The following is a 277,272-nucleotide window of genomic DNA, read 5'->3' as shown; positions in this document are numbered from 1 at the left end:
AAAACCGTGTACCGTACTCTGGCTAATATACTAACTGCTGAACCATAGATCAGTCAATTGGTCAAACAATTATTATTGAACTATACTCTAAGGGTAGAATATAAATACATAATTATATATAAAAAAAAAGTAGTACTAAACATCAACCACAACAGTACTACTAGCCTTCTATGGCTATATGGTGTAGGTATGTATACTAATGCTATATTATAAATATCAGCGCGGCCGCTATAACAATATTTAGAATTCACTCCGGTTGCGCAAAGCCTGCTTATTTCTTCTGCTTAGGGGCGCAAAGTCTTCAGGTTACATGTAGGCATGATGGTGGGCTAAGAACTTTTCGTATTATGGTGAATTTTGGGGCTTTGGGTATTTAACGGCCAATGCGTCCATTCGCATACGCGTACGTAGATAGATACCAGATTTTCGATCCAAGTTATCAATCATGCCCTTAGAGGAGAACTCTTTTCTAATATCGATAATGTATAATATGTAGGTACTATATATATAGCTAGTACTCTCGATCTCTTCCTACACCGCATAAAAATTAGCCGCTGAATTTTACATGTGAATTTAGCTATAGCTGGTACATACGTCCGTCTTGTAGGCCTAGGGAGATCACTGAGTAGAGAGTATATTGATAATATACTCAAGCCACGTGCTAGTTTACATGTAGCTAGATAGAACACTCCATGTCTCCCGGCCACAGAGCCTCAATTTTGTACTCGCCCTTCAGTATATCACATCATATATACACAGTAATGTACAGTACGATGCCAGTCGTGAGCGTCAGGCGCGGCGTCGCAACGCCGCGCGCGCAACCAGATTTCCACAACCTTTTCACGGCGGGTTGGTACACAAGATATTAAATGTCAACTTATTGTTATTTATCTACTATTCAACAACTACACAAAAATTCAGCTCTCCAAAGGATCAATTGTGGTTGCTGTGCTGGTACCCGTGATGGTTTGGGGAGCGTTGCGACGCCGCGCCTGACGCTCACGACTGGCATCGTACTGTACATATATAATTTTTCATTCGAAACGCCCGCGGCGGGGTGACACATTTATCCATAAGAACTCAGTTTAAAAATATGCAAAGGCCTGCTCTAGACTGGCCTCAGGAATTGAAAGATGCGCTTCTAGACAAGTCCTCGGGCCGGCCGTAGATTAAGTTTGAAACTAAATGTATCTTCATGTATGTACATGTAATTACATGTAATTGTGTCTTTAGGAGCTGGAAGTACATGTATATACGTGTACCCTATGAGGAAGCTAGATATAATATCGGCGCTGTTCCGATACGACGCGTAGCGAGGTGCATGTTTCTGCCTACTCTACTATATGTATCTGCTGGCAGTACTACAGAGCCTCATCAGACGTCAATCAGGCGCACACTAGCTATAGTACTGCAAGTGACCCTTGACTTAGGGGACTTCGCCGAGCTCATGTGCTATTACTCTGCAGTGCTCTATGAAACCTATAATCACAACAAAGAGCTCGAGACTCTTATCATGTCATTCCTTGTGATAGTGATACTTGCTGCATTTGTAGCTAGCTACATGTAGCCTTGTATAGCTGGCGGCCATCGATTATCGTATTGTTAAAGGCATGAAAGATTCGCAAATTGGGTACACACAGTGCATCCCCCTGGTCGAGCTCGCTTCTTTACTCCATCTATAGGCCGTAACGCTCCTCTTTGTGGTGCGCCGGAGCACATGTTCTTTATAGGCTAAGAGCTGGATTTTGCGATATTCCAAGGGTGGATGAGTTTTACCTACAGATATTCTTGACAGCTCCCCACTGTTAAACATTACCCCGAAGCTTAGGTTTCATGTGCCGGTACATGAGTGTTGAAATGAGTTCTTAGTGGAAGAGTCTTATACTACACATATGTACATAGATGTAGTACATTTATGAACCTAAAGTATATATAATGTCAGGGACTGTTGGTTTACCTTGCCGCCGCCGCGCGTGTAAATAAAACACAAGCGAAACATGTTGCTGCATTTAGTTAGCCGCTGGCGGTAAATCTTTATTTCATCAACGTATACCTACATGTAGGCTCGTACCCAGCCCTCTGTGAGCAGCTTGCTGCTAAGCACATGTAGGGGGTGGGTACGAGACTACATGTAGTATACACATACGTATATACCACAAGCTGATCATGTACATGACGTACCTACATGTAAGTTTCTCTCCAACAGATTAGTATGGGGCGGGGCAACAGCTGCAGCACATAAGGCATTTCCCTTATCCTTATTCTTCAAAACCCAATTATCATATCCACACCTATCAATTTCAGCATTTCAATGATCATTTATCTTGTGCCATTATTACCGCGGTCAATATACGATACGTGTAGTGCTTTATCCTTTGGGAAATCTGGATGTATCTTCCCAGACCTTTAAGCATGAGGGGCTTGAGAGAGGTGCAAGGATACATACATCATGTACATGTCGTTTGTCCCAGCTAGACAGGCATGGCACCTCTTCATTGGTGGGGGGAACCAAGCACTAAGACTGTTTCAGTCAAGATAAACCTCATACTCAGTGATAAGTGTCTAGCTAGCACGACATTTTATTCTCATAGATACTAAACCTTAGTTTCAACAAGCCATGAACGCTTCTCCGCTTTTTGTGCCTGTGAAGATAGGTCATTCCCGATATGACGACAAACTTTCCGATCACTGTTTTTTTTTTTTGGAATAACGAGGAGCGCTGCCATATGCACGCTACCCTGGAAATCTGGTTACATCTAGTTGAAGTCCGAATTTTATTACGAGAAGCTAATATCACTATATATTGAGATGTTGATCTCTCTAATTAAATGCATGCATGCTGTCGATATCTTTTGTACGACAACCCTAAATAACATGTGTAATGCTCGTTGGCTAAACACGCATACATATAGTGCTTAAGACATTACTAGTACATAAAGCTTATTTCAAGAGCTCGAGGTTATGGGTTTGGTTCTGCTGGGCCAATAGACCCGCAAATTTGTGAGATCGAGAGTACCTCTTCAACCCGGGTACACACGGTAGTACAATTTGACAGCAGTATGTACGACGGTTACACAGCACTTCAGAGTCAGAACTCTGACCTATCATATTACTAAATCCCGAGCGAGAAGCACAATGGGAGAAATTTAAATCTGGACTACTAATACACATATGTACTGGGAAAACACATATTGCATATAGAGGCACTAATTAAACTGAGACTATCATGAAGAGTTTATCTGTGCTTCTCAACTATAGTATACTATGGACTGAGAATATATACATACAGTCGCAACTCGATATACCGGATTACCAAGATTCGAAGGATTTCATATATACGGGATAGTAAAAAATCCGGGATAGCAAATTGATTTTGCAGCAAAAAAAACCAAAACCCCAGAGGATTTCGTACGGGATAACAAGGGATCCGGCGTATTGAGATCCGACATATCGAGTTGCGACTGTATCTGTTAGGCCTAGTATTTTAATTTGGTACTGCAGATCATCTATTGCAATTGACTAAGGCTCGATCGAGCAATTATTACATGTTTAACTACACGTATATCATGCCAATTACAAGAGGCCTTTATCAGCACCAATAATATACTTAGTGAATTATAAAGAGCCGAAGGATTCTAAGGTAAATAATATGATTGGCTACTATTACCCGAACTTTCTCTGCTGTAAATATAGAACGATATCGATTAGATTGTACATGTATTCCCAAGGCACAGATAACATAGACAAGATGTGGGATATATTGGAAGTATAAGATAGCACATTTAGGCGAGTGGCTAGAGAAAACCTAGAGGTAAAGAATAGTTTCTGTTCAATCTTCATACTTCCAATTATGTTTAGTCATGCCTTGCGATTTTTCGTAACCTATAAGCTCAAATAAACCAGTATTAGAAGTTTTTTTATTGATATATGTACTTAGTTAGATGCAAGACATCAGAGAATTAAGTCTATAGTTTTTCAACTATTCTAGTAAGTTATAGCACTGGCCCTGCAACACAAGATTAAGGAGATCTAGATCTAGAATAATACCTCTGAAACGAGTTATTATTAATTCCATACCCCTACATATGAAGTTCTGTTATTGCCGTGTACTAGAGTTCACAGGACAGTTCAAATCCCTAGTAGCCCTTGTTTATAGTATCTACGTCACATACAAAACCCCCAAATCGATCCTTTCATGATGCAGTATATACAGCGGTAGGTAATAAGTGATGGAACACCCTGAGATACAGTTATACTGTTTGTGGCATTTTACCCAAAACAGGTATCACTGTGTCTCAGGGCGTTCCATCACTCATTACCTACCGCTGTACATGCTCACAAAGATACAATATTCTATATAGCGATACGTATAAATTAATGTGACTTGTGTAATATAATTATTGGTGAACTTATTATAAAGGATTATGTTTCTGTTGACTCGTGGATGAGGTAGGTGATAGGTCACATCGGTCCTTCATCTGGACCTTTCACTCATTGGCTTCGATTAATAGAGTACACAGCCAATGGCCAAGCTTCCTTCGCAACGATCTCGCCTATCTGGCAGCTATGATCTAATCTCAATAACCCCTCTTAGGGCCTGTTCGGTTGACACAAAAATCCATGGACTGCATATTGGGCCTAATAAAATGATTACCTCTAGAGGTGTTTTTTTTTTAATTCAATCCATGGATTGCAACTAATATTGCATATTTCTAGTTAGATTTAGATACATGTTGTCAGTTCGGACTCTGGGTCAACAATACAATACTACTGCCCTGGGTATGTGACAGACTTCCGATGAAAGAAATTATAGCTCCCATCATACTCTATGGGATTCTATGTAAGGTTCTTAAGAACCTTACATATGTAGATCTGCGGCTTATTGGATACATGTATGTATTGATATACAAGTACCTGAGTGTAGCATCTCTTTGTGCTTCCTAACCATCCAACCATGTTCCTTTATATATGTGGCACCAGTCAAAAAGATTCTGTCTCCGCACGTTGCCATTGCCCACCGCGTAGCGCGCTTAGCCCTCGGCTAGAAATGAACATGAAGCCTCAATCGCAATTCATCACAGCTGTACAGAAGATTTCTAATCGAACTTTCATTTCCTTTTCCTTAAAATACCCACCAAGAAGTTCGAATCATGAGTAGATTGCTGATCTTGTGATCCTTAGTTCGATTTTTGTTGCTGTATGTACGTGTTCGAAACCTTTGGAAACATTATCAAGGAGTCAAGTATCATGTTCCGCCTCCTTACCGTATGAATATCTCAAGGCCTATGAGTATATCCAATGGGGAGATGAGGTATGACGTATGGTACATATATCCGAGAAGGTTGGGAGGAAAACTGGAAAGATCGATCCAGTAGCAAGTGCATTACATATGACGTGTTAGGTCTGATTAGCGGTTTCCGGGTATTACGACTTGCACCATTAACATAACGATTGGTTCTCTTAGTAGGGCTGTAACTGTACTTACAATAAAGAGAGATCGGATCTTGAAGGTTGTCCATATTGTTTGATATAAATTGATCTTCGCCAATGTATCATCCTACACACCTATTCTTATTTAAATCCACACTTAGAATTCAATTCCCCACTATGGATTGGGTTCTCCGTTGAAAATGTCCCAAATGTGTCCGAACTAGACGTAAGAACCTTCGTCCCTTGCTGCAAGCTTCCATCCCCAAACACCACAACGTCAAAGAGAATAGTACACGTTTTAATTCTCCCCTCTCAATATCTCTCTGGTTTGCTCCATATGCGTTCTCAGGATTTATGTTCCCCGTGCAAATGAGAATTCAATGATCACGGACAGAGATCGATATTACTTCTCCTACTCTAATAATGCCTTAAGTTACTGACACGGGTTGTACGAAGAGCTTCCTTTTTCTTCATTTCTGTAATATGCCGTCCAGACGTATATGTAATCTGAATCCTTCGGTAGAAACATAGTGTTTTCTAATATCATAGAGAACGGGAGTCATTAATTTGGACGAGTAGAGAAGAAGGATTTCGATTAACCGGAGATCCTAGTATAATATGGTTTGAGAACGAATTATATTGTATCGGAAGATGGAGGGAGATCGGAGTAGAATATCTTTTTTCCTTTGAAAGAAACCCCATAGAGAATAACGATCTGCAATAAAATCATATCACTGCACTCCATATAAGTTTATATGACTATCGTTTCCTCTAACGCATGACTAAAGTTGCTCAACCTTTTTTCTCATTAGCCAGTTTTAGTAATAAATTCGGGTTCATAAACGTGAGCCACGAACTATAGGAAGCATATTTCTCGCGCTGATTGTACCTAGTAGGGTGTAGTTATATGGGCGGATCTTATGATGGTTAGCTGGACCCCTTGTGTTGCGGTTTTGGGCGTTTGATACCGTCACATATGTTACATGTACGATGCAGTTTCTACTCACGCGTGCCTAGTCGTGATCTACGAAAAGAAATTGCTATGTACTCACATCGCACCCATGATCGAAACCTCTCGCGAGCTCTTCTAGGTTAAGCATCCCCTAGTCGATTCATTATCGCGGCAGAATCCTGACACCCGTGGTCGCCATCCGAGATCGAGACGCTGTCTGCGCTTTTGTACCCTGGCGGAGGCACAGCATTCTACCACAGTGTTGTATCCATAGGGCTAGATGATGTGGTCCGAATAACCACTAATGTGCATGGCTAGAAATGCATGCCAAGATATATTATTACTCGGTCAGCTCTCAAAATTAAAAGCTCACCGAGGGGGATTCAAGGCCTTATTGATGGGTCAAGGGTTTATCCCTTAGTCTGGCAATGCTGACCCCCCTATAATAGAGGAATTAAATTTGTATGGGAGATCTATTATTTGATAAGAGAGACAACAGGATCTGTTAGTAAAGCCACACAAAAGTTTGCTTTTTTGGGGGGGGTCAGCATTTTTTGCCAGACGAAGGGATAGAGGTGGCTTGAACTGAACGAGTACAGGTCGGGGGGGAGGAGGAAGGGGGGGGCGTGGCTGAGGAATGTGCTGAGTGGTTGCATTACAGTTCCGACTCGTAGTGAACACAGTGTGTTTAAGTGGCCAGTGCAAACTGTAGCAGGGGTTATCCACACACGAAACTTATAGGGTTAGGGTTACATTAGCTCAGCTTTGTCGTGCACAACATCTCAACCATACAAACACGTTCTCCTAGTATCGTACCAAATATCGTGGTTTGTTGAATATCACCGTGAATACTCTAGAGATAGATAAGGATCAATATACACTTAAATTGGAGATTAAATAACGACCAGCCAGGATGGCTATTGGTGTCGAAACTCGTTCCGCAGTGGGTGGCGCATACGACGAAAAAGATTGTCTCTTCGTACGTTATAACACCATCGATAAGTGCCTTTTAACTCTCACGGTGTATCATCGTAAAAGCTAATATCATACATTGCTACTATCTCTCATGATCACAGTTGTATCTGGTAGAAATCACCAGAAAGGGACCCACAGGCTAAAATTAACTTGGATTCAACGAGTACCACCAGAATAGAAGTCTATTACCGCAGGGTTGAAATAACATGATATATGGCTAAAAGAAACTCTGGAGAAAGAACTTGTTTACTTTTGGAGACCTGTCTCAGACTGTTGTGTTGTTGAAACTTGAGCGAGAACAAGTTCATCATCATCAACAATCACTCGATAATATCAGCGAAACTAATTTCTAATACCCTACCGCATGTCCATCACCTCTCAGATCACTCCCCGCACTCAATATTCTTTTACCATCAGGGCAATGTTTCACCCTTATAACCTGACCTCTCCCGAACACGCCTCTACTCCATCCTGTCACCACAACCACATTATGCCCCAGGTTCCTCAATTTTTCCACCGTCTCCTCACTAATCCCCTCCTCGATCTGTACCAGCGGATGACTTGGATCATATCCACCACCCACACAGATCCTAGGCGCATCTAAAGCCTGCTGCACCGACATACCCCACACACACGTATTGAGAAATACCTGCACGTGTCCTTGGGGCTGCATGTACCCGCCCATGACACCAAACGCTGTGTGGAGCTCTCCCGTCTTTGCATCCGTTATCAGCGCCGGTATAATGGTGTGATAAGGCCTCTTTGATGGTGCAAGTACGTTGGGATGGCCTGCAGAGAGAGAGAAGCCGGACCCGCGATTCTGGAGAGTGAACCCGCAGCCTTTTGGAATGATGGCACTACCAAAGCCGGCATAGTTGGAATTGATGAAGGAAGCCGCATTACCTTGCCCATCAACGACGGTGAAGTATACCGTGTCACTAGAGCGAAGTGCGGGGGAACCATGGGCCGGTGTTTTTGTGGCGACAGAGGGGTCGAAGAGTTTTGAGCGGGCGGCTAGGTACTCCTACGCCAGTTAGTAGCTGCGAGTGAGGGCTTGTGATGGGGGGATTACTTTATCCAGGAGGCCCTCTGTGGGGACTTTACTATGCGCAGGGTCGGCGATAAACCAGTGACCGTCTGCAAAGGCGATTTTCAAGCTCTCTATTATCGCATGAAGATACCTATCGGCTTATTAGTACTCACCTCCTGCCATTAACCACTCATGATAAAGTACTAACTCTGCAGAATTATGCGCATGGCTGCCCTCTTTCCCAATATCCGGGACCACACCTCTCTCCTGCAGGCTTTCTAGGATTCCCAACGCCATCAGGGCCACAATTCCCTGTCCATTCGGCGCATGCTCCCATAGCTTCAACCCTGTCCTTTCATACACCAACCCCACCGCCTCCGTCTCCTCGCTCCCTACCTCGCCCATTTTCTTCAGATCCTCCAGTTCCATTACTCCTCCCCGGGACTTGAGCACCTCAACCAGCGCCTCTGCAATCCAACCCTCATAGAAACCCTTCCTCCCCTTTTCTCCCAGCTCACGATAAACCTTCGCCAGGTTTGACAATCTGATAACCTCTCCCTCCCTCGGCGCCCGCCCATCAATTAGCATCTCCCCTGAATTTGGAGACGCACCAACCAATCGCTCAACTCCGAGCGCCCAGTTCGTCGCTGTTACCTCACTTACAGGGTAGCCGTCCTCTGCGAGCCGTATCGCATCCGCCAGCACCTCCCTCAGCGTAAATTTTCCAGACCCAAACCGCTCCACGGTATCGCACCAAGCCGAAGCTGCGCCAGGGACTGTGACCGAGTGTACGTGCGTCATTGGAATACGGTCCTGTGATCGCTCAGCGGCGGGGATGTCGGCGAGGGCTCTCTCGAGGGTCAATGCCGCCGGAGAGCGCCCAGAGGCGTTGAGCCCGTGAATCTTTTTGGTACTCGCGTTGTAGAAGAGACAAAAGGCATCGCCACCAATACCGGTAGAGGTGGGCTCGGTTACGTTAAGGCAGGAAGCTGCGTGGGTTAGCTGGAGAGCTGGAGAGGGAACTGGTGGTTTGCATTGGGGGGGTGCAGGCTAGATCCTCCGACCACCAGTATGCCATTCCCACTACAGAGACATAACTAACCTACAGCGATAACAGCATCAGCGGCATTACCGCCTGCTTGAAGAATTCTCAGACCAGCTTGCGCCGCGAGAGGCTGTGTACACGAGACAATGCCATTTGTACTGTGTACAACAGAGCGCCGCGAGGGGTAGGGCGCAAAGGCTCGGCCATGGAGACCTTTGTCTGATATGTCGGGGATGTGGTTATCCATTACGTTGGGAGTGATCTTTGGAATGGCGAAGTTGTATCTCACCTATCCTATCTATCTATGCTTCGGTATAATGTGGGGGAAGGCAGCACTAATATATATGCAAGTCGATCAATGGCGGGGGCGGGGATAGCCGAGAACGCAGATTCCAGATCGGCAATAGTACGTTTGGGCTTCTCTCAAACTCTACCCGCGGTCTCCCCCGATCTCCTTTTTACCGAGGCTTGATAACCTGTTTTAAGTATCATTGCGGGGGAAGTCCTCTACGGAGTCACTTGCTCTCTCTCTCTATCCATTGGGTAATGGTAACTGTTTGGGATCGATACTTGGGGATCCGGAGGAGGGAGCGAAGCATGCATACTTCCGCCCGTTCCCCGGAGGAGCGAGTGATGGTATATGTTTGCATGCTCTACTGGAAATGATCTGGGGGTAGGAAATTTTTGCGCGCCTAGATATCTAGCCTAGCTAGCCTGGTTGATTTGGTTGGCGGCGGCGGGTTTTTTCATTAACCCCCCACACTCCAAGACTACTAATAAGTGCTAATACTAATACTAGTACAGTGCCAATACTAACACTAGCCCGACTAATATATAAGTAACTAATTCCAACACCCGCAGTAATAATAAGAAGAAGGAGAAGAAGAAAAAGGTATCATTAAATTGCCATAAAAAATCATTACCATATCTATCGTGATACTTAATGATGCCCCCTCTGCCTTCCCCCCGCCTCAAGCCCTGCCTCCAGCCTCCTAAACACCATCTCCCCCACCGCCAGCCCGACAACAACAGCAAAGAAGTAAACCTACCACACATCAGCCCCCGTTCCCAAAAGCAAACGTACACAAAACACAAAAACGAAGGGGGAAAAAACTTACCACAACAAAACTCATAACGACCAACATAAGCCCATACCCCACCACCGCCGTTAGAAGCTCGAGAGCGCCACGCCCTCCATCACGAGTAATGGAGAACGGCTGCGCATACGTATGCCCATGCTCCTTGTTGGAAGCGGCCCAGACGGTGGCCTCGAGGCGTGCCTTGAGGAAGGTGAGCCCGCGATAGAGGATGGCCGTGCTGAAGATGAGGAGCCAGATGCCAAAGAGGGAGGCGGGCGTGGTGGGAAGGAGGTGCGGGAAGAGGAGGGGGTGGTGGGGAAGGTTGTGGTGAAGGTGGTCATGGACATGGACATGGACATGGAGGTTGATGTGGCCATGGACATTGTGGTTGAAGTTGAGGTGGCCATGTTCATGGCAGTGGTGGTGGCCGTGGCCATGACCATTGACATTGACATGTCCATATCCATTTTGGTGAAGTGGGATGAGGTGAGTGGGATGAGGTGAGTGGGATGAGGTGAGCGAGGTGATGTGGGAAGAAGAGAGATGAAGATAGATGTAAATAAAAGTAGGTATGGATTGCAGTTGTGGGTATCTTTCTATGTGTCCCCTACAGATATGCAAACTGCCCTGTCTTTTAGAGATACGATAAAGACGGCGGTGGTACTATGTCGGTATTATGTACACCCACCAGCTAACTACAACTTCCAAAAGGTCTCTGCATAAAAATATCTGCTCACACCCCCGAAAACATCCCTTAAAACCCTCTCTCGGTTCTCTCGATTCTAAACACCTACCTACTTACGCACCACCTCACAAATTGTAAAGAGAGAAGGGAAAAAAAAACTAGCTCAAATAAACTCAGACAAGGGTTTGTTCCAAAAGCGGTTTAGTAGTGACTTAGTAACCTGCTCAATTATCTACCTTAGTTGCATCTCCTCCAATCAAGAGGGGCGGATAGTCGGCATAGGAGAGGAATCCTTCTCGTTGCACACGCGTGTGATTGTATAAGCTTTTTAGTAGCAGTTAGTTAGTTGGTAGTTAATAACTAGATACTGTGCTTGATAGAGTCGTCTGAAATGAAATTCAAGCATCTCATAACGAACCAACCCGGGAAATTGGCACTGCGTTTGATATGTGTGTTAGTGAAGTAGATTAGTTATTATCCAGACCTGTCGTCTGTAGGTAGTGAAGAGGTAATGAGAGGCGATATATATATCACCGCCTCTTGGCTCCCAATATCAGTACTCAATACCCTCAATCCCAATATCTGCAAACTAATTTCCAAGACTTCTATATGAAGTCTACACTTTCCCGCCGAATGGACATGACAAATACCTCTTCGGCCGCCATTGAAGCCGCCCAAATCCTCGATCCATGGACCGGTCAATGGAAATATCCACGCGCCCTCATCATCTTCCTATGCGCAATCGTAGCCATTTTTATGCTTCTACACATATCCCAATTCCTCCGCGATCGCCGCCGTCTCTCTTCAAAATCTAGGAAAGCTACGCTTTCCCTCTATGACCGCACTGCCGCCGTTCTGCGTAGTCTGATATATAGACGTCCGTTGCACGGTGCTCCAGCACTCGGCCCGGTGATACTCATTGTGTCTCTTCTGGTATTTACATTGGTGTGGACGTTCGCTGTACAGCCTTACTACCGCCCGTTACGATCTGGGGGCTCGCCGCCGTTGTCGTTGCGGTCGGGATTGTTTGCGGTGGGGTTGACGCCAATGGTATATTTGTTGGCCTTTAAGGCTAACATTGTAACATATCTCACGGGTGTGTCACATGAGAAGCTGAATGTGCTGCATAGATGGGGAGCAAGGTTGATTCTGTTCCTGGGCGTGGTGCATACAATCCCATTTCTCGTGCAACCACTGCGGGAGGGTGGGTATGCGGAACTAAAGAGTGTATGGGCGGAGGATAACATGAACGTAACGGGATGTGCGGCATTGGCGGCGTTGGTGGTGTTGGTAGGCGGTAGTTGCGTCCCATTAAGGTATGTATTCTGAGTATTCTTTTGGGATTGTTAGTAGTAAGTGTACTGATAGTAAACTGTGCAGAAAATACTGCTATGAGCTGTTTGTGGGCACGCATATACTCTCGGCGTTCCTCTATCTGGCGTTCATTTTCTGGCACTGCGAGGATCTTCTCACGTCATGGACATATCTGTGGGCCACCGCTGCTCTCTGGCTCGCAAGTGTGCTCCTCCGCTTCATGAATACCACTTTCAATGCTGCACTTCCATGCACACTCCAGGTCCTCCCTGGCGGCGCCGTCATGGTCACGATACCAACTACACATATATGGACGCCCGCACAGCACGTATTCCTGCGTTTCCCGGGTCTATCGGTCTTTGATAACCACCCGTTCTCTGTATGCAGTGTTTCCGAGAACAGTGATGAGCTGAACACACTGGTAGTGGTTGTGAGGCCGCGCTCGGGATTTACGCGGCGGCTGTTTCTGGCTGCAGCAGAGGACGGGCCAGAGGCGGCGATGCGGGTGGTGGTGGACGGGCCGTATGGTGGTGTCCCGAGGGCGGTAGAATCGTTCCAAGGGATTGTGTTGGTCGCGGGGGGGAGTGGAGTCACGGCTGTAGTGGGAGTGTTGTCGTGGCTGGTGAGGTGTATGAGAAGGGGAGAGGGGTGCGTTGAGAAGATAAAGCTGGTGTGGGCGGTGAAGGATCGGCGGGTGTTGGCGTGGTTTGAGGGTCAGGTTGCAGAGGCGGTTGCGATGGCGGGAGTTGAGTGTCGTTTTTTTATTACCGGGCACGAGGAGGAGAGTGAGAAAATGGAGGCGGTTGATGGAGTGGAGATTGCAAAGGGAAGGCCAGATTGTGGACGAATGCTGGAGGAATGGGTTGGAGAGATGGGTGAGAGAGTCTGCGTAGTTGGTATGATACGTATACCCTGCTCTGTCTCGAGATTAAAGAACTATGCTAATAGGTCAATTGTCTTGGTGTAGCTTCGGGCCTCAAGGGTTGAGGAGCGATGTTGCGAACAGTGTTGCCGGGCTGCAGACGAAGGTCAATGATCGTGAGAGCGGGTTGCAGGAGCTGTATCTGCATACGGAGGCGTTTGATTGGTAGACTGGCTTATGTTTGCTCTTTAATTAGCATTATTATGATGAGATGGCTTGATTTAATATGAATTTTATCTAAAAACTGATGGTTAAAAAGAAATATTAGAAAGGAGGAACAAACGTACATGTATGTCTGGATGATCGATGGCCGGAAATTCGCCAAGATACTAGCAGGTCTATATCCCCTCCTAACCGTCAGCAATCCACAACAGCATCCATCAGGACTGCAGTATTGCTTGTGTTAGATCCTTCTCTCCAGCATGGCGGATAGGTGGACCGGCGAAAAGTGTTGTGATGTGATGGACGCAATCCAGCTAGCCGCTGATCTGGAAATTCCTACAACTAACGACAAATATTCTCTTGCCACCAGCAGAACTGCCTATGTGACATGATTTCTTCTATCTGTGCCAGGTCATTGCGGTCAATTGACCGTATTGTTGTCAACGTTTCATCATATAGTTTCTCTAAATTATATATAGATATAAAGAGGTACTTTCTCTCCGTCTTTCTGTGTTTTATCACCAGTTCTTACACAATAGACTCCATCCATGGGCTTTTTACTACTTCCAAGTACAGTATTGATTGTGGTCGGTCATTGCGGCCGTGGATGTTAACGATTGTATTGTTAAACGTTAATGTTTCATTATGTAATTTGGACACGGTCCCAAACTATCTGTAATTTTATATTAAAGGCAATTTGGCCTCTAAACTGTAAATATAAAGAGGGAGCTCTTGCTCGCCCCCCTTGTTTTCTACTCATCAGTTCACAATATATTTTCTACGTTCACTGTTTACTTTGCTTCAAGATCATCTCTGAAAACATAAAAATCACCTCAACAAACATTCTACGTATTGACAGAACATTCAGGTGCTTCCTTGTCATAACAGTTTTATGTCGTTTTCATCGTTAGTCAAGGATATAAGCAGTCAGCCGATGGAGTACATGAGTTACGCAGGTTTTCATACACAATCACTCGGTCAAAGTAACATCGGCTACTTACTGGAAACACGCTTAGTCATGAACTGAGCGTGGCTCCCGTTCTAGGCTCGACATATGAAAGAGCGCACACCGCATAAGACTCTCTCGCCCACAAGGGCAAAAACGCAACTCCAGCCTTCTAACCCCCGGTCCGTTTGCCCCGCAAAGTAAGATTTCTGTCCTCCCACCCTCGCATCATCTCCCCACAACGACCCTTCCAACCATCTAGTAAGTCCATGCATCGACAGTACCACAGAGCTATGTACAAACAAATACCACTTTAGGTCAGCGTCTATGAATGTCTGGGTCCTGTCTCGGTCCCGCGCATCACATCACCATGTATCACTCGGAACTCTAACAAAGCGTGGCACCGGTGACGCCCGAGACATCTTCTAATTCTTCAGCTCACCCGTAGACCAGGGTGATGCAGGCACAACACGATCTATACAACCCCGCCCCCCGTCATGTCAGCTTCAGCCCTAAGGCCTAACTTCGAGAGTGATTACTCAACATGATACCGGTGTGGGAGGAACGACTGAAACATATGATGTGTCCAGCCAGGTTGGGTGCATGCAGCCTTATCCTTATGAGTCGGTCCCAGCTAAAAATTGCAACGGGACGGAGAAGCACTTCTTTCTCGCAAAGGACAACCTGGTCAATACGGGTGCTGCTAACCGAAGTTCAAGACGGCATCTTCGTTGATCTGTGAGAAAGCCTCAGCGCGCATGATTTGAAGGTTTGTTAATTTGCACTTTTGAGGGCAGTGGTTGGGTGGAAGGAAGGAAGCGTTGGTTCCGGCAACGTCTGATTTCAGGTCCTATTGGCGATGTTAGCTGTTTGGAGGCGACCTGGAAGCTGCTATGCGGCTGCCGCCGCCGCTCAGTTAAGAGGTGTTAGTTTAAGTATATCACTACGTACGTTGGTGTCCCGAAACTCAAGTAAAGGCTGTGAGTGCTGAATTTAGGGTGAATGCGCGGGTGTAACTGAACGGATCTGCACCTAGAGTAGGCAGCCGTCGAGGGGCGAATAGATCTCTCCAGATCGACAACCTAACCTTAGGGTCAGAACACTAGCCACAAAATAATGTATGGACAAGTTCTAAAATACATTTAGGACTAGAATTTAAAAATCTGGTTTTAGGAAAATGCGAAAACCGGGCGGCTAAGCCCGCTGCAGGTGGCCCATGCCAAGACTTACGACTTTTTACCCTTTTCGGATGGTGTTTTGCTATGAAGTAAACCCCGGGGCAGAATGGTCTAGTAGTTCCCTGAATGGTTCAAATTCACTGAGTGCTGGTTCAAATTATCACGTTGAAGGGTTACTTCAAGCGCAAATAATTTTAGCATAGTCATAAACTTTGATAAACCTTGATATTCTCTGGATCTTCCTCATCTGCCATGACTATTTCTTGAGCGCCAGACCGCTTACCTATCCTTAGATGTGGATGTTATTCCGCGCAGAGCAAGAATCAAGTGGTCCAGAAAAACCCTATAGTTAATCACAGAATATCACTCGACAACCAAGCCTTCTTGGCAAACAGTGATTACTAGCGCTTTGGCGTAGTCAGCTGAACGTCTACCGAGCCCGCCTTTGTCATGTAGTACGAAAAGTGCTTGGCACAAGATGGTACATGTAGTTAGCTCATTGTTAGCTCAATATGGAACTTTCAACTTCTTCTGCGCGGGGTGCGCTGGGAGAAGAGTTGCGCTCTCGTAAGGTCTACTGTTAATTACAATTTGTAAAAGAGTTACGCTACTGTTACCTAGTAACATTCAGACCTAGGGATTAACGAATGCCTTCGGAGATCTAGCTATTCGCCACGGTGCGTGTTAGTTTTAAATGGCACCCCGATTTCCCTCTAGATAAGACAAGTTCTTTCGGGAGTGCTAACTGTTCACGTTCGTCCAGGCTCGTATGATTTTTATAAGGGCAGAGGATTGGAGGTCGCCGGTGGTTACCTCCATCACTATGTCGTACTAACTACAAACAAACCATTGGGGAAAGCTCCTCGGTATCAAGAGGGAAAAAACTAATTGCTTAAACATTGCAGAAGACACATATGTCGATACTAGATGCAAACTAATTATAACTCAAAATAAAACCCCCTCCATACCCCGCCTCCCCTCTTCTTCGGCCTTCTCTCCTTTTTGTTTTTATATCACTCCGTCAGTCATTACATTCCCCCAACAGACGAGATCCCTTTCCCCAAGAACCACATCTCACTATGCATTTCCTACTCCTCCCCGCCATCCTCCTCATCCCTACTGCTCTCGCCCAGCCAGCGATCCCCTACCCTCTCCCCTGGCAAGAAGTCCCAGCCCCTCCTCCCCAACAACAACAGCCTGTCGAACCCCCCTCCGCATACGACGTCCTCCTCCCCATCGTCAACGAAGCGCTCCAGAAGCCAAAAGGATGGGCCACCAATGACCCTGCAGCCGAGGGCGAAATCGACGTGAGTGCCGAGGACCTCGAGTTTTTGACCCCGAAATCAAACGTCAAGTTCAGCCAGGACGACAACATCAAGCAATGGTTCTCCCCGCTCGGCGGCAACTTTAAGAAATTCATGGACTCCATGAAGACCAGGAACGAGGAGGCCCGCGCGGCGCAGAAAGCAGCGGAAGCCGAAGAAGAAGAAGCTCAGAACCACCTGGAAAGGCGTGCAATCCCAAGCATGTTCAACAAGGGCAAAAAGACACAGCCCGAACCCGAGCCCACACCAGAGCCGGAGCCGGAGCCAGAGCCGACCCTAGAACAGCAGCAGGCAGAGGAGGAGCTTGACAATCTCGAGCTCAACGAGGTCAAGATCACCAACGAGGAGTTTGACCAGCTATTCAAGGACTACGCGTCGCGGTATGAGCGGGCCCAGACCTTCCAGGGCCTCCAGGGCCACCTCGACACCATCCTCCTACCGGGAAACGTGGCCTACAACCCTGAGGACAAGCCGTGGAAGCAGCGGCCCGGGCGCGGGCGGCGGCAGCAGCTGGCGAGACGGAATGGGGGCGGCGGCGGCGGATCATCGGGTACCACCCCCAGCTATCTGTGGACCCCCGAGTCGGAGAAGATTGGCGTGAGGCCCGTGAGCTCGATTAACCCGGAGATCTTCAATCGCATTGCGGCCGAGTATAGGTTCGGACAGGACCCGACCAGCATCAACCACGAGGAGAACATCGGCAAGGGCGCTGCCTTTGCGGGGAAGACACAGTCACAGCAGCAGCAGCAGCAGGGAGGAAAGGGCGCCACCGCCGGCGGAAAGGGAAAGTAGGTTTGTGTGCAAGTCGGTGATTGTGCTCCTGTTGGTTGCGTTTGTGTTTTGGGGCAGGGAGAGGATTGTGTCGATGGGGTGTCTGGTTTATTGTTTTTTTTATGTGGTGGCGGTCATTACCGTGAGATAGAGAGGGTAGAAAAAAAGTCGGGGGAAATGAATTTGTAACATATTAGATATAGAATGCAATGATTTTTGGTTTTGCCGTGTTTATTGGGGAAGTTTGGTTCTGCTACACTCTCACTGTTGAGAGTAGGCTAGCACCATTCTAGAGTATACAAAATACTCTCTGTAGGCCCTCCGCCGGCAGCCGACATATTCAGTCCTCCCCCGCGAGTCTTCTATAAAGGGAAAATCCTAGCCCACTTGAAGCAAGAGCAGTATCACCGTGCCAATAACCACACCACATCCAGCCCGTAACCCAAAACATCCACCCCAAACCAACCCCCCCAAACTTCTCCGAGTGATACCTCATGATTCATTATCTACATAACCCCTATCTCAGCGGGAAAATAAAAACACACACAATCCCCAAGATGCAACACTAAGCCTCTTCCATCTCATCCAACAGTCTCCTCGCGCTCTCGGGCAGCCTCATGAACCCCTCTTCCTCGCCCCCGCCAACAATCCGACCAAACACCCCCCGCGCCTCCTCCACGGCGCCGTCATCGAACACAACGCCTGGCTCCTCGGGGGCTAGATACACCACCCCCTCTGCATCCTCACCTGTGTTTGTAGGCGAAAAGTGAGTCTGGGTGTAGAACAGCGAGAGCAACACCCCCGGCGGCACCTCCTGGCTCTGTAGCAGCCGCGACACGGCAGTGCTGATGGCGGCGTAGCTGTGGGTTGTTGATGCGTAGAGGAGCGCTATAAACAAGTGTTAGTAACTACTACAGTGGTAACGGGGGGGGTAAGACGTACTATGCCCACGCGGGCACTCGCCCGTCACCCACGAGCGCGCAAGGATATACACCGGCACCGCGGCACCACCCTCCTCCGCCACAGGGACCATGAGCACTGCGGCGGCGGGCGTGATGGCCTCGTCGGCGTACTTCTTCTGGAAGAGCGTGGGCAGGTCGGCGGTGAGGATGTAGGCTGCTCTGTATAACGCTGTTGGTTGTTCTGTGGCGGTGGTGGTGGGTTGCGGGGCGGAGGAAGGCGGAGTAGGAGTGGAAGGGAGGTCCGAGGGACTGCCAATGATCCAGTCCACGCCTATCTCCTCGCCGTTGTCCAGCGCCACTTTATACCTCCTCCTCCGCTGCTTCCCCCCCGCTTCCTCTTCCCCCTGCTCCTGCTCCTTCTCCGCGGGCCTAACCGCACTGACACCGCGGCCGAGCACATTGACGCCCCCCGCGACAGCAGCAGCGCGCGAAAAGACCTGACACAGCTCCGCGGAGCCGCCGTAGGCGACCGTGAGTGCGGCGGCGGAGCGGACGTCGGGGATGTTTCCGAGGGAGCGGAAGTGGCGTGCGAGTGCCGGGAGGGCGGTGGACAGCGGGGTGGTGGCGGGGGGCGTGGGGAGGAGCGAGAGGGAGGAGAGGGAGGTTGTTGCAGAGGGGGGAGGGGGAAGAGGGTTGTGAGGAGGGTTGTGAGCGGTTTGGTTTTGTATTCTGTGGGGGGTTAGAAGGGGGTGGACTAGAGGGGGGGAGGGAGGGAGGGGAGGTACCTGTGAAGATGTCGCGGTGCTTCTGGTCGGCGGGGTCGGGGGAGTCGTGTTTCATGACGAAGCGGAGGAACTCGCCCAGGTAGCCGCGGTCCCGGTCTGAGAGATCTTTACTCCACGCCACGTCCTCGAACGTGCAAGCCACCTCCCTAAACCCGCCCATCTTTCTCAGCGTCGTCGTCGCGCCCTCCTCCTGCAGCGGCGGCGGCGGATCTGCCACCGCAGCTCCCTCACCCTCACCCACAGTCTCCTCCTCCGCCGCCGCCGTCTTCTTCCTCCCCTTATTCCACCTCTTCTTCCCCGCCGCCACCGCCTTCGCCGCCTTGACCCCCGCATCCATCAACAACGCCCCGCCCCCACCACCCGCAGCAGCAGCAGCAGCAGCAGCAGCAGGCACAGCAACCTCCTCATCCGTCAACCACACCCACCAGCTCCCCACGGCCTGCCACGAAAACGACTCCGCCATGTCCGCCGCGCGCAGCATCCGCAGCAGCGCGCTGTCCCAGTACACCAAGTCCGGCGCCAGCGACAGGGTGAACCCGCGCCCGAGCACGCCGCCGACCAGCTCGGCGTGGGAGAAGCCGGCTTCGTGCCCGGCGTTGACGCGGGCGGTCCAGGTGGTGATGTCGGAGTGGGTGTAGAAGGCCGTGCTGGAGCCGCCGTAGTAGGCGTTGTGGTCGATTTGGAGGACGGTTCGGCCGGCGCGGGATAGTGCTCTGCGGGGGGGGGTTAGCTAGGTGGTGGTGGAGGGGGTGGGGGGGGGATGTACACGGCGAGGAGGGATTGCTTGATCCCGCTGCCGGTGATGAGGATGTCCCAGTCGGTCGAGGGGAGAGGCGGGTTATCGGTGAACGACATTGTGCGGGTTTGGTCGGGAGGTTTGTCTTTAGAGTGGAGGCTTGAGATGTGGTGGCGTGACGGGATTGTGCTCAGAGTGGGGTGTCACGTGGTGATAGGAGAGTCTTGGCGGGGGACCATGTTGTCACGCTTAAAGATAGAGTAGACGATGATAGAGGAGAGGAAGAGGCCTCTTACTACGAAGGTATACCAGCCTGTCTGATCCATCTGCTCTGCTCACAGTGTCGAGTGTTCTCTCTTCTACAATTCTCTCCAGCCGTGAATACACAGGGACATCCAACCCTTGTGGGCAGTCTCGCACCCGCGCCGACATCGCTTTGTGTGGGGGCCTGCACTTGGTTACTCGGGCCCTGTTACGGCTGACACCTTATCGTCGTGTCTACAGGTCGTATAACCCCAGAGCGAGGATGTCCTCCATGGTCCTTCAAGTATGATTCGCAGCCTGGGCTGTCGCATTCTGATCGAAGGGCTGTATTGTGTTTCCCCCAACCCTCCTCTGCAGTGAAACGAAATTCATCTACGCACACATACTGATACTTGTCTGTATGGCAGTGCGTACGTAGCGGCTACAGTGCTACTTACGGTGTTCGGAACACTTGCCTGCAGCTTCAATCCCCCACATCTCCATCCCCTCAACGTCCCTCGTTATTATCCACAGCTTCTTGATATCCGCAGCTTGATATCCGCAGCTTCTTGAAGATGACAGGCACAAACACGAAGGTGGCTACCGGTGGTGGAAGGGAAAGGGGCGGGGACTACTCTCCGCTGGACTCTAAAGAGCCTGTGAAAACAATGAGACCTAAAGGTATCTATCTATATATACTTACTACCTTTCTCACCCCCCCCAATATCTGCCCGACTGACTGGCAGCTCTAGATACCGCCTGGCTTCAACAACGGATAAAGGCATGGAGGTAATCTCACCATTAACTCAAACCCTCATTGTGCTTGCTTCCCCGCTAACCTTAATTCCAGCCCTCTAATCACCGCTCCCTGGACGATCCCCATCTTCTTCATCCTCGCGGTCATCTTCGCCCCCATCGGCGGCCTCCTCCTCTACACCTCCGCCCAGGTCCAGGAGCTCACAATCGACTACACCCACTGCCTGACCAGCGCCAACGACACAATGTCTCCCATCCCGCGCAGCTCCTTCAGCACCTACTTCCACACGCCGCTCACCCCCGCCGACCTCGACGCCTACCGCTGGCGCTCCAGCCCCGCCACCAAGACCTGCACCCTGCAGTTCACCATCCCCTCCAACTTCACCCCGCCAGTGCTCTTTCGCTACAAGCTCACAAACCTGCACACCAACCACCGCCGCTTCGTCATGTCCCTCGACCGCGCGCAGCTCATGGGCGAAGCCCGCACCCGCGACGAGCTCATGAGCCACTCGGACACCAACTTCCGCTGCAACCCGCTGTACGCCAACAGCGCCGGCATCCCCTACTACCCCTGCGGCGAGATTGCAAACTCCATGTTCAACGACACCTTCCACGCGCCCGTGCGCGCCGCCGACGGCCACGTCTACCCCATCACCTCGCGCGGCATCGCCTGGCCGCACGACCGCGCGCTCTACCGCCCCACCGCCTATAAACCCGCGGACGTCGTGCCGCCGCCGTTCTGGGAGGAGGCCTTCCCGCAGGGCTACAACAGCAGCAACATGCCGAACCTGCAGGACTGGGAGGAGTTTCATGTTTGGATGCGGCCCGCGGGGCTGGCGAGGTTTAGTCGCCTGGCGAAGCGTAATGATCACAATGTGCTGGGCGCGGGGGTGTGGCAGATGAATGTCACGTCGCGCTTCAGCACGCAAGGGTATAATGGGCGCAAGGCGCTCGTGCTGACGACGAGCAGTGCGATGGGCGGGAGGGGCACGGAGCTCGGGTGGGCGTATGTGGTTTCGGCGGTGGTGTGTGCCGTGCTGGGCGTGGGTATGACGGCGGGGGTGTTGGGGGTGCCGAGGTGAGTTTCTGCGTTCTGAGATGGAGAGGAGAACTGGTGGAGGTGAGGTGCTGACTTTTGATAGGCAATTGGGGGATCCGGCGGGTTTGTCGTGGAATAGGCCGGATTGCTATGTAGTCAGGGACGGGAGAGAGTGCGGGTCGCTGTGGGAGCGGTGGGTTAATTATTGTCACCGGAATGGGTTTCCTTGATCAATGTAGAGGTAGTGTGGTGGTAGGACTAAAACTTGCTGTCTGTCTGTTGCTTTTGAGTAGTGTAATATTATTAGCCTTTTTTTTTCTTCTTTCTTTTTTTTTTCTTTCTTTTTCTTCTTTTTGTGCGTGACTGGAGTTCTTGGGTGCTGTTGAAGGTGTTGGTTGTTGGTAGTAATGATTGTGGATTGTGGCCGACTGACCCCTAACCCTGGCCGTGCAGACCGAGTGATAGTTGGGTGAATGGGAGGTTTGGGCGAGATGAAAAAGCTAGAATTGATACAATATGATAGACACTCTGTCTCTGCCCTGTTCGTCCAACAAGCTGGTACCGGCGCTGCAACGAGAAACAGAAGCGGGGCCCTGAAAAATTGTAATAACGGGCACAAGACAAGACGAGACGAGACGAGACGAGACGAGACCAACCTGCTCATCTTGTCTTGCCTTCTCTCGTTCCATGATGAACCATAGTCTTCGAAGGGTCTCGAGATCTATTCATAGCTACTTTATAGGCCAGACTCAATTAATCGGGATTGGATTTGAGGTACTATGTACAGCGCCATGTCGTAAATGATCGCACGGCGTGAGGTCGCAACGCCGCAACGCCGCAACGCCTGACTGCAATGCCTGACCACAAATTTTTTCCACAACCACCGATGGCGCCCAGAGACAGTGTACCCCGTGCTCCTACAACTACTAAGTTTGTAAGGGTATACACCACAACCCTCACAACTCAGCGGTTGGAGGAGTGTGGGGTAGATGTTCTGGAGGACTGACTAGCTTGCCTGTTCCCCTGACTCAATAAATCGCCATTGAACATGTTTGAGTACATCTCAAGAAGCTTTACCATCAACACTATACTACCCCCATTTAGGAATATGATGCTAGATTACCTCAAGTATTGAAGCCCCGCGTGGAGGAAGGTCTAATTCATTGCTGGGAACTGTTATCTGATGGTACATGGTTTATTCTCTGGAGATTTGGTAGCTAGTATAGTTGAGAGCATGCCTAGGAGAATAGAGTTGTTATAAAGGCAAGGGGTTGGTATACAGGATATTAAATGTCCAATTATCTTTATTTAGCTACTATTGAACAACTATACAAAAAAACAGCTCTCCAAAGGGTCAATTGTGGTTGCTGGGTGGGTAGTCATGATGGGGCGTGAGGTGTCGAAACCCGTTGCTACGCCGCCCCATACGATGATTTACGACCCAGAACTATACATATCCGGCCATGCGTTTCAAGGGGTTGTAGATACATGTATACATGCAATACCTAAACCGGTACCCGTTATTGTAATAATGTTTTAAGAACGCACGGGGCACTGGGCCCGCGGGGGGGGGGGGGGGGGGCAGAGATTCTAGCTTGGTAGAGTTCGGGGCTACAACTTGAAGTAGGTTTAGGGTGCATATCCGATTTTCTTTTTTGGGGGGTTCAGAAGCTTACTTGTAACTACAAGTAGCTAGCTGAGGATATATATACCTATGAGGGGGCCTATGTACTAGATATAGCTGAACATTAGGATCGAAGCCTTGCGGGTTGTGTTGTAATTGCGTCATTTGGTATCACTCGATCGGACGTCTCGAGACATCTCGTCCCAGGGTCGTCTCGTCAGGTCTCGGGACATTGAGTAGCGTGCACATCATCAATCATCAATCTTTTATATGTGTTTATTAGCTACAGGACCTATATAAATAGCATACTAGTGGTGTCTAGAGTGACACTTAAAGTCCATTATCTATTAACAGTCTGTCGCACCTGGCCTATTCATGGGACGACCGGTCTATCAATGGAGGCGTGGGTGGGCCGCGTTTACTGTTCGACTAGAACAGCCGTCTCAGTTCATGCATGTCACAAAAAAGAACAAAAGTTTCTATTGAAGGAGTAGATAAATACAATAAAGGAATTCTTGTAGTCAATACATGTCAAGCAAATGCATATGCACAAAATCTCTCTCAGAGCGACGTCACCGACCTCCTCATTACAATTTCATCCCACATCCAATCGAGCAACATATCATCCGCCTCGCCCACCGTCGGCCTCTCCGCCAAAAAACCCTTCTCCATCCTCGGCGACGGATACATCCAGTGATACCCATCCATGCTCGTCTCGGGCCTCAGGTCCGTGATGCTGTACGCATCGATAAACGACACGCGGGTGCTGGCCGTCTCCTCAAGCTCCATATCATCCATCTTAGCCGCCCTCTCAGCCTTCATCCGCGCAGCCCACTCCTTGACAGCAGCGAGTGTCATATTACGCTTCCTCCATGAGTTAGCCCGCGTGTGGCCCTCCTCCTCGAAGCACTGCAGCGGCTGCACCACGCTAGCGGTCGACCGCACGAGCACATGAGCGCCCTTCCAGCGGCTGTCAAAGTAGTCGAAAGCCGTCTTGTGGTACGCGAGAAACTCGTCGTCGGACATGCTACTGGCAAAGTTGCCCACGTCGAACACCACAACCTGTGGTGTCTCCAGCTTGTCGAGGCGCTTCACGGCATCACGGAACTTCCCCCCCACAAACGCAAACGTGACGTCAACCTTGCGTCCCTGGGAGATGGAGTATGTCCGCGTGGCAGCCCGATTGCCGTGCTCGAGCAGCGACATTTCCGGGTGCTGCTCACACACACCCGTACTCTCGTCGCTCCCAAATAACTCTGGGAACGCCCGCGCGCACACATACCCACGAGCCACTGAGCCGCCGATGAACACCACATGGCGCAGCGCCGGCACCTCGTCCAGGACATCCGCAAAGCTCCTGTGCGGGATCTTGCACTCGTAGGGTGAGTACACGTACCGCGAGTGGTCGGGCAGGGAGTTCCCCGCTATCGAGACCTGCGAGGAGGGGCGGAATTCGCCGTACGAGTATGTGGACCGCATTCTGGCCTCGACAAGGTCGTGGTTGATCCACCGTCCATCCAGCACCTCTTCGTAGCTCTTACAAGCGCGGTGGACGTCGTGCTTGTCTCTACCGATTGGGAAGGGGCCTCTCTGGGCAATGAGCAGGTGTGGTGTTCCGCCAACAGACTGCTTGTAGAGCTTAGCGGCGTCGGGGTCGCCCTGCAGTTCGGTGCAGTTGGGGTAGTTTGGCCATGCGTAGACCTGGTATTCTCCCTCTTCGTGGAGCACCATCGCGGCTTCGACGGTGCGCGGGTTGATTTTTGTGAGGGCGGTGACGGGGACGGAGGCGGCGGTCGGGCCGTAGAGTTGGATGTTGTAGTTCGGGGGGCAGTACTCGGTGTCTCCATGGTTGCATTCGATGCGCAGACGGAAGGGCTGGTTGATGGCTACGATGCTGGGGAAGTGGGCGGTCCAGGGCCCGGGGGTGAGTGGGGTGGACTCTGAGAGAGGGTTGAAGCTGGATGGGAAGGGGGTTATATGGCTGGAAGTCTTGGTGAGTGGGTAGACTTTGTTTGTATCTGAATTCTAACATAAGCTCCCGTTCATATATAGCTCAATGCATTGATAGCTGAAGTGATTATACCAATTATACTCTCTTCGCCTCCCAATGGGTGCTTAAGCGGTTTGTACAGAGATAGTGAACCCGGGCCCCCGACTTTTGTGATAAATGTAAATACTCCCAGGAATCCTACACAATATAATAACGCTCGGATACTCCTTCGTGATAATCTTATCGGTATGCTCGCCCCTGCCCTACACTCCGTTTATCATTAAAATACAGCAAACATATAAATTTTGGCCATTGCTTACCTTGCGGGTGTGAAATGGGCTCCTTTCTTAAAACTCATAATTCTATCGTATCCGTGATGAGGTTTGTCGTTGTTGAGAGTTCACCGCAGAGGTTGAGAAGCTTCGGACTCAAGGCTGAAGTTGAAGTGACTTGTACAGTAGTGACATGTACAAAGAAGATAAGAGATCGATCTCTCTTTTTCTATTATTACCCCAATGGCTTGTTGACGCATATGAAACCTTTATTCCGATGCAAGAGCGGGCGGATGGAATTCGGGCGAGCCAATCAGACCTATGCTGTTGTCTGAGTGCGCAGGACGGGAGAAAATCTCGGAGAGTGACGCAGTGAGATCTGAGGTGGTGAGGGCCTTTAGGGCATAGTTTAGTTGTAGGCATTCCGAATTAACCAAGTGAGGTGCGATCTGCAATTTCTTTACGGCCCGCGGGTTCGGTGCGTTGTTGGGCGGGTTTCTTGGTGTTGAGGTTTACTAGGCTGGATTTACTTTAATAGGCCGCCAAGACATTGGAATGTCTTAGTTGAAGATAGATATCGTCTTAAGTAGAAATTGGGGGTATGAGAGATTCCGATGAAGTCTTGTTGTTTATTACTAGTAGTTCTGATGCGAGGATGCCTGAAAAAACTTTGTTAGACGGTCTATATAGTATCTCCTAAAGTTTACTGAGTTAAACACCAATGGCAAGGCATACATACAAATAGATGTAGTAATCCTAAAATCTGGATCAGATCAAGCTCCGTGTATGAGTGCCATTGGGCTTGACTAACTTACCTACATGTAGTCTCTCAGCCGTGTATTTGGATGCGAATTACTCCAGTAGCAAAGAATGAATACCCTCTCGATTCATCACCACTGAATCACGATATGACTTTCCATAAGTGACAACGCTGTGAATCCCCATAAGTGATACAGAAGTGGCAAATTCAATGGACGTTTGTGTTATATTTCATTATCCACTATAATACCTGAAAGCTTGAGCTAGCCTGATGATGGGTGAAGTTTTTTCTATATACCGGATTTGATTTTTCTAAAAATCAATTCTTATCACATGAGGTATTCCCACTGCTACAAGCTAATAGTCGTGGTGATGGTATGTAAGAACCTACGCACAACCAATCAAACGATGTTTTTAGTGATGAGCCTACCCCAGATGAACATAGTGGGGAAACTTACATTGCAGAACGGGCGATATGGATGTTGAGATGACAAGTTTGTGGCCTCATGTACGTACATCTTGTTGATGTGCCACGAATTTATGAGACTGAAGAGAATCAAGTTGTATGTATGATTGAACTGAAGAGAATCAAGCTGTATGTGTGATTGAACTAAAGAAGCAACGAGACCTAGGGAAGAAGAAAAGGCTCCTTTTATAACTAAAAAAGCCATGACATGACAAACGTTAACACGTATATATATATCATCAAGACAACCAAACTCGTTGTCTTGATCACACAGTACTGATAACAGATAGCAAAGACTGCAAAAACAACACATCTTATAATACCTATCATGATGAATTTGACAATTGTGCTAATGATATTTTTCGACACTGTAATGTTTGCTTTTGGGAGGCGTGGGGAGGAGGGGCGTGAGAGAGAGACATCGCCATAGCGCGGGAGTTGAAGACAAGGTCTCACAATACGTGGTAAAAGTTAAAACTTAGTATATAAAGACTAATAAAGACCCACGTGTTGTCAATTTAGCTCAGCGGCCCATAGACGGTTCCAAAATGGCGAAGCCTCCTCCGGAGTCAATAAAATGGTCCTCCCTGGGCCCTTTCAGCTACACGCAAATCCTTCGGCCCCTCATCGGGGTTGGAATATTGACTCAACGGTTTTTATGAAGCATATGTAGTTAATGTTTACCGCAGCTTGGCAAATTGGCCGTTAATTTGAATTTTGATATGTCGTTTTGACCAAGATTTATAATTTAGGCACTGAGGTATAAGTTTGGTGGATTTATATACTCTGAGCTAGATTTGTAGCATTTAATATGTAGCTCATGGGTGAGTTAACGGACAGTCCGGCGATAGCAGATGCTGGTTTCAAACTCACCACAGGAAAACCATTTGATTAATCCGCAGTTTATCCTAGGGCTGTCTACTCGGTCATCATAAGAGACACCTAACTACAGCTTTAAATTTATGTTGGAATATCTCCTCAGTTAAGTACTAACTTTGAAATAGTAGCGCGTTAGGAATCTGGTGAGCTTCAGTATGGTTTATAATTATGGTTTGCAGACTCTAGCTCTGTTATATCGGGTTCATGTTGGCGGATATATGTGTGAGTTGACCAATAGATCAGAGCTCTGTCCTTCCAGTCCCCTTCGCCATTGGCTGGACTGTACGTGACATAGAAGTGGCTGCCCTACGCCGATTCGATGCTCTTAGTTCCTATAGCTGGAGACATAATGCACTCTGGTGTTGGTTCAAAATGTTTTCCCAATATTACTATAGCCATTGATATAATCCATAGCCAATTAACGGGTGGTCCGGGAGCTCAGGCGGCGATGAACACCTCTGTGATGCCCAACGGCGGTATATAAAGCCGGTCCTTGCTTTCACATTCAGGCTTTGAAATGCACCTAGATAATAACGGTCCATCGCAGTGCAGTCATACCACGTTCATCATATATTCTGGTTACAAAATTCCAATTCTACTTTGGACAACATCTATTGGATTCTAAAAAGACTATACATGTCTATATATATATCCATAATATAACTACAACACCCAAGTCTATATCGCCATCTTAGCCACCTCTCTCAGGCCCCTCTCCAGATCATCCCTCAGATCCTCCCACCCTTCACACCCCACACTCACCCTCACGACCGTCTTCGCCACAAACTCATCCGTCATAGCCCTCCACTCCACCAGACTCTCCACGCCGCCCAAGCTCGTCGCATGATGGAACCACTTCAACCTACTCGGCAGCACCTTCGCCTGCTCCCCCCTCACCGTATGAATCGCAAACACCGGCCCAAACCCACCCGGCATCTGCTCCGCCAGCCAGGGCTCCTTCTCCTGCAAACTAGCATGCGACACCCTCTCCACCACGCCCCTAATCTCCTCATCCGCCGCCACCAACCCCGCCAGCCACCCCGCCAGCCTCGTCGCACTCTCCGACTGCCTCATCACCCTTAGCTCCAGCGTCCTCACACTCCTCAACCCCAGCCACCCCTCCAGCCCGCCCATCACCGCGCCCACATACATCCTCTCCCACCTCAACCTCCCCGCCTCCTCCTCCCCTTCACCGCCACCACCCCGCCCAGCAGGTCCGAATGCCCGCCAATATACTTCGTCGCCGAATGCAACACATAGTCTGCCCCCTGTGCAAACGGATCCTGTAGCGGCGGCGGCGCAAACGTACCATCCACACACAGCAGTGCCCCGCGCGAATGCGCCTTCTCCGCATACTCGCGTATGCTGGTCGCCGTGCCGTCAGGGTTGAGCGGCGTCTCGAGGTGGATGAGGTCCCCCGGGTGGAGGTCGTCGGGCGCGCAGTCGAGCGGCAGGACCTGCAGGCCCGTGAGGCGGGAGAAGATCTTTACGACGTTGTGGCAGCCGTGGTAGCAGTTCCCGATTGCGATGCGGCGCGGGTTGACGCGGACGAGGATGGCGTGGAAGGCGGCGAGGCCGCTGGCGTAGGTTGTGGTGGGGCCGTGGAGGAGGGTGCTGAGGACTTGCTCGAGGCGGGTGGTGGAGGGGGCGGCGAGGCGCGAGTAGATGTAGGGGAGGGAGGGCTGGGGGGGGGGGGGGATTAGTTGGTATGTTTCAATTGGGGTTTGGGGGAGGGGGGAGGGGAGTCCATGGGTGGGGTTTTTACCTTGTCGGAGGTGTTGTCGGCGGCGGCGGCGGCGGCGACGAGGTCGGAGAAAGGGATTAGGGCGTCGGGGTCACGGGGGTAGTGGAAGGTTGTGGAGACGTGGATGGGCGGGGCGACATCGTTCATGCGGCGGGTGGCATGGGCGTCGTCGGCGTGGATGGAGAGCGTGGAGATGGAGGGGGTGCGTTCTGCGGACATTGTGGACTGTGTAGGTGAGTGCTGCTTCAATCTCTATGTATATATACAGGTGGTAGAGTATATAGAGAACTCAGAGATAGTTGAGAGGAGGGGTGAAGGAGGAGGAGGAGGAGGAGGAGCAGGCCTCTTTACGGGTGTAAATACTCCATTCCCTCGGGAGTGCCGTAACTAACTAACTAGACGATCAACTAACCCCATAGCGATTGATAATGATTATTAGAGAAGTGACAGGGGCTATCACGTCAACTGTCTGTCTGTCTGTCTGTCTGTCTGTATGGGGCTAGGTACCTACCCGCCGTTGGAGATTGTTGATTTAGAGTAGCTGTGTAGAGCAGGTCGATATAGTGGGCCGGTGGGCAGTTGTCAGTGCTTCTCCATTCGTCCATTCATCCTAGAGATGCCTCTTTCAATCACTCGCAGCACAGTTGATCATTGACCCCGCCCCCGCTTCCCTTTCCGTTTTCCTTTCTCTCCCCAGACACAGACACAGACCCCTGTCGACATGGCTGTCATGTCACCTGCACCGCGATAACGATAACAGACCGCAGACAGCTCCGTGCTTACTTTACCTGGCTGCTGTCTGCTGCTGAATAATGCCGACGATAGCCAGTAGCTGGCCCGAGGTACATACGTGGGAGACGTCGCTTGTCCACAGCTTGTCTTGTCTTCTCCACAGCTTGTCCTCCTCTGCTTGTCCTCCTCTGCTTGTCCTCCTCTGCTTGTCCTCCTCTGCTTGTCCTCCTCTGCTTGTCCTCCTCTGCTTGTCTTCTCACTGAGCTCCATTTATTATCATTTATTATCCATCACATCATCATCCATCCTCTCATTCATCAACAGCCAACAGCTATTCGAGAATTGAGTGGATTGCCCCTCATCAGGCCATTAAAGTCTATCTGCAGCTAGCAATTGCTCTCTTACCACTCCGTCAAGATGCTCAGCTACCTCACCCACCGTAGAAATTGGTACCCCTCCTCAGACCCCACTGCTCTCTACGTCTACTATACATACACACATACAGCTCACACTAACACCCCTCTACAGCAAGGAAAAGCAGGCCTCCCGTGCATCTGCAATTGCCTCGCTCCCAGCAGTCTATCACGAACCCCTCACACTCCCTGACATTACAATCCTCACCACCCCCGTCTCCATCACCTCCTCCCTCGTCCGAAAAGGCGACTGGAAACCTATCGAGATCCTGCACGCCTACGGCAAGCGTACACTGCAAGCCCATGCCCAGACAAACTGCATAACGGAGGTCCTGATCCCCAAGGCGGAGGAGTGGCTAGCCCACTCCACAGCCAGTGGCAGGGATACTGACGCCGGCGTAAACCTCAGTGGCCCGCTCGCCGGTATTCCAGTCAGTCTTAAGGACACTGCAAACGTCGCGGGATACGATAGCTGTATTGGCTACAGCAAGTACACGAAACGTCCTGCGAGGGAGGACGCGCCGTTGATTAGGCTGCTGAGGGATGCGGGTGCGGTTCCGTTTGTGAAGACGAATATACCAATCACGCTGCTCTCGTTCGAGAGCACGAACCCCGTCTTTGGGCGTGCTTCAAACCCGCACAATGCACGCTACTCCCCCGGCGGTAGCACCGGTGGTGAAGCCGCCCTCCTCGCTTTCGGCGGAAGCCGCATCGGCGTCGGCACCGACGTCGCCGGGAGTGTCCGTGTGCCCGCCCACTACTGCGGGATCTACGCTCTGCGCTGCTCGACCGGCCGCTTCCCACGCTCGGGCTGCATGAGCGCCATGGCCGGCCAGGAGGGCGTCCCAGCCGTCTACTCGCCCATGGCAAAGACAATGCCCGACCTGAGCTACTTCCTCGGCGCCGTGATCGGCATGGAGCCGTGGAAGTACGACCACACCGTGCACCCGCTCCCCTGGCAACCCTTCCTCCCCGACCGCCCCATGCGCTGGGGCGTCATGCGCAGCGACGACGTCGTCCCGCCCTCCCCCGCCTGCGCGCGCGCCCTCGAAACCGCCATCGCAGCACTAAAATCCCAAGGCGAGCAAATCACCGAACTCGACAACGTACCCAACAACCTCACCTCCCTCCGCGTCGCCGCACACCTCCTCAACGCCGACGGCGGCACCACATACACCTCCCACTTCACCTCAGCCTTCGAAGCCAACGACCCGGGTGTCGCGCAGATGCGCTTCTACTTCCGCCTCCCGCGCCTCGTCAAGCGGCTCTACTGCGCATACGTGCGCTACATCCGGCGCGACGCAAAGTGGGCCGACTGCCTGAGCGGCTGGCACGCGCGCAGCGCCGAGGAGCAGTGGAAGCTGGTGATTGAGCGGGAGAACATCAAGAAGGCGTGGTTCGACTACTGGGAGGAGCAGGATCTGGACTTTGTACTCACTGTGCCGAATGCGCTGCCGGCGGTGCCGGAGGGCGGGATGAAGCGCGGGTTTGCGAGTTGTGGGTATACGTTTTTGTGGAATCTTGTTTGTGTCCCCCCTCTACACTTATATTCAGTATGTAAAATGCTAACAGGAGAAATGATGACAGGTCGACTACGCATCCGGCGTCCTCCCCGTGACGAAAGTCGACGCCGTCAAGGACGCCCTTCCAAGCGGGTTCTTGAAGAGCCTCGATAACCAGATTGCAAAGAACGCATTTGTAGACTACGACGCAACGGCCATGGCGGGGCTGCCGGTCGGGATACAGGTTGTGACTAAGCGGCTGGAGGAGGAGAAGTGTTTGTGGGGCATGCAGAGGGTTGTGGAGTGTCTGGGGATGGTGGGGGATGCGTATCAGGAGATTGAGGTTAAGGTAGGCTAGCTATGTAGGTAAGTGGGGTAATGATTGCCGGGGGTGGTTTTTTCGGGAGGTTGGTCGGTCGGTCATGGGGTGTCACTCACTCACTCTCCGAGTGCTGGTTGGCTGGCGGACTCGGTGATGGATGGACTTTTGTGATTATGAACTTGTTATGATTCCTTTCTGTAAATAATAATTTGATATGATGATATGAATTTTTGATGTTGCTAAATATAGTTTTCAACTAACCAGCTAATAGATGCTACAATTTTTACTCCCGCTAATAATAAAATACAATTTGATTCCATTCCCAATAAGAAACAACAGAAAAAGTTTCCACATAAAAAAAAAAACACAAGATGAAAACAAATGAATGTTCCCTCATTCCCATTAACCAACAACAATAACGCCGATCCCATCCCATATCAAACCCATAATCCATGCTTATCCGGCCAGCCAGCCCCCACCTACACCACACCGGCCCACTTGCCCCCCCTCCTCGCGCCGCCCTTCCTCCACAAACAGACCAAACACACCGCCGACGCCGCAAACAGCACCGTCACCACAATACCGACAGCCCACACCCCCTTCATCATCTCACACACGCCCACACTGCTCACGACCCACTGCGCATACTCCAGCGGCACCAAATACAGATCGCCCCTCTTCGCATGGAAGCCGACATTATTGCTCACGCTGACATACGCGCCGGCGCTATTCTCGGCGAAGATGCCGACAGCGCGGCACGACAGGAATGCGAGCGGCTTTCCGACAACGATGGTTGTGACGAGGAGGGCGAGGAGGAAGACTGCGTCTGTGGCGGCGGCGTAGTGCGCGGGCAGCTGGGCGTCGTAGTAGAGGGCGAGGGTGATGATGGCGTAGAGGAGGGTGAAGATGGAGATGCAGAGGGTGCCGATGAGCGCGGAGGAGGGCTGCTGCATTGCGTCGGCCATGGCGCCGATGAGGTGGGCGCTCAGGCCGAGGGTGGTGATGAGGCAGGCGAGTTGCAGGCAGCGGCTGGCGAGGAAGATGTAGCCGAGGGCGCCGTTGGCGTGGAGTGATGAGCGGGGCATGTTGATGGTGTTTGTGATGGTTGTGGTGGTTGGTATTTGGTAGTGGTAGGTTTTTTTAGTGGTTGGAAATGATCGTGAAGCCGGTAAGTAGTAGTGGCAGTGTAATAATAGTAGTAAAACGGGGGGGAAAAGGACTAGTAAAAAGGATAAGATGTTTAAACTGCGCTGCAGTGGAATCGTCAAGTCCTATCGAAGGAAAGTATCGATTCTAGAAGTGAACAAGAAAACCGAAAAAGGAAAATAGTGAACTGACTGTGATTGAGAGGAAGTCCGGTCATAGGGGGGGAACCACGCCTCCTTATGTATCTACGGTATGGTACGGTGGAGAATTTGCAAACACCCCCACCTCCCTCCTGTTTCTCCACCGAAAAAACATCTGCATCTCGAAACCCATCAAGGGGGCAGCAGTGCGTGCTCGCGAGCGCAGATCCTGTCAGAAGGCTAACTGACGGGTCCATACAGGGCCTGTTTCTCCCTCCGTGGTTGATCGTCCCAAGGGTCCGTTTTTCTGCATCTAGCCGGAAATAGTTTGCCGCTGTAGCAAACGGGGGAGGGTTAGGGGTTTCGCACCACTCAGGGGTTCCATCGAAGAGTGGCGATTTCTATTGGTTGGCCTGCGAGGGCGCTTATAATGTTTCCCCCCCACCCCCTGCTTCTCAGGTTGATTCGCTGCTGGCGACTCTTTTTGCAACTTGTGAAAAATTAAAAGCTGAAAATATCCAACAAACTAACCTCGATACTGCACCCTCATGGAGTCATAATTACCGCAAATTAGCTGCTTGAGGCTCTGATCGTCGCAGGAACGCGACCGATTCGGCGTTGTGTAAATAGACCCCCCCCAATCTGCTTCTGATTCTAGAGCAATTTGTGGAAGCAGCTTGAGATGAAGAATTTCGGCGGCTCGACTATTATTGGTGCTAAAGAACCTTCATTAACGCGGGACCAGGCAGGCATTCTTGGCGCTCGATAAAGTTAAAGTAGATAGGCCCCACGGATAGATAGATGCCTAGATCCTATTGATAGATTGATAGCATACTAAATTGCTTAGAGCCTAGCTTAACCAGAATTCCTCAGGGCATCCTTACCCATATTCTACCTATATCGCCAGTATGGAGAGATATATTCGGAGAAGAGTTTAATTTGGCTTTAGCTTCGTCTCCAGAATCCTAGAACTAGTTTTAACTTTCAGCTCAAGTATCACAATCAGGGGATGAGAGAGATCGATATTCAGTCGGTCGAGACCAGAGATGTTTCCTAACCTGGCGCGGTATCTTCCCGTGATTGACAAAAAGGACAGATCAATGGATTTCAAACGAGTCTATTTCCAGTTGATATTTGATACTGTATAGCCTTAGTGGCCTTAACGTTCTTCTTAAGCTCTGAGTTTGCACCGATTAGGCGTTTATATGCGTGTTCCACCTTGCAGGAACCCATGTAGTTCACCGCCGCGGAGATGGTCAATCCACTGCGATCTATTCCAAATAGGTTCGGAAACTGGTGGGGGCGAAAAGCCAGAAACTCCTTCGGTGCGCAGATTGGCGTTGTGAAAAGCAGGAGGACCCATGAAGAAACCAGCCTTGATCGAAGAGGCTGGATGGGACCAATTCAACAGAATCGACATCAATGGATCCGGAGTGAACGGACTCTAATTAAGGCTACGTACCTTTTTGATCTAGGCCACGTATACAGCAGTAGCACAATGGATAGATGGCATTCTGCTCTCGTGCCATATGTGGGCGGCAAGAACTTAATTGAGAGATAGACTACACGCACTCGATTGATCGATAGAACTGCTGGCCTCAAGTGATACGTAATATGTACATCTTTTTGCACTGCAGTTGCCGGAGGTAAAAGGGAACACCATCGAAGCATTCATCGTGGCCATGGATGATGTTCAAGTTTAGATATTTGCACTTCCATCTCGCATAACATTCATCAAGTACTTGCATCCTATAGACGTTCGATGTGTGTATAGTTGATCACGACGCGGAGAATTTAGCGTCTATATTTCTACCTATAATAAGAAGTACCGTACAATAGCAAGTCATGATAAGCACGTAGACCTCATCATCCTATACATATTCACCTACTCCATGAGATATCACTCGGAAAGGCAACCTTAGTCGCCGCACCTTTTTTTTTTTTTCGTTTAATTCATTAATTTTAGTCGTCACACCTGATTTTTTAATAATTCGTTAGTTGTATGTACAAGGCTCTGGGATTTAGTGAGTGAACGGATCCTCACCAGTCAACACCCCACTTAGTTCACTCACTTAATGCCAGAGCCTTGTACAGCGCGAGGTAAAAAGTGAAGGCTGGCAACCAAAAATACACCAAAATTAGCTTAAACAGAACGAAAACAAACATCCCAATTGCGATCGGGAATAAACAAGGCTTTATAGAGTAAGACTTTGGGTACCAAATTTAATATATCTAAAAGGACACTCTCTCAGGTCAGATATGAAAGAAAGTACATGAGCTAGAAGTACAATTTGGAGATTCGGCTACATCACATACAAATATGTGGTCTTGGCGTGTTTTTTGGCAACTCAACACAATAAAATCAACATAGCTCATGCTAGAGGAATAATAGTTTAATTTTGAGCTGATAAGTCAATTCTTGACATGCAAGAAATATACTTCTCCAATTCTCGGAGATTATTTATGATAATTGGTGGTCTAGGGCCACGTTGAAAAGTAGCATTTTTGGTGTAAAATGGGTTCCCAGCCTTCACTTTTTACCTCGCGCTGTACATAGCGCTCGTCATATTATTAAACATATGGTTGTTACTATAGCTATAGCTATGGATTCAAGGAGAGGATTAATTATCAATATCCAATCACTTTACAGCATTTCCAGACGTACGGTGTGAACAGATCGGACGCGTTTACATGTATCTACCCATCTTGTAAGATTTGAAAATGCTAATGAATAACTTTTATTAAATATCACTTATTTCTATCCCTTCATTTAATCACCAGCACATTCCACCCTCCTATACCACAAATCACCGCTTACTAACAAATTCCGCTGTTTGCTCTCCCCGCCGAATCCGGACAGCAGCATCACCACTCTTCCGGACGCGACCGATCACAAACAATCACTCGGTCGCCAACTGCAATAAGCTTTCTTTGATGTGTCAAATTCTTTGTTTGCCACCCACACAATTGCGTCACACTCTGATTCTAAAGTTCTATCAAACTCTATTCTAAGAGTCATTTAAGCTGACATCGAACTCGTTCTTCAGAACTGCAAGAACACCACAAAGCTCAGAACCGAACTCATCCCCCAGAACTGCTAAAAACACCACAATCAAACCGATTATCGCAGCAACAAGATCTAATTGATAGCGACATTTACGTCTTTATACCTACAACTTTACAAACGCCAGGAATTCGGATATAGCTTCTTGCGATGTCTACACTTACTCTGGGCTCTCCAAAGCCCACCGGGAGCTCTTCCAAGCCAGAAAGAAGTGCTTCAGAGCTTACTTCAAGCTCTTCAAGGGCCACCAAAAGCTCTCCAAAACCATCAAAAAGCACCCCCAAGCTCGCCCCAAACACCCAACCAACTGAACCCCCTTTCTCCTCACTCCCCAACAGCATCACAGAACTCACCGAGATCCTCACCCACCTCGGCCACCCCCGCACGCCACCCACCGCCTCCGCCACTCCGCACTCCGCACACCCCGCTCCCCCCGCGCCAGCACCCCATCCCTACCACTTCCCCACCACCCTCGGCCCGCACCTACACGAACAAACCTACATCCTCTCTGCCCTTACCGCACTCCTCCAGCTCCTCCATAACCAGCGGTGGACGCCCACCACGGCCGCCACCAACCTCGCCTCCCTGGAGCGGAAGCGCAGCACCGTGTCCACACTCACGATCCTGCCGGCGGAGCCAAAAGGCGGGCCTGGGGACGAGATGGCGACGCTGAAGTACGCGGCGCTGAAGCGGCAGAAGGAGGCGTGGGAGGCGATGACGGTCGCGCAGCGGGAGTGTGAGTATGAGGAGCTGCTGGGGCGGGTGGATGCGGCGAGGGCGAGGGTGGAGGAGGAAGGGAGGGCGGGGGCGGGGGTGGCGGAGGAGGTGTTGGGGGTGTTTGATGCGCAGTTTGATGAGGCTGTGGAGGTACTGGTGGAGAGGTGGGGGGTGTGGGGGACGAAGGGGCTCGGGGATGATTTGGTGATGCCGAGGTTGTATGGGGGGTTTTTGGATTGAGGGTGTACTGGGGATGGTATGGGTTTTTTGGGGAGTTGTGTTTGTTTGGTGCGCTTGCTGTTGGATGGGGTCATTGTTCCTGTTGTGTTTTTATATTATGTATTATTACTCAACAACTAATATCTCAACTTGTACTAATATGCTAGATAGTTATACTAGTAATCATTAGCCATATCCCAAAGAATTTCTCCGCAGTGTTTGCTTCTCTGTACTCATGTGTTTAAATCTGATAATAGTGACCCATTATGATCAATTCAATATAAATACCAACTCTATAATAATTAATTTAAAAAAAACAAAAAACAAAACTATACAATGTTATCACTCGAATCATAATATGTGATCCAGACACGTTCGGCATCGTGTGAGCACGCTGATCCGGCCACATACTAGACGCCTTCCCGTAAGCTATTGAACGTGTTCTATTGCAATAGAGGATGCTTTTCGAATAGACCAGGTTCCCATAAGCATACGGTGATTGATATAGATTCCTAAAAATCTAATCGGCGCCTACAACAAATTGGGTATCGTAAGGCCATTTTTTGGGACTATTTCTCGCGCTAGTAAGGTGTCCTCCCTATTGCAATGGATAGAAAATGGATAGAGTTCACGAATCAAATAGACCCCCCCCCCCCCAAGAGAGGGGGGGGTCTATAAGAAACACATAGACACACTGTTCTATTCGTTAGAACACCAAAATTTGATCTACCCGGCGATAGAACGCCCGCTATAGCTTACGGGAAGGCGTCCACTATCAAAGAAGACCGCATCATCACGGTCTAGTATTTAAATACTGTTGAATATGGGGTGTTTCGTCCAGATTCCAAGAGACGCCGGCGCCAAATACCAATCGTCCGGTTCTCATCGACATCCGGCACACGAATACAGTACTATCTCCTTATAAGGGTGCGTCGGGACCGAAATTTGGTACCCTTATAGAGCGGTTACCCTTATAGGAGGAGCAAATTTGTGCTGACGAGGCCCAATGAGGACCCAAATACCTACCCTTATAAGGCGAATACCCTTTATAACCCGAACCCTTAATATAAAGAGATTGTTCCCAGAAGTTTGCAATCTGAACCTAAATAGTAGGCTCATCTGGAAGATTAAACCTGACCGCCAAGGACATTCTGTACGTTTAACCATATGATCCAAAGATGAAATGATAGCCGTAGAGCCAGGCCCAGGTACCCACCAGGGCAGCTGCCAAGATCTCAGAATACTCTACCTATAACATACTCCATAACCTCCTCCCTCCACACACCAATCACATCACGGCATTGATCCCTCTCCGGATCTCCGAGTAGATTATTATATTACTGAGCCAACCCCGCCCCAGCCCCTAAATCAACATCAATCCCTAACCGGGGATTCATGGAGCTGTTATCGGGATATTAATCATATGTGGTCACGGAACTTCGGGCATGCATGTGGGGGTATGGTTGGATCAGTGTGTCGTAGTCCGTTGGTGTTGTGTTACTGTAGTCGTCACTGCCAATTCTCAAATTTGACTGTACATACGATCACTATTCCAAACCTCAAGCCCCCAAGAAGGCTCCCCAACTGGTACTCAACGGTAAACTCCCGTCGTGCGCACCCACCACTATCAACAACGGCAGCCCTCCCCATGCACATGTATATATCTACGGCGAAGCTTCGGCAAAATATTACTCATCACCTTCCCCACGCGCTACCTATCACGATGTATTCTCGCCTGACTGAGCCAGCCAGATAGGGTCAGCGACCACTCACTCAACTGTTTCATCCCACAGTCCAGTCGGGATACCCCCGTTGGACGGCGGCCGACATCGGGTGAATGGAGTTGCGGTAAAGTATGTATAAGCCGCTACAACCGTGAGGAAGAGGATTCGCGGATAACGCGGCCCTGGAGAGCACTGGTCGGTATTTTAGGTATATAGATGTAATATTGTTGGGCCAATGTTATCTGGAGATGGCGATCGAGGAGTGTAGTATGTACATGGTATTTTCCCACACTCTGTACCCCTGTAGGTGGACAAGATGTTTCCTCGTGTGGCCGGTCCTGTTCTTGTAGTTAGTGAAGTGCCGTATCAAGCCGGCCAAGGCTTTTTGATGAGATGCATTTCGGCCCTTCCCAACAGGGTCCCTCCCTCCCTCACGTTCCACTCACTCACATCTGTAGAATTAATCTGTTATGAATCTCATTGTAGGTGCTCCAGCAGAGAAAGACACGGGTCGGAATGATGGCACCTATTTCGCTGCCGGTGAATTCTCCGAGAGGCGTTAATTGTTCGTTCTCTTTTTTTTGCCCGATGTCCGTTTCTTTGATCAAGAGAGAAATGTATCGGACCATGAGTGTAGTGATCGACCACTAGTTAATGGGGGGACCGGACAGCCGGTCGATGCGCCGTCCACGTTCTAACATGGCGCACGGACTGTCTTGAGGCTCAACATTTGGGTGTCCCCGGTACAAGCTATACCCTGGCTGCGCAGTGGAGTGGAGTGCAGGTACTCAGCTACGACTCGACATGGCGCCGCCAATTAGAGTGCACGTGGGCTCTAAGAATATTACAAGTCCCTGCAAGCCCATCATCAGGTGGCTTCCGCTGCTACCCTGGGGGATTGTAATAGATTTGCGTTTTGCAATTTGCGCTGTTCATCTTATTCTCATATTGTATGTCTGTTGGAAATGAGCAACCGTAATACTTCACGGGCCTATGCTGACGTTGTGCTGTGATTAATGCGAGTGAGATCCAGTGATCAGTTATGCTAATGCCCAAACAAATCTTAGAACGCGTGGTGGTCGGCTCAAATCCTCTAGATGTCCTCTTCTCTTCAGCATACGTATTTCCACTGCGCCCACCTCATCTCTTTCTCATGGTATAATCCCCTCTTTATACTGCTAATGCTCACTACATCCCGTTCCATACATCAGGCTACAAATTTCAGAAACAATTACCTAATGTAATCGGCTGGGAATCTATGTCTCACCACAAGTACGCACCGTAAGACCACTCTCATGTTTCGGCACGTTTCTCGGAGCGGAAGATTAGTAATGTGGTTACATAGCTGGGCTCGCTCGGAAGGCGTATCGAATGCTTTTTCCACCACTCGGCGATCGGCCCACCCCACTTCGCAGTGAATAGCGGAGAAACCGAGTGTGGTACTGATCCCTTTCTTCGGCTATCTCTGTCAAACCCCGATTTGATGACAGCATCGACAGCTCCGAGACACTGTGTCTATGAAACCCCTGTCCTTCCCCAGAACAAGATGTGCGAAGCCAGAAACAATAAAGATGTTTTCTCCGTATATGCGGGACACATACCTGCTGGGGGAATGGTAATCCGGAGGTTGAAATTCTGCAGGGCAGAGTTAAACTGATTGGATGTTGCATCGGTCACTAGCCAAAAATGTCAACTTAAATGTCAACTTGCGGAACAACAGCTAGTAGGTACTAGCGGTTGAAACACAATGGAGTAGCGGTTCTGGAAACACCAGCAGCTGGCCGATTGATTCACTGAACTCTGAATGAGAGGTGGCTAGGGGAGAGGCTAACTCTTGAACGTTTATGATCATTACGCTTGACAGGTCTAAGCAGTCGAGTCGCAGTTCGCCTCATCTATTCATCAATCCACTATGTTCTACTTTTGTGCTTATAATAAGCCAACACAGTCTCAAGGTTGAATACCTGTTGTCTCATTTATCTTCTCTATTGAATGAGGGTTTTTCTTCCACCCGTTTATACCGGAAGGTAAATCATGAATCATGATCATCAAGAGCTAGCTCGATACTTTCACTGGAGTCGTCTGGATGAGTTCGCTCAGGTGCGTCCTAATTCTTCACATGCTGTGTTCTCATTGAATATGTATTATCCAAGTGCTCAGGCCTCAAAGACTACGCATTAATTACACGGAAGCTTCCATCCTTTGGTGCCTTCTACGCTTCCATCTCAGGAGAAATGAAACGCGCTATCGCTGTACATACGTAAACCTGGAGGACTTTCAAAACGGGGAAGGCTTTAGTTCGGTCTCGATCTTGGTCTGCAAATGAAACTAATCTGAGCTAGTTGATGAATAGCGGAACTTGCCTAAGACCCGGGATGCATCTGAAAAGGATCTCGCCGCGCCTCCCTCTTAAACGTATGTACGTACCTAGGGACCGAGTGACAGGTTATGATTATTCGTCCGGTTCCAGATATATCCAGTCAACCAGCTTTAGAAGGCTGAGCTATTATCTTTACCTTTGGGTCTGTGTTGATTCTAATCTATCTATTCTTGACACCTATGGTTTGTTGTAAATGGTTTTCTGTAAGTGCCCTAACTAATTACCTTTAGTTTGCTTTTTTTTCAGCCACTTGCGTGCGAAGTGGAGTGAACATCACCCAATACTAATAGACACAAAGAATTGTTTTATCTCCACAGGATGTCCTCCATGCTCGCTAGTTATGCCTACTTACATAACAATCTCTCAGCAGAAAAATAGATAGCTACATGGCCTACAATCCCCGATGGCTGATAAGCCACAAAAAAACAACAGAGTTTCTTGAAGGGTTGCCGGGTTAACACCCAAGACCGGCACCCGCCGAAAAGTGGAGATGAAGAAGAAAAAAAAATTCGGATGAAACCAGCGTCCGAAACCATGGCGCTATCGCTTCCGGTAACGGTAACGGAGGCGGGGGTAACGTTTCATAGGTATATACCGCAAAGGTTGGAGCGTTGCACCCGAGTGTTAAATAAGATCCTGGTAAGTTTCTCTCACCAAAAACTGAAGGATTCGCCACAGTTCGAGCAATAATTGGTGCTTTTTTACATACCAGGATCTTCTCTAACGCCCGGGCTTTACGCTCCAAATCTTGCGGTAGGCAAGGCACACATCGTCATTTGCACGTGGCTAACAAACACACCCCTGCTGGAGTAGAGTAGGTTAAGGTATTTGGGTAGAGTACCACAAGAAATATTTGGCATGAAGTACTGGGAGGGGAGAATACAGATCGCTTTTCCAAATAAAATCCCTAGTATCAACTAGCTAGTTAGAAGGTGGCCAGTTTTTGGATTCTGATTCTGATTCACAATAGGAGAGATAAGCCTCCGTCAATTGATGTCAGGGGAACCCAGCAACTGAGGAGTCTGATAGGTAAACCGTACTACACAAAAGACATTACTAACTAAGATATTGGTCATCGGTCAATTTTCTTTGCAGATCTTTTTCAAATAGGGCGGCGCGGTATAAATTGTTCCTACTCCATGTAGGCCAAACGCGGGAACGATGTACTCACCAAATTGATTCCCAGGTTTCAAGGTTTCCATGTGGTGCAGGTTCCATTTTTGCATGCTCATGACCAGGAATAGGCCGAGCATTCGGATATTCATTCCGAGAGGAGTGCTATCTTTTAAAAACGTCAGTTGTCTAGCCCTGAGAGGGGTCTACAAAAGCCATATGCTAACCTCATAAGAATCCCGTGCCGATAAAGGTAATAGTTTATCTTCTTGCGATGGCGCACGACGGACGGTGCCCAAAGCGCAGCCTGAATTTCGCGGCGGGTGGTTAATTGGATGTATGTGGTACGACTACGACCTGCCACTACTGTATTCTACACACGTGCCAATTCCAACCACATATGGATGTTCATGTAGGTACACCACGGAAAATATAGGTTAAAAATGTTTCTATTGGTATACAGTTAAAACTGAATACTTCAATCGATATCAGCAAATATATAGTAGGCAAGCCCATGGCAAGAAGAAAAAAGGGTATCATGTGGGACAATTAAGACCTTGCTATAGCGAGAGCTAACAGCCTCTAGCTGGAGTAATTTAAGCTCATCTAAACTTATATTTCTGGCTTGAGATTTACTCTATAATTCAGAGGTTATAAGATATTCAATTGAAACATTGCCTTCCACATGCATGATTTTAGTTTTGGAATACATACGTGCGCAATTGATCCACATGAGAAGGCCTACATATCTTTTCTACATATGTATCACCTCGCATGGAACGATGGCCGGTTAGACTAATGTGGTGATCGAGTCTCGCTAGAGCATCCCTTTCCCTAGATGCATAGTTAGGCCCCATTTTCATCCCTGTTTCTCTCCTTGCGTTTAGCATTATCCAAGTCTTTCTCCTGACCTTTATAATTAGCGAAATTCTGTCTGGTACGTGGTTGGAATAAAGCTGCAACAAGACCCCACAGTTTTCCTGCCCTCTAAAACCAGCCAACAGCATCAATATCAACCTTCTGGATTTACCGAACGTTTGATATGATCAGATCGCCCGGCAATATAATAGCCTAAAAAACATGACAGGATTTCTCGTCAGCCCGAACTACAAGCCACTTGAGCTTGAGCAACGAGATCACGAGATCTCGCTTATTGCGTGGGGGTTTACGCTGGGGTTTGGGTATCTGGTGGCATGGAAAGGATATAAACAGACGTCGCGGATACCTAGGAGGAAACGCTTTAAGTCGATGTACTTTTGGCTGATCTGGGGGGAGATTATCGCAGTGTTTGGATATGGATGTTTAACGTGGCTACACGTTTCTGAATACGCTGGGCCTAGGTCAGTAGTACTTCCCTCGCCCCCGAACTCCATGAATTAATTCTGGAAGAGAATCGTTTTGGCTGATGTTATGGACGTGTAGCCTTTGGTTGTTTTTGGGGATCTGTTAGTAGGATCAAATCTGCCTGCGTGCGACCTCCGGCCTTTTTTTCTAACACAATTGATCGATATATAGGGGTCTTCTGGATGGTCCAGACCAACACTCAGTCTCAAATCATCATAAACCGCATAGCAGTTATTATAGTCGACAAGCGGCAGATCAAGCTCGTTCGGCGCTGGGTGTTTGCAATTATAACGGTCCTGTGTTTCATCTCCGCTTTCACATGGATAGGTGCTTCGCTGCAGATAAATTCAAGGTATGTGATGTAGTCGATATTGAAGAACTATATATATATATATCGATATAGCTGTGCGCGGTTATATTCTTAATTCACTCGCTAATATATATATACCAGGTTTATCCGTGGCGAAGAGGTGCATACCCGGCTCGAAGGAGTCATATTCATCATCATCGACATCTTCCTCAACGTTTATTTCATCAAGAGCGTCAAGAAACATCTTCTCGAGGCAGGGCTGGAGAAGTATAGGCCTCTGACAAATTTCGTTATCGGTATCATCTGCATATCTATTGGGATTGATGTAGGTTTTTTCCGAGTCCCAGCAAGACACAAGTGGGATCGATGTTTGGGAAATCAATAGGCTGATATCAATTTTAGATGCTTGTAGTAGGGATGATGAGCTACCATAACCCAAGAATGTGAGCACTACCAATCCACCCTTATAATTGAAGTCCAATCTTCCTTTAAATCAATGACGTACTAACAAGAGTCAAAAATAGATGGCTCCAATTCCACCCTCTCGGCTTCATCGTCAAACTCAATATCGAGCTCAGTATGGCCGACCTAATCCGCAAGATTGCGCGCAAAAACGACCTGGGAATGATCAACAAGCCCTTTGAGCTGTCGCAGAACAATGCATTTTCAGACTTCAACTTTGAGATGCAGCGCGACACTACAAACAGCACCATCTCGAAGCCACCAGAGGTCTTGCTCGACATCGACTCCCTTAGGAGTAGAAACATCTCCACTACTGGCTCTTCCAGCGATCAGGCAACTAGTAGCACTGCGGCTGCAGCTACATACCCTGGTACTGGAGCAGGTGATGATAGGTTGCCAGAGGAGAGGGACTGGGAGAAGATGCAGAAGCGGCGGCATAGCTATATGTCGTGTTTGAGATAGAGCGTTGGCCACCTACATGTTTTGGAAAGTGGCGATATGAAAATGATTTTGGAGTTGGTGGGGATGGGCGTTATTTGGGGCTTTTTCTCTTTCTTTTTCTTTTTTCCTTTTACGAAATCAATAGTGTTAATTGGGGAGGCAATACCTGCACTCTTCCACGCACAAATGCATTGGACCGATCTTATTAGAAACTTTACGGCCTCCTCATTCTCCCTCTCAACAGCAACAAATTCGACCCGCTACCTACCCTGCGGGGTCTAGTTCCTGTTATAAATTGATTGGGGGATTTCTTCTTTCCTTTCTGGACCTGGATTCATTCGGACGGCGCTGCCGCTTAAATATGCGATAAATGTATGTACATAATGAATAAACACTGAGCTTGAAGTTGCGGGGGCCGTTTGTTTATGAACTGGAGTGGAGGTCTATTAACTAGCACAAGGATCCATGAGGAGAGCTAGAGGGGCGAATGGGGGAATCGACGTAAGCAAAATTGACAACTCAAGCCCTTGAAATACGTCCAACATACAGCTCGCAGTGGAGAGAGGTCTGCTGACATTTTGACAGCTTGGAATGTCATCTGGCTACTTAGGTAAATACATGCTGTAGTGCCCTTGTCCAGGGCTCTCCTCATTATTCAGAGAGTGCCACATGTCGATAACGATCGGTACCGGAAAATCGAAATGCCTAAAATGTTATCCGTTACATACTCTAGCTCCTCCCCCTCCTGGAACCTTCACAATTACTAGCTGGTTTTGGTGGCCAAGAAAGGGCGGCTAGCTACTTAGAGTAGAGGTGTCAAGAAAATCATTGGCAGCGAGACTAGATCGTGTGTCTACCGGCACGGCGCGGTGGCGGCCTCACGATCACGTTGACCCCAAGACACAGAGGGGATCTTTGCACTGCATAGAGACATGATTAAATGTATCTTTGGGTTTATCGAAGCCACCCTTATAATATGGTGGTGGTGGTGGTAGTGGTGGTGGTGGGAGATAAGAGCTTCATGATTCAGCCCCAGGCTCGGCAAAACACGCAATAGTTACACAAATTATTACACACAGACACTACTCAAACTAGAGAACATGCTCAACACTAACTTAGACGACTTGAATTGTTGTTCATTCCTGCGATCGAACCACTCACAGAAGTGGTGTTTTTAATATGGGAGTGTAAGTTGACTGAGCTCTTGCCCGTATCAAGTTGGTTTGAGACGTTCCGCCGCATGCAGCCCAGGCAGCCATACAGCCCAGGCAGCCATGCAGCCATGCAGCCATGTTTGGTATGTACGCCCCATAGGGCTTGCGTTCGCTAACAAAGGGGTGCGCGGCATGTCACTATCAAACCTTATATCTAAGGTGTAGGCCGCCTTGGGGGAAATTTTTAATTGTTGTTGCACTTTATATTCACGGAGACCGTCTTTTGCACTTCGATCACTTGGCCGTGCGGACGTTTTTTCTTACTTTTCTTCTCCAGTGGTTGGGGAATTGCTATATCGATTGAGAAAAATGGCTGTTACTGTTGCGGGACCGACGAAGAAGTGGGCGGATGGGCCGTTTCCATTGATTAAGACCCCTTTTGTGGACGGTGATGTGAGTTGAAGCCTTTTTTGAAGTTTTTCAGCCCGGTAACCCAATCAATCATGATGATTCACTCGATCACAATGCGTGCCTACTCTACCCAATTACAATCCCTTCCTCAATAACACACAACTAACCACCCTCCCCTACAGCGCAAAGACGACTACGTCCTCGCCGCAACCCAAATGTCCCTCGTCCACAACGTCATAATCCGCGGCCTCAACGCAATCTACCTACAAGCACCGCACGTCCTCCCCGCCGACACCGCCGACTTCATCGGCTACGCCCACGCCTGGTCCGACTTCCTGCACATCCACCACGCCGGCGAAGAAGCCGCGTTCTTTCCCACGATCGAGCAACTTACCGGCGTACCGGGCATCATGGACGGCAACATCCAGCAGCACGAAGCCTTCAGCGCCGGCCTCAAGGCCTACGACGAATACATGGGCACAGCCACACCCGAGTCCTTCTCGGGCGCGCGCCTCGTCGAGATCATTGACAGCTTCGGCCAGGTTCTTGGGCAGCACCTGGACGACGAGATCCCGACCATCCTGGCGCTCGCGCAGCATCGCGATAAGATGGACATCTCGAAGGTGCTGGAGGACGAGGCGAAGCATAGTATGAGTAAGTTGGGCTTCAAGACGACCGTTCCGTATTTAATCACGGCATTGGATGTCACGTTTGAGGAGGGTTTGCATAGGGATTTTCCGCCGGCGCCTGGCTTGATAAAGGCTGTGGCGAGGGCGTTGGCGCCGAGGTTTAATAAGGGCTATTGGAGGTTTGCGCCGTGCGCGAAGGATGGGTCGCCGAAGGATATGTTGGCGGCACCGGAGAAGTAAGAGATTGTTATTTGGGTTTAATGTTTGTAATTTCGGGACTCCCGTTGAGTAGTGTAATTAATTAATGGATTATAATTATTATATGCTTGTAGTTAATTGTTAGGTCTCCGAGTAGCGGTGCTACCAATTTTGTCCCCTCTAACTACATGTACAGCCGCATTCGAAAAGTATTGGCACCCTACTATATTGAGTCGTTCATGAATTATGGCCCACCAAAAACCATGGCACTCGCGCATACTCAACTTATTGATAGGTATGACCGCAATAGAGACATTGCAGCTCTCTCTGGCAATTGTCTCGAATATGAGAATTGAAAAGCAGAAAGGACTGCCTCGTGAGTTTGGCTTGGAGGTGCCAATACTTTTCAAATGCGGCTGTACAGTCCAAGTTACCTGGGACGTATGTGGTCCGAGAGATTAAAACAAGCAGGTGTATCATTGGCATCACCAGATCCGGGATTCAGCGCCTGTCCGCGCTCACGGATATATTCAGACATAGCCGAGCCAAGATATAAACACATACGCGGTTCCAAACCATTAAGACACAGTCACTAGCGATCGACTGCGACCGCCAGGTATAAAATCTTAGAGACAGAACATGGCTCATCAACATAAAAAGAAAACTGCTTTTCACCAGTACAAAATTCGAACACAATTAGGGGGATTTGCCGGAAAGCATAGAGGACGGGAACCAAAACGCACCGGAATAGGTACAAGGATATTTCCTTTAGGGGCTGGTGCGAGGAGAAAGGGCGTTAAATACCGCCACAGCCCTCGGTGTATATACAAAAACAGAGTCACATTTAAAAGCCGGTTTGTCAACCCGAGTGACAATCCATGACGAACCCACTCCCGCACTTCCCTCATCACGGATCATCACTCGTGAGCCAAGATGGGTAAAAGATGGAAACGCCCAGCCCTAACAAGTTACCTATGAGCACTTTTACCTGTTGGCGAAAATATTATTGACATCGGGCCTTGGCGCTGTTTTTGGTCGCTATATAAGCCCATCATCTTTCATTCTCTCTCATAATTCTTCCTTTTCTCAACAAGGAGAATGAGGGAGCTAGGAGGAAATCTGGGGAGGGTTTCTCTTGTGCAACTGGTGGGTGGTTCGCCGCTATGACTATACCCTCCGTCCTCCCTGTAGGCCTCCGCTCTGTTTTTTACCCTCTCCCCCGCTCCCTCTTCCCCCGCTCCCTCTTCCCCCGCTCCTATCACCGCTCCTCTCCTTTTATCACCGCTCCTCTCCTTTTATCACCGCTCCTCTCCTTCCTTCCCCGGCCCGGCCTCGAGCTGCTCTCTCTCTCTATATAGAGAGAGCACAGACCGCTTTTAACCTCTGGGCGCTGTCCGAGGGATCAAAAGAGGTCTTTTCCGTCCCTCTGTCCCCTTCGTCACTGGCTGGGCTTTATTAGGCCACATGAATTATTTTAGGTGGGGGTCTAACTTTCGATACCAATCTTTTTCCTTTCTTTTTTCTTTTTTTTTTGGAGAGGGGAGTCTTTTGTAAATAACTAGCTGCGTTACTAAGTTTCCCTCCTTCTAGGTACGTTCATGATATATAGTCCATCTGCACATCCCGTTATAGGTTTTTAGATGGGTAAGGGTTCTAGATAGATTCATGCATTAAATACGGTAAATTAAATCATTTCCCGCGAAGATTTAAAGTTAGTCACATATTTAACCCTATATACAGGTACTACTGTTACACGCCGCCGCCTTGCTCTAATAATATTGTATACCGGCTACCATTTACCGGGTGGGTCTGTGCCACAATCTCCTTACTACATACATGCATTTAAGCTCCGGTAAGTGGGGCTCCGAAACACGATCGATCGATTGAATGAATATACTATCCATTTGTGTATTCTTTTGTTGTGGCTCTAGTATGAAGTAGCTTCTAAATCTACAACGTGAACCAATGATAGAAATGACTCTTTTTTTGATATCTCTAATGCGCACCACGAACCCGAAAAGAAAAAAATATAATAGAAAAACACCTGTGTACGCAGCGACCAGCTAAAAATTGCCAGCTTATCCACACAAAAGGAAACCCAAAAAGAGAAAGAAAGAAAAAAGAAATGCCATGTAACTAATGAGATTACCAACGTACTCTAAAACGGGAGCGCGCCCCCACTAAGCACCGGCACCTGCAGGAGATCCATTTCTCCCAGACACGGTACCGCCAACTTATGCCCCCGGCACGCCAGACCTACTGCGAGACGACGCGGAGCTCGAAGACTCACTTCCGCTTCCATCCGGGCCGCCACCAGACTTGCTGCGAGACGAGGACGAGCTCATAGCGTCACTCCCATCCGCACCCGCGCCTGCAGAGCTGCTACTGCTACTGCTGCTACCCGCTCCCGGTCCGCCAGGCCCGCCAGGCCCGCCAGCGCTGGCACCTGATGAAGCTCCGGGTCTTGATGAGGCACCAGGGCCGCCTGCTCCCGCTTCAGCACCGGAGCCGCTTGATGCTCCGGCGCCATCAGCTCCTGCCTTGCTGCTGGATGAAGACTCAGATGAAGCGCCAGTACCTGCGCCGGGTGGCTTGCCACTGCCGCCGGAAGAGTGGCTGCTGGAGTAGGAGGAGGATGAGGCGGATGAGGATGACGAAGAAGACGATGAGGATGAATAAGAGGTTCCTGTGGTACCTGACCCAGGTCCACCAGCGCCTGCAGAAGCTTCCGGTGAAGCATCGGAAGCTTCGCCTCCTGGACCTCCTGGACCTCCCTTAGGAGGGCGTCCAGCGGAGGAAGACGCCTCAGCAGAAGAAGAAGCTCCACTTGAGGCACCTGGACCTCCCCTAGGAGGACCACCTGCAGCACCTGAGGAGGCAGAAGCGCCTGAAGAGGCGGAAGCATCTGCGGAATTATTCGCGGAGGCACCGGGAGGACCGCCCTTAGGGCCCCTAGGAGGGCCACCAGCAGAGGCTCCCGAAGAAGCGGAGGCATCAGCAGAGTCATCCGCAGAGGCACCGGGAGGACCCCCCTTAGGGCCCCTAGGAGGGCCACCGGCAACGGTGGAAGCATCTGCAGAAGCAAAGGCACCGCTAGAGGCTCCTGAAGGCGGACTGCCCGATGGAGGTCCACCTGAAGAAGCTGATACACCGGCGGAAGCCCCAGCACCTCCTAGAGGACCGCTACCTGGAGGACCACCTGCGGAAGCACCCGAAGAGGCACCGGCAGAAGCTCCAGAAGAACTTCCTGGAGGACCACCGCCTGGAGGACCGCCTGCAGAGGAAGAGGCATCAGCAGAAGCGGAAGCTCCGCTAGAGGCACCTGGGCCACCCGCCGGGGGGCCACCTGCGGCATCTGCAGAAGCGGAGGCGCCTGCAGAAGCCCTAGAAGAACCTCCTGGGGGCCACCACCTGGAGGACCACCTGGAGGACCACCTGGAGGACCACCTGCAGAAGCACCGGCAGAGGCATCGGCAAAGGTGCCGGCAGAGGCACCGGCAGAGGCACTAGGAGGAGGGCCGCCGGGACCTCCGGGACCACCTGAAGGGGCGCCTGAAGAAGCTTTCGAAGATGCAGAGGCATCTGACGAGCTCGAGCTATCTGACTGAGAGGATGCACTTGATGAGGACGATGCACTGTTAGAGGCTCCCGAAGAAGCTCCCGAAGAGGCATCTCCAGAATCTTCTCCTCCTTCTCCTCCTTGCTCAATAGCTCTCAGTCTAAACTCCTCAAAGCTCTTTTCCTCAGTAGGATTGATGGCAAAGACCCTATTTCACAACATGTCAGTATCAAATTGCCATAAGAAGAAAAATATGGGTAGATTATGCATACATTCCCCTACCGCAGTGCTTCTTGTGCGCACAGTGGAAGAAATGCGGCTTCTCATCTGTCACAACATGTTTAAACTTCGGCCCTGGATCTGCCCTCTCGGGGTTCGCCAAAATTGAGGAATCAACACCACCATCAAGCCTCTTACAAGGTGATCCAAATGTAGACTCAGTAAGCGAATGAGTTCCTGCCCTGAATTCAAACACAATGACATCCCCAACGTCCGCCACGACGACTTGGGGGTCGTAGAAAAGGCCTCGGGCGCCGACATGAACTCTGTGGGTTTTCCCACGACCACTTGGGGGGCCGCCTGATCCTCGGGACGAGGAAGAAGCAGATGCGGAAGCTTCGCTGTGAAAATAGTTAGTAAATGTGATAACTGTTTATAGGAGCAAGAAAACGTACCTATCGGCAGAAATAGGCAAAGCAGCAGCTGATACTACCGCCAGCATAAAGCATGTAAATTTGATAATTCTCGTCATCGCTGCAAAAGAGTGTAAAGATATATAAATATATCAAATAAATAAATGAATGAATGTAGATGATAAAAGAAAGTCGTTTTAGAGAGAATCCGGCTCTTGATTAATTTGCAGCACAGCTGCTTTTTTTTTAAAGGTACTAAAAGAGTGTAGCGAACTGAAAAGTTGGCAGGAACAGACCAAGCGGGAGAAAAGAGTATTTATTAACCATATTTTTGAAAGGATATCACTTGGTACATGTTGTTACCAGTGAGGCGTTGGGGACCGCAGACCGGGTCCGGAGTCGGAGGCTAAAAGTGAAGCCTTGGCACCATGGCTAGCCACTTTTGGTCCCGGTGGCCTCACAGAAACTCGACATCCTTAGAAGGCGTTTGCTTTCGGTCTGCACAAATTACTACTTCTTACCTGGTTGTCTAATGCCAAGATCCGAAATAGGCGGCGCAGGATCCCGGGGTCTTTGTTCTACTGATTGTTGAGCGACAGGAAGATTGCGAATTCAGTTCATGTTTCCTCATTATAAGATACCCCGGTACGGGTTCATACGTACTTTTAGTTATAAGTGACAAGATCTCCATTCCATCTCATTGCATTGCCCTGTTATTAAATATGGTTAGGCATGCTGATGAATCTCGGTATCCCGTCATGCCCACAGCCGTGCCACTTCTCGAAACGAAGATATTCCCCGGTGACTTAGCCGAAACCATAGGTGCCGTACAATATATCTAACAAGTCACTCGAAGTGATTGATTGACAAGCAATCTTATGGGGATCACTGCCTCGTTCGTCTCCGGCATCCGGCCACCTACTAAGACACTTTTCTGTAATCTTTCCGCACTCCCAAATTCTGAATATATCCAATATCAGCGTGTTCGTATAATTATCTGATACTGATGTAGATCATTTGTAAGAGCTATTGCGTATCCAATGTATGTACCGAGCCTTGGGTCCCATATCCCAATACCGAATAAATATTATACTAACCTATGGATATCTATTGTTAGCAACATTTTCACTTGCGTTATTAGCATTGAATCTATTCGGCTGCGGCTGTTAGCACTAATAAAACTTACAATATTCGTCCTCTTTCATTTTGGTTTTTGTATGTTTGATAAATTATAAACTACATCTTGTAGATTCCTGGAGTGTTACTAGTATGTATTTGCCAGAAGTCTCGGTGGTAGCCGGAGAGATGTAAACTGGAAATTGGGGGCGTATTTCGTACTCCAATAGAATCATCCGTAGTTATATCTCTGTGAGTTCCCCTAATCTTATAACTCCCGTTCATTGGCGGTAGTAATTCGACCAGTAGTGGTGATTTGGGACTCATCTCATTCAAAGCCCTGGTGGAATAGAAGATTAGATGTCATGCGATGAAGCTGATGCTCTTGTTCTACCCAGCGAGCGCCATACGCATCGAGTGTTGGGTGTCACACCACAGAAAGGTTGGTCATCAGGTGTGCGCCTAAGGAATATTTATGATTTAACTGAATGCTACACTCGGTGTGTAGAGTAGGGCAGGGACGACGGTGGTAGGTTTCTGTGAGATGACACCTCCGGAATTCACGTGGCATATGCAAGTTTACCGTTATGTGTTCTGGTAATCTCATTAGCCGATAGCTGCGAGTCATCGCTTAGGGCTTAAGCTTATTAGAAAGCTTAGCATGGTAATTTTCTAATAGTAACTAATAACTGACTCGTCACCTGGAGGGAACAACTCCCATGAGATTCATAGGAGTCCGCTTTAAAGACTTTACTGGCTACATATAAGTACCCAACCGGACAAAAAAGCAAAGACAAGTGGGCTTTCAAGTCACGTAATCCTTCAAAGGCTGCTCTGTTTCCAATGAGGTACCTGGGCAAAAAAAAGAATCATGAAAGGAGGGGGATTCGAACCCCCGCGGGCTAGGCCCATGAGAAACCTCGCTTTTTTAGAAGCAAGAAAGCAGTAATCGCTTGAGTCACACACCTTAACCACTCGGTCATCCTTCCTTGACACTAAAGACCGCATTGTGGAAGCTTTTGCTGACTTGGCATTAGTAGAGGCTTGTTCTCTCGTTGTCATGGTCTAAAATCATTAGGTCCTCTTGGGCTAGTAGTAATGAAAACGAGTGATTCGGCGTGGATCAAAAGCTTTATTTAAACTTCGGTGTATCATAAACCTACCGCGCAATGACTCGATCGAGACTAGTATGGAAAAAAGGTTTGCCCTTCCCTTAACCTATCGCACTAGCGTTTGTGATATGGCATGGACTCTTCCTTTCCTTGCGCGGCTCTCCCCTCTTCTCGACATCAAACAAAAAACAGCATTACAAGCTTCATAATCTGGATTCTGGACCGGAGTTATCTCCAGCTGGCGGAAAGGCTGCTTATCTCTACTGCGGCCCGAACCACTGCCTCATAATTCATTATTACCTATGAGGATAGCAGCCCGAAATACAGGAAATCAACTGTGGCTGCAACCCCGATAGACAGAGGGATAAGAATGGTCACATTGTTCACATGTTGCTAGCGAGCTAAGAAGCGTCAGCATAAGCACAAACAGCATGTTCAGGTCCTCCTCTCACCTTGCTGTACATACAGGGAACGAATGCGTGACATCGTGGGGGGTCATGGCGTGACCACACCTCAAAATTTCCCCACGCTAAAGCAACCAGCAAAATCTGCGTACCTTAGATCGGTGGAACACCATCATAGTGCTAAATTGGAAAGACAGATTTGATGGTTAACTGCGTGTTTTATCATTATCGGAATTTAATATCCCTCCAATTACGTGGATATGCACTTTCTTTCTTCCTTCCCTCCGGTTCCTCAGCTCCGGTTCCCTAATGAGGTGAGACTTGGAAGTTGGGAATAAAACATTAAAAACTACCGAGCCAATATGACATTTCCAGAAAAGATAGACACATACTGGATGCTGCAAATTAATGGACGCCTATTGTATAATTAAGCTTTCCCTAACTGGACGTCCCCGGTTCCTACAGGTCAGTGATGTTATCCGGGAGAAAGGCCTAGGAACGAAGAGTAGAAAAATCGCAAAATTTACCGGCAAAGATCATGATGGACCAATTGAATCTTTTTAGCGTGGCAGGTGAATCTTGATTGCCATCTAGACTGATCATCATGCTCGGCCGATGAAACTGAAGAAACCTGGTAGAGCATACATACTTTGAGCACTAAGATCTTGGCTGATGTCTTTTTATCTGACTTCGTGCAGCTTTCCTAATGGTCATCTACTCCCCCCCACATAAACGTGGGGGTTCTATGACGGCTCTCTGTGATGTTGACTTGTAACGTGGCCATGGCCTGCCAATTATCGTGAATAGAGGAACTTGATATACGTCTTCCCTCGCATCGACTTTACAGTGGAAATCAACAGTCGAGGAGACCCGATACAGATGAAGTGTTAACTCCTCTTCCGATACCGAAAAAAAGCTAGAGTAGCTTCACATTCCGATAGGTTCCTATCACACCTTTAAATATCATACGACTAATTACTCAAAGATCGAAACAATAGCCATAGTTATAGCCGATTTGAGACTTATCACAATCCCAATGTCTTTGTTGAGAACGGTTGTGAATACCTATTTACATATGCCTTTTGAGGATATCCTCAAAGAGAAAAACTTGCAGTGCTGTGATTCGTGCGGTTGACGCGCGTATCACACCAGGGCTAGGGATCTACAAGCTGAGATTATGCACACCGATATACTCTAGTCACCGTTCTGAGGCGTCTCATATATGCATATAAATCACTAGATCTTTCATATATAGACTGATTGTATACTGCTCGCATACTGCAACACCGGCCTGGCGATAATCTCCATGTGATAGTGTTAGGTTAGTATTTTTGGAAAGACTTCAATTATATGGATTTTTAATGAGATCTTAGGTACCATGAAACCGGCAGCTTGATGGGTGAAGTACGCACTGCGAGTATTTGAGAGATTTGATCGGAGTGGCGATCTACTAAAGTACAGACCGGATTTTAGCTATTGGCCGAACTGGTATATTCAGAGCATGAGCTCCTCCAACCCAGCTATCTATAACTTTTTAATGAATTAAATGATGAAAAGGCTTGATTACTGATATAATTAGAGTTGGTATATTGGCTGTGCCTTCGGAGCAGAAGCTAAATTGATGAACTTCAAACTGGAGACGAGGTAGCCTGAAAGACAATTTGGAATCGCAGATTTAACCACATATTTTGGCCACTACATCCATACATACATCTCTAGCCACCCCTCATTTCTGCCAGGATCTGCGTGCATGTGTTGATCAATTACGCGCATGTATGTACATGTGTGTAAAGTACCTGCCACAGGTATATGACAGCGTGTTATTGTTACGGGAACTACGGAGCACTGTTCTAAGAGACTTAGGACAATGAGGAATACAAGTGACGGGTTGTGATGCAAGGACGGTCGGGTAACGAAAGGACAAGCATAGGAAGGTATCGGGTAGTGTGGGAGCACGCGGTGTTACTACACTAGTGTTATACTATTATGACGGCACGCTTACTATTGGGTGCCTCACCCGGAATAGGATAGGAAGCGGGGCTTACGGCTGTAGGCTGTTCTACTTAGGGAAGTAGGTCTAGGATAATGGTATGGTACAGCCCGATGACTGGCAATTGCAAGGTTCATGGTTACGTGTCGGAATTAGAATGGAGGACGGAACTATGCGGGGGCGCTTTTCTATCTGGGTTATCTTCGGGAGCATTATCTTATTCTATTATCGTTGTGTCAGTTAGTATTAGAAAGCGGGCCTTGGTATAGGTTCCAACATGTATAAATAGGGCTTGATTCTCCGAAGACTTGAGGGTATCATCAACCATCAAGTCAGGAATCCGAAAGGAATAGGGGACTACAGAACAGCGACTCGCTAAGACCTGTAGAGACCGCCGATTTCTGAGTAACATCCGTTTGATGAGTTGCAAGTTGGACCTGGCGGGTTTCTTAGCGAGGTATTTACTACCTACTCTACGCTATTGGAAACACTAGAGATCCTTGAAATACTTGAAGAGCAAAGCCAGATTTTATTTCTTAAGTACGCTTTACATAGTTACTGTTGTAATCGGCGGTAATTTTTTCAAATGTATGGCTTATAGGAATTTAACACTATATTGTACCTTATCCCTAACTTTTACCCTTTATCTATTATATAAACTACCAAAGTCTCGATAAGACAACTACTCGCTTAAACCAATACTCTGAGTATTTTGCTTAGTGGCGGATAGTCACCGTGCTCTCAGTAGAAGAATAAGCGCTTAGTCTATTAGAAAGACCAAGGTACTATATGCACCCCCGAGTGGCAACAGCAGCCATCAACAACTACCTTTGCGCTACATCCTTCATCGTACGAAGAGGAAGCGCCGAACATCTATACTGCGGATACCTCCATTATACAGGTTTCTTTACAGAAGCAGGAACCACCGCTACCTTCGAGGAACACGACCCCGAAATCCTCAACTACCCAGAACTCTTCCCAATCAAGATCACTCTCTCGCAGCGGTCTTTCGAACTTGCCCACCCAGTCCCCTGGTTCGTTGCTCAACCCTGGTGCAGAAGACAACCACAGCTCAAACTCGAGCAGCTTAGCAATGTCAAGGGCTCATCAGCAACGATCGGAGGAAGACTACAACATGGAGAGCTCAATCGCCTTGAGAGATCGAGGTATATTGGAAACCCAGGCGAAGAGGCGCCACAGGAAAGAGAGAGATGTGCCGATAGGCTCCCTCTTCGTATCGACGAGGCAGGAAGAATCATATGGGCAGGCGAGGAGGCGGCAGGCAGACCATCGGGAGTTCTCCCCATACGTCACCCCCATCAGAGAGAGATCCTCTACTCAGAGGCCCTCGGTGCCTCGGGTAATGGACGACGACGAGGACACCAATATGGACGTAGAGGAACGGCGGGTGGAGAACCCTTTCGGCGACCTTATTGGGCAAGAAGTCCAGCGACAAGGGGCCCCCGTGGTACAACAGCTCAGCCGCGGGATCGAGGAACTCAGCATGCACGTACGGGATATTCCTATCCTCAGGGAACTCACCCGTCAGCAGCAGGAGTATACCAACAAGATCGTCGAGGACCTCCACGCCAAGTTCGCTAGCGACAGAGCCGAACGCGACAATCAGCTCAACCAGGTCATGGCTCAGCTACGAGCGGAATCCTCCGCCGCTACCAGCAACCTCGGCCAAGTCCTTGGGCAAATCGTGGAAGCCACTAGAGCGCATCAGGAAAGGCAGGAGCGACAGGATCAGCACATAAATGCGCTGACCAGCTTCGTTCAGCAACTCCCGAAAGATGGCCCTGTGCAGATACCCGCGGAAGTTATGGCTGCCCTCGAGAGGATGGAACGGGATAGACAAGCTGCGATGGAAGACCAGTTCGCAGGTACAAAGAAGAACCTGGAGGAGATTATTGAGCAGATGCGGGTAGCAGCCAATAGAATGGCAGCGGCCCCCGAAGGCTCAGGAGGCGAAGGCGTAGTACCCCCCCAACCCCCTCAGAACCCCCCTAGCAATTCCGGAGAGAGACCGGAAGGATCAGGGAGCCAACCCCCCGTACCCCCTCGCTCCGAGGCAAGAAGCCAGCAAAGTGAACAAGGAGGCAGGGGAGGCAATGGCAATAACGGCAACGGCGGAACCCGCGCAAGACCACGAGACCCATCCCCCTCAGACTCATCCAGCTCCTCCGATTCAGAGGACGATCGTCGCGCACGCGAACGAAGGCAGAGAAGACGGGAGGAGCGGAGGCGCCGTAATAGGCAGCAAGAGGTAGAGCTCATGCACCCCCCTCGCGCCACCCTGGGTGATACGCCAAAACAGGCAAAGATCCCCTTCTCCGGGAAAGCCGACGAAGACGTACGACACTGGATCGACCAAATGGAAGTCTTAATTGAACTTCAGAGGAAGGTCAGGTGGGACGACCAGACCAAGATCCTATGGGCATCCCTGGAACTTACCGGAAGCGCGGCAAAATTCTGGCGAAACTTCGTGGAGCGACTATCGGTTGACCCCAGCATCGGGACATGGGAGAATTTCAAAAACGAATTACGGATTCAATACGGCAATCGGACCAGTCAGGAACAGGCCAAGCAGAAGATGGATAAGCTCCGTCAAACTGGCATGATTGATGACTACATCAACGAGATGCAGAATCTGGAATGGGACGCGAAAGTCGGACCCATCGTAATGAAATCCATGATCCTAACAGGAATAAACTCCTCGCTGGAACAACGCCTCTCGAATGCGATCGAGGAACCAGAAGATTTCGCGGAATGGCTAGCCTGGGTTAGGAAGGTCGGACGAAAGGATCACGAGGTAAAAACCCGGAAAGAAATCTTACGTGGCAAAGATGTCGTGAAACCTCGTGAGGAGAAGTCGGAACGGCGAAAATCGCGCAACCCCGCACCTCGGAAAACTTTCTCCGCGTCAACACACAACTCCAAGGCCTCGGATGACTTAGGTGTCACCAAGGACGAAAAAGAGAAGTGGCAAAAGGAAGGAAAGTGTTTCCGTTGTGGTAGAGATAACCACTTCGCGAAAGATTGCGTGGCGACGAGTAAGGTCAGGTTAACCGACCTGAAGAGGAAACGGTATCCTTCCGGAGGAAAGGACCACGGAAGGGAGGGTGAAAAGAAGCGGAAATTGGGCCCCCAGAATGAGGCTTTTAGGGCAAGGATTACAACTTTGGAGGATCAAAATTGATTGGGTATTTCTATTTTTCGGTGTTTTATACTGCGTTACGGTTTCTTTCTTTTGGTTATTTGAAACAAGATTTTTATGTATTACGGTTATTCTTATCGGTTAGCTACGGGATTTTTCTATGTTTGTTTTGCTACACGCGCGGAAATTCAATTCTCTTTACACACACTCTGAGGATGAGGTTACACCCCGAAACGCCTGGTGCGTAAGTGTTGTACCATGATCTTCATCAAACACTCGAACTCTCTATATAAACCCCCTCACCCCGCGCTCAACGAAGAAAAAATCATCGAAACTCATACCCAAAACCAATACAAACCTTTTACCAAACCAACATACAAACATGTCTTCCAACACACAAGAAACCCGCCTCGAGATCGAGATCTCTTGGGATCACCCCGCAACTAGTACCAAACATGTCGCAACAGTCAACGCACTCTTGGACAGTGGCACAGAAGACTGGATCATGTCTTGGGACTGTATCCACTATGCGAAAATACCCACTCAACCTCGACCAAAGCCTCTCATCATCAGACAGGCCGATGGTACCCCTATGCCCAATTCCGGCACTCACATCACTCAACCTCTTACCCTCCGCATCGGCAATCATCTAGACAGGGCTATCACCTGTGAGGTTGGCTCGTTTGCAGGAGAGGACCTCGTCATACCACATCGATGGCTCAGGGAGCATCAACCAACCATCCATTGGGGACGCAACAGTGTTAGCTTCCATAGCAACAACTGTATAGTCAATAGATGCTTCGTATCAGTCGAGGACATATACGATCAAGACCCAGAAGAGCTGATCATCAGGCTGTTGAGGGCGTCACCCAAGAAGCAGATGGCGATCGAGCAACACCCCTTCTGGGCAAGAGCATCGGTAAACGAGGCTCTCGTTAGTGCTATACCGGTGGAGTTTCAGGGATATGCCGACGTGTTCTCCAAGGAAGGAGCCGCTCGACTACCTGACCACTCTGAATGGGATCATACCATTCCTCTTATGGAAGGAAAGCAGCCGCCGTGGGGACCGATCTATTCGCTCTCCCCACCTGAAGACAAGGCACTCCGGGAATATTTGGACGAAAATCTGCCCTCTGGCAAAGTAGTCCCCTCCACCAGCCCAGCAGCGGCACCCGTCCTGTTCGTTCCGAAAGCTAATGGTAAGCTTCGGTTATGTGTCGACTTTCGTGGTTTGAATGGAATCACAATCAAAAACCGTTATCCACTGCCGCTCATGAACGAGCTGGCCGACGCAACGAAAGGAGCACTCTACTTCACGAAGATAGACCTGAAAAATGGCTATAATCTGATTAGGATTGCTAAGGGCGAAGAATGGAAAACCGCTTTCCGAACGAAATACGGCCTTTTCGAATATAGGGTAATGCCTTTCGGCTTGACCAATGCTCCTGCGTCGTTTCAGGTCATGGTCAATACCATATTCAAGGACCTCCTAGATCAAGGCGTAGTAGTCTACCTGGATGACATCTTAATGTATTCAAAGACTAGAGAGGAGCATACGACTCTTGTACGAGAAGTTTTGGAGCGACTGCGACGACACCATCTATACGGAAACCTCGAGAAAACGGAATGGTATCAACAGGAGGTAGAATTCCTGGGATTCGAACTATCAGGAAAAGGGAACCGAGTATCACCCAAGAAGGTTCAGGCGATCGAAGGCTGGTTAGCCCCAACCAAAGTCAAGGAACTTCAGTGTTTCCTCGGATTCGCCAATTTCCTAAGACGGTTCATCCACCGATACTCTGAGGTTTGCAGACCCATGACCGATCTCCTGAAGAAAGGTTCCGTATGGAAATGGGGCAGGGAACAGCAAGATGCGTTCGACGAGCTCAAGAGGAGATTTACGTCTGCTCCAATACTCCGACACTATGACGAACACCGCGAAGCAATCGTGGAAACTGATGCGAGTGACTGGGCTGAGGCCGCAGTACTCTCTCAGATGTTCGAGGACGGTATCCTACATCCGGTAGCTTACCACTCTCGCAAGTTCAACGAGGCAGAGGTTAACTATGAGATCTACGACAAGGAGATGCTCGCAATAGTTTCTGCTCTCTTGACTTGGAGACATTGGCTGGAAGGGACGGACATCCCTATCCAGATACATTCGGATCACCAAAACCTGCAGTATTTCACAACGACCAAGAAGTTGTCGAGAAGACAAGCCAGATGGGCCGAGAAGATAGCACCTTTTCGCTTCAAGATCCATTACCGACCAGGCGAAAGGAACGGCAAGCCAGATGCACTTACAAGGCGTCCGGAGTTCGCAATGGAAGGGGAGTAATGCGTGAGCAGCCCGTAAAACAGCTACTCAGCGCAGAACAGTTTGTCAGAAAATCACGGACCAGCGTAGAAACTGGGTCCGAAGTGATTGGCAACCCCGAAGAGGAATGGAATCAGTTGGATCAGTGGTACAACATACCGAGCGTAGAGCTGCCTCAGCCACTACAGGGTTGGTATGAACAGGAAAGACGATGGGTTCGGAGGATGGTTCCGGATGAACACCTCCCTGACTCAAACCTTGAGATCTTCGGACCACCGGAGGCCGCTATCGTAAAGGTAGAGCCTGCCGCTGAATGGAGTCCCGATTCGAATGACCCCACCCACGATGGTCGATGGGTAGTACCGGGCTACGCGGTCAAGCAGGTCATGGAGGAACATCATGATCGACCCGTAGCGGGGCATCTAGGAAGGGATAAAACCCTTGAGTTGATTGATAGGAACTACTGGTGGCCAGGAATGTCCACGGATGTAGCCAACTTCGTCAAGACTTGCGATGTATGCCAGAGAGCCAAGCAACGTCGGAGACACTTGTCACTCCCTCAACCCCTAGAGTTAGCCACCACACCTTGGACTGATATCTCGATGGATTTCGTAGTAGAAATGCCTAAGGAGAAATCAGGATTCCGCAACGTATTGGTAGTCGTGGACCGTTTTACGAAGATGGCTCACTTCATTCCAATGACGGGAATCAACGCGGAACAAACCGCCAACGCATTCGTCAAAGACATCTGGCGTTTCCACGGACTTCCTAGGAGCATCGTCTCAGACAGAGGAACGCAGTTCGTGTCAGCATTCTGGGCGGCAATTACGGACAGACTGGGGATTCGTAGAAGACTCTCCACCTCATTCCACCCCCAAACCGACGGCCAAACAGAGCGGACCAACCAACACATGGAAGGTTATATTCGGGCATATACGGCAGGAACAGGCAAGAAATGGAAGGACCTGTTACCTATCTGTGAATACGCCTACAACAATGCGAAGCATACGTCGACGGGGCAATCGCCGTTCTACTGCAATTACGGCTTCCACCCTCGAACGGATTGGCCTACGGATGCGGAGATCGAACGATTAGACGCCAACGGGAACAACTACTTGGATGAGATCATTACGGCTCATGAGTTAGCGAGAGATACGCTACAGAAGACCTTCGACAGGATGGCGTCAAAGCCAGGACCGGCAGTACAGCGGTTCACTATAGGTCAGAAAGTCTTGCTGGACACTCGGAACCTAGGAGGATACTCCAAGTGGTCAGACAAGTTCACAGGGCCATTTACAGTTTCAGCAGTGGTGGGCAATCGGGCTTACCGTCTCGAACTTCCGGTAGAATGGAAGGTTCACGACGTTTTTCACGAGATGCTGCTGCGACCCTATCGTGAGGACCCGGATCCCACCAGAAAACAAAATACACGAAAGCGACTGGCAACACCCGAGCCACAGGAGGCATTGGCAGACGAGAATTTCCAGCCAACCTCGAACATACGACCCCATACGCGAAGTCGAGGCCCAGTGATCGATAATGACCGGGCTCATAAACGACAACGGAACAGGCGAGACTAAGCTCGATACCTTTCCCTACTCTATGACTTTTCCCACAGGGTTTTTTATCATAGAAGGGTTTTAACGGTCGAGGGCGACGTCTAGGAAGGGGGAGTAGTGTTACGGGAACTACGGAGCACTGTTCTAAGAGACTTAGGACAATGAGGAATACAAGTGACGGGTTGTGATGCAAGGACGGTCGGGTAACGAAAGGACAAGCATAGGAAGGTATCGGGTAGTGTGGGAGCACGCGGTGTTACTACACTAGTGTTATACTATTATGACGGCACGCTTACTATTGGGTGCCTCACCCGGAATAGGATAGGAAGCGGGGCTTACGGCTGTAGGCTGTTCTACTTAGGGAAGTAGGTCTAGGATAATGGTATGGTACAGCCCGATGACTGGCAATTGCAAGGTTCATGGTTACGTGTCGGAATTAGAATGGAGGACGGAACTATGCGGGGGCGCTTTTCTATCTGGGTTATCTTCGGGAGCATTATCTTATTCTATTATCGTTGTGTCAGTTAGTATTAGAAAGCGGGCCTTGGTATAGGTTCCAACATGTATAAATAGGGCTTGATTCTCCGAAGACTTGAGGGTATCATCAACCATCAAGTCAAGGGAATCCGGTTTTACAATATCATCAGTTTAAACGCTACAGAATTATCGCTTAGCACTAGCCATTTTCCTTAACAGTTATATACTCTAGGTATATGTTAAAGTGAGACATGCATCTATCTACTTACACTACGTAGTAGACCGTTGAAGTTTCTACTCTCTGATTCGACACGAACAAACTGGAACTTTAGACGAATCTCGGGGTTTCTGGTGTGGAACACGTTTAAATTTCAATCGGAGAAATTTAAAGCATCAGGTGAGCTAGAGTATGTACCTAGCTATGTGAGGATTTAGGAGGTTTTCAGTTGTACTAATTACCCAATGCAGAAAGCCCGACTATAAGACTACTTATGTAGGTTGACAGGTTGCTCTACTAAATGGCTGAAAGCAACTAACGGCTTCCGTTTTGAATTCGTATACTCCATGCATGGACATACTCAGCTGGTACTACGGATATTCCCAATTGCACTGTTGCACATGACCTTTAAAAAAAAAAAAAAAAAAAAAAAAAAGGCGTCCTTCACCAGGCCGGACACGGGAGTTACATGCTCCATCACTCGGTTATGTACCGGTTACCTGCATCATCAAAGAACATTCAGCCTGTCTTTGTTAGTTCCCGGAGGTCACAGACTACTCTAGCTTGAGAAACGTCTTTCAAGACCACAGTGTGAACCGTGTATCGCGCACTGACACTCAAGGATTATGATACCTGCTAGCTTGTTTTTAATTCCTAGCGGTAGTTATCACGACTAGCTTGAGTAAACATAAAAATCAACCAATTAACAATTACCACCAACCCAATCTCAGCCCTGTTACTCTGCCCCTCAATTTCAATTGAGTTCTCAGTAGACCGTATGCCCACCTGATGGATCACGACGTCAGTCTCAGCCTCAATTTCCCAATCCCATTCTTATCGAATATAAAAAAGCTAACTCACCATCAACGACGTAATCTGCACCCGTCACATATGAACTAGCCCCGCTAGCCAGAAACACATAGACACCCTTCAATTCCCATACCTTGCAAAGCCTCCCCGCAGGGCAGTCGTTCATCCATGTCTTTATTAGCTCTGGGTTCTTATTTACCAGTTCCGTGGTCCTGTTTCCATGGATTTAGAAGGAAAAAAAAAAGCTCGCATGGAGATACTGGATTGATAATTTAGGCGAGTAAAAAGCAGAGTGTGTACTTACATCTCGGTGTCTATGTAACCGGGACTCACGGCGTTGACTTGGATATTCCATTTTGCGAACTCGGCGGCGAGTGCGCGGGTTAAGTGACAGACGGCCCCTTTGGTTGCGCAGTACTATTACCTTACCGTCAATACTTTATTCAATCTAGAGCTTCGTTTGATACTCTACAGTATCCATGAGGGGTTCTGCGTACAATTGATTCGTACTGTGGGCGAAGGACCATGTGACCACTAATTTTTTTTTATATATCACGTGATTAACTCAGTTCACAAAACTTGGTGATAGGATTAAACTTAGGACCAGACCGGAATTTGGAAGCGAAAAGGAACAATGATTGGGAGAATACTTTATTGAGGCTGTCATGATGATCTTTCCACCCCCGTTGTCCTTGAAAATTCTGTAAGGGTCACATAAAACGTTAAACACCTCAGTCGATAAATAGCAGTAGCAACTGCCGAGCACCCCCTACTATCGCTCACTAAGTGGCCACTGCAAGTCCTCACCCCAAAGTAGCTACTAGAACAGAAGAGGGCATCACACATACCTAGCAGCCGCTTGCGCTGTGTACAAGGGCCCAAAATAATTGACGCCCGTAACAAATTGGGCCTCTTCGGGCTTCATATCCAACGCGGGGGTCTCCGTATAAACCCCCGCATTCGCGACCACTACATCTAGCCTGCCAAAGTCTGCAAACACCCTCCGCGTCACATCCTCAATCTCTTGCGCCTTGGACACGTCCGCTTGGTACACCCGTACCTCCGTGTGCGGGTACTTTGCGTGGATCTCGGCGGCACGTGTGGCGGCAAGGTCTGCTGTCGCCGCACAGGAGTGGATGATGGCAAGGCCGGCGGCCTGCGCCTCGGCGAAGCCAGTAGCGACAGCCAGGCCAATGCCTCTGTATATGGGAGTGCATTGGCATTATTCAGGGGAATTGTTTTTCTGGTTTGGGGCACTGTGGATTTTGACACTTACCTATTACCTCCAGTCACTAGGCAGACCTTGCCCGCCAGAGAGAAGAGCTGAGACAATGGCGTCGTTTCGCTGGGGGCGTGGAGTAAACTCATGATTTTCCTTTCCGTTCTCACTTGGTTGGCTCTTTTGGTCTGGTTTGGTTGGTTGGGATAAAACGCAGTATGTACTCTGCTGCAGTACGGTTAATTTTTTTTTAATTGTTTCTTGCCGTACCAAGACGTAGGGCGCGGTGATGATGAAACGAAATAGAAAAAAAAAGGAGCAGATGAGGTTTTGAAAAGAGGGGTACAGACAGACAAACACAGTAGGTAGAGGGGAGCTCGGGAGGGGTTCCAGTAGAACGTTTGAACTCGTCGATCTCAATGCTGGCGTTCTTTATTTTCCAAATGCAAAAGCTAGTAGAGCAGTGCACTACACAGAAAGTCCAGACAAATTGATACTCCCTTCCTCCACCGCTTCCAGCCAGCAAATGCCAATATATATGAGGGAACTCAATGTGCAAAAAAAAAAAAAAAAAAAAAAAAAAGGAGAGAGAGAGATAGAGAGATAGAGAGGGCTCGTTGCACAGTTGCGGGGCTCACCGCCCTGCATGAGGAGCTACCAACTATATCTTACCACCTGCCAGAGCTATGACGGTCACGGTTAATCAGATCATATATTGAAGTGGTAGGTCACTATCAAACTAGCGTGGGTAGGTATCAGTGTTCTATCGCTTGATTACCACTGCTCTGGGCTCTGGGCTCGGGTCATGGGTTCACGGCGGAGGGTGACGTCTTTGTGCATTGGACTGTTATGCAGTCTGTCCGACACATATCTTTTTTCTTTGCCCTCTTTTCCCTACCAAGGGCAGGTATCATATGTAGGTATGGATATGTGAGAGCGGCAGTATCAGAAGAGGGGTGATGATGATGCATTATGGTCTGAATGTTTGCACTTTAGGTATCGTGGTCATTGCATGATATGATGGCATAGCATGGCAACACGACTCGAAATCCCAACAGAACAGAGAGAGAGAGAAAGAAAGATGTTCCTGCTAAATCAACGATTGTTTCAGCAAATGTGTTGTATGTCTAAGTAGCGGGGTCGAGGTGTAGTCCACGACGACAACGACGAACAAAACCACCACCAACAGCCACCAACAACAACACTACCACCACCGCATACTCGGCGAATGACTAGAAACTATTCTATTTTATTTTCTTGGGAGGCCTGCTGTTTGCCCTACAGGATGATTTGTCGGCAATTGAGCGGCGGAAAGGAAGAGAGGGGCATGGCAACAGGATGCAGTGAATGGTTCGATGATGACACTCGACAGAGGTACCGAGCAGCACCAAGCATTGAGAAAAAGACGAAGCATGAGAATGGATTTCCAGGGTGTAGAAAAAAACGAAGAAGAAGCTAAAAACACATGGTTGGAAAAAAGAAAGGAAGAAAACGATAAAAATCAGACCCATGCCATCAAACACCAAAAACGACCGACAGCCCATCAAAATGGAGACCAAAACGAACAAGAGAAAAAAAAAAAGAAAAAAATAACCACAAAAATAACCATATGAGATGAAAACATTGCTAATATCTATATGGCCAAATGAAAACACTCAGATAAACAAGGGGAAAATAGGAAGAGAAGAAAAAAAAGACAGAAACACCAGATGAATCGCGATTGATCGTAGATATTGCATATTGCGTGCAGGAATATGCACGTAACATGCAGAACGCCCCACAGTCAAAAAGGGAACCCCGTGACCCCGCTTATTTTTCGACAGGAATTGGAACTTCGGCCATGGAAGCCAAACGGAACATGTGCCTGTCCTTATCTTGACTTGCATCGTAATCAAGCGTTGCAGTATCTAGCGGAAATCTTAGTATTTTGCAACTCATTCCGACCCGCAGCCTCCTCCTAGTTAAGCAATGCAGGAGGGCCGGGGAGGAGTAAAAGTGTAGAAGGGGAGAAACTTACGACATGTTGTGCGGTTGTCGAAAATGACCACCGTCTTTGGTCTCCACGAAAGCCTAACTTGGAAGTCATGCCCCTTCGTGATGTGATCAATCAAAAACTTCATGAGGACCTCAGATTCCGGGTCCTTCCACCCCTCGATCCCCTGAATGAACTCCCCATTGACAAAGATGGCCTTCTCTCCAGTGACGGGGTGGACTCTGATGATTGGGTGGGAGCTACGGACAGGGTCCTTTCGACAGAGCCCACCCGTGGCACGGGCAAAATTGCACATCTTCTCAGAAGAGTGGGTTGCTCTGAGTTCCTCTAGCATTGAGCGGAACGCTGGGGATAGCCGTCTGAGACATGTTAGTTAAAATGGCTCAATTGGGAATAGTAATAACGAGGCATCAACAATCACTCACCTGTATGCCTCAGTAGTATCGGCAAAGACAGTATCACCTCCGACCTCTGGCGCCTGCAGGATACAAAGCATAACATATCCCGGAGGCTGGCGCTCATAGCTCACATCTTGGTGCCACAGAGTTGACGTCAACTTGTGTTCGAAAAACTTGTCAATCTCGGCCTGGTTGCCGTCACGATATATGATGTGGAATCCCGGGAATCCCGGGACGGAGCCAGTAATTGGTTGGTAGTTTGGCTTTCCGAAGTGAGCCATGAACTCCTGCTGGTTCGCTGGGCCCCAATCGGCAAAGTTCTGGTCCCGGAGAACAACGCACTTGCGTTCGGATACCAGGAGTGCGAGATCATCCTTGGCGGCATCTGACATCTCTGACAATTGGACCCCAGTAAGTTCGGAGCCCATCTTCGGACTGATGTGTTTTAGTACGGCATCACCGTTGAGAAGGTTTCTCTTTGCCTTGTCTGCACGGAGGGCAGGGTCGATGAACTCGAATTCGGGGCATGGAGGGAAAAATACGGGCTCCCATGTTGGTAGGTATTGCGAATATTTCGATGTCTTACGGCTCTTGCGTAGCTCTTGTTGCTCACCAAGAGGCTTATATGGAAGATTGATATCGTATGATGCTGGCTCGTCTGAGGCGGGTTCTGAAGCGTGAGGGGCCATTTTTAACTCTGGCTGCGAATTGTGTTTTCTTAAAGTTCAGGTAGAGCTTTAAAAGAGTATAAACTGATGTTCTTTGAGAGCTTTGATGAGGTGTAGGAAACAGTTGCTGTGGTTTGTATTGATGTCGAAGTGAAAATAGTTGAGAGGCACGATGGGGTATTTATTCTCGAAACCACGAAGAGGAAGGGCGAGCTAGGAGCTCTAGCAATTGCCTGATCAATCGACGTTGTTTTCAAAATAACGTCATGACGAGGGGGAGAAGTTCTAACGATCCATCGGTCAAAGCCCCGTTTCCGGAAACCAGGAACACGGCACAATAATAGAGCATAGACAGTGCCTAGTGCTGAGAGGAGAGCCCCTCCTCCTCCTCCTCCTCCTCCTCCTCCTCCTGCGTCCTCCTCCTCCCCGTATCATTCCAGTCCAGCGACATATTGCCCAATTCAATCTCAATATCACTTTTTTCTTTTCTTTATATGTGCAGCGGGTCCAGCACTATGCAGGGTATCCGTTCAAATCGGTGATGATCGGCCAGGGTTTGTTTATTTATTGAGCTCAATTGACCAAACGATACTTGAATCACCGCGTGGCGTGGGTGGTCCTACCTTTGTGGTTTGTTCCTGAATACTAGGCCAGGGGGAGTGGGTGATACGAAGTACCTAGTGGGGTGACAAGAGTAACGTAGGTAGGGCAACAGTTGGGTTACTACATAAGTGCTCTACTTTTACAGCTTCCATCGGTGTTCTAATTGATATCGGATTCACGTGCAGTACTTACATGCTGCAGGTCTTTATCGTGCGTCCCAGGATATTGATGCGGGGTCTCTTCTACTGCTACGAGTCTAGGTTCGGTGAGCGGCGGATATGAGCCTCACTCGCACTCACGCCTAGGTAGGTTACCAGATCTGCAGACGGCTCTGATCTAGGAATATATGGAAAAAAAAATATATAATCCACTACGCACTTGAAAAGAAAAGAAAAGAAATATTTTTTTAAAAAAATGCGCCACGTTCCATAATTATGCAGTCTCATACTGTACCCGCCGGTACAGAGTACATTTCGTATTGTATCTCTCTTATGCATGCGAAACTCCAACACGCAATTAGGCCACGAAGGCCGACTGGTCAATCCTCCCTATCCCCAGTCCTTTCAATCAGTCAATCAATCAATTCAACACTAGTTGCGTGATCGAGATGCAAGTCATACTATCGGTATGATTTGTTCCTGAAAGCCTCAGGATATATCACAAGGTCACCAGACCATGGTTGAGCAGATTGAGCAGGAGTACGACTAGGAGGCTGAGGACGAGGACGACGGGGACGATAGAGATTCCTGTTGTCATAGTGGGGGCTATTGCTATACCCTACCCTTCCCACGAGGAATTAACACCCCTACCGAGGGAGCTCATGTAGCCCTGCTTATTTACATCAAGAGAGCAGGTATGTGTTATAATTACTACACAGTGTACATTCCCTCGAAAGCCTTACAATGCCTTCGCCGCAGCAATGATGTACTCTACATACCCACTGACATAATCCGCAACTGAGTAGGTACATACATACATAGTGACCGTTAACGTTGAGATATGCCTGGCGCAAAGACGACCCTTCGGATAGAGAGTCAATCAACTTCTGTACTCGTCCTCTACTCCGGGATCACGCCGACTGGACACATATGCAGTGTAGGTACTCTACAATAATCTATTCTTGAGTACCTCTATCCATCTGCATATGCACCGCATTCAATCAATAGAAAAGGATAGGCATAACATCGCTATCAGAACCACAGAAAGCACGTTGTCACCCACCACTACTGGACGGGGGCAAGTTCTGAACAGGCGGTGTTGTTGAGTGACGGTACCGCCGCACTGGAGACGGGGATATCGCGTGCCATTGTCACGCAACTAGCGTATGGACGGGTCCACACAACTGCACTAGGGAATATTGTGTACCACTCTTTATCATCACGCATAAATCCCCAGATTGATTGCTGGGTGGACAATGTACCTCCTGCCTACTCGAAGTGTAAGTACATATAGTTACATGATATTCATGTATACTACAGTACTCTATCCAGCGCGAACCACTTTCTGAGCTTATGGCGATCCATGGATCCAAAGAACGTACTTCATATCCGCGGCTGCCGCTAGTTACTTAGCCTTCACCGGGTTGAAAATCGATTGAGCAATCATCCATGATCACCAACCCTATTACAAAGATACAAGTACTACCTAAAAAAAAAAGTAAATACGCACATGTACTTTACCTGGAGCATGAGGTACATGAGTATGTAGTACATACTTCCCCAGATCATGAATTCACCCAGGTTGAAGAGACGAACAGCATGTACGGGGATACGGGTTCGGCATCACACAATAGTCACCACAGTTCGCTAACATGCCAAGATGTCTTACGGAATAAATGTCTTGTTCCATCCAAGGGATTAAAGATCCGAGTCTAAAAACAAAAAGATGGCGTTATATGCAGAGAGAAATAGTAAACCCCTCCAAAACGAGCTATTCACAGTAGCTAGTGCAATTGGTAAACGATTTGCAACTTCTCTTTAGAGCGCCGAGTGCTTTATCCCAACTTCCAAACTAAAGTAGAACGTTGCACCAACAGCCTCACAAATCTTGTTTGCACCAACTACAGTCGCTCACCTACTGACGGCGGATCCTGTCTGATGGTTCTGTTTGCAGTAATTTGCCCTTGGCGTCCAAAACCTAACTCTTTTATTGGCCTCAAATCCCTGGCCGCCATCAGACAGGATCCGCCTTCACCCCGTGAGTGACTGTACCACATGTATATACCCGTTGTTCCGAGCCCATGGCCAGCTAGTTAGGCGGGCAGCGAAAGATGGAACGGGCAAGCGTGGGTGCGGGCCGGCTGACATATCCGCACCTCTCTTCACTCTTCTTCCACTACTCAAGTAAGCTAGTGTGAAACAAACTCATTGAATTCAGCCTTAGGCCCGCCCACACAACAACCCTATCACATCCTTCCCACCCCTTCACCCAGACTTGACTTAAGCCCTATATACCCTACCTACATTATGTACACTGCACTGATGTGTTACATGCATTATTGTTGTGTGTGAGGGTGTGCAGACCCTTGATCTTCAAAGTACGATGCACTCACTCATGCTCACCTAAGCCCTAGACTGATGATGCTTGGTATGATTCAACGGCCTCAGGAATTTGGGCTGAGCTGGGTTTGAAACTGTGGAGAGCTAGAATCGTGTTCTTGGTTTATTATCATTATGCATGCATACAAGGATTGTTATGCGGGTAGACTTATGCCATGTATGTACCCGACCATGGCCGGCAGGATGATGATACTTGTATCCAGGCGTAATTATAATACGGGATGATTATAGAGACTTTCTCTCCCCCCCCGGCCAAAAAACATCTTGTGAATGATGGATGTTCCCAGAAAGAAAAAAAGAGAAGGGCTGGTGTGCGTGCAAGCTGCGTGTGTTGGTTTACGTACGTAGCTCAGTGAAATATGTGCGCAACGCAACGCAACGTATGTGTATGTACAGGTTTGATTTTGAATTTCTAGAATACGAACTTTTAATTAATAGCCCAGTCGAGCCCGAGCTCGCATGTTTGTTCCGAATTATGCACTGCGGACTGACTGCTTGGGCGTTTAGGCGTGCTACGGAGTTTCTTTCCCAGGTTTTCTCCAGTATGTGGGGAAAGATAACCGGGTGCTTCAATGACGCCACCAGTTGGAGATGGTCTACGGGGATATCTTTGTAAGGTGTGGATAATATACTCAGTGTAAAGAGATGATATGACTGTAACCGGCCGCCTGTTTGGCTGTCCGTGTTTGAAACTCGGTGGATTTTGTCACTAATCACAAAAGACAGCTACACATGTAATCCACATTCATGTCTACGCAATCCATTCCCAATGCCATGAGTTTTCAAGAAATTACCCTTCGACCGGTGATGAGATAGGCCTAGTGGGGATTGCTGCGAAACAATAACCACATATAGCTACAATAATAACTCACGATAGTGGTATGTTGTAGTTCTCTTTTATTCCATGCAAGCCCAAATTTCCATCTGAAATCTATTTCCCAGCATATCAATAGATTAGATTGAAGTGTAGTCACGGATAAAATTTCCAATACCGTTGCATAATCGGACAGGCTATTTTTGTGATTGGGCATCTAATTCGTCATGAACTATCACTCGAGATACCGTCGGTAAACCCTGTCGAATCAGATATTTATCCTTATCGCGAATCCACTACCCCGGGATGATCCAGATGGCGGGGCGTGCGCTACAGTAGCTGAACTTCATATAATACTAGAAGTGCATATTACCCCACGCCCCAATGAAGGCCCCCAATCTCCCCACATGATAATCTGCGGTTGACTCGGGAGACTTGATAGGATCTTACAACATGGTATTGGCAGGAATTCCTATCGAGCTTCCATATCGTAAAGTTTTTTCAAGCTACTCGAGATGTAGGTGAAAGATTGGTTGATCAACACTGTGTGAGTAAGCATCACCCTGAATCAAGTGATCGGGTATTTATGATAGAACTGCGGGGAATTTTTGTGCAGGTGAGACATAGGGTTCCTTACGACCGGGAATAATGATCCATGGGACATTCATTCCAATATAGTAGACGTAAAAGTAGAAAGGTTCCGGACGGCCTAAGGAGTCCATACAAGGTCAGATACCAGCAAAAAGGGGCTCGTTCAAGCGACCTGGTGCAATACGGCTTCGCGTATCGTACAATATCCCAGGGAAAAAGATGAACATACAGTGACGATTTCCATCAAGCCACGATGTTGCAAAGTACATGAGACATCCATAGATATGAGCTAAGCTCGCCAAGAGCTGGAGTGGGTGTCTATAATAACTTTCTTTTACGATAGCTCTTGAAGTCAGAAGACATAGAGGGCCCCATAGAATCTAAAAGTTTCCCTGCATTAGTCTCGAGCTCGCTCCAAAAATCCTGTTTCAAAGCAGTGATAATTTACGCGACGAATAGATCACGTACAATAGTTATGCTCTCGATAGCAAGAACAAACTTGTCGCCGGAGAGATAACGCGAGTCAGAAAGTGAATATTCCTTCCATAGCTGAGCGGGAAAGTCTGTTCGAGTCGATAGGGTCGCATGATGGACGAGAAAATAGCCTTTCCCAAATGAGTATTGGAATTGCAAGCTGGCCGGCGGAGCTCAAAAATACAGGCTCAATATTTACCCTCGAAGAAAACATGCAACAATCCACCTAACACACAATAAGTCTCATGATCAAACCACAGAATTCGGGATTCCATCACTAACAAACCAAAAACCAACTAGTTATTCCTTTATCTTTCGATGACAAATGTCCGCCCCATAACATTAGGTGGCTGCCAACAACGGCGGCCAAAACACTCCCAAAGGTCGCACACAATCTGATGGACGAGGCATCATTAGCGATAAAGTCAGGGAGAAAGAGTTCTGGAGGGTTGTAGGGATGCATTGAAGGGGTATAGCAGGCGAAGGTTCAATTGAATGTGTATATGATGGTTATAACTGCTAACTCTCCTAAAACCTTAGGACACATAAGCTTTTCGTGGGGCTGGTAGGGGGCCTGGATGAGGCTCAAAGGCTTGGTATTCCTTGGCTGGACCATAATAACCATTATATAAGGGATGTGAATACTAGATACATATTCCCAACCTTCCTATCGAAGACTGCCCATTGGTAAGATTCCGAACTAAGAAAGTTTTGCCTACGAATAGAACTGTCCCTGCCCAATTCATGAAGTTGAAAGCAGGCAACCGACCAGATGGCCTATTGAACTCTTCAGGAGCCCTTCGTCGAACCTCTGAGCTCAGCGGAAACGTGATCCTCACTGTTGCCTAAATCCAGCGGCAAGAAGTGCCTGAATCCCCAGGAAATGTATTCAGACCTTTCGGGACATCTAGCCGAAATATACATGCGGGGGAACATGTGGCCAAATCCTATGCGGATCTTAACCTCTGGCGGGGACCCGGAAAGACGCCAGAACACTATAACTACATAGAAGCAGTGTTCGTATTCAAACCTTCAGCTCGGTTTATGATACATGTGTTGTACTGGTAAAAAGGTATCGAGACAAATGGTCATGTGAGTCACGATGATCCAAAACTTATAACTCTTGACGTTACCTCACCCAAGTACTGCACTTAATAAATATCCTAGACGAAGAACCATTACAGTCGAAGGCATGGTTGAATCGAAAATATGTTGGAAGAGGTCACAAGGCGATTTTCTGTAGAGATTACATATGTAACCACTCAGTGATTGAGGACCGGATTTGGCAACAGTGGAACTTGAGTTTCTCATCAATTAGATATGTGCTAAATATCATCAACGTCTAAAGCATGCCCATGTGAGGAGTAGCTACTGGCCCTTTTCGTTTATTTTTTTTTATCTGTGCTGCGAAGGAGGGTTCCACTTTATATACGGATATCAACTTCCCGTTGCAATCCTAGCCTTCAATGAAATCAACTGTCAAGCTCCCGAAAGCCTGCAGATCATTGCCGATCTATTACCCTTAGGATGATTTAGGACACAAGGGTAAAAAAATCTCCCATTACCATTTCTTTATTTTTTGTATTTGAATTTTCCAGAAGAGGTTTAATAATCTTTTTGGCGTTAGGACTGAATAATTAGGAGTTACGCGGTGGCCTGTCGATCCACAAAACTTATAAACCAGAAACAATTCCTCAATAATCCCAGAATTTCCAGTACCGGCGTTGAAATTTCGGCAAGGCGAATAAACGCCTGATGTCCAAGCGCCGGGATTTCTTCTATCCACAATCAAAGTCTAGGATCCTTGTTTTCCTGTCTAGAATCTAGCATCGAAGCTTGCATGTCGATCAATTTATGCTTCTATCTGTAACCGTTACCACCTAGTGTGTAGCCGTGCGCCGGTCCTTTACTATACGTTTCACCTTATTACTATAGCTTCACATATTATAGACCAGACGAACCACCTCTCTCGGAAACCTCGGTGTTTGACGGCGGCTTCAAGGCCCTAGTCCCCGCCCGAGTTCCGCGCCTTTAACATCTGCTGATATTAAAGACTTTAGTAGTTGGCGTTCCAATTAATAGTATAAATGGCTTGCCGTTTCTCAAGATCTATCTCCCTAAATTCCTCAAAGTACCTGTAAGTCAGTAATATTCCATCATGCTCAAAGTCACTCTCCTTCTCACCGTTCTCGCTGGACTTGCCTCCGCCCACCAGAACTTTCACCAGCTCTGGGTAAACGGTGCCACCACTGGGTACGAAAAATGCATCCGTATGCCCCCTTCCAACAACCCCGTGACCGATGTCACAAGTAACGACATAACCTGCAACGTCAACGGGAATGCCACCCCGTTCACCTCAGTCGACGTATGTACTGCCAATGCTGGTGACGAGATCACAGTACTGTGGGATTTGTCGTCTCACCCGGGCCCGATCACACACATGCTTTACGGGCCGGTGTCAGACGCACAAAGTGCGACGGGTATTGGAAGCTGGACCAAGATTGAAGAGACGGACCAGGTTGATGGAGTGTGGGCGAATGTTATTATGGAGGGCAATGGTGGAATGCATACGTTCACCCTGCCAAGCAATTTGGCTAGCGGAGATTATCTGGTGCGTAAACTGAAAAACCTTAATTTCAATGAGTGAGTGCTAATGGAAACGTTGCAGTTGCGTTCTGAGATGGAGGCTTTACACTCATCCACAACTCTGGGAGGAACTCAGTTCTACATTGGTATGTTCCAACCCTCAACCTCCTTATGTTAAATCAATGCTAACAGATGGATTTCAGGCTGCGCTCAACTAAGAATCACTGGACCAGGAGGCAGCTGTTCTCCTACCATTACCCTTCCAGGCGATTACCAGGTAAATACCAAACCCCATAACTCTATCCAGCCCGCATATACTGACACATATACTAGGCTTCTGATGACAACATTTATATCTCCGACTTCTACTACGGCTTTGATGCAGCCACTTTCACGGCCCCTGGAGGCCCTGTAGCTACTTGTACATAGAGTGCTAATTCGGTGGGATATCTGATGACGTGAGTAGCTGGTGCAGGCGCGGGTACGCCAAGGGGCCGGTATAGTAATGTACATTGATCTCAGAATTCTTGTTTATATTGCAATTACTTTTAAAATATCTTCGTTCAATGGTTTTATCATACGTAGCTGGCGAGGAATCTCTACGTACTTTCCGTCGGACAGACCCTACCTACAAGTCATTCCAGGACGTATGCGTGATATGTAGAGATGTGTCCCGTGAGGTATCTATGCCGTTTAGAGGTCGTTCTTCGGTCTTGTCTAGCGAATGGAGGTAAGGAAGGTACATACTGTCAAGCTATGATATCGGTCTCGTGAGCCGTAATATCACTTAACACCGCCGATCAAGTCCCAAGGCGGTGTCGTACTAGTATGATATTGGAACTGTTGTCTGCTACATGCGAGTAAACTGGCTGTAGACACATATATATACTAGCTCCATTGGGTTGTAGTTAACACCTACTCCAAGCCCCTCAGACACATTCGCTACTACATAGTACTAGAAATTAACTTCTCATTGAGCACTGTAAGTCTGTCGTTCTTTCACTAGTCAGATCCTTCTTTTATCTTCTTTCCTACTAGCCTAGCCACCGACTTACAACGTCCAGGTAATGTGGATATTTGGTGAACCAACTGATATATGAACGTGCTCGGGTCATGATTGGTAAAAGAGGCGAGCCCCAGGTTTCGATAGTCTGGACTGATAGGGGCTTTTCTCGGACATGAAGATTGAAAACATACGGGTCCTGTGTATTTTAAGGGGGCTTTGTGACAAAGGAATTGATTGAGGTTAGGTTGGGTGTAGAAGCGCGTACAAGGACGCATTGCTAGAAGTAAAAGGTGACAGGGAAAGAAATGAGAGTACGTGCATGTATGAGAAGCCCCTTCTTTGCTTTTTTTACACTTTCCTGGCGCAATCGCAAGTCATAGTGCCAGTAATGTGGCTTCCGGGTACAACTCACAACAATCGTTATAAGGGCAAAGCCCCGAATCTTTTGGCATGCCTTATCAACCAGTATTTGTTTTGTTTCGGTGCATTTTATCGTGAGCGTTATATATATTGGACACCGGAGTCAGATAGATAGGCTTAGGTGTCAATGATTGAAACACGCCTTATTTCCGCCTCTTGGCAGTGATCTTATGTGATGGGAGGCGCTAGCATTTTATCTCCTACTAACCACCCCCACCTGGGATGTCAGATTGGTACGGTCCGGGAGTAAGCATATGTGTACTGGCATAATCCAAAGCAATATCGGTTAATGCGTCAGTGAAATGTGTAAACTCGCTTCGGTCAATATCACTATACACCTTTCCCTAGCTGATGCTTTACCCCGATGATTTCCGGGCCCACGAATATGCGGACGGGTGCATTTCTTGAAGGTTACATACCCGAGTTTTCCAACTCTTGCATACGTATGAGGTGTTTTTATGTACCGTTTTACAGATTTCATTTTTATTAAGGGCTCATTAATCTCAAGATCTTGAAATGTAGCTTTACGGAAAACTACCACCGAAGAATATTTGTATCAGGAAAGGAATCAGGATAACGTATATTCGTGGGAATGCATCAGGGAAATGCGAATAACACCAGGAAATGTGTAGATTGGAATCCACCCTGTACCAGTTTGTAGGCATACTGATTAAAACAACACCGCAAGCATTTCTAAAGTAGCCGGGGGGAAAAAAAACTTCAGACCATTGAAGATATTAAAATGTAATATATCATATTTTCAGGCTGGTGATTTTGGCAGACGTCTGCGACATCAGTTTCCGAGTGATGGGCTATGTCTGTATTAAATATGTCAACGTTTATTGCTCGGGAGTCACCAGATTAGTGGTACCAATCATAATGGGCCAAGATAGTTTCTCAATTTTCGCTTAATATAGAGAGAATAAGTCTTATGGGATATAGTTGCAGTGTGTTTACTGCACATAGATCGCACTGTGTATATAGGAAAGCCGATGTCACGGCTGGTATCGAAGTCTACCAACATATCGCAGCCAAAACGCTGGTAAAACACGCCACATAAGAAACGCCAAGCTCTGACCACTGTTCAAGTTTCACCCCCTCCCTTCGACTACTTTACGACATAGGAATTGAAAAAGTACGGTGCCTATCGATTGAAAAGCTATCCGCCTAGTAGCAATCCTCAAGAGGGTCCCTAATCCAGTTAATACACCCGTTGTACTGACATCTATTCACGACCACATTAGCATCCTTCACTCCTACTACCACGACTTAAACAGTTGAGCAGCCATGATTAACATACTCTTTCACGTCCGCAATATACTCTGGGGAGCACTCCTTGTAGTTTGTGTACGTATTGCACGCATTATCCGGGGCATCACATTTCGTGCAGTGTTCGAGCGGGTCCCGGAACCACTGGATGCAACCTGTTACTTGGCACCTATGTAGACGGAGACATTAGAATTGTACGAATGGGCTGGGCGGGCGGATCTGTAATTAGATAACGTACGCTTTCAGTGTCTTGACATAGTCCGGCGAGCAGTCTGGATAGTTATTGTAGGTGTTGCACGGATGCGCTGGGTCACTGCATTCCAGATCACGACGCTGGAGCGACGCGGCCATGGAGACAGGGAGGGCAATGGCGAGGATGGTAAGGAAGTTTGGGAGCTGCATTTTGAAGACTGGGGGATGTGGTGTGTAGTTGTGGATTTGGGAGGGGGAACTGGGGACCTTTTATACCATGAATATTGGAGATTGTTGTGCAGGCGGGTAGCTGTATACGTATATGATAGAGCAATGTTCAATAATCGTACCTGCGTCTAACATAAACGTATGGGTAACAGCCCATACGACGGATTGATAGCTGATATCATGATGACAGGCAGGCCTGGACCGTTACCCTGGGTGCGCAGCCGAGGACGGGGAAGTCGATGCACGATCATGGCAACACGAGGTTTATTGGCAGGCATTAAAGTATTTAGGTTTGGTCTGATATTGCATTCCGGTTCAGTGATGCGTATATATTTCCAGAAGTGGAATTGACAGGGTGCATACTTACCGGGTCATTTATTATAGCCAGATTTGATATATGAAAAGCAGTGTCGTACGAATTGAAAGCGGTACTTATTCGTATTGAAGCAGATACATATAGTAAGGAAAGATACGAGCTCAATCGAAACGCATCGTGAAAGCCCATTTACTATTACCACTTAGTACGTATTCAAGGAATATCATTATAGTGTTGTGTAATAATATCATAGTATCTCCATTAAAGACCGCTAAGGGTTGGGTTGGGAATATTGCATACATGTACATGCAATAACGAATACGAGATAAATTTGCCTCTTGGCTTTCCCCACACCAGTCAAACTGGCTTAAATGTAATACAGTATTACTTTCTCATTGATTACTGGCGGCCAGTTGGTCGATATGTTTGTAATAGTACGAGAGCAAACCAAATAATAGAGATACCGCCAATAAGATCACATTCCAATGTGTACTTTTCGTTACCATTTCCGGAAAGGATAGCTCTCTAGCTCTCTGGCCCATTGCACTTCTAAAAGTCATTCGGATAGGATAAGCACAATTAGATGGCAACCAACCACCCGGCCGGCCCGGAAATTGTAAATGTAACTACATTCTAATCACCCGAAGTAGGTTGTCCAGTCATTAAATATAAGCTGACGGGTATGATCGTCGAATTATACGGCAGTAGCCTAGTTAGCTTGTGGACATTCATTCCAAAGACTCATATTCAATCACTCGGCAGGACTAGGATACGCTTGTAAGACGTATGTACAACTATACCACAAGCTAACCAAAGCATCCGCAGCTAAGGAGCAGGTTTCCAGTCCCTTTAATTCAACCCCTTCAATCCCTTCAACCCCTAATCGATAACACTCTAGGTGGGGACCGGTTGATCAATCTCTAACTACCGATGCGTGTGTAACGGTGGCACAAAAGGGGCCGAGCTAAAATAGAAGTCCTCAAATCACAATGCCAAGGCCGAGTCTCACTGTGTTTTCGTATCCCCTGCCCAGTTATATTCGATGTTCCTACATACACTATTTCTTAAATCAAGGGTCCGGGAACTGTCAAAGACTGGATTCTTAGGGAGGTTACGTACGGCTGGGGGTTTTTAGTATGATTTTTGATGACGGGATTGAGCAGTGTACATACGTGTATGTAAACAGTTCATCCTAGGTTCGATTCCGATGAGGAGGTAGCTCTGTATATTAGCATTCGCTTAAGTTATGAAAGAATCGGTTAGCCAGATGTAAATGCCATCAGCTGTTATCTGCGGCGTTAAATTGAAGATAGGCTCGTATATGTATATCATAACCGGCAGTAATATTGCCGATTATGCCCGATCCGGTTTGTCGTTAATTGGGGCTATGTATGTCTTCATGATGCTTGAGAGACCAAGGAGTGCAGATTACATAGCGCGTCAGTTGAATGTTCACGGTCTAGCGGATCAAGCTTAAAGGCATATGAGCCGTACTCTCGCGATGGTCGAAGTTTATTTAGAGCACATGTGTCCGTCTTACCGTACCCCCCTGCGGCGTTTCCTTCCCCCCGACCCCGACGATTCCCGGTTGGTTGCTCTCCACTCGATTCCGAACGAGTTGATTCGATTAAAACTATCTCACACCCGTGGTTCTATATATCCCTACTAGCAAAAGGCATTTCCGTACCGGTTATTTTTAAGCATCATTGAGAGTTGCTACCAGCCATACAATAAAAAAAAATCTCTTCAGTTTTTAATTTTTAATTTCACCTATAATCTAGGTGACCGCAGTGTGGCTTAATTAAAAGCCTAGCTCAGATGACAGCGAGGTCCAGAGGATGTGCGTCATCGAGACGCTGTATCTTGTTCAATTTTGCGTATAATCTTCTAGACTCCTTTCTCTCAGCCTTATCAACTAATCAAGTTATTAGCATAAATTCAGTTCCTCCAATAGGATTTTTTGGCGGTAAGGGTCCGGAACAAGGGGAAAGTGAGTGACATTCCATGATCCGCCGAATACCGAGTCTATTTTTTTTTTTTGTTTAATTCATTAATTGAATACCGGGTCTATGTTCATACTACTCATCAACTTTAGTTGGCGTTTCCATCAGCTTTCCGTCACAAATTATCTATTTCCAATAGGTGTTGACGAGAAGAGTCTCTGATGCTGACAAGGAATTTGAATAGAATATATACAAATCCGTTGATCGAGCCAGTAGGATATCGCACCAAGAAACGGTCGTCATATGGGCAACTTCCTCAGTCAGAACTCTCAGCCACAATAGCGAACAACTATGATAAAGATATCCATATTATGAACCAGTCACTAAGATTTACTTTTGAAGCAAGTATACACAAATTGTCCCCTAAACCCCCAATAACAGTAATTACAACATCCCTCGTTCCGTCCTAATCTGCACTCACGTACTAACAAACTACTTATCTACAAGCACTGTGAGTAGTAGTCGTTGACCTTTGTGCAAGTAGAACCAGCCTAAAACACACCATGTGTCAGCACAACACCCTTCCGAATCCGAGGGGGAGAAAACTTACCGAGCAAGTGTCAGTACCAGTCCATCCATTGCCACCACACTGTCCGTACTTGGCAATGTTGCCTGCAGCTGCGGCGCTTGAGGTGGCAGCAGCGGCGGTGGTCGTTCCAGTAGCGCTGGCAGTGGCTGAGGCAGTAGCTCCTCCAACGGCTGTTTGATAAAAGTGTTAGTATCTGCTTGTAGCAGCGGCCAGCTCGAAGCTGCCTTGGACTTTTATGTGTGTTTGTGTGGGAATGATGGCATAAATGCTAATTTATACAGGTTTCTTTTCAGGGAAAGGGAAAAAGTTTGAAAATATTTACGAACCATAGACCTGGGTGGTTGTTAGTATGTGGTTATATACACGGAGAGAAATGGATAGAGAAGAACTTACGGCAGGGCCAGGAACTGTGTATGAGGTGTAGCTGGCGTACAAGTTGAAGAGAATACCAGGGTCAGAGGCAGAGTAAGCACCTGGAAACAGGACACCAGCAGGGTTCGCGCTTCCACCACCTGTGACACGGAGCTGGTAGCAGGACAGGTAGAATTGTGCACCACCAGTGCTGCCTACATATCATCACCCTATATCAGTACCGCCTCTAAAATCACCGTTATCTTGAGAGGAAAGCTTACTAGCTACATGCAAGGCAATGACCTCCGCCCTCAACAAGTAATCACCCGGGGCGATATCCGCCGGGATGGTAATCACCTGCTTCCCGCAGTTTGCGTTCAACACATCAGTACCCCAGTAATCGGTTGAAACCAATCCATTCTGGTAGATCTTGAACCAGCTGCTGCTGCCATCAGCTGTGGTGGCATCAGACACCTTGGAGAGATACGCAATGACAGGACCGTCGTGATTGCCGCCGATGGCTTCGGTGGTGCATGTTCGGTCACCGGGCTGCTGGTGCATCTCAATCGTGACCGTTCCACCTGCAGGAACAGTGCATACTCCTGCTACTCCGGCAGTGCCAGCGTTGCAGCGGATATCCTGTGAGGCGTTAGTACCGTTCTTTGTTTTATTTTTATTTTAGCTGAACAGCTTTAAGAGCACTTACGTTGGATGTGACGCTGGAGACTGGGCTGTTGGATACTGGAGTGCGGACACAAGTGCTGCCTTGGTCAACACCGTTAACCCATAGCTGCTGGAAGGTGGCGTGTGCGGAGACAGAGGCGGCGGCAGCCAAGAGGCCGAGGACGGAGGTGGTCTTCATCGTGATATTAGATATGTGGTTTTTGAAGGAAGGTGAGAGAGAGTGTGAGATCGAGTGAGTACTGCAGAAACAGTTACAGACGGGGAGTCGGGCAGTATTTAAAGAAGTCCCATGATGATATTTTTCTTCTTCTCCTCATTCTTCTTTAAAGGTATAGTATGGTATGATATTGATTGATTACACTGATTCGGATTACCACCTTCTTCAGGTAATACCATAAACTTTCGGAAAGAAAACAGACGCTTCCATAGCGCATATATGGCACAACCCCATGGAGCATCCGCTTTGGGCGGCTGGTAATATTAAGGGAGCGTTATAAGAGCAACAATAAATTGTATGTAAGTACATGTAAGTATACATCTAATTAGCACACCCTAGCTGAGGATCCGAAACCGAGGGGACGGGGTAGAGAGGAGGGGGAGGCACCAAAGTGAGTGCTAGTTAGCTGTCAATGGTCACAAAAACCACTTTCAAAAGGTCTATTACATAAACTCACTATAGGCGGAACCAGCAGTACTGCAATCCCGTAACTTCGGGCCCGCAAACCCGACAGCTGCCCATATACCCCGGACTTTGGTGCGTGGCCAGGAACCACACAGTTGTCAACCTAAAACCCAACGTTATGCTCAGGGATGTTCGGAATCAACGGCCTATATTGCCAATGCACATCCCTGGACGAAAGGGGGGACAGTATTAACCGCGCAGCCAAGCTCGTCTGTCCGACGGTCCGGCTGGGGAAAGGAACGTTGATATAGATGAATTTTCACAACCCACAACACGCAAATCCCACACCACAGCGCAATTGTGTGCCCTTTGTTGCTACACGAGAGTCCTGTGATGCTGCAGTGCCACGCGGGGGCCCGGGACCGGATCATGAAGAATTCGCGGGCCAACTGGGCGTCGGGGAAGAAAAGCAAAAGTGACGTCAAGAAAGAAGCTTCGAGGCTGAACATTGCTTATTGGAAATCTATGCAATCACCAGTCTAGATTAACTCCTCTCGAATGGTATGCATAATTATATGCGCACATGAGCACCCTTGCGACATGCTCCTCAAGAGTGCGTATATGCAGGTCACGTGAGGCTCCCTTGTAAGTAAATGCTAGCGCACAGACAGAAAAGAATTAAGGATAAGGATAAAATACTTGTCCCATGTGGTTTCATCTACACGCTGTCCAAGAGTGCTCTACTCTAGGTAAACCCAAGATTCCTAGGTCGCGCCATTTCAAAAAGCTAGGGCTGGGGGGCTGGTGATGTCGAGATTAACTACAACCTAGATACAACTAGTAGTAAAACGGTTGAAGTAAAAAACTCAGGAGAGAAAAGTCTGAGCGGCGGCGCGCGGTAAGGATTAGTAACTTGAGTACGTACTCTACTTTAAATACCGCTTTGGCATGGTCTAACATATGCATAAATTGATGAAGAGAAAGAGGCTAGTCTGGGTGGCTTATTGCTAGCTAAATACATGTAGTCCTTGTTTTATTTCGCGCTGCTGGGGAGAGGAAAGGTTAGTGCATACTTTAAATGTACCTCACATATTTAATTAGGGTGTGAGTTGTCGCTCGTGATCGATTGTCGGTGCGGACTGGAGACTTAATTACTTTCAAGTTGATCAACTTGTTGTATTTTCTCGAAGGAGAGAATTTTTTCTTCTTTTTCATTGAAAGGTCTTTAGGCTCTTTAATGATTAACTCCTCACGGGTTTGTTCTCCGCTGCGGTTTCTTCGATAAAGAGTTGTGTTTATTAAGTAGCGACCGTTCCTAAAAGTACGCTAGCAATGTATTCTCTAGGCACAGTCGGTATGGTATTCTCTAATTCTTGCACCACCGATCATTTCCGGCCACCAACCACAACCACGTTCATCCATCCATCCCTCTGTAGTCCTCCTCACACCTACGACTTGAAAAGTTCAACCGCGTCATAAATCTACAACAGACAAACCGTCAGTAAAATGGCTCATATAAATCCATCATCCGGGAAAGGAAAACTTACGAAGTTGGGACTCAAAAACATATCTCCCGAGCTCCCCGACACGGCATTGATCGTGATTGTGTTAGTTCCAGACACGATAGTTCCCGAAGGAATGGTATAGTCGTAACTTTCTCCGTATCCTCTATACGCGCCCCTTGTCAAACCTCTCGAATCAATCTTTGTCGGCGCCGCCGGCGTGCTGCTCGACCACCCATTGACCGTGATCGACGGGCGGGCACCGGCAAATGCAAGGGTTGTCCCGATCCTAAGTATAAAGGTTCCGCTTATACTGGTGGTCGAGAATTTGATCGTTGTTGGGTTGTTGACGGCCACGACCTGGGCCATCGGGAATGCGTCCGTGCCGCTGCTGCCAACAGTGTATGTAAGCGGGCCCCAGGATGCCATGCGGCTATCAGTGGGGTGCATGCGGAGCTGGTTATCGGCGTTGCGGAAGCCCGTGGGGCGGCCGTTAAACTCGCCGATACGCCAGACGGTGCTGCGGGTCCCTTCTGTCGAGGCAATGGTGCCGGAGGCGGTAGTGGAGCCTGCAGAGACGGTAACGGACTTTGTGGCAACTTTGAGCTCGTCCTTGTATAAGACCATGGTGTAGGTGCCAGGCTTCATTGGTGGGGAGGTGAAGGTTCCCGAGGACGAGGCATAGGTCCAGTACTGAGCGGCGCTGTTGTACCAGTGTAGGACCGTCTGGAAACCGCTGGGGATTCCGGTCGCGGTTCCGCTAACGTATCCACGGGAGGCGGTGGGCACGTAGCCGCTGATGCCGAGGGTGCTGAAGAAAGAGGTATCGAGAGAGCCTGAGGGCTCGCCGGAGCGTGAGAAGACAAGTGCGTACTAAGGGGTGTGGTTTGAAGCATTAGCAAGGGTGATGATTGGATTATGGGTTTAAGAGTGGGAAGCTTACGGGGCCGTGGAGACCAAGACGGGCGTCTTCGGTGCGCACATGGCCAGAGTTCATGTACCAGTAGAGCGCGTGGTAGTCGCCGCCATTGTTCTAGGGGGTTTGTTAGTCTGGCTTGGATGGCTATTGGGGGGGGGTGGTTTACGTAGTTGATGTCACGCATGAAGGGACCACCGGCGGAGGTCTCGTAGGCGGTTGGGTCGGGGATCACCATACAGGCCTTTGCGTCCGTTCCGTAGATGCCTGCGTGCATTATATTAGTCCAGATCACTTTCAGCTAATCAAGCATAAGTTTAAAATACTCACAGTGAACTTCATCGTCAATGAACCTCTCGCTCGAGTAGAATTTGCTTCGGGTCTGTCCATTGACGATAAACTGCATAAACACCCATATATCAGCCTATTGCCCTCTTTCTCACTAAAGTTACACCAGAGGGAGAAAACAAAAACATACCACATCACTTCCCTCAACCGTACTCGTCGAGCTCGACGTATCTGCGCCCAAGTACTCCGCTGACGGGAGATATGTGCTCTCGAGCCTAGCAATGAACCTCAACTCGCCAACTGACGGGTGTGCTGTGACATATGTCGCCATGAAAATGGTCGAGTCGCCATCACGCACAACATAGTACTGGGTAAGTCCGCTAGCCACAACGGTTATCTTTACATAGCTGCCAATGGTGCTTGCTGAGACAGTGGCAGTTCCGAGGCCAGAGTTGATGTGTGAGTAAGGACTCTGCTGCTGCAGCTGCACGCCGCGGTAGAGAATGGAGGTGATGTCGCCATTGGCCTTTGCAACCTTGAAGATGAGGGGATTAGCAGAATTAGCATCGACTGTGAAGTGCGTACTATCGGAGGTGTAGCCAAAGGCAGCGTGGGCGAGCGGGGCGAGGAAGCCGAGGAAGGCGAAAACAAGTTTGAGGAGCAGCATCTTGAAGCGCTGACGGGCTTGATGATCCAGGAGTAGTGGGCCATTTTGGAGAGGGGAAGAGAGCGTTTTATACCACTGAATGGGTTCTTGATACTCTTATTCATGAAGCTATATGAGGTGAGTGGTATAATCATTGGCGTTTTCATAAGTTCATGTTTCATTCTTGTACCCCAGACACCCACGCCGCGGGCCGGCACTCCAGGCGAGGCCGGAAGTATTTAAGCTTATTTCGGACATTTGTCTCCCCTGATGCGAGTATCTTCAGGGCCCTTGTGTAACACTGGCCGCAGGGGAATACAGAGGTGCGGCTTCCGGAGCACTTGGCAATACAGGGCTGACCTCTGAATAGTGAATACCAAGCGTTTTATGAGAGGCTTATTCGGACGTAGATAGACCGAGTGTTGTTGTTGCGGATTAGTTGCCTTATCGCTGGGGAGCTATTAATGCTCCTGCTCCTTCTTGTTGAGGTTTTTGCGTGCAGCCGCGTGATGTTCCGTGACGAGGGCTTAATAATTGGGCTAGATTTGGAAGAGGTAGAAGCGAGAATTGAAAGGAGGGAACACCGCTGTCAATAAGCATTACCAATACAGCGGATATTTAGAAGTGGGGATAGGCAGCGCAAGGTGGTGTATCACTTATTAGTTACATAGGATTTGGTTGGGGATTGGCACAGCTGGGGTTCGGTTGGGTTAACTATGCCCTAATTAACGAACAGTAGGAATATTCACAACGTACAACGTCGTCTAGGATTATCGAGTCGAGTCAGACCTCGGCCTCGAATATCATGCATACATGCTGATAACGAAAACCCACACAACTTCAGAGTTGGTCAGGAATACGGGAATGTATTTCCGAGCTGTGTATGAGACGGGGACTGGTATTATTAAAGCCGGTTCTGTCCAGTTAAGGGAGATAATTCGAAATTATTGCATGGTATAATGATTTGATTATGTACACAAGCTAGAGAGATGAAAGAGCATGTCCTTTAATGAGAAATTTAAAGGCAGAGAACACGCATTGTGTGCGTATAATGAGAGTTGTCCGATATTGTTCACAGAAAGGACAAAAGGACAAGTAGCAATGAATGCACACGACGTGAAGAATTAACCCATAATGCTGCATGTACCCTGCTGCTCGTCTCTACGGTGCAGATCTTACATGTAGTTGAGGGTGGTGATCAGCCGATCCGGTATCTGAATTGACTGGAATTTAATCTGTTCTATATACGGGTATATATATTGGGAAAGTAAGCGGGACCGTGAAGGCTTACTCAAATGAATAATACCAATAAATATTCCACTAATATATATGTATGATACTGATAAATATATACGTATAAACAAAAGCGGGTAGGTGGAGCTCTACCGATCCCTCAGAAAGTACAAGCGGAGATCCACACGGAGAGAAAAGAAGAAGAAAAAAAAGGGGGGGGGGGGGGCTCGGTGTAGTAGGATTAACTTTTAAGGGAGAGCGGGAAACTACCATACTTATATGTAGGAAATGTGAGCGGGATCCCCATTCGCAAACTGCACCGTTACCTTAATATCTCTGTGAGGATGTGAGACTGTAGGGGGATATTTGGTCCCTCCATATACATAGTGGCTACATGTTGGGAAGCATTCCAAGAGTGAATCCTATGGAGGGTTGGTAGCTGGCTGGGCATGAGAGATCTAGATGAAAGTGGTATACCGACAGCAATGTCCCCCCAGCTCTCCTTCTCATCATTGCCTCAGTCCTTCTACCCTCCATCTCCCCGCAATATAGCAAGATGAATTTACTTGGTAACAGTTTAAACTTGCCTCTAACTATGCATCCGTCGTGGCGCAGCTTTCTCGGTTAGGCATGTCAGAACACGAAGTCTTAAGGGTCACATAGCAGGTTAGAGGCCAAGACACATATGTCGAGCATATGTGGCTACGTAGCCTACGAGCTAATGTTACCGAGAAATATAACCAGCATCTCTCCCATCCTGGAGTGACGAGTCAGAACATAGAGAGACTGAAACGTTCAGTAAAATAGACTTACATCATCCCTCGCAGCAACAGAGAACTTCGGTGGGAGGGATAAATCCACCTCATCCTCTTCATATGTCTATGGGCAGTATTACAACCTGCCGGCAAAGAGATATATCCGAGCCCGAAGATGGAAAACAAGCTCAATTCGACGCAACACCTATCCGGATGCTGTGAACACGAGAGTTCATGAACTCAAAGAATGTGGATGATGGAATAGAAAACACGTAAGACGCTCACCCTATGGCTGGGAGGGTTGAGATATCTCTTCGCTGACTACATGTATCACACGAACCTGTGGGGACTCGAGGGGCTTTCCTCACCCGCTCGAGAACATCGAGTGAGCTACCATGAGCTAAGCTTTGGCGAAAAATCGATATATCCAAGGGGGACAGTCCTCCAATAGTTATGGTAATGACAATGGTACCTTCTATTTATATCTAGGTAGAATCTTATAACACATACGCATATGGATATTCTTTATGTTTACTTTGATATAAACAAAGAGACCTCCGAGAAATGCTACATGCACTGAGTGGCTTTACACCAGCTTCAAGGCCATGTAGATGGTTCATGGAGAGTATGAGATGATATTTATGGTTTCTAGTATAGTAGGATGCTTTACTACATCGACATCAGCCGAGAAATCAAACGAGTGATGTCTCGTGATGAGGACTTCACGTTTCGCTTCTTCTGCAGATAAGACTAGCAGGTGTTAGAGAGAGCCATAGTTTAGTTAGTGAGTAAAACTAGTCAAATATCTTGCTCTTTGAAATCTTCATTACTAACGAGTCTGCCATCATTACAACTATCACGATACCGTACTACTATAAATATTATAAACAGAACAAGCAAGAACCCCATTACGCTAATTAAAAGTACGCCAGAACACCCTCAAAAGAAAAACACCAAATCACTCACTACCGACTCGACTGTTGTATCCCGTCAAAGCCACACCAATCCTTCCCACCTATCTTTACATCCACAAACTCCTCGTTTAACCTCCCACTTCCATCCGCCGCCGGCGGGCTTTCCGGGGTTTCTCCCGGCCAGCTCCTTACACTCCCTCTCACCTCACCAAAATCATAGTCTCTCGTCGGCGAACCATGCCTCCAACAGCTCTCCGATATGCCCGATCCCTCCGGGATTCTTTCGTCTGGGCGGGTCCCCGTGAAATATCTATCCACCGCTCAAGTCAGTACTCACTGTTCACAGTACGATACACATGTTTGATAGTTGGGGAAACTCAAGGGGGGCGAAAACATACTCCTCCCACCACTTATAATTCTCATACCCGCTTTCCTGGCCCTCCCAGCGTTTATACGTATTCTGCGCCTTGTCTACTTGATCTAATATATGATGCCCCTCCGGCGGAATGCGTCGCTGACACTCCTCGGGCCCATGGCGCTGGTAGAACATATCAACGGCATGGCCCATCTCATGAATAAAAACCTCATCAAACTTTCTAAACCCCTCGTCCCCACCAGGCATCGGAATCCAGCAGTGCCCAAATCCAGTGTCGCCAAATACGTCCCCCTCGACCTGCCCCTCGCTGTATCCACACGCGGCTCTCACATTCCCGCCGAGCCACCTTCCATCCCCGTCATTGGCGGCCTGGTTTATGGTAACTACGCCGTCGTAGCGCTCGCCAGTAGATGCGGCAACCCGTGCGATGAACGGCGCGAGATCGGAGAGTTCAGGAAAATAACATATTCCAGGCCCGTCTGGGCAGTTGTGGGAGGCGTAGGTGAGTGGTGTATTAAAGGTAGCGAGCGTGGTGTGGAAAGTGGCCATGCCGGCGGAAGTGTTTGAGATTATTGAGGCGAGATTGCGGGAGAGGCGAGGAATAGTAGAAAGGGCGCTAGGGCTGATAGTACCCGTATGATAATATGGCTGCGGGCCGGAGACGGCGGTGGTGGTGTGTGGGAAGATGAGGAAGAGCCAATTCCAAACTGCGACGGCGCGTGTGTGCGGCAAGAGCGAAAGGGATAAGAAGAGTAGTAGGATATTCATTGTGGGTCGTTATGGGGCGAATTCAGTGTCGATATTTAGTTGCTTTGCTGAAAAGTCCCTCCTGCCATTGTGGAGTAGATGGTTGTATTTATGAGATACTCAAGCTGACATTTCCCTAGTGCTATGAAGAGCTGGCTGGTACCTTTTACAGAAGGCTGGCTAGTTCGTCCCAGATCTCCATTTTGGCGGCGGCACAAAATCGTAGATCTCGTAATTAATATATAACGGTGGCTGCGATACTGCCTGGGCCATCATCACTATCGAAACTAATAGTGGGCCATAGGGGTGGCATATATACCAATGGCTGGGCCACATCCAGGTACGAGAGACACAACAAAGGGGCAAAAATGCAGAGAATGCGCAGAAGAAATTGATTGCGGAATGTTGATGTCGATGCATATGTTGATCGATCAGCCCTCTGGTATGCATCCCACTCCTGGTAAAGAGTAAAGACACTAATAATTGTGGGGTTGGCTACTATACATCACGGAAAGCCACCGTGGAAAAAAGTCTCGTGGGCTATCGTGAGTCTTGGGTGTATATATCGAGACCATGGTATCTGTCGCGCCATGGTCGATAATATCGTCTCGAGAAGTACTATGTATCATTGACACTGCTAGCGCTCGTTATGTATGAGTACATAGCATCACTAATATTAATAATATGTACCCAGGGCTAGGGTTTGCCGATTATTACAACCGCCTAAAATAGCTAGCCCAACAGCAACCGGGGAACAGGAAAACCTCCCGCCGCCCCCAACTAGATCTACACGCATGGTCGTATTGAAAGAATACTTGTAACCCCGCAGGTGCTAATATATAAAATCTACCATTCAAGTCAAAACCTCACAAATCAGCAGAGTGTGTCTACAAAATATTTCAGCCAGCGCCGCAGTCAATGACCAAGAACCCCCCACCTCCCGCACCAACACCCCCAAAATGGAGTTTTTTGAAAGTACTCTCACAGACGGACATCTCGCCGCCTCCCCGCACAACCCCGAAACCTCCACCACCCTCCCCACCAATATTCATCTCGACCTCCCTATCCCCGACCCACACCTCGGCTTCAACGAGCGCACTACGCAGTGGGTACACGACAACACATGGGTTTATACTATAGCCTTCAACCGCACCGAGGCCCTTGATGCCAGAGTCTGTCTTGTGTTCGAGGGTCTCGACACGTTCGCTACCGTCTCACTGAACGGGACGCGCATTCTGGAATGCCAGAACATGTTTCGTAGTTACAGGGTCGATGTGACAGACATCGTTAGTATGGGGGAAAATAAGGTGGTGATGGAGTTTCGGAGCGCGCTGAAGGAGGGTGACCGAATTATGGCGCAGAACGGTGGTGAGAGGGTCACGTGGAATGGACATTATTCGAGGGTGTTTGTGAGGAAGGCTCAGTATCATTATGTGGGTATTGATTTTTTTGAATTGCTCATGATACTGATACACAATTAATCAATCCTTCTAATGATATTAATGATATGCATTATTAGTACTAACACAGCTTTACAAGAACTGGAGCTAATTGAATAATTCTAGGGCTGGGACTGGGGCCCTTCACTCATAACCTGCGGCCCCTGGAAACCTATTCGTCTCCAGATCTACACAGACCGCATCTCCAACACTAAGATCGAGCAAGCCCTCAGCGCCGACCTCAAAACCGCAATTCTGACCCTTATCGCCACCACTGAGACTATCTCGTCCCAGGGGGCTATACTCTCACCACTACGCTCCTCTCTCCCTCTGGGCAAGAAACTAGGCTAACCCTCACACCTGCCTCCACTGCAAATACCTGGGAAACTAAACATACCCTCACCTCCCCCGAGCTATGGTACCCGCACCAGCATGGCCCCCCAAATCTTTACACCATAACTTTCACGCTCAAAGCTAGTGGAAACGCCGCTTCCACCCCGGGGCCCCTCCATACCGCCCACAAACGCATAGGTATCCGCAGAATCCTCCTCATCCAGGATCCTCTTCCACAGCTCCCCGATACCCCTGTCTCCGGCGGCACAACATTCTACTTCAACATTAACAACACCCCCCTCTTCATAGGCGGCTCCAACTGGATCCCCGCACACTCCTTCCTCCCCGCCGTAAAGACACAAACCCTCCACAACCTTCTATGCCTACTCCGCGACCGCGGAAACCAGAACATGCTTCGCATTTGGGGCGGAGGCGTCTATGAGAGCGACGAGCTCTACACGCTCTGCGACGAGCTTGGCATCCTCGTGTGGCAGGACATCTGTCTTGCTTGCGGCGACTACCCTGCGCATCTAGACAGCTTTACCTCCGAGATCTGTGCGGAGGTGCGCGAGAACCTGGAGCGGCTGCGGTGCCATCCGTCTTTGGTGATTGTGGCGGGTAACAATGAGGACTACCAGGTAGCGGATGAAGAGCTAGGGTATGACGCAAAGCAGCCGGAGGGAGAATGGAGAAATAGTTCGTTCCCAAGTAGGTGGCTATACGAAAAGATCTTTCCGAATATTATAAGGGATGTTTGTAATGGAAATACGGGCGCGGAGATTGGGCAGGCGGGTATTGATGGGACGGGAGTGGTGTATTGGCCAGGAAGTCCATGGGGAGGTGAAGATAGTACAGATCGGACAGTGGGGGATATACATCAATGGAATAGTATGTTTTACCCTTCCTATTTAATGATTGGACTATTGGAGTGCCTACTGGATTTATTTCGGCATGGAGTAAGGCCGAGCGTACTCGGTGTGGCCGGGCGAGCACCAAGATTGGATGTAATTCAAATCGAGTCTTTATATTCACCCGGCCATACCGCTCTACTCCTTACCTCGCCCAAGTAATATTACTCCCAATTCTCGATATAAAGATACAGCCTAGAACAGGGGGTTGTACAAGTATTATGGGAGGCACCAGAAGGCCTTGCACATCCCAGCCTCCCAAAACCCTCCTTTCCAGGCACATCCTTATATCGAGAGCCCAATTTAAACACCTCTGACACATGCATACAGTTTGGGGCGGCCTTCAAGCACCCTACCAGCGCTATCCAGACCTCGGCGGCCGCTTTATCTCTGAGTTCGGCATGCCCTCTTACCCCAGTATATCAACCATTAAGAACGGTTTCCTCGACCCAGCCGTCCCCTTTGATGAAAATGACTGGAACCCTGAGGCCGAGATCATCGAGCACCACGTCAAGGCTCATAGCTTTCAGAAGCGCTTGCTTGGATATCTAGGCGAGAACTTTAGGGTTATATATGGAAACCTGCCGGTAGGTGGTTTCTTTTTTGGCCTTGGCAGTAAGGGTCAATAATTGATAAGCCTGTTGCTAAAACTTATGGTGTCAATGATTCTAGGAGCGTATATATTTAAGCCAGCTTCTGCAGAGTGAGGCAATGAACTATGCATACCGTGGTTGGAGGCGCAGGTGGGCGAGTCGTGACTGTGGTGGTGCGCTTGTGTGGCAGTTAAACGATGTCTGGTATGGCATATCTCCCTGGCTACTTTGCAGTATCCATAATAGAAATCTACAACTATATATATATATACTAACCAACCCCAGGCCCGTGACTTCCTGGTCCATAATCGACTTCCACCTGCACCCCAAACCGGCCTTTTACACCATCGCCCGCGCCCTCTCCCCGATAATCCCAATCATAACCCGCACCACCACCAACCCCAAACCCAACTCCCAGCTCGAAGCCCTCGTCCGCTCCAAAACTACCCGCGGCGCCGGCTCCCACCCCCTACACTCCACACCACACATCTACCCCCCAAACAAAGTACCATACATGTCAGCATCTCCTCCATTCACCCCCACACCCCCACACCCGTCACTGCCGAAGTCCGCACCATCAATATTGCTACAGGCGCCATCTCCCTTTTGCTTAAAACTGAGCTCACCATCCCGGCCAACGGCGCCGTCGACCTAGACTTCGGCGTCTCCATCGGCGACGCCGCAGTTCAGGTGCGGCTGTGGGGCAAAGACGGTGTGCTACTAGCACGCGAGACAGACTGGCCACAGCCGCTAAAGTACTGTGTGTTTACTGATCGGGATCGGGGGGTTGTGCTACGATGGAAGAGGGGGGGGAAGAGATACGCGTTAGTGTGGAGAAGCCAGTGAAGGGGCTTGTATTTAAGGAGGTTGAAGGGGTGGTGTGGAGCGATAATTGCTTGGATGTGATGCCGGGGGATACACAGGTTGTGAAGGTGAAAGGGTTACAGGGGAAGAGGATAACTTTGAGATGGTATGGGTCGAAAGAATTGGAAGAAGGCATTTCTATGTGATCTCGCACGATATAAGTATAAAGTCTAAGATGTCTTTTATTTTGTGCTATTATACAGTGTTTTATTCTTCCATAGCCACGTACTGTCCTCGGTCTATGACCAACTACACCATAGACCGAGTATACGGTACAACAAGACTATTGCTTAGTGATCAGTAAGCAATGCTGCACTTCACGCATTCGCGCAGCAGGCAAGATCGGGCTCCACGGAGAGATAGGAGCTTGATTGGGTGTATATAGGGAGCCTAGTATGTCTTGTGAAAGCATTGCCTTTATCTGTTGCTCTACGATGACCTGGTTTATCCACGGTTCTGCAATTCTTGTATAAGCCAGCCCGGGCCCGAAATCGACCTGGATTGACGCAAGCCCACGAAGCGGAACCTGAGACAGGGCTGGTCTATATATATGTGGCTTTTTCTTTAATTTATATGGGCCTAAGGAGAGCTATTTTATTATAAATTGTTGCTAAAATTTATTACTATATACTCCAAAACCTTTTTTTCAGAAAGTCCAATCACAGACCGATGGCCGAAATACACACTACGACCCTAGTACTGCCTACGGCTGAATTATCAATCGATCAATCGATCACCCTAGACTACTATCATCCCTCCCTACGTGCGTCAGATTCCTTAAAGAAACCCAACCCCTAACCAAAATCCAAACCCACCGCACTTCGAAAACTAACTAACCAAAATACCCCAGAGACGATCGGGTACCCAGCCCACTCTATGCAATTAATGAATTAAACAAAAAAACAAAACCCAGCCCACTCTGCAGACGGCCCAGACTTGGCATGTCACTGCCGAGTGATATTTCGTGATCCACTCTCGTCACCGCAGAGCACGATGGCATGTTAGTAAAAAAAAAAAAAAAAAGCGACCAGGAGTATTCAAACAAATCAGGCCCTCGCGGGCTACATCAATTAGGGACTTGCTTGCTCCCTTTGGGTAAAGCAAAAGAAAGGTTGGTTGTGTCCCCCACTAAGGTAAGGGATGAGAATAGGCTATTCTCGAAAACGAGAGGTGGGAGGAATTAAGACCTGATCACAGTAACAGCTTTGATAAGACCAGTGTTGCAGCAAATGAAGTTTAACTATCTTAGGGCTTGTCCATATTAGTACTTTTTTTGTTTTTAGCTAGGGCACGGGAAACCTTATTTCGTTGCCTGGTAACCGTTACGGTGTCAAGGCAACGACAGAGATGAGTCTGGAAGATAGGTTCTCACTCGTTTATTGTTGTCATTGTCTGTGGATTGTAGGATTTCTTCATGACGATTATTATTACACACTGTCATAGGTATTCAGAATTTATGGATGAGTATATCTAGAGAGGTATGGTGCGCCCACGCTTAAAGGTAGCGGATCGCGACGAAATGTCAATGTCCTAAGGCTTTGCGACCAAAAATCGTAAAAAAAAAGCGTAATGATAGAACTCTATTGCTAGTGATGAAGTTTAGTTCTATCATTGCAGAATTTTAATATCTGTCTGGGTTAAAAAGCCTTAGCAAGTTGGAATTGTGGATTTTTGTATGTAAAATGCGCTAAGACTGAACAAAGTGGAGCAGTATTATACCCATTTATACCCCAGAGAAGCAAATCTGACTGATCCGTGGCAGTAATGCCCTCTTATTGGCCTATGAGGCCCTATTGCAGCCACAATTGTTCCACTTCCGTATGCCACCATATCACCTTTAAGAGTGTGCGCACCATATGCTATTACTCGTCAGAAGACAACGGCGTCTCGACTCTCGAGGTGGTTGTATCTACTTCCCTCCGGATCTCTGTAAGAGCTTGTGTGCGTACTTAGCTACTTGTATCTATACATCCCTACCTACATTCTTCATCTGGTGATGGGTTGTATTGGGCTATACAGAGCCTACGCTCCCGAACCTCCAGTTTATAAAACTTAAAGGATCGAGGAGAAACCCTTCCGTTCCCTGACATTCCCAGAGATAACAGAGCGAATATAAATCCGCAAAATCTCCCCAGGCAGAGACAAGAGCTCAACAAAGACATCTACTCCGGTCCCCTAACGACAAAGTTAAAGGGAAGCGGAAGAGGCACGAAGATCTCACTCAACCCCTCGGACTTCGCCCAGAGGTTAATTGAGATCCGTACTCCCCCACGAGGAGAGAGCACAAGAACGGGGCAGGGACAGGCACACCTAACGCAAAAAAGGCCTCTCCCGATCTCTAAGCATAAAATGCCTAAAGACCAGAAGAGGCCAGCAAAGAAACGTCCCAACGTAACTCAGGCCCCTCCTGGCCCCTGACAAGAGCCAGGAACCAAGAGGGGCCGGAGCCACAAGGGAGGACCAACGTGACCCATGCCCCTCCCAGCACTCACTCGGGCGTGAGCCCAGGAGAGAGCCAGGAGAGGCTGGGCCACTGCCCCCTCCCTTCGAGAGGGGAAGGCAGAGGTTTGGTTGGTCTCTCTACCCCCTCCTCCTTAGAGGCAGGGGCAGAGGTCCAGTAACCTCTCCCCTCCCACCAATAGGGGGGGGGGGGCAAAAACTAGTCATTCTGTCCCTCCCACCAAGAGGGGAGGGACAGAAGTTGGGCTCCCCCCATTCCCTTCTTCCAGGGATGAGGGGGGGCAGACTGGCTACCATGACCCCTCCCACCAAGAGGGGAGGGGCCAGAGGTCGATCTCTCCCCTCCTCCTCAGAGAGCTAGGGGAGGGGGGGGAGGGGGGGGAGGGAGAGAGGGAGAGCAGCTCCCAGGACTGGGAGGAAGCTGCTCCCTGAGAAAAAAAGTCTTCCGAGGGGGGAAAGGGTGTCCTTATATACAAACGGGCGGTAGTGCCAAGCCCCGATTTTTTCGCCGACGACAGATTAGGGTATTGGGAGAGATAACAGTGTCAAGCCCTAGTTTTTTTTTTTAGCTGATGGCTCAGTTTGTGAGGTTTAGCTTTTCTGGGCTTGGCGGGGAGAGGTGGCCGGAGAGGTACTGCTCGTTGCTTGGATTAGGCGTGTAGCCATGGTTTGTGTGGGCTGGCTGTTTTCTGTTCGTTCGTTTTCTTTTTAAAGAAACCTATCACCGTGATGGATCAATATGAGAGCATGTATTTCGGTATAGATACATTAACGGTGATACAGAATATTTGAAAAATACTCGCAGACAGAAGTTCCTAAACCTGAAGACTCTTCACGTACGCCCGAACCCTCTACATAGAACACATATAAACGGCCTATATTAAAGTTTGCCTGCAAAAACATCGCGGAATAGATATCACCGATACTCACCAAACCACAATTAAGTTACCAAACCACATTCCGGAACCTTCCTCCTCCCAATTCCCGCCAACGTCCGAAAATAACACCGGCCCAGATTCAGTCACCAGATATCACTCGCACATATCTTCCCACTTCACGACCACCCATACTGCCCCTAAGAGCCCCATGTACGACTCCAGCTAAATATAACACCCACAGCAATGACATAGGGCAAGAGGACGGCAGGTGACTAACTCGCAAAAGAAGTCCCTTCTGCCAAAGATAACTTGTCAAACCGTCTTAACCCTGCCACCCCCGGCCGTCTGTATAACCGCTCTTACGATCATTGACCCCTTAACCAAACCAAACACATTTCAAAGTCGATCCACATCGTACATCCGCCAAAAAGAAAGGTGCACACATACAAAGAGATCCAAAAATATCTAGACGTAGTAGAGATGTTCTATTGCAGTCCAGCCAAACGGGGATGGGGGGATATGAATATACACGATGTATGTAGTCTACATAAAAGTACAAGCCACCACAAACAAAAAAAACAAAAAAGAAAACGCCAAAAACAAACAAAAAATGTTAAAATCTACAGTGTAAAAAGTATTTATACAGCAAGACAAGCAACTCAGATATCAAACCCCCCCCCCCACACTCCCCTTCCCCTCGCGCTCTAAAACTAAACCTTTTATCTATCCTCCCTCTCACCTCACCCCACATCCCCCACTCACAAAAACACATCATCCAACTCCCTCCTCTTAATAATCCTCCTATACTTAAACCACACCATCCTCTCCCCCGGCACCGCCACCATCGGCTCCACCTCCAACGTATCCCCCGCCCTCACGCCCATCTCCTGCGCCGAATTCTCATACGCAACCTTGCCCGCCATCCCCAGCTCCCACACCAGCCCAATACTCATACTCGGATGCGGCACCTTCTCCATGACCATAAACGTCAGCGTCTTCGGCAGCTGCGGGTCCTTCAGATCCATCAACCGCTTAATCGCCACCGCCGCCCAGAAGCGCTTACTCTCCTTCATTGTAAACGCCGAGAGGCGCTCCCCGCGCTCGAGCTCGAGCGCAAACGGCGTGATCTGCTTATGCGTGCGCGGCTCCTTGCCGAGCAGGAAGGACTCAATCTGCCAGTGCGTGATCATGTCCGAGTATCTGCGCAGCGGCGAGGTGGCGCGGATGTAGCCGTCGTCGAGGCCCATGAGTCTGTGCGGGCTGGGGGATGCGCTGATCCGCGTCTTGCCAATGAGCATCATGTACTGGATTCCGAGCTCTGGCTTGACGCTGCCGAGCTCGTTGCGCGCGGGGAGGATCTTGTTCTTGTATGAAGCGACGAGGTCGGCGCGGTCGTAGTCGTACTCCATGACGCGGAAAGGGACGGCGATGTTGTGCTTTCCACAGAACTTTGCGGTGATGCTGTTGGCCAGCTGCATCATCTCCGAGACGAGGAAGTGCGAGCCGTCATCGCTCGCCGTGGACGACTCGATGCTGAAGCGCATTGCCGGGTGGCCGCGGTAGAGGTACGGCATGGTGGAGGTCGTGGGGTGTACGAAGGGTTTGAGGCCTGTGTACACCTCGACATTGACGCGGGGCGTGATAACGTTGATGAGGTTGTTCCGCACGCGCTTCTTGCGGAAGGCCAGCGCAATGTCGTTGAGCGTCTTCAGGTCCTTGATCTGGCGCTCGTCCGGCTTCGCCGTGTCCTTCCTCGGGGGCTTTGGGAACTTTCCAATCTCAAAGCTCGTGTACTCAGACTGATGGTAGCCCAGCGCCGCCGAGACGGTATCATATGTGAAGCGCTTCACGTTCCTCACGAACCCAGACTGCAGGTTAAAGTCGAGCACCTCGCCCTCCATGTTAACCTTCGCACTCATCGTCATGACGCACCTGCCCGACGCCAGCCCGATCTTATCCGTCAGCGCCACCGGCAGCATGGGCAGCACCTGGTTCGGAAGATACAGCGACTGCTTCCTTCGGAACGCCAAGTCCGAGAGCCAATGATTGGGCGGCAGCCACGCCGTGGGGTTCGCAATATGGATATGCACCCAGTTCGTCTCCTTATCGATCCTCTCCAGCGAGATGCCATCGTCAATCTCGTGCGCCGTGATGTCGTCAATGGCAAATACCTCCATGCGGCCCCAGTCCTTGCGGATATCCTTCATCGCGTCGACGAGCTCCAGCTTCTCGACGCCCTTCGGCCCATTCACCACGTTCAGGCGCTTCTGGTCCTCGTCGGCCTGGCGCGACGTGCCCATTCCCGGGAACGCAATGTTCTTCTGACGCAGTGCAAGGTCCTCCCACTTATTCCAGGCGCCAATGTCGGCGATGAACTGGAAGGCGGTGATATTGTCCAGCTCGCCCTCATACCGATTCACCGCTCGAAGAATCACGGGCACCAGGCCGTCCATTGGCACCGACTGCGATCCGTACTGCAGCACGCCCGCCTTGATGTAGTCAATAAACTTGATATCGTTCTCGTCCCACTGCACCTCCTTCACCGGCACCCTCGTGACCGGGCCCTCCTTCGCACGCAAGTCCTTCTCCGTGTTCCTCCGACTAATATCGATCAAGTGCCTCGCCTTTCTCGCAAAGCTCTCCAGCAGCGGCACCTGCTCCTTCAACTTCTTAAACACAATCTTATCCGCCTCCTTCTCCGCACCCGTCCCCAGCCGGACCTGCTCCGTCACAAACTCAATCATCCTCACATCCCTCTTCGCCCTAACCTTGAACGTGCTCGTAGCCCTGTGCGCGCCCTTATCCGTCAGGTACCGCACGCCGTCCTCCATGAGCGCCAGATGCGTCGTATACAGCTGCTCATCACCATACGCCTGCCCAAAGATCTCCTCGGCCGCCTCAAACAGCGTGAGCTCCGTGTCCTCCCCCTCGAGCGCCATACGCTCATACAGCTTCACAAAGTTAGCCTTCTCGTCCGCATACAGCGCCCGCGACTTGTCCGAGAAGGTCCGCATCTTCTGGATCACGTCCGCCATCGTCGAGCGCGGCAGCACCAGCTCGCTGTGGCGCTGCGGAGGAAGGTCGGTGTTGGAGCGCATGATGTCTACCGTGTGGATGATCTCGGCCGCTTTCTTCTCGCTGATGAAGGACGGGATGGCGAATGATACTCGCGCGGCAGCGTACATGGCTCGCTCACCGCTTTCAAGGAGGAAGTCGGAGGTGGGTTGGCCGTTGGGGCTGGGGCGGAGGTAGATTGCGACACGGGCACCGCCGCTCATTCTGTTTGAGAGATGTTAGCTAGAGTGCTCATACCATAATATTTGCTATGGGAGATGAAATTTGTTTGTTTGGTTTGAGGGAGAGCGAAGGGGATATTGATTTTACTGAAAACCATGGGCGTCATGAGTAGATTGATATGAGGTTAACCACTAAAAATACAAGCCCTATCTTGTATCTTATTTTGACCCTCCTCCTCATGTTCTCTTCTCTTCTTGTGCTTTTAAAGGCTCTCCAAACCACAACCGCAGAAAGAAAGAAAAAATATAAAAAAATATAAAAAAACCGCCCAAGGCCAGGGTTAGGGTCATTGTCTCACCGAAGCTCACACAAATCGCCCTTCTTCAGCGGCGTCAGCCCGCTCTCATCATTAAGCCCGCCAAACTCGCCCGTGCCCTCCCAGGTGCTCACCCCACCGCCATCACCCTCCTTCATCATCACCTCCGCCACCGCGCCCGCGCCCGCGCCCGACCCGCCCAGCTGCGACGCGGCCATCAGACTATACCCCAGTCCCTGCATCGCCTCCAGCCTCTTCTGCTCCGCCAGCTGCAGCTTGTGCCTGATCGTGCCCTCCTTGACAACGATGGGCCCCTCCTTGGGCGGCGGTGCGTCCACAGGGATGATCCTGCCGAATGCGTTCCTGTTCTTGACGAAGTCCTTGCGCCGCATCTCGAGGCCGCGGAAGGTGATGTTTGCGGTTGAGTATTCCCTGCTGCCGCCGGGGATGGTGGTAGTTGTGACGGGTGCGGGTATGGAGGTGGTAATGCGGGTAGAGGAGACGCCACTGTCACAGTGGATGTTTCGTATGGGGGGGGCGCCCTCTGTCGGCAGCGGCGGCGAGCTCGACCTTACGAATTTTATAAGCCTAGTTTTTTCCTCTGCCTCCTGCTTCTGCGCCAGCACGGCCGCCGCCGCAGCTCGCGGGTAAGGGAGCGCATTTACATAGCGCACGACGACAGGGCGGGGTTTCGTGATGTTTCTAACCTCGTTCTCGATATTCTCCATATTATTCGCCATCTGTCTTAAGACCAGTTCCAGGGCGCTGACCGGGCGCATGGAGGACGGGCCTGTGAATCTTTCGACCACAACCCGGCCAGCTACTTCCGGCATGGCCTTGATCGCCTTAATGTTATCTATAATCCTTCTATTAAGGAGCTCCATCTCCGCAAAGTTGTCGAGCTCATCGAGTTCGTCCTTATCCTCTATGATCCCGTCGGACTCTCGTGACAGGGTGGAGTTCGTCACAATCTTTTTGAGCTTTCGCATTGCCTCTGCGGACTCCGCAAAGTAGAGCACGAGTGCGTCGTAGCGGGAGATGGTTTCTGGCTTACCGGCGACGGCCGAGGTGATTGATATGGGCTCGTCGATGGGGGTTTGCAATATAGCGTTTGCGTACTCTGTTGCCTGCGTGAGCTGGACGAGCATTGACCTATAGACCTTGCCCTCCCAAAACCCGCGCGCTTGGGAGTACTTCTTGACATAATTCTTGTCGAGATTGTGGGAGAGTCTGCTGATCTGGTTGGCGACAATACCGAGAGCGGTGGTGATGGGGTAGGCATGGAACTTTCCGTCCGTGACCTCCACCATGACATGTGTATTTGTCCCTGCCAGCTTGAGAGCCTTCATATTCTCCGCTATCCGCTGCGGGTAGAAGCTCGCCACCGGATTCATCAACTGCCCTGGCCGCGGCTTCCGCATACCAATCCCCAGATGCGCCACGTTATGATTGATAACTACATATTTACTCCTATCACTTTCCACATCCGCCACCTCCAACAGCTCCAAAACCGGTGACCTGCCTACAGCCGCCTCCCCCTCCTCCTGCGACCCTGGCCCTTCTCTTCCCGCCGCCACCCACCTCCGTTCCTCTGCAAGGTCGCTGTGCTTGATGTAATACGTCGTCTCCTTGAGCAAGCCCTTTCTCTCCAGGTTAACTTCCAGCTTTCTGATCATGATGTTATCATTGGGCACCACTGTGGGGTCTCTGCAGATTTCAAGCAGCCTCTCGAGCGTGATGATGCGGTAGCTGGCCTCTTCGCCAGAGCGGCGGATAAAAAATGCCGTGCGGGAAATTACTTCAGGATCTTGGAGAGTGGTGCGGACTCGGCGGATGGGCGCGCCAGATAGTGTTTTCCGCAGAGGGATTCCTTGTTGGCCCTGCCCTACAGTCTCGGGCTGTGTTTGTGTCTGGGATTCAGTCTGTGTTTGTGTATGGGTTTCAATTTGTGTTGGTGTCTGGGTCTCAGCCGGTGTCTGCGCCTGAGCCTGAGTAGTGGGGGTAGTGGGGATAGTAGCAGGAGCATTATCAGAGCTCTCCAATCCCGCCGCCACCGAAGAAGACGGTGACGGGACAGCAGGCTCCGAGGCCTCCGATCTCTCCGATCCCTCCGAGACAGTAGCAAAGAAGCATCGCAGAGGAGACGCGCCCGCTACGGTATGTGGTGTGTGGAGGCGAATTGAGCGCTGGAGAAGAGGGCGAGCGAGGTGCGTCCGTGAGCGGAGGACCTGAGGGAGTAGCATACTACTAGTTATCGTTGTTTGTCTCTGAGGTGGTGGGGGGAGGAGGAGGAATTGGAGGGGGTTCGAGTAGAGACGTAGAGTACTGTGAATGCTGCTTGCACAAGAAGCAGAAGGTGCTCGAAAATAATTGTCGAAAAATTCATGCCAAGGGATGGCGTGGGGCTACTAGGCCTTATCGCGAACCCTAGTCCTTAGTGCGATGCGATAAGCTGTCGGTCACGGCCTGTCACTCATCAGTCAATGTATGTAGTAAACCCTCCGCGCGTTACTGTACAGAGAATGCAGCTGTCCCCTTTAGACGCTCTCAACCTTTTGGTGATGGTGATGAAAGTCTCTCTGTCTGAGATCCGGCTGGATTGCTCTGGCTGGATTAATGCTCGTATGAAAAGGATGAGAAGATCAAATGAGAAGAATGACGACCGCATCCAGTGTACTCCCCCCCAAACGAACACATATGCTCAACTGCTTACAACCACGTAGCTATTATGCATGTATGTAGTCCCGACTGACCTGCCCCACAGCGGCCAAAGGGACAGGCTTCATCTACATGTACCGGGGGTTAAGGGTAAGTACTGAGAATCCCTTTTTGGGTAATTTTTAAAAGTGAGGGCTCTGATTGGGCTGATATACATATTTTTGACAATTGGCAGCCAAGCAGGTATTTGGTTAGCATGTCCTGCAGCTTTTGCAATGCAACCTCCTCAACCTCTTTTCTACTCCTGTTCTTTTCGAACTTCACCAAAACTTCTTTGATAACTTCAAATCGATACTCAGATGGAGCTGTGGGAAAGGGCTATTCACTGGTTATTTTTTTGTATTTTTAGGAAAATATTTATATTTTTAAGTGAACATAGATAAAACGTCTCGGTATTTTTTTCCTCCATACAAATTTCAGGGCCAAGACCAAAATTCATTGGCTACTTTTTGGTTGCTATGGGCGATTTCCATACAAAATTCAAGGCGTCTCGGTATTTAACGTGCACCCCCGGTACATGTAGTTATGCTAACATTCAGTGTATTTATATAAGCACTTAAGCACCCAGCAAACCACCACACTCACTTCAACTGTTCCTTCTCCTCTTTCAAGCGACGAGATCAGGCCGGCCAGGAGAGAATACAAATACATGTACATACATATACTAGACTAGCCTGAGTGATCGTGCGTACCCCATGCAACACACTACACGGTGCTGACAAGAAGGTGCCAATACGCAATTTGAAACAATCATCATAATTGAGATCTCAACCTTGCCTAATTACCAAACCAGGTATGAACAAGGCTGTATGTAACCTTATATATCCTTCAGCTCTCATGCATCGACCCCCCACAGTACCCCAATAATCACCAGTTCTCACTCGTAACGTCCCCATACCCATACCCAAATACAGTAATCTCTCACTATAAGGATACATACGATCCAGGCCAAAATTTTACATCCTTATACAGAATTATCGCTGAGCATTAGGTGCTCAGAGGGTTAACGGGGCCGGGCCATCCTATCCTTATAAGGAATATATCCTTATAGATAATACCTTTATAGCGAGCGATTGTTGTAATGGCATTGCACAGGTATCATTCAATATTGTCAACTCTATTATACATGGCTCCTCCTCTCATCCCACTCTCTAGTACGTCTCTAGGGCAGGTCAAAAGAAACAAATAAAAAAAGAACTCTATCTTATAATCAGCAATGCGCAGATATTTACCACACTGCAAGCAAGACAAGGACAACGAAAAAAAAAAATGGGAAGGTATGTAGCTAGGCTGTTTGTTCGAGTTAGTTAGTTCAGTATATGTTGTTCCTACCCGCCACCCCTCTCCTCGTACCCAGTTCCCCGCCCTCCCACCCACCTTCACACACCAACCAAGTCAACCAGCTAACCAGAAATATCAAAGGTATACAAAGTGTTAGTAAAAAAGTACAATAAAAAAATATAACGAAAAATATATAAAAAGTAAAAAAAAAGTAAAAAAAAAAAAAGATACGATTGCCCCTCAAAACACACCACTACTACCACTACCTCAGATCATCCACACTAATTCCCCCCGGCCTCCTCGACTCATCACTAATCTCCTCCACCGTCCTCACCAAGTCCTTCGTCTCCCTCGCCAGATCAAACGCCAGGGCCGCCAGCCCGCCCCTAAACTCCTTATCCGCCGGTCCATCCGCCGGCATGGGGCCGTTCGTTGCAGCCCTCATCTTACCCGCGCAGCCCGCCAGGTTCGACACGATCCAGTCACCCCTCTCACGGAGCTTCTCGTTCCCGCTCTGCTCCATCGCGTCCTCGGTGTTCTTGACGACCCTGTCGACCACGCTCGCAATCTGCTCGACGTGGCCCTGCAGCGTCGCCATGTCCTCACCGGCGCGGATTGAGGACAACAGGTGCTGGATGTTCTCGACGATGCCCTCGGTTTGCGTTTCGAGCGAGACCTGTAGAGGTGAGGGGTGTTTGGTCAGCGTGCGTTGAGTTTGAGGTGGGAGTGGGAATAGGGTCAGACTCACCCGTAGTTCTTCGACGTTGCTATTATCGGGGACGCGGAGCCCGTGGAATGGGGGTTGACGGGGCGGGCTGCCAACACCCGCGAGCGACGGTGCAATGTCGCCCCAGGCCCCGCCGGCACGGCCGCCGACGGAGCCGTTGCGGCCTTTGGCGTCTTGCGGAGGGAATTGGAGGTTGTCCTCGCCGTTGTGTGAAGAGCGTGGGGAGGTAAGGGGGCTGTAGACGCTCTCACCGCTGAGACGATTTTGCTGAATCTGTGGCGTCGCTTGTTGTTGTTGCTGCTGCTGCTGCTGCTGCTGCTGCTGCTGGGCATTTCCATTCACATTTCCATTCTGCATTGGTTGTTGATGCTGCTGTTGGTTCCGGTTCTCAGGATGTAGCTTGCCTCCAAACATGCCATTCATGTTTGGCGAGTCCGGGGACCTGATCTCGTCTTCACCATCGTCCTCTTCATCTATTTCACCCCCCACCGAAGTCCTAACCTTCACGACCTTGACCAGCTCTACCACACTTGCACACAAATGCGATGCAGCCGCATCTACCAAGGACACCGGCGACAGCCCCTGACTCAATGCATGATTCTTCGCTGCCGTCGTCAAGTTATTCGCTGTTGCCGATACCCTTGCCTTCAATTTCCCACGATCGTCATTCGGCGAGTCTTCTACGTTCTCCATGATCGCTCTAGTAGCCACCACCACACCCTTTACAAAATCAAGGGTCTGCGAACAATTGGCTCCTCGAGCGGTGCGCAAAAGCTCATCTATCGCGATCTGGAACTTGGTAATGTGAACATCCTTCACGAGTCCGTTGGGGTCTGAGAATCCGCTGGTCATGTTGGCGGGGGACGGAACAACGAGGCCAATTGATGATGTGCGGAGATTCCGGAGCGTAGCTTTGGTGCGGGCATAACGAGCTTTCCATTCTTTGACCTCATCTTGTAGCTTTTGATAGTCGGCATGCATGCGTTCTTCCTTTTCGTAAAAGTTGTCGGCACGCTCAGAGATAGATTTCATCTGGTTTAAGAACTCCATTGCTTCACGCCGGACTTCTTCTGTGACCTATTTCACCCATTGTCAGTTAATCTTGTACAACTCATAATCGGTAATCCTACTTCTTCCTGTTCCCGCAATTCCGCTTTCAATTGCTCATGCTCCTGTACAAGCTCGCTGTACTTCTTGTCCCCGCCACTGGCGTCTCCCCCTTAAGGCGAGAAATTTCCTCCTGTAAGCTTTTATTGAGATTCTGTGCCTCTGCCAGTTTTTCCTCGAGTTCGATATTCAGATTCTAAGTAATTCAGTCTAATTAGTCTATCAACCAGCTCCATAAAAGTTGAAAGGGGGGGCATACGCTTTCTCTCCGTCTCTCGCCCTTCTTAAATTCCGAGATTTCGCGGTTCCTGTCATCTAGCCTACCCTCGAGCGCTGCTATTTTATCCTGCAGGGTTTCAATTTTACTCTTATATTCGGAAACGATTCTCTACACCCGTAATTAGCTCGTACTCCTAGCGCAAGATCCCCTTCCAACCCACAACCAGCCAGTAAAGAAAGGAGGCGAAAAAAAGAAATTGAATCGCACCTCACTCCCAGCCCCAACCCCATTCCTCAAACTACTCATACTCCTATTACTATCTCGTTTCATCCCCGCCCTACCGTTCATGCTATTCATGCCATTTGACCTTCGGTCCTCGAGCCCAAAAGCGCCCTCATGATCCGAGTCATCTCCGAGCCCATCATCATCATCCTCCACCATAGTACTCTTATTCGGGATTAGATTTCCGGCCTGGTAGGTCTTTGGGAGCGGCCGCCCAAACGCCCCTTGCGGGGACATTGGCCCATTCCTCGGCGGCATTCCCGGAGATCCCATTCGCGGCGGCCCACCCCCGCCCCCATTATACGCCGCGTATCCACCTGGTGGCGGTCCATTCCGTGGCCCAGGGGATCCCACACGACCTGGCCCAGGGCTTCCAACCCGCCCTGGCTGCATCATTCCAGGCCCTGGACTCCCGGAACGCCCGGGACCCGGGCTCCCCACACGATTCGAGGGAAGTCCGTTCAAGCTCATTATTGCAGCAGTCGGGCTTCCGCTTCCGTCTCCAAATTGTGGGAATCGTCGCTCAAGCTCGTAGTATACGTCCGTCGCGAGATCCCTGAAGCGCTCCATTGCGAGCGTTGAGAGCTTCTGCCGCGCCTGGTTCCGCTTAGGGTGGAACTTGTCCTTGGGCTGGAGATGCGGTGGTTTATCAACGGCGCCCGGAAGCGCGTTCGCCTCGCGGCGTTGTAGTTCATCGTAGACGTCCGTCGACAGCTCCTGGAACTGAATCACGGATAACCGGAGCAGCTTGTCGCGCGCCTTATTCGGGCGCCCACTGAGCTGCTGCTGTGCAAGGTACGGCTGTAACAGCTTCTTCAGCGCAGAGTGGTGGACCGCGACTTCCTCCTCCTGAATGATACCCTTGAGAGACGACGTCTCGCTTTGTGCGTAGAGGCCTGCGCCATCAGAGGAGCGAGCTATTGATGCTGGCGGGGACACTGTACGCGGATTGCCGCCCCCTCCGTTTCCCCCATCACCGAGCATACCACTGTTTGAGTTGTTGCGCTGAGGGGCACCCCCGGGGCCGTAGAGGTCTGAGCCGGATTGGTATTTCGAGATTCCGGACCAGTCACTGCCGGCGACAGAGACGGGAGAGAGTGCTGTACGGGGGACGCTGACGTTGCTAGTCATCCTCACTTCCAGGTCAGTCCTAGAAGGGGGGTCTGGGGGAATTCCAAGCTCTGTCTAGTAGATCTTGTTATTCCTGCTTTTCAGATTCTGTTCTGCGACTGTATGTAGATATGCGTGTGGTCAGTAGGAGTAATTGAGTAGCAGTAATTGCAATGATCAATGCAGTGCAGCAGAAGTACGCCTGGCAGTAGTGGGCAGTAAAGTCAGGTGTGTAGTAGATATCCACAGTCTAGGCAAAGCTCCTCCCCTATAACCCTTATCCCCTTCCAGGTTCGCGTCGTACGGACCTCTTAATCTCCGGGAGTATTCCAGCTAGACTTTGTCTTCTCAATAGGGGGGGTGTGTGGTATGGGTATATAGGTAGGTGGTAGGTGTGGTGTAGCCTGTACAAGTTGTGTGAGGGGGAGGGGAGTGATCTGAGGGAGGGGGGATTGTGGGGGGGGGGGGGGGGTGGTTGAGAGGGAAGGAGTGAGAGACAGACAGAGTGAGAGACTGCGAGAGTCAGGGCAGGACAGGGCAGGACAGGCGCACAGAGACACACACACTGGACGTATGTACGTACGTATGTCAGTCTAAATTATTCCGTTAGAGTCGAAGAACGGATGCTGGGTTGCCGGTGCAGCAGAGGGTCGCTCAGGTTCGTAGAGTTCGGTGCTGAACGTAAATCGCAGAATAATGGAATCGGCCCGTAGAAAAGGGGAAATGGAAAGGGAAAGGGAAATGGAAATGGAACGGGTCTAAAGCCGCCCCGAGTCGTGGAGGGTACGTTAGCAACGTTAAAACAGTAGTAGCTAGCGCCAAAGGAAAGCTAAGTAAGCCAGCAGCCAGCCCTGTCTGTCAAGCCTGCCAGGTGCCTGCTCAGTACGGTTACTACGGATGCTACGATGTGCTAACAAGGTTCGCTTGAGTTGGGAGGGAAGGGGAAGAGAGAGATCTAGAGTAGAGAGAGAAAGAGAGTCTATGGAGTGTGTGAGTGTGCGTGTGTGTGTGTGTGTGTGTGTGTGTGTTCGAGAGCTGGAGTCTTCAGTGTCCAACAGCAGCTAGATACATGTATGCAATAGGTGCCTACTCTATTAACTCGTCAAGACGACTGTGAATCAAAATAGCGAAGGAGAAACAGCAAATAGCACCTATCTATCCACAGATCTCGGCCCCCAAAAAGCAACAAAAAAAGGCAGAAAGAAAGAAAGAAGAAAAAAAGTAAAATACAAAACAAAAATAAAACACTTGCTCCGGTCGTCGTGGGTAACGTAACGTAGGTACACGCTGTCTCTTTGCACGGCTTGTTGTGGTAGGGTGTATCATGTATGTAGTAGTTCAGGTAGGGTTTACTCACACGCACTCACTCCCTCTCTCTCTTTTCAAGATCTCCGACTTCCAACTGTAGAAATGTGAAAACGGCAGGTCGAAGACGTAGGACTTCTTCAGTTCTGACCTGCTGCGCCACCTCAATTAAGACCGCCCAAAATGGCTGGGATGAGCCACCACCACCCGGCCTCGAACTTGAAAGGGGGCAGGCATTCCTTCCAGGGGGTGGGTTGAAGAGCTGCCTGCCAAGCTAGGGTAGGCAGCACTGCATGTATGTGCTTGACCTCGTGAGTGGTGAAGAGAAATAGAGTCCGAATACTCTAAATATTTGACCTTTTGCATTCTCTTATTATTAGCTTAAGCGCCTTGTTGATACCGGTGGTTTTGAATCCCCTAATGCTACCCGTTTGTTTGGCTTGAGTACTATACTTAGCGCAAGTAAAATAATAAGCTTTACCTACACCGGGAAACCCTACTATTAGGTAACGAACAACAGCTACGGACACCTGGTCTGGGCTCTGCGCTGAGTGTATAAAATTCTCTGCAGGCAGCCGTGATGCTATTGAGTACTAAAGAAAAGAGCTATATTATTACTCGCTCCCGGTGGGAGAGCACAGAAGGGGGTAACGGACTAAGGACTTAACAAATCATGACCTCAATATCCAACTATTAGCCCCGTATCTCAAGTCATAGCATTGATCTAAGCTGGATGACCATCTGAGCTTAAGTTCTCAATATCGCCGAGTGACAATCTGTGACGAACAAAGTCACACACCATGTAATAGGAGAATAACATATCATTAAAAATCTATTATTGATCGCATCTTAAAACCGCGCACGAAGCTATGAATGTAAACAAAAAACATGAAACGACAAAAACAGTGGGCACAACAAAGTTAGATAGTGTAGAGTAGCGTTTTTTTCTTAAAAGTTATATAGATGTATTGATTTTTACTCGTTGAATCGTAAATTAATCATTGACGCCGATATTCCCACATCCATGTTGAATTTTGCCCCCAAATGCCTTCATTCCCGCAATCGAATGCCACCACAAAAAACAAAGAAATCTACCTTCACCTCTCTCCCGCATCCACAAATTCGTCGCTGTCGTCGTACTTAACCCCTCTGCCCTGCCCTCTGACCGAACCCGCAGAGCGAGCGCTCATAGTGCTCACATCGGACCCTGATCTAGAATGCCGCACTTCTTGTCCCGCTTCTGGTCTAGTTGAATGTCCTGCGGCCGTTGTTACACCCCTATTTGTTGGTATCAAACCAGGTCCAAACTCATCAGCCTCTCTAAAGTCCATTAATGCGGTTTCCGGGTCCAAGTCTCCATTGGTGATTTTACCATTTTGGGTACCCTCAGGAACAGTTTCTGTGTGAGGATGGTGGGGTGGGATATCGTATTTACTAGCCCGCCTTGCTCCTGTAATTATCGGCGCAATGTTCAATATTTGCTTAATCTGCTCTTCCGGGGTTGTGCCGTCGCTATTTTGGGTTAATATCTCCTGGGAATGGCACTTCTCCACAACTTTAACCCCGAAAACTCACATGTTGGTTGAGATGATCCAATCAAGCTGCTCGTCCTCACCTCTCGAGGGGTCAACAGCACGGAAGAATCTTGGCTTCCACTCTACACCGTCAGCTTCCCTCAACCTAGCTTCTTCTCTTTGCCTATCTTCGATTTTGAATTTGGCATCAGTAGCGCCTTCCTGATCCTTCGACTTCAATGCAGTAGTCACAGGTCCCCAGAGCTTCTGAGATTCACGCTCATCCTGCTCAGACAATGGTCTAACAATTGGTGACGTAGGTGCAGCATTAGTGGCATCAAAAAGCAAATCTCTCTTTCCAGTCTAATCACATTTGTAAGTTTCCTAGTTCTGGCAAACCGCTCACGAAAACATACCATGCAATCCTTAATAAACATCTCCCCACTCCAGCTACCTGTAATCTCATATAGAACCTCACCAGTACTCTCCCTCTTAATTTGCCCTCCGATAGCATTATAAGCGCCAGTGAAAAATCCCTTGACCTTAAAATCGATATCTGCCATCAGGTCTAACTCCGGGCACTTGATATACGAATGGTCGCCTAGTTCGTACTTCATCTTCCCAAACAGGATGCCGCGGACATACATGTTCGGTTGGGTCAAGATATACTTCTCCCCGCCATCCGGCTTTCCCGCAGTAGCTCCTCGGTTGAGTAGTCGGAGAACCACAACTGAGGTATTCATCATGGATGCTGCCGAGTTCCCTAGGAACCGAGATTGCGGTTTCAAGGTCCCATCTATCCGGATACCATGGTGGGGGGCCATATAAAAGTAAGATGATTTTGGGGGGTGATGAGACGTTTGCTCGGAGATGTAGAATGCCTGTGTTCCGGGTGTCTCATTGAAATCCCAATGACAGGTAAAGTATTCGCCAAGAATTGGGTTCAGAGGTTTCTTGACGCCGCTGTGGAATAGTTAGCAATAGACCCACAAGCTCCTAGGGAACGAGTACGCACGGAGGCTTGATATGCCAACCACTCAAATAAAACTTCACAACAGATATGAACCGTTGAGTTGGGTCATCAACAGCTGTCATTGGTAACAAGGTCTCGGGGTGTTGCATAAAGCTATGGTTGACCAAGATTCCATCAGCAAAGTCACACAGGGGATTATAATGAAACTGAAATCCTAAATTCTCGCAAATCACCAAAAATCACGTACTTTGTGATCCTCTCCAGCATGCTCTTTGGCTCAAGGATAAATGTCGGCAGGGTAATGCGGCTCAAATCAGCTCCGGGCCTCAATTGCGAGATTATCGACAACAACACTGTTACACCGTTAGCCATATTTTCACATCACAGCCTCTAGAACCAAGAGGCCCAGCTTGAGGGGTATTCTTTAGAAAGCATACTGTTCTTCTCCCCATCGTCAACAATAGTTTCCTCCTCCTCTCCAATAGGTTCGGCAGTTGATTTTCCTGCATCACCTTCGACATGAAAAGCATCAGCAATCACATCCATGCACAGAGTTCGGTTTTCCGAAAAAAAAACCTTTCCCTCCATTCGAGACCTTTCACCGCCACTACCACCATTACAAAACTCTCAACAACTTACTACCGGTACTCGAACTTCCAGCTGGTGGGGTAGAGTAGAAGAACATACTCGACAAGGATGAACTCCGTCGCTTGGATACGTGGCTAGTGATCGGGTTGTGACCAAACATGCTTTTTCTCACGTCCTCTTTATGCTTCGTAGTTTCTGGCTGCTAGCTCAGATTGATATTGTGTGGATTTGATCGAATTCTATAGAAATAGACAGGACTGGAGAAAAGCAGTCAGAAACCAGCAGTGGTGGTGGTGGTGGTGGTGGAAACTGGGGATGGGGAAGATGATAGAGGAGAGAGCACAGATACATGTAGGTATCATATCCCAACAACTATCACATGCACACTGGATTCTTCCGCCGCCGTTCTTGGCGAGCTGGAAAGGCCAGTACCAAGGGGGATAACTTATCAACTCACCGTGAATCAGCCGTGCCAGTCTCTATCAACGTTCTCCCCCTAGAGTTGCCGATTTCGGGTGCGGGCGGTGGTTGGAGTTTCTGTGCTGTCTAGGTCCAAGCGTGAACTGAACGACAGGTGAAAATAGAATATACGGCGTCAAGAAGTAGTTGAGCAGTAAAGGGGATCTTGGTAAGAACCTGTGGGCAGGGTCAAAGTAATGTAGGGCAGGGGCGGGTGGTAAAAATTGTTGAATGGGTGCCTGGCCCGCAAGTAAAGTAGAAGCAAGGCTGAACCTGAATCTGGGATTTTTCCCTGCGGAGTATCGGAGGGGGGCAAGAGAGTTGACAAGATACGATAGGCAGGATGACGACTACTACATGAGGGGAGTAACTCAACGAATGTAGAACAGCCATGGGCCCGTCCACACGTTGACCAACGCATGCTCCGGATTGCCAAAAGACCGAGAGAAAAAATTCCCATAGAGATACATTAACGGATTGAAGGCACCTTATGAAGGACTGTATCTCAGGATGTATCTGTTACGGTGTTTACATGACCCCACGGAATGCATTATATCCGATCCGTTGGTTCGCAAGGATCGCATATACATTAAACATCTACATGACCAGTTCGTCGATTGTACTCAATACCGTCATATGTGCGTACATGCGTGTGCAAGTAAGGCACGAGACAGGAATTCCCATGTCGTTCTCCATAGATACTTAATTTCAAAGGCTCATTGAGCACTCAGAAATAAATCAACAGTGGCTACCCACTCGTACATGTAGGTAATCAACAATATCTGAGGTGACCCGAAGATGCACGGGTAACGTTCCGGGGTAAGTACATGTAATATTGCCCGGCAAATAAACTTCCATAAAGCTAGGACCACCGAAACCTCGACTTAAAGGCTAAGAGAAGCTCTTATATGAGACATCACGACTCTAAAATACGAGTACAGAGCAACCTGTGCTTATATCTTAATGCATTCTTCGATGACATAGCTTCTTGTGTCATGAAGTTGAGTTTTAGTTCGCTACGCCCGGAATCAAATAATTCCGTGAATTGTAGAAATTCATAGTGTCGGTACTCTAGTCTAATCACCTCCGGTAAAGCACGCAATCATAAGTCATCTAATCAATATTAGATTGTTTTCATAAGTTGAGAAGACGTTAACATACATGTCTCTACTAGCTACATGTAGTTTCTCTACTAGTAGTGTGCAAAGACATGAGTGATAAGCGATGACTGCCATAAGACTTTGAAAAGTTGTAGGGTTAGGTTTCTCAGACAAATCGAACCATCCCAAAGCCCAAGACTCAGGGCCTCAAACTGCGGGGAAAGTTGACGGATCGGATCGTCAAAGTTTCTTTCAAGCTTTCGAGATAAAGCCGGAGTGTTGCAGGTACGATTATATCTAGCTACACCCCACAGTGAGGCTCTGTTATTATTTGTCTCGGCGGATAAGGCCAATCGGGGGAAAGCGAAAATAATCTACTACTAGAAGCATCACTCCACCACACATGTGAAGAGATTGATGGTATAAATGTTTTTAGATCTCTGGCCATGTAAAAATCGCATGTTATGGCATCTATTTATGCGGTGTTGATTTGTTTTTGTGTTTGACGAGTTCTTTGCCGTTGTGGGTGCCCCGCAGCAGGTGGATTCTAGAAAGCACTCGAAGATTCCTCCAAGCCCCGCGCTTCGTACTTAGGGACATCCGCTCGCTTTTCGCAATCTCCCAACATCCCATCAAGTTCACTACTCTTGCATACTAGCGATACTTCCATTTCGCTCTTACAAAACTCTCAAAGTTTTTCTGCAATACTGATATCATGGCTGATAAGGTATTCCTGGCATTTGAACCTTTAGACAGTCGGATAAGGACCCGCTGACAATGATATAGCTCAAAGCTGAGGGAAACGCTGCTTTCGCTGCGAAGGATTTCGATAAGGCTATGTAAGTTGCATATCATCCTCTTCGTAATCTTTGGTACCGTATGGCATTTGATTGACAGGTACAGTTCCTTATTCACTCAAGCTATCGAAGTGGACCCGTCGAACCACGTTCTCTACTCAAATCGCTCTGCTTGCTATGCTTCCCTGAAAGATTTTGCTGGTGCTCTACAAGATGCCACTAAGTGCACTGGTCAGTAGGCTCAACAGTTTCATCCTTCCCAGATGGAGAAAATTATTGCTAAGGTTCTCTTTGTTTCACAGAACTAAAGCCCGACTGGGCCAAGGGATTCACAAGAAAGGGTGCTGCTCTTCACGGAGAGGGTGATCTCAGTAAGTCATATCATGACAACAATTTTGATAAATAAATCATTCTAATTTCCGTATAGTTGCTGCGCTCGAGGCCTACGAAGAAGCGCTTAAACTGGACCCAAACAACGCTCAAGCCAAGTCTGGTGTCAAATCAGTCAATGAAGCCATTAGCCGTGAAGCTGCCGCTGATGGTCAGCCCGATATGGGACTTGGCCAGATCTTCCAAGATCCTAACTTCCTCCAAAAGCTTGCCTCCAACCCCAAGACCGCGCCGTACCTTGGAGACCCCCAATTCATGGAGAAACTAAACAGGATCAGGACCAATCCTAGTGCCATCCAGAACGAGATCAGTGATCCTAGAGTCATGCAGGTTATTGGTGCGCTTTTGGGTATCCAGATGGAGATGCCTAACTTCCCTGGCGCAGGTGGAAGTGCTTCCGGAGGTGATGGAGACGTTGAGATGCCAGATGCGAGGAGCTCAGCACCTCCGCCGAGAGCCGCCACACCTCCTCCTCCTGAACCCCAGGAGGATGATGAGGAAAAGGTAAAGAAGGAGGCAAAGGAGGCCGCTGATAAGGAGAAGGCTCTTGGTACAGAGAACTACAAGAAGCGTAACTTCGATGCCGCCATTGAGCACTACTCAAAGGCTTGGGAGCTTCACAAGGACATTACCTACCTTAACAATTTGGCAGCAGCCAGATTCGAGGCTGGTGACTATGATGGCTGTATTAAAGAGTGTGAGAAGGCTATTGAGGAAGGTCGTGAGATGCGTGCTGACTTCAAGTTGATTGCCAAGTACTTAACCTCTCTCCGATTCTTACTTGTGCCAAGAGACTAACCTAAATTACTTTCAGGGCATTCGGCCGTATTGGAACCGCGTACCAGAAGCAGGGTGACCTCGCAAAGGCCATTGAATACTACAATCGTGCTCTTACAGAGCACCGTACCCCTGATGTTCTCGGCAAGCTTCGTGCCGCCGAGAAGGCCAAGATCGACTTTGAGCGGGAGTCCTACATCGACCCTGAGAAGGCAGACCAGGCCCGTGAAGAAGGAAACACTTGTTTCAAGGCCGCGGACTGGGTTGGAGCTGTCAAGGCTTACTCCGAGATGATCAAGCGTGCCCCCGAGGACCCCCGTGGTTACTCTAACCGTGCTGCGGCGTTGATCAAACTGCTTTCTTTCCCGGAGGCGATCAAGGACTGCGACGAAGCCTTGAAAAGAGATAAGAAGTTCATGCGTGCACACATCCGGAAGGCACAGGTTTACTATGCCATGAAGGAGTACAACAAGTGTTTGGATGCTTGCAACCAGGCAACTGAGGCGGACACCGAAGGGAAGCACACCAGGGAGATTGAAGAGCAGACAAGGAAATGCATGGAGACCATGTACTCTACCAGAGAGGGTGAGACTGAAGAGCAGACAATGGAGAGGATCCAGAAGGACCCCGAAATCGTCAGCATTATCAGCGACCCTGTCATGCAGAGCATTTTGCAACAGGTATGGCCTTAACTCCACCCCATCACGACTATAAAGAAATAAGCTAACGAGATATTTACAGGCCAAATCAAATCCACAAGCCTTGAATGACCACATGAAGAGCCCTATGATCCGTCAAAAGATTCAGAAGTTGATGGCGGCGGGTATCATCCGGGTTGGTTAAGAAAACTGAATAAAATGACGCAAGGTGTAGTGGGAGGCCTAGTGAGTATTTCAAAAAGCGGTTTTGATTTTGAAGTGCTCGCGAGACTTGCCGGCGGAGCGTGTTTATGTCGTTTCTATTTTTCGGGTTTTCTTTTTCGGGGTTTTGATTTTTCTTTTGCTTTCTACCTAATTGATTTTGTTGGAACTGTGATACCACACCTTTAAACCTAGGTGGTGATTTCCAACTTTATTGAAATACATACTCTCGCACATAATACACCCGAACATGAGCGATGACGTCAATGTAACACCGAGTGATAGTTTGTGCAGAACATATTGCAACCTATCACCCGCCCACCAGCGCTTATCACTTCTCAACATGCCGCTGTTTCAATCTCGTCAAAATCCAGAAAGCTTTATTGTTTAATAGGAGATTTCTTATATAGATTAAGGACCTTGAGGGAAGACACTACGTACATTGTAGATCGTTTGAAAATTTGTAGTCTGGAAATAGATTTATGTACTCGAGGGCACACTTAAATGAATTTTGCTTTCTTCGATTATTTGCAGCATGCGTATTTCTAACAAGAGTTCTTACTATGTCACTAAGATTCATTAATACAAGTAGGAGGAGCAAGTTCCTAACACAATCTAGTTGAGGAAGCCAAAGTGAAACAAATAGCATCTCAATAACCGATTTGAGTAGTACATACATAGCAAGGGTATACAATGGACATTATACCCGAATATGCTAGGTTAATCATGCGGAAAGACGTATCAATCGAACCTACCCTTTCCTTTCTTGATAGAGGACCGTCACCATGTTCTTCATTGTAACAGGCTTCTCTTATTCGGATTCTGGGATACTTGCAAGTGTGAGTGCGCGCCTGAGGGTGTTAACCAACACCGGGTGATATCTCATGACCCAATTCGTTCCTCCAACCTTCGCGATCTTATGAGTGGTTTCTTATTATACAGCCATCGCTATAGCCTTATCCCTAAATCGATTATATAGAAATTGTTCTTGGAGATGGAGGTAGGATGAAATTTTTTCGGTAACTATAATTAGCCAGTTGCCAAGATGAGGATATCTATGGTATAAGAGGCCTAATAACGTCTAGGATCATAGAAGAAATGTAGGTATTGTAATTGATAATCGATAAAAGGCGGTTCCTTAGTCATATCGCATCCGCGGTTCCTGATTTAAGTACTGGAAAAACTGAAACCGCAACAAAGTGGCCACCTTATCCTAGCAAATCCAAAATCAAGACTAAACTACCGTGCCAAAGCTAGCGACAGTTCTGTGCTATGCGTTTTCTACGTTATCAATACTTCAGAGATGGATTCGAATATTTGATACGGTTACTGAAAGATCTTCATGTGTACATATACCGTGGAATGACCTTTAGGTTGCATACATGTAAGACTAAGGAAGATCCGGGTGAGCGTGTCATCCACCCGCAACAATATGTCAACTTTAGATGAGAGATGAATGCCGGGTACATGTATTCAGATATTTCAAGATTTTATCCCCTGGTATTATATGGATAGAAAAGTGGATTCTCGGGACCACACGTTCTTATCAAAGTGATATTAGGCAAATTAACTGCACAAATGACCTATCCGGACTAAGTCTCGGGGGGTGATCCTTTCAAGGTGGGTGTGCCAATCTCAAGAAAACTCAATGAGATACTATTCTAGGCCAACTGCAGCTGTTGACTTTTGATATACACTTATCTTCAGCAATGATCCTTACTGCATGAGCACGTTTTTCGGCAAGGTTGCGGTTTTGGTCGATCATACTCCTTTGACAGGGTTTAGAATATTCTATTGTAGCCGTTTCATATATATGTGTGGTCTGAGCCGGGAACATGTGGCCGCATGGCGTGACATTGATGAGGTTGATCGAATTAAATTCTCCGAGAAGATTGATGTACTTTAGTTTGGTAGCCTTTGCACTGTGAAAAATTTGATTTAGCCCGTTGCTTGTTTTTCTAGGTTTCGGCAGAAAGGGATTCGAATTAATTGCGCCATATGGGATGTGTGGGGAAGTAGCGACTGAGGCTGTTCGAACCGGAACTGTGTAACACAGATATATGCTTGTATTACCTTGGTTAAGACAGCCACGGCTGTCATTATCACTGCAGGTTAGCAGAGACAAGGGTATAGTTAGGGGCAAGAAGAGGAAGGGGAGAGACCTGTCTTGGAAGACGTTACATCCAATTACATGTGGTAAGGAGCTGGACGGACTCCGCTGCTATGCTCCACCTTGATGCATTAGTACCTGTTCTCTACCGATTGCTCTAGCTATATGTATTGGAATGGAATAAACCCAGATTCACTACATGTAGGTACTTATATATGTTCAATCTTCCATCCATCCATTCTCGTCCTGATCTCATATTTCCTTGCCCCTTTATCGAATCTCCAAACCTGTCACTATGTACCGTTACTTTCACCATCCCACTGCAGCATCTCATTAACCCTGCTGCATATTAACCCATCTCAAAGTTACATACCCAGTCGCACCAATGCTTGCTTGAAGGTCTCGGGTGGTCGAGCTTCCGTATATCCTTTTTTGTAAGAGACCTGATAATTTTATATCAAATATGTAGGTCACCTAATATACCCTCTAGCTATTGCAGCTAGGCCTTATAATTTTGAGCCCATTCCCGGTAGATATCTCGGATCTTGTGCCTGACATATGGAGCCATTTGCTGGAATACATATAGATAACTGATTAATTACTTTTGTTTTTTCCTCTCTTTTCACCGACTCCCCGACTCTCGGTGTCATTCTACTGGTTCTCCCTTACGCGCCCTCAGTCAACCCAAGACTGGCCCATCTCACCACCCAAACAACATCGGAGCGTGCAAGCCCGACCTTCCTCCACTGTACCAGTGTATACCATATCCTCAGCCAAGCGTATTTCGTACTTGTGCCGCCCTGCGCCTAAATATAATCGATAGATCGATCTTCGTTTTACCAACGGCCCCTTTACCTCCGGCTTATGGATATTGATCCCCGGTTGGCGGGCCCACGTGCGGGGTCGAGCTCTTCCTTTGCTGTTGGTAGCGTCGGTGTCGCGAGCTCGACAGCTATACCACCTGCACACCCGCATGGAGTCGACGGAGCTGGAGGTGGAAGTGGAAGACCACTCGGGTTCTTACCACCACCACCTCACCATCACACGCCGATCCAAAGTGCACCCCCGGTCTTTACCCCTACTACTGTAATTCCTAGTGGTAGTAGTTCCGCAGCAGCTGCATTAGCAGATCAGAAACGACCCCGAGCTTGCGAGTCATGTCGAGGCCTTAAGGTCCGTTGCGAACCGAACGAAGCAAACCCTTTTGCAACATGTAAACGTTGCGCCAAGGCGAACAGGGAGTGTATCTTCACAGCACCGTCACGGAAGCGGCAGAAGAAGAGTGACAGTAAGGTTGCAGAGCTCGAGAAGAAGATCGATGCATTAACAGCGAGTTTAAACGCAACACGTGCACGGCAGGCACGGGGTATAGATGAAGATGATGAGGAAGAATATGGGGAAGATGGGGATACTCCCAGTGCACTGGACGCTGAATTCTCGCCTATCTCCAGGCCGCCTAAAAGACTGAGACATGAAGATCCACATCAAATATTGGGAGATGGAAATTTCAAAGGGACTTCCTTGCCAGCGCTGAAGGGTGGGAAAATATCCACAACCTCTTATCTGCGACCCACGGATGAGGACATGGCTAAATATGTCTTTATTGACGTAGTCGACCGGGGGATATTAAGCATGGAGACAGCTACAAAGATCTTTAACCACTACGTCGAAGATATGATCCCAAACCTCCCAGCTGTTGTGTTCCCACCCGACACAACGGCTGAAGACATACGCCGGGAGAAGCCAACGTTATTTCTTGCCATCCTTGCTGCAGCTTCTGGAACGAGTGATCCTGCATTGCATAAAACGCTGTATAATGAGATATCTCGTGCATTTGCAGAAAGGGTCATGATAAATGGGGAGAAGAGCCTTGAGCTTGTACAATCTTTGACTATATGTAGCATGTGGTACTATACCCCAGATCATTATCAGGAGTTGAAGTTCTACATGTATATCCATCAGGCTGCGGTCATGGCCCTGGATATCGGGATTACGAAGAAGCGGAAAATTATTAAAGGAAGTGTGCGGGGATTGCCACCGTTCCCAACACAGAAAGCTTCAATACCGTCTTTAAGTGGGGGTGGAGCTGCACGTGGGGGGGCTGGTAATGAAAGAGGGGGGCAACAGAAACCTGATGGTGATACTGGTCCCCCAACACTCCATCCTCCGCCTGCGCCGGTACCTCCAGTGCCCCCACTACTCAGATCACCATTCCCTGATCCTGAAGCTATTGAGACTAGAAGAGCACTATTAGCATGCTACTGGTCATGCTGCAATGTATCCATGGCACTGAGGAGGCCTAACTTGCTTAGATTTACGGATTTTATGGATGAATGTATTGAGGTACTTGAGAGCTCCCCACAGGCAGCCGCGTCTGATAAGGCATTTTGTCAATGGGTCAAGTTACAAAAGATCGCAGATGAGATTGGAATTGGATTTGCGTTTGACGACCCAAATGCAAATGTTACGATTGACGACCAGAGAGTCCAGTTTTCACTAAAAGGGTTTGCAAAACAATTGGAGGATTGGAAGTCGAAATGCCCACAAGATATCTGGGAAGGTATGGTTCTCACTTGTATAGATTTATACCGTACCATCTTCAAGAAAACTAATAGTGTATCTAATCCAGGCGCAAAATCCCTCCAACTAACCTACAATCTAATCATGGTATATGCACATGAGATTGCGCTACACCGCGACCATAATGTTGATGACTTCCAACCGCCATACACTGAATCCATGATGCGTGAGCCGTCAATTAAACCCAACGAACTTCTCTCTTCCTTTCACCTCGACGCTATTTCCCGATGTCTCTCATCTTCTCACCGAGTCCTCGATACCTTCATGAGCATGACCATTCAAGCTATCCGCTCGGTCCCCGTGTTCACATTCGTTAGGACATCGTATGCATGTATAATTCTCATCAAGTTGTACTTTTCAGCTTCGCACCCACAGAGCGAACTAGGAAAGGTTATCGATAAAAACTCGTTGAAGATAGATGAGTACATGGATCGTCTACTAGATACTCTCAAGAAAGCCGCAGATGGGAAGGCGAGCAAGCAGGCCGGTAGATTTACGGCGATTCTCCAGATGCTACGACATTGGTACAGCACTCAAAAGGCCGAAATCGACCGGGGGTCTGCGGAGAGCGTCCCAGAGCCCACATTCAAGCGTCTTGGACTCTCAGAAGGCAGGCGCCCGCCAAATACCTATGGTGCCATTCCAATGGAAGGGATGGAAACTCCTCGTAGCATGGACGACGTATCTGCAGCAAATACTCCAGAAAACGACAAGGGTCACCATGATACAATGCGGCCTCCTCTTCTGCCAGGATCATCTTCATTGAACGCTGCAACACCATTACAAATACTCTCCACTACTGCCCTTGAATCACCGCATCATGGGCAATACGCAAGCGCGCTCAGCCCAACGTCGAACATGGAAATGGCAACTCCACGAAGTGCGCCGCCCTCGTATGGGAAATGGCCTCAAGATCATGACTTGTATGCTATGGGTCACGGGAATGGGCCCGTAACGCCAGTTATGGGCAATAATGAGATGACACACAATGGGCACGGTGGGCAAAGTGGGCACATGGGGTACGGCTTGGGTGGTGATAACGGCGGGGTAAACACTGGAGGGCCGATGGATTATGCACACCCTGTGTTTACCGGAAATGGAGAGTATATGAATGATACGTTTTGGGGCCTGATAGAGGAACCAATGACCATGTTTGATCTAGGCGGAGTAAAGTACTCATAATAACTTTTGGTAGTTTCTTTTTCATTTTATCTTGGTTTATAGAAAATTCGGTGGTTTCTTGTGGAGTGGTCGGCGCATGCGTGCATTTGTTTCCGGCCCTTAGCGATGGATTTGTCTTATTTTCTCTTCTGTTAGCTACCCATCTGTTCTTTCATTACTTAATTTTGGCGGGGTGGTTTGGGAATCTTTCATGTTTGCTTGGTTGATGGGGTATGGAGGTGGAAAAATGAAGGTTGGGACCGGATGTTCTGTACGTGTAAGGAGGTTCTGTATGAGTACGAGTACGAGTACATGAGGAGTATATACCTGGATAATTGTAATTAATTTTGCTCAAGCTCCGTGGTACCGATTGTAGGAAAAACCACGCAAAATCACCACAAACCACCAATACCATATGCATACCATCCATTATTTCATCCATCATACGTCCATGTGACCTCTATATTATGGTAGATTGGTAGTACCCTTGGCACTCCCTGCAAGTTCGCGATAGTAAGATGGTAAGATGAAGGCCACGTTCACAAATCGAATATATCCTCCCATCATGAATGAGTCCACGGAGCTAGGACTACGATGTAGAATAGACAGGACCAGAATTTTTGTAAAATCACACGCAGGCGCACTGGGTATAAAAATTAAAGTTCGGAGGTTTCATAACCCAGCTGGCGTTTATGGAGACTTTGGGGGGTAAAGACCCAGTCCTATTTCCCTTCCGTACCGAACTCTTCCTATCTGTCCCGAGTAGTTTAGTTTAGTAGATGGTCCCTGCAGAAGTTTGCAACCCAATCCAGAGAGATGGGAGGCCCAAACTGCTGTTTGCAAAAGAAGAGTAAAGTGTCCGAGGTAGGTGGGGTGTGTGAATAGGCTGCGAGATCGGTACACAATCACTTATTCCCGTTTTCCGATCACTTGTATGGTCATGACCAGGTCAAATAATGAGGTAGGTACGTATCTGTAAATCGTTTTCGCAATGTGCAGTGACGTATAGTCTTGATTATTCCAGAAATCTGTTGTTGATGTTTATTATGGCGCGGTCGGGTATCCAGTCATGGCGGAGGGAGTTGAAGGTAATTAGGCAGACACGCCGATTGAAAAGATTTGCGGTGGGTCAGGTGTCCAAAATCCCACGTAGGTACTCTAAAGTTCAAAGCCTAGAAAACCAGTTCCGGCGTGTACGAGCTGGAGCACAGCCCTGTTGTTTCAAATAGGCGAAAATCTCAAACAAAATTGGCCATGGAGATGGAGTAGAGTATTCTCAGAGGGCATCCGTCCAGTAGGAATTGCAATGAGCTGTTCTTCCAGTGGATTTTGCAAGCCTTTAACCATACACATCACTAAACAAAGGCACGAGAATAATTGCTTCGGCATATTGCATATATAGTAGGTACATGTACTTACCGGGAAAAAAAAAAAAAAAAAAGCAATTGATCGAACCACAACGCTAGCTACTGTATTTTGATGAAGTCTTAGGTTCCACGTGTGTCGATGTAATGGCGCATTCTAAAACAATTAACGTGCATGACCTCTCCTAAATTTAACTGGAGATATCGTGCTTGTTGGCAATGACAGAGCCACAATATGGGCCGGGGTGTTTTAGACCTTCCAGTAGATTGCAAATCAACTGCGCATCAAAATTATCTACCAACCAGCTCTTCATGCGCAATGATTAGAGCACAGAGCGCAAAAATCTCACTCCAACCTCTATGCCAGTCATCTCTAGAACTAGAAGAGGGAGGTTTATTGTCAAAGATGTATGAAAACGCCAAGCCCACCCTTTGCCCTAGCCCTGGTAATTTCCTTAAGGGCCCTGACATTATATACTGTGGCACAAATGTTTGGAAGCGCTTTGACCGGTACTGATGTCATGGAAATATTTATCAGCCGCACTTTATTCCAACGTCAGACTGAGATGAGGAGATGAGGGCTATTTTCTGTTGAATGACGACAAAGTCAGAATTCCTCATCTTCAAGCAGGCGCCTATGTCGCGGGGCCATTTATTCATCTCACATTGGTCAAAACCACACCTTTGGGGCCTCGTTGTAGATGGACGGGCATTGTGTTCTGCCTGCAGTCTGTACCTACATGCATCAGGAAAAAAGAATTTTTCCACACAGAGTGCTTCTAGGCCCTACCACTCATTATTCCGAGCTCGTGATAGATACCTATGTAGTCTCGTCCGAGCTCAATCGCTAACTTTCAATAAAGATGGATCCGTTTGCACAATTTTCGTCTCGTTTATGAAGTCATTGAACCAACCACATCATCACTTTGCATAAGATAGCTGTTGTTTTCAATAAGTTTGCGTCACACCATGGTCCAGTACATGGGTGGTTGCGGTGCTGATACGTGTGTACTGCTATCGAGAACAGCGGGGCAGAGAACCTATGTAGGCTTTTAAATGTACGCCACATACATAGAGTATGTGATAGGTACTTGGTGTCTCATACTCTACCATGGAGCAATCGATCGTGAGAATCTGATCAATGGGATATTCATCCGAATTGTTGAGACAGTGTCTTAAAGCAAAGTCGTGGGGTACATGCGGTTGGTAAACCCCACCTAGGAGGGGTACAACCCCGGAGACGCAACAGCTACCTACTCTTTGCATCAAAACGCTGTGCTAGACAATAGTCAATTGTATGAAATTTGATGGCGTTTAAAGGGAGGAGTATCAACACGGACTACAATGTCCTTTGAACCGAATGGAAGAATCAGCTTTCGCACAGTTACTCTGCCACTAGTGAGGATGGGTGTTTCAAGAAATGATATGTTGAAGCCACAGAGTTTTGGAATAAAGAACATCCATGATAATTGGAGTTTGGAAGCGGGGTTACATCGCTGTACCTTTCATTGGGCGATAAGAATACCCAACCCAGTTTGGGCATGGTATTGTGCATACATCGTATGCATGAAGAATGTTCTCTCAGCCTTCAGTCGAATCTACGTGTCTCCGCTGTTTGATTTGTTGTTTTGGAGTTACAAGAACCGTTGACCGCAGCCTTGGGGATGCCCTGGCTGCCAGCGCATTTTTTCTAGTATAATCATGACTTTTTCTTCCCTTTGGTTCTTATCTAGAACAGGTGTCGAACGGATATACTTTAACATTGCAGAAAAGCCTGGAGGCCCTCTCATACTACTCCGAAACCGTTGACCATCCTAAAGCTTATAATCGGAGAAATGTCGATGAACGCATCTGTCAAGAATGTATTCAAAAAATGGAAAGAAACCACGAAAGCTTCAAATCAACGCGCAAGAGAGAGAGCGGATAGCACAATAACAATTGATACTAGCCAAACATTTGAAGAATTTGAGCATAGAGCATCAAGCGGTTCTGAAGACGATATGTCCTCTTCAGTTACTACAACCTCATCTCTACGGTATTATCCGTTACTTAAAACCTTATGCAAATTCTATATTACTAACACGATGGTAATTAAAGAAGATATGGTTCAAGAATATCAATAAGTGGTTCAAGGAGGTAGATCGCTCAATTTCATCACTTGGCTAAACGCAATAATCGCACGCAGCACATGGCTAATTTAGGGTTGATAATCTAGGTCATCAGTTACGAATTCCGAGATTGATTCTTGGTCGAGCAACGGAGGGGAAGATTATGATGACGGGGATGATGAAGATGAATATGAAGATGGTGAGGAAGGCGATGATGATAATGAATCGTTCAAAAGTTTTGAAGGAGTTCATATTCGCACCCCCAGAGAAGATGAGGATGGTGGTTCAAGAACGCCATACGAAGCCGACAATGATCCATTGCCTTCGGACACATGCGAAGCTTGCCAGGAACCAGAAGTTGGAGTCTTATCCTGGTGTAACATTTGCTGCATTGTGCTTTGCGATAAGTGCTGGATCGCTCAGGCAGCTCACAAGAGTAACCCTCGAGCCAGAGGGAGGAAAAATCATGAGAAAACGGACATGAGGCTTTGGGAAATAATCAACTCGATCTTAAATCCAGAAACAGATTCCAAAAGACAGGAACAACTCCATAGAGATAACTTTGATACCAAATGGTTCGGAGTGGAGTTCAACGAAAACTCACGAAAGCCCTGTTTTCATGACTACGGGCGTTATGTTAAACTTGCATCAGAAACTGAAATGGAAGCTGGAACGCAGCATCCCTCCATCACCTGTTTCGTCGGGGAAACAGGCCATGGAAAGAGTACACTAATAAATGCATTGATGAAGGTATTGAATCTACACACTCGTTTTATAGTTTGGTTTACCATTATACTGAATTGATAAATTCAGATACATCGACATACGACTTTAGCACCAGACCAAGTGCCCGTCATGGGAACATTTAGGGAACTAGATGAGCCCACCAGTGATGCGGTACATTTGTTTGCGGACCCAATAACCTATAACACCAATAGGCCGTATTTCTATGCCGATTGTGAAGGTCTTAGTGGCGGTACTAAGATCCCCATGGCCACCAGAGCTTATCAAGGCGTGAAAAACTTCCGACAAAAAAGGCGGCACGCGAGAAACGATCCTGGAGATAATGGAATTACATGGGCGCGCGGACAGGAGAAATCGCGTCAATGGATGGTAGAAAATCTCTACCCTAGGGTTCTTTTCACGTTCTCGGATGTTGTGTGTTTTGTTACTAGGAATTTTCGGTGAGCATTAGACCTTATATATATTTGTAAAAGCACACCTATAACTAATCTCTGGACAGGACTCTCGAAAATGTGATTTCAAAATTGATCCGTTGGGCAGATAAAGTTTTTCAGCAGTCAGTTAATCAGCCTGTACTGCCGTACGCCGTTATCGTTGTAAATGCGCTTGAGGTATCGGTAAGATATGCCTAGTCCGTTTCAACAAATCTGCGGTACCTTAGAGGCTTCTAATCTAACTCATTAACGTAGGACATCGCTTCACCTTGGTGGGATATCGATGGTACAACTGGCGACCAATTGAGGAAGCGTGCTGAATGCATCAAAGATGACCCTTTCATGGTAAAATGTGTTGAAAAATGGAGAAGCCTGGGGAAAACCATCAACAATCTAGAGGAGCTACTTATGTGCTACTATAGTGGCATTAAGATAGTGTGTATTCCTCATGCAAAGGAATCGCCAGCAGTCATCGAACAACAATACAAGGTTTTATATAAGGTTATGGAAGAAGGATCTCAAAAAGCCTACGACTTAAGGATAAAAGCCGGACTTCTTATGACAAGTGAAGAACTAGATGTCTATCTTAGACACGCTTTTCATCACTTCTCGAAGAACCCGTCAAAACCGTTCAACTTCCTTGCTGCGGCATTCCACCATAACCCCGTTTCTTCAACCTTCAAAGATCACATCGCTAAAGCAGCCGTTCATGTCATGACTCAAAGCCCTCAAATGTCGGGAACAGACATGTTCAAGCTTCTAGCTCCACTTGTTGCTTCCTGTATTCTTTTGGATGCTTTCAGAAGCCGTTACCCGCACGGTGGTATGAACTCATGATCATGCTTTCCTGCGTCTACCTGGTACCGTCAACATGCTAATATGAGCTATGAGATACCTATAGGCCAAGCCTCAACGATTTTCCCGTTATATCAAAAGTTCTGCGAGGATGCTCTTGCAGAAGTATATGAAAAGCATTGGCGATGTGAAAAACGTGATAAGAAAGGCCGGCGTTGCGCAAATGTAGCCACCGGACACTCAAAGGGTCATCAGTTGGAGGACGGGAAAGTATTTGGCGTTGGGGATTTCAGCTCTGCTTACATTGAGAATTCCAACAAAGAAAGAGATAACTTCATTCGTACGATATCTTCTGAACTTGACAGATTATTGAAAGAATTTAGCGCAGGACAGGGCATTTCCGTTGTGGCCCAATACCACTGCAATCGTGTACTAAAGAAATATGCCCGGTATTGGAACTGGAAGGGGGATACGCCAGATCATGGAGACCATGACATAGCACCTCTTACAGCTCATACAACATGCTTCAGCTGTTTATCGGGGACGCCTATACACGCACTGACTTGCGGGCACATAATCTGCGAGCGATGCGCCGAGAATTATTCAACCTTATCTACTTCCAGTTTCTGGCGCGAAATTAGTATTTGTCCGCTCTGTAGCAATACGGAAAGTCCATGGGAGATCCCATGGAAATATAAAACAAGGCCAAAACACACAGGCCTGCGAATTCTGTCTCTCGACGGGTGGGTTTCTCCCCAACCATGATTCATGGAACTTACTGCCTAAACATCGTACCGTGGTATCTGACCATATACACTTAGTGGGGGGATTCGGGGGATCATTCAGCTTAAAGTACTGGAAGCCTTAGAGAGAAAAATTAATCTTGGGGTTCCAATCCAAGATTTCTTTGATCTCGTAGTCGGCACAAGGTATGTGACTGCTTAAGTACAATCACCACATGCATCACTAAACTGAAGTTTTCTTCTTTCTAGCTCTGGAGGAATAATAGCGCTCGCGCTTGCATCGAAAAGAATGAGCGTGACTGAATGCATAAACTTTTTTAGTGATTTTTCTGAACAAGCATTCCAAAAACGCACCGGGGCAGATCTGCCAGTAATGAAAACGCTTGTTGAAGCGACATACCATAGTAAGTACGAAACTAGGGGGATTGATCGGGTTTTAAAAGAAAAGTTCGGGGACGAGTCTATCTTCGGAGGTAAAAGAGAGCCTGGGGGCCCAGAAATGTTGAGGGCAGGCGTTACCACCATCTCTTCGAGTGGACATCCATACTTGGTTGCAAATTATAACCGCCCCTTGACTGAGGACTGTAAGTCTTTTGATTATAGAACCCGTCTAGTTACCGTTTTAGGACTAACAGTAGTAATAGTAAAAATTAAATACAACTTCTTACGAGCTGAGAATAGCCATCAGGAACTGAAAACCTGGGAAGCGTAATGTTACCATGTTATATGATCTTTAGAAACGTGCGATATAATCTAACTTCTTTTTAGTGCACGCGCAACCTCTGCCGCTCCGAGATTCTTCAAACCCTTTTTTCATAAACCAACTGGATATAGTTTCAATGACGGAGGTCTTAGGTTCAATAATCCGGTAGTGGTAGCTGACCAGGAATGGAAGCTTTTGTGGCCGAACCTTGCAAATAAGCACCCCGATATCTTACTCTCTATTGGCACCGGTTATGACCCAACCCCTAAACCTGACTTGGACAAACAAGGCCGGCGGTTAAGAGCAAAGCGTGGGGCATTAGAATTTGCCAAAGTTCTCCTCAAGATAGCCACACAACAAATCGAGAGCAGCGTGGGCTGCGAGCAGACATGGTCTAATTTTCTACGCTCGTTACCCATACAAGATGAAGATAAAGCTGCCAAATATCATCGTTTAAATATTGACCTTCCCAACAAGCTCCCGACGATTGATCAGGTTGATCAGATGGCAAACTTGAAGCGATCATCAGAGGACTTCTGCTATAACAACCCACTAATTGATCAAATTTCAACAAAGCTCATAGCCTCCCTATTTAACTTTAGGCTTGATGGGTCTTCCAGGGTGACTCAAGGGACATTGAATAAATGGGATTGTGAAGGTAACTTGGCGTTCTAAAATCTCCAACAAAATTAAAAGAATCCTGAAAATATTAATGTACACATAGGAACTATACTCTGTCGACTTGAGCCAGGTTCTGATGCATTGAAAAGGCTGTGCAAACGGCTCGAGACACGTCGGAATGGCTTGCCCCGTCGGAATCACCTGTTTTTTATGAACGAAAGGAGAAACTCTAGAGGAACTCCAGATCAGCAACTCATAGCTGAAGACAGTTTGTTTGATAATGTCACTAAGGGAAAGCCATTCGAGATGAAGATTAATTTCTCGATGTTTGGCCCTGAGGACTCAATGAGAATATTCCTCTCCCTTTCTGACAAGGAATGCGACGTCTCGTTAATAAGCGGATTCCCCTGCCGTATTCTGAAAGAACACGATGCATGTAAGAGGCCTCCTAAACTAATTCCACTATGCAGATTTTGACACTTGATAGACCGCCCACTAGCACGAGTTGATAGCGCAAGAACCCAACGGGGTCATAAGAGCAAAGCCCCAAGCTTTTATTCGGCAGTTTCAGTGAATTCGAGTGCCTCCTCATTGTCTGGCATTTTCCGCGGTGTTGTCACAAAGGCGGGGGCTAAAAGTTCATCGTATTGATGGATTTGCGGCGTAACTGGTGATTTTTCTTTAATGAATTTTAGGTGTTACGGTTTTAATGGCGTTCTTAGAAACTATAGAGAGGAGGGAAGGCCATAAGCTCTATCTTTTTTCTTTATCTCTTACAATTCCTAAGTTAAATCACTCGGTTATTTCAATCTTTCATATGGTTTCATTGCTCTCGTTTGTCACTGCAGATCCCTATCAATTATGATTTACATATCCAAGACTTTAGTCCACTACATGCACACCCAAGGTTTAATCAGTACAACTCAAGCACTTGCGAATTTACTGGCGCTACTCAGTAGCCTGAGTGAATCACAAACTACACAAGTACACCCTAAAGAACATACATTTTCATAATTTCTTATAACCAGTCAAGGCGTGACCAGGTATGAGCTGTGATAAAGCCATGAAATTCTTGGAGTATAAACAGTCTGTCTCAGATTAACGCATAACCGTCTCCATCTAATTTTTTTAAAAGATTTACCTCCTTTACCTCAGTTGTCTGGTGACAGTTAATGAATTATCAGTCAGTCAATCAGTTACGTGGCCCAAAGCGAGTGACCGCTCATGAATCTATATCAAACCCATCAAGTTCGAACTATGCCATGGCCAGCATAATTCGTAAGAAGGGTAAAATGATAACTGGAAACCAGAAGCACATGAGAACTCTCTTGGCCTTTGTGGTAACATTGAACGAACGAGTGGGGCAATGTGGAGCTAGAGGGCTGTGTGTGCGTGCGCTGTAGACAATGCATCATGTCAGAAGAGAAAAAGAACAACGTACCACAAGAACTCCGGAAGAAAAAGCAATCAGAGGGACGCCCACGGTTCCAAGTGGCCAGTGTGCCATGTTTACATATCTACCTGAAACGCGATAGCCAGTAAGCAGATCGGAGGTACCATGGCCACATATGCTTGCTGCAGGATATTACAGAAAACGGTCTGTTTAGGAAACAAAAACCCTTATCAAAAGAAACGTCGGTTGGATTCGTGACGGGGCGCATCAAACCTGAAACTTGACGTTTCACTTGTCTATATGCATACACGGCGATCTCTCATCGACCTTGTTTCCCCTCAGCCATCGAATCGAGGTGAAGCAGCGCGATCGACGGATCGCACCATCTTCAGCAAAAAGGCTATATATCATACCTTATATCCAATCAATTTTTGGGTACATTTTGACAATTCACGAGTAATCACTCGGCCTTGGCTTCGGTTGTTCGGTGGGTGGAAGAATGGAATATACGCGTACACGGCGCATAAGCCCCTCCGCTAGTCTGTTGCTATCGAGTGATCTTCTATGATCAAGCCCTAGAACAAGGAATGTGACTTGTGTGTGGTCTAATTTACACAACGACGCTCCACAACATCTCGATGACCTTACATACTATGATTAGATTGAGAAACTCAAATGACGAACGATAGAACATGCAATCAGAAAAAAATCACAACTGTCGAAATAAAACACCGAGAAAAACGCTACAAACATGAACCACTTAAGACCCTGTAGACTGTCACTGTTGATGCTGCCCCATGTACTTATATCATAAAAAGCATTGCTATAAGCATCAAGTCTACTCTACATAAAATCTGCCATGCAAAGTCCGTCATCCTCAAAATCGGTGCTCTCAATTCCGCTCGAAAATTACGCCTTTCCAGAAGAGGGCGTAAACTACGGGGGTCGATTTAAGTTAGCTAACGCCAAGTCCAACACCTAATCTTCCCCACCTGGTAAGCTTCGAAATTTTGGGTTTTGCCCTTTCAATTATTTGGGACTACAGGGCACGCACATGGAGCGGGTTTTTGTGCTGGACCTTCATCTTGGGCTTATGATAAATTACATGTAGGCTCTCGAATAAACAATCCAAGTAAGTCGATGCTCTGGTAGAAGCAAACCAATAAAAATCGCGTATGAAAGATTAACTAACATTTTCACAGACTGAGGGTGTTGTTGCGGACGGCGATTCCCAACTAACCTAAATGAGTAGGATAAATTCCAATTGAGTGGCATGTCACCATCAGCTCTTGTGGCCAAGGGGTAAGGCGTCGCACTTGTAATGCGAAGATCTGGAGTTCAAATCTCTACTGGAGCATCAACATTTTTTTGTTATGAAATAGATAATTTAGACACGCCGAATAGCGGAGGGCACCCATCATTACCGCGAACAAAATCAGTGATGATTTGATTTTGGACATGCTACAAACGCCATTGAGTGATATTTTGGTTACGGGACTAATCTCCCGAGAGTTATATTATTAATCACGCCTACAGTAACATACATTTATACGAGGTCAAAACTAGTCAAATCCAGGATGTGAATTCAAAAAAAACAGTGTTGAAAAACTTCACGACGAAACCCCCTTGCTCTCTACTTAGAGATACTTAGTTCACACAGATCCGTACTCCGGAACCAACCCAATAAGACAAGAGGATATCAAAACATAAAGAAGAAAGGAAAAGAAAAGAAAAGAAATAAGGAAATGTAAACTACAAATCAAAAAACCCTTTTTAAAAGACAAGCAGCCAGCCAACCAAACGTCCAAACCAAGAAAAAAAACTCAAAACAAATTGTCCATTCGGTACTTCTTTTGCACACTACTCCAATGCCGCCAGATTGAGCGGCACTGAACTTCCCCTACCACTCCGATAAACTTTCGTCATGCCTGTAAATGGCCTCGGGTCTGGTAGGTCCTGCTCCCTCTTAAATTTCCATCTTTTATCGTCAATGACAATTTTCTTGGCCCCACCGGCTCCAATTCCTCCTGTTCCCCCCAGTGTGAAGGTACTCGGATCAACAAAGCTTCTCGCCACGGGTGGAGGCGGGGGGGGCGGGGCTGCTGGTCTTGAAGAGACCCCGTTACCATTGGTTGGCGGAGGTGGAGGCGGAGGAGGGTTGCTTCTCGGTGGCCTCGGCGCTACGGTAGGCGGGGGCGGTGGAGCGGAGCTTGGTGCACCGTAACCTGATGTTGGGGATGGGGACTTCCGAACCGGCGGCACTGGCGGACGCCCAGGAGCTAGCGATCCAGGTACATGTGGAGGCAGGGGTGGGGTAGCGCGTGGTGGACTGGATGGTGAGCTTTGCACTTGCCTTAAAGGCGCGGATGAGTTCGGCCTCTTAATAGGTGTCGGTGGTGGCTTTCGGATACCATGTGGTGCGCTCGGGACGGAATGAACTGTTGGCCGGAGAGTTGGAAGTCTCGGGATTGATGGGGCTGCCCGGGGCGGTGTTGTATTGGTGTCTGACGAATCTGAAACCGCCGAATCACGATTTGCTATTCCGTAGTCAGCTTCTCAGCCCAGACTTCTAAAAAACAGGGATTAGGGGTTCATTCACGCACCACCTGTATTCACTCCGCCCTTTGTACTTCTCAGTGTTGGCATACCCCCGGCAAACAAACCCGCCAACTGAGGGCTAGGTTCCGCAGGAGTATAGCTGCTACTGCCACTACTCGCCCTCAACCTCGCGGGAGTGCTAGGAGCACCCCCACTGGGAATCCTTGGTGCGGCTCCACTCGGCACTCTCGGCGCACCCCCAGGGACCGGGGGTGCTCCCAAACTGGGCCCCTTAACCGGAGCGCTGTCTGTAGGTTTTCCAGCAACAGCAGGCGCACTACGGTCGTTTATCTGTGTGACTTTCTTGAGCTTGAAACCTCTTGTGATTTCATTGTTGAGGCCGCCCTGGACTGGAAGGTTAGATGATGGTAATCTATGGTGTCTTGTTGGGGGGTATACCCTATTTGCAGTTGGACGGGGAGCAGGAGCTCCACCAGACGGTGGAGGAGGAGGAGGTGGTGGTGGTCCCCCCCCAAATGATGGGAGTGGCGGGGGAGGGGGAGGTGGTGCAGGCATCCTCTTGGCTAGTAGCTATGTATTTGTTTCTGTGTAAGTTTAGAGGTAGCTATGGGGGGGGATGTTTCTCCGAGTATCTGTCTAGAGGTGAGTATAGTAGATAGTGAGGTTGGAGTGAGTGAAGGAGTCAAAGGGGGGTGATGTTTTTTTTTAGGGAGGTTGAGAGATGACGGATGTTGGAAGTAGTTCGATGTGCCTGGAACACAGCAGGGCAGGGCAAAGTTACGCGCATCCAGCCAAGCCTAGGCCGGTCGGGCCGGGTAACATCCGAGTGCACCATGCCTGATCACTCGCATCAACTAATATATATCATATTGTACTATACTCATGTAGCACTTAAACCTTCAAGAATTCAGAATTGGACACTAAATCCATGTGTTATAGGTACTTATACTTATTGCATTATACTCCATAAAGTAGTCAGTACCTATTACCTATTTCATCCACTATCCCAAAGAGAAAAAAAAAAGCCTAGTACGTAAACCTTTAGGAAATAAACATTTTCAGCCAATTTAAATATTCCGCTCATTGAACCTCCCAGAATACGCCAATTCAAGACAAGAAAGGGGAAAAAAGAAAGAAAGAAAGAAAGAAAGAAAAAGAAAAGGAAAAGCCCTTAAATTCCTAAAAATATCCAACCGTCCACAACGCTGGAAGATTTGGAAACTTTTCTTGCCAGCTGGCCAAAACTTCTGGCACCCTCTTGTCCACGCTATCCCTCATATACGCTTCTCCATACTTCTCCCTCTCTTCTTTCGCGGCGGCAGTCAGCATATGAGCTAACTCAAGAATACCCTTGCCCCCTACGACGGCTTCTTCATGGTTATCCTTGATATCCACGTTTATGATATGGACGAGGCGGTTTAGTGGCGAATTGCGATTGAGGAGGTCTATTTTACTCGTTAGATATGGCGAAAGAAAGTAACATAGGAACGAAGGGATGTATAAACCTTCTACTACGATATCCCAGCACCTTTCCTCGCACGTAAAAACTACGTCAACAACCCCATCTTGAACTCCATCCTTTCTCGGCACGCCAACTTTCCAGTCCTGCCATCTTTCTGGGCTCCCTTTGATGTGCCGGTTCCGATCCAACATTCCCAGGAGTCCATTAGCAGTGTAAAGACGCGGATCTTTGTGCTTGAGCTCTTGATACATTTCATCGTAGGTAGTAGAGTTGAAGGCATAGATGTTAGGTTTGTCGATTGACGGACCAGGGAGACGGACAGCAGAGCCGGTGCCGAACGAGATCACGGGGTAGGATGCGAGTGAGAGGACGAGGTGGGCTTCCATTGAACTGTATAGCACGATATGGACTCAGTATTTAGGCGTCATAGCTATTATGGGGATCATGATTGTAAGGCAGGTGCATATTTGTGTTTCTTTTGCTATTGTACGTATGTTTGATAACAATATCATCATTTCCAGGTTTTCCTTGCCGAGGGAGAAAGAGAATCGGAGATATGAGATGAGTAGTGGAGAGCAGTGAGAGATTTTTGATAGCACTGCGTATCAATCATTGCTTTCCAATCGAGCTGACCCCTCAGTTGCACACTTGATTTTGATAGCCGCCGGCCACCACCAAGCGGTAAACAACCGCTGCTTTCGCGCCGCAGCGTAACAGCATTTATCAGCTGGGGTGTGCTCAACATCGGGCTCCCCGTTTACCAGGTGATGCAATACGCAGCACTTGCCTCTCACCCGCTGTATGGGTAGCGAGAGTTACCTTCTCTCCTCCCCGTACTAGCGGTAGCGGGGTAAAGTCATCTCACCCCGCCCTCACTAACCCACTCACTCACTCATCTCAAATCATCCGCATTCGGTCCTCGCCTTTATATGAAATGAAAATTCTACATTTGGTGATAGGGGGAAGAGCAAGAAACTTTTTTCCCCACCACTACCTATGCATTCTAACGGGTTGTGGCGGTAACCGTTGAATCAATGTGTGCGGGAGGGGGGGAGAGGATAAGGGGACAAAGCAGAAGTTGACAAACCGATTTTGATTACTAGCACAAACAGTACAAAATTTCAGCGGGAAATCTTTCTTCTCAGAGCCATCGACAGATGCTTGCGCAGATGTTTCCAGTATGGCTGATGACGCCTGCTGTGGTGGCTGAGCCTGCATCTTTTTTGTTGGTTTTTCTTTCCCTGTGATAGTGGCTGGCTGAAATTTCACCAAGGGAGGCAAATTGTCAGCAACTAGTTCAGGTACAAGTTTTACGATAAGGGATATGCAGGAGGGACATATGGGAAATGAAGTCAGAAGTTTGCGTATAATTAGTTCTCTCCTCAATGACACCGAAGTGACATAGGACAGCTCCAATATTTTAAGGCTCATCATGTTAAGAATTTTTTTTTCTCGAGGCAGGGGCAAGAAACAAGGGCGCGGAATAAGCAAAGGGGTAGTCAGATAGATGGAAGAGTATATACCTGATAACTAATCTATGGGGGATTTTCCCTATGATCGCCTCTACCTTGGTAAACGTCTCGATGTTGTTTGGTAGATGGTGATGATGAACCGATGTTTGTTTGGATGAAAAAGAGGTTGAGGTTCAAATTGTTGGAAGGCAACGATGTAACAGGGGCCAGCCAAGAAACCAGTGCCAAGCCACCATACATATCTAAAAATAGACGAGCACGACGATGCGCGAGGAAAAAAAGCGTCTATGACCAAAGACACAAGCGAATGGGAGTGCGCAATCAGAAAGCGACCTTTCCCGGGGAGGTAAGTGAGGACCCTGTCGAGAGGGGAAGGTGGTATCTAACGAAAGAATTGAGACATCTCTATCTTGTTATTTTCATGTTTTTGTTTTCTGTATGTGCCTACACCAAAAGTTCTTTATACACATGTATCACGCTCGGTAAATGTTGAGTTTCTTGGGGAATGAGTAAACAGATAGAGTGTTGTCCTTGGACACTAGGTGGTACATATTAAAAAGTACCTACATGTAGGTAACAAGATATACAGGCATCTGTTAGATCATGGATAAAGACTTCTTTTTTGGATCCCAGGAAATGAAGCGACGGCGACAGCGTTTGGCATGGCTTGATCGAGGAGAGGGGGTTGTTGTAAAATCAGAATGACCTTTGGGGGTGTTGTCTGTTGTTCCCTTAAGTCTTCCATCCAGAACAGAACGCAAGCAGCCAGGCACGCTCGCGGAACAACATCAATCAGAATCAATTAATCACCCTCGGATCGCTGGAGGACCCCTCCTCCGCCTACCTCACTTTCAGTTTGTCTCTGCTGCTCCCTGTAGCGTGCAACTGTCTATCTGTCTATCTATCTGCACCTCGCTGTTCCACTCCCCGCTTTTGTACCGTCAGTAGTCGTTACTGGCTGGTTATTGTTACTGAGGTTTCCAAACGACACTTGCTTCCCTCTGGTACATACACATTACTGTACATAGGCCCATACGTTGCTGCACTGCTCCAGGTACAGACAGCACACAGCCACCCGTACACACGATAACAATCAATCCTCCGATAGTCAGAGTTTGGGAGACTAGGATAATCGCGTTTTTGCTTTCGTTCCTTTTCATTCATACGTTCTCTTGCCAGCCCCGTTCATCATACATAGCGTCCCCTCCCCTCCCCCGCCGTCATCCATCTTCACCTCCCCCCCCCCCCCCCCACATCTTCACATCGCCCCTCTTCCAACCCCCCTTCCCCCCATTCACCAACCTCAACTTCAACTTCTCCTCATTTTACTACCCCTTCCTCTCCTCCTTACACTCTGAGGTGATCACTATGGCTTCTCCCACTTCATCCCCTCATTCTCCAGGTCCTCAGACTACGTGTACCATTTCTGAATCCCCCGAGGCTACTGCTGGTTCAGAGCGATCTATTTCTACTTCTAACACAGTCCCATCCTCTGTCCGGAACTCGAATTTACTACCGAACACATCTTCGGCAGAAAAACGACTTTCCACTTCCTCAAATTCCTCAAGGAACCCCCCAACACCTAACCAACCACCTCCTGCTTCCCCCAGTCCTTCGTTCACCTTTACTGCCTCTCCATCTGCTTCCCCGCAGCCAGGTAAGCATCGTATTCCGTCGTTCCCTCCTCCACAGGCGACCAGAATCTCCATTATGTCGACCCTGTCTTCCAATCGCGATTCGTTCAACCCCCAATTCGTTTCGTCTCTGTCCTATACTTCCGTCCGAGATTTCGCCTATCCTTCACTACATCCTTTACATTACGGCCCCTCCATCGCTTCAGGGCTTTCTACCCCTGCTGGCTCACAGCGCGGCTCCGAGTATTTTGAGAATACTCCTGGCGGTGGTAGCTCCTGGTTTACCGGCGGCGGCAGCGGGTACCGTCGACTTTCAGATCCCGCCCATCCTTCTTTCGACCTCACTTCTGCCAGCGCCTCTGGAGGATGGGAGTCATCAGCAGCTCGACAAAGATCCACGAACCAGCCACCGCCCCTTAACTTTTCCGATGGTCCGCCGTGGAGTGAGGATGAGGATCTACAGAGCCCTGTTGTTTTGCCGAAACACAGAAAGCATAAGTCTTCTGCTGCGCACATGCAGAGTAATCATTTAAGAGGGCAGAGTAAGAATGCAGTGGCGCCCAATACGTCGCAACACTTTCCTGCGGGAGGACAGGGTGACGAATGGGAAGGGGATCGAAGATCTGCGATCGAAAACGGTATCTCTCCTGGGGGAGATTACTACACAACCCGCGCTGGACGCCGCACGGATCTCGCCGGCGGAGAACCTGGTGATGAGATGTACAACCATGAGGGAGAAGGTGAGGAGGAATATGACCCGGACGACCCCGAATACAATTCTCACCAATATCACTATTCTGATGAGGATGGGCATGAATATGATGACGAAGAGGAAGGCGAAGATCTCTATGACGACGAAGATAGCAGGTTCAGCAGAGATTATCAATTTCAAATAACGAGTCCGGATGAGGAGATGAGCGGGAAGGCTGTCGCATTGTTTGATTTTACGAGTGAGAATGAGAATGAGCTTCCTTTGGTAGAAGGACAGATCGTATGGGTTAGCTATAGGCATGGACAGGGGTGGTTGGTTGCGCAGGATCCCAGGACTGGTATGTGGATTTCTCCTTGTGCAAAGCAAGCCATTTAAAGTGAACGAATAAATTGTTACTAATAGAGCTACAGGAGATACGGGTCTAATTCCTGAAGAATATGTTCGTCTTTTTCGCGATGCCCAGACTTCATACGATCGCATGGATCCAGCTACCATGACCCCATCTTCCTCCGCAGAATCGGGGCCTTTGGAGGGCGAGCTCACGTTAGACACAACAGGCACCAGTACAAATGGACAAACTGCGCCTATAATCACCACTTTCTCAACATCCTCCCAAGACGTCTATCCCTATCAATTCCACTACGCCACAGACCACTTACCAGAGAATCCCCATCATCCACGTTCCAGAAACTCGCCAGATTTCACGGGCGACATGACCCCAACAATCACCAGTAATAAAGAGAGGATTGCTCAGTTGCAGCGAGAGCAAGAGCGGGCAGTAGCAGAGGAATCGTCCACACCTAGACTTAGGGGTGGGCGGTACGATGAAACAGGGGTAGAAAGTTCATCTCAACAGCGGCCGCAGGAAAACGGAGATATAGGCCAAAATGGCGTTGCGATCATACCCAGGCTAAATGGAGGGGGAAGCGATGTTTACTATGACGCACCTGAGCGACAGGGCGATGGTTTTCGAGGAAAGGCGAACGAAAACAATCTGCAGGTGCGATAGCGATATTGCTTAAGGATGTCGTTTCTATTTCTATCTTATCTTATCTACCGTTATATTTCTTCTATTCTTTCTGGCGGGGTCACTTTCGAATCCATATATTTTGATATTGCTAGCTGGCTGGGACCGGTATTAACCGATACCCTTCTTCTTCTACATTCGCTGTGTTTAACCTTTTATTTCAAACCGTGCAAGGGCTGGATTCATGCGCTATTTTCTTCCTTCTTTATTAACCTGGTTGTGGTTGCACTTCTTTCGTGTCTATGCTTTATCCATCCACCCTCCTATTACAATCTTTGCCCGGTATTATACCTACCTTACTGCCCCATGCTTATTCATTCGTTTTTATATAGTCACCCCCATCATTCGCTACCGGTTTGCTTCGATTTTGGCTTTTCCCGCTTTTGTTTTTTTCTTTCGTGGTTTTCCTCCTCTGCATGCATATAGGAGAATCCGGCGGGGTGGTTGGGGGTTTGCGGGGCCTCCTTTCATTTCCTCCCAATCGTGCTATGGGTCGGTCTGGATGAGGGTTGCTACGATCAAAAAAAAAACTCTTTATTCTTTTTTTTCTTCATTTTTTATTTACGCGTGATCCAGCTAGCTAGTTAGTTGATGTAGCTTTTTTTTTTCTTTCTTCTTTTTTCTCTTTCCTATCCTTTGTGGTTACGGGGTTATAAAAATTATGATGAGTTGACTGAGTCTTCGTTTGACTGAGTCGCTGAAATGATTAGGTTACATACATGGTGTCATTTCTCTGTTCTGTGTGATATGTTTTATGGTGAAGCTTTATGTTTAGGACGTACGTTGTAGGTTAGGTTCATGGGTTATCACTCGGTGGGTTGAGGTGAAGGCATTTTGGAACAATCACATTCATAGAATATTAGAATATAGTGTGTGATATATATATACTAACTTCCACAAAACAAAATGGTTCCCAGCAGATAAAAAATCTCATAAAAATCCTTAATCCTATCTACAAATATAAACCAATTCGAGGAAATAACTCCAATCCCAGGCTCAGAAACCCGGTTTCAGCATGAAATGACTCAAAGTGGTCCATGAAGCGGGGTCAAACAGAGCAGAAGATAATCTACCCGTGAGGGTAGAGAAAACATACCAAGTCCCCAGAGACTCCGATATGACTTGTGGTGTCAGGTTGGTTTTGGTTTAAGTGTTAAATTATAATCATTTACTCACCTAGTACTATAGCCAACCTCGGAATGAGTAAAGGGGATATATTTTCATATAAAATCACCCAGCTCCAGCTGTCTCTTTCTGTAATCATTACTAATGTCTTACCAGGCTCGAGCTTTTTTTTTTTTTTTTTTTTGAATATGGGCTCGTGTCCGCTCGGCCCGCGCCCACCACTGCCCCTCCACCTCCCAGTTCCAATACCTGCTGGTATGATTACATCCACAAGAACTTTGGAGGCCTCGGCGGTATTATGTAACTACATGATATGATGAGAATAAAATCGTGGTGCGACTGGTGGCACAGCCGCGGTACCGTCGTGTCGGTGAGCCCGACCGAGTGGGCTATTAATTAACCTTAGCTCAATGTACACTACGTGCTAAGGCAGCTCGTAAGATGTCTACTAGATCTATACAATTGACAGTTAAGATTAAGTGGTTATCTCTATTAGCAGGCCCCACGCCCTGGTGGTGGTGGCAGTATATATGTAGTCACAACTCAGGCCTGGATCACTCGTTGGGAATATATAGCGAGGTGTTATTAAATGAAGAGCCAGGCCGACTATCACAGCCCTCAGGTCAAAAGTACCCCACCTCTACTATACCCACACGCATATTATATTCAAATTCTCTCTTTTCACCACACAGTTTCATTGCACGGTGTAGACCAACTGGAGCACGAGCACAAAAAACAATCATTTCCCGCTAACGTGACCTCCCCGCCCGAGTGAGGGCCCATGATCCCACCCCGCCCAAAAGTTCCCAATCTCCTGATCCCATAAAAATACAGCATAAAAATACAGCAAAATCATTTACAGTCTACACGAGCAAAAGAGAACCGCAAGAAAAACAGAAAACAGAAAACAGAGAAATAATCCCCATTTAATTAGCTCAAGTAGCTAGCGGGTGCTTAAAACAGCTCCCCCGTTCTCCTTCTCGCGCGGTTGGCCTGCAACTGCTCGACAATCATGCTCGCTCTTGATTTCCCCTTCACCTTCTCCCATTCACTCTCGCTCAGCACCCTCGCCATGTCCTCTCCCCACCTCACAACCGCCTGTACAAACGGCGTGCCAAAGAACGAGCTTGGCTTATGAATATCCGCGCCCGCATCCACCAGCACCCGCGCAACCTCCACATCATTATTCTCCACCACGCAGTGCAGCGGCGTCACGCCATCAAAATCCTGTGCATCCACATCCGCGCCCGCCCCCAGCAGCAGCCTAACCATCCCCAAGTCCCGCTCCTGCGCCGCTATATGTAGCGCCGTCTCGCCAAACACATTCACTATATCCGCCCGCGCCCCGCCCTTTAACAGCAGCTCCGTCGTCGTTCTGTCCCCGGCCTGCACGGCGTAGTGTAGTGCGCACAGCTCATAAATGCCCTTATCGGCCGCGTCGATCTCACCCGCTTTCCAAGCCTTGTGCTCTAACAAGGCGCGCACCACTGTAACATTCGCACTGGCTGCCGCGCAGTGGAGCGGGGTCTTTCCTGCCCGGTCATGAACATAGCTCTTACCTGCACCGAGACATAGAAGCTTTCGTACCATGGCCGCGTCGCCATACGCGGCGGCCCAGTGGAGTGCTGTGCGGCCAGAAGGTTTGTCAAATATTACGAGATCTGTGTTTCCCTCTTCAACAAGGCGGTCAACAAGGCGGTTCATATCCTTGTGCCATATCTTACAAACACCACTATCGTATATGACTGTTCCATATTTACTGGTTATGGTGATCTGCGTCGACCTCTCGAGGAGGAGCTTGATCCGTGCAGCCTGCTTGTAGCTTATTGCCAAAAAGATAGCCGTAACGCTATACCGGCGGTTCTTGAGTGCGGTGTTGAGGAGGTCCGCGGAGAGGAGATGCGCGAGGCGGCGGTTTGTCCGTGTGAGTGCGCTGAGGGTTGGGGTATCGACATCGTGAGCGACTTGCAGAAGTAACTCGTTTGGGAGGTCGAGGAGCGGCATAGATAATTATTTTTTTCTTTTTGGACGCGGTCTGGCTTGACTAGTGCTGCAGGATGTGTTGTGTGTATGATGTGTATGTGTGTGTGTTATGGGAAAAGAAGGTTGTTCGGACCTCCGGGGGGGCATACATGTACTCTGCTCTACCCAGCTCTTACTCCTAACTACCCCTGGCTGCTGCTGCCGGACCTGAATCAGGAGAACTGTCGCAATAAGGTGTAATAAGCCCTAACCCTGCAGCGTTCTTGGCAACGAATAGTAGGGGCTGAGTGATAGCGGGTGATGTCCAATCAGTGAAGTGTAGTATTGAGGGGCGTGCTTGATACGGCCCTGGCCCTGAGCTTCTGGATGGCTCTGCGGTGGCGTTATGCTGTCTGGAATCCACAGATCTGTTGACGGGACGGGGGTGAGCTGTTCTTGCACCCAACATGAAACTCGGGAGAACCGCACACAGCTGTACAGGGGATGGATGCATTGATGATGATGAAGGAAGATCTTGAGAAGAGGATGGGGAGGAAGAAGAAGAAGGAGAAGAAGTCTCAAGCAGCAGCTGGTCTCTGATGGCACATGTTGTTCTAACTAGAGTAGAGCAGGTCGTAGACATGACGTAGCCTGATCTGGGACCTGATAAGTAAGCCAGGTATCTATTGGGCTAGTTTGACGATCCCCGTTAGGCCAGGAATAGTAAGGTACAACTGCAGAAGAACGACTCGAATCTAGGCCTTATGACCAAACAGACATAAAGTTCCAAGAAACAGTCAAGAAACCTGATGGAACCGACAAGAGTCAAAAACCGAGTTACTCTGACTCGATGTAATATCTGGTTAGAACATCGACTATGACTCGTGTTTCACCAGTCCAGTATATAGACAGAAACAAAAACACCTCCTGATCGAATACGATATTTTGCAAATGATATAACTATATGTATATAAGTAAGATTAGATATGTAGTCTCGAGACACAGCTCAAGCACCAAATTCCAGTATTGACTATTGGCGAAGGGAATACGAGCGTCTCCTTGTCACTTTGCACCTTCAAATATGCCCATCACTACCAAAGCACATACGTCCAAGAAAAATATTATTACATACTGTAACATCTCCTTAATATATCCCATTCTCCACCACCGCCCGTTTCTACAGCCACAGCCACAAATCTCCTTTCCACAGATCTTCTTTACCAAGCAAACAACTCAGGGCTAGGGCTCGCCCCCTACCTATCACCCCCACCACCACCACCACCTCTCCCACGCCCAGCCCCCCTCTCCCTCCTCTCGTCTCCACCACGGCCCACGATCCACTTCCCCCGTATCCAAAAATAGCTTAAAGATTAGCGAATCTCTCACCCACCCCGATCCAGGAACCGCACCCAGCGACTGCCATATCCGGCCTAGGGCACATTGACCACCGTCTTTTTACTCGGAGTCTTTCCGAGGCACGTTTCAAGATGGGTCCCGTCTCCGAGTGATCTCCTATGATTATCGCACTCTAGAATGGTTACTCTATTAAGGCGTGACATCTAAGACTGACTATAGTAAAAGAAACGTCCCTCCATCACATAACATACCAATCACAATTCAAAGGGAATCCTCTAAATCTAGATCTAAAACTAGGGCCAGAATAAGAAAAAAAGCGGGAATAAAAAGAAGAAAAACCTTAATTTGCAAACCCCCAGTTCCCGTCCCGTAAAGGTGGATGTGGAAATTTAAGGATAAACCAGCCAAGAAAATAAAAAGAAGAGAAAAAAGCAACGCTTATGAAAACAAAAAGAAAACAAAAAAATAGCGGCTCCAAACCTAAACCCAAACCCAAGGCTAGGGCTAGCCAATTAACTACCCGCCTCTAATTCTCCGCCAAACCTCCTTCATCACGGCAGTCCTATGCTCGATGCTCCTACCCACAGCATCCTTATTCTCCTCCGCGCGTCTCAGCAGGTATCGCACGCACTCTTGCGTGGTGCCCCACACAGCATACTTGTAGACCTCGATATCGAAGTCACTCTGCGCCTGCGCCTTCTTTGCCCCTTGGGCCACCAGCCCCAGCGACAGCTCATCCGCCATTCCCAAGAGCTGCGCAAACACCAAGCGTCCAACACCACACTCCTGGGCCGGCATGGTGCGTCTGAGCGCCACCGCCATGTCGATTGACTCTCTATTGTGGCATGCAATCACCAGGTCGACCTTTGCCTTGTTCTTTTCGGCGCCCAGAATCTTCTGCACGGGCCCGTCAAAGAACGACTTGGAGCTGTCCACAGATGACCATTCAGGTGCTGACTTTGGAGAGCCGGTCAGCATCAATCGGATGGCCTCGTCGTAGGCCTGGTCCGTGTCCGCTTTAGTGTCGTGAATGAGCTCACGTGGGTCCGACCCGATATATGCTCCGCGCACAAGCTTAACACCGAGAGTGAACCCTTCGCGGCGTGCGACCTCAAGGTGCCGGCAGAGGATTTCCGGGGTTGACTTCAAATACCTAAACCAGACTGTCAAATTCCAAACTTGAAGTTTTGTGCATGCTATAGGCTCGCGACCACCCCCTTATTTCTTATTGCTCTGCGCTCGGCATGCGTTGCGCTTTGCGCTACACACATGGGGGGGATGGGCACGAGCCTAGGGTAGGGGTTGCGGTGAGCTTGATAGTTAATCCGGGGGTCTTACATCTGGTATGTGTTGTAGACAACCGCATTCTCCTTGGTGTTGAAGCGCCGCATCAACTCCTGAAAGCCACCTCGGTTAGCGTCGGAAGACCGTGCAGAGGACAAGCTTAGCTAGCTAGTGGACAGAGCAATGATCAGGCGCATGAGTCTCGTGCTCTTGGCTATGACGATAATTGAGCTGTAAACATACCAAAGTCCATCCATGAACACCATCCTGGATCAGCGCTTGCTCCGCATCAATAAGCAGCTTCACACCTCTCTCTTTCGCCGCTTCGCAGATCTTGATCAACGACGCTCCGAGCTCCGGATGGTTGAAACACTTCTTGTGCTGCGACAGCAACGGCAGGCAAGATGATCCAGCACCAGAGTACTTCACCGCGACGTAATCGCGTGGATCAACGTATTGTATCGTTTTAAGGGAGCCCTCCAACCATTGTTTAATGTTCTGAAGTTCAGTGCTTGCCGAAGTGTCAGTTATTTCTGCCTCCCTGACGTATGAGAGAATCACGCCCCCGTATCCAAGGGAGCGGAGGTTCTCAATTGTGCTCGCAATCTCAGCGGCGGTGGCTCCAGCGCAGAATTGGGCCTAATTGCGCATATTAGCTGTGTGTCCTAACCATGGGGGCGAACACTCTTTGGGGAGCGAACATAGAACGTCTTATCGACCGCCAGCTTGAGAAGGAAGTTTTTATCCATTGTGTTGAGATTAGCCAGCATGACCTTTGTGCCCAATTTGAGGACACGCGGCGAGGAACTGATTGAGTGTAGCAGCAGCGAGCGAAGCAGGCTCGTTACTGGAAGAGCGGCCAATGGAGCTTCGGCATCTTTACTTACTACTTCCTGAGAGGGTGGAGAAGGGATGAGGATGAGATTGCAGCCGCCGCGGATGAATTCAGCGTCGATTGAAGCCTGAAGATTGTCAAGGACTGAATCGTACGTAGAGGTAGTGTACGAGTGCGTAGAAGGGTCCGCTGGGTAGGAGCAAACATGGCTGGAGCTAGCCAAGATATTGAGCTGTTTGTTGAGTATCTTCTGGGGGGGTGAAATATATCACGATAAAGTAGCAATTGTCAATGCCCAAGTACGAGAGATGATAAGACGAAGAAAGATCAATTACAAGAGAGAAGTAGGAGTAGGAGTAAGAGAACTTGGTTCCGAGCTATCTATAAAGCTAGTCTATGATGCCTGCTGTCAGCTGCTCCATTCCATAGAATCAAATCTGGCTGAAACTGAGTCAACTGAGGGAATCAAGTCCGAGCATTCAGGTTTCCCTGGACCCTTTCTCTCCATCCTCCTCCTCTAAACAGAGGGGGGAGAGAGTGAGAGAGAGAGAGAGAGAGATCCGGCGGTAACCGATTATCTATTGATTTTTTGTTATTTTGTTATTTTCTTTCCGATGTAGGTTACGTACTTGCCGAGTGTTCCTGCAAGCCTGCAACCAACACCCGGCGGGGCGGATAGATAACGATAAGGATTTCGATCGCAGCATGTCCGTGCGCTCTTCAAACCGAGATCTTGTGATCTTCGAGGCCATGATGGAAGGTCGAACCTTGAAGACCTTCTTTATTCCCTCGTAGGCAGGGGGCCACAAAAATAGCTTTTTGTGACATGACGCCTTACGTCGGGGAATTTGCTTTGGGATTTCAAACTCTAACACGGAACTCTACATGATTATGATCCTCTAGAGTAGAGTACCTATCTACACCCCCGAATCTCACAGAATCTAACTCTATCTACACTTCCGAATCTCAATCGCTTGCCACAACCACTCTACTCGATAGGCACGCTTTGAGACATGCCAGCAAAATTGCACATACATCGAGTGGAGTACATACTCCAGAACATCATATCCCCATCCACCTCCGTATTCCCTCCATGAGTGGGTGGTTTCATACCTGTACCTTCTCCACACAGTTAGCGTCGACGACGGAGCAACATCCCAGGTGTCGATCTATCGGTTAACCGAGCCCTTCGGAACCTGCATCTATTCTTAACGCCATCCAGGGTCTTCCTGACATGAGCAGGCAGGCTTTACCATGCCAATGACCAAATCCCACTTTCCAGATCTTCCGCGACTCTCGTGCTTCATTTCCATCTCAAGCTGGGTCATTATGTAGTCGTAAAAAAAGGAGAGAGGAGAACACAGCGTATGGGCTGGCAATAATTCCTCAATTAGGAAGATCGGACTCTTGTAGATTTCACCCCACCAACTCACCCCACGTCGAATACGGGCCGACCTTCTGCTAAACTCTAATTAGAAGCTTGTACATAACTTCATGAAATGTCAATCAATATGCGCCCACCCCACCCCTCTCCTCCAAGTTTAATATAAGAATCCGAAATCTTACCTTCTCCATGCCGGTCTGGGGTTCTTGATTAATTACCAGCGGCACGAATACAGCTCACCGAGACTCCCGAGACCAGGAGAATGCCAAATCAGTCGGGTTGTAGAAGGCGTGTTCCTGAAACTATGGCGCGCCCACGCTTAAAGGTAGCGGATCGCGACGAAATGTCAATGTCCTAAGGCTTTGCGACCAAAAATCGTAAAAAAAAAGCGTAATGATAGAACTCTATTGCTAGTGATGAAGTTTAGTTCTATCATTGCAGAATTTTAATATCTGTCTGGGTTAAAAAGCCTTAGCAAGTTGAAATTGTGGATTTTTGTATGTAAAATGCGCCAAGACTGAACAAAGTGGAACAGTATTATACCATTTATACCCCCAGAAAAGCAAACCTGACTGATCCGTGGCAGTAATGCTAGAAATGGGCCCTCTTATTGGCCCATGAGGCCCTATTGCAGCCACAATTGTTCCACTTCCGTATGCCACCATATCACCTTTATGAGTGTGTGCACCATACATCCATGAGGGGTGTGTCAAGTAGGACGCAGAAGGGGTAGCTCAGTGGAAGTTGTCAGTGATTTAGAGTGGGAACAGGAGGGAAATTGACTGGCATCTAAGCCTGGCCAGGTATCTATGTAATAGAGTAAACAGTAGGTGCAGTACTGTACAGACCGTATCTAGCATACTGCAGCCAGCGTCAATGCCAAAAGCCTTGGCAGCCTTGGTGTTTGGGAAAGGGTCCTAGTATGTATGTCCATGTAGGTTTCCTGGGAGACGCATAGACCGGCTAGGTCATGACTTTTCACCCTTACTCCCTTGATGCCCCAAAGCATCTGCCTTACACTACACTACATGGAATCCTGCCACATCCTTAAATTTACACATAGCTAACGATACCCTAGACATTACATGGACTCCCACTCTAACTCTTTGCTTTAGATCACATACTTCACAGCACAGTCGATATAAAGTATCAACTAATAACTAACTAACGAACGAACAGGGGAAACAGTCGCCCGGAAAAACCCCGGATTACATACATGTACTTTTTTTTCTCCCGCTACAAACTTCCAAAACATTATATCTGAGAGCCGAAAAAGACGAAGAAAACATTTTGGTCTTGAGACATCAAATCATCAATGGACACGGGCATAAAGCGGATGCAAACAAGCAGAGACATGCGATTATCCCTGTCCCTGGGTCGTGCACTATCTAGCCCTACTTTACCTACACATTTAGATGTCTATTGCCCTTCCATGCCATATCAACAGAATAGAAAATCGCCTCCAGCATCTCACCACGCTCCCTAGCCCAAAAGATCGTCCAAACCACCTCCGGTCTTGCCTGCAGTCGAGCCACCATATGCGCTGCTCGCCCGGCTTGTCCCACTTGCCGCAGGCGCGCCCCAAATCCCAGCGCTGGCCTTTTCCTTTGCTAATGATTGCAAGCTTGGGGAGTTGCTATTATTCACTGGGGTACTGGGCTTTTTAATATCTTTACTTGCCATGCTCCAGATATTGCCAAATGCATCATTTGTCGATTTTTTCGCGGCCGTTGCAGAAGCGCCTGTTGATGCTGGAGAAAGGGGAGTACCACTAGAGATAGTCGTAGTGGACATCGAAGTAAAGTAGTTGGGTTGTGTTGGCTGGTAGCCCGTAGGAGCCGTGCTTACAGGCTTCATTGCCGCCATACCACCCATGCCGCCCATACCGCCCATACCGCTCACACTGCTCATACTGCCCATACCGCCCATCCCGGCGAGTCCACCGCCAGTCGATGCAGGTGTCATAGCTGGAGGAGAAGCCATGCCCCGAGCAGGCGCAGGAGAGATAGAGGCTATACCGACGAGATCATTGATACCCATTGCTTGTCCAGCACTCATTGGAGTGGGTTGCATAAGCTTTGTAGAAGATGCGGAAGCAGTAAGAGGTGGAAGTGGACTGAAGGTTTTGGGTGCTGCTGTCGGGGGTGCCTGAAAAGTAGCCGGAGCCGACGGAGCAGCGCCAGAGGCAGATTGAAAATCATCAAAGTCGTCATCATCGGCTCCGCCGGACTGTAAAGTTCCAAAATCGTCATCAAGAACACTTGTGGTTTGTTTTTGCTTGGAACTGGAAACAGTGGGTGTCGGCTCGTCACCAAAAGAAAAGAGATCAACTTCTGGCTCTTTCTTCTTCGGGGGTTTGGCAGGTGCAGCCGCAGGTTCCTTTCGCCTGGTGCTTGAGCTTGCCCCTGACCGCCGCGTTGCTGTTGCCCCATCGTCATATTCATCATACTCCTCAAACTTTTGGGTTCTTGATGAAGGCCTGGAACTTCCCTCATCATGAAACCCGCCAGTACGCCCTCCGAAACCACCCCCATCGCCGTAGACCCCCCCAGAGTAGCCACCAAACTCAGAACTTTCGCTACCAAAGCCGCCATATCTCCGCCCAAAGCCATTATCACCACCCATTCCGCTGCTGCTGCCGCCCATTCCTCCGTAAGCACCGCCACCACCTTCAACACCCCCGTATTTATTTTTAGAGGCACGGGCTTTTTTGCGCTCTTGGCGGATACGATCAACATCCGATAGAAGCTCGGCAAGCTCTTTCGCACGGTTGCGAACATTTATTCCTTGATCCTTACCATTCATATCAATAAAGTGGAATTGCCGGAGCATTTTGATAGTTGAGAGATGAGAGCGGCCGTCATCGATAACCTGCTCAGACCCGTGCTTGACGAGGTACTCTAAGAGTTGAAGGGCCTGGAGTGAAGGTGTTAAAATGGCTATTCGCCCAATTTCCAGCAAAAATAAACAGGTGTGTATTAACCTTATAGATTTGTCTCCACTCCTCCGCAGATTTCTCTGTGAACCTTTTGTAAATCATTGGCATTATCTCGTTCAAGAGTTGACTGCAAGAAAGGCCTCAAATGTAAGCTTTCATGTGCGCATCACAGTGTACGGTTTGGAACGGAACCCACTAGTTGTATGTACCACTTGCAATCTCTTGCATCAGTGTAGATGAAGCACCCCATGGCTCATTATTCGTTGCTTCCCGGACCTGTTCGTTGTCAGAAAGCTTATTCCGATGACCGCCGATCTTTCTCCCCTATTATCCCACAAGGAAGTCCGGGGGAAGAAATTACCTTTGCTTCCATCTCTGTGTAGTTCATGACAACTATTTACACCATCGCTTTAGAAATTGCTTGATTTGGCACCTTATCCAGGTGGATTACTAGCTCTTCATAGGGGGTAAGGGCGGGGGATAAGAACAACTCACCATTCTGGGCCTTTCTCACGGCGGCCTTTACATCGTATAGGGAAATGTTTTGGATAGTGTCGCGAAGATTATCGAGATTCATGATGGGCAGCCTGTGCTCTGCGTGGATCGATAGGAAACTATGGGTTATAGAGAGAAGCCCGTGTTGGTGATGGTAGAATTGGAAACAGTTGTCGACAGTTGTCGAACTTCCGGTGGTAGCTACTCTAGTTGCTGACTGGCTAAATTTAGTGACACGTGACTTTCTTGGCTTGAGTCCTTGAACTTGGACTTCGTGGTAAAGAAATGCATCAATTCGATTATCAACTTGGGGGGATTGACGTTCCGAGATTTGATGGATTAGATCAGTCCAATAACTCTTTTGTTTATTTATTTCATAGCTATCAGATTCTAATACTGTCTGTCCACTCTTGATGCGATCGTTGTGGCTTCTTCCCCACATGTTGCATTGCATTTGTTTCTGCACCCAATTGTCGTATCCCCTTATCGACACTTCTTGCATGTTCAATGGTGGCACGTCGCATAAACTATGAAACCGAGGAAATCCGAGTGATGCAGCGGCCACCAACCGGTTTCCATTGAGATTGGATCTTGAAGCTAGGTACTGCGGGGGCCACCTGTTGCTCCAAGTGTCCCTCAAAGGCATTTGTCAGAGGCCTATTTTAGACGCTTATCTTTTTTTCTCGGAGAGAGTGAGATCCTCCCCGCAAACCTTCTGTAGGCGGGCTACATGCCGTTCGACTATCGGAGCTGCATCAAAAAAAAAAAAAAAAAAAAAAAATCGACATTGGAGACCTGCTACATGTATTCACATCGTACCGCTTACATCACTAGTGGCATCGGGGAAGGTCAATATTTATCTGGTCTGTTTCAGGTGGGGATATGCTTGATCGCGAACATAGCCATCATTGGCCTGCCGGATACATTTGTACCCACAGTAGGTACTGTACTCCCATAGGAACAGAATATCGAGATCGTTAAAAGAAAAAGGCGGTGGCGTGCTCCAAGTACCAAAAGGCAGTATTCGGTCCAATGATGAGTACATGTACTTCATAATCTGGCGCGCGGCGTCTTGAAGTTTAAGTCGCTCAGCCGATCGAGGGAAAAGACTAAAACATTTTAATAAACATCGTCTTTTTTATCCCCGAACCTGTGTTAGCCAGTACTTACATGGAAGTACCTACATGTAGAGTATCTCATCTCAGACAAATACTGCATATGCATGTGGGTCCAATTCGCGTTACTTTGGTGTCCTCCACTACATGAACGTCCGGTCCGCATCGTGGCCCATGAAATCGGTACCCTATGCTTGGGAAACAGCTGCCAGCAGGTACCAACTTTCAGGGATAGTCTGTCGAGGGGGAAAAAGACAGATGACATTTCAGGTACCTAGCCAATGTCATAAGAGGTTAAAACAATTCCAGAGGCGTGAAAAAGAATTGGGGGAAAAAAAGAAATAAACCTCTCGAGATAAAAAATCCTTTTTGTGCTAGTTTGTGCATTAGGAACTGCGGAAATTTAAGGCTGTGCTATGTACCACAGTGGTGGCGATTTTGGTGGCGTTTGCTATCAAAACAATTTCAAAAAATATCTTTGGTCTTGAGTGACAACACTTTGGCAAGATCTAGAGTTACTACTAGTAGGGAATTCTCACCGCATGATAGACAGTACTGGGTTAATACTCTTGTAGATACGTGCACGTTGTAGAGTACAAATACATGTATGTAGTAGAGTAATGTGTACATCTACGCATGTATAGCACAGTATCTCCATGTACTTACACGTGCAAACAAATTACAGTTACAAACTCTCCCCCGAATTCCGGGGCCGTGTCGATCTCTTTGAGTATAATAGAGTAGGTACTATGAGCATAGAACTTTACTTAAAGTTGACGTTTATTGATAGGTATACTTCATCTGGCGGGGTTTCTTGGTTTACCGAGTAGGTGCCTCTTATGTAGCAGCTGGAGAGAGAAACATCGAATGATAGCTGAAAGAGTGTCGTCAGGGTGTTCACAGATCCCTGTCTGTTTACCTTCTTTGCATGATGACGCAAAGCTGAATGGATTGACCTCGCTTTCTTTTCTTTTTCGTTTCTTCGCGTGGGCAGAAAGGTTGCGTGCGTTATCGTGGTCTCCCATGCTGCAGTCTAGAGTAGAGTCGAGATAGACCTGTCTCGTTGTTGCGTATGTGACAGTGCATTGGGTAGGGTCGGGCATGCAGATAGACACTTTGGACAAGAGACAAGCAAGGAACAAGCAGACGTAGGTTTACGAGTACTCTTTGGTGGTGAGCTATTAAGTGCATGTCGTTGTCTACAAGGGGGAGATTGACTTCCAGTGAAGAGGACCACACAAAGAGAGGAACATTTCGAAAGTAAAAGATTGGCAAGAAACCTGGCAATGGGCATTGGGAAGTGCTGCGTGGGTGGATCTTGATGGCTGGGGATGTTTTGGCGACTGGGATCTGGATAGACTACGTCGTCACCACTTGCTGCTCCACCACCATCACTTCAAGCAGAGCGTATTTTGACCTTTTGTGTGTGTGTGTCTGAGACCTGCTTTTTAATTCATTTTACTGTTTGGTGTTTAGTCCTACCTTGCTTCATTTCAGTCCAGCAGTTATCCTGCATCCGTCCTTCCTTGTGCTATTTCCTTTCCCTACTTGACTGTCTCCCCTCCCGCCTCGATTTTCCCTTCACTTCCCCTCCAACCCTCTTTTATCTTCTTGCCTTCTGTGTTGCAATTGTCTTCTTTCAGATCATCCCGTCCCCAGATTGGTGAACCACCACTCGTCATCTTCACACAAGGGAGGCATCACGTTATCAATACTTCAATTCTATATTCGTCAAACACAATACCTCCTTATCATCGCCGGTTGAGCCATTCGTTGCCGTCGACATAAAACCCCTAATCGCTCGACCTTCACTCTCCTTCATTCTCACCACAAACCGTTCTCACGACAATTTCTCCTCTAATTTCACTGGGAAAGACGCAATATCCCTCACTCCACTCACAAGTCAATTAGTTTGACTTGAGAATGGCGGATTCTGTTTCTCCGCCGGGTTCTTGGGCTGAACACCACGAGGATGCCAAAGTAGAGGAGCATCAAATTGCAAAGGACGCGAGAAATAAGGGGGCAGATGTATTTGAGTTTGACCCAAACGCAACACCTCAACAGAAAGCAGAGCAAGTGAAAAAGGTACGCCCTCAAATCCCTAGGACGCCAATGAACCATGCCGTAGATCATGAGGCCAGTGGCCAGTGGCATAGTAGCTAAATAGGACCATTGACTTTTTTATTTTCCCACGAGTTAGGCCATTCCTGCAGGACTAAATTTGCCATCACTTTCATCGCTCAAACCAGCTGCACCCATCGTCACCACAGATATTGTAAGTTTTCCCGGGGGTGCTCCATATCGACGCTTCAACTTGAGCATGTGAACCAAAGTTTACTTATTGGCTATATAGGGGACGAACGGAACGAACGGAACGAACGGTGCCCTCAAAGCATCAAACGGAGTAAATGGGGGAAATGGGTCAGTAGCACCAACCCCTACATCGGCTGTGGCACCTAAAGACCCGGCAATGGTGAATGGATTCCCCAAAGCTGGCGATGGGGAATGGAGTCGCGTTGGATGGGAGCCTAGATTTGGCAGTTTAAACGATGCACTTGGTTTAGACGACGCTGCTCAAAACCACCAAACGTTTGTGGAAGCCAATTTAGACGACAAATTCTTCGGAGGTGAGTTTTTTGGAGCTAGAACCTCCATTGTGTAATATTCTAATTATTTTGACTAGATTGGTATCATAATGCGGGCATCATATTGTTCACATCTCTTGCAACCTGGTTTTTGACTCTAATTGGCGGTGGTATTGGTTGGATTATGATTATCATGGCATGTTGTGCAACCTACTACCGAACTTCGATGATGCGTGTTCGTCGTAACGTCCGGGACGATTTAAATCGCGAATTCGCAAAACAAAGATTGGATACCGATGTCGAGTCTCTCGAATGGATCAACTCATTTACCGTCAAATTTTGGCCGATCTACCAGCCCGTACTCGCCGCGACAATCGTTAACACGGTTGACCAAGTTTTGGCTGGGGCAACTCCTGGTTTCATCGATTCGCTAAAACTGACCACATTTACCCTTGGAACAAAGCCACCAAGAATTGAACATGTAAAAACCTACCCAAAGACGGATGACGATACTGTGGAAATGGACTGGAAGTTCAGTTTTACTCCTAATGATACAGCGGACTTGACAAGCCGACAGCTCAAGAACAAGGTGAACCCGTAAGTACCGCGAATTTCACTTGACCTATCTCGATCTTTGCTGACGCGTGCACAGCAAAATCGTCCTCGAAGTCCGTGTCGGCAAAGGTATTGCGAGCAAGGGTATACCGATTATCGTCGAGGATATGGCATTTACCGGACTTATGAAGTTCAAGGTGAAACTTCAAATCGCGTTCCCACATGTAAGTACAAAGGGATTAGATTTAGAAATCTAGAGCTGACATATTTGTTCTAGATCGAGAAAGTTGATGTCTGCTTCATAGATCCTCCAACATTTGACTATGCACTGAAGCCTCTTGGTGGTGAAACATTTGGTATCGATATCGGTTTCTTGCCCGGTTTGAGTGGATTCATTCAAGATCAAATCCACACTAATCTCCGCCCTATGTTCTACGCTCCCAATGTATTCACTGTCGAGGTTGCCAAAATGCTGGGAGGTGCCCCAATTGATACTGCTATTGGCGTGCTTGCTGTTACTATTCATCATGCCCATGGCCTCAAGAACCCCGATAAATTCAGTGGCACCCCCGATCCATACGCAGTATGCTCAATTAACAACCGCGTCGAAGTCGCCCGCACGAAAATCATTAAGGAAAATACCAACCCCAGGTGGAATGAAACGAAATATATTATTATCACAAATTTCAACGACCCTTTGACTTTGGGAATATTTGACTTCAACGAGATCAGAAAGGATAGGGAGTTGGGAACAGCCACATTTCCTTTGGACGCCCTCACGGAGAGTCCGGAACAGGAAAATGTCAGCATTCCTGTGATGTCAAACGGGAAAGCGAGAGGACAAGTTTCTTGCGATCTAAGGTTCTTTCCAATTTTGGAAGGACGAATTCTGGAGGATGGTACACAGGAGCCTGTCCCCGAAAGCAACACTGGTATTCTACGATGGACCGTTTCCCAAGCGAAGGAGTTGGATTCTAGCAAAAGTCTTGTCGGACAATTGTCCCCTTACGCTTGTCAGCTCCTCAACCGCAAACTTATTCATAAGACCAAGATCATAAAGCGCACAAACGACCCCATCTGGGAGGATGCCCACGAAATGCTCATTACAGACCGTAAGGGATCCGACTTGGAAATTGTAATCAAAGATGATCGTGATTTGGCCGCGGACCCGGAACTTGGAAGGTATGCAATTAAACTCGACGAAATGCTTGAGATGACGAAGAAAGGCACCAATTGGTTTAATCTCTCTGGAGTCAAATCTGGTCGTGTCAAGTTGAGTGCTGAATGGAAGCCTGTGACTATCAAAGGCGTTGCTGGAACAGGGGGTTATCAGACTCCCATTGGTATTATGAGACTTCACTTTTTGAATGGCAGGAATCTTCGGAACCTGGAGGCTCTCGGCAAATCTGACGCATATGTCCGCGTTCTTCTTTCTGGTGTTGAGAAAGGCAGGACTGTCACTTTTGAAAACGACCTCAATCCAGATTGGGACGAGGTTTTGTACGTGCCTGTCCATTCTACTAGGGAGAAACTGCACCTTGAAGTGATGGATCAGGAAAAGATGGGCAAGGATCGTTCTCTCGGCTTTGTCGACATAGAAGCAGGTGACTATGTTAAGGAGGGGGATAATGGCTTGTATATGGAGCACAGTGAAAAGGTCAACCAGGAGAGGGCACTCAAGGACGGGAAGGGTTCCGAGAAAGGAAAATTGAGCTTTACCGTTGCATTTTATCCTTGCTTGAATATTGCCGATCCTGAAGAAGAAGAAGAGGACAAGAAAATTCAGGAAGAGATCGATATGGAGAAAAAGAAAGCCCTGGAAGAGGCGCAAGCGCTCAAAGGAGACAACCCGGACCCAATTGCTATCGAAAATGCGAAAGAAAAGGACTTGATTGAGGAAAACACAATCACAGCTACAAGCCCGACAGGAAGCAATGAGGACAGCAAGGCTATACCAAAGGTCAGATTGACGCCTGAAGAGCTAGTCAAATATGGTAATACTTTTGATTCACACATTAAAAAAGCACTATTTCTGACGTGTAACAGATTCCGGGTTATTAATCTTCAAAATCATCGAGGGACAACTCGCACATAAAGATTGTTATGTTGAAGTACTCATGGACGACATGCTGTATCCCGCGTATGCAACTACTAAAATCAAAGCGAAAAACATCAAGATCGACGAGAGTAAGTCAAACTCCCAGTGATTTAATCGAGCGTTTACTAAGCCAGAGAAGTTGGTGATGCCTTCGTTAGGGAATTGGAGTTTTCAAAAGTCACCATCCGCCTGAGAGAACACGGGAAGGACATCGATGACGAGAGTGATGATGTTCTCGCTAAGCTACAAGGAAACACTCTTGAGACCCTCAAGCAATGCTTGAATAACCCCACTGTCCTTTCTTTGAAGGACAAGAATGGAGATATCAGCAAGATCAAGATCAGTCTGAAGTATATCCCAGTCCTGATGAGGCTTGATCCAAGTGAGAGTATCAACAACATGGGCACCGTCCGTGTTGATATCCTCGACGCTGCAAACCTCCCATCTGCCGATAGAAACGGGAAGAGCGATCCTTTCTGTGTCTTCGAGCTCGATGACAAGGAGGTACACAAAACCAAAGTGCAGAAGAAGACTTTACACCCTGCTTGGAACGAGGTATTTGAAACAAAGGTTGTATCGCGCACTGCGGCAAACTTTGTTGTGGAGGTCTTTGATTGGGACCTTGGTAGTAAGGTTTGTTATTCATTATATTTATATGTTAATCCGACAAATCAGTACTTACAAAATTTAGGCCGATTTCCTCTGCAAGGGTCGTATCGATCTGACAGATCTGGAGCCATTTATTCCAAAAGTCGTTGTCCTCAAATTGACAGGTAAAAAGGGAGAAGAAGGGAAATTTGGTGAAATCCGCCTTCGTATTCTTTTCAGAGCGGATTATGTCGTCAGATCGAGACAGGGATCCTCTACCTTCCATGGTACATTTGCCACGCCCGGAAAAATCGTCACAGGTGTTGCCGGTGCCCCACTCAAGGTTGGTGGGTTTGCTGCGGGGGGTATCACCAAAGGTGCTTCTTTCCTGAAGAAGAACACATTTGGCCGTGTCAAGAAAGATTCAAATGACGGGGAGGAGGAAGTAGTGATGATGGAAGAGCCTGTTGTCAGGCCTTCCACAAACGGCGGTGTTAGCCTTTCTGCGGCGAGTGGTGTTGTTGAAGGAAAAGTAACTCCCCCAAGTACCGCGGGTCAGGATGATGGAAGAACACCTAGACGTTCTGCATTAAGCCCGCCATCCACCGGGGTTTCTAGTGGGAGCCCCCACAGCCGCAGTAGGAGCGTCTCCAGCACTCTTTCAGCGCCAGGGGCTGCACCAGGCGCGGAGCCCGGAGTTGCAACTGTCAGAATCGTTAGCGCTACCGGATTCCCAACCAGTGCAAATGTTCGCCTACGATTCAAGACAGCAGGAAATAACAAGGAACTTCACAAGAGCAAGTCGGTCAAGAAGTCTACAGGCGAGCTTTTCTGGGACGAGGAGTTCAAGTTCCAATGCACGGCAGATCAGCAGTTCAAGGTTTGCGCTGAAGATGACCATCTCATCCGTGCTGACGAGGAACTTGGAGAGGGTTTGTTTGTTGTGGACGATACTGGTAGTGGCGGCGACACTGTCGTGTCTGTAGGACAGGGCAAGGTCACATTGAGGACGAGCTTCAAGAGTGCCGATATGGTGAGCAACGCGTCACCCAAGAACAGTCGGAGGGGTTTATTGAAGAAGTAATGTGATGTATTTGCGTGGATATCCAGATGTGAATTTGCATGTATTTCCTTTTATTTGTTCCTTAATTTTTCTTACTCGTTCAGTCTCTCTTTCTCTCTTTACACTAAAGCGATTTAATCTGAATTTTTTTTTACTGCTGTGATTCCTGATTTCTCGTACTTTGAGGCTGTGTTTTTCTTACATCCTCCTATACTGCTGATGGCGTATGATTCCTGCCTTTAGTGATTGTGTACACTACTAGCGTTCGATAGTTCTTTAAAGCGGGCTTCTAGAAACTTACGGGCGAAATATCACTGGAATGTGCGGTGCGTGATATTATACTGGTTCTAATTCACAGAAACACTTATTTCCTAATATTCCACTCAGTATCTACCACCTTATCTCGCAATCCGCGAAGGTTTCCTATGTTTAATATTACCCTTCCTGTTCCCTCCTGGTCACTGAACTCCACCCATGTATTTGTACTCGGGGCAGGCAAGAAGAACCTGAAAATGTAAGCTGCAAGTAGGGGCTCAATTTGGTGTAGCTTTTTGCCAGCCGCGAATCAGAGGTCGTTACCATAAAAAGTCATTTTCAGGTTCTTCTTGCCTGCCCCGAGTATATAAGGAATGGGAACGCGAGAGTTGACAAATCTGAGCTTGTATATAAAGCACATACGTATGTGGAAGGTGCCATGTGCAATTGAGATGCCGTAGGCTTTTGTTGGGCCAAACGAACCAGTGATCGAGCTCCCAGTATACCGGTCCAGGCGTCCAACTTTCCGTTGCATATCTTTTATATCACTTCTAACGTCCGAGGAGCACAACTCCCTGCGTTGACTCTGCTGCTTTCTTCTTGATGCAGATAACCGTTATCTTTCATGCAGGAAGGCCCGTCACACTCGGCAAACATGATATAAAGTATGAGAAAGGTGGCTTTTTGACGGATCGAGAAACCATGCAGCTCAGCACAAGAAGGACGAGGTGACATCATCTGCGCAACTGCCCAGGAATAGAGTAGTTTTGTACTCTATGCATGTACTCTATTTCTCAAAGTGCTGGAAGCATACCATTTGTAGTTGGGTAATATATTTTGGCCAGATTAATATGTCCTTACCAGGTTACAGAAAAGTGAGGCTAACTAATTTACGATCCTTGTCGTTCTGTAAAGCCAGTTAGAGTAGCAAGAAGACCCAAAGAAGGACTACAACACACCGCCGCTCCTTTTCAAAATAAGGTCTCGGTCTGTCCCTTGGCAGGTTTATGGTTCTTTTGGCAATCTGATGAATTGTACTCAGATTGCCGTATCCAGAACTACATTCGTGTGTCACCTTGTAACTCTAGGCCAGTGCATTTCGGATAGAAACCTGAATCTCGTCAGACTTGATATTCCTTAACGCCAAAAACACTGCCCGGTGTTTAGGTGCAAACACAGGATCAGCTCTCATGAGCTTGTAAATATTTACGGGCTCCCAATCATTGGTACTAGTCAGTCAGCCGCCGCGCGGCCAAGGCAAAAACGCCTAGCCAGTGTCATCACGTGATTCCCCTTATTATATTGGCAATTGTGAAGGTAAATTATTGTGCCTGAGCTAGAGTATTCACCTTTTTTATTTTCGGGGGATTACCGGTTGATCACCCATTACATTCATTTACAAAAAGAAAAGATATGCCTGTGTGCTTTCGACGATCTCGACGAGGCGCTCTAATAGCCCTTGTACTATTTGTGTTTGCAGTACACGACCTGCTGTACCGTCTCGATTCGAGAGCTCCGGAGCCCCCAGCTGCAGCCGCGAACATTCCTCTGGGGCGGGTCTTTATTGCCAGTAACCACTGGAACTCGGCTAAAATTCTAAAGTCCCATTGGTCTAATTCGGTTCTGGAGCTTATAGCAAAGATCGGCCCCGAGAATGTTTACTTTTCGTTGTACGAGAGTGGGAGTTGGGATGACACAAAGGGGGAGCTTCGGCAGCTCGATAGTCGACTTGAGGAATTAGGGGTTGCGAGAACTATCATAATGGATGAGACCACACATTCCGACGAGATAAGCAAGCCCCCCGAGGATGAATGGTGGATAGAGACGAAGAGCGGGAAAAAAGAGCTGCGCAGAATACCGTATCTTGCTAGGCTGAGAAATATTGTGCTGGAACCACTGCTGTCGCCGGAGGTGGCGAATGCCACCCACTCCTTTGACAGGATATTATTTCTAAACGATGTTATTTTCACGGTAAATTCAGCTAAAGGCCCTTTAAAAAATGTAAATCAAAAAGTGCTTTTGCTAATCGGCGGGAAATCTTCGGTTTTGATCGTGAGCAACTTTAGCCAGATGATGCCATCAAACTGATGCAAACGCGCTCTGGTGATTATGCTGCTGCATGTGCACTAGATTTCGCTGTTCCCCATAAGTTCTATGACACTTTTGCTTTACGAGACTCGACGGGTCGTCCCGCAGCTAGCTTGGAGTACCCATATTTTGGTGCTGGGAGGTCACGTCAATCCTTACTTCGAGGAGAGCCAGTACTTGTGAGATCGTGCTGGAATGGAATGGGTATGTTATAGCATGAGTGGTATTCCACAGAAGATCATAGTACCAACTGTAGTATTTCGAATGCTAACCTACAGATTACTATTCCAGTGTCTTTTGATGCCAAGCCCTTTATTGCAAAACAGCCTCTCCGCTTCCGTGGGATACCGGATAGCCTTGCGTTACACCATCTCGAAGGTAGCGAGTGTTGTCTCATTCATTATGATAATCCTCTGTCTTCTAGCCGTGGTATATACCTCAATCCACAGGTCAGAGTAGGGTACAAGGAGCCCGCCTACCTATCAGCCAAATCGTGGCCGTCAATACGAGATACAATTCCGGGAATGTTCATACGGGCAACAACGTGGATTATAGATCTACCATGGAAAGATAGAAAAGTTGATGCACGGCTAAAAAAATGGGGAGGTAAGGAGGTTGGGAGAGACTGTTTGATCGACGAGATGCAGATACTTGCAGATAACGGTTGGAAGCATATGTAATGCGTTCTAATCAGATATCTTCCCCGGCCGGCTCGTTTCCAATGCCCTAGTTGCTACGGTAGGAACAGCAACCAAAGCAGACCGAGGGATTGGAAATGAGCCTGGCCTTCCCCCGGTACGGTTGTCGGTTTCAGTTTTTTATTTTATTTTATGGTTTGTTCTTTAGACGGAGCTAGGGGCTTTTGTCGGTGCATGCTTTCCGAGTTTCTTTTCTTATTCCTGGTTTTCATGTAATTAGTTTGCGCGTGTAATTTAATAGACTGTTGGTGAAATAAAAGTTAGTTCTTTTCAATGGAGTCGGTCAGTCATGGCATGAAAAGGAAAAGTCTATATCAACTAAAAAAAAAAAAAACTACAAGTAGCTGAGAGGTGATCCACGAAACATGCGTACCGAGACAAATGTGTCCAACTACACCCAGTCATTGGACCAACAGACATTATTGTTATTATGCCACGTAGGATATCAGGATACCTGGACTGACCTGTTGATAATTCATTGGAAGCCATCCCGTGGATACCCCTGAAGTTTGTAGGCGTTCAAATGTAGTCTGTAGATCCCCTCAGGTGGTGGTCTACAGAGTTGTTATGAGCCCTTTCTATGCAATTTATCTTCAAGGCTTCTGGTTTAATATCTTCAGATGGCTTCCATTTGTTGTGTCGGGGGTATCTATATAATTAAGAAGAGCAATATGTAGGGGCGTTATTCACAAAGGAGATGACAGTATATAACATGTACGTAGTTAATTCTAGTTGCTGCAAATGTCTTTATGTGGACGGAAAGACAATTAATGAATTATTAACCAATCAATTATGTGGACAGGGTTGACCCTCAAACTTGTCAAGGGATCAATCACATACAGTACGAAAAAACCAACGGAATTAGACCAGCATTACGAATTAATACCGTACCAATACCATATGTTTTTGGCATTACTAGTGCATTAACGGGAATACCGTAGCAAATCCACACCATTTTTTATACTGTATGTTTTCTTCGAGTGATATCGTGTGATGATGAGCTGCAAAATTACGCTACCAGCACCAAGTAATTTAGGTGAATTTAAATAACTCCTACTATAGAGTGGATGGGGATATATTTGCGGCTGGGTTGGATAATATACAATGAGAGGAATCTGAATTCACAACTACGCCTTAAACAAATGAAAGGGAAAACACCAAGTAATCCAACTCCTATTCCCAACAGCTTATCTCCTGTTGTTGCTCTGCCTGTTTGCCAGAATCTGAACCATCCTCACAAAGATGTTGATAAAGTCCAGCTCGAGACTGATGCTCTCATTAACGGTGTCCTTCTTGATCAATCCCATCTGGGCCATCCTGGCGTGGTTCATGATCTTCTGCACATCGTAGAGTGTGAATCCACCGAAGACTGCAAGACCACCATACAGCCAAAGAGCTTCAGCGCCCACCAGTGCTCTAGATCCGAGAGGAAGAACCATTGGCGCAAGACCGGAAAGAGCAACGACTGCGACACCAGCGAGAAGAGGGCCTCCGAGGTAGAGGTATTTATCCTCCTTTGCGGTGGCGGCAACAAATGCAATTGATCCTATAACACCAACGGTGTACAGACCTGCACGTGCAAGAATTGCAGGGCTGTAGAAGTACATTGGGGCGAGAAGAGCAGCCTGACTAAGATTGAAGCCGGTCCATAGGACGTGCTTTTGAATGTAGCTATAAAACGCACATTAGTATGGCTTATAGAAAAGGATAAGGGTGAAAACTGACTTGTCTGGGTCAGTCATCCGAGTGCCCAGCATGGTACCAACACTAGCCACAAGACCGAGACCAAGAACCATCCATGGGTTTGCAGTCATAAGTCTGTAACTCCATCCGGCATTATGAAGACCCTTCGCAGCAAGACCTGCACACAAGCAATTAGAACCGCGGTCGAACATTTTCTACCAAGCAAAAGCAGACATACCAATTATTGCAACACCGACACCGGTGTATGTAAAAGTCTCATGTAGATATTCTCTCTCAAAAGCCGGGATAGCATTGTCCCTGGTTTCCCGGTTAAACAGCAGGTTCGCCGCAAGCAAGGTTCCGCCAAACAAAGCTCCAGCGTAAGCAAGCCTCTGTATGCTCTCTGTGCGAGGTGGCCGTGCAATCACTGCCGGCTCAGTGGTAAAGAAGCGCTTTGACTGGAACTGCACTTTCGGGGATGCTGGGCGGCGGAATGCCTGCCGTAAGATTGGCGATCTGATAGCCGGGGCTGCGGAGAAGGTGCGTGCAAGGGGTTTCGAGGTAAGCATGGCAGCCCCGAGGGGACGGCGGAAAGTGTTGAGTAGCAGCATTTTGGTGGTGGTGCGATTAATGGTGTGATGAGATGGTGTTTCGATATTCTCGCAGGTGCAGGTGGGGGTTGTGCCTTATGAAGGGATCTGTCGGGGCGAAGGCGAATGACGTCGCGTAGAATAGACCTTGCTAGAAGCAAATTTGTCATCCGCGTAAGTAAGTGCCTGTCATGTGATCGCCGCTACTAATAATTTTTTCCGAGTCACATGAGATCACTCGGCCCTGCGCCATCATTCGAATGTGACTCACTGGGATTTCGGCGATTGATTTGATGGATTTCATTCGCTGTGTGCACGCAATATTCCGCTTATTTCCGCAAAGACCGGAACGATGTCTTGTTATATCCAGAGCCTCACAGCCTCACAAGCATGTACTTACATCCTATTCTAGCTCTTGCTGCTGTATTTAGATACTCTTATTCAAACCGTGGGATGAACAGCCTAGGACCACCATTTAACTCCGGAGACCGACCAAAAATTCTTCTTTGAGGCCTGCTCTAAAGGATACTTTAGTCTTAGTGAGGAGCAATTCCAATCTCCCACCTGAAGGTAGCATATCTTGAATCTAACACTCTTCAATACAAGTCACATCAGTAACTAATGCGGTATGCAAACAAGATATTGAAAACAACCAAATTTTTGCATTACATCTAATCTATCATGGCCCCAAACAAAAATTCTACCCAAGAAGTACATCTATCATAAAATAAAAATAGTGAAAAATAAAAAAATGACAATGAAAAGTACAGTTTACTTTCACTTTTCTTTAGTACTAGCCTCAGGAATACTTCCTGCAGGCGCAGCATACCTTAAAAAATCTACCTTCCCTCTAATTGGCAATTCCCTCACCTTCACAGCTTCGAATTCCACACCTCTCCCAACCCCTTCGATACACTGAAAACGCCCATGCGCCCTTTCACCGCGATTATAAAACCTAATCTCACCTTCCTTCTCCGCTGCCTGGGCCCCCCCATCCCCGGCAACTCCAGCCCAGTCAAACCCCACACGCGGATTCCTAGTTGACGGATTCGTTCTCAACTTCAGAACACCCTCCATGGCACCGAATATCATCTCGCCGACGACACTGTTCGACTCGATGTCCTGAAAGAGTAGAATGGTGAGACTCTCGGTCCGTGCCCAGTTTGCTTGAATATCAGGGCAGGACACATCCCACGTCCCCAAAACATGCTTCTTCGAGAACGCAGTCGTGTTTGTCCGTTTCCTCTCCTTCTTAACATCTACCATTGGCACCTCCCCATCTAACTGCAGACCACCGGCACCGTCCATACTCGATTCGTTCTTGACATCGGCGGCAGCACCAACCTCAAATTTCACCGGGACACCACTGCCATCACCTTCATCCTTCTTCTCACTCTTCACCCTTCTCGCCCACTCCTCACACCCCGCCCTCCACTCCTTCCTCATATACTTCTCCATCACCTTCACCTCCGCCGGCTGCTTCGCCAGCAACCCCGCCGCATGCGCGGCCCTCAGTCTCGCCTCCAGCTCCGCCCTACTCCCCATCAGCGGCTTGACCCCATAGTGTGCCAATTGCGCTTTGCACCACTTCCCCGTGACCTTGGGCGGCGCCCATGTCTGCTGCTGGCGGTACGGCCGCACGGGGTGAAGGTATTGGCGCAGCGTCTTTTTGTCGGCGCGCGGGACGCCGTTGTTGAGGAAGCCGTCGGTGGGCGAGTAGGAGAAGCTGCCGTTCTTGATGGGCTCCATGGCGTGGGGAATCGTAAAGTTTGTTTTGGGGCGGTGGAAGGGTGGAGATTACGTTGTCATGATCTCTGCGGAAAGGGATTTCTTATAAATTTATGGAGGTGCAACGCGAGATGTAGGATGGGAAGCTGCAGGTTTGTATCAAGAGAGATTGGAGATGTTATGGCAGCCTTGAAGAGATTTGAAGACTATCATCGAGGTTACCTTTTTTTTTAAAAAAAAAGTAGTAGCTTCACTAAACATCACTCGGTGGTCAAAATAGCGTGGTCTAAGCGTCCAAACATAAAGCTACATACAGCACAGCACTTCTATAAGATACAAACCTCATTTAGTACCTTATCAACTCCGAGAAAAACGGGCATTTTAACAAAGCACAATCTATATATACGCCCTGAATCCGAACTAGTTCCATACACCCATTTTGATAAATAAAAAAAAAAAGAAGTAAAGGAAAGAAAAGGAAAAGGAAAAAGAAAAAGAAAATAGATGCATGCCGGTACAATGATGCAAGATTACAAAAGAAGATAAAAACCACTTAAAAAAAATTAGACCAGTCAAAAAAAAAAAAGCAGCTTTTGTACCGTATGCTATTTACTATACAGACTGAATCATCACGGGAGGTAAAATACAATACCTAAGTAAATGTAGTTTTGCCCCCCACGACTGAAAAAAAAAAAAAAAAACATTAAGAGCAAATGAAAAGGGTGTATGATATATCATTTTCATTTGATGCTCTTCATCTTCTCCCTTCTACTCGAACACTCGGGACAGAACCATTTCCCTGGTGGCTCTTTTGTAAGATCCACACATGCTATACCCGCCGCGTTATCTATTAGTAGGGTGTTTTAAGAAAAATGGGCGAAGCTTTCTGTAAAATAAAATAGAAAGAAAAATACGGGGAATACAGTGAGTGAGGGGAAAAACTTACCCCAATGAAACCACTCATATGGACAATCAGCTGCATCGCAAGCCACCATATTCCCATAAGATACTTGTTGACACATACAATACGGCCGCTTGTCCTCGCCCGTATCGTCGTCATCATCGTCGTCTTCGCCTTCCGACGAGTCCGTAAAGACTTCCCGTTTCGTGGATTGTTTACGCTTCTTATTGTTAACGCTGGGAGCATTGGAGTAGTTTGGGCCTACAGGCTCAGGTTTAATACCAGGTGTGGATGGATTAGAGGCAAGATTTGATGGGATTGCGGGTGCAGCCGACGAGGTCTGTACAGTTAGTCGCCTGCGCTTGTTGGTGTCCCCATCGCGGGGCGTTGAGACTGAAGGTGGTGGGGGGAAAGAGGTAGTGGGGGTTGAAACAGGAGTAGAGTGAATAAGGTTGGAAGAGGCGGGCGTTGGGTGAGTGGAGGTAGGAGCAAAGGAGGCAGCACGGGTAGGGCCCATGGTGGAAGGGGAAGCTCGTATAGAAGGTTGGCGTGTATGCGCATTTATAGGAAGATTGCTTGGATAAGGGGAATTGATGATTGAGTCCGGAGGCATAAGCCCATCACGCATAAGATCTTGGATTTTGGCATCCAGTCGATTCACGTGCTTATCCATCTATTAACAAAAAGAGTCAGTGCGAGGTTAAAAAAACTGTGTTTGTAGAAATATATATGGAGTAGCATGCATGTATAGAGAAGCAGAGGTCGCGGGGTGAAATGGTGAAGGGCATTTTAAAGTTTTGATAACGTGATAAATGAAGCATAACTTGTGGTTGACTATACACATGTTTTCTACAGAATACAGAAGACATCAAGATGTAGGGCAATGTATGTGTGCAAGCTTGATATGCACTGGGTGTTCGTGAGAGGGAACACAGCTGTAAACACGTCATTAAAAAACTTACCAGATCCACCGCCTTCTTTGCGAGCACCAATTTCTCATCTTGGATCTGTTCAATTTTCTTATGGCTCTTCCTTATCTGCTCCACATACACGGCCTCCTTGGGTTCTCCGTGTGGCTCCCATGGTTCTTGATGAACTTCTGCAGCGAATTGTCACGTGCCAAGGCACTATCACGGTGCTCCTTGAGAACTCTGTCTTTGGCCTGTATCTCCTCGTAGATGTGCGCGATTTCGGCGGGGAGATTGGCAACTAAGGGGGCCAGATATCAGCAGAGCTTCCCTAACACGTGTTTTTGAGGGCTGTTTATCGGGGGAGGGGGTGTGTAGACTAACCATCGTTGATGAACTGTTCAAGAACTGTGGCGGCATCTTCAGCCATATCTGTGTAGAAATTTTCTTTTTGGGGGGTATGAATAGAGTTAAGATGATGGAAAAGTGTTTGAAAGGACGACAAGTTCACTCGGGGTGGTAGTTCACGAAAGATTTGAGATACCGCTGACTGATGGGATGAGGTGACGTTGGGGGTGCTTGGGATGCACGTGCTAGCGGGATTAGCCTCGTATGGCGTTGCCAACCTTAGATGCGGCTCAACTTCAACGTTACACCACGAGACGCCAGGGTCAAATGCTTAGCAGGCACCTACAGTGCTGCACAATCACCTCTACACCAAACACATTCGCCCCCCCATACCAGCCGACGGTACAGGTACATAATCTTTGGAGCTTTCTCAAACCCACAAAAGAGCTCAATCGTGGTCTCCCCGTTAGGTGCCGAGCCTCTTTGTCCTTTTATTGCCTTCACTACATATAGAATCCGAAAATCAAGCTTTAATTAGCCGATCCTCAAGATGTCAATAGTCCAAACCTACGATACCTGGGGCAACAATGCGACATTCTCATTCGACTCAAAGACCGCCTCCACGATATCGCCTTCCGTCCCTCTAGATGGCTGCATAAAGAAAAAGGTGAGAGCTTTGCTTTGCTATCTCCAAGGAATGAGTTGCAATATGTAGGAATGTTTTGTAGCTCATGGTTTCGCGCGCCTGTCGATGATCTCCAATGACAATCAAGGTTTCATACCATCACAATGCAGAAGCTGAGAACCATCACTTCGGAACCGCCCATCCCATGAAGCCATGGAGATTGACTTTGACAAACCAACTGGTGCTCGGATATGGGCTACAAAAATACATGGACAATTACTCTACCCGTCCCGCGGCGGAAGACGAACTGCGGGAGTTTCATGGTTCTGACTATCTTGATTTTCTCAAACGGTGCCACTCCTCCCCCCTTCCCCCTCCCACTCTCTATGAAGATATTGGTATTGGTTGTGGTGTTGTACATCTGTATCTGACAGTACGGGCCACCAATCCAGCGTCACCCCCGAAAACACCGAAAAGTTCTCCGCCGACCTCGCAAAATTCAACATCGGCGACGACTGCCCCATCTTCGACGGCATCTGGGACTACTGCACGCTCTACGCCGGCGCCTCTCTCGACGCCGCAAAAAAACTCATCAACGGCCAGTCCGACATCGCCATAAACTGGTCCGGCGGCCTGCACCACGCCAAAAAGTCCGAAGCCTCCGGCTTCTGCTACGTCAACGACATTGTGCTCGCGATCCTCCAGCTGCTGCGCGTGCACCCGAGAGTGCTCTATATCGACATTGACGTGCACCACGGCGATGGCGTCGAGCAGGCCTTCTTCTCGACGGATAGGGTCATGACGCTCTCGTTCCACAAGTATGACAAGGACAACTTCTTCCCGGGGACGGGGAACTGGGACGATGTGGGTGGTGGGCCCGGGAAGCACTATGCGCTGAATGTGCCGCTGAAGGATGGGATAGATGACGACTCGTACATTCGGCTGTTCAAGGGGATCGTGGGCCCAGTGGTCGAGACTTATCGCCCGAGTAGCATAGTGTTGCAGTGTGGAGCGGATTCGCTGGGGTGCGACAGGTTGGGCTGCTTCAATCTCAATATCAAGGCCCACGGGGCGTGTGTGGACTTTGTGAAGAAGCTGGATCTGCCATTACTCGTTCTGGGCGGCGGTGGTTATACGCCAAGGAATGTTTCAAGGCTTTGGACATACGAGACTGCGTTTGTTTCCCCTCATCACCCCCCTCTCTCATGCATCTGGGGGGTCAAATTACTGATATCATATATCGAGATTAGAATATGCCTAGACATTTCCGTAGAAGACGAGCTCCCCGCGCGGACACCATACAGGGAGTACTTTGGGCCAGACTACAAGCTCCACCCGACGCTCAGCAAAGAGGGCAGGTACGAGAACAAAAACACAAAGAAGTATCTCGAGAGCATGAAGATCAAGATACTGGACCAGCTGCGGTATATACAGCACGCGCCGAGCGTGCAGCTACAGGAGATACCGCCGGACTTGGATAACGTTCGCAGTGATCTTATTAAACAGGAGGAGAGATAAGAAGAAGAAAAAAAAAGAAGTATAGAAAAGAAAGATTTGGGCCCACCACAATGTTCTTTTGGAAGGAGGGGGGGGGGGTCTGTCGTGTTCCGTGTTTTTTTTTTTATTATTTTATGATACAGTCTTTTTCTTTGTTGTTAGAATGTACGGATTTTGTAATCAATACTCTACTAGGACTCATGGTCTGGTTTAACAATTCCTTATCGAAAACTCGTGGACTCGTGCCTGGGGGGGGGGGGGGCGGGCTTCATTCTTCGTATCGACAACACCTGGTACATGTATTTTATGTCGCGGTAGAGTACCTACTGTGCCTGTGAGACCGTATCAAGAGAGATTTGCTGGCTACCTACATCCCTGCCAGTGCACTGTGCGCCCACACACACCACACCTACATGTAGGATTGCAAACTGGGCACCGAGCCTGAGCCTGAACCTGAACCTGAGCCTGAAAACCACCGAGCCTGAAAAATTGTCACCGAGCCTGAGCCTGAGCCTGAGCCTGAGCCTGACGCACCCCGTCGAGCCTGACATGGCACATCTGCGCGATTTCTCCCCTGCTGTATCCAATCGCATCCCCTGCTCAACCCCTACGAGCCTGAGGAAACCACCCTCTAACCGCATCCGACCAAAGTGCAACAACGGACTCAGGCTCGGTGAGGCGCTCCACCAATCACCTCGCGCCACACCACACCCTCAGCAGGGCGTTCTAAAAGCGCTGATTGGTCGGTGATGCGGCGTCCTCGAGCCTGCATGGGGTCCTCGAGCCTGGTTGTGTTTGGAATTGTCGTGTGTTACGGTGGTGGGGTATAAAGGAGTGAGGACCCTCGCTGTGGGAGGAGGTTTGGGGAGGTCACGTGAGGCGGGTTAGGGTTGGGAGGAGGGGCGTCAGGCTCGGGGGGGTGGGGGGAGGTGGAATGTAGAAGTGACAGATAGTATGGATGGCTGTCGAGTGATGGGGCGTGAAGGGGGAGTGAGGAAAGAGAGTTGTATGCATTCCCGAGTAGGTACAGCAACAATTCACGTGTAGTAAAGGCGCCGAGCCATAGCCCATGCCGCTCTCCACAAACCTTAAACCTCCAGCATCCAAGCTCCCATCGTGAACCCCCCACCAGCACCAGCACCACCACCACCACCACCACCACCACCATTGCCAATCCCAGAGCTCAAAATGGCATCCACCACCACCTCGCCCCCCAATTCCACCCCCCCGACATCCCTCCCCCCGACGACCCCCTCCCCCCCCCCTCTTCCACAACCCCCACGACCGCCTCTCCACAACCTTCGCCGGCCGCCTCCTCCTGTGCAACATCGGCGCCTTCAGCACCGGCCTGGCCCTCGGCGGGTCCCTCGGCAGCCGCGCGGCCTCACTGCGCTTCCGCGCCGAGAACGCGCACCGCCTGCCGGCCAGCGAGCGCGGCTGGTACTTCTACCACAAGTCGAAAAACTACTACACCGCGCTGGGCGGCGTGCGGCAGGGCGTGCGCACGGGCGCGAGGGTGGCCGCGTGGGTGAGTCTGTTTGTGGTCACGGAGGAGGCGGTGGACCGTGTGATGGCCGGAAGGATGTGGTGGGGACGGTGGTGGCGGGGTTGAGTGTTGCGGGGTTTTTTAGTGTGTGGAGTGAGTGCTGCTTTCTGGCTTCTGTGGTGGGGAAGGGAGAGAGAGGGATGTGCTGACGGAGTGGAATAGACAGGCTGTCCTACAGCATGGCGATAACGTCTGCGAAACGGGGGCTGGCGTTTGGGGTCGTGTTTGGGCTTGCGCAGGACCTGCTGAGGTTGCGGAGGAGATGGGAGTGGAGTGCGCTGGAAACGACGACGACGGAGAAGCAGCAGGCGAGTGGATGAGTTGCAATTGCGTAAAACACTGCTGCTTTTTTGTTGTTCTCTTTTTCTACTTTTGTGCTCAATTCGAAATGAATCGTGGGGGTTGGTTTGGCTTCCTGGCCCGGTTATATACTTACTATGGGTATGGGGTACTTTTACATGTATTTATATCACTGTTGTGTAGATAAAGCTCTCTCTCTGTCTCTCTCACTCTCTCGGCGGCGTCAAGGGTTTTTTTAAATCTGATATTCCCCATTTATTGCGTCTCAATTTATTATCCCCCCACCATTTTCCGCCGCAGCAACAACAGCAGGTCCCTCCTCCCCCTCCCCCTCCTCTTCCCCCTCCTCTTCCCCACCACTATCCTCATCCAGCCCATCAACGGAAACGTCAATATCGCCGCAATACCCCCCAACCCATCCAGCCTAACCCCACTCTCATGAATACTACTCAACACCAGCGCCTCCCCCCCGCCCTCTTCACCTCCTCCACCATCTTCACATGCCTCCTGCGCTCACTCACCTTCTCACTCCTAAACAGACTATTACTCACCAGCAGCGTCCCCACCGCGCCCTTCTCCACCGCCCTTGCCACCTCCCGCGGCCCATACCACGCCCGCGCCTCATCCGTGCTCATCATCGCAAAGAACCGCTCCACCGCCCGCGTCTCGCGCGCAAACTTTGTGTCTGTCAGCTTGGCCGTGACGGCGGGCGACTTGAGAACCTCGTTGAGCGAGTGGATGTGCCCCGAGGTGCAGTGCACGACGACAAACTTGGGCTTGGCGACGAGGACGGGGCGCGCGTCGGTGCGTAGGGCGGCGGCGAAGATGTGCGCGCGTAGCCCTTCGGCGACGAAGCCGGGGGAGGCGAGGAGGATTACTTTGAGGGCGGTGAAGTCAAAGTGGCGCAGGAGGGATTGGTAGGTTGCTTCGTAGAACTTTTCGAGGCCCTAGAGAGGGAGTGGTGTGTGAGTGAGTGGGGAGGAGAGAGGAGGGGGAAAGGGAGGGGGTTACTTTTTCGTAGCTGGAGGTTATGCCTTTCCGTTTCCGCGGCACGGGACTTCGACTTTTTGGCGCAGGATCGTCATGTGGTCCGTGATGAAGCACACATTCGCCAGCCCTACACGGCACAGCACCACCATCAATCTCCACAGCTCCCCCAAATCCAAAACCGCACCCAAGCAGAAGCAGCAACAGAAGAAGAACAAGAAGAAGCTCCAAACCCACGGGCAACATACCCTCCTGCAGCACCACCGCGCCAATCTCGCTCCTCTCGCGCGCATCACACGCCTCCCTGACCATCTCCAGCGCCACCGAGTCCCACTCGGCCTTGATGACGGTAAAGTTGCGGTACAGCTCCAGGTCGAGCGTGTGGTGCACGCCGACGGCCACGTACTTGTTCTCCTCGCACACGCGCCCGTTGAGGTGCAGCTGGCCGGCCTGCGCGTCAAAGTCCACCTTGTCGACCGTGATGGTGAGCACCGTCTGCACGCGCTGCGACTGCGTGGAGCCTGTCTTGGACTCGAGCGTGACGCGGCGGAGGGCGTTGGCGCGGAGGCGGTCGCCGGGGCGGATGAGGTTGAAGGCGTGCCACTAAGGGGTGGGGTGGGGTGTGTGAGCTGCGGTGGGGAAGGGGGGGAGGGAGGGAGGGAGGAGGGAGAGGGGGGGGGTACCATATCTTCGGGCTCTTCGGGGAAGAGGGTGATGAAGCCGGTCATGTCTCGCTCGATGGCTCTTTTTATTAACTTCATCTTTGTTATATGTAAGGGGTTTGCTTTTTTAAAATAATTGCGGGCGGAGAAGAGAGAGAGAGAGCTATTGTCGGTCGGCCAATAACTGGAGTAGCGAGGGGATGGGGATGGGATGGGGTGGGATGGGATGGGCAGGGATGGGATGACAGGGCAGCGCAGGTGGGGCGGTGGTGACGTCGCGGGGAGGGGGTGATAAGATAAGGATCTGATAAGATTGGACAGTTGCTCCACTCGAGGGGCAGTTACTCCACTCGAGGGACTGTTACTCCACTCGAGGGACTGTTACTCCACTCGAGGCACTGTTACTCCACGAGGGACTGTTACTCCACGAGGGACTGTTACTCCACTCGAGGGACTGTTACTCCACGAGGGACTGTTACTCCACGAGGGACTGTTACTCCACTCGAGGGACTGTTACTCCACGAGGGGCAGTTACTCCACTCGAGGCACTGTTACTCCACGAGGGGCAGTTACTCCACTCGAGGGACTGTTACTCCACGAGGACTGTTACTCCACGAGGGACTGTTACTCCACTCGAGGACTGTTACTCCACGAGGGACTGTTACTCCACGAGGGACTGTTACTCCACTCGAGGGACTGTTACTCCACGAGGGGCAGTTACTCCACTCGAGGGACTGTTACTCCACTCGAGGGACTGTTACTCCACTCGAGGGACTGTTACTCCACGAGGGACTGTTACTCCACTCGAGGCACTGCTGGATTCAGTGCAGTGGAGGATTGCAGAAACGACGGTTTGATCCATATCTTCTAACACCGAGCATCCCTCCCCATGCATGCTGCCAGCCCGTGCATGGCCTCAGGGCCATTCCATTCCTTCCTTCCTTCCGCAGTCAGGCGCCCAACCTCGGCATCTTCCCGGATCCCCCCAAACCGACACCTCACTCACCACCAACAACAAACCCTCGCCCGCCATGCTCCCCCAAGAGCAGACACGTGAAGAAGAAGAAGAAGCTCCTCCCCAGTCGCTATTGTTATGTCTGCCCGTCTCCTCTTCACTCGCAGTTTCCTAAAGCCCACCACCATCCATCTCAATCTCCTCCGGCACACCCTCACCGTCAGCAGCAGAATGTCCACCGCCGCACCGCCACCCGCCGTCCCGCGTCTCAGCGCCAGGTAATCCCCCCTCCCCCCCCAACCCCCAAAACCCAGCACCCAATTCCCACCAATTCTAACCCTGCCACCCACCGCCCACCAGCCTCCTCATCATCAACCCCCTTAACGAAATCCTCCTCCTCCACCGCCCCAGCCACTCCAGCACCTTCCCCAACGCCCACGTCTTCCCCGGCGGCGCCACCTCCCCCTCCGACCCCACCCCCGCACACACGGCCCTCCGCGAAACATTCGAAGAGACCGGCCTCCTGCTCACCACCCCGCCTCCCCCGCCATCCCTACTCCCATCCCTCCCACTGGCACGCTCCCAGATCCACGCCGGCACTCTCTCCTTCACCGACTTCCTCGCGGCACACAGCCTCACACCCGCCGTCGACGAGCTCATCCCGTTCACGACATGGATCACCCCAAAGGCCATGAAGCGGCGCTTCGAGACACACATGTTCCTGTACTTCCTCCCCTCCTCCCCCTCCCCCACCACCTCCGCCGCAGCAACACAGCACCCAACACCCGACGGCGGCATCGAGGTCCTCACCACCACCTTCCTTCCCCCCTCCACCGCGCTCGCCAGCGACCTCGTCTTCTCCCCCCCCAGTTCTACCTCCTCTCCACACTCCTCCCCTACCTGCCCCCCCCGACTCCGTAGGCATCGAGGACCACGTGGCAAAGCTGCAGCGCAAGCGTCTGGTGCGGTTCGCGCGGAGCGGGTTCGGCGCGCTGGTGATGGAGCCGGCGCCGCTGCGGAGACTGGCGGACGGGAGGGTTGTGATGGGGCTGGGGGCGCGCGGGGATCAGGAGCGGGCGGTGGTGATTGAGGTGGCGGAGAGGGGGGAGCCGAGGGGTTGGAGATGGTGGGGAGGGGGGAGGTGGCGAGGTTGTAGTGTTGTAGAGGGGGGGCGGGGGGTTGTTTGATACCAGAGAGCTGGCCTGAGTTGAGCTGTGGGCCATGCGTGGGTAGTTTACTCGGCTGTGTTTGGGCCCGTCTAGTCTTTAAAAGGTCCAGGCGCGATACACATATATATAGTGAAAATACAAGCCCAAGCCTATGATATATCCGTCACAAAGCCCACCAATACCTAAAAACAACAAGAGCGCACATGTGCACCGCAATCACCGAACTACATATGCCCCACGAACCAAACAGTGAAATCCTATGTATCTGGCCAAACATCCCTAGCCCTACGAATATCACACCTACCCTCCCACCTGAAGCCCAAGTTTTCCGACCCAAGTATAATTGGAGCGAGTGCTGGGCTTGCCATTAGGGAGGAGATTGGAGTAGACCCGTATCTACCTATCCTGCTCGTTTTCGATAGCTCTTCGTGTGTAGGTATACACAGATTCTTGTAGTTTCAATGCCAGAGTGGGTTTTCCGTGAGCTGATAGTCCTATCTATTGGCCCTTAAAAGAGTGTAGAGTAGTAAGGTTTTTCTCAAGGTCACAGTGATATAACTATACGGACGGCGACAGTGGACCTTCGAACGATTAAAGCATGCAATTGAACGAGTATCAAAAAAAAAAAAAAAAAAGTCCATGATTAGGAGTTTTTTTTAAAAAATGTACAGCTCGACTAGTACAACCCTGTTTCCCACAAAGAAAAACTTTTTGCTATCTCCATTTTCCCAGAAGTTTGCCACCCTTTCCCCGACACCGTAACCCTATTTGAAGAAAGAGAAAAGAAAAAAAGAACAGAAAAGAAAAAAAAGATTGAACAGATGGAATATAAAGAAGAAGAACGCAAGATATCTATGAGTAAAGCTTCTTGTTGAATTCGTGCAGACCGTGGACGTTACCCTCGGCCTGGGCGGAAACAGTCCTGACTTCAAACCTAACAGTGCCCTCCGTGACACCAGCCTGGAGCTCTGTAACACTCCTGACACCAATGTCCTGGAAGGAGTGCTGCAGACCGGCCTGAAGGTAGGGGACAAACTTGGTGACGGAGCCACGGTCCAAGACAGATCCACTATTTGGGGACAGATTAGTATTCATACCACCGCTAAGATGCTGGAATATAAAACTTACCTGACACCCTGAGCAACGCGGACCTTGTCACCCTCGGAGAAGTATCTTCCGGTGGCAGCGTTGTCCCCAGTCTTCATGCTCTCCATGGCATCAATAGATCCCATACCCCTGTAAGCCTTGACGAGCTTGCCCTCTGCACTCAAGAAGTACTTTCCGGGAGACTCAGTGGTTCCCGCAAGGAGACCACCCATCATCACAGTGCTGGCGCCCAAGGCGAGACCCTTGACGATGTGTCCGACGTTCTGGATTCCTCCATCGGCCATACATGGAACACCGAAGCGGCTGGCAAACTGGCAAATGCTAAAGACAGCAGCGGCCTGAGGACGACCGACAGCCATGACTTCCTGGGTGATACAGGCAGAACCAGAACCCATACCGATACGGAGAGCATCAGCACCGGCAGCAATAAGACTGGCAGCCTGCTCCCTGGTAACAACATTTCCGGCAATAACATCAATGTCGGGGAACTCCTTCTTGATCCACTTGACCATCTCAATCTGGTAGATACTGTTACCCTGGGAGCTATCCAGGATAACGATATCCAAACCAGCCTCGGCCAACAACTTCAATCTAGCCTTGTCATCCTCTCTGGTACCAATCGCAGCACCGCAAAGAAGCTGCTTGCTGTGGGGGCGCTTGGAGGCAAGAGGGAAATGGAGGTTCTTCATGAGGTCGGAGCGGGACAGGAGGGCAGTAAGGTTGCCAGACTTGTCAACAATTGGAAGCTTGCCCTTCTTCGAGGCTCGCAGAATGGCATTGGCCTCCTGGAGAGTGATTCCTTCCGGGGCGGTGACCAGCTCGGTGGTCATTACCTCCGACAAGGGAGTTGAGTAGTCGGCATGGAATTGGATATCACGCATGGTAACCATTCCAATAAGCTTGGATTGCAAATGGCCGTCCTCTGAAGATGTGTTTGTTAGTCAAATTGAACTCGAAAGAAGTTTTTTTTTTTTTTTTTGAAAAATAAGCAAACAAATCGTGATAAAATGGCAAGATCAGGTATTTTGGTTTTCCACAAGAGATTGACTTCGATGCGGTTGAACGAAAGTTATATGTGTTTGATAATCATCATAGAAGCCGTGATTTCAGGATATGAAGGCAAATGAGAGGGGGGGGACAATTCTTACCAGTGACAGGAATTCCGGCAAAACCCTGCTTTGTCTTGACATCCCAAACATCGCCAACGGTGTTCTTGGGGCTCATGACGACAGGATCCAGAATGAATCCGTTCTCATACTTCTTGACCTTCTTGACCATCTCGGCCTGGTCTTCAGCGGTGCAGTTGTGGTGGATGAAACCGACACCACCCAAAAGTGCCATGAAGATGGCCATTTGGTCCTCTGTGACAGTGTCCATGGGCGAAGACACCAGCGGCAAATTGAGTGAATGACGCTTGGTGATCTTGGTATCAAGAGTCACATCCGAGGCGGGGAATCCAACGTAACCGGGAAGAATGAGGAAATCGTTGTAACTTTTTCACCCACGACATCAGTATATCAAAGTTCCAATCTATTTGTATTAGGATGAACACTCACGTCAATCCTCCACGCTTCTCGGAATCCAACAGAGTTCGGGCATCCAAGCCATCTCTGGGGTATTCCTTTTTCATGACTTCAATGGCAGACGTGAAGTCCAACACGCCGACCTGAGCGTCGTTACCGGTGGCCGCAGGCATTTTTATTGCAGTGAAGAGAAGTAACGGTGCTGGGGGTTATAAATCTTGCGTGCTGTGTTATCCCAAAAGAGGTGGAATACAAGTGTTTGGGTAAGGGATACTGGCGTACCAGTCCAAGTAAAAAAAAAGAAGAGGAAAAAGTGAAAAGCGTCAGAAGGTGAGGAGAAGAAATACTGGAACCTTTTCAGGGTTAGGGTACACACAAAGAAAAAAAAATGATGAAACGAAAAAGAAAAAGAAAAACGCACTTTTAGTGGGGCACACAATGCCAAGTGAGATGAGGGGGAATATGGCGGGCTAATGATACTGGCTTAGTGTGGTAAGGGTTTAAACTCTAGATATCACGTGGTGTGTAATTTCAGGGAGTTGATAGAACTTTTCACTTTGGCTCAATCGGGTAGGATGTTTGCCAAGCTGCATCGGGCACAACAACTCGCCTCCGCTCTTGGTGTGCATAATGCTGCAGACGACAGCGCAGTGGTATGCATATAGACAGCAGACATCGTCCTGTTGTGGAGAAGTTTTGTTTCCTTCACTGCACTCTGGTACTATACGCAAACGAACCCTTCAATGGGATCTACTTTTTTTTTTTTATTATTATTTATATTTAAATCCTCTTGTTTTTGAGACTCAATTTTTGATCCTGCTCTGGCTGGTCTTGCTTGCCCTTACTCCATTATCTTGGGCCTCATACGATTTTTAGCCCTGCACTCTCTCTCTTTTATCCAGCGGTACTAGAGAGTTCCCGCTCAACTATTCTCCGTCGGTTGTCTAGCCGGTACACACTGGTTGGTGCCTACGCCATTGTTTACCACCAACGCAAGGACCTCCACCTAGGTTTGTTTACACCAACAACGAGCTCAGAGCGAGCTGCAGAGCCCCATCTCATCACACACCCACCATAACCGGTGTTACCAGAGTTCATCCACTCTCATCACTACCTCCCACCCCCACTCGAAACTACTCCCCCTCAATTCATCCCATCCGCAGATCGCTGAAGTCTGTTTGCCATGTCTCTCTATCCTGCATCACCACATAGAAGACAACCTTCAAACGCCTCGACCGTGTCTGCAGGTTCCTCGGCTTACTCGTTTCCATCCTCGCGTTCCACAACCGTTTCATCCACAACATCGACCTCTTCACGGTTCAGCAACATGGAGGGTCGAGGAAACTCCTTAAGACACAAACACTCCATGTCGCTCAGTGCAGCCGCGACGTCGCCGATAATATCTTCATATACAACAAACCTGACTTCAGGCCCCACCACCCCCCCTCGACCACTATCCGGTTCTAGCTTCTCGCCATTAGGTTCCCGAGCGACTCGCGGTTACAGCATTCCTTCCCCGCCAAACTTGACATCCCCTTATGCTGCCGGATCTACCTCCCCACCACCTTCGTATGGCCGGCCAACGCCAACTCCAACTCCCTACAACTCCTTACATCGACATACGGCTAGCACGGGTACGACTTCACTCAAAAGCAGTGACATAGACTCTTTGCGAAACAGCAGCGTATCGCACTTCCGGACATTATCACGCTTGACAAATGAGGGTTCTCGTGAAGATTTTGCGATGGACTCGGGGCAGGATGTTACGGGTATGCATGGAAGGAAACGTTTACAAAGGGTAAATACGGACAACTTAAGCAGCTGGGAAAGGATGAATTGGATGGATAAACGGCGACAATACATTCAAGCTTATGAATATTTGTGCCATATTGGTGAGGCTAAAGAGTAAGTCCTTGTAACCTAGACTTAAAAGCCCCGCTGACTCATAGATGGGAAGATGGCTTGAGGGTTGCATCGGGGAACCTATACCACCGATTGTGGAGCTAGAGGAAGCATTGCGGGATGGCGTTACTCTTGCGAAATTAGTACGAGTATTCTCGCCGGAACTAGTGCCTAGGATATTCGAGGCAAAGAAGCTTCAATTTCGACACTCTGATAATATCGACAGGTTTTTCCGGTTCCTCAAAAGAGTGGAGCTGCCAGAAGTAAATTATACATTCTTTGGCAAGAAATGACATGTTTGAATACTAATCGATTACTTATCAGATTTTTATTTTTGAGTTAACTGATCTCTACAACAAGAAAAACATACCTAAAGTTATTTATTGCATACACGCTCTATCCTACCTTCTTATTCGCCTTGGAATGACCACCAATGCCATTGGTAATCTTGTTGGAAAGTTGGAGTTCACGGAAAAGGAAATTCAAGATACTCAAAAAAGTCTTGACATTTCCGGCGTTAGTTTACCTTCCTTCCGCGGTGTCAACAAGCACTTTGGGCATGAAGAAGAACCCGAACCAGAACCTCCTGAGTCTGAAGAGGATCGGATTGAGAGAGAGTTGGGCGAGCTTGAACCGGATATTCTGGAGTTGCAAAATATTTGTAGAGGAGCACTAGTCCGCATGAGGCTGGGGCTACGTATGGAAGCATTATGGGATAATGAAGATGCTATAATAGAGTTACAAGCTATGATTAGAGGGATGTTTGCCCGTATGACATTTGGGTACAGGGCGGACCTGGCCAGGTGGGCTACAGAGATCCAGGCGGTCACCCGGGGCTACGCTATACGACAAGCAATTTTACGAAAGCAACGACATTTCACAGCACATGAGCGATTGATCGTCCGACTACAAGCAAGGTACCGGGCTAGGAAAGTGAGGGAAGAATACATCCAACAGAAGATGAGGTTAGAGATGGCCCAAATGGGCGTTGTGAGCCTACAGTCCATTTCAAGGGGTCTTCTCCTGAGAATGCGGCTCCAGTCTCGAATGAATGAAGTTCAGGCGAAGGAAGTGCAAGTTGTTGATTTTCAGGCGAAGGTTAGAGGGGCTTTGTTGAGGAGGAGGTTAGCAGCAAAGATGGCGGATGTCTCTGAAAGCGAGGATCGGATTTGCGAAACGCAAGCGGCCATCCGTGGGGCATTGGTTAGGTGGAAGATGGCAGAAACCCAGAGGATGCTAATGGCAGCTGAGAAGAATGTGACGTCATTCCAAGGATTGATTAGGGGATGTTTGGTTCGAAAAAACATTTCAAGGGATGCAGAGGCTTTGGAGGAAGTGGGCGGTGACTTTACAATGCTTGCTGCGGCCGCGAGAGGTGTTCTGGTCCGAAAGGCCATGCAGAAAGACATTTCTGCTTTAAAGAATGCAGAACCAACAATCAGATCACTCCAGGCCGCCGCAAAGGGGGCATTGGTAAGGAAGGCAATGATAAAAGACGTAACCAGCCTGAAAGACGCAGAAACAGAAACCCCAACTGCCACCCTACAAGCGGCTGCCAGAGGCTTTTTAGTTCGAAGTGCTATCGCAAAAGATATGGCCGCCTTGAAAAGCGCTGAACAGGCCACCACAGCTCTTCAAGCAGCTGCTAGGGGTTCGCTGATAAGACAATCCATGAAGAAGGACCAAGAGATTCTCCAGACTGAAGACAAAACCCTTCAATATCTACAGGCTGCAATAAGAGGTTACCTGCTTAGAAAGTCTCTGGGCGCGGATAAGGAAGCCCTGGAAGCAAAGACAGAGGATTGGACACATATTCAGGCTGCTAGTCGAGGGACTTTGATTAGATGGGAGTATCGACGGAAGTTACTAGGCCTGGCACAGGCCGAGGACGATATCATTGATTTACAGGCCTCGGCTCGCGGTTTCCTGGCAAGGAAGGCTTTCGACGACACCTTAGATCAGCTAGACGCCACTGTCGAACACATCGTTGACCTTCAAGCTCAGGCACGAGGTGTCCTTACACGATGGGCTTATCTGGATACTTTAGATGCCCTCGACCACGAACTCGGTGGCATCATCGCACTTCAGGCTAGCGCTCGCGGATTCCTCTACCGACAGCGCCAACAAAGGTTTTTGGACGAATTAGCTCGCGAGGAAGACGGTATTATCACAATTCAAGCTATTATTAGAAGTATCCTTGCCAGAGAGTATGCCATCCAAAAGGTTCTTGCTGTCCAGGATGAAGAAGAAGCAATCATCGATCTACAGGCTCTAGCTAGGGGTTGTCTTGAGAGAAAACGATTCTTTGGTAAACTCAAGCACTTCAAGGACAATATGGAAAAGGTTATCAAGATTCAAAGCTTTGTCAGAGGAAGACAGCAGGGCGAGGCGTACAAATCATTGAGTGAGTTCCCCCACCCATCCTTCAATAGAGCACATAAATTAACTTCTTCTAGTGAGCGGCAAAAATCCACCAGTTGGCACAGTGAAGAATTTTGTACACCTTCTCAATGATAGCGATTTTGATTTCGACGAGGAAATCGAGTTCGAAAGTCTCCGGAAAAATGTAGTACAACATGTCAGAGCGAACGAGTTGGCTGAGGCATACGTTGATCAGCTTGACATTAAGATCGCCCTACTTGTCAAAAATAAAATTACTCTTGACGAGGTTATCAGGCATCAAAAGCGCTTTACTGGTCATGTCGGAAACTTGCTTAGTAACACCGAAATCGCGAGCGCGGACCCGTTTGATCTCAAAGCACTCAATAATAACTCCCGGAAGAGACTTGAGCGATATCAACAAATGTTTTTTGCCCTTCAAACGCAGCCACAGTATCTAACTCGGATGTTCCAGAAGATTCGAGAGCAAAATACAGCTGACCAGGAACTGAAGCGGGTGGAGAACTTGGTTATGGGGATATTCGGATACGCCCAGAAGCGAAGGGAGGAATATTATTTACTCAAGCTGATAGCGAAGAGCATAAAAGAGGAGGTTGAGAATATCAGTCGTCCAGAAGAGTTTCTGAGGGTGAATTTCTTTTGGCTCAAATTAGCCATGAATTATATTAGGTCACCGAAAGATCGCAAGTTCTTTAGGGATGTTTTAGGACCTATAGTCAAAACAGAGTTCATCGAGAACGATGAATTGGACCTAGAAAGCGATCCTTTGCAAATCTATTTGTCGTCAATCAATAACGAGGAGCTCCGTACCGGTATGCGATCTAAGCGGAACCCCAACGTCGGCCGCGAAATCGCTATCCATGATCAAGAGACTAGGGAAACGTTTGTCGCACATCTTTCTGATCTGCGCAACCTTTCAGAGTACTTTATTAGTGCCATGGAGGACAATCTCAACCGCATGCCGTACGGTATTCGATACATCGCACAACAGGCAGTGACTTCTCTCCTTGCTAGATTCCCGAACGAAGGCGAAGATATCATACTGCAAATCGTTGAGCATTTCGTATATCAGAAATATTGGGGCCCCGCTGTGATCGGACCGGAATCGTTTGGTGTGGTGGAGAAAACCTTGACACCAATGCAGAAGAGAAACCTCGCGGAAGTAGGAAAGTTGTTAAACCAGATCTCTAGTGGGAGGCAATTCGCCCATGACAATATCTATCTACAGCCACTAAATCATCATATTATGGACGCAGTAACAAGGATGAAGGATATCTTCCGAGTGCTCATCAGTGTCCCCGATGCGAAGTCCCGATTTGATATTGACGAGTTTGAGGATTTGACCAGTAAAAAGAAGCCGACACTTTATATCAAAATGACGGATATCTTTGCTATACACAGATTGGTCGCTCAGGATATTGAGACTATTGCGCCTAGTCGAGAGGATCAGTTGAGGGTAATCATCAGTGAGCTAGGAAGCGTTCAAAACTCCGAGGCCGAATTGAAAAATGTAGGCAATACTGAGATCGGGTTACAACTGGACCCACACTTCCAGAAAATTGAAGACCCGGATAGTGAAGTCAACGCACTATTCGTGGAGACTAAGAGATGCATTCTTTATGTTGTCCGAGTTCAAACGGGAGCAAACTTAATGGAGATTCTTGTCAAGCCGATTGTTAGGGAAGATGAAGACAGATGGGAGCAGCTGTTGTTAGAGGAGAAGTCACAAGTGGGAAAGAAGAAGAGCGCTTATGCTGATGCCACCCACACCTTGAGCGATGTTAGCACGTATGTTTCACCTCATATACCCTGTATTCAACTATACTAACGGATATACAGTATGACCTACGCAGAGTTGAAACGAACAGCGTTAGAGTGCATCATTCGCCTCGAGCAGACCGGAAAAATCACCCGCAAGAATCATTACCAAGACCTATTAAACGCAATCGCTACAGACATCCGCACAAAGCATAGGAGAAGAATAGAAAGAACCAGAGAATTGGACGGTGTCAAGATGACGCTGGCCCACTTGAACGAAAAAGCACAGTATCTTGAATCTCAGTTACAGAGCTACAACGATTATATTGAACAAGCAATGGTCACCTTACAAACAAAGAAAGGCAAGAAGAAGGCCATTCTCCCGTTCACAAGACAATACTTCCACATGCGGGAACTGCAGCGTTCTGGGAGAGTTCCAAAGTTCGGTTCCTACAAATATACCGCGAGGGGCTTGGCGGATAAGGGCGTGTTGGTTAAACTAGATGGATTCCCTGAGAAGAGATGGGATAAGGTCAATTTCACGATTTCCTCGGACGAGGTTGGCATATTCTTTGTCGAGGCAAGCAACGGGAGCATGATGATCCCAGGAGCCAGCGCTCAGGTCTTGCTAGATGATCTTTTGCAGGTATGTACCCATTTTTCCAATTATCATAATTACAACTAAACTTAAATTTAATAGATGCAATTTCACAACAATCAATTCATGATGTTGTGTGACGGGATGATCAAATTCAATGTGAATTTATTTCTACATTTGATCTTCCGGAAATTTTACCGGGACGAGTAGAATGATTTCAACGGGTAACGACCACTATCTTTCGTTTTCTCTGCAGTCGGTATGAATTGGGCCAGGGTGGGAGGCGTTTCTTCTTTCATTTTCTCATGGGGGTCACTGGGAACTGGGACCGGTCTCACGGTTGATTTTTTCTTTCTTTCTATTGTTTTGGGCATACGAGCGTGGTACTTGAGCTGGCATCGCGATATTCATCTTTGCATTCTCTCTTTTGTTTTTTTTATGAGCGATCGTTGATATGAGTTTTGTTTTATACCTATACCCTTCTTTCACGATTCTTATTAATGTAAGATTCCTGCTTCATTTTGTGTTCTTATCCTTTTGGGGAGGAGTTTGATACCTTTTACATACATGTTTTACATGCTGGGCAATGAAGGGTTGGTGGCAGCCTGGGTGCTGCCGGGGAGGTAGATACTGTACATTCATGGTAGATAATTACTAGTTATTATCTGAGGAAAACTTCGATACCCCCTATTTTTTTACTGTTTGAATTTCATGATCCGTAAATGTCTACTCTATAGCTACATATAGTAAACGCAAAAAAATACTACTAGGATATTTTACGAATCAATATCATCAAATGGAGACACGTTGTGGTCCAGTACAAACCAGGGATGATTTGACATATGATGTCGTGTCTAGTGCGCCTACAGCGTGTTGTTGTCACAGCAACGAGCCCTGCAGATCCTGCGCCGGTCTTGGCTCGCCTAAACAAACACTACAGCTCATAACCTCCAAGCCCCCCTCAACTGTGGACGACCAACACCATCACTTAACGACCCAGAGACAACACTATCCAGCAATATTTCAAGTAGCATCATCGTTATAATCTTTTTCTTTGGTCTCTATTAGGATTGTGTGTCACGTCAATCCAGCCCTTCAAATTTATCGTAATCCGAGGATGGGCGACAGGTCATCAATCTGCGTTACTGGTAAGTGGCGATTTTCCCTTTAATACTCTTTACAGGTATACCTGACGAGGCTTAATTTATAGTACGAGTTCGACCCTTCACAATCCGGGAGGCAGCTCAAATGTGCGTTTTTTTATTACCCCACACCAACACCCGCGAACACACTAACTTATACATTCTAGAACCCGAATTGATGATGCTCCAACGTTCTTTGGTGATGGCTCTCTTGCCAGTATGCCAACGCCAAAGCTCACGGGCAAGGGTGTACGGAGTGTAGTTAAAGTTATAGATGAACGTGTCCTGTGCGTGCCCCGCTTTCCCCTTTGGTAGTTAGTCGATGCTGACGCTCCTTATCAGTGTCTTTGACCCGCCTGAAGATAACCCCGTAGCACGATACCAAAAGACAATATTGCCGCAGGGAAAAAAGGTTAAGGATATGCGATTTGGATTTGATAGAGTGTTTGATGAAACAGCAACACAAGATGAGGTTTATGAAGCTACGACGAGATCACTGCTGGACAGTGTGCTGGACGGATTTAACTCTACGGTGTTTGCATATGGTGCAACAGGATGCGGGAAGACACATACCATTAGTGGAACTCCGCAACACCCGGGAATCATCTTTCTTACTTGCGCCGAGCTTTTTGATCGCATCAACGCGCTCTCTGGAGAGAAAGAAATTGAGCTCACCCTATCTTATCTCGAAATTTATAATGAAACTATCAGAGATCTCCTCGTCCCAGGCGGCAGTAAGCTAGGGCTTCAGCTTCGAGAAGACACCAATCAGAATATCTCGGTCGCTGGATTGTCGACGCATTCGCCCAAAAATGTCCAGGAGGTCATGAACATGATTTTGATGGGGAACGCCAACCGAACAATATCACCAACAGAGGCAAATGCCACCTCTTCACGATCTCACGCAGTCTTACAAATTAATGTCATGCAGAAGCCCAGGACGGCAGGAATGTCCGAGAATCATATGTTTGCTACTTTGTCAATCATCGATCTTGCTGGAAGTGAACGTGCATCAGTCACAAAGAACAGGGGCGATAGACTTCTCGAGGGTGCCAATATCAACAGGTCGTTGCTTGGTAAGCTAAACTTTTTAAAGATCATTAACGATGGATCCATCCCAAACTAATGTTCTTGATAGCACTTGGAAATTGCATCAATGCACTTTGTGACCCTCATAAATCTAACCATGTCCCGTACCGAGACTCTAAACTCACGCGTCTTCTAAAGTTTTCACTGGGCGGCAATTGCAAGACAGTTATGATCGTTTGTGTCAGTCCTTCGAGCCAACATTATGAAGAGACCCATAATACCCTAAAATATGCGGATCGCGCGAAGAAGATCAAGACAAAGGTTTCCAGAAACACGATGAACGTGAATAGGCATGTAAGTCAGTATGTTAAAGCTATCTATGAGCTCCGGACGGAGGTAGAAGAACTTAAGAAACGCCTCAACGACTCGACAAAGGAAGCTATGGAGAAGATAGTTAAGCAGGGGGGTGCCAAGGATACAGCGATGAGGGAGGGAGCAAGGAAGCTAAAGGCCGCATATGAAAATTCGAAGGATCTGCAGAGGGAAAGAATTAATGACTTGAAGAGCTTGAGGGTGGTAGAGAGACGTATATCGTTAGTCTCCACATGGATAGCTGCATTCGACCACGTGTTCAAGAACCGTCAATACAATCAACAACCAACCGTCTATAAGGCACGAGATGAAGCTGAGAAAGTGCTTTCAGAGCTAAGAGGAAATCAGAAATACCTTCAGCAAAGACTTAGCGGACCGGGCTGTGAAAAGGTTATTGATCAAGCCCTAATGTTAAGTTTGCGCAGCCTCCAAGCAATCGAAGGTGTTATGGAAACCGACCTTGCTGCACTAATCTGTGAGGCCAACCTTCTCAAGATGACTGCTGAGCGGGACGCACTACACGCAGTGGCGAACACTGATCCAGACTTCTCCTCTATAATACACACTCTCTCAAAGGCCCACTTTGAGACTGTTGCTAAGCTTAGCCAGATTGGAGAGATTAACGTTTCAGAAGAACAGGCTGTTGAACAGGCGAGAAAATCACTTTTCGAGGTCCAAAAGGCTGCATCGGATGCGGTCTCTCATATCATTAAACCGAATGGAGAGTTGGCCTCGATAGATAGCTACCGACCAGCTCAATATACGCACACTACCCAGTCTAGTACGCCCAGACGCAGAATGGGAATCCCCGTTCCATCTCCAGCAAAACAACCAAGCTTTAACAACGTCACTACAGCTCCCCCCAATCATTTGAACCTCAAACGTCTCTCCCTCATCCTAAGTCGCCAAGACCCGTCAAGGTGAAGACCCCCAAGAAAGGTGTTAAGTTTGGACGAAAGCCAGACCCGAAAAAGAGCGTCAGGTGGCAGGATGAGGATGAAGACGAAGAAGACGACACCTTTCTGGATGAACCGCGCCAAAAACGACTCAACGAGACTTCAACGATTTTCGAGGAATCCATCTATGATGATTCAAACGAAAGGAGCCGACAAGAATTTTCACTTCCGTTCGAAGCATCACAAGGGATTATAGCTCCCCCAATAAGGCCAAGGAACAACAGGCTAGAAGTAGGATTCTTATCCAAGAATAAAGATGTCAGTCCCGCGGGTTTACCATTGCCTCGTTCCTCAAACTCACCACTCAGGACGTTCGATACAGACCAAGCCATCAATCGATCTAAATCCGATGCGGCAGCGCTCGGCGACTATTACCGTCCGACCGACGAGAAGCCCTGGCGAGCTAATTCCAGGCCCCTTAAAAGCGCAATGAAAAAGACAACTCACAAGCGGAGGGTTTCCGCGAGCACATCACAGATTAGTCCAAACGGTGATATGTTCGGGGTTGGGCACGCCCGCAGGATGCCTCGAAGCGAGCGAGACAACAGGAATGGGAGTGGTAGCATGTCAACAGTATTAAGTCCTAAGAGGGAAGGTGTGAAGGCGAGTGCAAGGAGAATGACAGTCAATGGTGGAAGTTTTAGAGTCAATAAAGATGCATTATTAGGTCATGTTAGGGAGAGTCAAAGAGAGCGGGCGGGGAGAGAAAGCATTGGTGGTGCAGGATTAGGGAGAAATAAATGGCGCTAAATCATTTCTTTGGGAGGCCGTCTGTCGTAAAGCATTATGGTTGTTGGCGTAATTTTGGAATGTGGTGTTTCTGTCATTACTTTCACTCGTAAGCTTTATTTTCCCATTGTATGGTTGATTTAAGAGGGACAAAAGAAACTTGGTTTTGGCCAGACCAACCAATGATTTGTTTTCTCTTGCGACCATTCCTAATTCTTGTTTTTGTTTACCCTTGGTATATTTATTTATGAGTTACGATTTATGTTAGTGTGCTTGAGTGCATGCACTTACCTTGTATATCCACAAGAGGGTGTGTGAGTGGATCTAATCTCGGATATCCCGTAGTTCTATATGTAGTTTACGCATGAACTTTATCTACCGAGTCATTTTCCATGACTGCACTTCGCACAACTTCCTCTTTCTACCAAACAATCCTCCCTCTTATTTGTAGAACTTTCATACATCCAGTGCATTATAAAAGACCTGCTTGCTCATGAGCAGCCGGCTCGCAGCTATTTCAACAATTGCGAGTTAATCCGTCATTTAACTGGAATTACCAAGATTTCGAGTGATTATACGTCAATCGAGAGGAAAAAATTGTGGCAGTACTGACAAAAACAACATCTTTACCATCCATCCTAACACTCATTCCACCGTTAGTTGAATTCGAGTCTAATAATAAACTCTCAAAGGGACATAAAATTTTATCTGGTGCCAGAAGTGAATCAAGAGTGAGATCCTGTGATGCAACAATAGGTAGGGCCTTTCTGAGAACACGAGCTCCCTCTTCCACGCCTGGCACGAGAAACCGAGTACTACATTTAGAGTTTTTTAGCCGCGTGTTACCATTGGGTTGGAGTCTTACGAGTGATGGATTGTGAATATGATCACCTGATATGTTTATACTAGGCAAAGCTTATGTGATCAGAGTCAAAATAGGTGCTTCGTTTAGAACTAAAGATCCCCTAAATACGGGTTTATCGGTGTACGGGGGGTCTCACTTACTGTTTAATACAGGATAGAACGGTACTTCCTAGCTTTTTTTTTTATTACTATTTAGTCTTGGGCATTACGGGTTTTTTTCCTACCTGGAACAACTGATATTTGGTCACCGGGCATCACTCGCACAAAACCGTCTATAGCTATAATTCCTTAACTTAAATTTCACACCAAACCAAAATACAAAAATCTGCATTGTTCGCCTCCGTACCTATCTACGCGCGTCCCAGCAAGTATTTTCCACCCTCCACCAGACTAGGAATCCACTCTCCCGCCGCCTTCCATTGTGAAAACTCATAAAATGTGTGTGGCAGCCCTGGGAAGATTTTCATTCTCGTCTCTACCCCACTCGCCTGCAAGATCTTTGCGTAGATCAATCCATCGTCTCTTAGCGGGTCACCTCCCGCAACCTCAAAAAAGGCTTTCGGAAGTCCCTTATGCGACTTAAACAACACCGGACTGAAAAGGGGGCTTGTCGGATCCGGTTTTACTGTATCTGTGCGGTACAAACAGAGTTAGCCCAACATAAAAACATATACAATCTTCTCCCTCTAGCGTCGGGGTTTACATACTGAAAATGTACTCCATAGATTTTGCGCTAATGATTACTGCATCTTTGTTATCGATATCGGAAGTATACTCAGCGCGCAGTTCCTCGGGGATAAAATCGAGGTGGCCACGGCTAAAGAAGTTCCCCTGACTGAGGAGCTGCCCAGTTAGTGGGGGTGTAAGATTTTCGTCGCGGGCGAGATGCGCTACGATGGAGGACATGTTGGCGCCAGCTGATGTGCCGCCAATGATGAAGCCTTTGGTGAGGTCTGCGTTGAGTTTATCCGGGTTTGCGGATACCTAGACTGTAGTGTCAATTGTGAACTCAACCGAGGAAAGAAGCGTATTGACATACCCATCTGACGGTGTCATGAACATCGTTCACTGCGGTGGGAAATACCCATTTGGGTGCCAATCTATAATCAATATTCACAACAGCGACTTTAAGTTCTTTTGCAAACACTCGGCAGAGGGTATCGTCGCTCTCCAGGCCGCCGAAAACCCATCCTCCGTAGTGGCTCCATATGATAACAGGCCAAGTGGTGTTTTCTGGGCCCTCGGGATATAGGAGCGTATGGGAAGGCTGTAGCCATCTCGAGCAGGAATGGTGAAGTCGGTGATAGTGAAGCCAGTTGTGGGGATCGTGACGTTACGGCTGGGATTGAAGAGATTCTGGAGGGCTTGACGGGCTTGTTCACTGCCTCCTATGTCCGCGAGGTCTGGGATGGGGTTTGTAACTCTAAGGTACTAGATTGTAATCGGTCAGTATATTCTATACTTGTGAAATTGCGTGAAATTGAGGCAAGTATGAGAATTTACTTCAGCATATTCTGCAGTTGGTTCAGAAAGGTAGGAATTTGGACCCAACATTTGAGCTTTGGTTTTGATTTCTGTTCTTTAGTTGTAGTGAGAAAAGGCGATTGTTGACCGGTTTACTGAGTTGAATGTTTATCGAAAGAGTAGCGATTTGATGGTGTTTATATACTCAGTCTCCCCCTCGTCTCTGGCTAGAGAGTGTGATAACACCGGACCCTACAGTAGCTTGGATTAGCCTGGAAGTCCTTCGACATGATTTGAAATATCCAGAGAAGCGCCTAGAAATAGAACACTGCCCATCCTTACAGCAATGGTAATTTGTAAGTCAGTGATGTCCTGACGCAACAATTTATGCTTAATTCAAGGTAGAAGTAGCACTCGAGGGGTCGAAATCATCTAATCCACCAATAAAACGCCTCGGCATTATAAAGAAGAAGGCAATTAAGTTTTGTGATTAATAAAGTTTTTTCCCCCATTCCACGTGGAGGGGCTGATTGAAGATGAATAATCGCCCAACTAACCTCGGGAGTAATATTAGTGATGGTAGCTAAATATGTCGAGGGTGACCACGATTACATACAACCCCGAATGTTTCAAGCTTAACCTTAAAAACGCTCGGGGGCGGTTGGTAGTAATAGTTATGCCGATGCTAAATATTTACGTATTTGATATCGCTTGTCGAGGTAGCAAAGTTATGTGTCGTGATGCCAAGGCCGAGTGCGATTCCGTGATCTTTTCGAATCCTTTAGTTGGCTTGATTTATTATCTTTGTGAGTGGATGGTTCACCGGTAGCTCTATAGGGAAGAGAGAAAAAAGAATTCTCTTACTGTTTTACAATGAATTAAGCAAACGCCATGACCTCGAGCGCTGGAAACAAGGCTGGCGGAAGAACAACTTGATGGGTACGTTTGAGACTGTGTTTCTGGTAGACAGGCGTTCTCGGAGTGAATGTAAGACCAAATGCCCAAGGCATGTTTTTCGCGGTGACAGCGATGACAATAGAAGGTGACGCTGGCATCGAGGGGTGTTCATCACTGATCAGGACAGCCTGTCAGGGTAGTAGCTAGACAGCACGGTGTACTCTTAATCCTGACCTCATGCTCGTAATGTTTACAGGGTATCCCTTGATATATCCCTCAGTCGTGCGCTCGAGTTCTTAGCAACATGTGCACTTGCTATCTAAGCTAAGCTTACGTAGCAAGGTGGGAGGGGAATTAGCCTAGCTTTCCTACCCATATGCTCACCAACCTTGTGGGTTTTCCGTAGCGACTGTTTACGTTTGGAAACACTGAGTGATCTTTTATGACCTGAGACTCTGTATGCTTCTTTATGATTTACAAGGACGGTGTGACATTTACTACTCCACTCCCCTTGACAGACGTAAGGTTTATTTAACCGGACGACCCGAAAGGGTTGGAATGTTCTCCTTATTTACAAAACATCCCTTCGTCTTGTTCTAGACAGATACCAAGACTTACCTTTGTGTTTAGTCACCCTCTTGTCAGCCTACTAGCGTCTTGTCAGGGCTTCAGTGCGGATTAACGCGGAGAAAGAAGCACAACAGACGGCGCCATGTATATAAAGAAGGGTCAGAGAACCCTCCCGTGTATTCTAGCATCCACCTGCACCACAACCTTAACCAAGCCCCCTCACGCCCACACCAAGAATCCAAGCGCCCTCACAGTGAGTTAGTAAACAGCACAGACTTGCCAAGACCCGAGTGCGATTCGATGACTGTGGTGTTTCACCACTAGTACTACCACCGTAGTTGCCTGAATGGGAAGATTTGTTATTAAACCCAAGTAAATTACACCCCAATCTTAAGCCGACCACGTTTCTTGAGCTAAAACTGGATCTGGGTAAGCTGTCTTAGCCAGTAACTAAGGGCTGTTGTCTTATCCCTGCACTCTTCCAACAACCCCGGAGATGATTGATAGATGAAGCGTAAGGCCTAGGGTACGGTACGTTGACTTGACCCCATGGAGTAAGATATCAAATATCATTAAATACGCACCTCGTTTACCTGATTAGAGCAATTAACGACATCGCTTATTATACTTATTATGTACCGCTAAACACGTGTGTACCCACTTACATCTCGGATATTATCAAGCCCTAGAATGTTTATGTCTATTTTTGTAGGGGGTTGATTGAGGTGGGCATACCATCCGTTCGTTAAGCATTGATGACATCTGTGCGGTTGTGTTGTAATGGTCCGACCGTTCCCCACTAAACTGCTACAACCACTACCCAGAACTGTCAGCCAAGGATGGTAGTCTATAATACCACATATGCCGAAGAGTCCAGAGCGTTAGGAGAAAAGGAGATCATGGTATTCTACCTAAACAATGTAAACATACGTGTTTGTAATGCCAGCCAAAAAAAAAAAAATCGCCCAGACGGAAAATCGTAGCTTGGCCAAACGCCCTCACATCTGCCAGTAATAATACCTCAGCCTCCCCCCCCCCCCCCATCCCCCCACGGAGAAACCACGGAGAACCACGGACAGGAAACGTCCGACAATCTTACTGGAGCCATTCCATCATCGACAAAATCGAGATCCTAGGGAATTAACTGTTCACGGGTGGTCACAGTGTACAACAATGCCCGTAGCGTAGTCCGATGAGCTAGAAAGAAAGGGATGGGAAACCCTAAAAAAAAAAGGAAAGAAGAAATAAGAAAAAGAGCAAGCTTCCTGCAAGCTAATGAATGCTTTCAACTCATCCCCCTCCCTCACAATTAAAGAAATTAAAGAACATCACCACAAAACCCGCCCATCGAGATTCCACATGGTTTGCTGTCCTATACATCTCGGTCAGCTGTTCCCTTCATGGGCCGACTTCAAAGAAGCAATCCAGGATTGGTCCATCGCCGACAAATTCCAGTTCAAGTCTCTACACAAAGATCGATCTCGTGCCGACATAAGGTGTCGGACGCGTACGAAGAAAGGTGATTGTCCATGGAGGGTGTATGCCACGATCACACAGAAGCATGATATTAAAGTCAAGATACTAGAACCCAATCACAATTGCCAGCGTGCAGAGCGAGCGGCAGCGAAACGCGAGACGTGCAACAGCCAATCGTGGCTCAAACGACATGTACCGAAGCACCTAATTGTCACGAGAGAAACACGACCAGAGGAGATACAGGACGTAATAAAGAGCTATTACGGGGTGGATATCAACTACCAGGCGGCGAATGACGTGAAGAACACACTATCCAAGCAGTACAAAGTCAAGATGGTACAACCAAACTTACCAGCATATCTCTATCCTCCTCACATCGACCCTCATCCAAACAACGATATCGGAGTGTGGTTTAAAGACGCTTCGGCTGCATATCTTGGCAGGGACTCCCGCCAAGCGAATAGCTCAACGACCACCTCGAATAGCTTTAAACGTTTCTTCCAACAGAACTCTTGTATCCCGTCACCATCCACGATAGATACAAAAGATGGTGAGTTCATCAACCCCCACCCTCTTCTCCCACCCTCCTTTGGCATTGAATCGTTCCAGTCCTATCGTCATTCTACATCCCCCTCCATCCATCCATCCATCCATCCATCGTCATCCCCCGCCCACTGACACTCCCGAGCTACAATAGTCGAACCAAACGCCAAACTCCGCCTCTCTAACCCTACGCGCGAAAAACGGATCCACCACTGTGTTCCTATTTGCCCAGAAATCCGACTCTCTCCTGTCCCTCAAGTCTCAAATCCATGAGCTGTTACAGCAAAACAAAGACAACATCGTCACGCCCATTTCCGACAGCGCAGACGAAATCATTCTCGGAGCCCCCATCGACCAAGCCGACCTAAGCAAGGGCTTCCAAACAATCCAGAACCAAGACAAGAAGCGAACCACTGTGCAGGATGCAGGATTGAAGGATGTATCTGTCATTGGCTACAAGGTCGGGGAAGATGCGGATTTTAGCGTGGAGGTTCCAAGCGACGACTTTGATGATTCGCAGCAGGAGTAAAAATCTACCCCATCGGCTCGATTACTCCCAAATGTGACGAACGTTTTTCCTTTTCTTTTTTCTCAGGTATCAGAAATCAAAAAAAGAAAAAATTATTTTAACAAACAAAAAAAAAAACTGCCGTATCGCATCGTATCGCATTCCCAACGTGCAAAACAAATCTCCGACACGTGCACTCCTTCGGGCTTTGTTACTAGCTGGTTAACCAGCTGGGCTGGGAGTGCCCGTGAGAGATAAGATATCTACCCATACCTACATGGAGCTTACCTACTGAATACCAATTCCGTGCTTTCATCCCGCAGAATGGATCATATAAATAGAAGATGTGATGACTTGTACCTACTGTAGGTACTTTATCTCGGACTTTGAGAGGAGCTCGGTTATGGGTAGTTGCATAAAGCACTTTGCCTACAATCCGCCCATATGGTAATAACTGTCATTGGCCCTCTACTCGAGTTACGCCCCACCCACCATGCACCGTAAGCCTCTTATCGGTAGAGACCAGACCGATTTTATTTTATTTTTTTGTAGAAACCCTCAAAGACGGTAAACCCAGCCGAGTGATGGGGAGTGACGCGGTGGTGGCTTCCACATGCCGCTTTGGTCCTGTTTGGAAGAGTCGTCCATGCAGGGTAATTTTGGACGACCAATCGCGATAGTGCGCTTGGCGATGCCCGTAGTTGATGTCGCTGATCGAACTAGCTGTGACGTTTGGCAATTGTGTTTAGCGAAGTTGATGTAGAGCTCGAGTGTTGTTTGCGATTGCATACGTGCATACAGTCACACCTCGCTATCTCGTAATTCGATATCTCGGATCTCTTGCTGTCTCGTACGGATTTGCGGGACAGGCCTACTACCCTTCTTCACCAAAAGCTATTTGCTGTCTCGTATATTTGCTATCTCGTATATTTGCTATCTCGTAGGGGTTTGGCTCCCAAAATACGCTAATGACATAATGAGGTACGACTGTAATTTGGTATTGGTTCTGGTCAATTGATACTCTCGATATGCGTTTCTTGTGATTATTGTGATTATTGCGATATTTTGTAATCAATGGAGGTAACAGGTTAATGGCAACAATGATCATTGGTGTCGCCAACGTAGGGTAGCATCATCATCTATCACCCCCGTCACCACTTATCACTAGCGATCACCAACCATCACCCTACATATTGAAAAAAAAAAAAAAAAAAGGCCATCGCGATGTTCAATGCATCCGATGCAGTTGTGGATCCCTTACCTCGGTCCTCTGTCTCAAAGCTATCTTTCTGTAAAGAAAGAAAAAGAAAAAAAGAAAACGTATATGTAGGTATCGCAAACGCCCGTCGGAATCGATACTGTAAGCGATAGCGGGGGGAAAAAGAAAAAGAGATGGTGATGTAAGATTTCTTCTAGAAAAATAAGATCTAGAAAAAATGCTCTGTTACTATGTATGTAGTACTATCGAATCATAACCACATATATACCTGCATATATGCAGTAATCACTCATATGTAAAATCATATACTCGTACCTCCAGTGTAGTACCACAGTCCATCTCAACCTACGTAACAGTATGTACTCTCATGCCGACTCCGTAGTAGAAACCGGCCAAAGATGAAGGTGCCACAATTTATCCCTTGTGTAGGAGAGAAAAAGGAAAAAGAGATGCTATGTCGTAAAGCTGCAACTAGTTACGCACAGATGTGATAACGATACGATGGACGGAGTAAATAAATAAAGAAAAACAAGGAAATGCATTTACCATTAGAGAACAAAGAATTCAAAGCTGAGAAGAAGAAGCAGAATTGGAAACCTTTTATGTAGTGTCCTCTAATCGCATTGGGTATTTATCCCTTCTGTAGCAAAGAAAAACGCTATATCGCAAAGCTGCAACACCTTACGCACGGATCCGATAGCGATATGTTGCGACGAACACGTTTACCACTAGAGAACAAAGAATTCGAAGAGAAAAAGAAGCTGAAGAAGAAGCTTTCTATCACCATGTAGTGCTCCCAACCACACATGAATCTTTATTTCTGCCGTAGAAAAAAAAAGAAAAAGAAAAAAGGGAACCCTGTGACGTTGTAAACCTCAATCAATACCTTGCGCACAGATACCATAACGATACGATGAACGGAGGAAATATAAAACATGGGGGAATGGGAAAATACATCTATGGTGCAAGAGGGAGTAGAGGGCGACCCCGTCAACCCTGTACACACCACTTCAGTCAATTCCTTCGTTGGCTACGGGAAGCAAGCGTTGAGGAGCCTCACCTCTAACTCGACTCTATGGCTGTAAGGGCTACAATACTGAACTGGTGTGAACAGGGATGACAAGGTCGCCCCCCAAGACCTCTCGCACCATACCAATAATAATTAATCAAAGAAGCAGAAGAAACCATTTCGCATCCTTCGTATGTATGTATGTAGTCACTATATGGCCAACCACAATTCCACATGAGTTGCACAGCCACAAGTTAGATACTCACCCAAACGGCCCAGACCCTTCCTCACCAGTAAGGCCGAAGCCAAGAAACAACATCTTCTGTCAGGACATGGGATTAGTTAATCCATCATAACCAGTAATAAAGTATACTTCTAGAACCCTTATTCCAACGCCTTATATGTGTGTGTATGGTGGAATAGGGTTATTCGTAAACTAGGGTTTGGGTTTCTTTACTTTGTGTTCGAGAAGAAGAAAAAACTAGTACTATGAATAGGGAGCTATGTATTTTTCTAGCAAACAAATATAGTCCCGAGAGGTACTCCACTATCCAGAAAAAAGATGATAAAAAAAAAAATTCAAAACCCTATTCCACCATCACCCATCATCACCACCTAACCATCAGCCACCCACCATCACCAACCTACTACTACTACAAAGCTGACTAATCCCACCACCCTAACCTCACGCTACCGCCGCACCAGTAACATGTCAGCAACAGTAGTAATAGTAGCAACCCGTGTTTTTTGTACCACCTCCTACTATTGCTTCTTGGCAAATATCCCAAATAAAATGTCCTACTTTTTGAAATTCTTGGCAAATAAATGACCGAGTGATGGGTCATGAATATGGCTCTGTATTCCTCTCCGCCCTCTCCCCTAGGACACTCTCTTCTTATAACATACACAGAGGGGAAAGGCTAGAAATAGAAACTAGAAATCTAGTTACAAACCACAAAACAAGAAGAAAGAAAAAAGAATAATCCACGCCGTGAATAAGATTAACGCCGCTGTCAAGTAGAACTAAAACCGCCCCCAACCACAAAAAAAAAAGGTCACAAAAATGGTCCAATAAAAAAACATTACCCCGCCACTACACCCGCCGTACGTACCCTCGGCAAACACTCATGGTCGCACCCCACGGCCGCACACGCATCCATCTCGTGGTCAAAAAACCATTCCCGGAGACACTGATCATGGCCGCCATGTGAGCATGTCTACACATCACCCATGCACATTAGCCACCAATCACCACACATACATGGAAAGAAGCAATTTGAGATTCACCTGGCACATAGTCCACCGTCCCTTCACTGTCTCACGACAGATGACACACCCATCTTGCAGCATCTGGCAGCGCTCGCAGTACCAGCTACCGCTCTGTGTGATAGGCTTAAAGCACCGTCCGCAGCCAGCCTTCGCGAATGTCTGGTTCCCGCCCGCAGCGCGTATAGGCTCTATACTCGTCGTCTTCACGATTGCAGCGGCAGGGACGAAGAGGTTGAATCTGCGGAGAAGCTCTATTTTCCATCAGTTTTTTCTCTTTCTATAAAGTTTGTTTATCTGGTTAAATAGGAGAACGCACGGAGATAACCCTCCACCCACTCGTCTCTCCTCCGCTCCTCAACCTTCATTCTTCCGGCCAGCAGCAGCACAACCGTCGCACACATCTGCACGTCCCCGCGCTCGCAGTACCAGTCCACAAACTGGTCCACAAGCTTCTGCGGGCTCCACGGCCGGTCCTGGTCTGCCGCGTCCTCCTCGGCCTGATACTCGCCGACCCGCAGCTCCGGGATCGTTGTCGAGTGCTGTAGGGGGTCTTCTTCGAGGATTGGGGCCATGTCATGCTCGTGCCCGTTCTGGTAGTGGTCGTGCTCGTGGTCGTTATCCTCCTCCTCTGACACGCGGCCGCCGAAGCCGGCGTGGGTGCCGTAGGAAGAGGATGTTGCGGAGGAGACAAGGCTGTATTTTCGGTCGCGGGTCTGCCGCTTCTCGGGGACGGGGGCGGGGGGTAGTTGTGTGAAGTCTGGGTAGAACGGATATGGGTGTGGGGCGGGATCTTCGACGGGTGCGACGGGTAGAGGTGCGACGTCGGGCCATGGCTTATGTGCGTGATCTTCAGCGCTGGCCTCATGGCTGTTGATACCCTCGTCGCCGTTCCGGGAAGTGGCAATATGGTGGACATGACTCCTCTGCTGGCCATCTTCATCGCCATCTGTGCTCCCGGTGCTACTCCCAAGGCTGGTCCCGAAGGCTACCGGCGGCTGCAAGTGTCCCTCTTCCTGTGGCGTTACGCTCCTTACGGGAGTCCCGGAGACCGCCGCCACCTGCGGTGTTGGCGTCGCAGTGCCGGATCCTTCCAACGCCCGCGCAACCGGCCGCTTCCGCTTCAGCAGCATTCGGTCCTCCCACTCCAGTGACATCTGCAGTATGCGCCATGTCTGCGCCGTGCGGAATTGTTGTGCGCGCAACGCAGCACGTGCGTTTCCTGCACACGCTTGGCTGAGTGTTACTTCCCCGAGGTCGCTGGAGAGACTGTGGATGTATCGGGTTGCGAGGAACGTAAAGGCGCCCTTATCAAACAGCCCGGGAATGCTGACCCGCGCGGACGCCTGCGTGGATGCGTGATGCTTATCGCTGAGCGTCTCGAGGATCGACAACGCGGGCTTAAGGCCCTTGAACGACGAGCTTCTTCCTGGCCGGCGCTCTCTGACTATCTCCTCTTCCGTCTCGAAGCGGCTCGTTGATGGCCCACTGCGGCGGACACGCCCACAGGGCTGTGCAGCAAATGTAAAATCGTCAGTGGGGCCCCAATCGAATGCTGCATGCGAGAGCGAGTTGATGGGCTGCGTCGCAAAGAGCACATCGTTCTGCACGAACGTCATGTCCTTGGAGCAAGAGTACAGGATATCCTCATCTTTCCACAGGATGCCGGTCGTGGAGCCCACATGCTCGTCGATGATGCGCGCGGGGATGTACGGCCGCTTGAGGTCCCACACATGCACCCGCGGGTCGTTGTTGATTGCGCAGGTTGCAAGCTCGGTGGTGCCGTTGCGACGGGGCCGCCAAGCGATCCGTGAAACCGAGCACATGGTTGAGATGGTGTGCTTGGGCTTTCTGCGCCCATCGTCGGAGTACAGGTCCCACACATTGACAGTACGGTCGCGGCCGCCCGAGGCGCAGTGTTTGCCGTCAGGATGCCAGTCGACGCTGAAGACGGGGCCATCGTGCGCGTTTATCTTTCGCTCATAGATCTTGTCCTGTCTGTAGTCCCATCTCTGCGCAGAACGTTAGCTACCCCCACTCCCGGGGAAGGGGTGGTGGGGGGATTCTGAGGGATTCCGAGGGGGGGGGGGGGGGGGCGGAGGCAGGGGACGGGCACACACCTGGATGGTCCCATTATCAAACGCGGCCGCAAACTCGACCGCATTGCCACTATTGAACTGTACATCCCTAACCGCGTCCGACCTGCCTGCAAACGTGAGCCTGCTCTTCTTCTCCCTTAGATCCCACAGCTTTATCGTCCCATCCTGGCTCGCGCTCAGCAGTAGCCTCCCATCCGCCGGGTTGAAGGCAATCTTATGCACCTGCCTACCATGCTCCCGGAGCTGGCGCTCCATGACGCCCACCTTTGCATCGTACAGACATATCGTCCCGTTCGTGCCCGCCGTCGCGATCGTGCTCTTCTGCAGGTGCGTGCCCCACTTGACGTCGTACTGGATCAAGATCTTGCGCTGGCTGTCGGGCTGGCGCAGCGTCGACACCTCGCTGATGTCTGTGCGGCCGACGCGCAGGATGCGCAAGATCTCGCGGCCAGCGACGACCACGTTCTCGCCGTCGGGTTGGGCCGAGATCGCGAGGATGGGTGACTGGAGGCTGTAGCGGATTGTGCGTGGGTTGAGGATGTTCCTGCAGCATGTGGGGGAGCAAATGTTCAGTTTTTGTCTTTTCTTCTTTTTCTCTCATTATGATTCCTGTGCGATGATGAATGAATGAATGGTATGGTATGGTAAGGAAGGAGAATAAGGATAAGAAAATGTTTGTTTATTTTTGTTTCTTTAATGTATGTATATATGAATTATTATGAATGAATAAATCCCACAGCCCGGGAGAAGAGCCTTACGGTGCACTAGTGGGGTCAGGCCTGCCCGACGAACTCGGGGTCTGCTGGACCCAATGAAGGGGTGTGCCAGGCGGGCAAAGACGGCACCGCCGGAGGTGCGGCTTCGCGGGACAGTGCTGAAGGGGTTTGTATCGGCCATGGCTACCATCATGATGTGGTGAGAGGGGGCACGTTCATGGAGGAGCGGTCCATGCGAGAGTGGGGAGAGGGGTGGGGGAGAAGCAGCTTCTTTTTGTTGTTGGTTGTGGTGTTGCTATTGTTGTTGTTGTTGTCCTTCTTGAGAGGGGGGGGGATGGAGGGAAGTGAAGGAGGGGGGGGGGGGGATGTTAGTGATTTGCTTGAATGAGAGTGAGGGGGGTGAGGGGATGGCCGTCGAAGTGGGAGTGATGATGCTGATGATGATGGGAGTGATGATGATAGGAGTGGTGGGAATGGATAGCTGCAGAGGGGGAGGAGATGTAGTGTTGGTGCAGCGAGCGAGTAGTGGTGGTGGTGGTGCTGTGTGAGTGGATGTGTCTTCTTCCTCTTCTTTCTCTTCCTCTAACCCTGTAGGTCTGATATGTGCTCTGCAGACATCCCCAAGTGCTATGGGACGAGACAGATCTGGGGGCTACTCTGCAACCTAGTCTGCTCTGCATATATCTCTGCATACCTACATGTACCCTGTCCACAAAATGGCACTCACTTTACAGACACACACACACAGAGAGCTATCGCTCTCTCTAATCTGGTGCAGGGACAAGGATGCTGGGTCAAATCAATCCAAGCGAACCGACTGGACGGGAACAAGTGGTACCGGCAGGGGGTAAAACAGAGAATGGCCGACAGGGGAGTTGGGTGGTGATGATGCGAGGTGACTGATGTGATGTGACAGCGGCAGCAGCAACAGCAACAGCGAACGAGAGCCTTCTTAATTCTCTTCTTTCTACATTATATTACATACTAACACTGAAGGAAGAGGAAAAGAAACAGAACAGAACAGAACAGAAATCGAACAATGCTGCATTGCATCCGCCCAATTGTGATGGAGTGAATGGGAATCACAGCATGTGTTCTGCAACGCATATCCGGAGTTGAGCTCGTACATGCATGCCATATGTAGGCAGGCAGGCAGGTAGACTCGTAGAGTACTCATCCTACGCAGTCCACGTCACAAAGACACGCGAGATTCCTGGTTAATTATCAACGAAAACCCAGTGAGAGACACGAATAATCAAATTGCAGAAACAGACATATCATACCAGGTAGAGAGATAGGTGAGGAGGAAGGCTGTAGAGGTATTGTGGGTTAGGGTCCTCTCCAGGTCACGTGCGCCAGCAAACACCTCCTCGCACCCGACCGGCCATCAAGCCCTCTTTCTCCGACGGAACACGGAGCCTTCCACGCAGCATGCAGGCGAGGGGTGGCATGGCATGGCATTCGAGAACAGAGGGAATTCGAAGGGAAGCTCTATCTGCCGATCCCTCACCATCCAATCCCCAGTCCAACCCGCAGAACTTCCCCTCCTCACCTCAGATACCCAAACTTCCATCACCCCCACCATGCCCAATCACTATTTCACTCCCAATCGCTAACCATCCTATCCTACTATCACTTGTATACTCGTGTTTTCACAGCGTTTGTGAACACAACCGGCATTACATACACACAAAAAATAGCCAAGACAACCTTTTTGTATGGCATGCAATAGCGGTGGTGTTCACAAACGCTATGAATAGACGAGTATACGGTGCATACCACGTCTATCTATCATTGAAACTATATAACCTGCACTATTGCATTCCATTCCAACCCACCACCAATCCCACAACCTTTCCACCCACCAACTTTCCACCACACAAAAAGTCTCACACTCAGGCCCACCCACCAACCACCACCAGGGCGATCAGATACAGATACGACAAAGCCGATAAGCCCTCTCTCGCTCCCTCCACCCCTTCCCTCTTCCCCCTTCCCCTTCCCGATGAGCGGGCCGATCACAGAGGTCGGAATAAGCTCGCGGCTCTGACGTCAGCACGGAGCATTACTTTTTCCGCTCCTACCCAGCTCCCAGGGGGCTAGCAAAACCACGTCCCGTCCAGTTTCAAACATGCCCATTGCGCCTTTCTCACCAACTCCCCCCAGCCAGCGCCTCCCACAAAAATCTTATTCTGACCTCCAACGATCAGGGTATTTGATATTATTAAATTTTTTTGGTTTAGTTTGCAGATTTAAAGAAAGAGAAAAAGGGGAGAATAGAAGACGGAAAATAGAAAACCCGTGTAAGTTAAAACGCGCAACCGAAAAGGTATCTATGTTACAGCGCCCCAATCCATGCAAAAGCAGAAAGAAAAAAAAAGAAGAAAAAAAAAGGACCAAATAATAGTCGGAACGAGATCAGTATGCGCCCAGGAAAGGAAAAAAAAAAAAAAAAAAACCAACATCAACATCAACATCATGAATAAGCTGGAGATGGCAACGAAGCAAGCAATAATGTAGAAGCAAAAAAAAGCAAGGAAAAAAAGGCAAGTACCCCCCCTACCCAGTCCAGTCCCAATCCCATGGCTTCGTAATAATAGAAAATGACTAAGCGCTGCAGAAAAAATAAAAAGGATAATGCAAAAACAAAAGAGAAACCCCGAGTAGAAAAGAAAAGGAAATGATGACATCGCCGAAATACGAAACATATTGAAACACTTATTGTTGAACCATGCCCCCTTCCTCCTCCGGCACCCAAAAGAAAGAGATGGAAACGGATATCTCGAAAATATTGTCGACCCCCCCCCCATGAAATGTGAGCTTAAAAAAAGAAAAAAACAAATCTGACCACGTGGTAGCCCCGACGCCGCCATCGCATCTCCTAATAGGTCGGAGCTCTCTCCAATCCCAAGCAGTGCCTTTCAAAGAGCTCATTAATGAAGTGCGGGTGCTTGATCCCGGGGGGTCGTGCCTCCTGGAATGCCTGAAGTGCTTTTGGCACCGTAAAGTTCAAACGCTGGATCAAATAAGAACACACGAAGAAACCCGTCCTGTTAAACCCGTAATGGCAGTGGCATGCGATGATGGAATTATCATCGTAGCCCCTTGACTCGCGGATCGAATCGACAAGCTTGATGAACGCGGTAACTTCGTCCGGGGTTGGTGGCATCTTGGACACAGTCGGGACTAGTAAAACACATAAATCAGCATCGAAACAAAAAGAAATTAGGTAATCGATCAAGTGAGGGGAAGAAAGAGAAAAACTTACATTTGTGATACCTGACACCACTCCCGAGAGTCTCTGGGTCATATGGAGGCTGTTCGTGAGAGATATCAATGACATCTCTCACATCCGGCCATTTGGCGGAGAAATCCACTGGATTGTGCCCACTCGAGTCGTTCTGTCTGAGCGTTTTCATTGCCCGGAAGGGACTCTGGACAAGTTTGCCCCGTGGTGCGTCCGCGGTGAACCCAACTATCCTTGGGCTTACGCTCTGGGTCTTAGTCCATTTTTCTAAGTTCTTCAAGAGCCATTTGTCTTCCTTGAGGTAGGATAACTGCCACCCCATGGAAAGTATCTCGTTGATATGCTTGGATATGAATTCACCAATGAGACCGTTCAAGACATGCGGCGTTTCGTACATGACGCCGTGACCAGCACCAGGGATGATGCATTTCTTTACCACCGCCTTGCACTCCCCGGAAGAGCTGCTGTTGCCTGAACCGGAATCAGGGAGAGTGACCTTCTTATTTGCAGGACTGAACCAGGAGTGGATAAGATCGACCTCTTTGGTGGTGGTGACCTGATCTTCGGCAGCTCCAAGCAGATAGATCGGACATTTAATCAACGACCAGTCCTCCTCTGTCGGCAATTGGAACCCGCTCACCATCCGCCTCCAAACAGGGGTCCTGGACTGCTTATTGAACCGCAGCTGCAACTTCCTAACCTGTTCCGAAGCGTTGCTGCCAACGAACCGATTAACTGACTTTGACGAGATTCCGCCGCGACGATCGTAGGCCCTGAAGACGTTGAAGAGAACCTCTGGTAGCGAGACCGCAGTCGCCATAGCCTTTCTTTCTTTTTCCCGTAACCGTGGCTTTCGGGCAAATTGCGATGAGGCCGACGCATTTATCCGCCAACAGCCCCCCCTTCGTTGCGAGAGTCGCGGCCAGCGAACACCCCATAGAGTGTCCGATAAGGATCACCTGCTGCCCTTCCTCAAGTTTTCCGTTGACTACGCCGGCTATCACGGCTGCCAAGGACGGAGTCGTGTATGCATCCCAATCCTTTGGCGCGAACTCTGAATCGGGGCCACAGCCAGGGAGATCGATCGCGAGCGTGTGTGAAATGTGAACCTAATAGCATGAGAAACATCAGCACCCATCCGACGAAACATAAGTTGGTCGGACAACAAGAGAACGAGGGGGGGAGCAGCGACGCACAAAGTACTCGATAAGGTAGCGGAACTGCGACAACTGTCCTCCAAGACCTAAACAGCAAGTCAACTAAAGTTCGCCCCAGTAGTAGCAGCAGAAGCAAAGATAGACTCCATACCATGGATAAAGACAAGCAGAGGAAGCTTTGGTGGAAGTACTGAAGCTTTGGGGTGCTCGCGGTAGAAGATGCGAACCCCTGGGTAGTTATAACTGTCCGTGGTAACGGGGATCACCTCCGAAAATTTACGGAGAAGCCCCGGGTCTGTGTATGCAGCATCATCTGAATTCATTAGTCCAGTTGCTCTATCTCGATGTGGTGATTACGCAACAGGAGGAGCAAAAAGAAAAAAAAGTGCAAACAACAAAGGAAGGTGGATTGGAAGCTGGTAGGCATCACAAAAAGGGTAGAAAAAGGAAGAGAGAGAAGGGGAAAAAAAGCAAGCAAGGGCCGGCCTGTAGTGAGTGGTCAAGAGACTCAAAAAGCCAGCCAAAAAGCCAAAGGGAAATAGAAAAGACAAGACACGGCAGATATCACTCGGTTCCAATGCAGGTTCATGGAAGAAAAAAACAACCCCCAAGCAATGAAGGAGAAAAGAAAGATAAAAAGAATTCTATGATCAATGTTATGTTACACACCTGCTGCTGTTGAGGACGAGGACGAAGAATGCACGACCTGCTGTCCATCGCTGTCTGTAAGACCGCTACCACCGCCGCCGACGCTCTTCGACTTGATATCCCGATTGCTCTTATTATTATCATTAACCTCCCCTCTGCGAAGAGCCTGTAAACATCCCACCACCAACGGCACCGCTCCACACAATGCGACAACCATTCCTACCTCTATCACTCCCCTTGTCGTTCCTATACGCTCAACAAGCAGCCCGTATACTGTGGTGGTAGCACTAGTAGGGAGCGTCGTCGACAACGACGTCAATGTCCGTGTCAGTGAACTTCTTGTAGCAGAAACAGCAGCAGCAAACAACGGTGAGCACCTCTCCTCTTCTTCTCCCCAGAAGGAGAAGCAAGAGAGGAAGGAAGCCCAGGCCATTTATTTATTCCGCCGTGCTGTGCTGTCCTGACCTGTCCTGTGCGTTGCTGTTGTCTGGAAGGGTAAGGGCAGAACAGAGTAAGTAAGGTAAGTAGAATGAGTGGTAGCCTGGTAGGCCCTTCTAGTGCTCTAGATGTGCGCACGCAGAGCAATACAGGGATTGGATTGGGCGGCGCCTTGGGGGGGGGGGGGGGGGGGTGCGATAAAACGGACGGACAATCTGTCTGGTCTGGGTATTACAACGTAGGCACTGTAGGACTCTCTCTCTAATCTGTATGCTGTTTCTGTTGGCTGTGGGGGAGAGCGCGGATGGGGAAAAATTGGGCTGCTATTGCTGCGCTGCGCTGCGTATGTACGTGGATCGTGATGGGACTGGGAGAGAGCGAATGATGGGCGAGTCGGTGGATGAGCTGTGAGACGGACCGAATGTGTATGGATGGAGGGGACTCTGTCTAAGAAAGTATCCTCGCTACTCTAGGTACATACTCTATGTGGAGAATATAGGCAAGTAATCATGTAGAGTACCGGTACTGGGTGCTGCCTGCTTGATTGATTGCTGGCTGGCTCAATAATGAAAGAGAACGATCCACTGCTGAATCATGCAATCTGAATCGAGACACCAATTGGACCAAACCCAGCCGCAACGGAGGGGAAAAAAAAAAAAAAACGTGTTTGAGAAAAAACTTTCTATGTAAGTACCGGTACATACACGTACTCTACAGCATCCTCTTCCCTGAGTGCTCTTCAGGCAAGTTGCAAGGCAACACGGCGAGCGAGTTATGTAATGGGACCCCCGGCATTGAGATGAATAATAATAATAATAAAAAGGCATCAGCAGCAGCAGGCAAACCCTCGTCGATCACGCCTTTTTTCTTTCTTTTCTTGTTTGTTCAACCTCTTGGGTGTTTCTCCCGCTATCACGTTTCCAGGTGGTTGGCCAGGCATAGAGCTCTCTGATCATGCTCGTTCACTCCCCGCAGGCTAAGCAAGGCGGTAGAGTAGAGTTAGAGGCATGTATGAAATGCTGGAACCGAGATTTGACGCAACCGTCTCGCAGTGCAGCAGCAGACGGTCGGACCAACGAGAAAACCCTTCGGTACCGTACCATACACACGTAGGGAGTAGGGACAGTGGTGGGAGCGGAGGGACGGGTGCGTGTGTTAAGAAAAAAAGTATTAGTGTTGAGGACCTCTTTGGCGCCAAGAAAAAAAGACATCGTGATGTACCGACGGGCGATCCGATCTTTTTTGGCCATTACCATTCCCTTTTTTGTTTCTTTTTCTGTTTCCGGGGAGGGTGTAGGAAAGCTTACTTTGTAAAATTATCTCCTGGCTCAATTGAGGTGTTGCGGAAAATATGAGATATAACAAAAATTCCCAACCCAGTACGGCCTACAAGGAGGATCCATACATAACATTTATTTACTCCAACTCCCCAGCTGCCAGGGGGAGGCCAAGAAATCGAATGCCTACTATTCTAAAGGTGGTCCGCCGAGGTATCATTACATAGGAGGCTCCATGTAGGTGTCTTCTAGAGCTACCTACATTGTTATGCTTCCACCCGTCGACACCAATCATTGGCGAACAGCTGCTGCTGAGAGGGGGACGCGGGTAAACGGTTGCATTACCGAGAAACATGCGGGCGGCCCTGAGCGAAAACTACTGCTGCTGATGTGCTGATGCACCACACAACAACCTTCCTCGCTGCTCCGGGCAGCAGCAGCAGCACGGCAGCACACACCACCTCACAACCGCGCAGCGGAAGAAGAGGAAGAAGAATTAGCATATACTCTAGAAAAAGAGGGAGAAGAGGCAGTACTTACACAGAAAGAAGAATTGCACCACCCACGCGTAGTTACCCCCCACCACCCACTCACACACAGACCACAGATGAGAGCCATACGGAACATCGGACGGGAACGGGGGGTAGGAGTGGTGGGGGAAAAGGATGGTAAAGGGGATGATGTCTTTTCATCGTTCGGCACATTGCTCAATGCTCGCATTCTTAGCGGAGGGGCAGCAGCTTCTCTTTATTTTTTTCTTGTCATTCCTTTTTCGTTGCAGCGTGAGGTGGGGTAAATTTGGAACTTGTACATCAGATGTGGGGTAGATAGCGTGGATATAGTAGTAGGAGCAGTAGTATGACGCTGTGAGGTCCACCTGCTGCTACCACTTCTCGTGCTGCCGGTGATCTCGCGAGCATATCCGCCCGCCGTACTGTTGAGAATCTACTTGTGAGGATATCAGAACTTACCTACATTACTTAACAGCGTACCCTCTTCCATTTCACCCGCTTTACCCTGTCTGTACCTTTTTGCGTAGAAAGAAGGAAAAGAAAAGAAAAACTTCTTTTTTATTTTTCTCTCTCCGTTGCTTCTGCTTCTGCTTCTGCTTCTGATTCTACTGCTTCTACTGCTACTGCTGTCGTGCTAGCTGTTGCTGCTGCTGCTTGCTGTACTGCTGACTATAGTTACTGAAACCCTAACCTTGCTCACTGTACGTCTGCTTCTTTCCCCCTCTCTTCACCACACCCCTCCTCCACCCCCTCAATTTCTTCCGGTTACTTATTCTACTACATTTACTGTGGTTTTGGCTACCGGTACATAAACTTATTTGATCAATCTCCGGAAACTTTTCAAGACAGTTCAAAACACAAAAAGGCAAACCAAGAAAAAAAACATGTCTGAACAAATGGATCAGTCACAACCTGAAAATCATTCCCGTTTTCTGGAGTTTCGTTCTGTCCCATATGGTACCAAAAGGGATGGAGAACTCGTGCTAAACAGATATTCGTCCCTCGTGACCAACGGCTACGAATTCCCCGGTGCCCAGGCAATGCTATATGCTGCAGGAATCAAGAACCAGGAGGACATGAGGACGAAACCGCAAGTTGGTATGAAACCTATTCCTGCACTGCAGGAAAAAAAATGTTACAAAGATCAACCTGTTGTGTGTTGACATGTATGCTGTATGTAGGCGTCGCTTCAGTATGGTGGGAAGGCAACCCGTGCAAGTATGTTTTCCCTCCCCTCCCGTCGCTGGAAAACGACGTATTGATATAATTCGGAATAAATTCTAACTGAAACGGCAGCATGCACTGTTTGTTACCCTTTCCCGTGTATATACATACGTCAATTGGCCCGCTTTAATGAGTTCTGATTGGCGCCCATCAAAAAACCAACAGTGCTCGACCTCGGCAAGACCGTAAAAGAAGGTCTCGAGAAGAACGGAATGATTGGCTGGCAATTCAATACCATTGGAGTGTGTATATGCCACACGGCTTCTCCTCCCTTCTGGTGTCTCCTATTCTTGTCGGGAACATCACAACTCACCATGAGGTTTGCTCCACGCGCAGGTATCGGACGCCATAACCATGAGCAACCAAGGTACCTTAACAGCGGATGCCCTAGAGACGAATCCAATGCGTGACATGTGCGGCTGACAGTGAGCACGCTATTGCTTTTAGGCATGAGGTTCTCCTTGCAAAGCAGAGACATCATCGCCGACTCTATCGAGACGACAACTTGTGCTCAACATCATGTATTTTAATCTTTCCATCTCAATCTATCACTCGGCCATGTTAATACTTTGTTCCTACTTAGGATGCAAACATTTCGATTCCTGGTTGTGACAAGAATATGCCTGGATGTATGTTACATACCTTCTTTACCAACTTCTTATTACCTTGCTGTTGTCTCATGAGCTAATCGGTCACAAGGCATTATGGCCATGGCGCGCCACAACCGACCATCACTCATGATCTATGGCGGCTCTATAAAGGGCGGCTATTCCGAGCGCCTTCGCCAGCCCATCAACATTTCCTCTTGCTTCGAGGCACACGGTGCCATGATGTATGGTAAGTTGACCACTGACGACCTTGACGATGTGATCAAGAACTCCTGTCCCGGCCCCGGTGGCTGTGGAGGAATGTACACAGCAAACACCATGGCCACTGCACTTGAGGCCATGGGTCTGACACTCCCTGGATCTTCCTCGACCCCGGCCGACTCCCCTGCAAAGTACAGAGAATGTTTGAGGGCCGCTGAGGCTATCAAAGTTCTTCTAGAGAAGGATATCAAACCCCGCGATCTCATTACTCGGGAGTCGTTTGAGAACGCTATGGTTATCACCATGATCATGGGTGGTTCCACCAACGCTGTTCTCCACTTTCTCGCAATTTCCCACACCGCTGATCTCGACTTAACCATCGACGACTTTCAAAGAGTCGCCGATAAGATTCCGGTTCTGGCAGATTTGAAACCCTCCGGAAAATACATGATGGCCGATCTAGCCGATATCGGCGGCATGCCCGCTGTCTTCAAGTTCCTAATTCACGCTGGCCTCATCAATGGGGATATCCTAACAGTCACAGGAAAAACTTTGAAGGAAAACGTCGAGTCCGCACCAAGTTTGGACCCGGGGCAAGATATCATTAGACCGCTCAGCAATCCAATCAAGGCCACCGGTCATATCCGAATTCTCAAAGGAAACTTGGCCCCAGGTGGGGCGGTGGCTAAAATTACTGGCAAGGAGGGCAAATCATTCATTGGAAAGGCTAGAGTGTATAACGGCGAGGAGGCTTTGATTGCGAGTCTCGAAAAGGGAGAAATCCATCCTGAAGAGAATACGGTTCTGTGTGTGAGGTATGAAGGACCCAAGGGTGGTCCAGGCATGGTAAGTTCTAGAACCTTCTCTTTTTCTCGCTTCTGTTGGTGGAACTTTGGAAGCTTCCGGAAGGAGCGCCCCTGTCAAACCAAAGTCGGGTTTTTTTTTCGTTTTACTCGACAGCTGTTGGTCCTGAACTTTTCTGTGGTGGCCCGGAACGACAAGACACAAGGCCATTTGTCTGAGCTTGTCGCACTAAGCCAATCAAAAAATTGGACGCATCTGCTAGAATTTCGGTACCTCTGTTTGGTCCAAACAGTGCTGGGTGCGTCAGATGTATTTACCAAACCGGCGGGACCTGAATTTTTTTTGAGCTCACCACCACCAAATTGCTTTTCCTAAGCGCTGGCCGATATTCAACAAACTCCACCAAGTTTCGTGGCAGATATCAATGACAGTTGTTTCGGCCGTTTGCATCACTCTATCTCGGAGTTGTCAAATGCAAGGAAAAGTCGCAGCTGGAAAAAAAAAAATTTCTTTGCGTTAGCTATGGTGTTGGCAAAGCTTTGAGGGGGGAAAGGGGGAGGGGGCTCTGCTGTTTGGAAATCTTCAATGAACTTTTCTCTCAAAGACAAGTCATACTGAGCACACGAAACGTGCGGTATTGCCATCACCGCAGGCAGGGGCGTTCTATGCTGGAAAGCTGTCACTTCTTTCCAACATCCCGATGTTCGATATTGGGGACGCTCGTCGATGTGTTCAAAAGTTGATAGCGATTTTTGGAAGCATTGTGAGGTTACAAGTTTGAAGATAGATCGCTGACAATGGGGTATATCGCTAGCCTGAACAACTCAAAACAAGTGCTGTCCTTATGGGGGCAAACCTACGCAACGTGGCGTTGATCACTGATGGACGATACTCGGGGGGTATGTTCACCCGTTCAATTCAAGATAATGGCGGCGTTGCTGATCGTATGTTCTGCAAGCCTCTCACGGATTTATTGTCGGTACGTAACCTTCCATGCAGGATCGTCAGAGTTTCGTTGTCCGAGACGCAGAATCTAACTTTGAAATAGGCCACATAGTGCCGGAAGCGCAAGCAGGTGGCCCAATAGCTATCCTTCAAGGTGTGTGAACCCCCTCCGGTGTGTGTTTTCCATGTACCTCAGAGTTCATGCAAGAACACATATCAACCCCTTCCTGCCTCTCAGTGGGTACCGTTTCGGATTGAACCCTCTCTGACGTGCGAATATGGGGTACGGTACGGAACGGACAGACGGTGATGTTGTCACTATTGACTCCGAAACAAACCAGCTCAGCATGAACGTGAGCGACAAAGAAATATCTGCAAGGCTTAAGAAATGGAAGGCTCCCCGTATGAAGGTCAATCGAGGAACACTGGCGAAGTATGCATACCTCGTGGGCGATGCGAGTCATGGGGTATGTTCTATCCCGCCCTCTCTCTATTTTATTTATTTATATTTTATTTTACCTCCTTTCGGCCATACATCATCAGCAATATCCGTACACTTTCCCTGTTTTTGGGCCATCCATTCTTTCTTTCCCTGCTGGAACGAGGGGTAGACGTTTCAAAGTCCACTCTTTATCGGGGAGGGGACAAATCATTCCTATTCAAAGCACTTGCCCTCCCATTTGATATGGATTTCCCAGATCTGCAGCGCTCTCCTTCGTACTGGGGCTGACGAAGATATACCGCCGTGCGGTGCTTTACGATTAGGCCGTTCTGGATATGTTCTAGACGAGCAGGCTGTGTGTGGTGTATGCACTGCAACGCCTCATAAATTTGTATGGATGTTCAAAGTTTCCGTTTCGACCTTGCACCACCAATGCTTGTTCTGCAAATGATACTTTGCATGATCGATCGTCTATTGTCGTTTGCTTCGTTTTTATTTCCTTTTTTTTATTTCCTTTCCATTTAGGCCCATACCTTTTCGATAGAACAGACCCGAGCAGCTGTCGATTGACGTGTACAAGAAGTAGTTCAAGCAGGTTTGGATGGTGTATTGTTGGAAATACATTTCTCTATTTTTTCTCTTCGCTTGATAGTCGGGGCAATAAAAGGTAAGGCGTAAACGGACGGAACACTGAATCTGTCTATCTAGAAGAAGGACTGTGCGCACGTCAATGAAGGGCTAGATCAGGTAAGCGGACGATTAATGGTTTGGACTAGTCCACGTGAACAATGTGGCGCACTGGGGTGAGGTCAAGACCAGACCCTTTTTTGACGAGCAACCTGGCTATTCCCAAAGAAACGCGGACAAGCGTGATCAGCAACACACTAAAGGGTTCACTTGCTGCCTTCTGCGGGTAATTTTACTAGGGAAAGTAGGGAAAGCAGCCTGGGGGAAAGGGAGGGGGGGTTATGGTGGGTGGGAGAATAGCAGCACATCAGAAGCAGAAGTAGCAGCACTAGAAACAGTTACTTTACTGCTCTACTACTGTATGTGGTGGGTACATGGGGAAGAGGAACATGGAACATAAAGTACAGCCAGCAGGAGCAGCAATGGGCACTAACCAAGCAGCAAGCAGCACCAAACCACCACAACCAGTTAACTGCATGGTAGCATTACAACGACAACCACACCCACCCCCCCATACTCCCCCCCAATACCCAGTTGCATTACAATCAGATGAACATGTAAGTGGAGTAATAAGTGGAGTGCATGTACACATCAAACGGTGAACTACACTGCTGTAGCTCTAGCTCTGGCCATCGTGGAATCTGATGTTCTTCTCTGTTACTGCAGTATACTAGTACTGCTCCTGCTCTTATCATTGATGGCTGCTAGTGATGCCTTTCCTTCCTTTCTTGACTGACTGACTGATGAATGCCCGCTGCTTGCTGCTGCTTCTCCTGCTACTGCTGGTGCTGGCTGGTTGCTGCACCCGATCGAGGCTAGCGTGAATAGACTTCACACAGTTGTCACTCGCAATGCAGCATCTCAACCTACCTCCGCCGCCGCTTATAAAAAAGTACGACGGCTGTACCCTGCTGCATAAAATCAATTCAACGGACGAACGATTCCTGAACTAATAATGCACGATGAGAGAAAAGAACGTCCATGCCCTTCCGAAGACGAGGTTTGGATTTCTATGAACCGTGAGACGGGAACTAGTCAGGTATTCCTTTGGGATGCGCCCAGAGACCCTGCCTACAGCAGTTTCGCCCATCTGTAAAGCACTAGGGCCAGCCAGTTTCTTAATATCTCCCATTCGCGCAAACATAGCCGTAGTAGGCCTGTAGAAGGAGAAGGGATGAATAGATTTTTTTAGGTGCATGCAGATAAATGTGATGTCGACAGAGGAAGGTACAAACATGAAAAAAATGATGATGATCCGAGAAATGCCAAAAGATCCAAAGGAAAAAAGCAGGCAAACAGAACTCCCCTCTCGCACCCCCAATGAATGATTACAGGAAATTTCGGCGTCTTGTACATAGAAATCTCCACGCTATTGAATTCCAAACCTGTCAGAAGTTATTGAATTAAAAAAGAAAATTTCGTCAAAGTCGTTATACCGTTCCGTGCTCGCCTACTCAAGGAAAGAGTGAATGAAGAAGTGGAAAGAAAGAGAAAAAGACAAACATAAAGTAAGAATGAAAATGTGTGGGAAAAAAAAGAAAAATCCCACAAAAGAAAGAACTATATCGTGCATTATCTCCTCCACCCAACGTTAATCATTTCCCGTGATGCTACTCTCCGCGCGTTCCCTAGAAAAACGCAAATAGAAGTTTTTCTTTAAAAAATAAGTATGGAAAAAAAAGACAGTTAAAATAACTATTCGCCCAATAATCGCCCTAGAGTTAATATGCTCCCCCTTTGTTCGCCCCCTCCCTCTCCCCCTCCCCCCACCTCCCCGCCCAAAAAATGAAGCCCAATAAAAACCTATATTCCAGAAAGCAAACAAGAACCAAACTCCCGTTTCTTTTTCGTTTCGTCGTAAACTAGTATTTCGCACACATTACCCGATCGATCGAACGGCTTTGCACCAGGCGGCTGCGTAAAAGATCTCGTATCAATAGTCTACCACCTATTCTTCCATTACGGTGTCTCCAGTTGTCTGTGCCACAGACTCTAATGTTGGTGTTGATGTAGTCGTTGGCGCTGCCGGGATATCCTGAGGCGCCTTATCCTTGCACTCCACAGGCCTATCCTCCATAGTCTCCTCTTTGACTGAAACCTCGGGACCAGTAAAAGGTGCAGGGCTCATTGCTGCAGCTGATGAAGGGGTTGAAACCTCGCTGACCGTTGCCATGGTACTGCTAGCCGTATTATGTCCATCTTCAGAGATAGGTGCTGCGGGAGGCGGAGATACGGCTTTGGACGAGGGTGAGATTGCAGGAGTTGGGGGGGTCGAAGTGAAGCCCTTTTGCCAGCATTTTGCAAGAAACTCAGGGTCCACTGAGCCACCGTACTGGCTAGCCACAGATTCCCAGAAACAGGCACGCTGAGCTTCGACGATGCGGATGAGCTTTTCCTTGTCGATATTGTCCGGATTGCAATTGACGCGGAGCTTGTTGGCCTTCCCGATTGTGTGCTTTCGGTGAGTTGACCCCTCGACCGGCTTGGGGAGGAGCGGTTTGCCCTTGATCTTTGGCATCATGTTGCTTCCCACCTTCTGGATGGCACCGGCCGCATTGACGGGAGAAAAGCTGCTCTGGGGACTCGACGATCTCTTCGAGGTCAATTGCGTTTCCGAATTAGATGGGCTGGCCACTGGAGATGTCGCAGATGCGTTTGATGAGGTTGAGGAGATTGAGCTGTTCCTCTTGCGGCGATTGCCTCCATGAGACAGCTGATGGTAGTGAAGCCTGCATGCAAGCTCTGTCTTATCCAGATGGCTGGCAATCTTCTTGTATGCAACTCTCTCAAGGCGCATTTGCAAGAGATAGACCTCCTATGAAAATGTTTGTTAGTATGGCTTGCACATAGTTGATGGCGCGCAAACCATGGGTAGTTTGGGGAATTGAAAAACTACCTCTTCTTCTGTCCACGCTTTCCCACCGCCGGCAGCAGATCCTTTGCGCCCCTTTATCATATATGTTAGTGACATCGAAGCTACAGGATTGGGTCCCTGCCCAGTGAATTGGAAATCTCACTTTTGAAACAGAAGTCACTGGAGAGCTCATGGTTGATGGAGTTGATATGATATAGGTTTTTTTTAGAGAAGGTAATTGTATGCCGCGGTTGCACAAGAGAAGTAGTAGTAGTTGCAGTTGCAGTCGTTGGGGGGGGGGGGGGAATAGAAAGTGCCGTCTGATAGAAGATGACCCAAAAAACAATAATAATAATAAAGTTGTATGAACAGAACCCACGAAAAAAGTAGAAGGTTTGCTTTTGCTAGGGATGAACTGGGGGGCTGCAAGTAAACTCTGCAAGGAGAGAGATGCTTTTATTGAGAAGGGGAAATATGAAGGTAGTAAGGGTAGGTAGTGGTGGAGCGCCAGATATTAAACGGCGGGAGGAAGACAAGGTAGAGAGATGTAGCAGTAGAAGTAGAAGAAGAAAGGGAATCTCTCGCAATGAAATAGGGAATCTATAATGTACCCTGTAGCCTGCCATGGGCTATTTCTTTGCGTTGTCCGTGCTTGCGAACTAAGGCAGTACCAAGCATCAGTACTTTTTTTTTGGCTGCGCTGCGAGCCTGCCTGTAACGCGGATGCCGTTGGTTGGAGGGGGGGGGGGGTGGGGGGATCTAGGCTCTCTAATTCCTGGGGGAAAGGGGGGGGTAGGAGGATGTGGAGGTGGAGGGGGCTTGCTTCTTCGCCGCTCCTGCTGCTGTTCGATTCACCTGTATGGGTACATGAGGAACAGACAGAACTGAACTAGGAAAAAGAACGGATTCAGAACAAACTGGTCTTAGGTCTTCTTAGTATCCCAATATTATCGTATCGTAAAAAAAAGTCTACATATCAATTCATACATAGACCTATATTTGTTACCCACCTAGGTACGCGCAGTTCTCCTTACAGAGTACAAGTACATGTAGTTAGATAAGTACCAAAACTGCATTTATCTTGTAGGAAAGCCTTCTAAAGTCCGTATGAACCTGTCTGTTTTGTTCAAGTTGGGTTTCCAATCGAACAAGAGGAGGTACGTGCATGTGTCTGATGTTTTCCCGTCCCTGGGGGGGGGGGGGGGTTAGGTCTTGGAGTGTACGATCCGCTTTGGTTTGGCGAACTGTTTGATACACATAGACAAGCGAGGGAGCCACAGGTCTCTCTTCCCCTGATATGGCTAATATAGCCTGTATCTTTGGTGCTGGACGTTGTCCGCGTTCTTTCTAAGTCTTCATGTACGTTTAACATGTCCCATTGTGATCACTTGTCGCATATGAGAAATGTGAAAGTGGTTTGAGACGACTAGAAACGCAGGTATCATCTCGGATTCCTCATGGTGTTATATAAACGAGATGCCCGGTAGATGGGTTTGGGGAACCGGTAAATGAAAGATGTCATGGATGCAAACTATGGATCGGTATATATATGATGGAATATGGGGGAAGGAGAATAAGTGAAGAAGGGGAAAGGGTCGAAGGGGAAGGGATGGTGAGCGATCTGACATTAGCGGTGCACTGATGGTTAAGATGTAGTGCGCAGTGTACCCATCTCCTACTGCTCAAGTAGTGTGTATGTAGTGTGGTAGTGGCGGGGAAGGGAGGGCGGCCATCATCATCTTCTTCATCGCGGTCGTCTCAATCCTCATCATCATCAACATCACCATCTACAGCGACACCATCTTGTGTCTCTAGATAATTGCCCGAGGGGATCGATAATACAAAAATAATTGTGATTGCGATACATATCCACACCTGTATAGATAGATCGAGGAAGGTCGAGGAAGAAGAGCAGAACAAACATCCCTACCCTACATTACCTTACATGCGGCAAACACCACACATTCACATTTCATCACTACTACATCTGCCTACTACTCTACCAGGCTGGACAACCACCCCATTTTATTTATTTTTACTAGAGTACCACCACCGCAACAAGGCGGTCTGAGCCTTTCCCAGGGAACAATCGGAAGCGAAAAGTGAGATTTGCAGGCCCATGGGACATTGAATTCCGGAATAGAGAAGGTTGTTCCTTTTCGTTTTAATATTTGTTTTTTTTCACAATGTTTTTTTTGTTCCGTCACAGTACTGTCCTCGCATAAACGCAGACCACTTACTGCAAAGATAGGCAACCTAGGCACCTTCGAGAATAATACATAACCCATCCCAGAAGCAAGTGAGGTGGGACTTCCAAGTCAGGAACTGGCACTGGGCGGAAGAGGATCTATGTATGAGCCTACCATACATTCATCTCGTTTACCTATACGCGAATGTCGGCAGATGAGTCTTGAGGCCCACCGCCGAAATACTGTTTTGCACCAGGCCGAAGATAGAACGACAAGTATGATTCGCTGGCCAGCGTCAACCACAATTGGATGCTGCCTCTGCGGGTGCTTCTACTCTACTGCTGGTGATGGTTAGTTAAGGTAGGTGTAGGAGGACTTCGATCGAGTCGGGAGCAGAGTATGTACAGTAAGGTAATTGTGTATCGTATGTATGGATACTCGTACATAATACCCACATACAGCCTACATACAGATGGGATACCGAAGAAGACAGTACTCTAGTTAACAAGACAAGAGATCGTAGCCGGTGGGGTTATGCGACTCGATTTGTTTCAGCACGAGTGCAGACAACCATACACATAGACGGATGCCAGTTGTTTGTTTCTTCCGTCTGTAACTATCCCTATGGAGAATAGCTCCCGCGGTCCAACACCTCAATTTTGCCCAACTCCACCTCAACTTCCACCCTTCTCTAGCAGGCCCAACCGGCGAGTTGCAAGGAGGAAGTTCCAACCCCCGATTTCCTGGGGATGGATGGGAACCGGCAAACATTCTACATGGAGTACCTACCTACCAATCTACCTATGTACGTACAGCCAGCAGCCTACATACTGTACGGGAAACGAGCGAGAAACAAATCTCTCCCACCGCCCACACACCCTGGCCCCGCGTCTCCCATCCCTTCTTCTCCTCAGCCTGCCCCAGGTTTCAGAATATCCTACTGGTGGTGGTACTACATAAGGTGATGGTGCTGGTGGGAGGTAGTACTACAGCCGTGCTGGTAGTAATGGTAGTGATAGCGATGGTGGTGGTGGTGGTGTGTGTGCCCGTGTGTGGTATGGTACATGATACCTGTAGTAGTACCGTAGTACCAGCCAGTACTTGGTATGTAGTGCACGCCCATCACTTGTTTTATGTTTTATTACTGTTTTACTATTTTGTTTTGTTTATGGTTACTATTACTATCGCTATGATTATTAACTATCACTCTTGTTTCTCGTTTCCGGCAGACAGGTAGAGGAGGTACCCTGTAGTACCAGGGGGGGGGGGGCACACATTTACCAGCCCATGTATATGTAGCCCAATTCTCGTTCCCCATACTTACATGTTTCTCTACAGTAATGGATGGTCCCTGTATGTACTCTAGAGGTACAGCTACATACGTAGATTTGTAGAGTAGGTACATGTACCCCAAGTAGACCAAAGTACCCAAGCAAGTACATGTAAGTACATGTAGAGTATCTGCCATATGCATGTACCTATAGATGGCCCCCCCACCACTACCGCGCTCCCTGTACGTTCAACGGCTGTGTTTTCCCCATACTATCATCTCTATCTCGCCCCTACGACATGGGTGTTTGGTACATACGTTTGGTTTGGTTTGAGAGAGAGCGATAGATGGACACAGATAGGTAGCCGATCGGATCGGGAACCTCCTGCCACAAGTGAAGAGAGGAAGAGAAAGAAAAGAAACACGCCGACACACTCCCGATGCTCCACCCTATTTCTACAATACATCTCGTACAGCGCGTTGCCCCCCCGCAACAGGCAACGGTATCGGGTGTTCTCACCCTTCGGAGTCAAGTGGCAGGGTCAACAACAGCAACAACCTCACTTCCTCGATCTCGCGGGATGGGCGAGGGAGGGGGCTGGTTGGCAGGAAACCCGAGAAACAGGTAGCATAGGCAAAAAAACAAGTAAAGTGTACATACATAGATACCAGCTAGGTACATACTCGTACTTTTTTGTAGCTGCACAGTGGGAAAGTAGGGTGATGGGCGAGTGATAAATGCACTCTATCCCACCCAATTCTCGATTGTGTCCGACCCGCCAAGGAATTTCCGGGAACGGGATTTGTTTGGAGGTAGGTGGTGGTGTAGCTACATACAAGCTTGTGGTTGTGGTTGTGGTGGTGCACTCTACTTACCACCCAACCTAGATGGATGTACGATGTACGTACCACTCCCTCCCTCCCTTCCACAAGGAAAGCCGAGCTGCAGAAAAAGAAGAGAAAGAAAGTTAAAAGAAAACATAATAGCGAGCAGAATAAGAAAAGAAAGCTTAACAATGATGTCTCCAGGCCAATAGATACAAGCGGATAAGGACGGATGTGTGGCGAGTGTGAGTATTATCTTCCCAGATTTCACTCCCGCCCTCGCCTCAGCTTGGGGAATAATTGATGAGGGAAACACTTTTACATGCATATTTCTTTGCGAAACACTCGAAATTGTTTGTTGGGTGGATAACCTCGAGGGTTATGCCAACCTTTTTTTTTCTCTGAGTGTGTATTGGACGAATGTGGATGTTTATGAACGACCCTACCGGTCCTATCATTAATCTCACTTCACTCACTCCATTACTCCTACCTTACTCCTCTCTTTCCCTAGGTCCTATTCCTCATGCTATGATGTATGTATGTAGCTCTTACCTAGCTCGCCCGTTTGTTTCCCTGGTCCTATTATTTTTAATTCCCTCCCCCATATCGGTGGTGCATTTGTTTATCTCGAGCTCTATCTCTACTAGCCCGACGACAAATTACCCATATGACCATGATGACCATGATGACCATGTACCAGTTATGTACAAAGTTTTTTTCTTGACAAAGATTATATCTCTCCTATATAAACGACGCAAGATGTTTGGCGCACATATTATGAAATGATACCTTTTTATCGTCGCGTGACAGTAATAGCACTTAAGCAGCAGCAACGCAGCTAGAAGCATCATGATCAGATCAGAGCAGCCGCGGCAGCACAAAATCGCCGAGTGTGTGCGGAGATCAAGAAAAAAAAAAAAAAAAAAAAAAAAAAAGGCGAGAGGTAAGTATGATGGAAGAAGTAGGTAAGTACATGTAAATATACCTGGATATGTGTGGCCGGTATGTAGATAATGAGTGAAAGTATTACCTGTATGTAGCTGAGGACGGGTTAATAATGTACGATATGTACTTTCAGGCAAGCAGGCAAGCAGGCAATCTCTCTCTCTCCACGAAAGACCCCGTAAGTACATCAAAGTACATCAAGTCCTTTTCGCATGTTTTCTCATGGGCAGCTCCACAAACAATACCTACATACATATCTTCTACCCCGCACTGGCCTTTCCACCCCCCCAACGCCCACCCCCCATGGAATGTCGCACATGGCCCGGCCCTATGTACGTTTTTTCTATCTTCTTCCTTCCCTCCACTCCCCCATTTATTCATAGGAGAAGAAAGGAATAGGGAAGGAGAAGGAAAAAAAAAAGCTAGCTAATGATGTACCCCCCCCTTCCCCCCCTCGATTTTCTTGTTCCCCTCTATATAGAGAGTACAATGGGTCGCAGGCATCTTCCCACAAAAGAGCGGGTATTCTACCTACCTACAGCTGCAGCCGTGGCGGCGATCACCTAGTTGCAAGTAGTAGTAGTAGTAGTAGCTCGAACCTTTTCGACCTTGCTTTCTCGCCCGTCACTTATCGTATCAAGATTCAGTTGCTTTTTTATATCGGATCATATCAACCCTACCCCCCCAAAGCAGTAACTATCAGACAGAGGAAACCAAAACTAAACTATGTCGTGAGTTCACATCTTATCAGCCGCCTGTTGTTTTTGTTTGTTTGTCCTGCCCTGCCTGTCCTAGGCCTGACCCTTCTTCCCTGCCCTCGATATCTCATACAGCACATTATCAGGGCCTGCACGCCGAGTACTTCTTCCTCTGCCAAAAAAATAAAGGATAGCATTTCCCGGAAGAAAGAAAAAAAAAGCCAAAGGTATCCAAGTAAAGGTCAGGTCAAGCAACTGACACAGTACCCGTGCGCCTACCTAGCAGTATGCCGTCGAAACGGCCCATCAAGCCCGCCGTTAACGTTGAGCACCTCAACCCCTCCTCAGCCACAGGAGGAGGAGTACTTGGATCATTACCAGACATCGAGGAGCAGCATGCCAAAACCGAAGATGATGATTCCGCCTCGGCCGCGCTGAGTCCAATCACCCCGACCACCAACAAAAAGCGGCGGGCATCCAAGCAACCCGCGTCATCGGGCTCCGGCGAGGGAGGGCCCTCGTCAGGTGGCGTGAAACGGACACGGACAAACACGCCGTGGACGGCGACGGAGGAGCAACGACTCAAGAGCATGAGGGATGCTGGTAGCTCGTGGAGTGATATTGCAAAGACGTTTCCGACGAGGACAGAGGGCAGCGTAAAGAAGCACTGGTACAAGGTAGGTAGTAGATATCACCCCATCCCGAATCTCAAAAAGATTTTTATTGACTGTGGATGCGGGGGGTAGGATATGCACTATGCAGAGTTTGCTGAAGATGAGGTGAGCTTCCTTTACCTTATTCTTCCTCAAAAGAGAGTATATATAATGTATATATCTCGACTTTTGACTGAGGTTGCTGACTATTGAGTCGTTCGTGACAAAGAGTGCGGCCTTGCTTGCAGCTATCAAAGAATACGATGCAAACAAATGGAAGGTTATCGGAAGCAAGGTTAATAAGCCGGCAAAGGTACACTCATATTCATGATTTTTTGTGTCCTCCATGAACCTTCTCTTACCCCTTCCTCTTCCGTCTTTCCTTTTCTCCACCACTATTCTGACAAGATCCGAAATTAAAACAGGCTTGCGAGCAATACGCAAAGGAACATTTCTCGGGAAAGTAAGGCCTGATTGCCTGCTGCTGGCGGGAGAACCGATTGGTCTTGGTTTGGCGTAGGCAGGCGCATACTGAATGGAGAGCTTCTTTTTCTTCTTTTTCTTCACTCTTTTCCTTGTTATTCTTATTTATTTTATTTCATTCTCTTTTCTGGCTTGGTTTTGGTATTGGTTATTATGGTCGACGTCCTCCGGTAAACGATTTTTGTTTGTTTATGTTTTTCCCTATGTTTCCTTTGAAAAATTTAAGGTTTTTGTGGTAGTTAGCTTAGTTTGTTAGTTTCGTGGGGAAATAGGCGGGGCAGTGCAGGGTTCGCTAGTTAGCGGCAGCCGGAGGGAAGAAGCTAGTTTTGGATTTGAGAGGGGCGTGGGGTGTGGGGGGAGATACTCGATCTTTGACTGTGGTCTCTTTTTTGTCGTCTTTATTTTTTTATAACCCTAATCCTTTCTTGGTACTTCCTTTTTGTTCCTTCTCTTCTATTCAACGGCGTAGCTGGATGCATTATGATTGACTGAGTTTTTGCCACATAAGAAAATGTTCTGAATAAGATAATGTTCTGAATTATTTTTGAGAACTGAGAGGGACAGGTAGAGCGGACAGACAGAGGTTGAGACGAACCACAAGTTAACCAAAAAATATTATTTGTATTTTCGTATTGATTCATATCGATATCATATCAGCGTCTGCCTGATGAGATATCATTCAGGATTCATAATGACCCCGCTACCTGCCAGGGAGAAAAAAAAAGGGCCCAAAAGAGATAGCGAGAAAAAAGCCCCCCAAAAAATAAGCTCTCTGGACATGGACGTCCCATGCATTAACGTGGAGGGGCCAAACTCGGTTCCAGCCGATCTGGCGCTGCCAAGCTTACTATGCTCCCCCTCCCTAGACTCGGTAAAGTTGGCCAGGATGTTGATGTTCTACTCTAGAGTAAGCACGGGCCGATCCTGACAGACATACTTGGCTAGCTGCCGTTGAACTACATAGCTACATGTCGACATGAGTACCGCAGTAGATGGACGGATGGATAGACGGATTGGCATACATCATACACACCTACCTAGAACATGCTGGAGGGAGGGACATACCTACCACATAGGTACTGTTCCATAACTACATGTACCTGATATATCCCCCCCCCCCACATATTGTATCTACTAGTACATGTAGTTACTCTCTGGCCTACCCACTCAATATACCACTACCTGGTTAGCTGATCACCACCAACCCATAGATGACTCAATTACAGATCCTGTGAGAATTTCAAATCAACACTGTTTTTTCTTCTTTTCTGTCTTATTAAGCTCCCTTCAGCCACAACTCCCGGTTCACGGGGGTGCTGATATGTTCCGTAGCGTATTTCAACTGGCTGCAGGATGAACACGCGCGGGATTACGAACGGCAGATTTATAATTCTGTAGTTATCTGTCACGTTGGCTCGGGGTCGTGTCGTTAATAGGGCAAATTATAAACCGGCGAGGAAGTAATAGTAGATAAAACCAACAGTTTTCTTGCGCATGGCTGACCAGTCCGATATGATCCTAGTTGAATCGTTCACCTGGCTACCTAGCCAGAAAATAAAATAAAAAAAGAGCTCAAACGTTAATGTTGTTATACGGGTAAATACCGTACCGTGAATCCTTTTCCTGTCGGTACATTAACACCACGTCTTTTGTGCAAGAAAAGCAAAAACATTAATAAGAAGTGGGTGAGATTGAAGAAGCAAAAAATAAGAGGGAAAAGTACCCTCGTAAACAACTGCCATGGAGTTTCTGTAAGATACAATGACATTCCGAATGTCATTTCGCGAGTGAATACCATAGCGAGATTCCCTAGAACAATAATAGACCCGGCTCTTACTTTCCTTTTTTCTTTTCGTGAAATGGTCCTCAGACGACGTTTCCTGGGGACGTACATACTACATACATGGCTCAAATCCATGAAGCAAGCGAGGGGACTAAAAAAAAAGGACAAACGTTTGCATCTCCCTCACAATTTCTAGCACCTCCCGCTAGGTATGTAGGTACTCATTTGTAATTGGTTAGAGCCAGAACTAAAACCAAAGGCGGTTACCCATAATTATAACGCCGAGTAGTCAGAAATTGATCATTTTGACCTGGTTTTTGATGTTGATCACACAACCGGTGCATCGAATAATTAGCCACCCCCCTCATCACCCCAGTCCTTATCTGTATCGGAAGTTATGAGGGAAAGAAAGGCACTGCCATTTATTTTTTTATTTTTTTCTCCCTATTTTGACGCCTTGTCCGCTTGCTCGCAACAACGAGAATATAGACTTTCCGATATGTCTTGAAAGTCCGCGATGACGTGGCTACCGTGGCAGGGCGATGGAAGTGATTTTTAAATCTTGCAAATTCATAAGCCCACGATCTGTGATCGGCAGTGCCAGAGGGAGGGAAAACAAACCTAGGAGGTAGTTAGGTGCGTATGACAAGGCAAGATCGTAATTGTCTCCAAAGGGTGGATGATTGGTGGTGCTGTGGTGGTGGCATGCACCTCTGCAAAACATCCCGAGGAGGGGTGGTTATGATTGGACTAGCTTTGATCAAATCTTCTTTCTTTTACGCCTAAAATTGCCCAACCGGAAAGTTTTGAGGGGGGTGAGATTATGATATGACGCGAGGGAATTCGAAACAGAAATCCCAATGTCGTTATGACCGTTTTCCTTCGAATGATTCAAAAATGCATATATCGTGTGTTATATTGGATCCGGATTAATCATGGCGAAGAAGCAAATACGATTGATCGCCCTTTAGTGGATGAGGTGAGGTTAGTAAATCTTTGGGCAACGTTACATCAATTTTAGATTTTGTTTTAATATACGTAGGGAGGGGATAAGAGGTCCACAGATCATGTCTCAGTGGCCTAGCTAGGTCTCGGGAGGGAGCCACACTTACTATATTTGCCCAGTACACATGCAAAAGGTCAAGAGTATCACCAGATTTGTTGGACTTGATGCAGAATTCCACCATCGTCTCCTGCACTATTGACCGTTGGTGGCTGAGATTAGTAGCATTCTGGATATAGTAATTAATATGCAGTCTCTCATCGCAGCTTGGCTGGCGTCGATGTTTTGTAGTCAATATATTGTACAGATACGATTTTCGGTAGAGATTAAGCTGTCCGTGACATAGGGCTTCATGTTTCAGTAAAGAATACATCTCAGGATGCCACGAAATGCCTCGATTAACGGCAAAGACAGAAAAATTTCTTAAGCGAATAAGATGGAGAGATTAAGTCCGAATGTTGATGACGTTGCTGGAATTCAACGCCGGCAGCAATGGCACCCCCAAGCATCGTGTCCTGGATTCTGGACTAGCCTCTTGAACTTACTTTTTTTTCGCTACGTAGACCATGTTTCCCATGCAATTTTGCAGATTCGATGTCGACTAAACTCGATGTCATTCTAGACCTTCTTTTCAACAATAATTAAGATAGGTCATGATCACAAATTTCCAAACCAAAGACGAACCTGGTATAACGGTTATCCGCATCTCACTGCCCATAAAAGGTGTGTTTTTCCGTCTCTTCTCCTACGCAACACACCATCAGTGATACAGTAGTGGCCTTAAGCATGATAAAAAGCAGTCATAGATATGATCTGCCTTGTTTTCGTAAGACTGCACTCAACACTTAATTCTGCCAACCATCCCCTTTTTTGAACAGTGGATCTGGGGTGGAAGGTCCCGCAAGGTTGTTTTGTTTAAAGGCTGATTGATTTGATATTGGATGATCCTGGTTTGGTACAACCCACCTAGCTTACCGAAAAGGTAGAAAAAGATATATCGCGGTAGGTCCTGGATGACCAACAGCAGGTACTATCTCCGCACAAGTCCCATGAGGAAAAAAAAGGAGTTTCTGATACCCCAACAAGCTTCTCGCTGATCGAGGAGGTATGCATAGATTTGTCATTTGTGTGGCTCTAGATGATCCGATGGAGCAAAGATGAAACTCTTACTTTCAAGCGAGGTGAGAGATAGGTAGATGTAGGGAAGGTGGTATGTTTTCATTCAAGGCTCCGGGGAGTGCAGATGAGTATTTTTCCACCCCCGTGCGATTGATGCATGATGAATTCTCCACCCTTTCCCCTTCTCACCCTGGTCCGCCCAGCTCTGCCTTGCTCTGATATGCATCCAGTGCTAGGATAGGTGATGTGCAAGGGCAAAAGGTTGCAGGGGATGCGAGAAACAGATTTTAAAACGCGAGCCGACGGTCCGCTTGGATGTGTATGTATCAGACCTCCAAAGGTGGAGACGAAGTCGTTCTGACAGCCAGCTAGGATCCACTAGAGTAAAACGGCTTGGACCATGACCCATGGCCCAACGTTCACTCTCTCACAACCAACAATAAAATAGAAAATATTTTTTATCTTGTTAAAAGAAAAGCAAAAGATTCCGCAGACAGAAAACGTGATTGCGCGCGCGTATTTAACCGTTAGTATCAAGTGGGGTTTCTGTCACGCCTGTCTTTCTTTTCCCTTTCGAAGTTTCAGCCCTGCCGAAGATCAGATGAACCATTGCTTGAGTAACGGACTGCCCGTCAAGATTGCGGATCAGCCCCAGAAGGGCCAGTGATCGTCAGCACAACTTTGGAACCGAAAATCGTTCAAGAAACGATATGGCTTGGTTTCATATATGCACAACGTTATTTAACTGGTGTGTTTTCGGCCCTCACTATGTATCAATATCGCAAAGTTCCGTGCGTGCCAAGATAAGGGAAACCGATCCGAGACGGGATCCCAGACGCGAGGAGGTTATAGCTTCGGTTGCGAAACGGCGGAGTGGGGGGGGGGGAGGATATACGGCATTTGGCTGAGGGTTGTGGTTGTAGGTAGTTGATTGTGGTATTCCAGTCATTTCATGCTGTTGGGTGCGTATGAGTGTAGTGTTGGGAGAAGATAATCTCAACGAGGAAACTCGGGAGGTTCGTCCCAAAAAAGATATCAAATAAAAAAAACAATGCCCAGCCGGGGAATTTTGGCGGTTTGTGACCAGAAACCTTGAGGTGAGGCAAGCACATTTACGTGCAAACTGATTGGTGAATGGAGGGAAAGTAGTTAGTAGCTAGCTAGTATTGATGTAGGCCAGCGAAAAAAGAAAAGAAAACCTACTACATTGATCTGACTGATTGACAGGGCTCGGAAAAGGGAAACGCGACAACAACAACATGAACAGCCTGTGAGATGTCTCCTGGGAGGGGGCATTTTTAGACTTAGACTGCTTTATTATTCCAAGTACCCACACGCATACACGAGTACCTACATGTAGAGTACCTACTCGTACATAAATAACATGCACACCACGCATAAACCCTTTCACCTACCCTGCCTAGCTAGACACATTATTTACGAGAGGGTCACTCCTAGAACCCAACCATTCTGCGCGAGCGGAGATGACCTGCCAAAGCAAGCCTCGCTGATCCAGTGATTTGGGAGGCTTTGCCCCGCACAAAAGTAACCACAGAAAGTCAAGACGAGAGCTGCAATATTTGATCAACAGCCACCAACGTTGTCTAAATTACGTTTGATGTGCAACGCCTTTTGACCAGGTTCAACCCAGGGGAATGCCTCAATTGTAGACATGGTTGGGGCTGCCGGGTCGGGGTTCGAACGGTCGCAGGAGGGTCGCGGGCGCAAGGCACGGTTCATGCATTGGTTCTTTCTCCACCTCACTTCCCCCGCCCTAAGTTTCGCTCGTTCGCAAAGAGGTCTGTTAGTTGAACTGACAAAACGACAAAACGCACATACAGGTATGTATGGGTATCTGCCAAGGGAAGCCCCAGCCATCTGGTTGCTTTCGTGATTCTTTTAATTTGATACTACATACTGTCTCCCCCGCTTCCCCTCGTCGGGTCTGCTTCAGCTGGTTACCCAGTCATTTGATCATCCATAACCTCATTTCCGAATGGGAGGATTGCCGGCCCAGACAGCAGGTTGGGCCGGCCCAGCGAGGGTTGCGCAACGTGAGCTGTCAAGTGTCAGGCGCCTTCCGTCTCAAGCCTTTCCCTTTTGCTTGAGCATCGAGAAGAAAAAAATCAAGATCCTTGATAGCCATCCCAGGTACCTGAGAGATATCAGGCATCTCCAAGGTAATATGCGAGTAGCATGCTGGCTACTGGGTGCGTTGCTCTGAAGTCTAAATAAAATTTGGGGCCTGCTGCCAGGCTGACACAACGCACGGAAACGGTTGAGGTCGTGGGGAAGTTGGAGGATGCCTAGGAGTTCGGTAGGTAGAGTGTGTGTGTATGTAGAATAGAGTAGAGTACAGCAGTAGGCTTACTTTTGATCCGTGGAAAAGGAGTCGGGAAATGCTGGTTTGGGATGCAATCGTGCTACACAAGAATATCCAGTAGGACCAGCCAGACAGTGATTATCCCTGCACCTACTGTAGTTCTGGCGGGACACTCGCCGCAACCGAATTCACAACCACCATTAACTAACTCCACCTCCTCCGCAGCAACGGCAGGATCGACCGGTATTTGGTTCTCCTCTTGTCCTTGAATATGTGTACCTTTTTGCTATAGGGTAATTGCTAGAGTATGGGGTGTGCGTTTAGCATGGAAGAGAAGGAGAGTGCGCCATAGAGTCAATCTGATTATGTATCTCTCTTAGAATTCTTCCAGTGCCACAGGACCGTAAAGTGGGATTGCGCACGTAAGTGTGTAGAGGAGTAGTTTTTGTACTGTAGGTACTTGACTCGCATGTATAATTCTGGCGCTATAGTTTTTGGCATACCTACATACTGTACATCCTCCTGTTGCGGGTGTTATGGGTCATATTATACCATCCTGTTCACCTTTGCGTACCTATAACCTATCGTCTCCTCTCCGAGTCTCCGGTGCATCTGTTCTGTCTTTTTTTCTGTTTCTCGTTCCGTGCACTCCGTCTTTTCGTCGACCCTCTTCCCGTTTCCCGTCCTTCATGCCTAGTCCTGCCTTTGGCTTCTGCCCTTGCTCTCTTAGACGCACGTACCCACTCGATCAAGCTTGATCCTCATCCTCATCCTCTCCCTCTCCCTGACCCCCCCCCCCCCCTTCTCCCCGATCACACCCCCCTCCGTCCCTCCTCCTCCTCTTCACCCGGCGGCGGTCTGGTGCCTGACTTGACCCACGTCTCGAGTCCCCCAGTCCATTATTCTCTGGCCCCCTTTCCCCTCTAATGTCCTCGGTGCTGTGCGCATATCATATCGCAGCTCTTGTTGTCTTCCTCAGCTCCAGCGGCCTGGACACTTCTTGCCCAACCAACCAGATTTCTAGATTCCTCTTCCCTCGTTCCATCAAAACTTTCTTCGTCAGCATACTCCCAACTCTTGGTACAGAAAATCTCCTTCTCGTTCATGGCATAGTCGTCGTTGAATCATGCACCAAAGTCTCTTGCACTCGCCGTTACCAGATAGCAGCTTTTCCACAGGAAGAACGAGTTTCGGTTCCGGATCGACTGATCGATTACTTTATCTCAAACTTAGCGAGCCTGAGGACGCCAGAGTAAACGATTGAGAAAGAAAAAAGCCCATCACTGCGAGGGTACTAGAAGATCACGGGCCAGGCAACGGTACTTGAGGATACATACTTATATATCGTACCACACCCCGCGCATCCCAGCACCTATTTTTTATTTATTTTCCTGGGTTATAGTTCGTCCACCCTGTAAACGTTATATCCAAGTCAGCACTGTCTGTCGTCAGTGGTTGTTCCTGTGCCGTACTCCCTGTCTTCGGAACACGTCCCCCACCAAACAAAAAACAACGCTCATCCTGCGCGCACCTCGCCCAAAGCAAAACACTCCAACGAGGCCACGTTCGAACCTCATTAAAATATCAAACACTGGTAAGGTTGCTGGGGGCAAGGTCTCCAGTGCACAGGATTCACGTTCACGACAGTGGCTGCCCCATATCATATCGACGAGTACCCTGGTCAGCATTATACCAATCGCCATTATCATCACCATAATAGCCAGTCGCCGTATATCTCACAGGAAAACGAGCCCCGGGGACTTGATTCCCTCGAAGACTTGAACGAGCCGCTGCTTCTAGTACAGCAGATGGCTCACCAAAGACCACCGCCACACATGAGCGGAGCAGGAGGAGGTCACCTTTATGGTCCGGGACTATCAACAACCTCTAGCAAACCAAGAGCCAGAACTCATGAAGCCTTAGAGTTAGATCTAAGTGGCCTCCGAGATGAGGAAGACGATCAAGATGTCGAACCACACTATCAGCATCACCCGCCCCCGTCGCATCACCAGCATCCCCAACATACACACCACCATCACATGCCCGATCAGCCACCACCTTCAAAGATCGCACGAACTGGTCCTGTTATGGGACCCGGTGGAGGCTCACAAATGGGAATGGCCGGACCTTCAAATGTTGCAGGTCCGTCGAATATGTCGCAAATGCCTGCACCAGCACCGAGACCACGGGGGCCAAAACTCAAATTTACCCCCGAGGATGATCAACTTCTAGTCGACCTCAAAGAAAACAAGGCGTTGACATGGAAACAAATTGCGGACTTCTTTCCTGGGCGGTCCTCTGGGACCTTGCAGGTCAGATATTGCACTAAGCTCAAAGCCAAAACAACACAGTGGACAGATGAGACTGTAAGAACCCCTAATCCTTTTTTGAAGGCCGAGAGATTTGCTTGGAAAGAAGCCTCTTTTTCGCTTCAGGCGCGTGTCGCTATTCGCTTGGGGTTTAGTTTTCTGACGTTGATGCGGGGGAATGAAGGTGTTACGGCTCCGCAATGCCATGGTCGAGTACGAGCAGGACCGCTGGCGTTTAATCGCAGCCAAGGTTGGCAACGGGTTTTCCCCAGCAGCTTGCAAGGAAAAGGCGAAAGAGTTGGACGAGCAATAGATCAGGAAATCGCTCATCTCAAAACGGAAAACCGATCACTATTCCGTCAGATAGTTCCCTTGCATCTATGGCTTGCAGCGCAGTGGCTTGGTATCTGCAGGTTGAGATGTGGTATGTTTATGGCTTTCGCTTCCATTTTATTCTGTTTATTTAGTTCTCAAATTTGCTACTGCGCACTTTATCTTGTGTTTTTGTTTGTTTATCTGGGCCGAGCGAGCGAGGGGAGTTGAAGTTATTTTTAGCCCAACGCCAATTTTTGGTTGGAGGCAAATACTGTAATTCGATGTTTTTGTAGGGACTATTGGCGTTCATCCTTCCTTCCATGCTTTATTATTGGATTTATTATCGATCTTCTTCCAAGTTCAATCCCGGATACCTTTTATTTATTCTTTTCCTTTTATTATTTTTTTCCCTGCGATTAATTCTTATTCCTCATTTTCTTTCTATTCTGCGATTCATCCGGCAACAGAGAGCGCAATTCGGTTTATTTCCCCCTCGGGATCGGGATATGACGGATGGGATAATATTGAGATCCCTCAGGACGGACGAAGGGAGGAAAAGTCGACTGATCGGGTATCGTTGGTGTTATGAGGGCGACGGGATATTGGGGATAATGACTGAGACTCTTTTCTTTTCTTTTTCTTTTTCTGTTTTTCTTTCCTTCTTTTCCTCCTGATGCACTCTTTCCAATGCATTTCTGGAAGGCTATTATAAGTCCGAATGTATCCTTTTTTCTTCTCTCTTTTGTAAACATCTTAGGTGGTGGGGAGGGGGGGCCGTATTTGTGTACTCGTATTCCTGTTTACCATACTTTTCCCTTGGATGGCTACTTCGGTATTAGCAAATACTCTTCCTATATCTTTGTCATTTTCGGTGTGGTTTTTTGTTTTTCGGTCATCTTTTAACTGCTGGTTTCGGGTTCCAATATATGTACCTCTACCCGCCCTCTTGCGTGGGGTTTGTGGGGGTACTTTGATCTCTTATGCGTGTACGTGTGTATCTGTGGTATTTGCTGTAGTGGGAGTTGCTTGCGATATCTAGCAGACATTTTTTCTTCTTCTTTTCCACCATAGAGGAGGCTGTATTAATAACAATATGGTTGCTATATTTGTCGATGGACGTTGAATGACAGCGAATTCAGCGAATTGGAAAAAGAAGTGGGTCGCGCCACGGCAGTCCAAGCAAGGAGGCTCTCCGGCTACCACCTTGCATAGATCCACTCCCACAACAGAGTTGATAGGCATGTTATATGTGCACCTTTTAATGTTAACAAAGAACGTCATATATACAAGTATCTTAACACAGCAAACAAAGAACAATATATACGTCACCGTACGTGTATGATTCCCGTGAGAGTTGAACATGAAATTCAGCATCAGATGGGTGATAAAAGAACCAACTAAGGGGGTAACCAAGAATAAGAAGGAGAGGGTGCAGAGGGATAAGAGAACAAGAGAACAAGAACAAAGTTCGGTACGAGTCAATGTAGCTTTTCAGGCACTATAATAATAAATAAATTGCCCTGCCGTTCTCCCGCGCGGCAGTGTCGCCGTCTTCGTCTATCTGCTGTGTTCGTGGGGTACCGGAGGTCGGAGTGGCTGATACAATGCCATTGTTGTCCCACAACCACCAACCGCTGGTAGAATCTTAGACATGATTAGATCTACGCCGGTTACGAATCTTACATCACTTCATACAGCGAAATCGTCTGATTACCGCGCCATTCAACTACAACCCATCAATCAACCCCGAAAAATCTCCACTCGATACCTTCCCCCCACATCCGACTGCACGACAATGCTTTTGCAACGTACTTTCGCCCTCGCTCTCCGAAGAGCAGCTGCTCCTCGTGCCGCCATTTCGTTTGCTGCGAAACGCACACTGGCCACTACCCCAATCCGCCGGGACATCAAGAAAGAGGTTGAGCAGAAAGTCAAGACCTTTAGCGGTACTTCGCCCATATATCAAAAAGTCACCTGAAAATACATTTTTTAATAAACAATCTATAGAGATCAAGACTGAGGAGGACCTTATCGGTCCCGGTGCCGCCCCCGGTACCGTCCCGACGGATTTTGAGCAGGCGACTGGTCTCGAGCGTCTCGAAATCCTCGGAAAGATGGAGGGTGTGGATGTTTTCGACATGAAGCCTCTAGATGCTTCCCGTCGGGGAACTATGGAGAACCCAATTGTCGTTCAGAGTTTCGGTGAAGAACGGTAATACCTCCCTCACTCGCCACACTGATCCAGCGCCACGCCTCTTCCCCCCCCCCCCCGCCCCCGCCAATTGTGGCAACAAGTGTGCTGATTCAACTGTACAGATACCTCGGATGCACTGGGTACCCAGCCGACTCGCACAACACAATTTGGCTTACTGTTTCGAAGGACAGACCAATTGTAAAATATCTTTGTCTTACCACATTGTTGACTGTCCCATCGCACTAACACGGATAGGAACGCTGCCCTGAATGCGGTGGTGTTTACAAGATGGAGTACATCGGCGCTGAGGCTTCGCACGACCACCACCACGATGAGCGTAAGTAGTCACCTGATTTTGTTTTTTGGTGTTGTTGTTGTTGTTGCATGAGCTCGGAAAAACCATCCGGCGAATGTGGCCTCTTCTTCTTCTTTCGTGATTATTTTGACTATCCTTGAGAGGAGGGACACAGCTGACAATCCATTCAATATCTTCTTTTACAGACCACACCGAACACGTCGACCCGCCTACCATGGCTGACTTTGTCAAGCCGCAGTACTGGTAGACAGATACCACTTGCACATACCACACATCACACCTAGCATCCAAGTTTGGATATTCTTTTGTAGAAAAGTAGAATAAAGTAGTTAGCACCCAGGCCTCTATTTAGCATTAGCTTCCGTTGTTGTCACTGCCTGCATTCATCCTTGGTCCTACATACCGACCTGTGAGACAGAAAGTTTTGGCTGTGATGACTTCCGGGATGGCTCATCAGTGCCATCTCTCCATCATCCATCGTTCCTATCCTGTGAGTCGTGAGTCCTGTCTGTAACCCGGGAATAGGAAGGCCTCATTAAAGGTCTGTGGACGGAAATATCCGTAAGGGTAGCTATTCGTTGAATATGCAATGCCCAGTGCGGTATGCGTTGTGCGAGATCGGCAGGCGGTTGACACTTGAAGTTCGCGTATCTAGGACTTTGAGTGGTGGTTGGGGCATGGCAATTGCAAAAGGAAACTAGGCACTACTACACAAGGGCAGTTGAATTCCAGGGGCTGAATAGCTGATTGGCTGGTTGGATGATCCTCCAGTGACATGACCCGAGCTCGACGAAGGTCAGGGACCCACAGCAGTATCAGAAAGGAAGCACCTGTCTTGAACTGTAATATTGTTATATCTCTTTTTTTGTGACCCGTTCCTTTTTCGTCTGCTATTCCCGTGGTGGCTACCCTGAATGGATATCTTGCTCCTTCTTGATCTTATTTCCTTTTTTTTCCCTTCTCATTTATCCTTTACGAGAAAGGTAGGTAGATAGTAAGTTCTCTTTTTTTTTCTTGCCATGTCACTCATGCTCATGCCTCTGCCTACGCAGGATTGTGTGTAATACAAGAATAGCATTGCAGTTTGTGCCTTGCCTTTGCGATTGAGCTCTACTATCTTCTACATGTTTGAGCAATTGCAAGAGTAGCCGGTACATATGTACATACATACTTCGTGTACCGGTACACGCACCTCACGAGATGATTTGTGCTCGTAATTGATATTACAAAGATGCCCTGAATTCAGGATCAGGCAGTAAGTCAAGTAAGTAGAAGTACATGTACTTACATGATACAGCCGCTCACCTACTGACGGCGGATCCTGTCTGATGGTTCTGTTTGCAGTAATTTGCCCTTGGCGTCCAAAACCTAACTCTTTTATTGGCCTCAAATCCCTGACCGCCATCAGACAGGATCCGCCTTCACCCCGTGAGTGACTGTACTTATGATATCTAGGGGTATGGGTGCGTGTCCTTATCCATGCTCTATCATCCATGGTACTCCCCCAAAGTCCACCCGCAATCCGTCTTGGTAGGTAGATAGATACCGGTGTCCCTTGATAGGTACCAATAACCGGTACCTGTATCACGATCATCGATCTCTTCGATTGTGTTACTGAACGTGAAACCTTCTCCCGCAGCTGGTTCTCCCGTTCCATTACATACATCCTATTTCCCTCACGCCTGGCGCTCAAAAAGAAAGTATGGGGGGGGGGTAATGGTGTTGAGAGAGAGAAAACAAGCTACAGATCACCGACATATCCTACCAGATGCATCGTTATCAAATCCTGCACCGGATATGATATCACTGTATAAGTAATCAAAAAATCAAAATGTTCCGTTCCTAAACGATTCTAGCGGCGAATCATCTACTACCAAGTGCACAACTAGGAAAACTCTATTTCACGCGCCCAATAAACACTCACCAAACAATCGACCATAAAAGGGAGCACATTGTAATTTCACTTTCATTTCTCTCATTTTGCTCTCTATTCAACCTGACCATGATTAACTATACCAGTCGGAATTATACATACATTTGTGCTCCATAAATCATTTTATAAATGCTAACTGAGAGAGGCAAGTATGAACAATTCCGTCGCCCCATTCCCCCTGGCATCGTACACTAAACTGTTACTATGCTTCATCCCCGACCTCTTTTGTGTAAAGTGCCAGATCTGTTGGAGCAGGGAAAGAAAGGCCTCGCCCACATTTGAATAAGATTTCAGGCATTTTCACCCCTACTACAATCATTAAGGGAAGAATTACTGCATCCAGCTCTAACATTACTTTCCCAGAGCCTCCTTGTACATAATTGTGCAGATCTTCCTCGCTGTCTCGTGGTTCACACACGGTTTTGGATATCCCAACTTCTTAAACTCTTCGATATCTAATCTTTCGAAGGGCGCATGAATAGCCTTCCCTTCAATACCTCTTAATTCCTCTACCCATTGCTTAATATAGACGCCCTCCGGGTCGAACTTCTCGCTTTGCCTCAGGGGATTGAAAATGCGAAACCATGGCTGCGGGTCTACCCCAGTACCGCTGCTCCACCCCCACCCTCCATTATTGGAAGCGAAGTCACCATCGATGAGGTGCTCCATAAAGAACCTCTCTCCTCTTCGCCAATCAACCAGGAGGTCCTTGCAGAGGAAGGAAGCCACGATCATACGTGCACGATTGTGCATGTGGGATGTAGTGAGGAGCTCACGCATTGCGGCGTCGATAATAGGGATGCCTGTGCGACCTGTGCGCCAGGCCTCGAACAAAGTCTCCGCTTCCGGCGTTGTAGGCCATTTGATTTTCGCGTAAGCAGGCTTAAAGGGCTTATTCATACTGCATGGCGGGGTAGAGATATCAACAGGAGGTGCATACAGCAAGTGTAGGGAAGTATCTACTAACCACACGTGAGGCCAGTTGCATAAAACATGTTTGTAAAAATCCCTCCAAGCCACTTCTGATATCCAACTGTAATTGATACAGTCAGCCAGAGGTAACAGATATATTGTCAAAAGTGTAGATAGCAAAGCTAAGCCAGACAGCAAAGCCAAGCCAAGCCAGACAGACAGAAAAGTGGTTATGATACTATGGTTGCTGTGGAAACCATGGAAGTTTGTTTACACTGTCTACTGGTTTCAAAACCACCCCCCTCAAGAGGAATATTGGGACTTTATTACTCACGTTATAATCCCCATACTCCCTGCGTTTAACTTCTTCGTGGTGTTAGCATCTCTTGCTGCTGCCACAGCCTGTCTCGCCGATAATGTGCCGTTTGCAAAGTGAACACTGAGCATACTAGTGCCTCTCTCAGAGAGGGTGTTCCTGTCGTCTGAGTATCTTGCAATTCTTTCGCTCAGGAACTTTTTCAGCCTTTTGTGAGCAGCGTGTTCACCAGCTGGGAATCGACTTGCGAGGTCTGTGGCCTCTTTGGACGATAAAGACTTTGACTCAGGTGCCGATGGAATTGGGGAGTTGAAAAGCGTCGAGTGGATCTCGCGTGTCCTTGATGGGTTCGCAGCTGGTGGAGGAGAAACTTCAAGAACTTCAGGATGGGTATGAACGTACTCCGTCCAGGTGCGAAACCACGGAGTGTAAACAGAGAACTGTTTCCCAGTCGACTACCATTGCGATAAATATGTCAACCATTGTACGATAAACATGGGTCGAAATGCATTATACCTTTGTACTCAATTCCCCAGGCTTCACAACACAAAGGTCATGGTGCACGCTAAAGCATATGCCTCTCGCCACACCTTTCCTGATGATGTTCACATCCCGTCGCAGCTCGTCAACTTCGTACTCAGCGTTTGCGTAGACATGGTTGGCGCCCCATTCACTCGCCAGTTGTAAAACGCGGTTCTGGATATTTCTACGGCGCTCGACAACCTCGATGTAGAGTGGTATGTCGAGCTTATCCAAATCTTGTTGTAGGATCTTTAGGCTCCTGAGTATGAAGTCCACTTTAGCTGGGCTCGTGAGATGAGCTTCGAAATCTTCTGGCGAAATAAGGTACATGGCGATAAGAGTCGCATTCACACCACTCTCGCTGGTTTGGGCCATTGTAGAGGCGAGATTCAAAGCTGTATTATCTGACAATCTCAAGTCTCCACGAAACCAATGAACGACAGAGCGGCCCAATAGTATCTGATGGCGGGCGTTCGATGTTTCGACCAAAGCTGCTTTAAGGGCTTCAATAGGTCGTTGGCGATCCCCATTTATGTATTCATGTGCACACTCGTCTGATAGTTCTGGTGGGTAGTACTTTCGAAGTATCAAGCCGCCTTGACTATCGCCATTGTATTCAGGAGTCTTTAGTTCGAACGAAGTCGTTTCTGCTGCTGTGTTGGGTTCTTCGAGGCTTGCCTTTGGGGGAGAATCCTTTGTTAGGATTTTTTGTGCCTTTCTCGTGCGAGCCTTAGTAGGAGACGCTCTACGTTTTGGCATTATACTGGTAGTTGTTAAGGTATGTGGGTCAAGCTATAGAGTTCGACTTTAGGCGTGTAAGCAGAAGACAGTAGAGAAGGAGGATGGTTTGCGAGAGAATTGTACCATACCAGTGAACCTTGGATCTATCCAAGCCGAAATGGATGAGGGCGAGAAGCAAGGAACGAGACGCGTACGAGGGAGGGCGCGCGCTGGTAGCATGTTGTTACAAAGCTAAATTTGGGGCGGGCTCGAGACACTCTGCAAGAAAGGCCGGCCTGATGACGGCGCGAACACTGCACAGGGCGATTGACTAAGGACCCGGCGATTTGAGTTTGCGGGAGACGCGATTGAGATCGAGATCCTAGATAAGCGAGGTAAGGGTTAGGTTAGCCTATCTTCAGGGTCCTGGTTGTCGGGTCAATCATTCATAATATCTCACTCGCTTACCTGATGGGAGATCACAGGCCATCACTCATTTTGGGTCCACATCTAGAACTTCTTACGGGCTCGAAGGTAGGTTGTAGCTACCATGCTCTTAAAGAGTGTTTAGGGATGAAACTAAGGTGCGGTTGCCGTTACTATATGTAATTTTCTAGGAGCGTAGAGGTATGGTGGGGGCAATTTCCAGTACATTCACTCAGAATCACTCTCCAGCAGTAACAATGTATATAATACTGCAAATTTTAACAGTTATTTTAATTTGAGCCACGGTATGCTCCTCAGTGTACTATACAGGCGACAGACCCAAGGTAACTACATGTGGTGACCAATGTACACCTGATAATAGCGCACTGTGATACGGAGGCCCCCCACTCTGCGAATGCTTTTCCCAGCTCAAGTCATTAGCTCGGATACTTTGTGTTTGGCGTGATAACAGCCCGTAGGAATAACCTGGCACGAGACTCCATCAAAGTACCGGTATAACTGGTGGCAATCGGTGAGGTGATATCAGATGAGCCCCGTTAAGAACAAACACCTACGAAACATGTCGCCAATGTCTGATGTTGATTCGGGACTAGCTTTTCGACGTGCATCGGGGTCTTTTCAACGGTCTTCAATGATATGACGCTGGATTACGCATGATATTACATCCCACAAACATACAGATGTGTCCCCAAATCACAATATACATCTAATTGACCAGATAATCTCATATTCCTTTGATGATCGATCCTTGGTTAGTTGATTCAATGGGCGGTAAATGATAACGGTCACTTGAGCCCGTAAGCAAAACCCGGCTGAAGGGAAGTTTAACAGTTTCTGGTTCTAACCGAGCACTAACAAAGGGACTGAGTGTGGAGCGGAGTATGAGCTCGTTTTTCTTCATTTTGTGAGTACTGTGACCAATCGCAGAATTGTGTCTGTTGCAGCATTCTGCCTACATACACTAGTTTTTTTCCTTCTTGTTGCAACGCCACACACCGTTTCGATTGGGCACCTTATTTGTAATTATCCGCCCTTTTGCATTTGATTTGATAGTTTAACTGACGTAATAATTAATTTTATAAACCTTGTAATCTTTTTCTTTTTTCAATTATCTTTACTGTATTATATTTATTAAGGAAGATTGACACCAAGCGATTACTCAGGGTCATAGGAAATCACTCGGTTCACACAGCCAATCATTCTTAATCACTTGATATCGTTTTCGGTGAGTACAGTTTTATGCGTGAATTTAAAGGTAATAGAAAAATGCTTTGGACGTAACCATCACGAATCCAAAGCCATTGAACGTGAAAATTGTATAACACTCACTATAGGAATTTAATTGGAATTGAATATGTAGATATAGATATTATCCTATCTACTAAATTTGTCCACAAAACCGACTTTAGTGTTATAACATCACATATAAAAGCAGTAACTGGCAGTCTATGTGTATGATTAGAACTTTAATCTCTTATCAAAAGCCTCCTTAGGTATATTTACTAGGTATATATAGATGTGGAACTCCATGTCCTTAGAGCCAGAAAAACCCACTTTGGCCACGGCGCCGTGAACTGTGTTTGAACAGATTTCTACTGCATGATCATGATATACTTGTATCTTCTACCGAGGTTTATCCTTCTCTGGGTCATTAATCTCATCTTCCTATCTCGTCCTCAGCTTGGGGTCGATCCAGCTTGTGTATGCACCTATCGCGGGGGTAAGAAGATCGTCTCACAACACCTTTAATTTGTGCCGTCATATCCTTCCCTCTTTATATTTCTCAATAATGGGCTACTGATCACGAAGGGTTTGTGCATTATTCCTTCGGCCTGGCGACCGCTTGAGTTAACTCGTGCTACAGACGTCGTCTCATAACCACGGCATGATAGACAAATTCCTGAAAAATTCATCTCCTGATACATATGTACATCCCCTTCTAGAAGCCCCGTTCCCGTATTTTGTTTGACGTAACACGGCAATCTCTAAAGAAGGCACAGGCTCATTGCGCAATAGTCCTAAACCGGAAGGAAGGCCTTCATTATGAAACGAGTCAAGTCTCGTAGGATATAATGATCGACTCAAACCCTAACCCCACTAGACACAGGAAAGTTGATATTCACAATATATCACTCGGATCTTATTATGCCCCCACAAAAAAGTCAACTCCGCAACCAAGTACTAGCTATATATCCAATTACTTGTCCCCCTAAACGGAAATGGAAAAATCCTGAATGCACCGCGCTGCCTGCTGGATGAATAAAAAATGGGAAGATCAAGGGAAAATGAACAAGGAAATACAAATAAAGAAAAAACGAGACGCCGACTCCGACTCCGACTCTCCTGACATAATTTGCTCGCAAGACAAGAATATTAAAGAAAAGAAATGCCAAAATCTAACAAACAAATAGAAACAATCCTAGTGATGAAGTTCCGATCCAGTCGCCCACCCGTCCCAGTACATGACAATTTATATAACAAACGAAATAAAGAAAGAAAAAATATGGATAGCAAACCGCCAAGACCCACCATTTCTTCTCTTCAGGCTTTCACATCCATACACTCTTTTCTTCCTCCTGGGACAAAATAGATAAATAATCACTCCAAAAGATATGTAGAAAATATCGCAGAGAAAGGGTCAGGTCAAGGATACATCGCACCAATCCACATATCACTCCGTCACATCACACCAAAACCTCAAGTTCCTTTTTTTCCCAAATACAAACCTCGAAGGAAACCGACACCCCCGCCCCCACCCACAAAGGAAACCAGCAAGGAAACAAGCAAGGAAACCAATACGTCACTAACAGGAAAGAAATCTTTGTCGTGTCATCGTCTTCTATCGCCCGCAACCACATCCACCGCCACAATCTCAAACCTGATGTTTCTTCTCCAAAGCTGTGTGCACTTCTCTACTCCCCCGTTTTCGATCCACCGAATTAGGTTCTTGCATTGACTAACGTCAAATACCTCCAGGTTATGGCATCCTTCTACAACAGCTTCGACGCCTACACCAGTGACGCGGACGCAACCCCGGACTGATAGTTCCCGGAGCTCTAGCAGATGAAGACCAATTGCTCGCAGCGAGGAATCAGAGACCGCAGAGCCGCAAAAGGAAAGTTTCAATATTGACAAATGGGGGCAGCCGAGGGAGAGGACTTCCGTTGCTGTATCTGAAAGTGCACAGCAGAAAGACTATTTGGATTTCATTGATCAGCCTTTAGGTACGAACATGGGTTAAGAGATTGGAAAGTAAAGAAAGGGCGAGCAAAAAATATGATTGCAATGGATTGGAAACACGAACCAGGTCTAGAACTCGCAGTCCCTTTGCCGCATTGGTCAAAAACACCACCGCACTGTCCGTGAGATATGTACAATCCGCCAAACACAGACTCCGTAACTTCTCAAATCTCGTCATACTCCAGCTCTGAAATCCTTGATCCGTTATTGTCGTACACCGCGTTAAGTCCACATGCTCCAGCCTCTTTGACGCATGCGCAGCCAAGTGCGACATTGTCCTGTCTGTGACATGTTTGCAGTAGCTCAATGTTAAACGCCTTAAATTAGGACACCCTATAACTGTACCCGGTGGCGGGAAGATCAATGGCTGCTTGTTTGCCGCAGCGGCTGCCGCCTGCTGTTCCGCATACATTGGGTGGAACTCGGGGACCACCCATCCAACCACCCGTGCCAGAAGCGTGTCACTGACCTTCCGGCAATTGCTCAGGTCAATCTCTTCGAGTCCCTTTGCACGGTTGGACATCTCCAGGATTGCCTGACCGGTGATGTCCCAAACGCTCTTCATCTTCCATGTCTTCACGTTGGCTCCGCAGGTCTGGGCTAGCACTGTGAAGCCTTCGTCACTGATGTGGAAACAATTTGAGATGTCAATTAGGGAAGGCCTGTGACCGACGAAGGGGGCAATTGCGTTTATGAGCACAGCATCGTTGATAACGCGGTTGTAAGGACGCAAGTCAAGCGTTTGTAGGAGATAGGGTGAGTTGCATAATAGCTTAGTCCAGTGCGCCGAGACTTGACGGACACGCATCAGTTCGTGCAGTTCCATGTGCTTGAAAATGTGTATCAATATATCATCCCCAAATTGCCCGATATTAAATCGGGATGGCTTTCTTGACAATATCCTTGCTCTCTTTGGCGCCGAATGGTGCTCCGGAGGTGTAGTCGCATGCTTCGACTTCATTGGTGAGGGTGCAGTGACTCCGGACAAGGGGCTCGCCTCTTCCTCGGTGGGTGAAGAGTTCCCTGAAGTGCCCGCGGACTGCTGGGGCGGTGGGGCGAGTGAGCCTCTCCTTGACTTTGCTCCAAAGGCCTCAAAGTTAATTGGCAGATAAGGATCTGGATCAAAGGGCTCGACAAGATTTCCATCATGAGGACTAGCAACCACTTTGAGCGGTTCCTGTGAGACACGAGGAGAATTCTGTCGATCTGACAAGTCTAGTTTCGCAATAGTGGGCGTCGGTGGAGCATCTGTCATGACAAGATTCTCACCATCTGCATCCATTCTGTGTCTGGCCGTTGATTCGAGTTGCTGTTGGACCTCCGGCGGGCACTTCTTCCACAACTCCGCCAAAACATCGCCCTCGATCACAAGGCTCTCCACATAGGTTATACTCCTCACAGTGGCCGTCCGTCTCGGAGCAAGAGAAAGCGCCGTGACCTCCCCAAAGTGCTGACCCTTCCGCAGCCGAGCCTTAACCCTGTTCTTGATGGGGTCCGTTACTGATTCATCCACCACCTCCACTTCTCCACGAACAATGAAGTAGATTTCCCTCCCCAGCGAATTTTGCTGTATAATATTTTGAAATGGTCCGAATGTACGTGGCTGCGCACTCAATCCCAGGAAATGCAGATTCTCCTGTGGCAGGTTGGCAAACAACGGCAATTCCTTCAGAAGCTGCCGCACATTCACTTGACCGCTGCCCAGCGCCGAACTGCTTACCCAGGGACTCCCGGGGGTGAGACCTTGCGAATACAACCCGCGATTACCCCCTTCCGCTGCCCGACCATTTTCTAGATCCAGATCGCCGTCTGAATCTACTGATCTCTTGACACCTCCTACACGTACGCGGTTGCTCTCGCGCTCCTGTTTCTTTTTATTCAACAGTGTCAATCGCTCTTCCGCCTCTTCCCTGATCGCCCTTTCCACCGCCGGAAAGTTGGGTAGCTCCCGCTGCAGTGCCTCCTTCGTCAACACAACTAGCAAACACCGACTCCGCGCAATGATCGTTGCCGTCCGCGGAATATCCATCAGAATCCCAATCTCACCGAAGAAGGCCCCAGGGCGCAGCTCGGCATACGTGCTCTCACCATCTCGTGAGGTGACCGCAACAGCACCCCGGACAAGCCAGTACATAGCCTTCGCATCGCCGCCCTCAGTCAGGATGTAGTCTCTCGGCGCGTGTAGCTGTGGTCGCAGATGCGTGGCGACGGCGGAAAGAAACTCCTCTGGCGCAGAGAGAAACAAGGGAAACGACCGGAGGCGCTCGAGAAGGTCGAGAGGCATGCCATTCTGGGTGGTGAGCGGCGACGGCCGCGCGGGTTTGGCCGGGTTGGTCTGGGACTCGAAATGGTGCACGATCTGCACAGTGCTGACATGCCCATTGGGGCCGTCGGGCGCGGGGGAAAGTACTATCGGCGGCCCGCGGCGGCGGTGATGCATCGTGACTGGGTAATTGCGCTGGTTATCTCTATCTCAACTGCCTTGCTTGGGAGATGAAGGAGATGACTCTGTGGTTTATGCCTGGGGATCCTCCAAGCTAAGGCGAAATGATAGCTGACTCCAGGTGGCGAACGAGGGCATGCGGGAGGAGGCCCAATACTAGTAAAAGTCTACCAGTGGTACGAGGCAGTTTTGAATATTCAGAGGAGGAGGTGGGGGGGGGGGGGTAGGCGGGCGAACGAGGAACGAGAACGAGAACGGGAACGAGAACGAGAGAGCAGATAGAGTAAATAGTAGTGAGAAAGAAAGAGTACGACCTCAACCGGACCTCTTCAGGGACAAGAGCACGGATGCCCCCCCTTATCCGTATTATATGAAGCAATGCCTGCAGGAGACTTAATCTACCTATTTACTTTACGCGAAGGAAGATATTGTGTGCGTAGTAAGTAAAGTAGGAGCTCGTATGGTTCGTCCGAAGTTATTTCTTTTTTCTTTTTCTTTTTTCCTTTTCCTTTTCCTTTTCTTTTTTTCACAAAAAAAGCAGTAGCCTGCCCCTTCTTCTTTTTCTGCCTCTTCTTCTACTACTACCCGCTCAGTTCAGCCAAGTTGGGTTGGGTAGTTCCGTGTGATATATTCCGTGACGTGAGGGCGGGGTTAGGTTAGAGATCTAGAGTGTTGCGGAACCGGAGAAGGGAGGGGGGGGCTGTTTCAGGAGTCTTAATGCAATGCCGTAGATAGGAATTTTTGGCCCCCAAGCGGAAGGGAAGGAAGATCGATTGTAGGACGGGACAAATGGAGTATTGTAGGAATGTTATTGTATTTTAGAGAAAAGGGCAACAGAAAGATGTGATCAAGAGAGAGGGAGAAAGAGAGTAAGTGAGAGAGGAAAGAAAAGATGGCGGAAGAAAAGAAGACCGCACCAAGCAAGGTAGGTGAGAGGTATGTATGTAGCACAAGACACGCACGACGCAAGAAAGGCTTCCAGAAGTTATCTGGAAGGAAAAGAAAACTACGGTTAGGCTGGCTTTGGGGGGGGGGGGGGGGTGGAAGAGTGGGTCTTCGTCTATAGTGTGTAGGCAGTGATGTATGTATGTGTCGGATGTATAGATACCTACTGGGATCGTGGGATTATAATATGTGGTAGTGTATATGTGCAGGGAAGGTATTGTACCAACACACACGATTGGCGAGAGAAAGAGTGAGAAAGTGAGAGTAAGAGTGAGATTGAGACCTTATCCCAAGGAGTGATGAAGGGAATTCAGCTTGGTACGGGAAGGAGGGAAGGATGTAGGTAGTTAGATAGTATGTGGGCTGGATGAAGAGGCCTAAGAGAAGAGAAGAAGAGGTGAGATCTTGCTGAGTTTCAAGTGGTGGAGTTGAAGTGGATGGATGAACGACCAGCGACAAAGAGGCGACGATGGTGGAGACGACGGAGGTTAGCCACGGGTGGTGTTAGCCTTACGATTTACGGGGGGGCGAAGCGGGGCCCTCCTGTGGTAAGCTTGCGAGGAGGAGGCATCGCGGGGAACTGAAGAACTGGTCCGTGTTCCTCTCACCCACCAACTGGGAGGCGGGGGTGGATCATCTATCTTCCTCTGCCTGTTTGATATTGGACGTAGAGTGCTCAGGATATGTATGATATCTACATGTATGCATGATATCCTCATCCTGCATAAGCCGCCCTTTCTTTTCTTCTCGACTCAATTATATCTCCGTGTTTCGATGCGTTTCTTCCCCTCTTGACCTCTCGATGCCGCAGTCCTCGGTGAGAGGTTTCCCGGTCATCAGGTATTATGTGAGGCCGAAGAATTCAAGAAGGAGAAGAAGAAGGAATAATATGAGATGCAGAAGTTGAAGCTGGAGATAACCAACAACTCGGGCACCCGCATTACGACTTAGCACTAACAGAGGAAGACTATATTATGTAGAGCAGTTGAATGCATGTAGTGTTTAACTTCTCAACCACATCCTTAGACTGACATACCGGCCTCCTGAACCAGCCCTCTGGAAGATTTGAAGAAAATGAAACGAACGCAGAAAGGAAAGAAACATTGAGCAATCAGATCATGTCAGGGTCCTGACGCGTGTACGACACTGCTGTCTGTCCTCTTTTTTTTTCCTCTCTTCTGTCTGTTCCACCTCTTGCTTCCTTCTACACAGGTATCTGAACAACCAATGCGATTGATAGCCAAACACCTAATTCCACGCGAGGGGTGACGCGATGACGATATCACACATTTATTTGCCGTGTCTGGATTAGAGCGAAAGAAAGCTGGTCTCTAGCGGGTGTCCCTTCCCCTTCCCTTCTTTTCACGGTGACACCACCGCCCACCAGATTTCTAATGCATCAACGCATGCATCAACGCCAAGGCTGGCTGTGGGTGGTTGTGCGCTTCAACGAGTCCTTCTACGGGACGGGTTTCTCTCGCTCAACCGCCGCCTAACCTCGCCTGTTTGCCGCACGATACCCGAGCTCACTCAGCATCCCTTTTTGGTCCTTGACACGTTGGCCTCGGGATAAATGACTGTCTGCCACCTGTAACGCTGCTAGTAGTTCACTGCCACATAAGTGCTTATCCAAAGGCCCACTTGGTAAGGAGTGAGCTTAAAAGGGTCTGAAATTAGAGCCCAGACCCTAACCCTACCGGACTCGCACTTATCAGAAGCGGGAACGGTTGAATCTGGTACTGATCTAGATACCAAGGATTTCAAACAGATTCGCATCGATAGTTTGGAGATCCCGTCTTGATGTTCCCACCCCCCACTGCAGCCCTGTGGGGTTGGCTTGCGGTGTCCATCCAATTCCCCGCCCCAGCGCGAAGAAGAAAAAATGCGAACCTGGTGTCCGATTGGGTTGGCTTGAAACAATATGTATGTTGGCTGATGATCGGTAAAGGAACCAAAGACACTCCCTCGAAATACACAGAAGTTGTTGATATTCCAGGATCCTTATTTATTATGTGGGTCTTCCCTGAACGAATATAAAGTCTCTTAGCCTCCATGCATGTCCTACTAGCGGTCAAGAAGTGATGAATACACACCGTCTTCCCGCTCACTTCAGTCTCACAGCATCCAGAGATTATAGGGGCGGAACTATAGTCAGCTACCTACCATATGAAATGGAACACTTCTAGTAACAAGATTAGCCACACATTCATTATTGACACGTGTAGGCGTGAGACCAAAGTTCCATGCCTTGAATGTTACACTGACCATATCCATTATAAGTAGGATCAAAGCTTGTATTTCTCGCCGTAACTCTCTGAACCAGATTATGAGACCGGTTTAGGTGGTTCAATGCCTGAGAGTGTATCTTTTCTCTGATTAAAACCCGCGGTCCTAATAACCTGCAGCCCAATAAAGGGTCCGTATGCCGATCTATGCTTCTTCTTCATATCAGGAGATCCATATATAGGGCAGAGCAAGCCGATGATCAACAGTACATATGTTGCCTTGTCTTGCTTTCTCCCCTTGCATAGAAAGCCGTTGCGGACATCTGCACTGCGGGGAAAGCTAACGGCGGCTACCCCGGAATTTTGTCCTAAAGTAGTTAACGTGCTCTGAAACAGACTTGGGTTAATGTTTAACAGTCAGATATAAAACGTGCGGCTGTCCAATAAGTTACCGTGACCTATTACGGCAGTCTTTCGTTTTGAGTGAGGCCAAAGTGTTATCTTCATGATCACATTTATCAAGAGCCCCTGCGTTGGTAGGGTACGTACAAGCGGGATTGCCCCGAGGGCCCCAAAGGTGGCGAGGACGTTGAATCATGAATAGGAGTACTACCGCAGAATTCTAGAGCAGACACATAAAGTCTCCAAAGGAGTTTTAGCAGTTCTTCCGGACCGAACTTCCGCGTTTCGCGCACGGAGGTATTCATCGGCAGTGCCCCCGTCTTGTTTCAGAAAGCAAGCGAATTTCGACATCAGAGATCTACGGTTCCCCCTTGATATCAACTGGGGGGCGGGGAGGGGTACGCGTGAAGCTGAAGTATTGCCTTGTTTGGGTTAGCTGATTAGGCCTTGTGTTACCATGGTACTTGCAGGTTTTCTATTTAGAGCTTGAGGGTCTGATGCAGGTACATACGTGCGAAAGATGGAGCCAGGTTACGTAGGAGGAGCCCCAGAGTATCTTGAGTGCAGCACCAGAGAGAAGAATCGCCAATTCTATGAGAGTCCCCGAGTAACTACTCGAGTTCCCTAGGAGCAGATGGTAGCTTGTTGCTGAGAACAGTAGAGGAAATCTGGTTTGGCTAATTGACCTGCGAGATTTTACATCATCTTTGAGACGTTTATGTGAGGCTGTGGGATTGCTATGATGGATGAGTAGCTGACCGTTTAGATGATGGTGGGGGAGAAGAGTGGGTGGGTTGGTGCAGGGGGGCTTGAAGTTGGTATTTCTATGTATATGATTGGACTTGTCATCTGTGAGTAGCTCTCGCCTAGCTCTCACCTAGACACATTTCTGTTACGCTAGCACTCCTTCACCAAGGCTACGTCCTACCTGATATACGAGTGATAATTTGTGAACGCGACACACAAGCGACGAGTGATTGTATGTGATGTCAACTTAGATGTTCAGCCACACGGATTGGTACTCGGAGCAAGGAAGAAATATCTGAAAATAAATATCTTTATGGCTTACACGTACACTGGCTAGAGAATACTGTATCCAATAAACAAACCTTTGGTTCGGCCGGTCCGGCCGGCTAGTAAATTTTAACAATTGTACAAAATGCCTTCCGACTGCAAGGCTAAGAGTATAGTATGTACTAAGGCGACCTAGAGCACTGCAAAAGGGTTGGTTATAGTAGCAATTATAGACACGTTAAGAGATCGCTTATAGACCACTAAGAAAAAGTAAGTCTGTTACAGAGAGTCTCGTCTGAGAGATATTATTATCAGTGTCTCAGGCCTACTAGTGCGGCGCCACGCCGGAAAACTCGGCTTATTATCTCCGCACGCACTGCGCACGGATGTCAGTACTTACACTCGAGGAATCGTATAGTTACCTGATGACTGTTAAAATGTGCCTTCTATGTAGGTGCTCTACTAAGGTGCTTAGGCTTAATACCACACGAAAGTTACGAGGCTGATCAAAGCCTGAAACACTGTGCATATGCACAAAATAATCCTGATCACTACAGAAAAGGACTAGCCCCGTGTTTATTCCTATCATATCAGTCTACTCATGGTCCGGAATGCTTCTTCGAGCCCAGAACCTGCTAGTACATACATGCAAGTATACGGGAAAAATAAAATTTAATCTAATTAGATTTAAAGGTCAAGACTCGACTATCTAGTACTCTAGTAATATCGGGTATACCGAGTCGGAAATATCATTAACTCGGGCATCGAATTTGGGATATCCCCCATGCGCGATAACGGCTACTGAATCTGCGTCGTAAAATTGTCGAAGATATAGAAGTATATGTATATATCTACCAAGCTAAGGAACTAGGCTGGTCCAGGTTCTGTCGCAGGTCTGCACTAATACTTCATGGTTCAAAGTACGTGCGGCATATATCAAAGTGTAGTGGTATATTAATTATATTTACGTTCTTTCGATTACGTGTCCTCAGTGCGGTAACTAGGGCCCAAGATCACCTCATGCGCGCGGGAAAGATGTGGTTATATCCTGGTTTGGTTTTTGTCTAAAATCATGGGTGTTATACTTGTTCGCAATCTCTATGTAGCATAAGGTACCGCTCTGCAGAGGTGGGGTATGTATCAACCTAGGCTCAGGAAGATCTAGACGGTGATATTTAACCCTTTAATACCCTAGATAGACGGGAATGGGCTACAACGGCCGGCCGGTGGCTTGAAATGGTTCTCATAACTCTATCAGAAGATAAAGGTTTAAATACCGGCATTGTATACCCAGTCACTCTTCAATGTCTAGAGCTAGGACGGGTTTGAGCAAGGTCACTTGAGGAAAGGGGAGAGCCTGGCTCGTACGATCATCCTCGTGGGGCTAGGCATAGGGCCTAGTGCCTTGTACAATTGTAATTTTTACAAACAAGGTTTAATAATACAAGCAAGATGGTATAGTGGGCCCGTGAAGAGATAGCTACAACCTAACTATGATTCTCTATATACGTATGAAGTATAAAATGGTATTGTTATATTAATTAATTATAACTGACTGGATATTCTGTTGATGTTACGATCTGATCATTACCCTTGTTTCGATCTAACCTCAATTGCAAGCTTATATAAGTCGAGAAGTGTACTTTTACTTTTCTTCGGGAGAGTGCTCTCTACTACGGGGGTTAATGCATCAAATGATGCATTTCCGAAATCCTATAGTGGTGGAATTCGGAAATCGATCCATGGATGCATTTACTGTCGAGGCTTTTGGTAAATGAATCAGCTGATGCATTTACTCTTGGGCGGTTTTTGGATGATTTTCCGAACACCATTCCTGATGCCTTTCTTGTGATTATTTTCCGGATGCTTTTATGATGCCTTTCATGATGCATTTCCATAATGGATTTCTATTCATATTTGCTGGATATATAGCACTCTTTGAGGGCAAATATATAACAAATGTTATGTGGCTGATATGGCGAAGTATCAGCGAAGGATCAGGAGTTCACATGTTCAGATCCTTATTAAGTCAAGTCATGTTTTTTGAGAAATTCGGTTTTATTTAACACATTTCCAATACATTCCCGGTGCCTCAACCCATTTCCGATTCATTGCCGATTCATTGCCGATGCATTACCAGATTCATTACCAGAAGCATTGCCGATTCATTACCAGAAGCATTGCCCTCCCATTTCGATGCATTGCCCTCCCATTTCGATGCATTGCCCTCCCATTTCGATGCATTGCCCTCCCATTTCGATGCATTGCCCTCCCATTGCCGATTCATTACCAGATGCATTGCCGATGCATTGCCAGATACATTGCCAATGCAATACCCAATACTTTATCAATGCATTCCCGATGCAAAATAGAATGCAACACAATTCAAATACATTACCCAACACAGCACATTACCGATGCATTGCACTAACACAATCTATGGATTCATTTCTCTCCGGTGGTAGAGGCTGCTGTACCTACATGTAACTTGCACCTTATATACTACATGTAATAACTATAACCTCATGGTAATACGTATACTCTTGCCTAAGCTATAGGCCAGCTTGTTACGTGGACTAATAAGGCACTGCTGCGCTACCTGGACGGACACGTGCACGGCTCTATGGATGAGAAGTACGAAGTTCCACATCATTATCTGCGTACTCCTTCTATCAGCCAGGTGCTCTTACAAGTATCTCTCATGGTCAATAAGTCATTCATATAAGGTATATAAGCGTGTGCAATATATGCTCTACTACGAGTGGAAATGCATCAAGAAATGCATCAAATTTTGTATGGTAGAAACAATTAAAATCGTGTGGCAGGAATGGTTGGAATCTCGTGGTAGGAATAATTAAACTGTGTGGTAGGCCGAATAATTAAATAATTTGTGTGAGAAAAGTCATCGGGAAATGCATCATGTTTTGTATGGTAGAACAATTAAAATCGTGCAGTAAAAACAATTAATATTGTATGGAGGGTGAATTATTTTAGTGCCCCCTATGCACCGGGGGAAGAGGCACGGAAATTGGTTTTAAGTCCAATATTAGGAAGATTTCTTCAACCGAATTTCGTCCAAAAAAAAAACCGAAAAATATATGGATGCCTACTTACCTCATTACGTATCTACATGTAGATAAGGGTTGAACCTCTTACCTTATGCATATGCTGACATAGCTAGGATCACTATATCAACTATACTAGCTGAATTGATGTAGATGACCGTTTTAGAACACCTATAGGGCCAGGAATATATGTGGTAAATTTTTAAAAATATTAAAGGGGTGGAAAGAGAAGGATAAAGGGACTGAAAAAGGATCGAAAAGGTATCAAAAAGGGATTAAAAAGGGATCTAGCGAAAACGGACAGTAAATGGATCTAAAAGGGACACAAATGGGATCTGGGAGATCGACCTTTGGAAAAAAAACGGTAAATGGATAGTAATGGATAGTAAATGGATAGTAAATGGATAGTAAATGGACAGTAAATGGACAGTAAATGGATAGTAAATGGACGGTAAATGGACAGTAAATGGGCGGTAGATGGACACAAAAAGGACATAAATTTGATACCGGGGTCTATAGTGGGAAAAGACACAGGAAATGCCACAGTAAAATTAAAAGGGATGTAAAAGGGAAAAAGTGTGCGTTTCTGGTAGACCGTGTGCCCCTGTAATTACGTAAGCGCGTTTGCGTGTGCCCTTTCCCGAACCTTTGTATGGGGAATGTGCTAATTGATGCATTTCCCCTAGGCCTCGTAGGAGAGATGGCTATGTTCTAGTCCATCCATGGCCAGGAACATAGGGCCCATCCAGGAATATGACGATGCTAGCTCTCTACTTCAAAGCAAGAAGTCTTTACTTCGAATAAATAGCTAGTTGCTTTTCTCCTATTGGAAAATTTAATTATATTAACAATCTACGAACTCTGTTGTTTGGACGTGTATAATAATACATAATAGTGAGTTGCATCATGAAAAATGACTCGTCAGAGATGTCCAGATCCTACTTTATTATGCCGGCATTAGTTAATCCCTCCGCGGGATCGTCAAATCCTTGAATTCAGTAGCCCCGAACATACATATGCTAGTTTGACATGTTATCCTATTAAATATCTCTATAAGCTATGGTTCGTCTAGATTTTGTGATGCCGGCTACTCGGGTACCCCTACCCTATATTGGAGGAACGGAATATGGGGGGGTGATCATGATCATGAGATCAACTTATAAGTAAAATGGTAAGATATTTAGATCCCTTAGTGTGGGCTACACGTAATTTTGGCACCAATCTTGGGTGGACAGCAATTCTTTCGCCAGACGAAGGGATATATCGCATTCTCATATATAGCGAGGTCTTGAAATTTTACTGTATATACATGTATCAAAAAACACTTCTAATAATCATAATCAAACTTCTTTTCCGCAACCTTCGCCATCTGTCTTTTCCTGATGTACCACACTCCACCGCCAATGATTGCACACACAGCTAACACACCAAGTACAATCCCTACGATAGCCCCTGATTTAGGCTTCTTTGAGGGTTGTGGCTGGTTGATTGTATTTAGTTCTGCCTCCAAATTTGGTGGTGTCGCTTTAGGGGTGGAACTGGTGGTGGGAGACTTGGAAGTAGGTGAGACAGCATATCTAACTGTTGATAATGTGGTATGTGTACTCAATATTGTAGATCTAATACTTGGCAATAGAGTTTCAATTAGTGCCGTTGTTATTGGGTCTGAAACGGAGGTTTGGATCGGAGTTGTAACTGACGGTTGTGTTGGTTCCGTATTCATAGATACTGAGGAGGTAGCTACAGATGCCACACCTGTGGCCTTGCCTTGCTCTGCGGTGTCAGTGCTGGCTGCTTCCTTAGCTGTAGGGGCACTAGTAGTATCCGCGGCGGGTACATCCCATTCTGTCATTGTGATAGTACTAGTGCTAGTTGTCGTAGTGGTGCTCGAGTACTCTTCCCCTGGGACACCGTTTCTCGCACAAAGACACTTAAACCCGTCCGCTTTACCAACAAGCTCGACTCTGAACTCTGCCTGTAAAGTGTCGCAGTCATTTCTCCCGGAGTTTATGCACAGGCTTCGGAACAGCGAACCTTGATCTGGCCCGGGTACTTGGTGTATCTGCGTCTCCATGAGTGCGCAGACAGAAGCGCAGTCTGTGAGAGGGGCAGAAGTGCTGCGTGGCATATTGACGGTGAGAGCTACAGGATCGGTGATAAGGGATGCGGTGGGCGTTGTGAGGAGGAGGATTGGGAGAATCCGGATGATGAAGGATATGATTGACATGATGACTTTCGAATTTCTGGAATGAATGTGGTGTGGGGGTATATAACTTTCTCCGTTACTATGTACTAGTAGTAATAATGTGGAATCGACCAGCGATTTATAAAAAAGAAAGTAAGTGAAAAAAAAAACGAAGAGACGGAAAAAAGATTACGGCCTGCCGGATCAAACGTTAACGTATAGAAGCGAATAGTTGTGAAATCAAAAAGCATAGACTTGCATGCGGGTATTGCTTCATTTTATAGAGCTCGCGGAACACATGACATTATGAGAATATTCTTTAGAAACATTAGACAATGAAAAGTTTTGAACATACTTGTGGGGTCTGTTTCAAGCTAGTTAGTTATGGCGAGCTCGAGACGATGTCGAGCACAAAGAAAGAATAGTCATTGACCCTCCAGGCTGGTGCTTTGTCAGCTGGATTCTGCTACATCTATATAGATATCTCGATTCTCGGTTGTCTTACCGAATTGTTGAATAGTTGCTATCCAAAACAGTTGCTAAAAAAATTTATGAGTTGGTACGTATACTATACTAGCTACTTACATACCTATCCTTTTAATTCTACTAAAATTGCACTATCTATACATACAAATATACATGCAGACCTTATCCCTTCGTGCGTTTTCATGACCGGGAGCTAGTAGGCAGCTTTTGCTCAGTAGTACACCTAACCCTCACTCCGTGAACCTCCTTCGCTGTGAAGTCACCTTCTGTGACCCCTCCTACACTTATTCTGGTGTCTTCACAGTCTGTAGGTAGCTAGATTTTCTGAGTGTCACCACGCCGTCGTGGGCCTAATATGTCTCCCTTTTTGCTCTAACGCGTACGAACGATCGAAGGGATATAAATGCGTTAGCTCGCCTACATGTAGTTTGTATATTTTCCTGGTAGGTAGTATACGACGTGCGTATATTTTTGATAAGGATACGTATCGTGAAACGGGATACCGGTATATATACCGGTATCTAAACTATATAGTCTTCCTCATCACCAGGAACGTCTCCTATTGGTTACAGCGCACTACATGTATTTCTAATATTGATTGCATATCATGATTCGACAAAGAACTACTTCCGAGACGGAAGGGAACTGGCATTAAAAGGTGTGTAGCTATTGCAATTGATGGATATAAAAGAACAAACACTGACATAAATACAGCTATATTTTTATATATGAAGGTCGAATTTGCCTGATACCATTTTATCATGAACTACATGTACATACTAACGCTACTCATTGAATGACTTAGAGTGCATACTAGAGCTAATATATCACAGATTACATATAAGGAGAGATGGAGATGAGGTTTAGTGCATGCCTGTACGTTTGGATGACCCAATAATCCAGAATGACAGCAATAATCTAAGAAATTACTATCGCAGTACCGCCCGCACCTCATTTCCTCAGTACATTTGGGCGGCCGAAGGCCGCACTCCGCTTATACCATATATCTGTACACGTATATTAGAGAAGAATCAAAGGACTAAAAAGGATCGATCAAGTCGTCGATATCTGGTCTCCAATATACTACATGTACGTATGTATTCAGAGTACTAATCTCTTTCAACCAGTCAAACGTGAAGTCTGAACTGTATCATCGATATTAGTTCGGCTACTCAAGGAGATACAATGTATGTAGCACCATACATCTATGCATGTATTTGCGTATACATTCTGATGATATTATCGCACTGCATAGCTATTTCTCTAGAATAAACAACATGTGTTTATTTTCTAGAACAGTAATCGATATAATTATGGGAGCGGTTAGCTTGCGAGCAAGTATCCACTATAGCATTTTGTCTTTCGGAGTCGAGTCATTGTTGAGGAATATAATTGCTGTATCACTTATAAGATCTACAATCACAGATGGGCTCCGGTGAATACGTGCTATTTTTATACCAAGTGCCTGCAGGTTGTTGTCTCATTTGCTTATAAACATATCAAATTTGCAACAGGTCCCTGGGTGGTAAGTGGAGTACTAGTAAAGTTCATTACTTAAGCTTCCCAGTATCTCCGGAATCACTTTTGACATCCATGATTAACGTATTTCACCTAGAAGCCGACCTTCACCTAGCAACCGATCAAAAAGCAATTATACTCCTACCCGATAATAAAAATTTATTTTCTAGATCTAAGTCTCCTAACAGAATCCCCCGGCTTTGGACTATTACTACTATCATGTACAACATATATCTTCATTTTCCGGACATTTTTCTTACCACTTTGGGTTGTGACATTTGTAGGGGTGCACCTATCCGCTTCCAGCTCTTCCCACTCGCACTCTGAGCCTTCAGGGTCCTGAGTCCCAGGTTCAGCCGGTTCCTCAATTGGAAGCTGTCCCTTTGGACGGCCGCTAACCTTGAGTGAGTTTCCTGCCGAGATTTGCGGGCTCGGCGCAGTCTGTCTCGGCGCTCTTTGATGTCCGCTCCGCTGCCTTCAACTCTTTTGCTATAGCTCTCGCAGCGGTAATCTTTTGCTTTTCCTCCCATTGATTGCGCAGACGTACAACCTCATCTGTAGTAACTACGAGGGCTTTGGAGAGAACAGCTCTACTTTGTACCCTTGAGGAGTCGGAATTTGCTTTTTCTTTCTTCCTCAAATATGCTAACTCCTGCCGTAGGACAACTACCTCTGCTGATGATTCTTCAGCGGCAAGGCCCAGTTTCTCAACCATAATCTGCGCCAGCTTTCTACTAGGTGTTGCATTGCCTACTAAAGCAATGGTGCGCTTGGTGTGGATTGAAATGCTTTTTCCATGACGGGGTGTACGGGGACCCAATGCTTGCTTTTTCTTGGCATTCAGGGCCTTGGCTTTTTCAAGGCACGGTTCAAGTACCTGGCGGGGATTGAGGGGATATATTCCAGTAGCTTTGAACGCGCTGAGAATGTTTTTGGGTGTATGTGTAAAGGTACAAGCCTGCATCAATAATCTATATATCGGATATCAGTGAAAATTAATAGAAAAAAGGAAGAATTTCAGCTCACGGGAAGAATGTCCCCTTATGAATTCCAGTGTTTCCGTTTTGCGCCCAGTCGTCTAAAGCATTTGTATAATGGCGTTGTAGAGGATTAAATAGTCCAACATCTAAAGGCTGTAGTATGTGTGTGGAGTGTGCGGGAAGACAGAGGGGTATAATATTGTTGTCAAGACAATAGGAAAAGAATTCCCAAGTGCAGTGCGAAACATGTCCATCAAGTATCAATAACCGCGTGCGACCATTTGCTCTGTTATAAGAAATTAGTAATTTAACAAACTTGAATGAGGGGAGTAATAAATTGATTGTTACCGTTGAGCTGAGTTAGGACCGAAGTTTTGTGTCAAATACTCTAAACCAATAATATTATTGGTCCACCCTTTCTTTGAATAACTAAAATATGCCTTTTCGTCTGCGTTTACCAAACCGTGCCAGCCTTGATACTGTGCTTCTCCTTTATATATTATAAATGGCGGAAGTGCGAAACCCCCAGCCGAAACGGTTTCGATAACTGTGATTAGCTCCCGAACTCCATCCTGAGTTTTGAAGTTTCTTTTTTTGCCCCTCCTACAGATCACCTTTACGCGAGCAGACCTCCCCATTAAAAACCCTTTTTCGTCCATATTATAGGTATCGTCAGGAAGTATATTATGTGTCACAACTACGCGCCGAAGCTATACAATTTATTAGTGTAGTGGGAAACAACATTGGAACTCACATACCTGTGCAAAAAAATCTTTCAAAACCGTGGGATTACTGGCATATGAGCGTTGTTTGTCCAGACGGGTTGAAAATTTAGAATCTAAGTCAGGATGACGAGCCAGAAACCGTGTTAACCAGTTCTTGCCTAGTTTGGGTTTTCGAATTCCATGACTTATGAGGAAATCTAAAGCCATATCCTTCACATATTGGTGTCGGGGCGGAAAACCCCAGTTATCTAATTTAAGAATCCATTTTTTGATAGCTGTTTCCTCGATAGGAGTAAGGTTTTGCTGGTCGGTATGAGCATCTTGACACATTCTAGAACCAGCTAATCTGTTTTGAAGGGTAGTGTAGGCTATTCCATGCACGTCCGCTGCCTCCCTAATTGTCTTAATGCGCTTACTATCAAGGTCCCTCCTCGCATTCTCCACCCTCTTGTTGAAGTTCTCCTTTTCCTTTTCACGGCTTCTCCCCATCTCAATGATTGGTTTGGCTGTATTCCGGACTGAATAGTAATCAAAACTGGCCTACAACGAATAGAAAAACCTTTCAACTCAAGTGGGTACAGAGGTTACACAGGACTCACTTCACTGATCGGTTACCCGGTGAAGGTCGGCTTCTAGGTGAAATACGTTACCCCAGTCCGATCTCAGCTTCATGATTCATGAGATGTCTACTCGAACGTCAATTATGTATTTGCCCAACCAGCAAAACACACCAAAAATCGAGGTTTTCAACAACTCATAAAAAGTCCCACACTTAAACCAAAATATCAACGGCCAAGTATAATATAATTTTAATAAAGGAGGTTCATGCTTCAAATTCTTGGCCCAATTGAGATACTGGTAACGGTGCCATAGAAGGACCCTTTTAGACACATTTCACCTTCAGGGCTTGTTCTTTGTAGATATAGCCTAAAAGTGGCCTGTAGAGTCTTTCAGGTGTCTAGATAGAAGACACATAATTTTAGGAGAGATGGGAAAGCTCTCTGGATTCTCTGTGTGTTTTGCTGGTTGCGCAAATACATACTTGATATGCGAGTACTTTGAGTAGATTTTATCGATAGAGTGTATTCGCTGGCCCCGATTTAGCGTCAACAATCGCAATATGCAATCATCCCAGTAATCAGTTCGAGGTTTAAACACTGCCCCTCATTTATTGCATGACGGTGGCTACATGTAGTATTGTATATACCTACCTCGTCTCTCGACCCTTAATCAATCATCCATCTTTCCTTCCACAACCGCCATAATACATTTTTCACTCTCTTTCACTCTCGATCTCCCTTTTTCTGGCCATGTTGGCCTCAGTCAAGAGTACGGAGTATTCTAAGTTGGCCACAAGGAGTCCAGGCTTCCAAGATTCAGAACAAGGTATTTATTTCGCTCACTATCTATCTCTACATTGAGTAACAGAATTAGAATCCCTTGAAGAGCGAAATTGCCGAAGGAAAACCTGGAAACCGTGGTCGATCCGACCGGTTTTTCTGACGTTTTTCATATGTTTTTGTGTCGCACTCACTGTTGTGGTTGAGTTACTTCTTCGAAAGTCTCACAGAGATGGGGGCCTCATTTTCAAGGAGCTAGACGAAGAGGCTCTGCCGATGAAAGCAGATGTCTTGTTCAATTACCTGCCTACAACTATTTCAGTTGCTTTCGGTCTTGTTTGGGCCAGCGCAGACCACAACTACAAGCGCCTCGAGCCATTTTTCCAGTTATCAAAACCTGGGGGCGCTACTGCAGAGCACTCTTTATTACTCGATTACTCTTATAGCTTTCAACTTTTCATTCCGTATAAGGCCTTCAAAAAAAGGTTCGCCTGAGTAGAGATATCAAGAAATCTTTGTATAACTAACATAATCTAGGCACTGGTCTGTTTATTGTTCCAGCACAATCATGGTAATCACCAGTTTGTTCCTTACTCCTTCTATGTCAGGGATATTCGATTTAGTTGGAACCTACATTCCCGGGGAAACCACCGAGATCTCAAGGGCCAATCTATATTCGGCCCAAGACCTAATCAAGTCTTTGTCAACAAAACCCTCTTACTTGGCATATAACTATGTATGGCAAAATAGCTCGCTCCCGGAATTCACTACCGCCGAATACGCTATTCTTCCTTTTCAGAGCCCCCAGGAATGGAAAACGGAGACAGATGGGCTGCGGAGAGCATTCTTTATGAAGCTGATTTTAATTGCCGTGATGCAAAGATAGTAGAGACAAAATATGGGTGCAATATCACAAACGAACAAGATTGCTCCTATCATTTTATACAAAAGGCTGCGGGTAATGATACTCAAGTATGGGACGGTACTGGCATATCCCCAGCCGAGGGGCTGCGGGCGTTAGAGACTTTATCCGAGCCGATCCGCGGTAGCTATAGAGGGGTTGACGGATTTTTTTTCGGATATGCGAATAATTCAAGAGAGAGGTCACCAGATCTTTACTCGCTGTCTTCACCTCTAGCACACTGTTCAGATAAGCACAAATTTCTCGTCTCGAGTGGTGGGTTTTTGGGTATTATTGGGCCACAAACGAACTTTACCATATTTACGTCAAAATTCTGCACCCCCGCATACTGGTCGCAGTCCGTCAAGGTCACAATGGAGATGACAAAATCAGGCGTCGGGCGCATTGTAAATGTTGACCGTCTTAAAGGCAAAATAAACCCGTTCAATGGCTTTAATATCACAAGCTTCGAAGAGTTGGTTGCAACCGGTCGAGCTTCGCCGTCAGAAAACCTGTTCGGTGACTTTCCGCTAGATGCTCCTAGAGCCCCCGAGACATATAAGAGCTACCATCTCAATCCACGGTCTCTGGAGTCTCTTCCGTGGGGCCATGAAGATGCATTTAAGCTCTTGTTCGCACTTGCTGTTTCTTCCGAATTTGTGGACGATAGTCAGAATTCAACTACGATTATCAATAGCATTCGACTACACAGAACTCAGGCATATGTTACAAATGAACTCTGGTGTAGACTTTCACAAGTAGGATTTGGAGTTCTAAGCCTTTTGACTTTCTGTCTTCTGGTTTCCACGTGGAATCGAAAATGCAATCTTGATGGAGAGCCAAACAGTCTTGCCGCTCTGATGCAGACACTATCACAGAGCCCAGCTCTGCGTCAGAAAATGGAAAACTCCGAGTTTCGTCATCCTATCGATCAACGCGAATTATTAATTGAAAGCAAAAGCATCTATCGACTTCGTTTGAGCAACGACCAAGGCCCATATATAGAAGTGACCGATGTGGAAGGAAAAAAAAACGTGCAACCTGAGAGCTATGATCTTTACAATGAACCAGCGCAAAAGGAAGGCCTCGCGCCAGTCGAAATGGTTTGGGGCCCAATAGGGTTTTTATACACTTTTTACTTTACTATCCTGTTATCGTTAATATTGTTCGTGTATATTGCCGACAAAACGAAAGGAGGTCAGTTGTCCCGTCCCCTACATATCTCCTACCGCAATCAACCAGTGCTATCGGAGGGGAATGGTTTTGATAGGCGGAACAACAAGAGTTGGATTGGATCGTCATCAGCCCGTTGCCGGCCATATTATTTCGATACCAATCCTGCCAGGCCTCTTTATTAAGATGGGTTCTTACTTAATATAGGACTCCGATTCTACGCACCTGAGTCTTCTTTCAAGTTTAAGCTTATATTTTCAAACCTACCCACTATCACTGGCACTTCAATAGAGCCGTTATGGGTACTTATCGGAACATATGCCTGCATGGTTGCACCTTACGAAATCCTTCGTCCTGGCCACGCACCAAGTTCCAAGACTTTAACAATAGACTACGATAAAACACCACCGCACTTCCAAACATTTCAAGCACTCAAAACCGGAAATTTTGGCCTTGCTGCACTTACCATCGCTATTATTCTTGCCAATTTCTTGGCGGTAGCTCTTGGAGGCCTCTTCTCCCCGCGTCCATTTATATCCACAAAAGTTGGATCTTTCCAGATAGAACCACTCAACATTACCAGCAATCAATTCATGGGTGAAGATTCATATTTCCTTCTAGCGGCAAACCTATCAGGAAACGCCCTGTTACCAAACTGGACTGTACCAGAGTTTTATATCATGGAGTTCGGAGAATATGGGACTGACTGGGTTTCGAGTACTGTGAGTATGGAGGCTGAAACCTTAGGTTTCGGGACAAATATCTCCTGTGAGCTACTACCAGAAAATGAAGTAATAATTCGGAGGAAACCAACCGATACCCCAAACAATTTTCAGCTGGATGTCGACCACGGATGCTGGGTCACATCAGTTTCAGCACAGGATAACTGTCAAGGTTCTTGTTCGAACGAAACCAGTACCAATACCAGTACAGGTTTCCTGATAGATTCGAGTTGTCCTGGAACCTTTTTTGTGGGCTGGGCTGAATGGCTCCCTCAATATACCAAAACCAAAGCAACTGTACTTGTTTGCAACTCTAGCATGATAATTTCCAAAGTTTCGGCAACTGTGGACTCGTTACATCAGATCGTTTCGTACAATAAGCTCGGAATGATCTCAGAAGCGGATGTCGATAATATGATCAGTAGGACGCTTCCCATTATCCCCGGGACTAGTCGAGCGGTAGCATTCGATGACCTTTTTCAAAAATCAATTTCCACATCGTCCAATGTTGCATGGATTGATGTTCTCATGGCGCAACTGCAACCTCAAGTCCGCCAAACTGGTAATGGAACCAAAATGCCGGATACGACTTACGTTGTAGAAGCATTTGAAAGTGCTTATAGACAATTGTACGCGGTGAATCTACGAATGAACGCCGAGCATGATAGCTCCATATCTTATCCTAGGGTTGATTTTGATACTATTTACAACAAAACATCCATGCAATATAGGGTTTATGTTTCAACTCCAATGTTTAGCATCTCGCTTTCAATTATAATTTCTTTCGTCCTGCTCCTATTGTGGGTACACATAGTACGTCCTGGACGAGGCCTTACCCACTTGCCGAGAAGCATGGCGGATACGTTTACACTCCTCTACGCAAGTGATGCCATGGAGGATTGCTCGCAGCTCCGTGGAGAAAATGTGAGGGCGAGGGGAAGGGTATTGGACAAAATGGAGGATTCGTACGGATATGGGCTTTTTAAGACTCCTGATGGGGAAGAACATTTTGGTGTGCATAAGGGCTCCTCCAGCCCCGACGAAAGAGAATCGGAGAAGGATGTTTCTCGAGTGAGTATAGACGAAGTCTGATTATAATGATATCAGCTTGTTTTTGGTTTCCTTTTGCTTTTTTGTCTACATTTTGGGGATTATCTTTCCGAGGTACGTTGGTTACTCAGGTGCATATATGTTGGAGTTTAAAAGGGGCTTTTCTTTCTGTTGCTTTCTTCTTTTCTCCCTCTAGAACTGGCTAGCAGGTTAAGCCTAGGCCTATGTTTTCCTACTCGTCTATTCATAGCGTTTGTGAACACCACCGCTATTGCATGCCATACAAAAAGGTTGTCTTGGCTATTTTTTGTGTGTATGTAATGCCGGTTGTGTTCACAAACGCTGTGAAAACACGAGTATACTCTACTCTATATGCGTGCATAGGTGCAGTAGTAGAAGATTGCTTGTGGGATTGGTGTTCGAGTTATGTACGTATCCGATGTACGCCTCTGGTGTCCTATGCCAGAAGTCTACTGGTCTCTTATAGGATATATTGTACTCTGCTGTCTTTTAGTATAGTCAGTTACTTTAGGTCTAACTATATGTACTCTTTCGTCGGGGGTGGAGTCGCGCTGGGTGTGCGTGCGGGCCAGGTTCTATTGTACCCAGGAACTTTTGAGCACTCGACCCGCTATGAGGTATCCACTCTTCAGAGTACTCAAAAGTTCAGTCCTTGGTAGGACCTGGCCCGCCCGCACACCCAGCGCGACTCCAGCGCGACGAAAGGGTACATATGGATCTACAACTTCCATATGTACCACTACACAGAACCCTAACCCTTGCCACGGTGGCGGTTGCCATAGGTACGGTGCTAGCGACTACATGTAGCTACGATGTATGTACCAAAACACAGACCTCACCCGCGCCGCTGTCGCTGTCGCTGAAGCTCTGCCGCCGCTATCGCAGAACAATTCGGAGCTTCGACGCTCCCGCCCCTTCTTCCCGCCCCGCAATTATCACATCCCCCCCACTCCACCTCCCCCACACACACATACCAATCTAAATGTTGGAGAACCAACCTCCCCACAAAAAGCGCCGTCTCACGCGCACTGGCACCTCTCTCCACATCTACTGCTACCCCGAAGATGACCACCGCACCGACGCCGCAGCAAACAAGATGGCGGCCAATGGGCCCGCGATGGCGGCCTCCCTCGGATCTGAACCCATGGACACTGACATTGTCGACGAAGTTCTCCCTACAGTAAAGGTACCGAGTGTCGCGACAGCCGCCTACGGCGACTATATCGAGAGTCTCCCGATCAATGTTCTCTTCCAGGCCCGGATCCAAGCCTCACCGGCCGTACGTACAATGTATCCGCAGGCCCTGATCGGTGAGTCAATCCGGCTGTGGTATCCAGACTACAAGTGCTTCAACGGGGTGCTGCATGATGGGATCGTGCCGCGACTGGGGGTTCATAGGGATGCCGTGAATTCGCTGAGGATTGTTGCGAGGAAGGGCGGGGAGCTTGTGTGGGAGGGTTCGTTCGCGTGTTTTGAGAACCAGTGGGAGGAGGCGCTGGGAGAGTTGAGGAAGAATGGGGTGGGGAGGAGGGTGGAGGGTGGGTTGGGAAGTGCGGATAGTGTGAGGTTGCTTGTGGGTTTATATTGCCCCGCTAGTGATTAGTTGATTACGCGATACCCCCTCTTTCTTTGTACTAATTGTATTCATTCTTCCCCATCTCTTCTTTCGTTGTTTTTAAGGGTTTTATGGGAGTCATGAATTTACGAGTAAGCGCCTTTCTTTTCTTTATGTCTACTAGGTAATTTATAAAATAAATATGGGTACTAAGTTTAGCAAGTATAAATGGATCTCGTTGAATTGTCGTTAATTACCATTTCTTGTTTAAATACATGTAGGTCTCTCGATCTTATATATTTAGAGCCCCCTAAATCATAGGACTTCTCTTGATAGTTATAAGATAGTTTTCTCTGATGATTATCAATTCGAATCTACTGGTACTATCACCATTTTATTATTAGTATGAAAGTATACATCTTATATATACCCTACTACTCAATCAGATAGTATAGGTCGGCATCAGGTACTTGTTTGCTTGCTTCTATACCTGCTTTTGATGCCTCCGAAGCTTCGAAGAGGCAGTAAATCGACATCAAACGCATTCGAACGGGTATTCCTGTAGATGTCAAAATATGTGTTAAAATACTTAGTTTTCCGCTGATGTCTGTACTAGTTGCATCACTAGCGATCACTCGGCCATAGGAAAATCCACTATTGTTAGTTAGGAGCGAGCTAGTGTTAAATAGTAGTTAGGAACCCGACAACTTAACCTGGTTCCGAATATGTAGGAGTTGTCATCTCCAAAATCGATCGGGCTTCGTCCCCAAATAGGGCCCTCTCGCCTCCGAATAGGGCCCTCATTTCCTCGACCATTGCAACTACCTACCACATCTAGTTCAAGCATCACATCTCAATTGTGTCGAATAAGGCACTAATCCCCGCGTGTTTACGCCCGAATCAGGACTCCCGTCCCTGCGCCGTTATAATACGCTCCAAACAGAGCTAACAGTGGAACGCTCTGGAGTTGATAGAGTAGAGTAGAGGCGAGTACCTGCATAAGTACCTATAAAACTTGAGGAGCACAGTTTCTCAGCTGAGTTCTGGCACCACTTGATAGACAGCCAAGACGTATAATGGGCATTGGGCACTATGTAGTTTAACAGTTGGGGACGATTAAAGAGTCTATTGTATGCGAAGGGCGGAAACCCCCCCACCCGCGCCCCAACAAGACGTTGGAATGGGGGCGACAAAGTCATCGAAGACTCAAAAGACCTATGGAGTTAGACACTCCAGGTGGGATTTGGTACACTGTGTATATATATAGAATCACGCATGTATGCGGTTAAGCTTTGACGCAAGCAAGAGGGACCCTGGCTCTTGGGCTTGAGCAACTACATATGTAAGCTAGAGTACATAAGCCGCCGTTTCGGAGATTATCTCAACCTGAGCTCCGTGAATTTCAAGCAGGCAAAAAGTAACGGGAAAAATGAATACTAGTTTCTAAACATTTACCATTCTTGCTAAAATCAATGGTTATATAGCTATATAGGCCCAACGGGACAGGCACTAGGAACTTAGCAATTTCGAACCGTTTCCAGTGAGGTCCAAGTGGACAGGTTGCACTTAACTACTCTACGGTGAGTCGGTTTGTGAGCAAGGGTTCTCTGTCCAGTGACAACTACTAGCACCGTTCGCCGAGGACCTGAGAGACCAATCAATTTCCTGAATCGCGAATCACACGTTTCTACAACTTGGTGTTCTTACAATGTATGGAGCAGCCCTGCAGCTAAAAATGATAAGCGGTGGAGGTGACAATTCCTTAACGAATCGTTCCCCTCCGCTGAATAGGATGCAGTTTCATGGGAATGAGGAGACTAGAGAACCAACGAATTAAAATCTAGAATGTCCCTACACAGAGTGTCTACTACTTTCATTCTGGATTTGCAACATATCAGGTTCGAAAAGTGTGACACGTGAGGAGTAAAGAGAGGCTCTCGAGTCTGCAAGTGCACCTTTCGGGCTCCTTGCTTTGACTGCTAAACCTTCGAACTGGCCAGGCCAGGTGCCACATTGACGATGATACACAGTCACCAGAGAATTTTTTTTCCTTGCCTCTCGGGAAAGATCGAAGAATCTGCCATTTCCTTGGCGAGACATCATTGAAATCGAATCACGCGTTTACCCCTCCCATGGCTTAGTCCCCATTGCTTTTTGGCGAAAAGAAAAGAAAAATGTTCAACTGTCTGGTCCGGGGTAATTAGGTGGTCAAGACCAGTACGTAACTACATGTGGCTTTCAATTTTGCATATGTGACCCCCCGTTTTGTTTTTGGTCTTTAAGAGTGTACCCCGAGACGTGTGTGCTGTGTGCTGTTTGCTATGAACTAGCTGGCCGTTCTTTCCATCAAGTTTAATGTAAGGGGAGCTGTTACAGCATGGTAACATCACCAACTACATATATGTATGAGTTTAAGCTTGTGTTCCAGTCTTGTAGGTACTTGCACTAGAGTAGGTATATACGTACTCGCGACCAGCAACAAGAACCCGAAAATGCACGTCCTAATCTGCAACTTCCATTGGAGTAGCAGTCACAAATACACCAAAGACTTGCAGCTGCATATTCGGGTTCTTGTTGCTGGTCGCGGGTACGTAGGCGGGTAAGATGTACGGGCCTCCTCGATTTTGCATAAGAATCAAGTCAGATCTGGGATTTTCTGCACGTGCTCATGGAGTATTAACGGCGTCGAGCTTTGAAGTGTCACGTCAAGGAGCCAATTCGCGCTTTTAGAAACAACTCAGTTCAAGGTCGGTTAACCGTGAGCAGGAAAGACCGTATTTATTGTACTACAACCCCACATCGCGGCTGGCCCGCGCGGCAGTGCACAGGCTTGGTTTTCATATGATAGTATCGCACCTCCCATCGTCAGCATCATCAGCATCATAACCTGTTAGAAGGCCAGGGGTTGGTCCAAGTGGAAGGCAATCTGTTTCAATACTAGAGTCCACTGAAGCCTATCGATAAGCTGTTCTGATAGGTGGAGCTAGACATTGCATTCAATACGCTGGTGATGGCGGATGACCCGATGGTGCTGATGGACCATGGAAGGTACCTTTTTTGCGAATTCGGGGACAATGCATGGATTAGGGATTAAAATATAATTACTGGGGGGTGGGGATGGTCAACGAACCCTGATGTCTGCTTGCTGCGCTTCAAGCGCTGGAAGAGCTTCTTTCGTGATGCAGGTGGTTAAAGTACAATTTCAAATGCGCCGCCAATTGTTCTTCCTGGCCTTGTAATGTGGTCGTGGTCCAAAGGCTTGAGTTGGTTGAGCTGCGAAGAGATGTAGGTACCGGCAAAGTTGAGCAGCGGGTTGTAAAGTATCCCAATACCCACATGTACCTACCCTTGCAGCGGTAGGTAGATTCTGCATCGGTCTCTCTTGCACCCAAACTTACCTCACTGGACCTAGCCTAGCCACTCACCCACTGATGTTTATTTATTGATCTCGCTCCTGGAAACAACTTCCTCAGCACAGGTAAAAGAAGAATTAATCAGAGTGAGAAGGATCATCCCTACGCCAGGTCTCATGGGGCGACAATTTGTCGATCAAACCGAAACTCCCATGTGTCATTGCCTTATTTCCTTTTTTTTTCGTGCAGTGTTACTTAACCTCTAACAATTCCATATCCTCCGTAACTTGATAGAATCCATACAGTAACTCACGGGGTGAAGGCGGATCCTGTCTAATGGCGGTCAGGGATTTGAGGCCAATAAAAGAGCTAGGTTTTGGACGCCAAGGGCAAATTACTGCAAACAGAACCATCAGATAGGATCCGCCGTCAGTAGGTGAGCGACTGTACCCACGTATACCCAGGCATAGGTAGGTTTTGGGTATGTATGTATGCGCTCTGCTCATACCCCTCCCCATTCATCCCCTCACCCTCTGGATCATATCACGCCGCACACACACATTCGCATCTCAGCACCGACAGCGGCTCTTCCACTCCCCGCCCTCCCACGCACCCCAGGAGGGTTTCTGAATTTGCACATCACAACATCATCTCTAGACCGTGTTAATAGTTGCTATTTATTTTTCATTCCACCTCCAATTATTCACAAGTATACTTGGAGAGAGAGATTGGTAGTAAACAATAGGATAAGTAATGTACGTACATACATTCAAGTATTGTAGGGCAGTGGGCTATGCAATCTCTCTCGGGCAATGCACACCGGCGCGGTAGATCGGACATGGGATTGGTGATATGATGCAAATCTGCTAAGCTTCCGTGAAATTATTATATATTTGCGGTTTGGCCCTGTCAAGGAGGCGACGGCACCTAGCTACCACAATATTGCAAATACCGAATACCAAATACCAAATATATACTGCACAGATACCTACATACATACGTCTTTGTGCGGCTCCGTAGCTCTGAAGTGTTAAGACGGAATCGGAGGCCGGGCGACAAAGGTACTCCCCACGTCGAAGGTTCCTTTTTTTTTTTTTTTTTTTTTTGAGGGATTTCGATTTCGATCGCGACGCGCTGTGGTTTTCAACCATCTCTTCTTACATATTATATATTTTTTATTTTTCTTGTCCCGTTACCCCCACTGCGAATTCCTTTCGGAGCGTAGTCTCTGTTTTAGCTGCCACAGGAGCGAACTTGGAAGTACAAGTAATGGTTCAGAGGTGATAGAGGAGCACTACGTACCTCTTTTTGCGTCTACATGCTACTCTACTTGTAGTTTACATAGCATTTTCAAGTTTCCAGCCCACCCATACTGTGCTCCCTCCTCCCTACTAAGGTAAGGTGGAGCTATCACTTACTCACATACCTAGTTATTTGGATACCGGTTTACACTACTTGCTTGGTTGCTTGCTGCTGCTTGACCTTCCCCGGATTTCCTCTCCGGAACATCCTACTATTTTTTTGTGGCTTTGTGTGTGTTGCTCTAATTTTGTTTCTGGCATATGCTGGTGCTAAAATTCCCGTGGTGCAGGATTCGGACCTCTTTCTGTTATGGCTGCAACGAACCCCGACTCAAAAAGGCCCCGTCTGAATTCTTGGGGATCGGCCTCTTCCTCCTCCTCGCCGCTCCCCCATGAGTTCCAGACACATCCTCTGCACCACCCGCCGTCACATCCCCAGCATTCTTCGCCTTACACAGCTTCTTCGGCCGGGCCTGGATTTTGGCGGGAAATGAAAACGCAGCCCCACCCCATTCAGCATACACTATCCCACCAGAGATCACACTCAGTTCCCTCACTGCCCCCGGGAGCTGGAGGAGCCAAAAATGACCCCCATAACCACACACCACAACAACCTCCACCTCCCCCTCCTGCTCTTCCTTCCCTTCCTCCTACCCATCCTGCACACCAAGGACAGAGCGTCAATAGCTCCCACACGTTAGGAACCCCTAGTACTGGGCATTCACCTCGCTCTGTGCACGTGCAGACCGGTTCACCACTTCAGATGCCATCAGCTCCCAATTCAAACCCTAATCCTGGCTACCAGGGCTACCAACATCAGCTTCAAAAACCCCAGGGTGGTCTTGATGGTTCTTCTCCCACACCCACATCATCCGGTCCTTCAATGCGCACTGCTATCGATCAGCAACAGGTGCAGCAGCTCCGATCTCTCTCAGTATCTGGCCATTCCCAATCCTCACCTGGTGGTCATCCTCAATATCAGGAGCCAAACTATTACGTCCCACACAGTACCGGAGACCCCAGAGGCTCATTAGGAGTCGAATCAATATCTCCTGGAAGCACTACTACACTCGGAACAGGCCCGAGTCCGATATTGACTTCCGGGGGATTTGCTGGCGGTCCAGTGGGGATGATAAATCAACACATGCAGGGACATCCGTCAGGAGGACAAATGAGTGGTGGAATGGCAACAAGCCCGGTAACAACACCAACGAGTGCTGGAGGGATGATGAATGGCCTTCAAGGAATGGGGGTGGTGACAACCTACCCCCCACGACGAAAAGCTATTAGAGCTGCTCAAGTACGTATTTTGAACATCAACCATCATTCCGTGATTTTAGGATTTTGAATTCAAGGAGCTGTGCCCAAATGCAAAACAGAAATAAGGGAGTTCATCTGTTGCGAAAAGGAAAGTGGAAAAAAAGAGAAAAGCCAATAGAATCAACCCTGCTACCATTGGTTGGTAGTCTAATGTCTAGCAATGTTTAATTAACCGCAATTGTCCTGTCTTAGTACAGCTAGACAGAGTAACAGAAGTGCAAAACATGGGTGAATTGGTGCTAACCAATTGGGTATAGGCATGTGATGCCTGCAGAGCTAGGAAAGCCAAGTGCGACGAAGGAAGGCCAAGCTGTGGATTCTGTAAAGAATCACAAATTCCCTGTGTTTACAGAGAAGTACCCCCACCAAAGTGAGTTTCAAAGATTAGAGATTCTTTCTGTTTCTTTTGGCTAACATGTTTCTTTTGGTATTAAAGACAGGATCGAACATTGCTCCAAATCCTGGACCGATTAGGGAGAGTTGAAGGTCTTCTTGATGCAATCAATTCCTCAGGGCGATCATTTGAAGCACCAAAGACCACAGATGCAACCCCTGTAACAACTAGCACGCAGAAAGATGTTTCGACTGCTACAAGTCCCCCAGGACCAACTATGCATCACTCGCCCCCATTCTACCGCCCTTCCCCAGGGCCTTCTCAGCTCGCATCTAGTAGTAAGTCTTATAGTCATCCGCAACAACAAACAATCGGCACACCTGCCGAGGTGTTGCTAGAGGAGGATGAGCAATTGGCAATACCGTATCAACACACCACAGCGGCACATAAGTTGATGTGGTGGCCCAGCATCAGAAAGCTTATTGACGATGAATTTCTGAAGAACGAAGCATACGTTATGGATGAAGAAGAAAAACGGGGGCCTCTGCGAGTTCACGGAAGGGGAGAGGGTATAGATACCCCCGAATCATGGCTTGAAGACATGGACGAGGGAATCGCAGACTCTGGATACGTATGGGATAGC

General features: G+C 47.9%; 67 protein-coding genes across 67 annotated transcripts; 31 read left to right on the top strand and 36 right to left on the bottom strand.

Moving 5' to 3' along the window:
• Window positions 1-7,706: 7,706 nt before the first annotated feature.
• Window positions 7,707-9,679, bottom strand: LAJ45_03900 (uncharacterized protein; the record flags this gene model as incomplete). The annotated part of the gene is made up of 4 exons (XM_046113482.1): window positions 7,707-8,381; window positions 8,430-8,538; window positions 8,596-9,376; window positions 9,490-9,679. The coding sequence occupies 4 exons, from the start codon at window positions 9,677-9,679 to the stop codon at window positions 7,707-7,709; spliced, it is 1,755 nt and encodes a 584-aa protein (XP_045973211.1).
• Window positions 9,680-10,667: 988 nt separating this feature from the next.
• On the top strand, window positions 10,668-11,015 carry LAJ45_03899 (uncharacterized protein; the record flags this gene model as incomplete). The annotated part of the gene is made up of 1 exon (XM_046113481.1): window positions 10,668-11,015. One exon carries the CDS (start codon window positions 10,668-10,670, stop codon window positions 11,013-11,015), a length of 348 nt encoding a protein of 115 aa, XP_045973210.1.
• A 790-nt stretch (window positions 11,016-11,805) lies between these two features.
• On the top strand, window positions 11,806-13,497 carry LAJ45_03898 (uncharacterized protein; the record flags this gene model as incomplete). Its single annotated transcript, XM_046113480.1, has 5 exons — window positions 11,806-12,246; window positions 12,327-12,423; window positions 12,491-12,512; window positions 12,577-13,406; window positions 13,478-13,497. The coding sequence occupies 5 exons, from the start codon at window positions 11,806-11,808 to the stop codon at window positions 13,495-13,497; spliced, it is 1,410 nt and encodes a 469-aa protein (XP_045973209.1).
• Window positions 13,498-15,159: 1,662 nt separating this feature from the next.
• Window positions 15,160-15,470, top strand: LAJ45_03897 (uncharacterized protein; the record flags this gene model as incomplete). Its single annotated transcript, XM_046113479.1, has 2 exons — window positions 15,160-15,278; window positions 15,338-15,470. 2 exons carry the CDS (start codon window positions 15,160-15,162, stop codon window positions 15,468-15,470), a joined length of 252 nt encoding a protein of 83 aa, XP_045973208.1.
• Window positions 15,471-16,797: 1,327 nt separating this feature from the next.
• On the top strand, window positions 16,798-17,835 carry LAJ45_03896 (uncharacterized protein; the record flags this gene model as incomplete). Its single annotated transcript, XM_046113478.1, has 1 exon — window positions 16,798-17,835. One exon carries the CDS (start codon window positions 16,798-16,800, stop codon window positions 17,833-17,835), a length of 1,038 nt encoding a protein of 345 aa, XP_045973207.1.
• A 544-nt stretch (window positions 17,836-18,379) lies between these two features.
• On the bottom strand, window positions 18,380-20,356 carry LAJ45_03895 (uncharacterized protein; the record flags this gene model as incomplete). The annotated part of the gene is made up of 5 exons (XM_046113477.1): window positions 18,380-18,702; window positions 18,757-19,445; window positions 19,502-19,523; window positions 19,613-20,214; window positions 20,268-20,356. 5 exons carry the CDS (start codon window positions 20,354-20,356, stop codon window positions 18,380-18,382), a joined length of 1,725 nt encoding a protein of 574 aa, XP_045973206.1.
• Window positions 20,357-20,504: 148 nt separating this feature from the next.
• LAJ45_03894 (uncharacterized protein) lies at window positions 20,505-22,976 on the top strand (the record flags this gene model as incomplete). The annotated part of the gene is made up of 9 exons (XM_046113476.1): window positions 20,505-20,540; window positions 20,627-20,675; window positions 20,742-20,832; window positions 20,909-20,911; window positions 21,046-21,161; window positions 21,233-21,269; window positions 21,331-22,314; window positions 22,379-22,468; window positions 22,799-22,976. The coding sequence occupies 9 exons, from the start codon at window positions 20,505-20,507 to the stop codon at window positions 22,974-22,976; spliced, it is 1,584 nt and encodes a 527-aa protein (XP_045973205.1).
• Window positions 22,977-24,460: 1,484 nt separating this feature from the next.
• LAJ45_03893 (uncharacterized protein) lies at window positions 24,461-26,247 on the bottom strand (the record flags this gene model as incomplete). The annotated part of the gene is made up of 3 exons (XM_046113475.1): window positions 24,461-25,917; window positions 25,983-26,152; window positions 26,210-26,247. The coding sequence occupies 3 exons, from the start codon at window positions 26,245-26,247 to the stop codon at window positions 24,461-24,463; spliced, it is 1,665 nt and encodes a 554-aa protein (XP_045973204.1).
• Window positions 26,248-28,943: 2,696 nt separating this feature from the next.
• Window positions 28,944-29,417, bottom strand: LAJ45_03892 (uncharacterized protein; the record flags this gene model as incomplete). The annotated part of the gene is made up of 1 exon (XM_046113474.1): window positions 28,944-29,417. The coding sequence occupies one exon, from the start codon at window positions 29,415-29,417 to the stop codon at window positions 28,944-28,946; it is 474 nt and encodes a 157-aa protein (XP_045973203.1).
• An 11-nt stretch (window positions 29,418-29,428) lies between these two features.
• LAJ45_03891 (uncharacterized protein) lies at window positions 29,429-30,228 on the bottom strand (the record flags this gene model as incomplete). Its single annotated transcript, XM_046113473.1, has 2 exons — window positions 29,429-29,947; window positions 30,031-30,228. 2 exons carry the CDS (start codon window positions 30,226-30,228, stop codon window positions 29,429-29,431), a joined length of 717 nt encoding a protein of 238 aa, XP_045973202.1.
• Window positions 30,229-31,158: 930 nt separating this feature from the next.
• On the top strand, window positions 31,159-33,014 carry LAJ45_03890 (uncharacterized protein; the record flags this gene model as incomplete). The annotated part of the gene is made up of 3 exons (XM_046113472.1): window positions 31,159-31,190; window positions 31,270-32,677; window positions 32,742-33,014. The coding sequence occupies 3 exons, from the start codon at window positions 31,159-31,161 to the stop codon at window positions 33,012-33,014; spliced, it is 1,713 nt and encodes a 570-aa protein (XP_045973201.1).
• A 443-nt stretch (window positions 33,015-33,457) lies between these two features.
• LAJ45_03889 (uncharacterized protein) lies at window positions 33,458-34,063 on the bottom strand (the record flags this gene model as incomplete). Its single annotated transcript, XM_046113471.1, has 1 exon — window positions 33,458-34,063. One exon carries the CDS (start codon window positions 34,061-34,063, stop codon window positions 33,458-33,460), a length of 606 nt encoding a protein of 201 aa, XP_045973200.1.
• Window positions 34,064-44,561: 10,498 nt separating this feature from the next.
• On the top strand, window positions 44,562-46,059 carry LAJ45_03888 (uncharacterized protein; the record flags this gene model as incomplete). The annotated part of the gene is made up of 6 exons (XM_046113470.1): window positions 44,562-44,821; window positions 44,904-44,926; window positions 44,997-45,177; window positions 45,277-45,460; window positions 45,538-45,578; window positions 45,660-46,059. The coding sequence occupies 6 exons, from the start codon at window positions 44,562-44,564 to the stop codon at window positions 46,057-46,059; spliced, it is 1,089 nt and encodes a 362-aa protein (XP_045973199.1).
• A 1,502-nt stretch (window positions 46,060-47,561) lies between these two features.
• On the top strand, window positions 47,562-48,472 carry LAJ45_03887 (uncharacterized protein; the record flags this gene model as incomplete). Its single annotated transcript, XM_046113469.1, has 2 exons — window positions 47,562-47,645; window positions 47,786-48,472. The coding sequence occupies 2 exons, from the start codon at window positions 47,562-47,564 to the stop codon at window positions 48,470-48,472; spliced, it is 771 nt and encodes a 256-aa protein (XP_045973198.1).
• A 2,192-nt stretch (window positions 48,473-50,664) lies between these two features.
• LAJ45_03886 (uncharacterized protein) lies at window positions 50,665-52,740 on the bottom strand (the record flags this gene model as incomplete). The annotated part of the gene is made up of 4 exons (XM_046113468.1): window positions 50,665-51,827; window positions 51,890-52,197; window positions 52,262-52,609; window positions 52,664-52,740. The coding sequence occupies 4 exons, from the start codon at window positions 52,738-52,740 to the stop codon at window positions 50,665-50,667; spliced, it is 1,896 nt and encodes a 631-aa protein (XP_045973197.1).
• Window positions 52,741-53,240: 500 nt separating this feature from the next.
• On the top strand, window positions 53,241-53,762 carry LAJ45_03885 (uncharacterized protein; the record flags this gene model as incomplete). Its single annotated transcript, XM_046113467.1, has 5 exons — window positions 53,241-53,296; window positions 53,352-53,422; window positions 53,493-53,557; window positions 53,634-53,663; window positions 53,739-53,762. 5 exons carry the CDS (start codon window positions 53,241-53,243, stop codon window positions 53,760-53,762), a joined length of 246 nt encoding a protein of 81 aa, XP_045973196.1.
• Window positions 53,763-65,739: 11,977 nt separating this feature from the next.
• On the bottom strand, window positions 65,740-67,151 carry LAJ45_03884 (uncharacterized protein; the record flags this gene model as incomplete). The annotated part of the gene is made up of 7 exons (XM_046113466.1): window positions 65,740-65,759; window positions 65,835-65,995; window positions 66,088-66,200; window positions 66,281-66,317; window positions 66,434-66,484; window positions 66,632-66,982; window positions 67,060-67,151. The coding sequence occupies 7 exons, from the start codon at window positions 67,149-67,151 to the stop codon at window positions 65,740-65,742; spliced, it is 825 nt and encodes a 274-aa protein (XP_045973195.1).
• A 1,660-nt stretch (window positions 67,152-68,811) lies between these two features.
• Window positions 68,812-70,082, bottom strand: LAJ45_03883 (uncharacterized protein; the record flags this gene model as incomplete). Its single annotated transcript, XM_046113465.1, has 3 exons — window positions 68,812-68,909; window positions 69,020-69,354; window positions 69,421-70,082. 3 exons carry the CDS (start codon window positions 70,080-70,082, stop codon window positions 68,812-68,814), a joined length of 1,095 nt encoding a protein of 364 aa, XP_045973194.1.
• A 1,581-nt stretch (window positions 70,083-71,663) lies between these two features.
• Window positions 71,664-72,116, top strand: LAJ45_03882 (uncharacterized protein; the record flags this gene model as incomplete). The annotated part of the gene is made up of 2 exons (XM_046113464.1): window positions 71,664-71,759; window positions 71,859-72,116. 2 exons carry the CDS (start codon window positions 71,664-71,666, stop codon window positions 72,114-72,116), a joined length of 354 nt encoding a protein of 117 aa, XP_045973193.1.
• Window positions 72,117-74,508: 2,392 nt separating this feature from the next.
• On the bottom strand, window positions 74,509-75,564 carry LAJ45_03881 (uncharacterized protein; the record flags this gene model as incomplete). Its single annotated transcript, XM_046113463.1, has 6 exons — window positions 74,509-74,579; window positions 74,674-74,745; window positions 74,857-75,007; window positions 75,096-75,232; window positions 75,301-75,327; window positions 75,384-75,564. 6 exons carry the CDS (start codon window positions 75,562-75,564, stop codon window positions 74,509-74,511), a joined length of 639 nt encoding a protein of 212 aa, XP_045973192.1.
• A 1,695-nt stretch (window positions 75,565-77,259) lies between these two features.
• On the top strand, window positions 77,260-78,116 carry LAJ45_03880 (uncharacterized protein; the record flags this gene model as incomplete). Its single annotated transcript, XM_046113462.1, has 4 exons — window positions 77,260-77,712; window positions 77,770-77,833; window positions 77,891-77,964; window positions 78,021-78,116. The coding sequence occupies 4 exons, from the start codon at window positions 77,260-77,262 to the stop codon at window positions 78,114-78,116; spliced, it is 687 nt and encodes a 228-aa protein (XP_045973191.1).
• A 2,164-nt stretch (window positions 78,117-80,280) lies between these two features.
• LAJ45_03879 (uncharacterized protein) lies at window positions 80,281-80,784 on the bottom strand (the record flags this gene model as incomplete). The annotated part of the gene is made up of 3 exons (XM_046113461.1): window positions 80,281-80,338; window positions 80,414-80,551; window positions 80,621-80,784. 3 exons carry the CDS (start codon window positions 80,782-80,784, stop codon window positions 80,281-80,283), a joined length of 360 nt encoding a protein of 119 aa, XP_045973190.1.
• A 2,777-nt stretch (window positions 80,785-83,561) lies between these two features.
• Window positions 83,562-84,863, bottom strand: LAJ45_03878 (uncharacterized protein; the record flags this gene model as incomplete). Its single annotated transcript, XM_046113460.1, has 6 exons — window positions 83,562-83,612; window positions 83,672-83,820; window positions 83,977-83,983; window positions 84,044-84,216; window positions 84,283-84,640; window positions 84,708-84,863. The coding sequence occupies 6 exons, from the start codon at window positions 84,861-84,863 to the stop codon at window positions 83,562-83,564; spliced, it is 894 nt and encodes a 297-aa protein (XP_045973189.1).
• A 1,892-nt stretch (window positions 84,864-86,755) lies between these two features.
• On the bottom strand, window positions 86,756-88,680 carry LAJ45_03877 (uncharacterized protein; the record flags this gene model as incomplete). The annotated part of the gene is made up of 6 exons (XM_046113459.1): window positions 86,756-86,788; window positions 86,855-87,682; window positions 87,753-87,842; window positions 87,895-87,992; window positions 88,056-88,125; window positions 88,204-88,680. 6 exons carry the CDS (start codon window positions 88,678-88,680, stop codon window positions 86,756-86,758), a joined length of 1,596 nt encoding a protein of 531 aa, XP_045973188.1.
• A 2,932-nt stretch (window positions 88,681-91,612) lies between these two features.
• On the bottom strand, window positions 91,613-92,705 carry LAJ45_03876 (uncharacterized protein; the record flags this gene model as incomplete). Its single annotated transcript, XM_046113458.1, has 2 exons — window positions 91,613-91,871; window positions 91,987-92,705. The coding sequence occupies 2 exons, from the start codon at window positions 92,703-92,705 to the stop codon at window positions 91,613-91,615; spliced, it is 978 nt and encodes a 325-aa protein (XP_045973187.1).
• A 938-nt stretch (window positions 92,706-93,643) lies between these two features.
• On the top strand, window positions 93,644-96,612 carry LAJ45_03875 (uncharacterized protein; the record flags this gene model as incomplete). Its single annotated transcript, XM_046113457.1, has 6 exons — window positions 93,644-94,117; window positions 94,250-94,410; window positions 94,470-95,344; window positions 95,695-95,951; window positions 96,037-96,161; window positions 96,243-96,612. 6 exons carry the CDS (start codon window positions 93,644-93,646, stop codon window positions 96,610-96,612), a joined length of 2,262 nt encoding a protein of 753 aa, XP_045973186.1.
• A 4,305-nt stretch (window positions 96,613-100,917) lies between these two features.
• Window positions 100,918-105,955, bottom strand: LAJ45_03874 (uncharacterized protein; the record flags this gene model as incomplete). The annotated part of the gene is made up of 2 exons (XM_046113456.1): window positions 100,918-103,438; window positions 103,755-105,955. 2 exons carry the CDS (start codon window positions 105,953-105,955, stop codon window positions 100,918-100,920), a joined length of 4,722 nt encoding a protein of 1,573 aa, XP_045973185.1.
• A 2,018-nt stretch (window positions 105,956-107,973) lies between these two features.
• LAJ45_03873 (uncharacterized protein) lies at window positions 107,974-111,178 on the bottom strand (the record flags this gene model as incomplete). Its single annotated transcript, XM_046113455.1, has 6 exons — window positions 107,974-108,387; window positions 108,460-109,515; window positions 109,569-109,570; window positions 109,630-109,741; window positions 109,805-109,933; window positions 110,033-111,178. The coding sequence occupies 6 exons, from the start codon at window positions 111,176-111,178 to the stop codon at window positions 107,974-107,976; spliced, it is 2,859 nt and encodes a 952-aa protein (XP_045973184.1).
• A 2,554-nt stretch (window positions 111,179-113,732) lies between these two features.
• LAJ45_03872 (uncharacterized protein) lies at window positions 113,733-116,632 on the bottom strand (the record flags this gene model as incomplete). Its single annotated transcript, XM_046113454.1, has 11 exons — window positions 113,733-113,740; window positions 113,835-113,974; window positions 114,038-114,339; window positions 114,393-114,939; window positions 114,992-115,102; window positions 115,197-115,302; window positions 115,387-115,461; window positions 115,637-115,739; window positions 115,791-115,794; window positions 115,995-116,083; window positions 116,627-116,632. The coding sequence occupies 11 exons, from the start codon at window positions 116,630-116,632 to the stop codon at window positions 113,733-113,735; spliced, it is 1,491 nt and encodes a 496-aa protein (XP_045973183.1).
• Window positions 116,633-117,811: 1,179 nt separating this feature from the next.
• LAJ45_03871 (uncharacterized protein) lies at window positions 117,812-119,903 on the top strand (the record flags this gene model as incomplete). The annotated part of the gene is made up of 7 exons (XM_046113453.1): window positions 117,812-117,823; window positions 117,883-117,935; window positions 118,000-118,124; window positions 118,196-118,264; window positions 118,321-119,038; window positions 119,098-119,740; window positions 119,802-119,903. The coding sequence occupies 7 exons, from the start codon at window positions 117,812-117,814 to the stop codon at window positions 119,901-119,903; spliced, it is 1,722 nt and encodes a 573-aa protein (XP_045973182.1).
• A 2,991-nt stretch (window positions 119,904-122,894) lies between these two features.
• LAJ45_03870 (uncharacterized protein) lies at window positions 122,895-125,792 on the top strand (the record flags this gene model as incomplete). The annotated part of the gene is made up of 2 exons (XM_046113452.1): window positions 122,895-124,590; window positions 124,660-125,792. The coding sequence occupies 2 exons, from the start codon at window positions 122,895-122,897 to the stop codon at window positions 125,790-125,792; spliced, it is 2,829 nt and encodes a 942-aa protein (XP_045973181.1).
• Window positions 125,793-128,970: 3,178 nt separating this feature from the next.
• LAJ45_03869 (uncharacterized protein) lies at window positions 128,971-131,857 on the top strand (the record flags this gene model as incomplete). Its single annotated transcript, XM_046113451.1, has 8 exons — window positions 128,971-129,170; window positions 129,233-129,271; window positions 129,351-129,993; window positions 130,057-130,427; window positions 130,487-130,604; window positions 130,677-131,244; window positions 131,323-131,665; window positions 131,728-131,857. The coding sequence occupies 8 exons, from the start codon at window positions 128,971-128,973 to the stop codon at window positions 131,855-131,857; spliced, it is 2,412 nt and encodes an 803-aa protein (XP_045973180.1).
• A 601-nt stretch (window positions 131,858-132,458) lies between these two features.
• On the top strand, window positions 132,459-133,934 carry LAJ45_03868 (uncharacterized protein; the record flags this gene model as incomplete). The annotated part of the gene is made up of 5 exons (XM_046113450.1): window positions 132,459-132,543; window positions 132,604-132,667; window positions 132,728-133,320; window positions 133,387-133,719; window positions 133,771-133,934. 5 exons carry the CDS (start codon window positions 132,459-132,461, stop codon window positions 133,932-133,934), a joined length of 1,239 nt encoding a protein of 412 aa, XP_045973179.1.
• Window positions 133,935-136,536: 2,602 nt separating this feature from the next.
• Window positions 136,537-137,790, bottom strand: LAJ45_03867 (uncharacterized protein; the record flags this gene model as incomplete). Its single annotated transcript, XM_046113449.1, has 3 exons — window positions 136,537-137,213; window positions 137,280-137,619; window positions 137,674-137,790. 3 exons carry the CDS (start codon window positions 137,788-137,790, stop codon window positions 136,537-136,539), a joined length of 1,134 nt encoding a protein of 377 aa, XP_045973178.1.
• Window positions 137,791-138,414: 624 nt separating this feature from the next.
• Window positions 138,415-140,409, bottom strand: LAJ45_03866 (uncharacterized protein; the record flags this gene model as incomplete). The annotated part of the gene is made up of 5 exons (XM_046113448.1): window positions 138,415-138,680; window positions 138,741-139,087; window positions 139,785-139,954; window positions 140,221-140,232; window positions 140,389-140,409. The coding sequence occupies 5 exons, from the start codon at window positions 140,407-140,409 to the stop codon at window positions 138,415-138,417; spliced, it is 816 nt and encodes a 271-aa protein (XP_045973177.1).
• A 1,128-nt stretch (window positions 140,410-141,537) lies between these two features.
• Window positions 141,538-144,048, top strand: LAJ45_03865 (uncharacterized protein; the record flags this gene model as incomplete). The annotated part of the gene is made up of 3 exons (XM_046113447.1): window positions 141,538-142,852; window positions 142,926-143,515; window positions 143,875-144,048. The coding sequence occupies 3 exons, from the start codon at window positions 141,538-141,540 to the stop codon at window positions 144,046-144,048; spliced, it is 2,079 nt and encodes a 692-aa protein (XP_045973176.1).
• Window positions 144,049-145,621: 1,573 nt separating this feature from the next.
• On the bottom strand, window positions 145,622-146,671 carry LAJ45_03864 (uncharacterized protein; the record flags this gene model as incomplete). The annotated part of the gene is made up of 1 exon (XM_046113446.1): window positions 145,622-146,671. The coding sequence occupies one exon, from the start codon at window positions 146,669-146,671 to the stop codon at window positions 145,622-145,624; it is 1,050 nt and encodes a 349-aa protein (XP_045973175.1).
• Window positions 146,672-148,501: 1,830 nt separating this feature from the next.
• LAJ45_03863 (uncharacterized protein) lies at window positions 148,502-150,856 on the bottom strand (the record flags this gene model as incomplete). Its single annotated transcript, XM_046113445.1, has 5 exons — window positions 148,502-149,138; window positions 149,324-149,382; window positions 149,513-149,908; window positions 149,971-150,354; window positions 150,734-150,856. 5 exons carry the CDS (start codon window positions 150,854-150,856, stop codon window positions 148,502-148,504), a joined length of 1,599 nt encoding a protein of 532 aa, XP_045973174.1.
• Window positions 150,857-152,970: 2,114 nt separating this feature from the next.
• LAJ45_03862 (uncharacterized protein) lies at window positions 152,971-155,003 on the bottom strand (the record flags this gene model as incomplete). The annotated part of the gene is made up of 5 exons (XM_046113444.1): window positions 152,971-154,404; window positions 154,472-154,553; window positions 154,623-154,702; window positions 154,788-154,819; window positions 154,922-155,003. 5 exons carry the CDS (start codon window positions 155,001-155,003, stop codon window positions 152,971-152,973), a joined length of 1,710 nt encoding a protein of 569 aa, XP_045973173.1.
• Window positions 155,004-157,959: 2,956 nt separating this feature from the next.
• LAJ45_03861 (uncharacterized protein) lies at window positions 157,960-162,946 on the top strand (the record flags this gene model as incomplete). The annotated part of the gene is made up of 9 exons (XM_046113443.1): window positions 157,960-158,121; window positions 158,237-158,311; window positions 158,390-158,663; window positions 158,720-159,218; window positions 159,274-159,400; window positions 159,454-161,170; window positions 161,223-161,363; window positions 161,414-161,907; window positions 161,966-162,946. The coding sequence occupies 9 exons, from the start codon at window positions 157,960-157,962 to the stop codon at window positions 162,944-162,946; spliced, it is 4,470 nt and encodes a 1,489-aa protein (XP_045973172.1).
• A 1,647-nt stretch (window positions 162,947-164,593) lies between these two features.
• LAJ45_03860 (uncharacterized protein) lies at window positions 164,594-165,948 on the top strand (the record flags this gene model as incomplete). The annotated part of the gene is made up of 3 exons (XM_046113442.1): window positions 164,594-165,151; window positions 165,247-165,472; window positions 165,560-165,948. 3 exons carry the CDS (start codon window positions 164,594-164,596, stop codon window positions 165,946-165,948), a joined length of 1,173 nt encoding a protein of 390 aa, XP_045973171.1.
• Window positions 165,949-167,153: 1,205 nt separating this feature from the next.
• Window positions 167,154-168,260, bottom strand: LAJ45_03859 (uncharacterized protein; the record flags this gene model as incomplete). The annotated part of the gene is made up of 3 exons (XM_046113441.1): window positions 167,154-167,637; window positions 167,692-167,827; window positions 167,888-168,260. 3 exons carry the CDS (start codon window positions 168,258-168,260, stop codon window positions 167,154-167,156), a joined length of 993 nt encoding a protein of 330 aa, XP_045973170.1.
• A 756-nt stretch (window positions 168,261-169,016) lies between these two features.
• Window positions 169,017-169,988, bottom strand: LAJ45_03858 (uncharacterized protein; the record flags this gene model as incomplete). The annotated part of the gene is made up of 1 exon (XM_046113440.1): window positions 169,017-169,988. One exon carries the CDS (start codon window positions 169,986-169,988, stop codon window positions 169,017-169,019), a length of 972 nt encoding a protein of 323 aa, XP_045973169.1.
• Window positions 169,989-171,083: 1,095 nt separating this feature from the next.
• LAJ45_03857 (uncharacterized protein) lies at window positions 171,084-172,206 on the bottom strand (the record flags this gene model as incomplete). Its single annotated transcript, XM_046113439.1, has 5 exons — window positions 171,084-171,088; window positions 171,151-171,541; window positions 171,831-171,868; window positions 171,919-172,077; window positions 172,161-172,206. The coding sequence occupies 5 exons, from the start codon at window positions 172,204-172,206 to the stop codon at window positions 171,084-171,086; spliced, it is 639 nt and encodes a 212-aa protein (XP_045973168.1).
• A 679-nt stretch (window positions 172,207-172,885) lies between these two features.
• LAJ45_03856 (uncharacterized protein) lies at window positions 172,886-174,267 on the top strand (the record flags this gene model as incomplete). Its single annotated transcript, XM_046113438.1, has 3 exons — window positions 172,886-173,100; window positions 173,202-173,924; window positions 174,000-174,267. 3 exons carry the CDS (start codon window positions 172,886-172,888, stop codon window positions 174,265-174,267), a joined length of 1,206 nt encoding a protein of 401 aa, XP_045973167.1.
• Window positions 174,268-175,434: 1,167 nt separating this feature from the next.
• Window positions 175,435-176,112, top strand: LAJ45_03855 (uncharacterized protein; the record flags this gene model as incomplete). The annotated part of the gene is made up of 2 exons (XM_046113437.1): window positions 175,435-175,885; window positions 175,955-176,112. The coding sequence occupies 2 exons, from the start codon at window positions 175,435-175,437 to the stop codon at window positions 176,110-176,112; spliced, it is 609 nt and encodes a 202-aa protein (XP_045973166.1).
• Window positions 176,113-176,541: 429 nt separating this feature from the next.
• Window positions 176,542-177,807, bottom strand: LAJ45_03854 (uncharacterized protein; the record flags this gene model as incomplete). The annotated part of the gene is made up of 3 exons (XM_046113436.1): window positions 176,542-177,039; window positions 177,104-177,682; window positions 177,763-177,807. 3 exons carry the CDS (start codon window positions 177,805-177,807, stop codon window positions 176,542-176,544), a joined length of 1,122 nt encoding a protein of 373 aa, XP_045973165.1.
• Window positions 177,808-178,834: 1,027 nt separating this feature from the next.
• LAJ45_03853 (uncharacterized protein) lies at window positions 178,835-179,786 on the top strand (the record flags this gene model as incomplete). Its single annotated transcript, XM_046113435.1, has 2 exons — window positions 178,835-178,974; window positions 179,057-179,786. 2 exons carry the CDS (start codon window positions 178,835-178,837, stop codon window positions 179,784-179,786), a joined length of 870 nt encoding a protein of 289 aa, XP_045973164.1.
• Window positions 179,787-180,717: 931 nt separating this feature from the next.
• On the bottom strand, window positions 180,718-182,668 carry LAJ45_03852 (uncharacterized protein; the record flags this gene model as incomplete). The annotated part of the gene is made up of 4 exons (XM_046113434.1): window positions 180,718-180,934; window positions 180,994-181,894; window positions 182,121-182,464; window positions 182,529-182,668. The coding sequence occupies 4 exons, from the start codon at window positions 182,666-182,668 to the stop codon at window positions 180,718-180,720; spliced, it is 1,602 nt and encodes a 533-aa protein (XP_045973163.1).
• Window positions 182,669-183,822: 1,154 nt separating this feature from the next.
• On the top strand, window positions 183,823-189,363 carry LAJ45_03851 (uncharacterized protein; the record flags this gene model as incomplete). The annotated part of the gene is made up of 6 exons (XM_046113433.1): window positions 183,823-184,400; window positions 184,453-184,660; window positions 184,722-186,801; window positions 186,854-188,585; window positions 188,637-189,201; window positions 189,256-189,363. The coding sequence occupies 6 exons, from the start codon at window positions 183,823-183,825 to the stop codon at window positions 189,361-189,363; spliced, it is 5,271 nt and encodes a 1,756-aa protein (XP_045973162.1).
• Window positions 189,364-190,270: 907 nt separating this feature from the next.
• Window positions 190,271-193,085, top strand: LAJ45_03850 (uncharacterized protein; the record flags this gene model as incomplete). The annotated part of the gene is made up of 7 exons (XM_046113432.1): window positions 190,271-190,301; window positions 190,364-190,403; window positions 190,463-190,582; window positions 190,638-191,371; window positions 191,434-192,392; window positions 192,599-192,910; window positions 192,975-193,085. The coding sequence occupies 7 exons, from the start codon at window positions 190,271-190,273 to the stop codon at window positions 193,083-193,085; spliced, it is 2,307 nt and encodes a 768-aa protein (XP_045973161.1).
• Window positions 193,086-194,595: 1,510 nt separating this feature from the next.
• On the bottom strand, window positions 194,596-195,799 carry LAJ45_03849 (uncharacterized protein; the record flags this gene model as incomplete). The annotated part of the gene is made up of 5 exons (XM_046113431.1): window positions 194,596-194,876; window positions 194,953-195,229; window positions 195,285-195,313; window positions 195,391-195,676; window positions 195,749-195,799. The coding sequence occupies 5 exons, from the start codon at window positions 195,797-195,799 to the stop codon at window positions 194,596-194,598; spliced, it is 924 nt and encodes a 307-aa protein (XP_045973160.1).
• Window positions 195,800-198,535: 2,736 nt separating this feature from the next.
• On the top strand, window positions 198,536-199,724 carry LAJ45_03848 (uncharacterized protein; the record flags this gene model as incomplete). The annotated part of the gene is made up of 4 exons (XM_046113430.1): window positions 198,536-198,695; window positions 198,762-199,202; window positions 199,350-199,411; window positions 199,479-199,724. 4 exons carry the CDS (start codon window positions 198,536-198,538, stop codon window positions 199,722-199,724), a joined length of 909 nt encoding a protein of 302 aa, XP_045973159.1.
• Window positions 199,725-203,013: 3,289 nt separating this feature from the next.
• LAJ45_03847 (uncharacterized protein) lies at window positions 203,014-206,205 on the bottom strand (the record flags this gene model as incomplete). Its single annotated transcript, XM_046113429.1, has 6 exons — window positions 203,014-203,148; window positions 203,219-203,451; window positions 203,517-205,209; window positions 205,318-205,840; window positions 206,055-206,060; window positions 206,105-206,205. The coding sequence occupies 6 exons, from the start codon at window positions 206,203-206,205 to the stop codon at window positions 203,014-203,016; spliced, it is 2,691 nt and encodes an 896-aa protein (XP_045973158.1).
• A 2,688-nt stretch (window positions 206,206-208,893) lies between these two features.
• Window positions 208,894-211,497, bottom strand: LAJ45_03846 (uncharacterized protein; the record flags this gene model as incomplete). Its single annotated transcript, XM_046113428.1, has 6 exons — window positions 208,894-209,198; window positions 209,281-209,944; window positions 210,000-210,368; window positions 210,456-210,502; window positions 210,568-210,729; window positions 211,086-211,497. 6 exons carry the CDS (start codon window positions 211,495-211,497, stop codon window positions 208,894-208,896), a joined length of 1,959 nt encoding a protein of 652 aa, XP_045973157.1.
• Window positions 211,498-214,175: 2,678 nt separating this feature from the next.
• LAJ45_03845 (uncharacterized protein) lies at window positions 214,176-217,859 on the top strand (the record flags this gene model as incomplete). The annotated part of the gene is made up of 13 exons (XM_046113427.1): window positions 214,176-214,389; window positions 214,473-214,509; window positions 214,588-214,595; window positions 214,681-214,757; window positions 214,852-214,882; window positions 214,963-215,036; window positions 215,099-215,144; window positions 215,215-216,170; window positions 216,943-217,027; window positions 217,087-217,107; window positions 217,177-217,227; window positions 217,377-217,540; window positions 217,839-217,859. 13 exons carry the CDS (start codon window positions 214,176-214,178, stop codon window positions 217,857-217,859), a joined length of 1,785 nt encoding a protein of 594 aa, XP_045973156.1.
• Window positions 217,860-220,150: 2,291 nt separating this feature from the next.
• LAJ45_03844 (uncharacterized protein) lies at window positions 220,151-221,249 on the bottom strand (the record flags this gene model as incomplete). The annotated part of the gene is made up of 3 exons (XM_046113426.1): window positions 220,151-221,017; window positions 221,099-221,149; window positions 221,220-221,249. 3 exons carry the CDS (start codon window positions 221,247-221,249, stop codon window positions 220,151-220,153), a joined length of 948 nt encoding a protein of 315 aa, XP_045973155.1.
• A 5,762-nt stretch (window positions 221,250-227,011) lies between these two features.
• LAJ45_03843 (uncharacterized protein) lies at window positions 227,012-228,103 on the top strand (the record flags this gene model as incomplete). Its single annotated transcript, XM_046113425.1, has 5 exons — window positions 227,012-227,016; window positions 227,267-227,660; window positions 227,730-227,762; window positions 227,851-227,949; window positions 228,062-228,103. The coding sequence occupies 5 exons, from the start codon at window positions 227,012-227,014 to the stop codon at window positions 228,101-228,103; spliced, it is 573 nt and encodes a 190-aa protein (XP_045973154.1).
• Window positions 228,104-230,428: 2,325 nt separating this feature from the next.
• LAJ45_03842 (uncharacterized protein) lies at window positions 230,429-231,623 on the bottom strand (the record flags this gene model as incomplete). Its single annotated transcript, XM_046113424.1, has 6 exons — window positions 230,429-230,463; window positions 230,524-230,594; window positions 230,857-230,867; window positions 231,015-231,134; window positions 231,451-231,506; window positions 231,590-231,623. The coding sequence occupies 6 exons, from the start codon at window positions 231,621-231,623 to the stop codon at window positions 230,429-230,431; spliced, it is 327 nt and encodes a 108-aa protein (XP_045973153.1).
• A 3,850-nt stretch (window positions 231,624-235,473) lies between these two features.
• Window positions 235,474-236,969, top strand: LAJ45_03841 (uncharacterized protein; the record flags this gene model as incomplete). The annotated part of the gene is made up of 7 exons (XM_046113423.1): window positions 235,474-235,599; window positions 235,661-235,693; window positions 235,750-235,941; window positions 235,995-236,027; window positions 236,090-236,213; window positions 236,271-236,713; window positions 236,841-236,969. 7 exons carry the CDS (start codon window positions 235,474-235,476, stop codon window positions 236,967-236,969), a joined length of 1,080 nt encoding a protein of 359 aa, XP_045973152.1.
• Window positions 236,970-238,766: 1,797 nt separating this feature from the next.
• LAJ45_03840 (uncharacterized protein) lies at window positions 238,767-239,728 on the top strand (the record flags this gene model as incomplete). Its single annotated transcript, XM_046113422.1, has 5 exons — window positions 238,767-238,917; window positions 238,979-239,183; window positions 239,288-239,363; window positions 239,421-239,502; window positions 239,667-239,728. The coding sequence occupies 5 exons, from the start codon at window positions 238,767-238,769 to the stop codon at window positions 239,726-239,728; spliced, it is 576 nt and encodes a 191-aa protein (XP_045973151.1).
• A 2,037-nt stretch (window positions 239,729-241,765) lies between these two features.
• LAJ45_03839 (uncharacterized protein) lies at window positions 241,766-243,923 on the bottom strand (the record flags this gene model as incomplete). Its single annotated transcript, XM_046113421.1, has 4 exons — window positions 241,766-242,315; window positions 242,382-242,447; window positions 242,661-243,097; window positions 243,159-243,923. 4 exons carry the CDS (start codon window positions 243,921-243,923, stop codon window positions 241,766-241,768), a joined length of 1,818 nt encoding a protein of 605 aa, XP_045973150.1.
• Window positions 243,924-247,160: 3,237 nt separating this feature from the next.
• Window positions 247,161-250,011, bottom strand: LAJ45_03838 (uncharacterized protein; the record flags this gene model as incomplete). The annotated part of the gene is made up of 2 exons (XM_046113420.1): window positions 247,161-247,526; window positions 247,636-250,011. The coding sequence occupies 2 exons, from the start codon at window positions 250,009-250,011 to the stop codon at window positions 247,161-247,163; spliced, it is 2,742 nt and encodes a 913-aa protein (XP_045973149.1).
• Window positions 250,012-258,992: 8,981 nt separating this feature from the next.
• On the bottom strand, window positions 258,993-259,892 carry LAJ45_03837 (uncharacterized protein; the record flags this gene model as incomplete). Its single annotated transcript, XM_046113419.1, has 1 exon — window positions 258,993-259,892. One exon carries the CDS (start codon window positions 259,890-259,892, stop codon window positions 258,993-258,995), a length of 900 nt encoding a protein of 299 aa, XP_045973148.1.
• A 2,356-nt stretch (window positions 259,893-262,248) lies between these two features.
• LAJ45_03836 (uncharacterized protein) lies at window positions 262,249-262,569 on the bottom strand (the record flags this gene model as incomplete). The annotated part of the gene is made up of 1 exon (XM_046113418.1): window positions 262,249-262,569. One exon carries the CDS (start codon window positions 262,567-262,569, stop codon window positions 262,249-262,251), a length of 321 nt encoding a protein of 106 aa, XP_045973147.1.
• Window positions 262,570-264,869: 2,300 nt separating this feature from the next.
• On the top strand, window positions 264,870-268,787 carry LAJ45_03835 (uncharacterized protein; the record flags this gene model as incomplete). Its single annotated transcript, XM_046113417.1, has 5 exons — window positions 264,870-264,945; window positions 264,994-265,384; window positions 265,437-265,470; window positions 265,650-266,997; window positions 267,181-268,787. The coding sequence occupies 5 exons, from the start codon at window positions 264,870-264,872 to the stop codon at window positions 268,785-268,787; spliced, it is 3,456 nt and encodes a 1,151-aa protein (XP_045973146.1).
• A 961-nt stretch (window positions 268,788-269,748) lies between these two features.
• LAJ45_03834 (uncharacterized protein) lies at window positions 269,749-270,369 on the top strand (the record flags this gene model as incomplete). The annotated part of the gene is made up of 1 exon (XM_046113416.1): window positions 269,749-270,369. The coding sequence occupies one exon, from the start codon at window positions 269,749-269,751 to the stop codon at window positions 270,367-270,369; it is 621 nt and encodes a 206-aa protein (XP_045973145.1).
• Between the last annotated feature and the right edge of the window lie 6,903 nt (window positions 270,370-277,272).

Source organism: Morchella importuna (genome assembly GCF_003444635.1).
Source record: "Morchella importuna strain M04M26 chromosome Unknown Morimp01GS009, whole genome shotgun sequence".
Lineage (NCBI taxonomy): Eukaryota > Fungi > Ascomycota > Pezizomycetes > Pezizales > Morchellaceae > Morchella > Morchella importuna.
This window is presented reverse-complemented; position numbering and strand designations above follow the sequence as displayed.